Source organism: Desmodus rotundus, chromosome 10 (assembly GCF_022682495.2).
Source record: "Desmodus rotundus isolate HL8 chromosome 10, HLdesRot8A.1, whole genome shotgun sequence".
Classification (NCBI taxonomy): domain Eukaryota; kingdom Metazoa; phylum Chordata; class Mammalia; order Chiroptera; family Phyllostomidae; genus Desmodus; species Desmodus rotundus.
In genome coordinates this window covers 65,263,689-65,552,046 of record NC_071396.1, presented here as the reverse complement: position 1 = coordinate 65,552,046, position 288,358 = coordinate 65,263,689, and the positions used below count along the sequence as shown (strand labels likewise).

Sequence of the window (288,358 nt, the reverse complement as noted above, 5' to 3'; positions counted from 1 at the left end):
TTAGGCTGTAAAGCTCATGCTGACATTATTTTCTTCCCTTGTTTATATAGTTGGTCTCTGAGGGCAGGGAGAATTTATCCCAACTAATTTGTATGCTATAAATCTAGCTCCCGATGCCTGTAACCCTGCCTGTGTGAAGTGGGCATACAACGACCCTCCCTGGCCAGGTACACAGTGTTCTCATCCTGAAGGGAGTCTCCTTGGCACAATGTTTCCCAAATTCCACTATACCAACATGATGGAAATTTCACAGTACCCAGGACTTGTGTTGCCCAGTGTGCACACACTGAGAATTTGACTCTACATTGTACCAAGGCCAAAATCTAATACAGAGCTTTATGGTTAGTAAAATGTTTTCATACCCACAGTCTATTTGGTTCTCAGAACAATCTATGAAGTTGCCAGGGCAATTATCAAATGCAATGTAATTAGAAGTCTTTGGTGGCAAGCAGCAAGAACCAATTTTGGCTAATTTCAGCACAAAGTAAATTTATGGGGAGCATAAAGAAGTATCACATATTTGAAGGAACAGCTAAAGAACCAGGCTGAGATGAATTGGTTCACAGTGTCCATTTTGGGGGTCTTTATGCTTAGGAGTTGAGGGGCTGGGAGAGGGTCTAACAGACCCAGCCTGGGTCAGCACCCCAGCCTGCTTTCCCTAACAGAGTTCTGCCAATATGGTCACTGGAGAGGGCTCAGTGGGGCCAGAGTGGAAGAGGGCTATTCCCCAAAATAGATTTGAGATGCCCTTACCAGAGAGGAGGTTGGTGGGTCAAAAATCATAGTGTGTACCACTATCCCTATTTCACAGATGAGGAAATATGGCACCAAGAATTTCGATGATTTATCCTAAAAACCACAGAAGTGAAGCCAGGGCTATAATTCAAGCTGTCTGGCTGAAGTGCAACGAGCTCCTCCCGCCCCATTTCTGATTTTATCGTGGAAACGATATGAGAACAGCAAAGACCACTTTGAGAATAATCACCTCTCATTCCATTAGGAAAACTGTTGCCTGTTTCTGCTTGGATTTGTTCTCTGTGCGTTTTCTTTGCCACACAGCATCTATCCCTATGCCCCTGTACCCTTCCTGCTCAATCATCTGCGAGGCTCCTTGGACTGGTGCATTCCGCTGACTTTGGTTTTCATGGTGCAGATAGCAAACCACTGACAGGATATGCCAGTTTTGTTTGGGGTCAGTGGGTCCCTTGTAAGTTATAGCAATGGAAATTTACAAGAACAAAGGCAGCCTTTTGCTCAAGATGTAAAACTCCTTTTGATGATGTGCCACAGAAGCCAATGGGACAAACACTTCTGATATTATGACTTGAAGTCAACGCTAGGCTTTTGCTGAGGTGGATGGATGGGTTGCTGTGCAATGGAAGCATTAGGGTACACTCTCGGTTAACAGGCTCTTTGATGGAGTAACAGATGTAAAAACATCATAGCTCAATACTGAGTGCCTTTCAGGTCTCCCTTTAATTTAAAGTTCCAGAGAAGGAGGAGCAAATAGGTATAGTGAGACACAGTCTTGAAGTCATGTAATAAATCAGTCAAGAGCCCAGAGAACCAAATCCACTTTTTCCTGGTTCCAAAGGCACTGGCTTAGATCAGAATCATTGCACTGCAGGTGCTGCGTCCCAAACGATTTTAGTCAGTGTGGGCGCCTCAATGAGCACATCCCTCTCCTGGGTGGTGAACGAGAGAGCAGCAGTGACCCACAACAAGCAGATGGAGCTGTGAGGGGCTGTGAGTGTGTGGGGCTATGGAAGCCTTGAGGGCTGGAATCTGGGGGACCCAGGAACTAGTATGTTTAAACTTCCAGCAGCTTTTCTGTTTTTCTAGATGGAAGACTGAATTTGTCTTTGCAATTGCATCTTTGAGGGGAAAAGACTTCAAAAGTTCTCTTGGTTCTGTCCTAGAGTTCATCAGAAGGTACCCTGCTGCCATATGGAGGCAAAGAACCCTTTCCTGGTGTTCTATTCAGCTCTTGTCTGTGACCAAGCTACGCCATGTCAGATCTGGGCCAGAACCAGGTGCATCACTGTCCTACACCCGGACAACTTTGTCTCCCACACACTGTGGGTAAGGGTCCGTTCCCCTGTGTTAAATGTGGTGACAGGGCTGATAGAATTGTGTGATACTCTGCCAGCTGGCATCTCAGTGGTACGGGCCCTGAGAGAGGTCCTTGCTGACCAACCCCCTTCTTTCTTTCTTGCCCAACGTGGGCCAGGTGGGGAAGACAGTTCTGGTGAGAGTGGTTTTGTTGGCTCTTGGCTTGGGACGTCAGGTGAACAGCTTGGATTTTGCCCAGTAGCTGGTAAGTGGTTATTCTGATTTGTCAATAATCAGATATTATTAGAGCCTTATTAAGGGAAGAAAATGTGCATTTATGACCCAGTTCTCTAAAAAACCTTTTGAACTTACCAGTCTTATAGCATAGACTGACAAAACTGCATTTTGCATGTTACTACACTGACCGTAAAGCTGGTTCAGGACAGGTATATCTTTCCCCTCTTCTTGATCACTGGGGAAGCAGAGACCTGGTGCTCAGGGTGCTCTTTTATCACTATGATAAAAGCACTTCTGAATGGTGTGGTGTCTGGATAAACCATATAGTTCATCTCTGTCTTTGAAACACTCAAAGAAAGAAAAAGACAAGCTGATAATGATCAGTCCAGGACACATCCAGTGATAACTGGACAGTCCGTCCCAGGTAAGCTGACATGTCTGGAAGACCTGGGCCCATGGACTCTGTATGTAGTTGTATGTGGCCTCTACTTTCAAGATTTTTCTTTTCTGTTTTGTAATTCTCCCTTTTTATTGCCAAGTGTTCATTACATTTTTGTAGAAGTTACAGTCTGATCTTAGAGTAGGGGAAACTGAAAGAGGAGCTTACATCTCTGCTGAGGGGAGGGGTACAGGAAGTGTGGTGTAGCTGGAAGAGTTCTGTGAGTCAGGAGTTGGCCTGCAAATACTGCTAGAGACAAGACAGCTGGCCCATGACAGAAGCCTGGGTTGGTGGACTATATAAACCTTCCCTGGACCTCCCAAAGCCATTTGGGAGGAAACTTGGTGAAAGATGGCATTTCCTGCAGTCGGGTGCAATGGTAGCTGGACTATTGTTGTTTGGGCATTAAGGGATGTGTGGGTAGCACAGAACCAAAGGGACCAGCTTAATTCTCATGAACCCTGTGCCCTGTGCTGTTCTCCTTGCTCTGCCTCACCCCCAGGTCCTGGCACAGTTCCTTAACCCACCTTGTTTGTGTCCCTGGGGAGTCCAGGCCTCATTTCCCATCTATGATGACAGGTTACAATGAACACAAGTGGTATGTGTGAAGGAAAATGTGACCACCTCTCTCCTATCACTCTGACTAAAATTCCTGCTTATGTAGCTCACCTCCTGGACAATCTTCATCAACAGCATTTCAGAAATTTGCATGAAGAAGACAATAGCTCCACAGAGAAGAGTTTTATGCCTTGGGATTGGTTGCTATGTTTTCAGATGGCCTGAGATCCAACTTTTGTTGGAGAAGATGCTGTTATGTTGGAAATAAATGCCTAAGTTCCAAAAACATTGAAATACTTCTTCATTTAGAAATAGATGGTTTCTTCTTTAGTAAATAAAATAACTTAGACACTCCATCAAGTAATATTTTGGATCTTTATTTTTATTTATAAACTTTCTCATTCTACAAGTTATTTTGAGTTCATTCATAAAGATCTTATGATGTAAAAGAAAAAGCAGTTGAGGGAGTTAGAGTGAACATAAAATAAAAGATAAAATTCAGGATACGGAAAGCAGGTAAGGGTCACTTCTCTTTCCAAATGGAAAAGCAATGAAGCAGCAGGCCCTTGGTGGTATGGGGGAGGAAGAGATTTTGTTCTTGGTTCTGTTGAAGACACTTATTGAATATCTCTCTACTTTCACCTATAGAGTTTCTTCAGAAAGAGCAATACTCCCACTTCTATAATTACTGCTTTGAGTTGTCTCCATTTCTCCTGTCTGCTCCTCTGTCCTTGGCCTTTTCTCTTCTATCACACACTCCTGGATTGAGTCCAAACTGTGGCTTCACCCATGGAGTCTTAATGCTTGTCTTGCCATTTTTCCTGAGCTTTAGACTCCAATTTTAAACTTCTTGCTAGATGTTTCCACCTCCAGGCCCTGCAGACATTTCATACTTAATTTGTCCAAAATGAAACTGACTTGTGTGTCTACATCTATATTTCATAATCCTGCAGAGAATTTCTACAGACAATTCTGCTGGAGAGAGCTTTTTGGAAGGACTGCTAGAATTTTCCTTCCTTCCTTCCTTCCTTCCTTCCTTCCTTCCTTCCTTCCTTCCTTCCTTCCTTCCTCCTTCCTTCCTTCCTTCCTTCCTTCCTTCCTTCCTTCCTTCCTTCCTTCCTTCCTTCCTTCCTTCCTTCCTTCCTTCCGTCCTTCCTTCCTTCCTTCCTTTCTTTCTTTCTTTCTTTCTTTTTCTTTCTTTCTTCCTTTCTTTGTGGGGCTATGCAGAGAGTGTTGGGTGATATTGAAATACGGAGCACTTGCTGTTAGTTACCTGTCTAAATTAGTGAACGACAATTTTGTCACAATGTCTCATGCCTTTTTTCTGTCTGGGGAGTTACTATTGGTCTTTGAAGTCCTTCTCAGAGGTCACCCTCTCTTTGCAGTTCTCCCTAAGTTGTCAGGATAGAGTAGTTGCTGTCTGTTTTGTGTCCCTGTTGTGGGGCACTTGGCCCCTTCTTTGGTCATTGCACCCATGTACTACCATAATCATTTCTTTGTGTGTCTTATTCTAGCACTTGCTTTGATTAAACACATAAAAGGTCTGTCTGGAAGAAGTCTAGCCATTGCTAATATAACGAGAACAGTTTGTACCACATTGTGGTAATGTGGCAGCCAAGGAGAGAGGACTGGAATGCACGTGCGTGAACAATGACCGCTTCACTGTACAAGTCAGTGGGGGTGGTAGATGCCATTGAATAAGCATCCTGTGTACTGTGTGGCTATCACATTCAAAATGACTGAGCAAGTAGAGCAATGAATCTGCATCAAATTTTGCGTTAAGCTTGAACATTCCTCTGCAGAGACTATTTGACTGATTCAGAAGGCAGCAGCTATGTACAACTGGTGATTGGAAGCTTCATCATGACAACATGCCCACTCATGCATCACATCTTGTGCAGTGTTTTGGTGAAACACCAAATCACCCAAGTGATTCATCCCTCCTACAGCCCAGATTGGGCACCCTGTGACTTCTGGCTTTTCCCAAAACTAAAGTCACCTTTGAAAGGGAAGAGATTCCAGACCATCAGTGAGATTCAGAAAAATACAATGGGGCAGCTAATGAAGATTGAGAGAACTGTGTGAGGTCCCATGGTGCCTACTTTGAAGGGGACTGAGGCATCATTGTCCTATTTATAATGTTTCTTGTATCTTCTTCAATAAATGTCTCTATTTTTCATATTACATGGCTGGATACCTTCTGGACAGATCTCATATGCCAGGGTTTGACACAGTGTTTAACATATAGAAAGTACTCCATAAATGTTTGTTGTTGAATGCTGGGGTAGTTAAGAGAAATTCTCTTCCTTTCTTCCGGTCCTCTCTCTCTCCCTCCCTTCCTTCTTTCCTTACTTCCTTCTAAGGTAATATTGGTTACTAATATTATGTGAGTCTCAGGTGTACAACAATTATAATTCAATATCTGTATACATTATAGTGTACTCACCACCAAACATCCAGTTTCCATCCATCACCATATAATTGATCTGCTTTACCCATTTTACCCTCCCCACATCTTCTTCCCATCCTTTTTTCCTTTAAAAAATGATATATACTGTATGGTTTCTGTTTTTTAAAAAGTAGATTTATTGGGATAACCTTGGTTAGAAACCTTATATAAATTTCAGGTGTACAACATTATAATACAACATCTGTATACTCTATTGTGGGTTCATTCCCAGAATGGTTGTTACCAGAAAGGAAGAAAGATAAGGAGAGGGCAAAGAGAGTATAGGGGGTCAAATACTTTACAATTGGCATTTTATCGTGTCTATGAGTTTGCTTATTTGTTTGTTTCTTGCTTTTTGTTTTATATCCTGTATGTGAGTGAACTTGGATGGTTCTTGTCCTTTTGCATCTGACTTATTTCACTTAGCATGACACTTTCATGATCCATCCATATTTCCACAAATGGCATTACTTCATTTTTTAAAAAAATTATATTGTTATGAGGCAAGTTTCAAAAAAATTCAAAGGATTGGAATTATATGAAGTATGTTTCTTGCTCTCATTGTAGATGATCTAGAAATCAGTTGTAAAAAGTAACTACAAAGTTCTTACGTTTAAAAGTTATGAAATATACTTCCAAATAACCCTCATAATGAATCACAATAGGAGTTTAAAATAATTGGAACTGAATAATAATAAAAATAATAAATTAAAAAATTGTATTTCAATTATAGTTAACACATATTAGTTTCAGGTGTATGACATAGTGATTAGACATTTATATAACTTACAGTAACCACCTCAATAAGTCTAGTACCTATCTGACACCATATTTCATCTTTTTATGGCTCAATAGTATTCCATTGTATATATGTACCACATCTTCTTTAGCCAACCATTGTTGAATGACACTTAGGTTCATTTACTTGCATATTATGAATAATTCTGCAGTGAACATAGGGGTATGTACATTTTATGAATAATTGTTTTCAAATTTTTGGATAAATACTCAGAGAGGGATTCCTGGGCCATATTATAGTTGTATTCTTAATTTTTTTGAGAAACCTCCATAGTGTTTCCTATACTGGCTGCACCAATTCTCATTCCCACCAGCAGTGTGTGAGGGTTCACTTTTCTCCACATCTTCTCCAACACATATTATTTCCTGTCTTATTGATACTAGCCATTCTAACAGGTATGAGGTGGTATCTTATTGTGGTTTTTCCATTTCCCTTATAACTGGTGATCTTTTCATGTACTTGTTGGCAATGTGTCTATTTAAGTCCTTTGCCCATTTTTATTGGATTGTTTATTTTATTGTTGAGTTGTATAAGTTCTTGATATCTTTTGGATATTAGCACCTAATATCCATTCAGTTGGTTGCTTTTTTTGCTTTGTTGATGATTTCTCTTGCTGTGCAGAAGCTTTTTAGTTTGATGTAGTGCTATTCATTTAATTTTTCTTTTACTTCCTTTTTCTCTGTGGTCAAGTTCACAAAAACCTCTCTGAGATGAAGGTCCATAGGTTTAGTGACCATGTTTACTTTTATGTTTTTTATTGGAAAACACTTCCTTAATTGGCAGGAAAATGGTCACTGTTATTAAAGTGTGAAGATGCATGTGCTCAGCCTAGGGAAGCAGAGTACCACTATGATTTCTCACTGTGGTGGGACAGGAATATCTGCAGGAGAAAAGCAAAGAACTCTTACAAATGTGACAGTAATAAAAGGCAAAGCATGGTACTTTCTTGGGTTTCTAATCTCAGGGAAGAGCTAAAACTGATCAATCAAAATCATTTGCTTGGACTAAGATAAATAATTTGCCTGCAGCTGATGTAATGCACAGCTGTTCTCACCTCAGAAGCATTCCAGAAGCTTTTGAAACTGTTGTGTTCTGGGAGATTACTCAAAGCAAGATCTTTTTAAGCCTGGAAACACTAGGGCTTAATCAAGTTAAGCACCAATAGATAAGTACATAAAAAAACAACAACTAGGAACTGTCCGTGAATGATTAGGTATTTCTGTTTCTTAAAATCTTGCTCCATATTATACAAATGCACTAAAGTTAAATGTTTGCTATACTAACATGGAGAAAGAATGTGGTCAATGGTGAAAAAATCCCTTAAGTGAAAAAAAATCAAAAGGCTGATTCATCTTAAAAATATTAAAAATGACTTAACATATTTAAGATGTCAAATATTTAGGATATATTTTGGAGTTTTTGATGGGCAAAGATCCAGATATGAGCAAATAATAAATACCATTAAGACTTTTTAAAAATATACATTTTATTGGTTATACTATTACAGGTGTCTCATTTTTTTTCTCCCTTTATTCCCCTCTACCCTGCACCCCATCTCCCACCAGAAATCCCCTCCCCACACTTAGTTCATGTCCATGGGTCGTGCATATAAGTTCTTTGACTTCTCCATTTCCCATACTATTCTTGACCTCTCCCTTCTATTTTGTACCTACCATTTATAATTGTTATTCCCTGTGCCTTTTTCCCCATAAGCATAGTTGTTTGCTTAGTTTGTTTGTGTTTTTGTTTTAGGTTCAGTTTTTGATAGTCTTGTTGTCATTTTACTGTTCATATTTTTGATCATCTTCTTTTTCTTAGATAATTCCCTTTAACATTCATATAATAAGGGCTTCATGATGATGAACTCTTTTAAATAGACCTTGTCTGGGAAGCACTTTATCTGCCCGTCCATTCTAAATGATAGCTTTGCTGAATAGAGTAATCTTGGATGTAGGTACTTACCTTTCATGACTTTGAATACCTCTTTCCAGTCCCCTATTGCCTACAAGATTTCTTTTCAGAAACCAGCTGATAGTTTTATGGGAACTCCTTTGTAGGTAACCGTCTCCTTTTCTCTTGCTGCTTTTAAGATTCTCTCCTTATCTTTAATCTTGGGTAATGTAATTATGATATGCCTTGGTGTGTGCTTCCTTGGGTCCAACTTCTTTGGGACTCTCTAAGCTTTGTGACTTCCTGGAAGTCTATTTCCTTTGCCAGATTAGGGAAGTTCTTTTTCATTATTTTTTCAAAAAAGTTTTCAATTTTTTGTTCTTCCTCTTCTCTCTCTGATACCCCTATGATTTGGATGTTGGAATGTTTGAAGTTGTCCTCGAGGTTCCTAAGCCTCTCCTCAGTTTTTTGAAATCTTTTTTCTTCATTCTGTTCTGGTTGAATGTTTCTTTCTTCCTTCTGCTCCAAATCATTGATTCGAGTCCCAGTTGCCTTCCCTTCACTGTTGGTTCCCTGTATATTTCCTTTATTTCAATTTGCATAGCCTTCACTTCTTCTTCTATTTTGTGACCATACTCAACCATTTCCTAGCATCCTGATTACCAGTGGTTTGAACTCTGCATCTTATACTTTGGCTATCTCTTCATCACTTACTTCTATTTATTGGAGCTTTGATCTGTTTTTGCATTTGGGTCATATATATATTTTTTGTCTCAGCTCATCTGTTACATAAAGGGTGGAGCCTTATGTATTCACCAAGGCGGGGCAACCCACTTTGATGTGTTGTGGTGCTGTATGTGAGGGAGGGGTCTGAGAGAGAACAATGCCTCTTGCTTAGCTCTTGGCTGGTTTTCAGTCACTTCACCTGTTACCCACAAGCAGTTGGGCCCTTCTGGTGCTGATTCCCAGGTGGGTGGGTTTGTGTATGTTCTAGGACCTGTGGGTCTCTCCAACAAACTCTCCTGTGAGGCTTGGAGTTTCTCTAGCTGCCTCAACCACCTCAGGTTTTTTCAGAGTGTTTGAAGCTTCATCCCCTTGAGCTGGAAATCTGGGTTGTGTGGTCTCTCTTGCTCCCCATTTGTTTATCCTGGCTTATCTGCATGCAAATATGGAACTGCCTGCTCCGCCAGCTTCCACCTTCCTGTGAGTCCACTCCGCCTGGCTGCCCATCTCCACCCTGCTTACCAGTCTGGAGAAATTCTTCTTTAACTCCTTTGTTGTTGGACTTTCATACAGCTCAATTTTCTGGCAGTCTGGTTATTTTTTGTATTTAAATTTATTGTCCTTCTTTTGGTTGTGTGAGGAGGCAAAGTGTATCTACCAACCTTCCATCTTGGCCCACCATTAGGACTTTTTCAGTGTGGCATGATAAAAATGGAAAAGGGTGATATTATCAAATTGATAAAATCCTGAAAAGATTAAATTGGACTAATGATTTTAGTCCAGAAAGTGTTTTCAAGGCTCAGAAAAATGTTTAAATATACTTAATAAAATAATATTTTATAGCATGTAGTACTATGAATACATACAAGAAAGCTAAATTAAGGAAAACATTGCTGAATTTTGTGACTGGTAACAGCATACTGTGCTGCGTGAACCACTAGTTCTATAGCTGTGTGTCTTTCTCAAGAGCAAATTCAGTTTACTCAGGTTCTCTTATTACCCCAGAGAGCATATATTTTAAACGTATTATTAGAAGATTAAAGAAACACTTTATTATTGGTAATCTTTATTAGCAGAGACCTTCATTTTATTTTTAACTTATTTGTTTAGTTTCACTTTTAAAAAATTTAATTTATTGGAGTGTCACTGTTTAATAAAATTATATAGGTTTAAAGTGTACAATTCTATAATACATTATCAGTATATTGTATTGTGTGTTCACCCCCCAAAGTCAAATCTCATTGTCACCATATATGAGATCTGTTGAGAAGGTATCCAACCATGTAATGTGAAAAATAGAGACATTTATTGAAGAAGATACAAGATACAAGAAACATTGTAAATTGGACAAGGACACATCAGTCCCTTTAAAGTATGTACCTTGGGACCTCACACAGTTCTCCCATTCACCATCAGTTGCCCCATCGTATTTTTCTGAATCTCATTGATGGTCTGGAATCTCTTCCTTTTCAAAGGTGACTTTAGTTTTGGGAAAAGCCAGAAGTCACAGGGTGCCCAATCTGGGCTGTAGGAGGGATGAATCACTTGGGTGATTTGGTGTTTCACCAAAACACTGCACAAGATGTGATGCATGAGTGGGCATGTTGTCATGATGAAGCTTCCAATCACCAGTTGTACATAGCTGCTGCCTTCTGAATCAGTCAAATAGTCTCTGCAGAGGAATGTTCAAGCTTAACGCAAAATTTGATGCAGATTCATTGCTCTACTTGCTCAGTCATTTTGAATGCAAGGGCCACACAGTACACATGCTCACTCAACAGCAACTTCAGTCCCCACTGACTAGTATGGTGAAGTGGTCACTGTTCACACATGCACATTCAAATCCACTCTCCTTGGCTGCCACATTACCACAATGTGGTGCAAACTGTTCTCATTATATAAATAATGGCTGGAATTTTTTAGGACAATCCTTGTATTTGACTCCTTTTACCCCTTACTACCTCGTCCAACCCTCTTTCATTTTGGTAAACATCATACTGCTGTTTATTTGAGTTCTTGTTTGTTTGTTTTTCTTGTTTGTTCATTTGTTGCTTTCAGTTTCTTATTTTTTATTTTTTTTATTGTTGTTCACGTAGATTTCTGCCTTTTCCCCCCACCCCTCCCCACCACCTGAGCCCTCCCTGACTCCTTCTTCTGTTCCCCTGCCCTTGTTATTGTCCGTATGTCCTTTATAATTGTTCCTATAAACTCTTCACCCTTGCTTTCAGTTTTATATCCTACATATTAGTGATATTATATAGTTCTTGACTTTTTTCATCTGACTCATTTTGCTTAGCATGATATTCTCAAGATTCAAGTGTGATGTGGAAAATGGCAGTATTTCATCTTCTTTTATGGCTTAGTAGTAATCCCATAGTATGTATGTACCATGTCTTATTTATTTAACCATCTATTGAAGGACACTTAGGTTGTTTCCATGTCTTGGCCACTGTAAATAATGCTGCAATGAACATAAGGGTGCATATATCTTTATGAGTAAATGTTTTTAACTTTTTTGGGTAGAGCCCCAGGAGACAGTTACTGGGTCATATGGTAGCTCTATTCTTAATTTTCTGAAGAACATCCATACTGTTTTTAATGGGGCTGTATCAGTTTACATTCCAACCAGCACTGAATGAGGGTTCCTTTTCTCCACAACCTCTCTAATACTTACCATTACCTGTCTTGTTGATAAGAGCCATTGCAACAGGTGTGACGTGGTATCTCATTGTAGTTTTGATTTGCATTTCTCTAATAGCCTTCACTAGCTAATGAAATTGAACATCTTTTTATATATCTGATGGCCGTTTGTATGTCTTCTTGGGAGAAGCGTCTGTTCAGGTCCTCTGCCCATTTTTTAATTGGATTGTTTGCATTTTGTTGTGGAATTGTATGAGTTCTTTATATATTTTGAATATTAACTCCTTATCACAGGCATTGTTCTCCCATTAGATTGGTTGCCTTTTTGTTTTGCTGATGGTTTCTTTTGCTGTGCCAAAGCTTTCTAGTTTGATATAGTCCCATTTATTCATTTTTGCTTTTACTTCCCTTGCCTTTGAGGGCAAATTCATAAAATTTTCTCTAAGACCAAGGTCCATAAGTTTAGTGCCTATGTTTTCTTTTACATAATTTATTATTTTAGGTCTTATATTTAGGTCTTTCATCCATTTTGAGGTATTCTTTTATATATTGTGACAAATAGTAGTCTAGGGTTATTCTTTTCCAAGTAGCTTTCCAATTTTCCCAGCACCATTTATTGAAGAGGATCTAAAAGAAATTCCATTGTATGTTTTTGGATCCTTTGTTGAAAATTATTTGCCCATATACATATGAGTTTATTTCTATGTTCTCAGCTCTGTTTCATTGGTCTGTGTGTATGTTTTTCTGCCAATACCATGTTGTTTTGATTACTGTTGCTCTGTAGTATAATTTGATATCAGGGAGTGTTATACCCCCAGCTTTGTTCTTTTTTCTCAGGATTGCTTTGGCTATTTGGGGTCTTTTGTGATTCCATAAAAATCTGATGATTTTTTTTGGTTCTACTTCTTTACAAAATGCCTTTAGGATTTGGATGGGGATTGTATTAAATATTGCTTTGGGTAATATGACCATTTTAACTATCGTGACTCTTCCAGTCCATGGACATGGAATATCTCTCCATTTCTTTGTGTCTTCTTCAATGTCTTCTATAATGTCTTGAAGTTCTCTGTGCATAGGCCCTTTACCTCCTTTGTTGCATAGATATTTTATTCTTTTTGTTGCAACCACAAAATAAATTTTTCTTTCATTCCTTTTTCTGAAATTTCATTGTTAGTATATAGGAATACAATGGATTTTTATACACTGATTTTGTATTCTGCAACTTTAATGTGTTTATTGTTTCTAAGAGCTTTTTGGTTTTAGGGTTTTCTACATAAAGAATAATGTCACCTGCAAAAAATGACAATTTTACTTTTCATGTTGATTTGGATGCCTTTTATTTGTTTGCTTGTTTGTTTGTTTATTTATTTATTTATTTATTGTTTTGGCCAGGACTTCCAGTACTATGTTGAATAACAGTGGTAAGAGTGGGCATCCTTGTCTTGTTCCTGATCTTAGAGGACAAGCTTTCAGTTTTCACCATTGAGATAGGTATATTAGCTGAGAATTTTTCATATATGGACTTCGTTATGTTGAGGTACTTTCCTTCTATACCCATTTTATTGAGTGTTTTAATCACAAATGGATATTGAGGCTTGTGAAATGTTTTTATTCATCTATTGATATGACTATTTTATTTTTATCATTAATTTTGTTCATGTGGTGTATCACATTGACCAATTTATATATGTTGAACCATCCTTGTGTGCCTGGAATGACCTGTACTTGATTGTGATGTATTATCTTTTTAATATATTGTATGCAATTTGCTAGTATTTTGTTTAGAATTTTTTCACTGTACTCATCAGAGATATAGATCTGTAGTTTTCTTTTTTGTGTGTTATCCTTGCCACATTTTGGTATCCAGATAATGTGGGCCTCATAAAATGTGTTAGGAAGTATTGCCTCTTCTTCATTTTGTGGGGGTTTTTTTTTTGGAAGAGTTTGAGAAGGATAGGTATTAAATCTTCTTTAAATATTTGACAGAATTCACCAGTGAAGCCATCTTGTCCTGGACTTCTACTTTTTCAGAGGTTTTTGATGATTGTTTTCAATTTTCTCACTGTTGATCAGTGTATTTAGATATACCAGTTTTCATGATTCAGTCTAGGAAGGTTATATGTCTAAGAACTTGTCCATTTTTTCTAGGTTATTGAATTTTGTGGCATAGCCTTCCATAAGAAGACTATGATCATTTGTATTTCTGTGGTGTCTGTTGTAACTTCTCCTTTTTCATTTCTTATTTATTTGAGTCTTTTCTCTTTTTTCTTTAGTGAGTCTAGCCAGAGGTTTGTCAATTTTATTCATCTTTTCAAAGAACTAGCTGTGTTGCATTAATTTTTTGAACTCTTCTTGTTCTCTGTTTCATTTAATTCTGCTCTAATTTTTATTATTTCCTTCTTTCTGCTGACCTTGGGCTGCTATTGTTCTTCTTTTTCTAGTTCTTTAGATCTAATGTTAGGTTGTTTAGTTGGGATTTTTCTTGTTCCTTGAGAGAGCCACTGCAAACATTTTAATATGTCATATTGTCATTCTCATTTCTTTCTATTTATATTTTGATCTTGGCTTTTATTTCCTTTTTCACTCATTTTTTAGTAGTATGTTCTTTAATCTTCACATATTTGTGGTTTTCCCCACTTTCCTTTTGCAGTTGATTTCCATTTTCAAAGACTTGTGCTTTGAAAAAAGCTCAAGAGAAGAAAGAGCACATATTTAGAAAATATGTTTGGTATGATTTCAATCTTCTTAAATTTGTTCAGGTTAATTTTGTGTCCCGATATATAATATATCTTTGAGAATGTTCCATGTGCACTAGAGAAAAATGTATATTCTTGTGCTTTGGGATGAAAAGCTCTGTAAATATCAATTATGTCCATTTAGTCTAATGTGTCATTTACAGCTGATTTTTAAAAATTGGTTATCTGTTTGGATGATCTATCTATAGCTGTCAGCGGGTGTACATAAGTCCCCTACTCTAATTGTGTTTTTGTCAGTTTCTGTCTTTAGTTCCATTGTTATTAGTTGCTTTATATATTTTGAGGCTCCTTGATTTGCTGCACATGTGTTAATGTGTTTTATTTTCTTGATATGTGTACCCTTTATCATTAAAAATCTCCTTTGTCGATTTTTAAATGGAGCTTCCGGCCAAGATGGAGGTGTAGGTAGACACACTGTGCCTTCTCGCACAACCAAAAGAAGGACAACAATTTGAAAACAAAAAACAACCAGAACTGACAGAAAGTTGAACTGCATGGAAGTCCGACAACCAAGGAGATAAAGAAGAAACATTCATCCAGTCTGGTAGAAGGGGCGGAGATGGGCAGCCAGGTGGGGAGGGCTCACGGCAAGGCAGTGGCTGGCAGACCCAGCGAGGTGGCAGATTGTGGAACAGGACAGGCAGTGTGGTAGCTGGCAGCTAGCGGACCCCATGGCCCCACATTTGCGAATAGATAAACTGGGAGGCACAGCAGGGGAGCAAAACAGACCTCGCAAACCGGGGCTCCAGCACAGGGAAATAAAGCCTCAAACGTCTGATTGAAAACACCCATGGGGGTTGAGGCGGCAGCAGAAGAAACTCCCAGCCTCACAGGAGAGTTCATTGGAGAGACCCACAGGGGCCTAGAGTGTGCACAAGCCCACCCACCCACCCGGGAATCAGCACTAGAGGGGCCCAGTTTGATTGTGGGTAGTGGAGAGAGTGACTGAAATCCGGCAGAGAGTGGAGCAAGGGCCATTGCTCCCTCTTGGCCCCTCCCTCCCACAGAGCATCACAGCGCAGCCACCAGCTTTGCCCCACCCTGATGAACACCTAAGGCTCTGCCCCTTTATGCAACAGACACGCCAAGACAAAAAAAAATGGCCCAAATGAAAGAACAGATCAAAACTCCAGAAAAAATACAACTAAGCAACAAAGAGATAGCCAACCTATCAGATGAACAGTTCAAAACACTGGTAATCAGGATGCTCACAGAATTGGTTGAATTTGGTTGCAAATTAGATGAAAAATTGAAGGCTATGCTAAGAGAAACAAAGGAAAATGTACAGGGAACCAATAGTGATGTGAAGGAAACTGGGACTCAAATCAACAGTGTAGACCAGAAGGAAGAAAGAAACATTCAACCAGAACAGAATGAAGAAACAAGAATTTGGAAAAATGAGGAGAGGCTTAGGAACCTCCAGGACATCTTGAAATGTTCCAACATCCGAATTATAGGGGTGCCAGAAGGAGAAGAGGAAGAACAAAAAATTGAAAACTTATTTGAACAAATAATGAAGGAGAACTTCCCTAATCTGCCAAAGGAAATAGACTTCCAGGAAGTCCAGGAAGCTCAGAGAGTCCCAAAGAAGCTGGACCCAAGGAGGAACACACCAAGGCACATCATCATTACATTAGCCAAGATTAAAGATAAGGAGAGAATCTTAGAAGCAGCAAGAGAAAAGGAGACAGTTACCTACAAAGGACTTCCCATAAGACTGTCAGCTGATTTCTCAAAGGAGATCTTACAGGCAAGAAGGCACTGGCAAGAAGTACTCACAGTCATGAAAGGCAAGGACCTACATCCAAGATTACTGTATCCAGCAAAGCTATCATTTAGAATGGAAGGGAAGATAAAATGCTTTTCAGATAAGATCAAGTTAAAGGAGTTCATCATCACCAAGCCCTTATTGTATGAAATGTTAAAGGGATTTATCTAAGAAAAAGAAGATAAAGAATAAGAACAGTAAAAATGACAGCAAACTCACAGTTATTAATGACCACAACTAAAATAAAAACAAAAGCAAACTAAGCAAACAACTAGAACAGGAACAGAACCACAGAAATGGAGATCACAAGGAGGGTTATCAACAGGGGAGTGGGTGGAGGAGAGAGGGGGGAAAGGTACAGAGAATAAGTAGTATAAATGGTAGGTGGAAAATAGACAAGGGGAGGGTAAGAATAGTGTAGGAAATGTAGAAGCCAAAGAACTTGTAAGTATGACCCATGGACATGAACTATAGGGGGGGAATGTGGGAGGGAGGGGGTGGGCAGGATGGAGTGGAGTGGGGGGGGAATGGGACAACTGTAATAGCATAATCAATAAATATATTAAAAAAATCTCCTTTGTCTCTTCTTACCTTTTTTATCTTAAAATATATTTTGTTAGATATAAATATGGGTATACCTGTTTCTCTCTGGATGCCATTTGTTTGGATCATTTTCCAACCTCTCACTTTGAGTCTATATTTGTCCTTGTAGCTGAAAATCTGCGTCCTGAAGGAAGCATATGGTAGGGTTTTTTTTTTTTTTTGATTCAGTTTGCTATTCTGTTTCTTTTTATTGGTGAGTTAAGTTGCTTTATTTTCTTTTTAAAAAGATTTTACTTATTTATTTTTAGAGAGGGGAAGGGAGGGAGAATGAGAGGGAGAGAAGTATCGATGTGTGGTTGCCTCTTGCATGGCTCCCACTGGGGACCTGGCCTACAACCCAGGTGTGTGCCCTGACTGGGAATCGAACCAGTAGCCCTCTGGTTCCCTGGCAGACAGTCAATCTACTGACCACACCAGCCAGTGTTGTCCCTTTAAATTGAAGGTGATTATTGATGCATGAAGATTTCCTGTAGCCATTGTATCTTTGGTTTTTGGTAGCTCTGTGTCTCCATTGTTTCTTTTCCCTTGTGTTTTTATCTTTTGTTTTAGTTTCATGGTATTCTATGATTATTTTCCCTCTGTTTCATCATTTTGTATGTTAAGTGTTTCAGTTCTGAATGTTTTTTTGTGGTTACCATTACATTTATACAAAAGAAATTTTCATATATACAGTAGACCTTTTTCTTCTGAATGCAGTATTCCTCCATTTCCCTTTGCAAATTCAGACCTTTAGTTTTATGCTTTTGTTGTCACAATTATCCCTATTTGTGCTGTGAGTTCATTCCCAAATTGCAGTAGCTAATGTCTACTTCCTTTTTAAAAATGTTTTTACTTTCTTTAACCTTTATGCTATATTTCAGTGTGTAAGGCCCTTTTCTGAAAAGGATTGAAGTTTCCTGCTTCTGTTGGTCTTTTTATACTTTCATATTTTTATTTCAAGTAGAATAATCCCCTTCAGTATTTCCCAGAGGGCTTGTGATGGTAAATTCCCTTAGCTTTTTTGTATGTCTGGAAAATACTTTATTTCTCTTTTATGTCTAAAGGATAATTTTGCTGGATATATTATTCTTGGCTGGTAATTTCTCTCTTTTAATAGTTTCAATATTTGATTCCACTCTCTCCGAACTTGTAGAATTTCTGCTGAAAAGTCTGGTGATAATTTAATGGGATTTCTTGTATATGTTATTGTCTTGTTTCCCAAGTTGCTTTGAAATTCTTTCTTTGTCTTTAACTTTTGAATATAAGGTGCCTTGGAGAAGGCCTTTTTGGATTTGGATAATTAGATGTTTTGTTTGCTTCTTAGATTTGCGGATCCAGCTCTTTCAATAAGTTTGGAAAGTTCTCATCAACTACTTGTTTGACTAGGCTCTCTGTTCTTTTCTCGTCTTCTCCTTCTATTATACCCATTATTCTTATATTGCTTTTTCTGATAGAGTCAAATAGTTCTTGTAGAGTTCTTTTGCTTTTTTTTTTTACTCCCAAATCTCTCTCTTCTTCCATCTGCATCATTTCTAGATTTCTATTTTCAATATCATTAATTCTTTCCTTTATCTGGTCATTTCTATTTCCTAGTTTATTATTCTTCTCCTTTATTGAGTTCTCCAGCTCCAGAATTTCTATTCAGTTCTTTTTTAAGTTTCAAATTCTTTCGTAAAATACTCCTTTTGTTCATTAATTTTATTTCTTAGTTCATTGAACTGCCTATCTTTGTCTTCTTGTAACTTGCTGATTTTTTTCAGAACTGCAATCTTGAATTCTGACATTCAAATAACATATTTCCATGTCTTTACATTTATTTTCTGGAGATTTAAAAATGTTGTTTCTGAACCACACTGTTACCTTGGTTATTTTTGATACTTGATGGATTTTTTTTTTTTTAAGAAAGATTTCTGTTTAGTAAGTTGAGAAGTTTTTCTTTTATTTTCCAGTAGGTGGCACTACAGTGTAAAGGTTTTTTTGTTTGTTTGTTTGGTAGTTGTTTTTGAAGTTTTTCTTGCACTGCACTGGTTTCTTGGATCTCTGCCCAGCAGTGGAAAATGACCTGTATTCCCTGGGGAGACAGGAATCTCTTCTGGAACAGGTTGCCTTGGTCTGGCACCACCATTCTTGGGGGAATGTGGTGGGCGACAGGCTTCCAAACCCAGGGAATCCCAGTGCTGTCTTCTGCCACCAGATGCTGTTGGCAGTGAAGCCACGGATGGGTGGGGGGGTGGGGGGGTGAGGGAGAGGGAGACTGGTGCATTTGTGGCTTTGTTCTCTCAGTAATGGTGACTGCCAGGCCTCAGCTGCCTCTCCTCTGTATCTCTGACCATGTTACTGGGATTAGCTGCAGCAGGCACCGGCCACTAAGGGAAAGATGCTTCTGCCTCTCCAGTTCTCAGGGCTGCAGATAATGTGCTCTGCAGCTTGATACTCACTATTATAGCTTGTTCTGGGGTCTGGTGCTTGTTATGGGAGGGTGAGGGAAGGTGAACTTGAGAAGGGTGAGGGGAGGTGGTCAGGCTCATGGCTTTGGTTTTCTGCTTGGTGATGGCGGCTGCCGACAACTGGGGCCACACCTCTGTGATTTGTCTGTGCCCTGGTCACTAGGTCCAGCTGCAGCATGTGTGGACCCCTCAGGCAGGAAACCTACAATTCCTCCCCTCCAAAGATTCTCAGTGAGCTCTGGGCTGTGTCCAGTGAAACCTTCATTTTAAGTCTGAAGTTCTCCTAGCATGGAATTAAGTAGGGACTCATGTTTTCATATTTGCAGTTTTAAATTTATCCCTATTAGGTGCTGCATCCTTATAAGCATCGTTATCAGTTGAGCTAAGGTTTTTGGGAATGTTGTGGGGAGAGGCTAGTGCTAGAAGGAAGAAAAGAACAGAAGTGAGACAGGTCAGTGGGGGGAGCCCAGCCACTATTAAAGTGAGATGGTGGAAGATTTGAAGATGAGCTAACAACAGCAGATTGCCACTGCTCACTACGGGTTGCTCCAGGCCAGGCTTCTGCTCAGTGGGTAGACTGTTGGTTGTCAGGGGCTGATTTCGCTTTAGACTCAGCTTATTTTTTCTTCTTTTGATTGGTGGATTCAAGTTCATAATTTATCACTAAAAAGGTAACAATTCCTCAAAAAAAAAAAGAGGGCATGATGAGGGACTCCAGGTAGACTCTGTGCCAGGGAAGGGGGAGGGAAATACCACATTTGCTAGCACCTTCTGTGAGCTGGCTCTGGCTGACCAGCTATTTATGCAGGGCATGCCCCATGAAGTGAAGAGCCAAGTGTGCTCATATACAATGATCCCTCAAATTCTGAAAGAATCTCGTCAGTTATTTTGTTGTATAGATGAAACAAACACAGACCAGAAGAAGTTGTACAGTTTGCTCAAGGCCACAAAACTAAGAAAAGGCTGAGCTGGCTTTCATGCTTGCATGTTTTTGCTGCTGCAGGACAAGAAAAGTCATTTTAATCCTTTGGGCCTTGAAGAATAATATCAAATATCTAATTCATAGTGAAGTTTCTTGATGAAATTTAAGAGAATGAAGATTGGACATAAGCTCTGAAAAGTCCATTGGCTCAGTTGCCTTTGGGAGAGTCAAGTCCATGGAAACAAATTAAGGAATATATTATAAACAGCAAACCTGTCCAGCAGAGGCTGCGATGTGACGTATACTCAGTCTGAGTTCATCAGCTCATCTTGGGTTTGATTTTGTGACTGAGTGAACCCTTGTGTTTAGGCAGTTGGGCAGTGAGGTAATCTGTGGGACTTCCTGTACAGAGCAGAATCTTTATAGACCAGTGGGGCACTGGCTTTACCATATGCTAAATATTTATTTCTATTGGATATTAAATATTTACTTCTGGTAGGACAGGGCTTGTCATATTTTATCTTGGTTGTTCTAATAATATTGAGAATGATCAATAAAATTAATTAATTAATTAATTCAACAAATATTTATTGAGTGCCTACTAAGTGCCAAGTACTGGCCTAGATTCAAAGATGGGCAGTGCATGCTCTAGATCAGTGCTGTCCAAATAGAACTTTCTATGATGATGGAAATGTTCTGTATTTGTGCGATTCAGTATGGCAGTTACTAGTTCATATGGCTAGTGTGACCAAGGAACTATATTTTTAATGAATTTTAATTAATTTAAATAGTCACGTGTGTACAGGGGCTACAGAACAGCACAAATCATGATTAGGCTTGGGTTGCATTTTGAAAAATTGCAAATCAGAAAACATTTCATATATTGGAAATATATGTTTGTTAAATTTGTAGTAAAATAATATATACTAATATAATTACAACAAACGTTGTAAGTAAAATTCCTATGCATTGATTTATTCAAAGACATTTAGGTGGTGTCTTCTATGTTTCAGATATAATGCTAGATCTTGTGGAAGGAAAAAAGTGATGTGTAAGACCTAGTGCTTGTTCTTAAGAAGCTCACAGCTTTATAGAGAAGTGCCCATGCCCACATATATAAGTACTAGGTAATCAATTGCTTAATGCCCTCAGGCAAGTATACCTCACAATCACCAGATGGCTGATAGTTCCAGGTCATCAGATCCAAGGGAAAAGAGGCATTTCTTTTTAAGAATTAGGAAGCCTTTCTTAGATTTCCTCCCAGCTCACTTCCTCTCAAATCTCCTTGGCCCAAATTTCAGCACATTTCCTTGCTTAAACCAATCCCGGCAAGAGAAATGGAATTACCATGACAGGTTTAGACTAGTCAGCATTTATTCCTGTGGAGTCCTTCCCTTCCTATGGATACATGAACAAAATCAGAGTTCTGTCAGCAAGCAACTGGGGTGGTGGAATGGATGTTAAGTAGGTAATCACTGTCCCTCTGAAAAATCACCTATCCAAATCAGAATGGGTCTCTCTAGTCACCTATTCCATTCATTCATCTATTGTAACACACACAGCATAGAGTGTGATAACGTGTTTGTTCAAGGGTTGGATTTCCTGTTAAGGATTTTGTACCAACAACACATACTTCTCTCTTAAATTTTGTTCTCACTGTGGGAGTAGGACATGCTTTATTCACTTGAAAGCTTGACACCCAGCACAGTTTCTTTCCTACATAGAACTCAATAAACCTTTGCTGGACTGAATATATATTTATTCAAGCACAAGTCAATTCACATCTTCTTTCCTCATTAATTCTTTTAGAGACTACACCTGTGGGTCTGGATTTCAGCTGGAATTGAAAAGCAAATTTATTTCCACTAACTGAAGAAATGTCAGAGTGAGCAGGCAGGTGGCAGCTGAAGCATGGCAAGAGCTCAAGAGAATAATCTTGAATAGACAATAACTGTTAGACACCTTGGAAGATAAACCAACTAAACAGAGACACAGAAGTTAAATGTGCTGTTAATGCAAAAACTTCCAAACGGATACAAGAATCAAAGTCTTTAAGAAGATGATGTAATCAGCACTTGGAAAATGTCTATAGTAATTCACATGGACTATAAAAACATAATCTTATCTAGAATCTTCAATTTACAGCCGTTGTTATTTTCTCCCTTTATTTTCATCTGTTTTTCTGCCTTGCTCTTTAACTCCTCAGTATCTGACTCTAGTATATCTGAAGTTTTTCAGCTGGGATGTTTATGGGGTGTCAGATACCTACATACTGAGAACTCTTCCTGTCTCTGGGAATTAGATGTTAAGAGACAGAAAACAGGGCACAAGACCACGTATACCTTAGCTCTGAGTTAGATCATCTGAAAGCTATGTACCTGGACCTCATTATCTTAGCTCCCCACAGGACAGCATCCAACAAATCAAGATTTAATGTCATGTCCTCAGCTTTTATAGAGGGCAGCTGACACAGAAATGTTATTTTGAAGAACAAACCTGGGTATTTTACAGTACAGTGGAAAACTTTATCATGTTACCCAAAGTCCTTTTTCTAAGAATGTGTAAGGCAGGGAAAGGTTTGTTTTCTCCAAATGAACGTCATACTGACCTAACAGTGACAAGTATATCCCATATTGTTACAGGGGACTCAGGACTAAATGTTGCTCCTAATGGCACATCCTGGTGACTGGTGGCATCCACTTATTTTCTCCTTTCAACTGATTTTGATTCTGATTTTATTCTTTATTTTCCCTTTGTGTATGTTTACCAACATATGTACATGTGTTTTTTTCCTACTTACTTGCTCATTTATCCACCTAGCTATGTATATGGTTCTTATCTCTACCAGCCTGAACTTTTAAAAAGAGTACCTGTTTTTGTTCTTTTCCTTCTTTGACCAGGTCTTACAGGAATTTTCTATAAAAATACAAAGAGGCCAGAGACAGATGTGTAATGGAACTTGACAATGAGGCAGAAGGCCTAGGTCTGATTCCAGCTTTGCCTCCTGCTAAATGTCTAATCTTGGGCAAGTCGTTTGGCCCCTAGGTGTTTCAGTTTGGTCATCTTTAAAATGGTAATAGTTATATCCACTCCACCTACCTCACAGAGTCAGAGGTCATATGTGTTTTGGTGTGGTAATATAATTTATATGAGGTTGTAGGTAAAGTGTTTATTAGGATAAAGTCTTTGGCCAGTGGCCTGGGCAAATCAATTGGCATCTTCAGCCTTTAATTAGGACTTGAAGGTCTTAAGTGTTTTCTTCCAATAATCCTCATATTTACACGTTTAGATCCTGTTTTCAGGATCCTGAAGGAAACTTGTATATTTCATTGATTATTGACCCAATAAAGTCAGATTTCTATTTCAATGTACCTCTTTCACAGTTTTCTTAAAACTTTTGAAGAAGATGAATTACCTTTTATTAAGTTTAAACTACAACTAGTTTAGATTGAATTTGTAAGTTAGAGTGCCTCTTTGAAATAGAACATCATGTGTAAAATTTTTCAGATGAGTCTATCTTTGACTGTACTGTGTAGGCCACAGTTCATTCATACACAGCAGCACAGGTTCAGTCTCCTTTCAATGCTTCAGGATGTGTGGCCATGTAGTAGAGAACTAAGATCTGGAGTAAATGGTGTAGGGTAAATAAGTTGTAGTGGGGAATGGGTAGGAAGACAGTGGGGGAGAGAGGTTTTTGCAGCACTTAGTATTTAGTATCAGGCCCCAGGTGAGCTTTCTCCATAGAGAATGTGGGAAGCTTCCAGCACAAGCACAGGCTGAACCTGACCTTGCGAAACTTGGCCCTCAAAATTTGCAAAACATTACTCTTTTTACATGGCATGGAGGAGACTCAAGAGTGACTTATGGTTTCCATGTATCCCTGATGTTTGCCAGTGAAAATTCCCAAGCAGAAAACCAGTAACTGGCTTTCTCAAAATTCTACTAACCTCCTACCTCCAGTCTGGGGACTTTGGCTCTGTGAAGTAAATGGGGTACATATTACCATTACCACATCGTTGATAAGGACAGCAAGGAGCCAGAAAGGTTTTGTGACTTGTTGAAAGTCACATCATCAGTTAATAGCAGAGCCAGACCTGGGAGCTAATGTTGGGAGAGAAAGTCTTCGGACCTCACGTGTTCCTATGGGGTTGCAAAGACTGATTGCTCTTTCTGTCCCCCGGCTGCCCCCAACCCCAGCCAACTTCACAGTCATTGTCATGATTAATGGGTGCGGGGGAGAAGGGATGGGAAATTACTGTTTAATGGGCAGAGAGTTTCAGTTTTGCAAAGTGAAAAGAGTTCTGGAACTGGGTGGTTGTGATGATTGCACAAAACATAAATGTACTTATGTACTTAATACCACTGAACTGCACCCTTAAAAATGGTTAATATGGTAAATTTTACCACAATTAAAAAAATTAGAAGTGCTGTTATAAAAAGATCAAACTAGTTAAGGAAGAAACTCAACAAACTTATCTGGGTCATTCATTTCAGGTATCCACTGGCCCAAGGTCACAAAACACTCCTCCTAATATTCCACATCCCAACTAACAGGGCTGATTGAATATATGATGGAAATCTGTAAGTCCTGTCTCTTTCTTGCTCCCTTCTTTTTCACAATGAGGTCCTCTTGTGTGAGGAACTGGAAGGTGACAATAAACAGGACCTGCCTCCTCCCCATTTGGTATTCTTTTCATGTTGTGAAGCATTTGCAGTTTTCTACTGTATATATGTGTGAGGAAGGTTTTTCTAACATCAAAAATATTTTTTTATTTCACCATAAAAGAAATCCTTTATTCATCCATAATCATCTCTGAATGATGTAATTTTTCTAAATGCTTTACTTGTAACAATTGATGATTCTTAAGTGAGATCATTGCTATATTGACCAAAATGTCCATTTGGTACCACCCTCTGAGACCGACCAGGGGAACATGAAAACTGGACGTTGCCTACTCCCACCCAAGTAAATGTCACCTGCACCACAACCCATGATGGCAGATGATTGTGTGATGGGATGTTTCTGGATGTCAGTGGCACTCTTTGTCTCTGCATTGGGTTGCTTGGTTTCTGTAGATTTTTGACTTTTATCCTGAGTTATCCCATTTTTCTCTTGGCTGTTTGGAGGCCCCACAGTGACATGGGACTTTTCTTCCTCTTGCTGAAAGAGCATATCAGTGCAATCCAAAGAGGAAGCTTCTAGAATGATTGTCATCATCCCCATGTTACAGGTAAGAAAGTTGCCCTATGTCACAGGGAGTTGGCTCCCTCTTCTTCCAGCCTCACTCTACAGTGGCCTTGCACAGTTGGCCCCAGGACAGGTAGGTTTAGACATCCTATGCTATCCCCAGAGACTCATGGGCACAGTGAGTTGTGTCTCCTGCCAGGCCATTAGAGGAGTGCAGAGAGCCGTGGCCTCAGAGAGGATGTATTCTAAGACAAGGTTCTGGGAGGGTTTTCTAGTCTGACCTACCTGGGATACTGACAGTTCCTGCTGGTACACCCCTCTTGTTGACATACACAGTCTCTCCCTAGGATGCGAGCTGGTTCTGAAATGTTGAGCTGGGTGGTCTCAGGCTTCTCACACCATTAGGATCTTACACACTAACACCCCGTGTTTCCTTGTGGGTTGAAAAGTTTTCTCTTTTGAATCCTAAATATGGATAGGTAAGAGATTTCTGTGCCCACATTAGGAGCAAGGGAAGCTTGTTATCAAGGTATCTTGAACCCTCCCAGAAGTCATTTCCCTCACAAGAGCAGAACATCTCCTGTCACCCCACTCAGCACTTAGCAGGTGTCCTGCACTTAAGCCTGGATGAAAACAGTAAAGGCTGGAGCGTGGGGCTGGCAATGAGGCTTGAATACTTGATCAAAGCAAATCCTTGCTAAAATGTCTCTGCTTCATTCTAGACCTCCAAAATTACTTTCTTAAACTTTCCTTTTCTCATCATCTTCTATTTGTAAGCTCACTAACCACATATTCCTTGGAGTCCATTTTTCTGACCACTTTCAGAGGGCATTGGTTGCTGTGATGTTTAAGTTTTTCAGATCTGTTCTTTTTAAATATGCACTCTACTCCACTGTTGTCTCTAATGTTGTCTACTCCACTCTTTTCTCTGAAATATATAATTATTATAAAAAAGTGTTAAATGACAATCTACATAGAGCATGGTGTGATGTACTATAATATGCCTTAGGTACTGTTTCAGGTTTTAAGTTCATGACATCTAGAATTTTTTTCTCCCTTTTTTTTCTTGTTCCCTGGGAGTTTTTAGTTATCGATTCATCTGTGGTTATTGAAATCTGAACAGATGCATATCCTTTACAAATCGCCCATTTGTTCCCAACTTGATTTCATCAGTCTTGGCATTTGACTCAGGTCTTACTTTCCTCACTAGAGAGTCTTGGACTTATCTCTGTCCAAGTCAGCATGGGAGTCATCTGGAGACCTTGGGAAACACTGATGCAAGGGTCCCCAGACCGAGAGTTGCTGATGTCTTTGGTCTGGGGTAAGGCGTGGGCCAGGATTGAGGTCCCTTGCTCTGTACTACACTGTCTCCCAATGTATAAAGGTGAAATGAGGTAGTGAGTGTCAAATGGCTTTGGAAAGAAATGTAGGCATTATCTCTCTTATCTAGAGAAAAATACCAACTCTAAAATGCCATTGCCTTAGAACCCAAATCAGATAGTCAAATGTGTGCCTGAGCTCTTATACAAGATTAAAACAAACTCAAGACCAAAGAAAATGAATAACAGATGTCTGGGAGATGCTGTGGCCTTAAAAGTATTTTTCATCGCTGGCTTTGAGAAAAATATTAGCTGGGATCAGATAAGAGGCAACTCCCAAGGCCAGCTGGTGCCCTTGTCCTGAGGTGCCCGGCACAAGCAGAAGGAGATGTGGGGCTGGCAGACCTCCCATGTGTAGGACTCCTCCAGCAGGAAGTTCTGAGTTCCCTTCCAGTCACAAACTGCTAGTTCTGAGTCACCCTGTGTGATAGTGTTGCTGGGAGGCAGACTGTGGAGAAGGTGTTTAACAAGTTCTACTCCTGCAAAAGTAGGGATGCCTGACATTTGGGATAATGTTGCCAGATTTAGGGGAAAAAACCCTGAAAAACAAAACAAATGAACAAACCAAACCTTGTGAAACCAAATGCACAGTTACATTTGAATTTCAGATAAATGATGAAAAAGTTTCTACTATAAATGTGTTCCATGAAACATTTGAGATGTGCCTATTATACTAATACTAAAAAATTATTTGTTGTTTATCTAAATTCCAACTTAAGTGGGCACCTTGTATTTTATCTGGTAATCCTATTTGGGGAAAACACATTGCTCACGTCACCCCTCTGAATAGGTAGCAAACGTGTTATCATTTCTGTTCTTTTCATGAAAAAATGTTCTAGGAAGCTAAGTTACCTGGCCTAGGCTGTTAGCAAGTTGAGAGGCCAGGATGAGAACTTGGTTCCCTTGCTTTGCAGTTTTGTGTTTTCTTCTCTTCATTATGTGGAACTTCATCAGCAAAAACCCACAGCAGCTGAGCACATGCATGCAGGTGTGTGACCTAGCCAACATCCACTGGGATTATGGATCTCCTAAAGGGAATGCAAATAGTTGGAATCAGATTTACTGTGCTGCTGAGGGGACAGATTGGGGGAAAGCAGGACAACACCTGAACTTGGAAGCCCCACCACTGCCCTAGGCGTCTGCCATTGGCCACTTGGGGGCAGCAGAAGGTAGCAAATTCCCCCCTAAACCCCCTCACCAAGCCTCAGGGAAAAGGGAAGGCAGGGAGTGGGGGCCTGCAGGAGGGCCTGGCCTGAGCACTGTGAGGCTTGGCCTCCAGTAGCTCAGTGAGTCACTGTCATAAACCAAGAGTTAGGCGAAGGTAGGCAGAACCTTTAGGTCATGGGGGGCGGGGTGGTCTTTGTTCTAGCTACATTGGCTCAGAGCAAAGGAGCTATGGGCAGTGCTCTCCTGCTGTATCAGGAGCGCTGGTTGTTGAGTTAATGCTCAGGGGAGAGGTGGAGCAGCCTGGTGGGCCTCTCTGGGGAAATCTGAATGACCCTTGGCCCTGGTCTGTGTGAAGGGTGTGGGTGGTGGGCAGGGCCACTGTTTGTGAGGTGGGGAGAGGCTCTGGGCTCTGGTTATATTTGGTAGGGGTTAGGAAGGCAGAGTTATTTTTACAGCTCTACAAAAGAGAAAGGCACATAGTTTCCTTCCTTTTTGTTGCGCTCCAATTCTACACTTGACTATTATTTTATACATGAGTCGCTCAATATGTACCAAGGCTATATTTTGTTCCAAGGGCCTGAGATAGAGTATTACTTTAATGAGGGTGAGAAAAGTGCTCTTTGCAATATTCATTCCCACTGCAGTAAATCTGTGAGTGGGACATCAGACTCCTGGAGCTGGCTGCCTAGATGGCCTTTAGTATTTGGGCCTGATACATTTAATGCTGGGAAAACCCGGGCTTGGGGGTGGGGCATGACAGACAGTAAAATAGCCTTACGGATAAGTTGCTGAATGAAGAGCATATTGTGGGTGTTCTGGAATGTGTGTATGCGTGTGTGTGTTTCTAGATAGCAAGAAATTCCAGTAGAATTTTGACTCTCATACTATCCAACAAATATTTTTATAAAACTAAAATCATTCTGCACATACCATTTTGTACTCCATTTTTTTCTTTAGTGATATATGATGAACATTTTTGTCTGTCATGGAATGTTGTTATAAATGTAATTTTCAGTGGTCGTATGCTATTCTACTGTAACCATGCAGATTTACCTAACACCCTTATTGTCAGATATTTCATATCTTGATTATCTAGAACAGAAAATAATTAGCCCAGTATAGGAAGGTGCCAGTTCTTTTATTCTGAGGAGATGATGGACCCAGAGTTCCATGGGATGGCATAATGGGCACTTTCCACATGATGGGATCTGTGGAAAAGAAGCTTTGATGCTGAGAGGATTGTGCAGCCAAACCTGCTTCCTCAGGAGCCCTGGGTGTCAGTTTCCTCTCAGTGTCTGTCGTGTTTAGCTCAGTGGAACATGTTCACCTGAGTGTGACCTACAAGCTTAAGGTATTAATTCATGTTCCCCCCATTCAGATTAATATCTGCTGTGAAATTAGTAGGGGGAAAAACATGTGCTACTAACCACCCAACCAGGCCCTGCACAGCCCAAGCCAGCACAGCAGTGGGAGGATGTTGAAGTCAGAGGAAGAGATAAAGTTACATCCCTGAGGCATGAGCCGCTTGGCGTTTGGAGCACATGCCTTTGATAATCAGCATCAGTATCTCTTTCATGTCACTGAACACAAAATGAAGCTGCATCAAAGAGACTATTTCAGAAAGAAATTGTTGAACAGGCTTGACTGGGTTGAGCGATGCTGGAGGGGGCAGGGTTGGAGGGTGGGTCAGCACCCGGGGCACAGCAGGCCTCCATGCCGCCTCTGCAGCCTTGGGGACTCTCCTGGTCCTGGTGTACATGTGTCTCCCCTTCTGCTGTGACTGTTAATGTTTTTCCCTAAAAGAAGTCACTTGGTGGCCCTAAGTTTTTTAGGCTGAGCTTTGGAACAACTGCAGAACTACAGTTACACAGCCTGTCTGATATTTTTCCTCTCCCTAATCCTGACTTTTTCTTAATGTTAATCTACTAGTAGATACTCGTCCTTTTTCAAAGACACTTGGGCGTCCAACAAAAACATGAGAAAGAACAGCTCTTTGTTCCCTTGCCTTCAGGAATCTGGCCCAGTGAGTGCCCCAGAAACTGAAGGCCTTTACAATGATTCACAGTTGTCTTGGCTGGAGGTTCAGTTAGTGCATGCGCGACATGATTTTACCTTTAGATTTCACAGGCAGACCTTGAGTCTCACCCCCTGACCATTTTCTTCCTGATTCCTCGGCATTGCTAGCACTACTTGTTCTTCAATGAACTGTCTTTTTTCTTTTAGTGTTTTAATTTTGACATGATATAAAGTGAAGAAAATTCTACTATGAATTCCTGTATGAGAATGAACACATGTGATGTGTTTTATTAAAGACTTGAAACCCAGGAGGAAGAAACCAGACACTACTTTCAATGATTTCCATTGGAGGGGGTTAAATGGGATAGATTGTTCTAAAAACTCCTGGCCATTGCTTAGAAATGAAAAAAAATGTGACATGAAGCATCTGTGGTCACTCAAGGAATGCTTCAAAGCCATTTGCTGAAGTTTTATGAAGGTTGCTTGTTGTACCTTCTCTCCCTCCAATGCTTTTTGTTGTCCTTGGTTCTCTTCTCTCGTCTCTCATTGGTCTCTTTCATTCTTTCAGATTCAACTGAATTCCAACACCCACGCAGAAAACTGTCATAGAAAGGATCAAAGCTGCATTTTAAATGTGGGGTATGAGTAGCTACTAGAGGCAGGACGGCATGCTGCGAGCCTTTAGGGAATGAACTGGCCTTAATGAACCATGTTGCCCATCTTGGTCTGGGTAATGAGACAAATTACCCGTGTAAGTAACATGTGCTGGTCAAGTTAGATATATACTTTTTATTTAGATGGTAAAGCTGGTCTGGCGTCTGGATATGTGGTGTTGGAGACAAATACAGGGACAATGTGGGAAGTATGTTTGGGGGTTGGGATCCTGAGAATTTTGACGGTTTTGATCCATAACACAGAGTCATGGTAACAAGTTGGATCCTGTTGAACACAGCCTGGACTTCAGCTAATGTAGGGTAACCTAGTCAAAATTTTTACAAGCAATCTCCAGGTAAGATAGGATAAGTCGCCAGATACTGGGCTAATTTTGCTATTTTCTGCAAGAAATCAGCCCTTGGCTAGTTTAAATGAAGAGCTGGTCCTGGGCAGCTAGTTCCTACCTGGCTTGCAGCTCTTTCTCACAATGACTGTTGGGCTGCTTGTGGGCACTGGCTCTTGGAGTCACAGCCCTGCTTCACTTCCCTGTGTTCTTTAAAACATTTTTTTAATTGTTGTTCATTTGGAGTTGTCCCCATTTTTCCCCCATTGCTCTTCCCTGCCCTACCTACTCCCACCACCCGCATTCAATCCTCCTCCTACCCCCATTGTCTTTGTTCATGGGTCCTTTATACATGTTCCTTGACTTGACCCTTCCTCTTATTTCCCAAGTTATCCCCCCTCCCTCCTCACCTATGGTCACTGTCAGTTTGTTCTTTATTTCAATGTCTCTGATTCTGTTTTGCTCACTTGTTTGTTTTGTTGATTAGGTTCCACTCATAGGTAAGATCATATGGTGTTTGTCTTTCACCACCGAGCTTATTTCACTTAGCATGATACTCTCCAGTTCCATCCATGCTGTCATGAAGTGTAGGAGCTCCTTCTTTCTTTCTGCTTCATAATATTCCACTGTGTAACTGTACCACAGTTTTTTGATACACTCATTTCCTGATGGGCACTTAGGCTGTTTCCAGCACTTGGCTATTCTAAATAATGCTGCTATGAACATTGGGGTGCATAAGCTATTTTTAATTGGTGTTACAGGATTCTTAGGGTATAAACCCAGCAGTAGAATTTCTGGGTCAAAAGGCAGTTCCATTTTTAGTGTTTTGAGGAAATTCCATACTGTTTTCCACAGCGGCTGCACCAGTCTATATTCCCACCAACAGAGTACTAGGGTTCCCTTTTCTCCACAGCCTCGTGCATTTGTCGTTTATTGATTTGTTTATAATGGCCATTCTGACTGGTGTGAGCTGGTATATCATTGTGGTTTTAATTTGCATTTCTCTGATGGCTACTGAGGATACTGAAAGGATACTGAGCATCCTTTCATACGTGTCTGGGCCCTCTGTATGTCCTTCTTAGAGAAGTGTCTGTTCAGATCCTTTGCCCATTTTTAAATTGGATTGTTTTTCTTCCTGGTGTGGAGTTGTGTGAGGGTTTTTTAAATATATTTTGGAGATGAAACCCTTGTCTGAGGTATCATGTGCAAATATGTTTTCCATATGGTTGGTTCCCTTTTCATTTTGCTGACGTTTTCTTTAGCAAACAAAGAAAAAGCATGTAGAAGCTTTTTAATTTGATGTAGTCCCACTTGTTTATTTTTTATATCCCTTGCTGTAGGGGACATATTGGTGAAAATATTGCTGCATGGAACATCTGAAATTTTCCTGCCTATGTTCTCCTCTAGGACTTTTATGGTATCATGACTTATATTTAAGTATTTTATCCATCTTGAATTTATTTTTGTGTATGGTGTAAGTTGGTGGTTGATTTTTACTTTTTTGCATGTAATTGTCTAGATCTCCCAATACCATTTGTTGGAGAAGCTATTTTTACTCCATTTTATGCTCCGGCCCCCTTTGTTGAATATTAATCGACCATAGAAACTTGGGTTTATTTCTGGGCCTTCTATTAGGTTCCACTGATTTATGTGTCTGTTTTTTTGCCAGCACCAGACCGTTTTGATTACAGTGGCCTTGTGATATACTTTGATACCAGGTATTGTGATCTCTTCTACTTTGTTCTTCTTTCTCAAAATTGCTGCAGCTATTCAGGATCATTTATTGTTCCATACACATTTTAAAAATGTTTGTTCTATATTTGTGAAATATGTCATGGGTACTCTAATAGGGATTGCATTGAATCTTAAATTGCTTTGGGTAGTATGGCCATTTTGATGATGTTAATTCTTCCAATCCATGAACATGGTATATGCATCCATTTGTTTGTGTCTTCCTTAACTTTTTTCTTCAGTGTTGTGTAGTTTTCTGAGTACAGGTCTTTTACCTCCTTGGTTAGGTTTATTCCTAGGTACTTTATTTTTGTTGTTGCTATATCAAATGGGATTTTTTCCCTAATTTCTGTTTCTAACATTTTGTTGTTGATGTACAAAAACGCCTTTGATTTCTGAATATTGACTTAGTATCCTGCTGTTTTGCCAAAGTCACTTATTAGGTCGAATAGTTTTTTCATGGAGACTATAGGGTTTTCTATGTGTACTATCATGTCATCTGCAAACAATGATAGTTTTACTTCCTCCCTCCCAATTTGGATGCCTTTTATTTCTTTTTTTTTTCTGATTGCTGTGGCAAGAACTTCCAATACTGTGTTGAATAGAAGTAGAATAGATGAAAGTGGACACCCTTGTCTTATTCTTGATCTTAGGGGTAAAGCTTTTAGTTTTTGCCCATTGAGTATGAGGTTGGCTGTAGGTTTCTTGTATATGGCCTTTATTATATCGAGGAATGCTTCCTCTACTCCCAGCTTGCTGAGTGTTTTTATCAGAAATGGGTGCTGTATCTTTTCAAATGCTTTTCCAGCATCTATTGATATACTCATGTGATTTTTGTCTTTCCTTTTGTTTATGTGATGTATTACATTTATTGATTTGTGAATATTGTACCATTCTTGCATCCCTGTGATGAATCTCACTTGATCATGGTGCATGATGTTTTTAATGTATTGCTGGATGTGGTTTGCCAATATTTTGTTGAGGATTTTAGTGTGTATGCTCATCAGCAATACTGGCTTGTAGTTTTCTTTCTTTGTTGTATTTTTATCTAGTTTTGGGATTAGGATGATTCAAGTCTTATAAAAAGAGTTTGAGAGTCTCCTCTCTTCTTGGATTTTTTTGAATAGTTTGAGAAGGATAGGGGTTAGCTCTTCCTTAAATATTTTGTAAAATTCTGGTGTGAAGCTGTTTGGTTCAAGGCTTTTGTGTGCTGGGAGTTTTTTGATTAGTGCTTCAATTTCACTAGTTGTTTTCAGTCAATTCAGGCTTTCTGCTTCTTTGTGGTTCAATTTTGGGAGATTATATGTTTCTAGAAATTTGTCCATTTCACCCAGTTTTCAAATTTCTTGGCATATATTGTTGTTCATAGTAATGTCTTACAATCCTTTGTATTTCTGTGGTATTGGTTGTCATTTCTCCTCTTTCATTTCTGATTTTATTTATTTGGGTCCTCTCTTTTTTTCTTGATGAGTCTGCTTAAAGGCTTGTTGATTTTGATTATCTTTTCAAAGAATCAGCTGTTAGACTTATTGATCCTTTGAATTGTTCTTTTAGTCTCTATGTCCTTTAATATTTCTGTGATCTGGATTATTTCTTTCTTCTACTTGCTCTGGACTTTGTTTTTGTTCCTTTTGTTCTGGTACATGTAGGGTTAAGTTGTTTATTTGCAATGTTTCTATCTTTTTTAGGTAGGCATGTATTGCTATGAACTTCCCTCTCAGGACTGCCTTAGCTGTGTCCCATAGGTTTTAGACCATTGTGAGTTCATTTTCATTTGTTCCCAGAAGCTTTTTGATTTCTTCCTTGATCTCATTATTAACCCATTCATTGTTTAATAGCATGCTATTCAGTCTCCATGAATTTTGATTATTATTGAGTTTTTCCCTTGAAGTTGGTTTCTAGTTTCAAGCCCTTGTGTTCCAAGAACAAGCTTGATATGATTTGAATTTTCTTGATTTTCTGAGGCTTGTTTTGTGTCCTATCATGTTATCTATCTTTGAAAATGTTCCATGTGCATTTGAAAAGATTATATATTTTGCTTCTTTGAGATGGAAGGTTCCATATATATCAGTTAAGTCCATTTGATCTAGTGCATCATTCAATGCCACAATATCCTTGTTGACATTTTGTTTGGAAGATCTAGCCATTGTTGTCAGTGGGGTGTTAATATCCCCTAGTATAGGTGTGTTGCCGTTTATTTCTTTTTTGAAGTCCTCCAAGGTTTTCCTTATATTTTTGGGTGCTCCTATTTTGGTGCACACATGTTTTACAATGTTTATGTCTTCTTGATGGACTCTTCCCTTGAGTATTATGAAGTGTCCTTCTGTGTCTCTTTTTATGGCCTTTATTTTGAAGTCTATTTTGTCTGATATAAGTATGGCTACCCTGGTTTTTTTTTCCTGTCCATTTGCTTAGAATATTTTTTTCCAACCCTTCACTTTTATTAGTCTGTGTAGTCTAATAAATAATTAGTCTATTGTTCTGAGGTGATTCTCTTCTGGCAGCATATGTACGTGCGGGTCACGTTTTCTTATCCACTCAGCTATGCTATGTCTTTTGATTGGAATATTTAATCTATTTACACTTAAGGTTATTATTGATAAGTTCTTATTCATTGCTATTTTTCCCCTTTCTACCTGTGTTCCTTGCTCTTTTTCTTCATGTTCTTAAAGCAATCCCTTTAGCATCTCTTGCAACATTGGTTTGGGGGACATATAGTCTTTTAGCTTTATTTTGTCTGGGAAACTCCTTATTTCAACTTCCATTTTAAATGAGAGCCTTGCTGGGTAGAGTCATCTTGGTTGTAGGTCTTTGCTTTTCATTACTTGCAATATTTCTTACCATTCCCTTCTGTCCTGTAGTGTTTCTGTTGAAAATCAGCTGCTAGCCTTATCAGAGCTCCCTTGTATGTTACTTCTTGTTTTTCCCTTTAAGATTCTCTCTTTGCCTTTGAATTTTGCCATTTTAATCATGATGTGTCTTAGAGGGTGTCTCTTTGGGTTCATCTTGATTGGTACCCTCTCTGCTTCCTAGACTTGTGTGAATTTTTCTTTCATCAAATTAGGGAAGTTTTTGTTATTAATTTTTAAAAAAGGTTTTCTATCCCTTGCTCCTTTTCTTCTCCTTCTGGTATACCTATTATACAGATATTATTACATTTCATGTTGCGCTGCATTTCCCTTAACCCCTCTTTATCCTTTTTGAATCTTTTTTCCTTTTTTTGCTCTTTCTGGGATATTTTTTTTTCTGTCTTACCCTCCAGCTTGCTGGTTCGATCCTTTGCTTCATCTAGCCTGCTTTTGATTCTCTCTACTGCATTCTTCAATTCAGAAATTATATTCTTCATTTCTTTCTGGCTCTTGTTGATAGTTTTTATATCCTTTTTCATGCTGTTGTAGTTCACAGTAAGTTCCTTGTAGCTTCCCTTTAGCTTCCCTGTAGTTTTTTGTCATTGTCACTGAGCTCATTGAGCTTCCTTATAACCATTGTTTTGAAGTCACTGTCTGATGGTTTACTTGCCTCTATTTCATTTAGCACTCTTTCTGGGAATTCCTCCTTTCCTTTCAATTGAGGGTTGTTTCTTTGTCATCCTATTTTTTTGTGTGACTCTTCTTGTTTGCTTCTGCTTCTTAAATTGATCTGTTTTGACTCCCTGTCTTTGTGGTGTGAACTTCTATGGTAGAAGACTCGTGTGATTCAGTGGTGTCATCTCCTTAATCTCCTGAACTTGATGCTTTTGAGATATCCTTTTTGCCATTTATGTTGGCTCTCTGTATGTAATTGGGTTTTGCTTGTTGTTGGGTCACTCTTTGGTGGGTCCTTCCCTCCAGCTGTTGACTGAGCATCACTCCACCCACCTAGTATTGTATGATATTGCAGGTGTTGCCAGAAAAAAACCACAAAGCCCAGGCAACAAACTCATACCCGCAAAAATAACTCCCCCCATGATCCCACTATCAATAGCAAATGAACCAGTATTAATAAGGGTGTAAAGAGAGTAAGACTATTTTAAGGAAGGAGAACAAATATGAGATGACCTACTGAAAGAAAAATGATTTTGAGAAGGTGGAGGGAAGAGCACCAATAAGAGTAGGGAATCAGAGCAGTGCAAAGAGAGAAAGTAAAATTTACATTATAAATTAAAAAACGCTGTAGAAGGCAGAATGGAGTAACAGAAGGGAAGCATATAGTACTAGGCTTAAACAGAAAATAAAATAAAGTGAGAGAGAGAAAGAAAAAGAGTAAATAATTAATAAAAAGAATAGGAACTAAATTGGATAGAAAGATCCACCACAGTACTATCAACAACAAATGTGCTATAATTAATACAGGTGGGATGAGAATAAGAGGGGAAAAAGAAAGAAAAGCTTAAATGATGTTTAGAGAAAAGGGAAGCGATTTTGGGATGATAGAGGGAAAGGGAATACTGAGTAATGAATAAAAACCAAGCTGAGACAGGGAAAAATTAAAATTTAAGATGAAAATTAAAAGAAAAAGGAAAAAGGGACAGAATGAAAGAGATAAAAAGAAAAAATAGGTTAAGACAGGGCAAAATTAAAATTTGAGATGAGAAAAGGAGTAGGAGAGGGGAACAGTAAAATTTGAGATTTGAAATACAAAATTAGCGAAGATTTAGAGATAAAATTGAAAAAATGCAACAACAACTACCCTACCCACAACCAATGAGCAAAGATTGCTAAAGGTAGAGAGAGATCATGGGGATTTTATGAGTGGGAAAAAGAATGTGAGATGACCATTGACAAAAAAATTGGTTTTGAGAGGCTGGATGGGGGAGAGATGGTAAAAGTGCAGAATGGAAACAAGTTGTGGCAAGGGAGAAAACAAAACTTCAAATGAAAATAATAAGAGGAAAAAAGAAGGTAAAGTGGGGTAAGAGAAGGGAGGGGCAAAATATGTGACTTGAAATAAACTATAGTATGAAATCTAGTGACTTAATGTGTTCAAACTTGAAGGACAAGAAATGAATATTAAAAAGCTATGCAGGAAAGAAATATTGCAAATCATGGAGAAGACCACGGTGGATTGCATCACAATAGCATCTAGTATTTACCACTGTAATTTTTTTCTGGATCTGCCTCTGGTAATGTCATATGGTGATCCAATCTGACCTTAGGCAGCCTGTTGGAGACTACCAGGGATCTAATGTCTGTGGCTGACTCCTTCAGTTGTTAATCTAGTCACTCTGAACTCAGCAGTCAGGGTTAAGCACCACAGGGCAGGGCAAAATCCCTCCTGGGTTGGGGCAATTGTTTCCTCTCTGGCTGCTTCCACTTGGAGGGGAGTGGTCTGCCTGAGCAGGATGGCTGCTGCCAAATGGGAGTTGGCTCAGCACCAGAATCCCAGTGTCTACTCTTTCAGTTCTCTCCCCAATGCCTCCATCTCCAGTCTCTTCTCAAGTGTCTTTAGCCCACTCTGCCCCCCACATTTGCTGGAGCCCAGGGTAAGTGGCTGCAATTGAGAATTTATGTGTTGGCCTTTTAAATGGTTCTTTGCCTCTCCTGCTATCCACCTCTGGCAGAGAGCAACTCTGACACTTTTCCAGCTGGATGTTATCTGTGTACTTTTTGGACTCTGGTGCTCTAAGTCGGGTATTCCAGCTTAGGGTTTAGATCTCACCTTTCTCCTGAGGATCCAACTGGCCACTTAAATATCTCTGTGGTGCTTCGCCTGTCACGTGTGGGCACTCAGCCAACCCTCTCATGTTTCCACTGCAGTCCCTACCAGTCATGTTGTGCTGAAGTTAATTCTTCTGTCTGTCCATGGCTATAAGACTTATCTCTCATTATTGTCCAGTTTTTTATTCGGGATGATTTCTTCACAATTTAGTTGTAATTCCAGATTGGTTCTGGGAGGAGGTTAGTGTAACTTCCACTCATTTTCTGCCATATTGTTTCTCGGATTTCCCTGTGTTCTTGAATCTCGCATGAGGATTGTGGGATGAGAGAACAAAGCCAGACCCCAGCAGGCTGTTTATGGTGGGTGTTCTCCTCTTCCTTCCATCTCTCCCACTATTCCTTCTTAGATTCTTCTTCCTCCTACCACCCTTTGAACATAGGTCTTTCTCAAGTACCTATTCTTGCTCTTATTATCTTTTAAAACATATTTTTTCCATGTCAATACTATGATTTTAAGAATTTCTTTTGTTCATGTTTGTCCTGTAGGCACTTTGTTGAGGAACCTAGTTTTATTTCACCTTAGTACCCCTATGGCATTTAGCATAGTACCTGGTACCTAGTTGGTGCTCAATAAACATTTGTCAAATATATAAGTAAATGATGAGTGAGGATGACATAAAAATGAAGTTTGCTGATAATGTGAGCTTTATCTTGTCTGATGGTTTTGCCTAAAAGTGCTGTGAGCAGGGAAACATATACCTAGTGGAGAATGGGGAGACCCCCTGGCCCTGCTCCAGGTGGACAGCTGTTCCCTGGATCACCACACTCAAGTTTGGGTACGTATGCAGTGCAAGTGATCTGTTGAATTCACATACTTTATTATGATTACAACTCTTTGCTTGGGAGAAGAAAATAAAATTGGGAGGTGCCAGGAATACTCTTGATATTTGAGGCACTGTCATGTGACTTCTTCTTACCAGTGACATCAGAAAGTGTCAGTCAGTTCTTATTACTCAACATATGTCTACTAAACATCCATGGATTTCACTCTAGATGGTTCAGGACAATAGTATGATCAATGGTAAAAGGAAGAAGAAAGTTTTGAATAAACGCAAACCATGTGAATAGAAATCCTATGATTAAGTCAAGGATAAAGACTTTTTTTCAAAGTGTTTGGTTGTTAAAGTCCCTGAAAAAACACATTTTCTGTCCTGGCCATAGGCATTCAGGGTTTAGTTCAACAAATGTTTATTTAGCGAAGGGTGCTTATATGTAAGTAGGATCTAAACACAGATCATTGAACCCAGGGTATGTGTAAGGTTCTTGCTAGGAGCTAGTGCTTGAACAGAAACGTAACTCAGACAAATCCTCTACCCCAAAGCTCACAGTCCAGTTCGGGAGGCAGATATGGCAACATGCAATTTACAAAACCTGTCTTGTTCCCGATCTTAAAGCGGAATGTTTGTAGTTTTTGCCCATTGAGTGTGATATAGTCAGTGGGTTTGTCATAATGGCCTTTATTATATTTATATATGTTCCCTCTAGCCCAACTTTGCTGAGATTTTTTATTGTAAATGGCTGCTGGATTTTATCAAAAGCTTTATCTTCATCTATTGTTGTGATCATGTGGTTTTCATCTTCATTTTGTTTATGTGGTGAATCACATTTATTGATTTGCAAATGTTGTACCAGCCTTGCATTCCCAGAATAAATCCCACTTGATCATGGCATATGATCTTTGAGATGCATTTCTGTATTCAGTTTCCTAATATTTCATTGAGAATTTTAGCATCTGTTTTCATCAGGGATACTGATCTACAATTTTCTTTCTTTGTAATATCTTTATCTGGTTTTGGAATTAGGATAATTCTGGCCTTGTAAAGTGAGTTTGGGAGCCTTCTCTCCTCTTGAATTTTATGAAATAGTTTGAGAAGGAGAGGTGTTAGTTCTTTCCAGAATGTTTGGTAAAATTCACCTGTGAAGCCATCCAGTCCAGGGCTTTTGTTTGTTGGGAGTTTTGTGATTACTGCTTCAATTTCACTAGATGTAGGCTGTCTATTCACATTCTCTGATTCTTCCTCATTCAGTTTTGGAAGATTGTATGTTTCTAGGAATTTATCCATTTTTGTCCAGGTTGTCCAGCCTTTTGACATATCATCGTTCAGATTTTTTTTACAACTCTTTGTATTTCTTTTGTGTCAGTTGCTATTTCTCCTCTTTCATTTCTGATTTTATTTATTTGGGTCAGCTCTCTTTTTTTCTTGATGAATCTGGTAAAAGGTTTGTCAACCTTGTTTATCTCTTTAAAGAACCACTTCTTGGATTCATTGATCTTTTTAGTGCTTTTTTAAAGTCTCTATTTCATTTATTTCTGCTCTGATCTTTATTATTTTCTTTCTTCTACTCACTTTGGGTTTTGTTTGTTGTTCCTTTTCAAGTTCCTTTAAGAGTAAAGTTAGATTGTTTATTTGAGCTTTTTCTTTTCTTTCTTTCTTTCTTTTTTTTTTTTTGTGATAGGCATGTAATGCTATGGATTTCCCTTTAGGATTGCTTTCCTTGTGTTCCACAGATTTTGGTTTGTTATGTCCTCATTTTAATTTGTTTTCAGTATCTTTTGATTTCTTCCTTGAATTAAATGTTGACCCATTTATTGTTTAATAACATGTTATTTAGTTTCCATGTCTTTGCATGTTTTTCAGTGTTCTTGTGATTGATTTCTACTTTCAAGGCATTGTGGTCTGAGAAGGTGCTTGGTATGATTTCAATCTTCTTAAATTTATTGAGACTAGTTTTGTGTTCTAGCATGTGGTCTATCCTAGAACAGGCTCCATGTGCACTTGAAAAGTATGTCTATTCTGCTGCGTTGGGGTGAAATGCTCTGTAGATATCAACTGAATCCATATGATCTATAGTGTCATTTAAGGCTGCTGTCTCCTTGTTGATTTTCTTCCTGGAAGATGTATCCATTGAAGTCAATGGGGGTGTTAAAATACCCAACTGTGACTGTATTTCTGACGATCTCTCCTTTTATGTCCATCACGATTTGCTTTACATATTTAGGTGCTCCTATGATGGGTGTGTAAATGTTTACTAGGGTTATATTCTCTTGTTGGATTCTTCCCTTTATCATTATGTAGTGTCCATTTTTGTATCTTAATATAGTCTTGGTTCTAAAGTCTATTTTGTTGGACATAAGTAATATGACTGTAGCTTTTTTTCCTTTTTCTTTGCATGAAATATCTTTTCCCATCCCTTTACTTTTAGTCTGTGTGTATCTTTGTATCTGAGATCTGTTTTTTGGAGGAGACAAATACATGGGTGTTGTTTTCTTATCCATTCAGCTACCCTATGTCTTTTGGTTAGGGCATTTAAGCCATTTAAATTTAAGGTGATTAATGATAAATACATATTTAGTGCCATTTTATTGTTAGACTATTTTCCTCTTTCCTTGTCTTCCTCCTCCTTCTCCTCCTTCTTCAAGCAAGCTCTTTAACATTTGTTGCAGTACTGGTTTGGTGGTAACAAACTCCTTTGGCTTTTTCATGTCTGGGGAGCTCCTTCTTTTTCCTTCGATGTAAAAAGATAGCCTTGCTGGTTAAAATAGCCTTCGGTAACCTCGCCTGAAATGTTGCTGTTGAGAAATCATATGCCAGTCTAATTGGTTCTTCCTTGTATGTAACTACCTGCTTTTCTCTTGTGGCTTTTAGAATTCTCTCCTTTTCTTTAAGCCTTGTCCTTTTAAATGTGATGTGTCTTGGTGTAGGCCTCCAGGGTCCAATTAGTTGGGACCCTCTGAGCTTCCTGGATGTGTGTGTCATTTCTCTGTACCAGATTACGGAAGTTTTTGGTCATTATTTCTTCAAATAGGTTCTTTATCCATTGCTTGCTCTCTTCTTCTGGTATTACTATGATGCATGTGTTGTTATGTTGTATGTTGTCCAAAATACTTCTTAATCTCTCTGCATTTTTTAAAAATTCTTTTTTCTTTATGCTGCTCTGCCTAGGTATTTTTTGCACCTTTTCCTCCAAATTACTGATTCAGTCCTCTGCTTCATCTAATCCACTATTTATTCCTGCCAATGAATTATTTATTTTAGATATTTCATTCTTTATTTCTGAATGGTCATTTTTTATGGCATCTATGTCTTTTTTTTCACACTGTTGAGTATCCTTATAATCATTACTCTAAGCTCTCTGTCTGATAAATTGCTTGACTCCACATCATCTAGCTCCTCTTCTGGAGAATTTCCGTGTTCTTTTACTTGGGGTCTGTTTTTTGTCATCCCATTTTGGCTACTTCTTTGTATTTGTATGCATTAAGTAGATCTGCAAAGACTCTGGTGTAGGCCTTTGTCAGATGCTGATAGTGACTGGCCCTGGTCAACCTTTTTGGAGCTTTCAGAGATCCACAATGTGTGGCTTCCTCTGTTGGGTCTGTTTGTGTGCAGAAAGAACTAGGCTGTGCACCAAGATTGGCTTTTAACAACATGACCTATTGAGGGTCAGCTAAAGTCTCAGAGCTCACAGAGATCCACCTTAGTTGTTAAACTAATCTGTGATATAGCTTCAAGCTGTAATAAGCAGCCTGGCTTAAGCTCCACATGGTGGGGCAGAGTAATTCCTGTGGGTGGGGCTATTGCTTCTCCCCAGGGTGATGCCACTAGGAGGAGAGCGCTTTTTCTGAGAAAGATGGCTTTCTCAGTATGGGGAATGACTCAGTATAGGAGGCCTGGAGGCTGTTCCTTCAGTTCTCTCCCCAGAGCCACCAACTCTAGACTCTCCTCAAGTGTCTTCAGTCCACTCTATCCTCCCTCTGTTGGAGCCCAGATTAAGTGACTGCAAATGAAATTTTGTGCATTGGCTTCTTAAGAGGATCTCTGAGTCTCCAGCCATCTCTCCCCGGCAGACAAAAACCCTGCTGCATTTCACAGCTGGATGTTATCTGGGTTCCTTTCCTGGCTCTGTTGCTATAGGCTGGGGAGTCTAGCTTGAGGATTATATCACACACTTCTCAGGGGAACTACCTGGCCACTGAAATATCCCTTTGGCACTTCAGCTGCCATCTGTGGGAGCCCAGCCAGCCCTCTTGTGCCTTTTCTGTGCTCCCCATCAGTCTCATTTTGGTGAAGTGGTTTCTTTTTCCTGTCTGTGGTTATAAGGCTTCTTTCCAGCTAGTGTTCAGTTGGTTATTGAGGATGATTGTTCTACATTTAGTGTAATTCCAGATTTGTCATGGGACGAGGTTAGTGTAGCGTCCACTTACTCCTACACCATCTTGGATCTCCCCTAGACAAAGACTTTAAATTAACTATTTTTAAACATGCACAGAGTTAAATAAAAACATAAGAGTAATGTCATAGCAAATGGACATTATCAACAAAGAGATAGAAATTATTTAAAAATACCCAAATGGAAATTATGGAGTTGAAAAGTTCAATAACTGAAATGAAACATTCATTAGAAGATTTTGACAAGAGATTTGAGTAAACAGAAGGAAGAATGAGTGAATTACAAGATAGGTCAATTGATATTTTCCAGTTTAAGGAGAAGAAAGTAAAAAAGAATGAAGAAAAATAAACAGAGGTGAAGAGACCTGTTGGACACCATCAGGTAGGCCAACATAAATACAATAAAAGTCCCAGATAAAGAAAAGAGAGAGGAAGGGGCAGGAGAATATTTGAGGAAATAATAACCCAAAACTTGACAATTTTGATGGAAAATATTAATGTAATAAATAAGGAGTTCAACAAACTCTTCTAGTTAAGATAAACTCAGAGAGCCACTTCTAGATCCAGATATAAAAGAGAATTTTGAAAGCAGCAAAAGAGAAGAAACTAGTTAACACAAGAGATAATTAATAAGAAAAAGAGTTTTATTTTTCTTCAGAAACCATGTAGGCTAGAAGAGAGTTGGATAAGTGATTGATTGATAAATTTTTTTTTATGTCTTAGAACTTATTTTTATTGAGATATAATTGATCATGTAAGTTTAAGGTATATAATGTGTTGATTTTATAGACTTATATATTACAATATGTTTATTGCCATTACATTTGGTAACTGCTCTGTCATGTCACATAATTATCTTTTATTTTTGTGGGAACAGTTAAGTGGATGACATATTTGAAGTGGTGAAAGAAAAACATTGTCAACCAAGTATTCCGTATTCAGAAAAGCTATCCTTTTAAAATAAAAGACAAATTAAGACATTCCCAGATAAACACAAATGAAGAGAATTCATCACTTGCATATGTGCAGTACACAACACAAAAGGAAGTCCTGAAGGCTGAAACAAAAGGACCATAGATACTAACTCAAATCCACAGAAAAGACATAAAAAGAACTGGTAAAGACAACTACATAGGTAAATATAAAAGGTGATATAAATATACTTTTTTTCTTTTCTTTTTTTACATATATTTCTTGATTATGCTATTACAGTTGTCCCATTTCCCTCCCTCACTCCACTCCATCCTGCCCACCCCCTCCCTCCCACATTCCCCCCCTATAGTTCATGTCCATGGGTCATACTCATAAGTTCTTTGGCTTCTACATTTCCTACGCTATTCTTACCCTCCCCCTGTCTATTTTCCACCTATCATCTATGCTACTTATTCTCTGTACCTTTCCCCCCCTCTCCCCCTCCTACTCCCCTATTGACAACCCTCCATGTGATCTCCATCTCTATGGTTCTGTTCCTGTTCTAGTTGTTTGCCTAGTTTGCTCTTGTTTTTGTTTTAGGTGTGGTCGTTAATAACTGTGAGTTTGCTGTCATTTTTACTGTTCCTATTTTTTATCTTTTTTTTCTTAGGTAACTCCCTTTAACATTTCATATAATAAGGGCTTGGTGATGATGAACTCCTTTAATTTGACCTTATCTGAGAAGCACTTTATCTTCCCTTTCATTCTAAATGATAGCTTTGCTGGATACAGTAATCTCGGATGTAGGCCCTTGCCTTTCATGACTTGGAATACTTCTTGCCAGTCCCTTCTTGCCTGTAAGGTCTCTTTGGAGATATCAGCTGACAGTCTTATGGGAAGTCCTTTGTAGGTAACTGTCTCCTTTTCTCTTGCTGCTTCTAAGATTCTCTCCTGTTTAATCTTAGGTAATGTAGTTATGATGTGCCTTGGTGTGTTCCTCCTTGGGTCCAGCTTCTTTGGGGCTCTCTGAGCTTCTTGGACTTCCTGGAAGTCTATTTCCTTTGGAAGATTAGGGAAGTTCTCCTTCATTGTTTGTTCAAATAGGTTTTCAATTTTTTGTTCTTCCTCTTCTCCTGGCACCCCTATAATTCGGATGTTGGAACATTTAAAGATGCCCTGGAGGTTCCTAAGCCTCTCCTCATTTTTTTGAATTCTTGTTTCTTCATTCTCTCTCTCTCTTTTTTTTTTTTTTTTTTTTACAAGATAGCTTTATTCATGCATTCATTGGTTGACTCTTGTATGTGCCCTGACCAGGATCGAACCTGTCTTCATTCTCTTCTGGGTGGATGTTTTTTTCTTCCTTCTGGTCTACACTGTTGATTTGAGTCCCAATTTCCTTCGCATCACTATTGCTTCCCTGTACATTTTCCTTTGTTTCTCTTAGCATAGGCTTCATTTTTTCATCTGGTTTTCGAACAAATTCAACCAATTCTGTGAGCGTCTTGATAACCAGTGTTTTGAACTGCACATCTGATAGGTTGGCTATCTCTTCCTCGTTTAGTTGTATTTTTTTCTGGAGCTTTGAAGTGTTCTGTCATTTGGGCCATTTTTTTTTTTTTTTTTTTTTTTTTGGTCTTGGCGCATCTGTTACTTAAAGGGACGGAGCCTTAGGTGTTCACAGGGTGGGTGGGATAAGGCTGGTCCCTGTGCTGTGACACTGTACATGGGGGAGGGGCCGAGAGGGAGCAATGGTGCCCACTCCACTCTCCACCAGATTTCAGTTTTTCACTCTACTACCCACAATCAAACTGTGCCCCTCTGGTGCTGGTTCCTGAGTGGGTGGGCTTGTGCACACTCTAGGCCCCTGTGGGTCTCTCCAACGACCTCTCCTGTGAGGCTGGGAGTCTCTCCTGCTGCCGCCCCAACCCCCACTGGCGCTTTCAATCAGAGGTTTGAGGCTTTATTTCCCCGCGCTGGAGCCCTGGGTTGTGCGTTCTGCTTTGCTCCCTGCCGTTTGTCTGGTTTATCTGTGCGCGAATGTGGGGCTGTGGGGTACTACCTACCGCTCTGCCTGCCCCGTTCTCTGCCACTCTGAGTCCAGCCCTCTCAGCCTATCTGTGCGAATATGGGGCCGCAGGGTCTGCTAGTGGTCAGACTGCCTGCCCCGTTCATCCCACACTCTGCCAGTCTTGGTCCTGCCACAGCAATGCGAGTCCTCTCCGCCCTGGCTGCCCATCTCTGCCCCTCCTACCGGTCTGGATGAATGTTTATTTTTTATTTCATTGGTGTCGGACTTCCTTGCCGTTGGATTTTCTGTCAGTTCTGGTTGTGCGAGGTGGCGCAGTGTGTCTACCTACCTACGCTGCCATCTTGGTTCCGACTCGATATAAATATACTTTTGTTTGTAACTCCTTTTTTTCTCTTCTCTGATTTAAAAGGCAACTGCATAGGAAATAGTTATAAGTCTGTATAGATGGGCATACAATGTACAAGTTCTGTCCTAGAAAAGTCCAACCATTGGTAATATAATGAGAACAGTTGCATGATATTGATGTTACCTGATAGTCAAGAAGAGTGGACTGGAATGCACATGTGTGAACAACCACAACTTCACTATACTTATCAGTGGGGGTGGTGGATGCTGTTAAGTGTACACTGTGTGGTTCTTGCATTCAAAATGACTGTGTGAATAAAGCAACAAATCTGCATTAAATTTTGCATTAAGCTTGAATATTCCTCTGCGGAACCTATTTGGATGACTCAGAAGGCTGCAGCTAGGGGGAACTGGTGATTGACAGCTTCATCTTGACAATGAGCCTGCTCACGCATCATGTCTCATGAAGAGTTTTTTTTTGAAACAGCAAATCACCCAGCTGACTCAGCCCCTCTGCAGTCTGGATTTAGTGCCCTGAAATTTCTGACTTTTCCCAAAACTTAAATTACCTTTGAAAGGGTAGAGATTTCAGACAGTTGATGAGATTCAGGAAAATATGATGGGGCAGTTGATGGTGATTGGAAGAAATGTGTGAAGTCCCAAGGTGCCTACTTTGAAGGGGACTGAGAAGTCATTGTCCTATGTACAATGTTTTTGTATCTTCTTCAATAAATGTCTCTATTTTTCATATTACATTGCTGGATATTCTCTGGATAAACCTTGTATAAAGTTCCAATTTGTATGACAGTAACAGCACAGAGGAGGGAGGAGGAAACAGAGCTATAAATGTAGAGTTTTGGTATAATATTAAAATTAAACGGTTTGCATTAACCTGAGCTAAGTTGTTATAAATTCAAATGTTAGTTGTAATCTCTGGTGCAACCAGAGAAAATAACTAAAACATATATAGTGAAAGAGAGAACAAGGGAATTAAAATCACACCATCATCTTTTTCTGCCTATTCCCCAGCACAAATCAGGTCCATTAGAATTTTCCCTAACCACTTTTCTTTCATGTCTTCCTTATCCTATGGAACAAGAATCTGCTGCAGAATAGACTGTGAACTGTGCATGGTTGATTTTCTTTCAAATCATATTCATAAATATCTAAGGAAGTAAACACATCCATACAATCACTCATATCAATATGCTTTAAAATAAAATATGTACCTATTTAAAATACATATATATGTATATTTTAATATTTATTTGAAAAAAGGTTAAAAATCCTCTTTACATTCATCTTATTTTCTAATCTTTCTCTTTAAAGGAAAATGATTCTCAACAATTTCTTGTGGATCCTTCCAGGGAACTTAAATTCACATATCATCATCCAATGTACACTGTGTTAAAAGTATTTGCACAAATCAGATAATATGATATGCTAATTTGCACTTTGCTTCTTTAATAAATAAAATTTCTTGATTATTTTCATTCCTTTTAACTCTTGTATAGGTATTCTATTGTATGACTAAATCATAACTTTTGACGTGTCCTATTGTACATTTAGATTGCTGTTTTCCATTTTTTAAAAATTACAGATAATACTGCAGTGACTATCATTATACAGACACATGGGCACACATTCGTGAGTGGATCTGTAGGACAAATTCCTAGCTAAGAAATTCCTGAGTCAAAAGCTTGTATTTTTCAAATTTTGATAAGTTCTCCCATATTGAACACCCAAAAGGATATTCTAAATCACATTTCTATCAATAATATGATAGAAATCATATGATTTACTGTCTAGTAAATATTTAGTATTATTAAGCCTTTAGATTTATGTTAATAGATAGCCATTTACTTAATTTGCATATAATTAATTTTGAATGAGATTGAGTATCTTTTTTGGCCGTTTCTATTTCTATTTCTGTGCCTTGCCTAATCAACTTTTTAAAAGTATTTCAGAGGACTGCAACCAAGACTACTTTACCCAGCAAGGCTCTCAAACAAGATAGAAGGCCAAATAAGGAGTTTCCCAGACAAAAGAAGTCTAAAAGAATATACCTCCACCAAACCAGCTCTACAAGAGATGCTAAAGGGACTGCTGTAAGGAGAGGAAGGAAAAGAGAGAAAGAGGGAAGAACACAGGTACAAAGAATCAGTAATGAATAAATACCTATCAATAATAACCTTAAACATAAATGGATTAAATGCTCCAATCAAAAGACATAGAATAGCTGAATGGATACGAAAGCATGACCCACACATATGCTGCCTACAAGAGACCCATCTCAGGACAGAAGACCTACACAGACTGAAAGTGAAGGGCTGGAAACAAATATTCCAAGCAAATGGACAGGAAAAAAAAAGCAGGGGTAGCAATACTCATATCAGAAAAAATAGACTTCAAAAAAAGGGCCATAAAGAGAGACCCAGAAGGTCACTTCATAATACTCAAAGGAAGAATCCACCAAGAAGACATAAATATTGTAAATATATATGCTCCCAACATAGGAGCACCTAAATAGATAAAGAAAATCTTGGAGGACTTCAAGAAAGATATTGACAGCAACACAATTATAGTAGGGGATTTTAATACCCCACTGTCAAAGATGGACAGATTTCTAAACAAAATATCAACAAAGATATTGTGGCATTGAACAAGGCCTTGGATGAAATGGACTTAACTGATATATATATAGAGCCTTTCATCCCAAAGAAGAAGAATCCACATTCTTTTCAAATGCACATGGAACATTTTCAAAATTAGACCACATGATAGGACACAAAACAAGCCTCAACAAATTCAAGAAAATTGAAATCATATCAAGCATTTTCCCTGACCATAAGGGACTGAAACTAGAAACAAATCTCAAGGAAAAAAACCCAAAACACTCAAAAACATGGAGATTGAATAGCATGCTATTAAACAACGAATGGGTGAAAAATGAGATCAGAGAAGAAATCAAAAAGTTTCTGGAAACAAACGAAAATGAACTCACAACAATCCAAAACCTATGGGACACAGCAAAGGCAGTCCTGAGAGGGAAATTTATAGCAATACAGGCCTACCTAAAAAGAATAGAAACAGCTCAAATAAACAACCTAACCATACACCTACAAGAACTCAAGGAACAACAACAAAGACAACCCACAGGAAGTAGAAGGAAGGAAATAACCAAGATCAGAGCAGAATTAAATGACATAGAGAATAAAAGCACACTTGTAAGGATCAAAAAATCCAGGGGCTGGACCTTAAAAAGATAAACAAAATCAACAAGCCCTTAAGCAGGCTCATCAAGAAAAAAAGAGAGAGGACCCAAATAAACACAATCAGAAATGAAAGAGGAGACACTACAATGGATACCACTGAGGTACAAAGGATTGTAAGAAATTACTATGAAGAACTGTATGCCAGAAAATTTGAAAACCTAGATGAAATGGACAAATTTCTAGAAAAATATAACCTTCCAAAGCTCAATCAGGAAGAAGCAGAGCCTGAACAGACCGGTAACACCTGATGAAATTGAAACAGTAATCAAAAAGCTTCTGACACACAAAAGCCCTGGACCAGACGGTTTCATAGGAGAATTCTACAGAGCATTTAAGGGGGAGCTAACCCCCATCCTCCACAAATTATTTCAAATAATTCAAGAAGATGGAAGACTCCCAAACTCGTTTTATGAAGCCAACATCATCCTAATCCCAAACCAGATAAAGACATAACAAAGAAAGAAAACTTCAGGCCAATATCACCGATGAACATAGATGCTAAAATCCTCAACAAAATATTGGCAGATCACATCCAGCAAGCAATACACTAAAAAGATCATACACCATGACCAAGTGGGATTCATCCCAGGGATGCAAGGATGGTACAATATTCATAAATCAATAAACATAAGACATCACATCAATAACAGCAAAGACAAAAATCACATGATCATATGAATAGATGCGGAAAAAGCATTTGATAAGGCACAGCACCCATTTATGATAAAAACCCTCAACAAAGTGGGAATAGAGGGAGCATTCCTCCACATAATAAAGGCCATATATGAGAGACCTACAGCCAACATCATACTCAATGGACAAAAACTTAGAGCTTTCCCACTAAGATCAGGAACAAGACAAGGATGCCCTTTCTCACCACTCCTTTTCAACATAGTACTGGAAGTCCTAGCCACAGCAATCAGACAAGAAAAAGCAATAAAAGGCATCCAAATTGGAAAGGAGGAAATGAAAGTGTCACTGTTTGCAGATGACATGATAGTGTACATGGAAAATCCTATAGACTCCACCAAAAAACTACTCGACCTAATAAATGAATTTGGTAAAACAGCTGGATACAAAGTCAATACTCAGAAATCAAAGGCATTCCTGTACACCAACAACGAAACTGCAGAAACAGAAATCAGGAAAAAAAACCCATTTGATAAAGCAACAAGAAAAATAAAGTACCTAGGAATAAACCTAACCAAGGAGGTAAAAGACCTGTACTCAGAAAACTACACAACACTGAAGAAAGAAATTAAGGAAGACACAAACAAATGGAAGCATGTACCATGCTCATGGATTGGAAGAATTAACATCATCAAAATGGCCATACTACCCAAAGCAATTTAAGATTCAATGCAATCCCTATTAGAGTACCCATGACATATTTCACAGATATAGAACAAACATTTCAGAAATTTATATGGAACCATAAACAACCCCGAATAGCTGCAGCAATTTTGAGGAAAAAGAACAAAGCAGGAGGGATCACAATACCTGATATAAAACTGTACTACAAGGTCACTGTAAGCAAAACAGCCTGGTACTGGCATAAAAACAGGCACATAGACTAATGGAACAGAACAGAGAGCCCAGAAATAAACCCAAGTGTTTATAGTCAATTAATATTTGACAAAGGATGCAGGAGCATAAAATGGAGCAAAAATAGCCTCTTCAAGAAATGGTGTTGGGAGATCTGGACAGCCTCGTGCAAAAAAATGAAACTTGATCACCAACTTACACTATACACAAAAATAAACTCCAGATGGATAAAAGACTTAAATATAAGTCATAACACCATAAAAGTCCTTGACGAAAACATTGGCAGGAAACTTTCAGACATTCCACGCAGCAACATCCTCACAGACATGTCCCCTAAAGCAAGGGACATAAAGGAAAGAATAAACAAATGGGACCTCATCAAAATAAAAAGCTTCTGCATGGCTAAAGAAAACAGCATTAAAATGAAAAGAGAACCAACAGTATGGGAAACCATATTTGCCAATGATACCTCAGACAAGGGTTTGATCTCCAAAATATATAAAGAACTCACAGGACTCCACTCCAGGAAGACAAACAACCCAATTAAAAAATGGGCAAAGGACTTGAACAGACACTTCTCCAAGGAAGACATACAGAGGGCCCAGAGACATATGAAAAGATGCTCATCATCACTAGCCATCAGAGAGATGCAAATTAAAACCACAATGAGGTACCACCTCACACCAGTCAGAGTGGCCAACATAAACAAATCCACAAACAAATGTTGGAGAGGATGCGGAGAAAAGGGAACCCTAGTGCACTGTTGGTGGGAATGCAGACTGGTGCAGCCACTGTGGAAAACAGTATGGAATTTCCTCAGAAAACTAAAAATGGAACTGCCCTTTGACCCAGCAATTCAGCTGCTGGGATTATACCCTAAGAACCCTGAAACACCCATCCAAAAGAACCTGTGCACCCCAATGTTCATAGCAGCACAATTTACAATAGCCAAGTCCTGGAAGCAACCTAAGTGCCCATCAGCAAATGAGTGGATCCAAAACCTATGGTATATTTACACAATGGAATTCTATGCAGCAGAGAGAAAGAAGGAGCTTATTACCTTTGCAATGGCATGCATGGAACTGGAGAGCATTATTCTAAGTGAAATAAGCCAGGCAGTGAGGGAAAAATACCATATGATCTCACCTTTAACTGGAACATAATCACCAAAAGAAAAAAGGAAACAAAATATAACCAGAGACATTGAAATTAAGAACATTGTAACAATAGCCACAGGGGAGTGGGGAGGTGATAGCGGGGAGAGGCGTCTATAGGAGCTATTATAAAGGACACAAGGACAAAATCAAGGGGGATTGTAGATGTGGGGGAGGGAGGTGGGACTGGCTTGGGTGGAGTGGAGGGAAGGGGAGAAAATGCAGACAATTGTAACTGAATAAAAATAAATAAATTAATTAAAAAAATAAAAGTATTTCAGTGAGTTGGTCATCTTTATTTATTTAATTATAATAAGAGAACTAGGTTTTTGCATATGAGTTATACTTACTTGATTTTGGAGAAATTAAAAAAATTTATTGAATTTATTGTGGTGACGTTGGTTACTAAAATTACATCGGTTTCAAGTGTATAATTCTATCTCATCATCTGTAAGTTGTATTGTGTGTTCACCACCCAAAGTCAAGTCTCCTTCTGTCACCATTTATCCCCTCTTCATCTTCTACCTAACCCCTCCCCTCTTTCCCTCCGGTAATCACCTTACTGTTGTCTGTGTCAATGAGTTTTTTTTTCTTAATCACTTTGCCTTTTTCACCCAGTCCCTTAACACCCCTCCTCTCTAACAGCTGTTAGTCTGTTTTCTGTGTCTATGAGTCTGTTTCTATTTTGGAAATATCTTAATTTCTATTGAATTCTCTTCATTCATCTATGAAAGGGAATGGATTGTCATTCTTCATGGAGGTGTGTGGGCAAAAGGGTAACTTGCACATTTTTGGTGCTCAATAATCATGTCTCCCTCCATAGTCAAAGCAGCAAAGCTGCATGTTGAATTCTCCTTCAGCTTTGAATCTCTCTACCTTCTTCTTTTGACATCAGCCAGAGAAAGTGCAATACTTTTAAGGGCCACTGGATAATCACCCTAAAGATCAACTATGCCATGTAATGTAACCTTATCATGGGAGTGAGTGGTAGCTTATCATACGCACAGGTTCCAGGGATTAGGCACAGAATCCTGGGATGGAGGCTCGCTTTGTAGAATTCTGGCTACTATAGCAGTGGGACTTTTCTCTTTTTTAAAATAAAGGCTGCAGGTGGAGCTCTCCTAAATAGAACAAGTCAAAGTTGAGCTGCTATGGGAGGAGCAGAGGAGGGAAGGTTGTGGCTTTACCATTGAGGCCTCTCCTTAAAGCATGCCCCCAAACCTGGGGTCATTATTTTGAAAGTCACAGGTTTAAGATGTTAAGGCTACTTCTAGAACTCATATGTTTTACTAGAAAGGGCAAAACATCAATCCACTGGTACTTTCTGTAAACATTTTATTAAGATAACTTTTTACTGAAATAAGGTGACGAGTGAATGAACCACAGGACTAATACGTTTTGATAAAACAGGATAAAAACAAGCAGATCCAGATTAGCTGATTGGTTAGCTGACCCACACCAGACCATGCTGTGCTGGGATTCAGATCTAAGTCTGCTTGACTTCAAAACCCCAAGGCTTTTCTTTATAACATTCTAATACTGCTGCCACACATCAAGCTAGTCCATGAGGGAAATCACCCTGAAGAAGCCTAGCTTTCCAATTTTGCCTTTCCATGTATCAAGCAAGGGTAACTTTGACATTGGGAACTCAAATTGCAGTGGTTTCTCAGGTTCATACTGCAAAGTGATGAGTACAGCTATTTGAGTGAGTAAACTCTTATATCTATACCTACAAACCCAAGAGCTAACAGATTTCATTTCACAGTTGTACCTTTTCAAATGCTGGGCTGTAAATGCCAAAAAGCCTTTTGATTTATGACTTTTGTACAAAGGAGTATTTCCCAAGTTTTGTTTGAATGAATGTTTTTATAAATAAAAAAATCAGAAACATTCTTTAGGGTTCTTCTGGGGGCCATCTTGGGAAAATCCCATCTACCTTTTTTGCAGACCCTTTATATTTAATAACGCACTCACACACACAGAGGCAAACTGATTGCAAAAGTTGTGCTTAAGGTTGTCTTTCTGTTGGGTTGTATGAGTGTTTACAACAGGGTTTATGCTGTAATTGGTAATTGCTTATTGGAAAAAGTGCCAGGGACATTCTCAAACAAAAGCCTTACCCTCAATGGACTCCTACTCAATCTCCTGTTAAAGAACCAAAGGTGGCCTCCCCTTCAGGCTGAGATGAAGCCTATCTTCAACTCCTCACCAAGTAAACCAATCCTGTCCTTGTCCACTCAGCACATGAGGACAAGAGACACTTATAAATGTGTGCCAAATTTAAACACATAAACTAGATGCAGATAGTCAAATGAAAAGCACTAAGGCTATGGGATCTAGGTTCACATAAATAACTCGTGGTTTTCAAACTCTAGGGTATGTGCATTCACTAGGAAGCTTGTTAAAGTTGAGATTCCTCATTCCTACTCCAAGAGGCATCCTGCTTCAGTTGGCCTGAGCTCTGAAAATCTTTAATTTTCAATAAGTAGCTCAGGAACAAACAAGAATGCTTCCTGTGTGGCTAACTGAGCTTGTCAGAAGAGACACAGCCAGGGACACATGGAAGAAGGACTTCCTGGACCAGGTACCTTATAACTCTGTTTAGAAAAAAATGAAAAAATAACTTGAAAGCCCCAGATGAAGAAATGATTTGGTAAATTATGGTATATGAATAAAATGAAATATTGTGGGGCCAATAAAAATGACACAAATACATATGTATTGGAATCAGAAGAGAATTGTGGATTCAGCATGACTACAATGATGTGGACAAATAATGGGAAGGTAATAGCAGAAATAGATGTGGTTGTCTTTAATATTGTTTAATTTCATCTATTCATTATTTTGTAAAAATGTTCACCACAAGCTCAGTAATAAAATCTTCATATATTTTCCATTCTGTGCTGATAATGGGCTCTGTAACAGATCCATAGTAGATGCAGTCCTACCTGCAACCAGCTGTTGGCCAAGGGTTGAGAGAAACACCAAGAGAGATCTAGAAAAAAAATTGTAAGATTTTGGCCAAAAGGTTTGTGTTACAATCTTAGCACCAAAGCCAGAGATGTTAGCAAATATCTTAACCTCTGTTAGCACCATTTTTCACATCTTAAACATGAGATAGAAGCAGCAACAATAACAGCTTCTACCTCAAGAGTTGTGATGATGGTTATACGAGGCTAATGAAAGTGAAAATACTTTATAGACTATAAATGCAAATAGAGACTATTTCCTAAGAAGTTATGCAAAGTAAAATATTAAAACATCAACACTGAGAAATCTTCTTCCTGGGAGGTTTTTAAAATCACCAATGTATTTGGAAACTCCTCTTGGGTCTATTTAATAGTGAATTCTTGTAATCAAGTAACTATGAGGCTTGTGTGTGTATAAGACAACATTTCCTAACAGATAGGAGTGAATAGCCTCAGGACAGTCAAGCACAATGTACACCTCAGTCTTGACACACAGGGTCAACTGAAGCTGTGTCCACAAGTCTTGACCTTCAACAGGCTCCCTCTCCTTTTTGTCTGTAGAAGGTGATGTAAAAAGCCCACCGCTATGTAAAAAGCCCATGGACATATCATGTGGAGTTTCCATTCATTTTCTTTTTCCTCTCACACACCTGTGAAGATTGTGTGTGCAGTTCTGGTTGTGGATCTAAGGAATCTGTGGGCTGGCAATAGACAGCAGGAGGCCGTTCCTTTGTGTACTTCCATCGAAGGCTCAGCTAGGACACTGTCTTAACACATGTGTTGCCTGTTTTGCTGGGAAAACTCTGACAAAGCTGGAGGAGGGGTCAGTCTCTCTCCCTTCCAGGGGAAGGCAGCCAGGTAATGTTCCCCTGGAAAAAGAGTGGGAGAATTATCTGGATTCTTCCAGTAAGGCCAAAAAGTCATTGTTAATGTCAGGGTCATTTCCACAGTATTTATCAAAGATTTTCTGCTTCACTGTAAAGCTTCCAAATATGGCATTTTCATGAGCCTGGCTGGGATGAGGCCGAGTGCCTGAGGCATATAAATATTTACTAAATAAGCAAAAGCACTTGGATACATGTTTCTGCCTCAGCATTAGTGCAGTGGTCACTGGCATTAATTCTCAGAGTGAGACCATTTTATGAGTTACCCCAGCAGAGACTAAGGAAACATACCCATATCCAGGTCTTTAAGGTCCACACAGACCATACAGGAGGGTCTACATTTTCTGATGGAAGGTGACATTTTATGTACAGAAAGGCAGTAGTGACCCCATTCTTTGCTAACCATTCTTGCAAAGTGTGGTGGGGTAGAGAAGGCTGCAGAGGCATTAGCCTCAGTCAGACTTGGATTCGAGTCTCAGCTTTGGCACACTCTTTGACGTCCTATAAATAACTCACCCTCTCTGAACAGTAAGCGAGGGACAGCACTCCCCATTCCACAGGATTTTGTGAGGAGTAGGGGAAATGATGTATATAAAGCATCTGGCCCGTACCACGTACTTATTAAACACTAGTTTTCCTTTATTTTGAATTTTTGTATTTTTTTTTAAACCTAGGAGTTTTCCAAATCTCACATTCCCTCTCCAGGATGTTTCTCTGAAGTCCTAGTATACATATGTGATGGAATTGAATCCACATGTTCTTCATTTGTGTAAGCTAAAAACATCACAAAGTTATTCAGGAAGATTTGTTTGATGTTCAGAAATTCTAAAGTGGGAATTCTAAACTGGGAGAGTGTCTGGCATGATGTCCTAGGATGTCCCATTCAGTTACATTTGAAAGAGGCATTGGTAATTGCTTTTTATGTCCTGTCCACTTAGACCAGTCTTGAAAATAACCACTGGTCTATAAAAGAGCAAAGATTGAAATGTGATAGAATTTTTTTTGCTATAAAATGTCTCAAATATTTTCTAATTTAATCATCAAAACAATGCTGTGTGACTGTGTAATTATTACATCATTATCTAGCTTTACAGATGGGTAAACTGAGTCTCAGAGGGCTTAAGCAACTGATTAATTGGCAAAAGTGACTTTCATCACATTTTCTGTCTCCAGATCTAGAGCATGCCACAATCACGTGGGGCCTAGAAATTAGAGGTTGTTAAATGTGATCCCTCTCTCCATTTGACTTAGTCTTGCTTGGTTTTCTCTGGGAATTCCCATAGAGGTCTAAGCATTTAGGCAGATCTTGTGGACTCATTTTGCAGTGAACAAAATTGCTAGGGGTTGGGCTCAGTACAAATTTTGCAGGCTGAATGATTTGAAAAAATCTGGCAAGGATCACAGAATTGAGAGCCAAAGGAGCCCTTTAGAGTTTGTTTCATTCCTTCAGGCATTCATTATTTCATTCAGCAAATTTTTATTGAGGTCCTGCCATGGCCAAGGCACTGTGCAAGTGCTGGCGATCCAATGCCAACCGAATGGATGTAGTCCTTGCCTTCAGCGATGTAGGGTCAGCCTTTCATCTAATTGTCTAAATTCACAGGTGAAGAAACAGGCTTAGAGAAGGGAAATTACTTTGCTCCAGGAGTTACTGGCAGGTTCCCAGTCTTCCAACCCCCAACTTTACCCCACTCTCACAACAGCCAATGGCTGAGAGGAGAGAAGTCACCCAACACAACTCTTTGTGTAGGAGTAGAAGAACAAATGCGCTTTTCCTGGCTAGCAGTTCCAAAGCTCTGGATTTTTTTCCTATTCCTGTGATGTGGCTGATGGTATCCACTTATGGGAGGGAAACCAGAACAGTTTCCTGGAGGGGGACCAGCAGAAAGCTAGTTCTGGATGGTGTGTGCTGGTGTGGGAGATCTACTGATGCTGCACGTCCCCCAAAACTGGGTGCTAGGAGAGCATCTCAGGGTGCATTCCTCTGACCTCTTCTCTGTGCTTGGGAAGACCCAGCCCCCTGATCCTATCTCTGAGTGGGGCCTCTGCTTTCCCCAGGAGGAAGGCCAGCTCCAAAAGAGTTCTGATTCTTTTAAGTGGTGCTTCACAAACCCTGGAAATGGGGGAAAATAAACCCCCAAAACCCACAGGTGGGTGTTCAATCCTACAATATCAGCTCCTGTTTTGCCTAAATCAAGACATCGGTCACTTTGTTTTGGCAGGACAAAGAGTCCTTTCTTCCTAAGCCAGGATTTTGTGTCTTTAATCTTTTCCAGAAGAAAAGAGTTCTCATTATGTCTGCATCTTATCACATAACTATATATGATAAAGATACCATTATCACCTCTTCCTTCTGATTAACTGGCCCTGAGTGATTCTAGCCAATGTTATGAGCTGTGCTTTAAAAACAATGACACTAGTATCATTCAGCCATCAACACAGGCCAGAGTCACAGGCACTGCTGAATAATCCATATGAATCTTTACAGGCTCTTCATAATAAACAATGAAGAGAACAGTTCTTTGTCCAAACCTTAGGGAAGAGAGCCTTTCTGTGCAGATATGCTTTGGTACCTGCAACTGGAGCCCGAGAGCCTCCAGCAGACTCCATTCCAATGTGTGGCCTCATTTATTGGCTTTGTTCCTGAGTCAAAACAACAAATGTGAATGGAGATACAGCACCTAATATTTTAGGTGGCCAAAGAGCAAACTGGTGTTATCCCTTTATGTTATCCCTTGGGAGGTAGCCTGACAGTGAAGATGAACATTGCCTTCAAATATGAAATTTGAAAATCAAAAGAGAAGTGTGGATGTTAGTATAGCATGTCAATGATTATTGGCATAGGAATGATGGTGGTAATGTGATAGCGATGCTAAGAACTCTCATTTCACAAGTGCTATGATAATGTGCCCAGAGATGTTTTGTAGGTACAAGTCTCAATTCTGCAAGTCAAAGTTGGTGCTGGCAGCTTGGCAACTGGTGGCAGAGATAGTAAACTGACTACACTGCCTGGTCTGTGTCCCACGGGGCTGCCCATGCATGTCTGCTCCACAGAGACTTGCTAACAGAACTGGGACCAAACCAAACCAAACCACCTTCACTTCCCTTTGACCTGTGGACATCGCAGAGACTAGAAATACTGGTTTGGCATTGAAAAATTTGTTAATGTAATTTTGCTTTCTTTTATCTTGTTTCCTGTCTTATTTGAAGGCATGTGCTATATTTTTAATCAGGTTAAAAATGAAACTACATTTTGAAAAGACTTTTGGAAGCTATCATCCAAAGTGACATGTGAGAGATTTTGGTTATATAGAAAGGATACCTAGATGACTGAGCCTAAACATAAATTAAAACATCGATGCTAAGCCTGGAGATACCAGGTATTGGGAGCAGCCAAGTTTGTAGACAGCCTGGAGAACTCAGCCTGAATTTGGTTGGGATTGAAAATAAAATGTAAAATAGAAAAAGTGAGTTTCTTGAGGAACTGATCCAAAGGTCTGTGAAAGGACTGGTTAGAGTGGATGAAGCCAGTGCTCAAACAAGAGGCCTCCATGAGGTGTGTGAGACCAGACCCTCTGAAGACCCATGTCTATTAGATTTGCATCACTCCAGTGTCCAGCAGCCTTGTCTCAATGGAACCTGGTGAAGACAAGGAAACATTCCAAAAAGTATTTGGGCAACTCAAGTAGATGGCACAGCTCCTTTTCCCCAAAGTGTTTGAATTCTGAACCTCTTCTCTTCAGTTTTACTTGAGGAGCTTCCTGGGTAAGCACTTCCTGGGACACACCATCATTGTCTGACAGTGCCTGATACTAAGGCCCATGGACGTGCTGATGTTTCTTCACAGCCAACCAGTGGCTGTCAGCAAACCACCCATGTTCAGGCCCCCCAGGGCTGCTCCTGACATCACCACAGCCAATCACACTGGCCCTACTGCTTCCAGTGTTTGTGGCCCATGGACATCTTAGAACAGTTCTTCAATTGTTCTTCCTCAGACCTTCCAAAGATGTGTGTCAACAGGGCTTTCGCGGAGAACAGTGTGTGGATCAGGCTCTTGGCAGTGTATTGTCACCCGGCCATGTCTGTATGACTGTTTCTTATTAGCCATAGGTGTTTACCTCAGCTCATTCATCTCTTAGGATGAGTTTTCCCTTAGTTCCCCCTGTACTTTAGGTCTTGATGGGTCCCCTCCATGGGAACTCTGGGAACACACTTCACTATGGGAACAAAGACGCTCAGATCTCAAGAATAACACAATCCAGGCATGCAGGTAGAATGCCTGACACCATAAAGGGTCATAAACAGCATTCTACTAACCAAATACAGAGAGTCTATGAAAACTGAAGGATCTATGTCCTAGAAGTGTTGTGAAGATAAAATGAGCTAATATTAAGGGCCTAACCCAATGCAACGTCTGGTGCTTGCTTAATACATGGCAGGAGTATGCTCACACAACAACCATTATGGAATATGGCATCGGTAGAGATTTTCGCTGGAGGCTCCTCTTCTGAGTGGCATCCAAACACCATACCTTCTGCTATTTTTCAGGCTCACCCTAGTACAACTGCAACCTGACAAAGAGGATTGAGAGTCATGGTTCACTGAGGCAGGTTAGATGTGGCTTTGACTAGGCTAGTAAGAAGTTTGGGTGGTGCTTAGTGTTTGTAAACTACACTGCACATAAATACAACATTTGGAAAAGTCACTTCCTGTGACTATGTGAAAAAGAAAACATTAAATTGAGAATTGTTGTCTGTTTAATCTTCACATTTGCTGTGAAAAACAGTATGGAATCACTTTACAGGGAAAATGTGTGGTTTTTTTAGAACAAATATCCAAAGACAGAGAAATGTGACAATTCAAAGTGATAACTTTCAGCTGTTGCTTGGTCATCAGCCAATATTGCTTTTTGTTTTCTCCTTTTATTGGAGACTGCTACTCTCTCCCTTTAGTAGAATGTAGAAGCCCAGAGTTTGAATGGGAAAAACATTAGTAGCTGGTGCAGTGAGGCCTGAACCCAGCCTGAGAGGCACCCGGCAGGGCATAGCTCACAGCACGTGGCTCCAGGACCCCTGCAGCATGTGGGGTCTGACTGCGCCTTGTGAAAGGAAAGTGGGTGACAGGGACAGTTTTTTTCCCCTGAGTAGCTTCTGCCTCCTCTACTCTGTCACCAATGCTCTGTTTGGTGGTAAACTAAGTTAACTGGCCAGTAAGATGAAAGTGGGAGGAGGGAGTTCAGAGCAGGGTTTACCCTTCTTCCTGGAAAATAGCCTTGAGCTGTGGTTTGAAATAAGAGATGCTCTTTAAGGATTAGTTATATTTTCAAAAACCACATCAAATGGAAAACCCCAAACCACAGAAACTCGGGGCTTTGCCTTAAGTTGGAAGATGTTGCAATGATATGAACCAGCAATGACCTAGCAGGAGGTGCCCGGAAGGGATCTGATCTCACCTGAGCTTCCACGTTTAGCTCAGAGAGTAGACACCCTATAGGCAAAGGGCAGGAGCAGCCTGGCTTCTGAGTCCACAAATTCCCCAAATTTAGAAGGTTCTCATATGTATCTCTTTGGAAAGCAGAATAGTACAAACATGGGACCCTTCACTGGTACTAATGGGATTTTAATAGATAGCTTTCTGTTATTTGATTTTATTTCATAGTTTATCCAAAGGATATATGGTTTTGGAAGGACAGGCCATTTCTATAGTCTGATGGTACAATCTAGTTTGCAAAGAGCTTGTTGCACTACAAGGGGGCTGCGGAAGAAAGTGGGCTCTCTTAAGTCAAAGGTCAAATTGAGAGACGTGGAGACCGGTGACGTCAAGGGAGCTCTGTCCAGTGTAGTGCTCAGTAACAGAGGCGTATGGGGTGGCTTTCAAGGTTCATGTTGTCTTAATATAAATGAAGTGGCCCTAGAGACTATTTCTTGACCATATGAGGGGCTGGTGATCAGTACACTTTTCATAGTTCAGCCTGTGTGATCTCTGAAAACATCTTGCTTGCTGCCTCCCAAACTCTGATCACCTTGAGGAAAATGAAACAATGCAACCAATAACGCTTTACACAAGGGAGGATGTATGAGTATTTACAGCTCCTTGATCCCTGTGTGGGAGGAGAAGTCTGTCTTTGCTGCTTTGTTCTGCTTTGCTGGGTTGAGGGAAATTGAAATGGCCCAGACTCAATGGCGTGGCTCTGTCTGTGGTAGAGGGGGGCCCAGTGTATGTGAGATTCAGATCAGCCAGAGAGGAAGAAGGAGGCACAACCAGAACAGGCTGGCGAGAGAGAGTTTTCTTTCCATCTGACAGGAGGGAATGGTTGAGTGAGGCTGCCACCCTGTATGTGGGGGAGGCACACTGAGAAAGACATAGACCAGAGAATCATAAAAAGTTCTGCTGTGAGTTGTGAATGAGACCTCCCTTTGCCATTTTCCCAGATTGCCTTAGAGATTTAAGTTGCTGTTCAAACACTGGTCAGACTGGTGTTTGCTCTGAATAGGATAGTGAGCTGTGCCTGGCTTCAGAAGAGCCAATTGATGTGCACAATTTACCTTTCAGTATTGGTCTGTCCAGCATGCAACATTTCCATAAGGAATTGTACCTTATCACTGCCTTCTGTAGGCTGCTGCTTACTTGGGGTGCCCACTGTAGACACTTGAGCATTAATGAACGGGGTTGTCAGTTGAACACACTTGAGCCAGATAATATATAAAACAACATTTTAATAAAGACTATTTAACCCAAATCTGTTTCTTTTTCACCCCCTCTCTTAATTGTGACAAAATACATAGAACATAAAATTTACCATCTTAACTATTTTAAGTGTTCAATTCTGTGGAATTAATTACATTCCCATTATTTTGCAATCATCTTTACCATCCATCTCCAGAACTCTTTATCTTGCAAAAATGAAACTCTGTATGCCTTAAACACTAAATCCCCATTCTCCCCAGTATCTGGCAACCACAGTTTTTCTTTCTGTCTCCATAAATTTGGCCATTCTAGGTATCTCATGTAAGTGGAATCATACAATATTTGACCTTCTATGAATGGCTTATTTCACTTAGCATAATGTTCTAAAGGTTCGTCCATGTTGTAGCATGTGTCAGAATTTCCTTTCTTTTAAAGACTGAATAATCCAGTATGTGTGTGTACCACTTTTTGTTTATTCATCCATCTGTCAGTGGACACTTGGCTTTCTTATACCCTTTGGCTAAGTGTGAATAATGCTGCTGTGAACATGGGTGTACAAGTATCTTTTCCAGTCCCTGCTTTCGATTCTTTTAGGTATATACCCCAAAATAAAATTGCTGAATCACATGGTAATTTTATTTTTCATGTTTTGTGTGACCCCTATACTGTTTTCCATAGTGGCTGCACCACTTTACATTCCCACCAATCGTGCCTACAGATTCCAATTTCTTTAAATCCTTGCCTACAGTTATGTTCTTTTTTGTTGTTGTTTTTGGTAGTAAACATCCTAATGGGTGTGAGATGGTACCTCACTATGTCCTACTCTTTCTTTTTAAAAAATCTTCACCTGAGGACATTAAAAAAATTGCTTTTAGGGATAGAAAGCGAAGGAGACAGGGAGGAAGAAAGAAAAACATTGATGTGAAAGAGAAGCATTGATTGTTTGCCTCCTGCATGCCTCCAGACCAGGTATCATATGTGCCTGGACCGGGGATTGAACCTGCAACCTAGGAATGTGCCCTGATGAGGAATTGAACCCGCAACACTTTGGTTACAGGATAACGCTCCAACTAACTGAGCCACACCAGCCAGGGCCTATATCTTACTCTGTTTTAAAAGAAAGTCAGATTATGCTTCTGTGTTGAAAACACTCTAAACAGTAGAAGCCACAATCCTTCTCATGACATCCTGGGCCCTGTAGGATTTTCCCCCAAGTGCACTCTGGCCTCATCTTCTGTTGACATTTCCCTTACCCCCTATACTGTTCTTCAGACCCGATGTCCTCTCTGTGGGATATTCTCCAGTATCTTGTTGGAAGTTCTTTTTCTAGGATTTCACCCAAGCTTACTTCTGCACAGAGGACTTCTCTGTTTTTCCTTCAAAAAGAGCAGCCCTTCCCCTGTTCCTGGTGCCTCACTTGGCCTTATTTTCCACCACAGACATCTGACCATGTGGATATTACATATCTATTGATTCTTTTGTTTTCCATCCTTCCCCCCAATCAAGTGAGCTGCATGAGAGAAGAGGGACTGTACTCTGTCCTCTGCTGAGTCTTGAGCACCTACGCCCCTACTAGCACACAGTAAGTAGGTCCATAGCAATTGCCAAATAAATGAAATAAAAGTCCTTATGCTAAACCATAAACCAAGACCATCTTGAATTAGTGACTTTTTAGATACTGATTTATGACCAGGTTTTTACTACATCCTAATTTTATTAGTTTTTAGTTGACTCTCTTGGGTTTTCTGGCATATAATCATATCATTTACAAATAATGACCATTAAAAAATCTCCTCCATTTATTCCCTTTTTACATTTTCCAGCATAATTCTAGACAACAGGGTGCTGTTAACGTCCTTGTCTTGTTCCTGCCGTTTGAAGGAGTCCCAAGTAGTCCACCACTGGAGGTGAGCTATTGTTGGCTTTTGCTTTGAGGTAGATATTTTGTCATATCATAGAAGTATAGTCTGCTTTGATCTCACTTAGGACTTTTTGGTAAAAGTCAGGAATGAAGGGTAAAGCTCTTAAAGCTTCTTGGACATCTAGTGGTGATTATTAGGTTTTTTCTTAGTCTCCTTGGTGTTGCAAATTATGTTAATGAGTTTCTTAAAATTGGTCCATATTCTTATCTCTACAGTGGGACACCCCCAACTCCTGCACTCTTTCCCCAGTACTCCTGGAATGATGTTGGTGGCAGGCCCCAGCCGGACGTGCCTGGGAACCCGGCCACCACAGCCATGGCAGGCTTCCCGGGGAGCGCTCAGGATGGCTTATTGTTTCTGAATTAAACAAATGAAGAATGTGATTCAATTAGAGGCAGCATAATATAAACCAAGATGGATTTATATTTAGCCAGGCAGAGACATGTGGGAAAGAATGGAACTTCCTTCATCACAGGGTTGGAAAGCTGACTTTGAAGTGATGGAACTCCTCCCCTCCACACTGTCTTCACCTCCCCCAGCCTGTCCCCAGAGGTTTCCCTCTGGATATTTCAACTTCTTGGGAAAGCATCAACAGGGTGGTGATTATTGGGGGAAGGGGATTTAAAGGGACTAAATGGTAATGGAAAAAATATAATAAAGATTATATATTGAAAAAATATTTTCATCTAGGAGCCTCACGGTCTCTTTGCCAAAGCTGCTTGCCAGGGCAGAAGCCACGTTGTCCCAGTCTCCTTGTTTCCAAGTGGGTTGATGGCATCTCAAAGTCACTCAATATGACCTTTTAAAAAATATATTTATTGATTATGCTATTACAGTTATCCCATTCCACCCCCACTCCACTCCATCCTGCCCACCCCCTCCCTCCCACATTCCCCCCCTATAGTTCATGTCCATGGGTCATACTCATAAGTTCTTTGGCTTCTACATTTCCTACACTATTCTTACCCTCCCCCTGTCTATTTTCCACCTATCATCTATGCTACTTATTCTCTGTATCTTTCCCCCCCTCTCCCCCTCCCACTTCCCTATTGACAACCCTCCATGTGATCTCCATCTCTATGGTTCTGTTCCTGTTCTAGTTGTTTGCCTAGTTTGCTCTTGTTTTTGTTTTAGGTGTGGTCGTTAATAACTGTGAGTTTGCTGTCATTTTTACTGTTGCTATTTTTTATCTTTTTTTTCTTAGGTAACTCCCTTTAACATTTCATATAATGAGGGCTTGGTGATGATGAACTCCATTAACTTGACCTTATCTGGGAAGCACTTTATCTTCCCTTCCATTCTAAATGATAGCTTTGCTGGATACAGTAATCTTGGATGTAGGTCCCTGCATTTAATCTTGGGTAATGTAATTATGATGTGCCTTGGTGTGCTCCTCCTTGGGTCCAGCTTCTTTGGGACTCTCTGAGCTTCCTGGACTTCCTGGAAGTCTATTTCCTTGGCCAGACTGGGGAAGTTCTCCTTCATTATTTGTTCAAATGAGTTTTCAATTTTTTGTTCTTCCTCTTCTCCTTCTGGCACCCCTATAATTTGGATGTTGGAACGTTTCAAGATGTCCTGGAGGTTCCTAAGCCTCTCCTCATTTTTTTAAATTCTTGTTTCTTCATTCTTTTCTGGTTGGATGTCTCTTTCTTCCTTCTGGTCCACACCATTGATTTGAGTCCCAGTTTCCTTCGCATCACTATTGGTTCCCTGTACATTTTCCTTTGTTTCTCTTAGCATAGGCTTCATTTTTTCATCTGGTTTTCGAACAAATTCAACCAATTCTGTGAGCGTCTTGATAACCAGTGTTTTGAACTGCGCATCTGATAGGTTGGCTATCTCTTCCTTGCTTAGTTGTATTTTTTCTGGAGCTTTGAAGTGTTCTGTCATTTGGGCCATTTTTTTTTTTTTTTTTTTTTTTTTTTGGTCTTGGCACTTCTGCTACTTTAAGGAGCGGAGCCTTAGGTGTTCACCGGGTTGGGGTAAAGCTGGTCGCTGTGCTGTGACACTGTACGTGGGGGAGGGGCCGAGAGGGAGCAATGGCGCCCGCCTCACTCTCCTCTGGATTTCAGTCTTTCACTCCGATACCCACAATCAAACTGGGCCCCTCTGGTGCTGGTTCCCGAGTGGGTGGGCTTGTGCACGCCCTAGTTCCATGTGGGTCTCTCCAATGGCCTCTCCTGTGAGGCTGGGAGTCTCTCCTGCTGCCGCCCCAACCCCCACGGGCACTTTCAATCAGAGATTTGAGGCTTTATTTCCCGGAGCTGGAGCCCTGGGTTGCGCAGTCTGCTTCAATCCCCGCCGTTTGCCCGGTTTGTCTGTGTGTGAATGTGGGGCCCCGGGGTGCTACCCACTGCTCTGCCTGCCCCGCTGTCCGCCACTCTGAGTCCGGCCCTCTCGGTTTATCTGCGCAAATGTAGGGTTGCAGGGTCTGCTAGTGCTCCGACTGCCTGCCCCGTTAGTCCCACACTCCTCCAGTCTCAGTCCCGCCACAGCCACGTGAGTCCTCTCCACCCCGGTGCCTGTCTCCGCCCCTCCTACCGGTCTGGATGAATGTTTATTTTGTATTTCCTTGGTGTTGGACCCCCTTGCCGTTGGATTTTCTGTCAGTTCTGGTTGTGTGAGGAGGCGCAGTGTGTCTACCTACGCCGCCATCTTGGTTCTCCCAGCTTTATATTCTTTATTCCAATCCCTGCATCAGACTCTGCCCAAGGGGTGGTATTGCCATTGTGTTTGAGGTTCCATTGTTACTATGCTCACCTCTGAGGTGGCCTGAGCCCATATTTCTGCTCTTAACATAGGAGAGGGAGACAGACAGATTTGCTTTTTTCTCTTTCACACCTATTTCTTTGGGGTGTACATAATCTCCTCTCTTTACAGACACATACACAGTATAAAAACTTGATAAATGACATAGATTTCATTGCATGTGAGTGAGAAAAGGATGGACTGTTCAATAAAAGCAGCTGGTACAAATGATTATCCATTCGAAAACAAAAAAAATTATGGCCTACCTCATACCATAACAAAAACTAATTACAATTGTATTAAAAATTTAAATATGAAATTTACAAATATTAAGATACTAGAAAATTTTGTAACAACATATCATTATATCCTTTTGGGGTGAGAATATTTTCATCCAGTCACAAAAAAGTACAAGCAATAAAGAAAAAATAATGATAAATTTGGCTCCTATTAAAATTAGAAATTTTGTTCATCAAAAACTACTAAAAACAAAGTGAAAATCAAGCCACATACTGGAAGAAAATGATTATGATATAGTGAAGTCACAAATGATTACTATCCAGAATATGTAAAAACTATTGAATCTGACATTTTAAAAAAGAGAACAGACTGTTCCACAGACTCCTTACAGGAGCCGTTCTCAGGGAAAAGAATTTGGAGGGGATTATGGGCACAGATCTGTGAGGTGACTTTATTTTGTAAGAGGCACTTCAGAGTTTAAAGTAGCAAGAAAGCAAATGAAAGTTTAGGGCCTTGATTGCTTGGGTAAAAAAATAATGAATCCTTCCAGATTAATGGGAAGTGTTGACACAGTAATGCACATGTCTCCTTTTGAACAGTAGTGGGAAGGGGCCTAGGAGGGCGGGTGCCAGGCCCGGGAAGATGTCCCTAAACAACAACAAAGGGAAGCCAAATATGGGGACCACCTTCAGGTAAAAAGAGTTTTGGATAAGTAGAAACAGTAAATCTTCCTGAAAAATACTTTGGACTTGGGACTCTAATTCTTTGATCCCTTTTTCTACAAGGGTGTTATGTTGCCTCTGAAAAGAAAGAAGAAACTTGTTAAAATATGTATTGTTTTTTCCTATTTATTATGCTTTTCTAAAAACTAAAGCATCCCAACTTTGCTTTGTGTTCCCCTCTGCCCTCCCCCTTCCCTTCTTTCTTTCCTTTTCCTTTTCTCCCTCCCCTTCCCCCAGAAAGGTCACAGAGGCTAGGGCTGAGATGGAGGAGGAGGAGTCTTCTGCAGAAACTGCATTTTATGAAGATTAGGAAAAATGAAAAACTTCCCTTAAAAAAATTGGTTCCAAGGATTCTGTTCTTCTCTAGTCTTCTGGAAAAAATTTAATGGTACTGCATGAAGGAAAAAAGAGTTAATAAAAATTTTCCTAGCTTTTCCTTATTTTTGTATCCTGGAGTGAGTGGAAATATCAGACCTTTTCAAGATCACCCACCCTGTGGCAGTCTGGGTGTGCTCCTGTCTGTGTATAGAAAGCATGTCAAGACTGATTAAATTATCTAATTAAAATAGTGACCACAAAGAACCTGTTTTTTTTGGCCTGAGGAAGGTCAGCTCAGCTAGCCCCTTTTCTGTCCTGTTGAGGGTCCTTTTCCTGCTCCAGGCACACTCAAAGCTCACAACATATCCAACTAACTGGCTCCTGGGAATGTGAGGTGGGATTATGCTCCCCAGGAGATAGGACTCACTCTGGTGGGACTGAAGATCATTCTTTAGAACACGTCAGACACTTCTCTTACCACTATTTATTTACTATAGAGATTTCAAATGTGAAAACTTCAGGAAATTATTATATTTAGTTGTACAAAATTGCAAGTGTTTCATTGAATGAGCTCACTGTTGTCTTGACTGGGCACCCTTTGCATTGCAAAGGTAAACCTAAGATCCACAGAGTATGTTCACTAGTAACAAGTAAAAACTTAATGCCAGAAGAATTTCTGTTGTTGTTTTGACACTCCTGAATAACTGTTGGACTAATTTGTCATGAAATTGCTTGGCTGTCTTGACTCTGTGTGGCACAGCCCAAAAAATACACTACTTGGAGGGTTATGGTTATTCTGGATACCACTGAGGACACAGGGCATTAATGATGGCTCATTGTATTCAAGCCAGATCAGGTTTGGCCTAGAGTAAAATTTGTGGCATAGCATATGAATATACTATGCATGATTTAATTTAAATGCTGCCATCAGGAAGTGCACTGAGCCTGTCCTCAGTTGTAAGCCTAGTACAGGGTGTGACACTGATACAGGGAGATCTGGCCAGATTGCTGGCCAGTTGAGGGAGGAGTCACAGGAAATGCTGGAGCCACGGTGCTAGCGCAGCACCTAACAGGTGCCTGCTACTGAGGAGTCTGCGCAGGCTGGCGAGGGTGATTGATGGAGGGAAAAGCCCTTCTACTCACTTCCGGTACATGAAACCAGGGAGAGGTGCTGACCTGCCAGTCAAGCCTGGAAAAAGGATGGGATTGGCTGGGGAAACTGGACCCTTCCACAGCACAAAATTTTGGACTAGGAGATTTAAACAGAGGGTAGGGAGGAACACGCTACTTCTACCTCCCCTCACTTGCCCTTTTCTTCTGGGATCTGCGCACAGACCTGCAGGCTGGAGCTCTTGCTGGCTCAGGGGCTGGGGCAGCCTCGGTAATTGGGCCCTGCTGCCAGAGACCCTGCACGACTGGCTGCAGCGGTGTTGAGTGGCTCCGTGTCCTGCCATGGAAAGCTATGGCATGGTGATGGCCATGCTGGCCCAACGGTGTGGAATTCAGGGAGGGATCCTGAAGCCAGAGATCAGTCTGCGTAGCAGCCTTGTGCTCCAGAAGGACAGGTAAGGGTGGGACAGGGATTCTGGACACTATTTCTGGTTCCGGAGGCAGCTGGGTTTTGCCTGTGTGAGATTGGCCTGGAGCCAAGAGGTCCTTCATTCCCCTAAATTGTGCAGCATTTTAATAAAGACTTTTTTCCTTCCTCGCCAACCTTTGTCTTATGCCTGTGTTCAGCAGCGGGCAGCTGAACCCTACTGTTGTTTGGTAACAAAACCATTTCTATGGGCATTAGAAACATTCTGTTGGTCTTGCACTTATTCATCAAAGGTCTCCCTTTAGGGTGTTGGTCCAATGCCCTATAAGACTGGTGGCAAACACAAGACCCACCGAATCCGGCCCTCCACCTTGTTTTATCTGCCTGGCACCTTGTTTCTACTTGGAGGCTGTGCCAAGCTCTCGCCTAAGTGTTAAGTTACATTTTTACAGTCCTAAAATTACATTTGGCCCTTTGAAGGCAACCATGAGGCTTATGTGGCCCCCAGTGAAAATGAGTTTGACACCCCTGCTATAAGACCTTGGAAAGGAGACCACAACCTTTGAAAGCTAGGTTGTAAAGGCTCGTCTTATCTACTGTACCCAGGAGATGAGGGGCTGGTGAATGAGCAGTCTTCAGAAGGGAGGCCAGGCTTTCTGCTGACTCTTGAAGGGCATGGTAGTTATTGCAAGTGAAGGTGAAATGTTATGGCAACAGTCAGCTCACATGGTAAATGAATATTGGCTCTAATATTGTACTGTGCTGTTGCTCCTCCCTCCCGTCCTCTCAGCACATTTAATCATATTTTCAATGAACTATCAGTGATGGTTCACTGAACCTTTTTTGGATATTCAATAGTATTAGTAGATTATTATTTTCATAAAATCTCTTAAGTTCTGTGTGAAACTTCTTACTTTGGATATGAGAAAAGGAGAGCAAAACATCAGCTTCTGCTGGGAAATTTTTACAAAATGTTATCATGATTATCTTTCAGGTTTGTGTGCTCATCCTTCGTTTGTGTATATCTAGATTTCCATCTGGCATCACTTTTCTTCTGCCTGAAGGATTTCCTTTACCATTTCTCGTGGTGCAGATCTGCTGGGGATAAGTCCATGTACCTTTTATATATGCCTGAAAAGGCCTGCTTTTGTCTTCATTTTAAAAAGTTTTTTCCCTAGATATAGAATTCCAGGTTGACAGTTTTTTTTTCATTCAGTACTTTAAAGATGTTGAACCACTGTACTCTGACTTGCCTTGTTTCTGAAGAGAAAACTGCTATTTTCCTCTGTATGTACTGTGTGTCAATTTTCTCTGACTGCTTTTAAGACTTTTCCCTTGGCATCTCTCTCTATGGAGCATGCTGTGCCTTTCCCCACCCCTTTCTTTCCCCAGGGTGTGCTCTCTCTCTAGGAGCACACCCATGCCTCTCTTCCCTGTTTCCTCCCTCAAGGTGTGTATCTCATTCCCTTTTTCTCCTAAGCTCCAATGGCCTTTCTACTACTTGTGTAACTTCTAAGTAAACTTTCTCTTATTAAAAAAAGAAAGATTTTTTTCTCTTTACCATTGGTTTTAAGCAATTTGATTATGATGTGCCTTGGTGTGGTTTTCTTTATATTTCTTGTGTTTGGGGTTTGTTGAAGTTTTCGACTCTGTGGATTTAGAGTTTTCATCATATCTGGAAAAAAATGTTGCTATTATTTCTTCAATGTTTTTTTCTGCCCCCTGCCATTGGAGATTCCAGTTACATACATATTAAGCCTCTAAGTTTCACAACTCAGTGAAATTTTCTAGTCTTTTTCTCATTCAATGTTTCATATTAGATTATATTACTAGGGTTCAATTTTTCTGCAGTTCTGCTGTTAATTTCACCCAATGTATTTTTTAAATTTCATATATTCTATTTTTCATGTCTAGGAGTTTGATTTGAGTCATTATTGTATCTTCTATGTCTCTACTTAACACATTTAGGCCTTCCTCTACCTTCTTAAACATATGGAATATAGTTACAACTATTGTTTTAATGTTCTTGTCTACGAATCTATCTTTTGGGTCATTTCTAAGTCTGTGTATATTGATTGATGTTTCTTTTTTCTCATGGGTTGTATTTTCTTGTTTATTCACATGGCTAGTAATTTTCGATTAGATGCTAGACATTTAGTCTATAGTGTGTTTTACTTTGTAGGGCATTGGGTTTTGGTATTCATTTAGGTCACTTTAGGCTTTGTTCTGGTGTGTGATTAAGTTACTTGGAAGCTATTTGATCCTTATGAGTATTGCTTTTAAACTTTGTTTGGTGGGACTAGAGTAACCCCTGGTCTAGAACTTATTTTCCTTACTCCCGAGATACTATATCTGATGGCCTGTATATGGGGATGTTGTCCACTGTGGCTGGTGGGCTGCTCCTGCGTTCTGTGAACTCCAGCCACCTTGGTTTCCCTGAGTTTTCAACTGTCTCCTCAACTCGGTAAGACTGTGTAGGGCTCAATTCGAGTTTCCCCTTCTGCCTTGTAGCCTGGAACTCTCTCTAGGTGGTAAACTGAACCAATCTTAGGGCTCATTTTGTTTGTTTTCCTACTCTCAGGGATTGTTATCTTGTATTGCTTGTAGTCCAATATCTAGGAACCTTGTTTTCTATATGTTGTCTAGCATTTTAATTTTTGAAGATGAGAAGGTAAATCTGGTTCTTGTTACTCTTTTGTGGCAGGATAAGTATTCTTTTAGGCACTGGAATACAAGAATCATTAAGCTTGCATTAGTCTCTGCCCATATCAAGCTTATAACATAGAAGTGCAAAGGAATCTTCATATTTATTTATTTAACAAACTTGATTGGTTTTCTACTGTATGTGGCAGTGCCCACAGGTATAGAAATACAGCCCCTGCTCTCAATGTCCTTGTCCTCTAGCTGGTGTTTCATGCTCTATCCACAAACAGCTGAGCAGGAGAGGAGTCTGATTAGAGGGCAGGGTAACAATGTTTTGCTCTTTGTTCTGAAATCAGTCTACCACTGGACTTCTCTCTGGCATACATCTACTACTACAGTTGGTCTCACAGGCTCTACCCTACCCCCTTTGCTTAGTAGCAGGCACCATACTAAGACTAACCAGGGTTTACTTGAGAATTGGTTAGCACCTTAATGTTAGGACTTTAAGAATGACTTCATGCTTTGGAAAACAGCCATAAAATGTGAAAAACCTAAAAATGAGGAATGACAGCTTCAGATTTGACTTTGCTGAAGTCTACACAGATTTACAGCTGGGGTGGATACTTGCCTCAACTGATGGCCTTATATTCTGAGTTCGGAGACCTTAGCAAGAGCTGCTACAAGAAATGTCATCCAGTTTCCTCAAGTAACCATTCTCTCACTTATTTACTCCTTTAGTCAACACAAAACATACTGTAGACATTTCTGTATAGCAGACAGTGGAAGAGTGTGGTGGGTGAGAGGAAGGCAGGGTGAAGCTGGAGAAATACTAAATGTTCTAGAAGAGGGAAAAAATGAATGCAGGTTCATTCCCACAAAGAACTGATGAAGTGCTTTATGAACCATACTATCTAAAGATATACCAACTAAATATTGCTATAGCCAATTTTAAATCTATGCCTCATTGGTCCATTTAGGAAAGGAGGAGAGATTATTCCTTTGTATGCAGAGCATCTATCTTTTGGTTTATCTGCAGATGCTACAAAACAGGGTGTAACTGGGTGTTCAGTTGATAAGAGAGAGACCTAGTTGTTAAGCTTTGGGATTAGTGATTGGGTTGAAGAGATAGAAGAGAAAGGATGACAATGCCACAGAGCTTTCAGTACATTTTTATAGCTCGGGTTGTATTCCAGAACCAGTCTCTCCCTTGGCGTGGGACCAATTGATTTGCATAATCAGAGGCTCTGCTTTTAGCCAGCCTTGTAGCTAGAGGAGATCTAACTCAATTTACCCCAAGGTTCTTGTCATTGACAGGGTGAGGGATGAAAGTTGACCAGTTATTATTTGGCAAGTCAAATTCTCTGTTTGACTCTGTATTCTCTAAACTTATTTTTATAGAACTTTTTTACATAAAATATATTAACAGTCCATGAAAACCTGTCTCAGAGCTAGGCTGCTTAGGCAAGATTCCTTTTGCCCCAAAGGCACCAGGAAATACTTTGCAGTTGGAAGCATCACTGGATAACCTTGGGGAAACCCTAGCTTACCCACAGAAGTTCACTCAGTATGGTAGTAGCTCATTTTTAATTTCTGTACTTCTCAGTAGTTTGTATATAATAAAGATATGATCACAGATTTCAATCAAGTAGTCTCAAAGATGAGTATACTAGGTCTGTCCAAAAAAAGTCCAGCCATTGTTAATATAACAAGAATAGTTCGTACTGCACAGGGAGCAGTCTAGCAACAGAGGCAGACATGGAAAGAGAGGGTGGAAAGAAGAGAAGAGAGAGGGAGCCAGGGGACATGGCAAGGAAATGGAATGGATATAGAGGGGCTGAGCAGGACTGAGCAAAGCCTATGCTTGCACTGGGCTTTTCTGTTGATGGTTGAAAACACCAGGTGCCTTTGTGGGCTGAGAGTCCTAAAGATCTGAGTTCTAGTCTTAGCTCTGTCCCTAAGCCTCAGTCATCTCAGGCTCATCACTTTCCTCCAGGCTCCTTCTCTGTAAAATGATGGGACAGGCCAGATACCCTGCAAGGTTTCTTCTGGTTCAGCGATTCTGTGCATTCTATCCTTACCCAGGCCACACAGGATAGGACTCCTTCCTCAGTGTCCTCAAAATGTGATCTGCAGGGGCAGGCCCGGACTCATGCTAATAGCTGCAGTTATAACCATATAGGAAAACCTCAATTTTCCTATATGGAAAGTTGGAGGCCATGCACCCCCAGTGGCCCCACACTAGTTTCCTGGAGGGCAGTGGAGTGTGCTTGGAAATAGTTTCATTCATAAACACAGGCTCCCTTCCCACTCCCTGCTAATCTTTAAATTCTGACTCATCTGGGCTGAGCACCTTTGTTCTTTTGATGGGGAATTTCCATTCATTGAATATGCTTAAATCTTTCTTTAAGGGGTTGCCTTTCTAAATATTTTGGTTATTAACTTTGAGAGATTTTCTGCTTTTAATAAGGTGGTTTCCTTTTTATTTGCTTAATGCTTTTGCTGGGAAAGATCAGAGTAACCACCTGTACTGGTAGAATTTCAAGCCCACCACTGGTAATGAAAGCCACAATAGTAGCTGGGGGAAAAAATCATCATAGAAAGTCCCATCTTCCCCCTTTCTCTGCCCTATTTTTATATAGAGAGGGTAAATATTAAAGTGGAAACCATAATATTGCTCTGAGTAATAAAAACAGTTTTGTCATTGAACAGCATTTATTACTACTGTCTTGGGATTTAACATACCTATTTTTTTAATTAAATTTTTATTTTATTTTATTTTTAGGGAGAGGGGAAGGGAGGTAGAAAGAGAGGGAGAGAAACAGCAATGTGTGGTTGATTCTTGCGCATCCCCCACCAGTGACCTGGCCTGCAACCCAGGCATGTGCCCCAACTGGGAATCTAACTGGTGACCGTTTGGTTTGCAGTCTGGCACTCAATCCACTGAGCCACACCAGCTGGGGCCATATATACATATATTTTTTTGCCAGGCAAATGTGTTACAATTGTGAGCGACAACAGGTGAGGATGCAGAGTCTTTACTACCCTTCCCCCTTCTCTGACCTGTTGTACCTCAGCCAGCACACTTAAGCCAGCCAGGACTTGGCTACTATCCAAGTAACTAAGTAACCTTTGTGAGTTTTGAATATCTTGATGTGTTTTCTCACTAAATTGTCAGCGTCTGTGTATTTTTGGCCTCTCTCATTATGCACAGTGTATAAATGGTCACCAGGTTTCTTCCTAGATACCTCTTGTTGTGCCTTCTGACACTTGTGGGGCCTCTGCCATAACACTGCATTCTGACAGGCCCTTGTACATGGACTCTGACATTGTCCCAGGGAGGGGCTGGGATTGTGAGCAGGACTGCCAGGTCACCTCACAGAGTCTCTGTTTCTCATTTATAAAATGGGAAGAATATCTGTCTACTGGAGTTAAAGTGAAGGTCAAGTGGAGAGACATTAGGAGCTTTCTCAGTCATTGAGGGTGCTGTTTGCCGGAAGGCAGAGCTGGGCTGGCTGGACTCTGGGGTGTGCCTCTACTTTGCTTATCTCATGTCTCAGAATTTGGGCCAGGTAAAAAGTCCAACAGCCCTGAGCACAGCTGCCATCCCTCTGCACCCTTGACGAGGATGGGAGGGCACTGGAAAGTATGCCGACAGCCTCGCAGGGCCCAGTGTGCAACAGCCATAGGGACTTGGTCATAGGAATGAGGTCTCTGGGGTGAGTGGACTCTTGTTTTCTCCAACATTTTGTTTGAACCACCTACATCCTTTGTTCCCACCCAGGGACTCCTGCACCTCTCACGCTGTGCCTCTGTGGACTGGGAATCAGCATCTCATCATGCACTGGGTGTCCCTTAATACAAGCTGTGAAGACCTCTGCTTCAGCTGCCTTCCTTGCACAGAACAAATGAAGTCAGCAGTTTTCAGCACCAAACCTGCCATATTTCTATTTTACATGTGGCATGTAGCTAATCCCACAAGGCTTTTTGCATTTAGTCATGGATATTGGAAATGGGAAAAGCTTTAAGCTTTAGTCAATTTTACATACAAGGGAAATGCAGCCCAGAGAGGTTGACCAACTTGCCTGGGGTCACACAGTTTGTTAATTGTAGACCTGATACCAGAAACCAGCTCTTTTGGCAGTCAGCCAGCACTCCCCACTTCTCTGTGCTTGTGTATGAAGTGAGGTGCAGGTTTAATAAAACTTGGCATATAATATATCCATGTGCACAATTTATAATTTATAAACTTCCATTTGTAAGTATTGCTGTACAAAGCAGAGCAGGGTGTTGGAGATAGGGCACATGCTCAGAGGTTCTGAGTTCGAGTCCTGCCTGTGCCAACTAGCTATACTTCTGGGCAAGTCACTCTGTCTCTCTGGGCCCATTTTTCTTGTTTTAAAATAAAAAGTTTGGATTTCAAGCCACTTCCAGCTTTACAAATCTGAATCTGGTATTAAATTGAACCGCATTTAAACATAGTTTGCCATTTGAAGATGTTTCACAATGAATGCTGGATCTTTTTGAAAAGTGAATAGTTATCCTGTAAGTTCTTTCTTGATAATTTCAGATTTTCATATGTCAGCCCATTAGGAGATGAACCAATACTCTGAGGGTATACAGCTTTGAACTACAGAAGCAAAAGGCTCTGGTAGAATATGAGCAGTGGTCCCACACATGCCTCTAAGCAGGATATGCTTGTTGGCCTTACCAAAGAGCCTTGTACATGTCCTGCTAGACAACTGTCCTCCTGCCTGCACCTTCATCCTGGGTACCTGGACAGAAAGACTTCGCGCCGGGACAAGAACAACAGTGCCAGCCATCACAGGTCCTCTCCCACTTGTAGAGGTCAGCCATCCTTAGCCCAACCTCCATCCACCTGTGGAGTAGTACGTATGGTCACTTCACCGCAAAACACAGTTCCCTTGGGACTTTTCAGTGTACACAGGCCACACAAATGCAGACCCATGGAAAGGCTCACATGTAGTCAATTTAGTTATTCATTTTAATCAAGGGAGCTGCCTTATAAATAATTCAAAGTTGCTACAAGTCTACAAATCTTTTTCATATTGTCTCTTGCAGTAAGCTCTCCATAAATATTTATTGAATGACTGAATTCATTAACATACAAATGAATATATTGCAATAGGTTTTGGTATTCATATTTGCACATCTGTCTGTTGAATGTTCTGAGGATTTGCAGCAGCCCTCCCAAAATGATGAAGGCTCACTACCACAACAGGCCCCAAAGACCAAGGAAACCAGGGTGCGCCATGGTTTTCCCACTCTCCACTGGGTGGCAGGGAGTGGGGGGGTGTCACTCCAGCTGATACAAGCCTCCAATCTGAAGAGCACCCTCCAGCATGAAGCCTTGTGGCTCCCAACACACTGTGCTTGATTTGGGTGGCTTTGTTTAGAACTATAATGTGGTAGGCAACATGGACCCCAAAGTTATTCATGCCTTAATTTGGACCTGTGACCATGTTTATTTGCAGATGTATTAAGGTTAGGGATCTTACAATGGGAAGAGTTTCCTGAAATGTCTAGGTAAGCCCAATTGAATGATATGAGCACCCAAAAGCAGAGAACTTTCTCCAGCTGGAGTCAGAGAGACAGGACAGAAGGAAGAGTGGAGAGATTCAAACCGAGGAAAGGGTACATGCAGCCCTCAAGGAAATGAAGACTTGGGCCCTACAATCACAAGGATCTTTTGCCAACAAACTTAGTAAGCTTGGAAGTGGAATCTTCCCAGAACCTCTGGAAGGGTCCAGCAAGCTTGTTGTCACCTTGATTTTGGCCTGTGGGACCCTAAGCAGAGAACCAGCTGAACCTCACCTTGCCCTGACTTCTGACCCAGAGAAACAATAATAAATGGGTATCAAATTAGGGCACCAGGCTTGTGATAATTTGTTATAGCAGTATTTGAATACAGAAGCAAACAAGTGTTTTTGTGACCTTGGGCACTGCCTTCCGCTCTTGCAACTCTGTTCCCTCCACTGTAGAAGAAAAGGGTTGAACTAGATGATCTCTGACACATCTCCTAGATCTCAGGTTCTAGGACTCACTATTGAAAATTCAGTTGATAAAAATACCAATATTTTTTGAATTAAGCCTTTGGACTCGATTGGATTTAGAGAGGTGCCTTACAACTTGAAACCATTCCACCTTTCTGTGTTTTGTTCCAAAACAGCCCTGGCCTTATAAGGCTTTAGGGATTAAATGGGATAATGTGGACAAAAGCTGACTCAGTGTGTGCTTGACAAACACCACTTCCCTTTCCTTTGTCATTTTAATGGTCCTGCAGTTGTAACTCACCCCAAGGAGGCTTCTCAGCCACTTTCAAGGTTTCTATCCTTTTTTTGTGGCTGAGACTTGGTCCAGAACTCCAGGGACAAGAAATTGACCATTACTTCTTATGGTTATTAGGAGCCTGACTAAGCCCCCTGAGCTGCCAGAAGTTTGCTTTGCTCTGTGGGGTCCAACAGTTGGCCAGGAGCCCCTGCCAGCCTGCCCAGCAGTGCAGAGAACCAACAACACAAGGCCCTAGTGTCCAGGTGGGGCCAGGGGCCCATCTCTTTCTTAGGCTACTAAGAGTTTAGTTGGTTCACTTCCAAGGCTGAAGTTGGTTTCAATTGGGAGGTTGGGGGTCATTTTTGACATTTGGTGTAGTTCTCTACCTTCCTTGGCTCTCCCGTGGGTGGGTGTGTTTCCTGGGATTTGCCAACTTGAATTCAGAGAGCTGACTGCTTCAGGGAGAAACATTTTTCAGTGGGCTCTTCAATTTTCTCAGACTCTAGTTCAGCTTCTTTTATCTGCCTTGGTGATGCTCTCTCACCACCCTGGGAGCTGACACTGAGGAGCCACTAGGTCAGTCATATCTACAGGAGTGATGGGGAGTGAGCAAAGCCTCCTGTTTCCACCACTCTCTGCTGAGCTCACTGACATTGTGATGTCCTCAACAGGCACTAGGTTCTCTGGCTCCTTCTGGAAACAGCCAGAACCTTCATTAAAAACCTCACTAATAAAGAGACTCACATTATTTCAACATCCTCTGGGATAGATATGACTAATGACCAATAAACACTACCAACTGTCCATCTAAGTAGATCCATCTTTGGCAATGCTAGCAAGAAGTACTTTATTTAAATGCAGATTGGGGAAATATCTAGCTCCAATTCAATAAAGTCTTGATCCTTAAAATAACATCTATATATCTATTAGGGTGATGAGGTTAAAATTTAGTTAGGGAAATCTGAGAGACTTCTTAACTGTGTTAGTTTTCCTCACTGGGCCCACTGAGATTTAAATGCAAGAACAGTCGAATTGAAGTGAAATTTAGGATTAGCAGTCATTTGCAGACTTGGAGCTAATCAATACAGGTTAAAATTCTAGCTCTGCACCTGACTAGCTGCATGACCAATGTAAGACCCCTTTCTGTGCCTCAGTTTCCTCATTTGTAAGGGTTGTTATGATGAAAGGAATTTAAATATGTAAATATTCAAAGCATGCAGAACTTTGCTTGGTACAAGGAAAGTGTTTTACAAGAATTAGCTGTGATTAGCTGTGAAGACCTTAATAGGGTCTTTGGACGACCAGACACTGTTGATCCCCTAAGCCCATCCTCTCCATTGGAACAAACTAGCAGCACCATGATTGGGTAAACCCTAGGATTAACATTCTCACCTGAGGTTCTCTCTCTGGCACCTACCCTGTGGCCAGCTCTTCTGCAGAGTGTCTCTCTCTCTCTCTCTCTCCACAGGACTTTTGGAACTGGCTACTAAATTCTCTAAACCAGGTGAGGTCACTGCTTTCTTTCTCATGCACCAGGATTGCTATTCCAGATGGATAAACCTTTTTATATAGATTTTTTTAGTACTCAGTTTTTAAAAATTATGTCAATAGCTTTATTGGCTCAAGATCAGCAAAAGAAAAAAGCTCTGTCTTTCAAAAGCACAATCAAAAATGCTGAATATGCATCCCCCCACTGAATACTTATTTATGGCTTTCTTTATGGAATTCTTTCCTTTGGTTGTTAAGACATGCACAATGGCTTTGAAGTGGGCTAGACATGTTTTCTGCATATGTGAGCAGCTGTTTGCCTCTGGGCAGATAAATCATTTTTCCTTATGATTTCCAGTCATGGATAGAGGGGTCTTGCACAGGACTTTGCACATAATTTGGTAATGGTAGACAAATAAGGGGATTTTGGAGATAGATCCTTAGCCCCACTGAGAGCAGCCGTCTTCTAGAGCTACTTGCATGCAGTATTTTTGTCAAGCAATTGTCCCAGTTGCAATGGGACAATTGGCTCAGGATCTGCTCTCCTCATGTTTGTTCCTACATTGCTTCTGTGTCAGAAGCTACTTTGTATCAATTATATATACACAAGAAAGCTAAGCCCACAATGCAAAAGATCATTTAAACATAACTGTGGAGATTTTCTTGTCAACTTTAAGTTCTAGCATATTCCTCTGTGATGTTTTCATCGCAATTATGGGTTAGTTGCAATTGCAGTTTAACAGTGATAATTGCAGTCTTTGCTTTTCTTCTCAAAGCCAAATCTATTATTCTGTAACAACAAAATTCTGAAAAAGAAATAAATTGATCTCATTTACAATAGTATCCAAAACAATGATGTACTTAAGAATAAATTTAACTAAGAGGGTGAAAGATCTCTGAAAACTATAAGACATTGATGAAAAAAATCAAATAACACAAAATAAAGGAAAGGTATTCTATGTTTAAGTGTTGGAACAATTAATATTGTTAAAATGTTAATAATACTGAAAGTCATCTATAGATGCAATGCAATCTTTATCAATATTCCAATAGCATTTTTTCAGAAGTAGAAAAAAATCCCTCCTAAAATGTATGTGAAACCACAAAAGACTCCAAATGCCAAAGAAATCCTGAACAAAAGAACAGAGCAGTGAACATCACACTTCCTGATTTCAAGCTGTAATATAAAACAATAGACATCAAAACAGTATGCTACAGGCATAAAAACAGACAAATAGACCAATGAAACAGAATTGAGACCTCAGAAATAAACCCAAGCATATATGATTGACTAATATTTGACAAGGGAGCCAAGAACACTCAATGGAGAAAAGGCAGTCTTTTCAATAAATGATGTTGTGAAAATTGGATATTCACATGTAAAAGAGTGAAACTGGACTTCTACCTTACACCACGCACAAAAATTAACTCAATGTGGATTAAAGACTTAAATATAAGACCCGAAACTATGAAACTCCTAGAAGAAAACATAGAAGTAAAGTTCCTTAACGTAGGTCTTGGTAATGATTTTTTGGATACGACACAAAAAACACAAGCAACAAGATCAAAAATAAAAGCAGGACTACACCAAACTAAAATGCTTCTGCACAGCAAAAGAAATAATCAAAAAAGTGAAAAGACAACCTGCAGGGTGGAAAAAAATATTTGCTAACTGTATATCTGATAAGGGATTAATATTTAAAATGTATGAAGAACTCATACAACTTAATACCGAAAAACCCCTACAAATAACCCAAATTAAAAAAAAAAATGGGCAAAGACCCTGAATAGACAGTTCTCCAAAGAAGACATACAAAGGGCTAACAGGTACATTAAAAGGTGCTCAATGACACTAGTCACTAGGAAAATGAAAATTAAAACCACACTGAGATATTACTTCACTCCTGTTATAATGGCCATCATCAAAAAGAGAAGAGATAGCAAATGTTGGCATGAATGTGGAGAAAAAGGTGACCCTGTGCATTGCTGATGGGAATGTAAATTGGTACATCTACTATGGAAAACAGTATGGAGGATCCTTAAAAAAGTAAAAATAAAACTACCATATGATCCAGCAGTTTCACTTCTGGGAATATGTCCCTTAAAGATAACACAAACACTAACTCAAAAAGGTATCTGCAGCCCCATATCATAGCAGCATTATTTACGATAGCCAAGATATGGAAAATGTAAATGAATTGATGGATAAATGGATTAAGAAGTTGTGAATAAAGGTATACGCACACACACACACACAATGGTATATTATTCAGCCATAAAAACATAGGATATCCTACCATTTGTGACTACATAGTTAGACCTTGAAGGCATTATGCTAAGTGAAATAAGTCAGAGAAAGACAATATTGTATAATCTCGTTTATATGTGGAATCTAAAAAAAAAGTACCCCCCACCCCCGCAAAACCACAACCAAGCAAACCCCAAACTCATAAAAAAAGAAAACAGAGTTGTGGTTACCAGAGGTGGGAATTAGTGGGTGAGGGAATTAGAAGAAGGTGGTCAAAAGGAGCACATCTCCAGCTATAAGATAAATAAGTACTAGGGACATAATGTATATAACATGATCACTATAGCCAACACTGCTGTATGATATGTGAGGAGGTTAATACGAGTAAATCTTGAGTTCTCATCAACAAGGAGAAAAAAATTTCACCTTCCTTCTTTTCTTCTTATTTTGTTTATATGAGAAGAGAGGTAGATGTAAGTTGAACCTATCGTAGTAATCATTTCACAATATATGTAAATCAAACCATTGTGCTGTAATGCCTTAAACTAATACAGTGATGTATGTCAATTATTTCTCAATAAAAGTGGAAAAAATAAAAGGAATGTGATATGCAAAAGAGCATCTTTAGTTTAAATTGTTTACAGTCACTAAATAATCCATGATTTTGTAATTACATGTTGATTAAATGAAATAATACACGAAGTAAATACAACTAACAAAAAGCAAGCACTCAAGAAACTTTATTGCTATGACTTTCATTATCACATGTTGCTTTAATCAGGGATTCCAGAGAAATAAATCCTCCATGATTACATCAACTATTCTACATGGCAATCTTTCTCTCAGTACTGTTTCTTTCCCTGAGCATGTCAATATTTCTAACACTCTTTTATCTTACAAACAAACAAAAAAATCCATACTCCCATGTTTCTGCATCTACTGTGGCTACCACACTCTCCCTCCTTACAAAGTCAATATCCAAGAAGTTAAATTTGCCTACTTTTCCTCACTTTTTTTTTCAGTTTTTTGACCCTCTTCTGTTAGGCTATGTGCCACCAATAACCACTGAAACCATTGCTTCCTCCCACTGCTGTGTCCAGTGGCCTCGGGCCCTTCTTCTTCACTGGCTGGTCTGTGTCATTTGACTCTGTAGCTGTGTGCTGTCACTGTGCAGTCACTATGCTGTTCAGAAGGGTGGCCAGCTGGGCAGAGGGTTATTGAACACTTTAAATGTGGTAGTGCACCAAGCAACTGAATTGTTCATTTAATATTGATTACTTTAAATTTAAAAGTAGATACTTAATTGAAAACTTATGATTACAGCAACTTGCATCTATGAATCTAGTTTTTTAACTGCAAATTTTATGTATGAAATGTAAAAAGAGAGGACACATTTCTAAAGAATTGAGATGAGCTTTAAGTGTATAAGACAGACCAGGATTCTGAGACCTGATATGAAAAACAGAAAGTAAAATCTCTCAATATTTTTGTATTGATTACCTTTTGAAATCATAATATTTTGGCTATATGACATTAAACACAATACATGATTAAAGTTGGTTTCATCTGTTTTGATTTTCATTAAATTTTTTTTCTTTTAGAATGGAAATACTTTTTGTTTTTTAAATATTTTAATGATTATGCTATTACAGTTGTCCCATTTCCCCCCTTCACTCCACTCCATCCTGCACACCCCCTCCCTCCCACATTCCCCCCCTATAGTTCATGTCCATGGGTCATACTTATAAGTTCTTTGGCTTCTACATTTCCTACACTATTCTTACCCTCCCTCTGTCTATTTTCTACCTACCATTTATGCTACTTAGTATCTGTACCTTTCTCCCTTTCTCCCCCTCCCATTCCCCTGTTGATAACCCTTCATGTGATCTCCATTTCGGTGGTTCTGTTCCTGTTCTAGTTGTTTGCTTAGTTTGCTTTTGTTTTTGTTTTCAGTGTGGTTGTTAATAACTGTGAGTTTGCTGCCATTTTTACTGTTCATATTTTTTATCTTCTTTTTCTTAGATAAATCCCATCAACATTTCATATAATGAGGGCTTGTTGATGATGAACTCCTTTAACTTGACCTTATCTGAGAAGCACTTTATCTGCCCTTCCATTCTAAATGATAACTTTGCTGGATACAGTAATCTTGGATGTAAGTCCTTGCCTTTCATGACTTGGAGTACTTCTTGCCACCCCCTTCTTGCCTGTAAGATCTCTTTGGAGAAATCAGCTGACAGTCTAATGGGAACTCCTTTGTAGGTAACTGTGTCCTTTTCTCTTGCTGCTTCTAAGATTCTCTCCTTCTGTTTCATCTTGGGTAATGTAATTATGAAGTGCCTTGGTGTGTCCCTCCTTGGGTCCAGCTTCTTTGGGACTCTCTGAGCTTCCTGGACTTCTTGGAAGTCTATTTCCTTTGCCAGATTAGGGAAGTTCTCCTTCATTATTTGTTCAAATAAGTTTTCAATTTTTTGTTCTTCCTCTTCTCCTTCTGGCACCCCTATAATTCGGATGTTGGAATGTTTCAAGATGTCCTGGAGGTTCCTAAGCCTCTCCTCATTTTTTTGAATTCTTGTTTCTTCATTCTTTTCTGGTTGGATGTTTCTTTCTTCCTTCTGGTCCACACCATTGATTTGAGTCCCAGTTTCCTTCCCATCACTATTGGCTTCCTGTACATTTTCCTTTGTTTCTCTTAGCATAGCCTTCAATTTTTCATCTAATTTGCATCCAAATTCAACCAATTCTGTGAGCTTCCTGATTACCAGTGTTTTGAACTGTGCATCTGATAGGTTGGCTGTCTCTTCATTGCTCAGTTGTATTTTTTTCTGGAGCTTTGTTCTGTTCTTTCATTTGGGCCATATTTTTTGTCTTGGTTCACCAGTTGTGTAAAGGGGCGGAGCCTTAGGTGTTCACCAGGACGTGGTCACTGCGCTGTGATGCTGTGTGTTGGGGAGGGGCTGAGAGGGAGCAATGGCGCTTGCTCCACTCTCTGCCGGATTTCAATCACTCCCTCCACTACCCACAATCAAACTGGGCCCCTCTAGTGCTGATTCCTGAGTAGGTGGGTGGGCTTGTGCACACTTTAGGCCCCTGTGGGTCCCTCCAATGAACTCTCCTGTGAGGCTGGGTGTTTCTCCTGCTGCCGCCTCAACCCCCACCGGTGTTTTCAACCAGAGGTTTGAGGCTTTATTTCCCTGTGCTGGAGCCCTGGTTTGCGAGGTCTGTTTTGCTCCCCTGCCGTGCCTCCCAGTTTATCTATGTGCGAATGTGGGGCCACGGGGTCCGCTAGCTGCCAGCTGCCACACTGCCTGTCCTGTTCCACAATCCGCCACCTCGCTGGGTCTACCAGCCATTGCCTTGCTGCGAGTCCTCTCTGCCTTGGCTGCCTGTCTCCTCCCCTCCTACCGGTCTGGATGAATGTTTCTTCTTTATCTCCTTGGTTGTCAGATTTCCATACAGTTCGATTTTTTGTCAGTTCTGGGTGTTTTTTGTTTTTAAAATGTTGTCCTTCTTTTGGTTGTGCGAGGAGGTGCAGTGTGTCTACCTATGCCTCCATCTTGGCTGGAAGCGGTTACTAGATGTTCATAGTTTTGATCTTCTTCCTTTTCTTAAATAAGTCCCTTTAACATTTCATGTAATAATGGCTTAGTAATGATGGGCTCCTTTAACTTTACTGTGTCTGGGAATCACTTTATCTGCCCTTCCATTCTAAATGATAGCTTTGCTGGATAGAGTAATCCAGGTTGTAGGTCCTTGCTTTTCATTACTTTGAATACTTCTTGCCAGTCCCTCTTGCCTGCAAAGTTTCTTTTGAGAAATTGGCTAATAATCATATGGGAACTCCTTGTTATGGTTATTTTTTATTATACATTCTTCAGTATATGAATTGTATTTGTAAGAATTGTCTTAATGTGTCTGTTTGGTGAGTCCATCTCCTCTAGCATGTTTGACCATGATTTATCTTTTACCTACTTTATTTTTTATTGTTTATTCTATTACAGTTGTCCCAATTTTCTTCCCTTTTGACCCCCTCCACCCAGCCCACCCTTCTCTCCCACAGTCAATCCCCTCTCTGTCGTCCATGTCCATGAGTCATTCATACATGTTTTTTGACTAATCTCTTCCCCTTTTCTCCACCATTCTTCCCCTCTCTCCTCCCCTCCTACACCTATCAGTCTGTTTCTGGTTTCCATGTCTCTGGTTCTACTTTCCTTGCTAGTTTATTTTGTTCATTAGTTATAAGTGAGGTTATATGGTAAGGTGGTGACTGGAACACCCATGGCTTGTATTTTATTTTGATTGGATGGCCCTGCCATGGACCATTTGCTCCTACAAATTTTCTCCTTCCATGGAGCCTCTCTCCTTGTTCCCTCTGACATTTTCTCACCTTTCTTATGTGCTGGTTGCCTCCACAACCACTCAACGGTGGTGCTTCTCAGAGTTCTGTCCTTTGTCCTGCTCTCGTAACATAGTACATTCTTGCTGACTGGTTCCTCCATCCCATTTGCTCAAATGCACACAAGCTCTCAAAGCTGCCTGAGCCTCTCTGTGGGACAATTCCAGCAGAACGTTCTTTGACATGTCAAACTCATCCTACCCTTAGTTCATTCCATCCTCTCGCTTCTAAATCTTGCTTGGTTCCCTTACTGGCTTTTCTCTCCCTGTTAATTGTGCCATTATCCCTTGCATCCAAATCAGGGTCAACTGGAATCCTCCCTCTCCTTCATTCCCAGGTTTATCAGATGCTGAATCCCACAACTTCTCTTTACTAAATGAACTTCCAACTGCTCTTATCACCTGCCCCAGACCTGATGGAGCCTTGGCATCCCTGTTTCCATGCCCTCTACTTGTTGTCTAGCCTCCAGGTCTACCCAGAGTGAGGTGTCTAAACCACAGCAGGACAGCCCTCCCCACTTACAATGTCCACTGGTGCTGATTTATTAGAAAAATTATTGAATTCTTTCTTTTTGGACCATGCCAATTAATTTTATTGAGGTATAATTGATATATAACATTTTTTTCAGATGTACAACATAATGATTTGATATGTGTATATATTACAAAATGACCACCACAATAAGTATGGTTAAAATCCATCACAACACATAGATACAAATTCTTTTTTTTCATTGTGATGAGAACTTACTCCCATTGTAGCCCCTCCTCTACTCGTTTGTCATAGCAACTTCTCTTACTATCTTGTAATTTCTGGTTTATTTTACTACATTATTGATTAAACCATACTTTTTTAAAGGTATAGCCTGAATTTTATATTTATATTTTCCAGGGCCTAGCACAGAGTGTATAATAAAGGAGGTGTTAAAAATTTGTTGAATTAATAAATTAGTGGAATTCATCAATTTACCAGAATATTCTCTGGCGGGAAGTCCTTTATCCAAAAAACAAACAAACAAACAACAACAACAAAAAATAAGTGCTAAGAAGACAAATTCATAGTAGGGATTATTTAAACTCATCTTATGATACATATTCTAAGGTTGTTAGAGATCCAGCCAATAATTTATAACTAGCTTCTGCTTTTGTGGTGTTAAAAAGGAATTATTGCATACAGAATGTGAATTTGTAACCCTTCAAGATTTTTGTAAAAGAACTTTTATTGGATTTATTGGGGTGACATTGGTTAATAAAATTATATAGGTTTCAAGTGTACACTTCTATAATACATCATCTGTATATTGTTTTGTGTGTTTACCACCCAAAGTTGTCTCCTTATGTCACCATTTTACCCCCTTTTACCTTCTTCTACAGCCCCCAGCCTCCTTTACTTCTGGTATTCATCATATAAGGTGTTTCTTTTCTTTCTTTCTTTTTTTTTTTGCTTAATCCCTTTACCTTTTTAACCTATTCCCCAACCCCTTGCCCTTTTGACAGCTGTCAGTCTGTTCTCTGTATCTGAGTCTGTTTCTATTTTGTTTATTTTGTTCATTAGATTCCACACATAAGTGAAATCATATGGTATTTATCTTTTTCTGACAGGCTTATTCCACTTAAGTACAATACTCTCCATGTCCATCCATGCTGTTGCAAAAGGTAAGATTTCCTTCTTTTAAAAAAGCCTGTCAAGCTGTTGAATCAACAATAAAAAATTAATTAGTTAATTCATTACCATTTTTTACTTAGTATGTGCTAAGCCTATGCTATAGAGTAAAGCAGAAAAATAGACCAATATGATTTATTGAAATTTTCTACAATGCCAGTAATATTGTTTTGGTGAATACTGGACTTAAGAGAACTGTTAACCAGACATGGAATTTTGCAAGGATTTCCTGGGATAAGATGATATTATGTATTCCCCCACTCTCACAGAAAAGCTTCAGCTCCATTAATTATGACTGTTTGGACACCTCAACCGACTAATGGGAATAATAACCACCACACTCTCAGGGGATCTCCTGATTTTTGGTTCCCTTTGTTACTCAAAACAGAGATCAGACAGTTCTCACCCATCTGAACAGATTTTGTTCATCAGTGTATTTGTGTGCCACATTTATGTACGGAGGAAAGACTGGCCAGGTTCAGTTCACCGGTCTTTAAGGAACATGTGAAATGGCTTGTTTTCTTTTTAGGAGAAGCCCTGCCTTTGATCTGGGCATGGACAGCCTTGCGTTGTTACTGCAGAGTGGGACAAACTCACTGACACTGTGGAAGGGGTAGACTGTTACTTTTGCTTCATAATTTAAAGCCACACTTTAGAATAGTACAAAGCCATTTGCTTTGAAAGCCTGTCTACAGTTAGCTAGATCAGTGACAAGAAGTAAATTTCAGTTTATCAATATTATAAGTGTGCTTTGGGGCAAGATTTGCTCATTGAGCAAGAAACAAGTATATTTTATTTCTGTTCATATGTCTCTAAAAAGTTGCATAAAATTTGGTATGAAATAGGACATGGTAAAATATGTTAAAGAAGTTTTTCAAAATAGGCTTTGGCATTCAGACTTGGACCTTAATCGAAGTCTGTTGTCAATTTTACTACAATCACGTCTTCCTTTTAGGCTCTATCTATGTGAAGTGAATTGTGGAGATCCTACCAAAGGTCCAAAGGCAAGTCTAATCACTTACAGGAATAGATGAGGTAAAAATTATATATGTGTGTGTATATATATGATATCTGTCCAGAACGTATCCAGCCATGTAATATGAAAAAGAGACATTTCCTAAACAAGATACAAGATACAAGAAACATTGTACATAGGACAATGATGCCTCAGTCCCCTTTAAAGTAGGCACCTTGGGACCTCACACAGTTCTCCCAGTTGCCATCAGCTGCCCAGCTGCATTTTCCTGAATCTCATCGATGGTATGAAATCTCTTCCCTTTCAAAGGTGATTTTAGTTTTGGGAAGAGGCAGAAGTCACAAGGTGCCAAATCTGGGTTGTAAGGGGACTGAGTCACCTGGGTGATTTGATGTTTCTCCAAAAAATTCTGTGCAAGATTTGATGCATGATCGGGTGTGTTGTCATGATGAAGCTGCCAATCATCAGTTGCCCAGAGTTGCGGCCTTCTGAATCATCCAAATAGTTTCTGCTTCCACGGAGGAATGTTCAAGCTTAATGCAAAATTTGATGCAGATGGTTGCTCTACTCACTCAGTCATTTTGCATGTGACAGCCACACAGTACACACGCTCACTCAATGAGCATCTACTGCCCCCAGTGACTAGTCCAGTGAAATTGTCATTGGTTATGAATGCACATTCCAGTCCACTCTCCTTGGCTGCCAGGTTACATCCATGTAGTGCACAAATCATTCTCATGATATTAACGATGGTTGGACTTTTTCTGGACAGACCTCATACACACACCCACATGTATATATTTATCAGAGAAGAAATATGTGGGCAATTTAGAAGGACAAGTAGAAGCTGTTTTATACCCAACAGGGTAGAGTAGGGCAGGCCTGTGGCAGATCAAGGCCAAAGCCCCTGACCTGCCTGCTGACCTTGTTGGCTGGGGTGTCAGTCAGACCTGTAGTGGGCTGGCTTCCCAGGAATCTCCTCCTTGATCTTCAGTTTAGCCTGCTGGTCACTCCACATCATCACAGCCAGAGGAGGCAGTGAGAGGCAGATGTCATCCCCATCTGTCTCTAGTCTCTCTCAGTTCATATCCCTCTCCCCTTCCTGGGGGTTGGCTCTGCTGGCTTCCAGCTGAGCACCAGGCCCAGAGGTAGCACAGAGGCATCATCTAGCTGTCATGATAGTGGGAGGGCCATTCCTGTAATAAATCCACATTCCACATCACTCAATGTAGTCTGCTGCTCCATTTCACCCTGGCTGCAACATTTATTAGTTAGCTGTTTCTGAGAAGAGAAGGACCAGGAGGAAGAAGGAAACCCATGATTCTCTGTCCCAAAGATGACTGAACAGAAGGCAAGCGTGCAGCTCTGGGCTGGAGGTGAAGTAAGAAATGGCTGAGATGTGCGTTAGACCTCCAACTGCTGTGTTTGGAAACTTTGGGGTGTCTGCTATGGATAATTTGGAAACAGGTTCTCCTCTTTCTGCAAGCATGGCATTGCTGTAAGACAGAAGAATGCAATAACTTCTCAGCAGGTCCTGATGGGAGATAGCTACAGTCAAAGAACAGTGAGGAATGAGGCAGGAGACCCCACTTTAAGCCCAAACCCTACTTCCTTTGCTAGCAGTTTGACCTTGACAACTTGCTCAGTCTCTGTACCTGCTGTGAGTGATCAAAATTTTGGGGAAGTTGGCCCTGGCTGGTATAGCTCAGTGGATTGAGTGCAGGTCTTGAACCAAAGGGTTGCTGGTTCAATTTCCAGTCAGGGCACATGCCTGGGTTGCAGGCCAGGTCCCCAGTAGGGGATGCGCGAGGCAACCATGCGTTGATGTTTCTCTCCCCCTCTTAATCCTTCCCTTTTCCTCTCTCTAAAAGTAAGTAAAATAAAATAAAAATTTTGGGGATGTAGTGAATCCTATGTTGCTGGCTTTTGGATGATAAAGCACCATGATTTTTGCCATATAATCCACAAAGTGTTATTAGAATGTTATTTTTATTGATGTAGCCATTAAAATTTGTTATTGTATTAAAACATTTGATTTGCATTTATTAATCTCTAACCATGGTTTGGAAGGAAATAGATTGGTGTTTTGAAAGCCAAACCATTCACTAAACATTTAATGAAAGTAATGACGACTTTGTAACCACGTGACAGCCCAGGGCACTGTGGCAGGTATTGTAGGTATGCCTCTGTCCTCCTCCCAGCCAGGCCAGGTCCTGGTATCCATTAGACAGTACAACAGGAATCTGCAGAAGTCAGTAGGCAGGGGTGAACATAAATAGATCCTCATGTAGGCAGGAACAATCTTCTCTACCTTAAAGTCAAAGAAACCATTTTCTCACAGCCTGTCCCCACTCCCATGGCAGAAAGAATGGGACTTGTTATTTTTAAACCTCTTAAAAGATTTAAAAAACCAAACTCAACTGGGATCTTGCATGGAAATTTCTACCAGGATATATTTCTCAAAGACTCATTCTCGTTGCATTACCAGTTCAAAATAGCTGAATTCATAAACATCTACTGTGCAATATTGAATTCATCTCATTTTAGAGGTGTTCTGGGAAAAGTTTGACATTTTGCAGGGAGAGCTGTGAGTTGAAGTCTCCAGGCCAGCACCTTGGAGCATGGAGTTTTTTTGGTGACTGTATTTGCACACAAGATCTAGTGAAAATCACTCATATTCTTAAAGGCCCACTACCTGGGTGGGAGGAGCAATTTTTGCCTGTGAAGGTAGGCATAATGATGTCCCAGGTGGTGTGACAATCACAAGATATGTTGGTTTGCAAAATGCTGAGAGAGGGGAAAGGAGGAGAGGGGGAGAGAGCACAGGGTGAGAGCAATGGCTCCAAAGGTTCTCGAAGAAAGGGCGAGGGACCAGGGCTCTGGTGGAATGCTCCCTGGAGGTGGGCATCATGAGGTGAGAGTGGCTGCTAGCTCAGACCTATCCCACCCTCTCAGAACCAGAGTCTGTGGGCTCACACTGGAGCCCAGATATGGCTTTGGCCACCCTGGCCATGGTGGGGGAGGAGTTCTGGCTGTTTTGAAACTGGGGTGGTGGGGGGTCAGCCAGGTGGACCATTGCCCTCAGTGGGTGGATGTTGGCTGTGGCCCCAGAGAAAGCATCATTTTCCCTTTCTGTCTAGAGCTACCCTGCTGAGGAGTTCTTTAGGGACATCTAAATTCAGACAAAAATTCTGAAGACCCCCTATACTTTGCTTATAATAAGGTCTTAGTAAATATTTACCAATCTGATTTATTTACTCCGATATGAGGACAGTTATATTTCACCTTGTGTTGCTTTAGTGGATTTTAGTTTACTTCTTATAAGATAGTCACCAGGTTTCCTGATTTTTTTCAGTTACTCAAGATACATTTCAGTTTACAATTTTAAAAATAGGTTCACAAGTTCAGTTAAAGGGGTTTTTCTCCCAAAGATGTACAACATAATGAAATAAAATTGCTCAACTTAATGCAAATATATCTAAACACAGGTCTGAGGTGGAGAAAAGGGAGCTGGAATGCTTGTCTTTCCCTACCCTGACCTCCACTACTGACCATCATCTCTGCACTCCACCAGAGTCATCCTCTGGGCTGGGGGTAGAGTGGGATGAAGGAGGAGGGGTGGGAGAAGGGGAAAAGGGAAGAGGGAAAGAAAGACACAACAAAGTAGAAGAGGGGAAGAAGAAATAGATGAGAACAGAGAGGTGGTAGAGAAAGGGGGTAAATATAGATGAATATGGTAGAGGCCACAGAGAGTATTCCTGAATGTTTTCAGCTCTGAAAACAAAAATTAGCACACCATGAAAATTTTCTTTTTCTCCAAAAACAACCAAAGTCAACAAACAAGCAGGTGATAGCATGATATTCCTTAGCCACACTTCCTATGCTCTCTCCCAAATACAGAATGGACAGAGTTGCTGCAGCTAGTGAGGCAGGACCTGGTGGCTGAGGAGGCTGTTGACCCCTTTCCCAGGTACATAAGGCTCCCCCGAACCCACCGGGTGGTGGGCGAGGGGAGGAAAGTTGTGATCCAGCCTCTTTTCACCAGAGCTGGACATTCTGCCAAGAATACGCTTTCTTCTCAAGCTTCTTCATAAAAAGAGAATTGGGTTCTGTAACTAGCTGCCTTGAGGGATGGGAACAGAGGAAACAGATAATAGATTCACTCACAGTCATTGGGCTTACCAAGTGCCTGGAGGGGTTGTAAGCGCTTCTCATATTTTATGTCATTGGCTTCTTGCTGTAACCCCACAGACAGGTAGTCATTGTTCCCTTTCACTGAATTTGCCTGCTGCTGCAAGTTGAGTCCAAACAGAGCTGAGCCTGGCATTTGCCTGATTTGAACCCTCCTGGTCACTGAACAGACACTACAACTACACAGGTACTGGTAAGGAAGGCAGCGCTTTACAACTGCCTGAAGCATGTAGCACTTGAGATATATGAGGTGTAACAATAAGAGTGTCACAAACTACTGCAGGGCCACACACACCATCCAGCTGTATGTTTGGTGGACACCCTGAGAAAAATCCCACTGTGGTCTGTGATGGAGCAATACAGAGCTGGGGGCTTACTTTGAACTGTGTTTCCATTAGATTCGTACCATTAGAAGCTCAGTCTGCATATCTGCTCTGCTCCGGTCAAATAGATTCCCAGCCCTTCAACCTCCTTACTCCCTTTTTTCCGGGTTCATGGAAAAGGTGGGTGCTTTCTCTAGTCCCACTATCTGATGTGATCTGCTGTGACAGCCAGCAGTATCTACTGTAAAAGAAAGAGCTGGGAATGGTGTTTTTTCTTTTTAAAAAATTTTTTTTTATTGTTATTCAATTACAGTTGTGTGCCTTTTCTCCCCATCCTTCCACCCCACCCCAGCTGAACCCCCCCTCCATCCCCCACCTCCACCCTCTCCCTTCATTTGATCCATGTGTCCTTTATAGTAGTTCCTGTAATCCCCTCTCCTCACTGTCCCCTCCCGAGTCCCCCCGACCATTGTTAGATTGTTCTTAACTTCAATGTCTCTGGTTATATTGTTTCCTTTTTTCTTCTATTTATTATGTTCCAGTTACAGGTGAGATCATATGGTATTTGTCTCTCACCGTCTGGCTTATTTCACTTAACATAATGCTCTCCAGTTCCATCCATGTTGTTGCAAAGGGTATAAGCTCCTTCTTTCTCTCTGCTGCATAGAATTCCATTGTGTAAATATACCATAGGTTTTGGATCCACTCGTTTGCTGATGGGCACTTAGGTTGCTTCCAGTACTTCACTATTGTAAATTGTGCTGCTATGAACATTGGGGTGCATAGGTTCTTTTGGATGGGTGTTTCAGGGTTCTTAGGGTATAATCCCAGCAGCAGAATGGCTGGGTCAAAGGGCAGTTCCATTTTTAGTTTTCTGAGGAAATTCCATACTGTTTTCCACAGTGGCCTCACCAGTCTGCATTCCCACCAACAGTGCACTAGGGTTCCCTTTTCTCTGCATCCTCTCCAACATTTGTTTGTGGATTTGTTTATGTTGGCCACTCTGACTGGTGTGAGATGGTACCTCATTGTGGTTTTAATTTGCATCTCTCTGATGGCTAGTGATGCTGAGCATCTTTTCATATGTCTCTGGGCCCTCTGTATGTCTTCTTTGGAGAAGTGTCTGTTCAAGTCCTTTGCCCATTTTTTAATTGGGTTGTTTGTCTTCCTGGAGTGGAGTCCTGTGAGTTCTTTATATATTTTGGAGATCAGGTCCTTGTCTGAGGTATCATTAGCAAATATGTTTTCCCATACTGTTGGTTCTCTTTGTAATTTGGTGCTGTTTTCTTTAGCCATGCAGAAGCTTTTTATTTTGATGAGGTCCCATTTGTTTATTCTTTCCTTTATGTCCCTTGCTTTAGGGGACATGTCTGTGAGGATGTTGCTGCGTGGAATGTCTGAGATTTTCCTGCCTATGTTTTCCTCAAGGACTTTTATGGTGTTACGACTTATATTTAAGTCTTTTATCCATCTTGAGTTTATTTTTGTGTATGGTGTAAGTTGGTGATCGAGTTTCATTTTTTTGTATGTAGCTGTCCAGATCTCCCAACACCATCTGTTGAAGAGGCTGTTTTTGCTCCATTTTTTGCTCCGGCCTCCTTTGTCAAATATTAATTGACTGTAAAGACTTGAGTTTATTTCTGGGCTCTCTGTTCTGTTCCATTAGTCTATGTGCCTGTTTTTATGCCAGTACCAGGCTGTTTTGATGACAGTGGCCCTGTAATACAGTTTTATGTCAGGTATTGTGATCCCTCCTGCTTTGTTCTTCTTTCTCAAAATTGCTGCAGCTATTCGGGGTCGGTTATGGTTCCATATAAATTTCTGAAATGTTTGTTCTGTATCTGTGAAATATGTCGTGGGTACTTTAATAGGGATTGCATTGAATCTATAAATTGCTTTGGGTAGTATGGCCATTTTGATGATGTTAATTCTTCCAATCCATGAGCATGGTACATGCTTCCATTTGTTTGTGTCTTCCTTAATTTCTTTCTTCGGTGTTGTATAGTTTTCTGAGTACAGGTCTTTTACCTCCTTGGTTAAGTTTATTCCTAGATACTTTATTTTTCTTGTTGCTTTATCAAATGGGATTTTTTTTCCTGATTTCTGTTTCTACAGTTTCATTGTTGGTGTACAGGAATGCCTTTGATTTCTGAGTATTGACTTTGTATCCAGCTGTTTTGCCAAATTCATTTATTAGGTCGAGTAGTTTTTTGGTGGAGTCTATAGGATTTTCCATGTATACTATCATGTCATCTGCAAACAGTGACAGTTTCATTTCCTCCTTTCCAATTTGGATGCCTTTTATTGCTTTTTCTTGTCTGATTGCTGTGGCTAGGACTTCCAGTACTATGTTGAAAGGAGTGGTGAGAGAGGGCATCCTTGTCTTGTTCCTGATCTTAGTGGGAAAGCTCTAAGTTTTTGTCCATTGAGTATGATGTTGGCTGTAGGTCTCTCATATATGGCCTTTATTATGTGGAGGAATGCTCCCTCTATTCCCACTTTGTTGAGGGTTTTTATCATAAATGGGTGCTGTACCTTATCAAATGCTTTTTCCGCATCTATTCATATGATCATGTGATTTTTGTCTTTGCTGTTGTTGATGTGATGTCTTATGTTTATTGATTTATGAATATTGTACCATCCTTGCATCCCTGGGATGAATCCCACTTTGTCATGGTGTATGATCTTTTTAATGTATTGCTTGCTGGATGTGATCTGCCAATATTTTGTTGAGGATTTTAGCATCTATGTTCATCAGTGATATTGGCCTGAAGTTTTCTTTCGTTGTTATGTCTTTATCTGGTTTGGGATTAGGATGATGCTGGCTTCATAAAAAGAGTTTGGGAGTCTTCCATCAGTTTGGGTTTTTTTGAATAGTCTGTGAAGGATAGGGGTTAGCTCTTCCTTAAAGGCTTTGTAGAATTCTCCTGTGAAACCATCTAGTCCAGGGCTTTTGTGTGTTGGGAGTTTTTTGATGGCTCCTTCAATTTTGTGTGCTGTTATTGGTCTCTTCAGGTTTTCTGCTTCTTCTTCATTCAGTTTTGGAAGATTATATTTTTCTAGAAATGTGTCCATTTCACCTAGGTTTTTAAATTTCTTGGCATACAGTTCTTCATAGTAATTTCTTACAATCCTTTGTATTTCTGTGGTATCAGTTGTAATCTCTCCTCTTTCCTTTCTAATTGTGTTTATTTGGATCCTCTCTCTTTTTTTCTTGATGAGCCTACTTAAAGGCTTGTCGATTTTGTTTATCTTTTGGAATGGTGTTTTTTTGACAGTATGACACAGGCCAGAAGTCAGTGCCCACCAACCATTTGTCACCACCTCTGAAACACTGCATGTGGACCTAATTAGCCACACCAAGTGTCTCCAAATGCTGGCTTTTGATAGTGACCTCCAGGTGGTTACATGAAATTCCTGTTCTAGGTTGCTGGATATGTGTCAACTATGGAGTCTACAGAGGTCTCTGATCAAGTCAAGATGCTCTGCTGCCTACTGATGCTGATTTTGTGCGTAGGGCACCTAAGTGTTTGCTGCTTTAGGAGGTCAGTGCTTATCCCTCTGGGTGACAAGAAACCAACAAGACCATCTTGGTAGGAATGTCCCAGAGCCACCAGCATTGTTTTCCCCTCTACCTAAACCACTGGGTGTTTATCACTTGGGACTTTGGACCACAGATGGACTTCTAAGTGTTTCCTGATTGGAGGACATGACCTCCTGTCCCTGGGGGAATAAGGAGATGCGTAGAGCATTTAGAGACAGTAAGAAAGGAGAAAGAACTGTATTCTCTGTTTGGGATCTTACTGAGCAGCTGCTGGAGGAGATGTAGAGAAATTCCCAGCCAAATGAAAGAAAGCAAATTCACCTCTGAGGGGCCAGTCTCACCTTCATTTCCCCTCCTCCATGCCTTTCCTTCTCTCTTCCTTGGTCTTCTGTGTTTCCTTTTTCCTCCTCTTGTCTGCTCTTTCTGTGTGCTCTTTCCCCTTCCTCCTGGCACAATTGTAATATGCTGCCCTCTGGGATGGGCCAGGCCTGTCCCACATGGCTCTCATCCTCAAGGGGCCACTAGACCATGCCTACTGTCAAATGCCCTCTTGTAGCCAGTGGACAGATCATTCATTAGTCAAGGGGCCCTCCAAAGACCTCTGGGTTCTTTGTAACTTATGACGAAAGAGGTTCACTCAAGTTTAGTGAGGCACCCAGGTTTTATGCAATCACAGTCAGTCACTTGTTTTCATAACAGTGTTGGGAGAATCCATGTCTATTTCTCCAGATTGTTTGTTGATTCTAAATAGCTGCAGTGACCATGCAGTGCTGGTTAAACTCCATTCATGACTCATCAGTATTCCTATGTCTGTCTTGCAGGTGTCATTGCTGTCTGCAGAGCTGGCCATCTTCTTGACACTCAGCAGCTTTCAGTCCTGGCTGCACATGGGAATCACCAGGATCTTAAAGAATTAGTTGTGGCTGGTCCCACCCTAGGCTTCTTTTTAAAAAAATATATTTTATTGACTATACTATTACAGTTGTCCCATTCCCCCCCCCCTTTATTCCCCTGTGCCCTGCACCCCCCCTCCCACCCACATTCTTCCCCCTTAGTTCATGTCCATGGGTTGTACATATAAGTTCTTTGGCTCCTACATTTTCTATACTATTCTTAACCTCCCCCTGTCTATTTTTATCTACCATCTATGCTTCTTATTACCTGAACCTTTTCCCCCATTCTCCCCACTCCCTGCTGATAACCCTCCATGTGATCTCCATTTCTGCGATTCTATTCCTGTTCTAGTTGTTTGCTTAGTTTGTTTTTGTTTTTGTTTTTATAGGTTTGGTAGTTGTGAGTTTGTTGTCATTTTACTGTGCATAGTTTTGATCTTCTTCTTTTTCTTAGATAAGTCCCTTTAACATTTCATATATAAGGGCTTGGTGATGACGAACTCCTTTAACTTGACCTTATCTGGGAAGCACTTTATCTGCCCTTTCATTCTAAATGATAGCTTTGCTGAATAGAGTAATCTTGGATGTAGGTCCTTCCTTGCCTTTCATGACTTTGAATACTTCTTGCCAGTCCCTTCTTGCCTGTAAGGTCTCTTTGGAGAAATCAGCTGACAGTCTTATGGGAACTCCTTTGTAGGTAACTGTCTCCTTTTCTCTTGATGCTTTTAAGATTGTTTCTTTATTTTTCATCTTGGGTAATGTAATTATGATGTGCCTTAGTGGGTGCTTCCTTGAGTCCAACTTCTTTGGGACTCCCAGAACTTCCTGGACTTCCTGGGAGTCTATTTCTTTCTTTCTTTCTTTCTTTTTTTTTTCAGGTACAGTTGGCTGCCTTTTCCCTCCACTACTCCTCCTCACCCCCACCCATCCCCATCTCCCTGCATACATTGGGTGTAGGATTATAGAATGCTTTTTAGAAGTTATAATCCTTATTTGGCAGTGAGAGAAGTTGAGGGATTTGGACCAAGTTGTGTCCTCTTGATTTATTCAAGGTCTAGGTGTGGCAAGGCATTGGCTCCCTTCAAGTTCTGTCCTCACATGTATCCAAATAGATTCTCCCCTCCATGGCTAAGGAGATATCCTACCATTGCATTATGAGATACTGGATATTCCCTAGAGAATTAAAATGTTTCTGCCTACTGTGCCATGGATCTGAGGAGGGGGCAGTAGGTCATCACTGCTTGTTTGTGCCCTGACACTGGCATGTCAACCCCTCCTGGGGAGCTTGTTAGAAATGTAAATGCTTAGGCCCCACCTCAGACCTATTGAATCTCTGGGTGCAGACCCAGGAATCTGTCTTTGACATGCTCTGGAGGCAATTCTTATGCATACTCATATCTGAGAAGTCCTACTTGAGGTCACTGACTCAGTTCCTGATGGGTAATGTGGTAGTTTGCATTGTTATTCCAAATTTTTCACCCCCTGTGTATCCATATCATTTGCCATGTGACTCTGCAGTTCTTCCCAGTATAGTAGAAGTACATTGTCCTGTCCTGATGATATTGGTTTGGCCAATGGCAATCTCTGGCAAAAAAAATGTGGGAGAGAGTGACAGCGAGCCTTGGCCTTAATAAGAAACATTACATGTTTCTGCTTGCCCCTCTGCGAGCTTCCAACTTCTCTATGGAAAAAAATGTCTCCAGGTAACTGCTTTGTCTTCATCATGGGTCCCAAATGACCACATGGAACAGAGCTTCCCTGGATGACCTGCAGATCTTCGTGTCTGGGAATAATTATGTCGTATCATTTGCCATTGAATTTTGGGATGGTTTGTGATGCAGCAATGGCTCACTGATATAGCTGATTGAGACAGGTTTTGCATATTCAGACAGATAATGTTCAGCATCCCAGAGGTCAGGTTATTGGAACCAGGAGGTCAGGATGGCAGTCTGGAGTCAAGACTCCCAGGATCAGGATCCCTGTGCACTGTGGCTCTCTGGCTCATGAGTTCTCAGCAGCTGACCCTGAAGCTCTCTGCCTTATTCTCCTGGTGTTACCTATTTAGATTCCTAAGAGAATTGGATTGACCATGCCGTAGACCACTGGTTTATTGTCACTCACCTGAATTACCGCAGTAATTTCTTAATGTCTCCTTGCTTCTGCACATTCTCCCACTGTCTCTTCTCAAGAGAGCAGCCAGATTTATCCTTTTAAAATCTAAGTCAGAGCATGCCACTCTTCTGCTTCAAACATTTAGATGACTTTCCATTCTACTCAGAGTAAAGCCAGAATCCCCCCACGGCTTATAAGAGCCTGTGTGTTCTGGGATCTTCCTCCTGATCTTAGTCCTATTCTTATCTCCTTCCTTCAACCACTGGGCCCCTCTGAATTCCTGCAGTTTCTTGACCAAATAAGCTTACTCCTCCTCAAGATCTTTGCAACCATTGTTTCTCTCACTGGACCACACTTACCCTTTGTTTCAGGAAATATGCACACAGCCATCTCCCTAGTTTCTTCAGTTACCTGCTAAATGCCATCTCACCAGAGAAACTTTCCCTTGAGATGCAGAAAATAACAATCCTCCTATGCCATTTCACACTCCTTATCCCCCTTACCCTACTTTATTTTTTCTGCTGAGTATTTATCTCCACCTAATATGTTGCTATTATCTATTTTCTTATTTATCAGCTGCCTTTCATCCTCTAGAATATAAGATTCACGAGAATAGGGAGTTTGATTTTTCACTGCTACATCCTCAATGACTGAAATAGGCACATAGTAGATGCTCAATACATATTTGTTGAATGAATGAGTTAGTAAATGAGCGAATCATCAGTTACACTGTGGTTTGGGAACCCCACCATTCAGAACATGGTTCTCTATGTCAGCCCCTTAGCCTCGCCTATAGCAGGCACATTTCTCCTGCAAGGGGTGCAAGTGTGCCACAGCCATACTTATTGTATTTAATTAAACATTGTCACAGAAAAGTTTTAACTCAAAATTCTTCTGACTTGATATCCCTTTCCTGTTAACAAAACTACATTGGATGCCAAATCATATGCAGAAGGTTTTCTGGTGAGCCATGAATAAGAACAAGAGGCACTAGGTGAACTGGTAACTTAATAACCTTACTAGTTTCTACCTCATGGAATACTTTGCCAGTGGGAGCCAGAAAAAGTCCCAAGGCTAAGGCTCCTTCCAGGAGAGGGCTTCAAAGGGCAGGGGTTGCCTTAGTTTTGGGAATATTCTCTGTGCTTTTATGAATGTCTTGTTGAAACCTCAGGACAGAGTAGGCTCTGCTGCGCTAACAAACCCTGACATCTCAGTGGCTTAACACAAAAAGTTTATTTCTTGCTCATACCATGATCCAAAGTGATCGGGGTCTCTCTTAGTGGACCTTCTCCAAATGGGACTCAGAGACCCACAATGATTTCAAAGTCAACTTTGCCACCTGGGACTTCTCTCTTTCCAGCTGCACAGTGGGAGCAGCCTGGAGAACATACCTACTCCTGCCTGCCTTGGTCCCAGCAGGGCTTTTCTTCTGCTCATGCACTTGTGAAGAGAACTCAGGTGTGTGGTTGCAGCCCCACTTTAAAGAAGGCTGAGAAAGTGTCTCCCTCTGTCCCTGGCAAAGGAGGTGGTGTGGGGAGCACACAGTGCTGCTTCTATTACTCGTGTGTGTAAGGCGACATGTTTCTGTGGTGGGTCCATTAAATGTATCTGTCATAGTTTAACTCTTAGGGGCAACCTTATTTCAAACAAGGTGTGTAGTGACCAGGAATGTACTCCAGAGGTAAATTAAAGCTGAGACAGGTTAAGGAGGAAGGAGTGCAACAGGGACAGTTCCTTGCCATGGTGAACCCTGTGGGGAGGGCACAGGGTGAAACATTTGTGGATAAGCACAAACTCGCTATTTGTGTAAATCTTTTGGATTTGTACACAAATCATGGAGACTGTTTTTACTAAAAATGTCACCAGTTTGACTTCAATGGCTAGAACAGAGGCCAGGTGTTGCTAATCTCTGTCAGGAGCCTGCGTTGCTTCAGCATTTCACATCATTTGATCTTGAATGGTATTGGGAGGTCACTAAATCTTAGTCTTTTCCTATTAAATATGGGCAACGGAGGCCCAGGAGAGTGGAACAACATTCTCGACATGCAGCTGGCCAGCAGAGTGACCAGGTCACTTGACTTGTCTGGCCCCTCCAGACTCCCTCTGATACTTCTGTTCTATTGATAGGAGCAGGGTTCCTGCCAGCTCCATCCATGAGGCCTCAGGGCGGCATTGAGCTGGGGGCCTGTGCTTGCTTCTGCTCTATAGCCATTGCCTGAAAGCAAACCTAAAAGAGTGAAGGTTGGTGTTCTCATGCACTGTCTCCACAAAAGGGAGAAAACTCTCTTCTTACCCTGCCAGCCTTCATTCCATGTGGCACCAGAGGAAGCGTCAGGAAAGCTTTCAATAGCCTTGTGGAAAAATGCTTGAGCAAGTTTTCTTTGTGTCTTTTTTGAAGTGTTTCATTAGCTTCCTTTGCTTTATATATAGTTTTCCAGGAATAGGCAGATGTTCTTCTCACCATGAAGATATTAATACCTCAAGCAAAGCACTTGAAGGAAAACAACCACCGTCAAGTGGGAAGGGAGCAGGGTGGAGAAAGAGAATTTCACTGCCAGGAAGCAAAGCCAGGGCCACTGGGCTGGGCAATTCAAACGATCTGTTTTATCAGCGTAGTGTGCTCACAGGAATTTTCTATGGTTCACTAGTTGATATAAAACATAGCTTATTACTATTATATTCTATATTAATATATTATATATACTATATATTATACAATACACTATTATCCTATATATTATTTATATAGGATAATATATAAATAAATATATAAATATATATATATAAATATATATAATATAAATATATATAAATATATATATATAATATAAATATATATAAATATATATATAAATATATATAATATAAATTTATATTATATATAAATGTATTAATTACAGTGTGCTAATATAATATATACTTATTACATGTGTGATTATATAAATATAATATTTAATTATTTTCCAATTTAAACATTTCAAAATTAGCTGATAATTCTAGGAGAAGTGGTGGAAATAATTAGCAGTCCTTTGCCAATCATGGGGCAAGTTGGCTCTGCCTCCTGCTGCGACCTCACCCTAGGGACATGGAGAGATCCGCTTCAATAACAAGGTGGTCCAGGCTCTGATCAGTCCTCTGGAGATCATGGTACTATTTTAGGGAGACAATTTGGGTCAACTCTACAATGAGAAATACCTGGTTCTGTGAGCAGTCAGTTGAAATAAATGTAGATTTACTTCCTTTAGAAAGGTTACTTAAAATGTGAAAAGTGTAGCCTTCCACAACTGGAGAATATAACTATTTTGGAGCAAAAGAAACTTATTTTTAAAGTAAGACTACCAATGTTTCTATTTGGGGAAGCTTGTCTTTGATTTTATCCTAAATGAAAACTTTTAAACAATAGGTGAGTTTACCCCAAATGAAAGCCGTTGGACCCATGGCAGTAGACACACAGCATATTTTTGTGTGCATTCTTGTTTAAGTCCGTAAAGCTGGGCTAGGGGCTGATGTGTGAACCCTGGGAAAGGCTTTGCCGAAGGAAACGCAGTACATGTGTGCATGTTGGGAAAGAAGAAGGGAGCTCTACGGCTGGGCTCTGGGGATTGAAAAGAATGCTGATGGGGCCTGTCCACCCTCCAGGGTTCACCCAAACTGACAAGAACTATTCTGATGGGGGAGCATTAGGGGAAGAGGGCTGTGATTTCTGAGGTTACTATGTACCTAGGGTGTGTGTGGGGGGGTGACCTGACAAAGGCTGAGAGATGTCAGACAACTGAGAATGCTGTGCAGAAATACACTGCCTGGAGTGCTTTAGGGACACTATAGAATAGATACCCAAAGTAAAAATGGTGCCAGAATAGAGTTTATCCAAGCTGAGCAGTACTTACTGTGTGTAGGACCTTACTCTGGCCATTTGGATGCAGTGTCCTGCCTTTTTTAAGGCAAAAAGTTTGGGTAGTGACAGTAGACCTTGCAAAATCCCTGTGGGCTTGACAGGTGATTGTCAGCAATGATTAGGAGATGGAGCTGTGGAGGACAGAGACCTGTATTCTCCCTGGATCTAGGCTGGGTGAAATGTCAGGTGGATTTCACAACCAGTGAAAATCACCTGGGGAACTTGAAAAGCACTGATACTGTTACTGTAGATAGTCAGTTGGAGTGCTGGGAAGTCTCCCGCATCGGCCAAGATGGTGGCAAAGTAAGATGGTTACACTGAGTGCATTAAAAGCTAGAAAGATGTAGGGCCCAAGGGTACTTAGCAAGATTATTGGATCAAAAACAAACAAACAAACAAACAAACAAAAGACAAACCTTCCCCTCCCTATCTTTATAAGACCTATGGGCTTGACCAGGAAGAGGGGGTAGTCTTTGAGACAGGAGTCCACCATTCTCTGAGATCCTGCGGCACCTATATAAAACCTCTTTCCTTTTGCATCAGCACCTGCCTCATGAGTTTGGCTTTTGTTGTGGCAGGTTGTCAAGCCTCCATTTGTTTGGTTATAATGCCTGGACTCCGTCCCAGCAAGACTGAAGCAGAATCTCAGGAGGGGGCAGTGGGGCCCCAGCAGTGCAGGACTAAGGGTAGCTACCAAGTGCTTACAAGATTGTCAGGGTTGAGAAATACTGTTAGAAGGATCAGGAGATTTAAGAATGTCTCCTCAAAGTTCAAGTTCACCCAGAAATGGAGGATGTGACCTTATATGGAATCAGGGTCTTTGCAGATGTAATTAGTTGAGTTCATAATGGAGTAGGGTGGCACTTATGTCCAAGGGCTGGTGTCCTTATAAGAAGAGGAGAGGGTATGTGAGATGCACATGGAGAGAAGTCCATGTGCAGACGGAGGCAGACATTGGATTGATGTGCCACATGCCAAGGAACGCCTGGGACCACTGTGGACTGGAAGAGACAAGGAAGGATTCTCCACTAGAGCCTACAGAGGGAGCACAAACCTGCTGACACTAAGTTCTAAGCTCTAGTCTCCAGGACTGTTAGAGAATAAGTTTCTGTTGTTTTAAGCCTTTTACTTTGTGGTAATTTGTTCTAGCAGTCCCAAGAAATGAATGCAGAGGGCATTTATAATACCTGGCTTATATGGCCTTTTTTTCCCCTAAAGTACAAAAAGATTTACGTTTAAAGAATCTCATCAGAGGCTCACATTCTCATGAGAGGGAGCAGAGTCTAGGCAGGTTTTACTCTCTGGATAGCTGCAGAGACTTGGATTTCCCAAATCAGGGCACTTCAGGGGTTATAAGGCTGCACGATGCTTGGCTGCCCTTGGCAGATAGGAGTACACCTTTGGAGAAGAGTCTGGCAGTGTGAGGAGTGTGACTGCTATTTGGTATTCAGAGCAAATGCAGGTACAGCTGACTCTTAAAGCCTGGCCATAAGCATGTACTGCAAATCTTTCTCTTGCTCTTCTCTCAGCTGGGCTTTGGTGAAGGGGAAAAAAGACTTTTAAGACTTTAATGGTTGTGAAATGATACTACTTCCTAGGGACCTGAAATGCTACTACAGTCCATCAATCAGAGGAGAGGATTGTTGAAGTCAGTTAATTAATGGGGTTTTGACCTATGTTCATTTCACAGTGAGCCAAATGTGTCTCTGAATCCATCCTATGCTGTCCCCAGTTCTGCAATACACAATTGCAATAGACTGGAATATATCAGCAACTGGCAGAATCCCCACATTGCTTCTTTCATGCATGGAATGACCCAAGGCTATTATGATGGAAAAGACCAAGTGAAAGATTCTAACATTATGGCTTTCCTGCAGAGACTTCAGAGATTAGTGCCACTATCAAGGACTTGAAAGTCAGAGTTAGTGAATACTGCCACATTTCTGTTTAAGTCTCCTGTTTGTACTGTGTAAAAGACATATGCATTTTAGGAATCAACAGTGGATTATTGTAAACTTCATCCGGTGACAACTCCAAATGTATTTGCAATTCTAGATGTGTACAGACACACCTCATTTATTATGCTTCACAAGTATTGTGTTTCCATCCATGTCAAGGCAAGACCCTGCACTGACAAAAAGATTACTACTCTCTGAAGGTTCAGGTAATGGTTAGCAATAACGTACTTTTAAATTAAGGAATGTACATTCCTTTAGAGCTAAATAGACTACAGTATAGTGTAAACAACTTTTATACATACTGGAAAAAGATTCTTGTGACTTCCTTTACTGAGATAATTGCTTTATTGTGGTGGTCTGGAACCGAACCTGCAATATTGCCACAGTAGGTCTGTATTCTTTTCACATCTTCTAGTATCTGGTATGCAGCCACCAATCTTGTAGATGCTTTTTACCCTCTGTACCTGTTAGTAAATATCACCAAAAGCAACTTGCCTTCAGCTGGCAAGGCTAGCGATATAACTTCACTAAACTAACTCAGGGTTATATCAACTCTAGTCTGTTGTAATCTAATTCACAGGGGTCTTGTTGGTCTCTTCATTCCACAGGACATCATAGTCTACTACATTGATAGTAACTGATGATGCCATGCTGAGAGAGCCGGAAGTGAGCTGGAGAGAAGCTGACCTAAACACTTTGATAGGATGTATATGTTATAGAGGGATAAAATACATCTATAAAAATTCAGGAGACTTTTATCATAGTAAAAATTCCTGGGGGGTCCAGTGCTCCAGAACATATTAAAAGCTAAGTTTCTCCCTGGCTGGTGTGGGTCAGTGGATTGAGTGCTGGCCTGTGAACCAAAGGGTCACTGGTTCAATTCCCAGTCAGGGCACATGCCTGGGTTGTGGGCCATGTCCCCAGTAGGGGGTGCTCGAGAGGCAACCACACATTGATGTTTCCCTCTCTATCTCCCTTTCTTCTCCTCCCTAAAAATAAATAAAATCTAAGAAAAAAACCAACACAAAACTAAGTTTCTGCATTTAATATTTCCTCCATTAAGAACAAAAATAAACCCAACAAAGTCTAATTGGCATTTTTGGATCTTGGAGGCCATATATACTTCGTTTGGTCATGTCATGCTGACCTATTTTTTGAGTGACTCAAAAGGCTGCTGGTTTTGAGTGGCTCTCATAACAAAAGCAGGCTGGGCAGTAGGTGGCTGTGTCAGCTGTGCTGTCACATTGGCCTTGTGAGCGAATATATTTCATGATGCTTCATGTGTCTCTGACACATGGGAGCTATCCTGGGGCTTTGGCAGCCCCTACAAATGAATCAGAGAGATGTCTTTAGGGTTTTGGAGCATAGCCGTGCCATTCTGTAGGTAATGATTCTTTTCAGAAATAGTTTCTGGCTTTTCTGAGTCTGTGTCTACACAGAGTAGAGACTGAATACTTGACCACGGGCCACCATGCTGCCCATTATGAACTGGCTGTTTTCTGACCAACCAAGCCATAAAGTTGTCCATGAATAGCATCCCACCATTAGGTGGAAGTAAAATATATAGAACTGGGCCTGAGCAGATTCTGAAGGCACATATAAACACGTATCTCAGACAGTCATGGCTCCTACTTCTGCTCTATTGCTTCCCCTCTCTCTCAGCCTCCACTTACAGGATCACTGGGGATTCCCTTTGACCAGTTTACTAGAAGGGAAAGCTAGTCTTACTTACAAGTGGTTTCGTGTGACATTGCCACCCAAAGATGGATAAAGTAACACAGACTTTGTATACTACTGTGGGGAGAGACTTAGCATATCTTTAGTTTCATCATGTTATGTGTAAATATGATGTTTCTAAAGTCTTTATTTGGGAATTTAATATGGTTTACAAAGGTATATGTGGATGTCCAACTAAAATGGGGTGGGCTGTGGTGGTTTTATACTGTGTCAACTTGGCTAAGTTGGAACTATGTAAGCTGTGTGATGTTTGAAAGGGGGAAAGGAAGCAGTGGCTGTTACCTTCTGAAGATGGTTGTGGTTAGATGTGGTGACAGAAGGATGTAGAAATATGTGTGGTTTCTAGGCTGTTTTCTGTTCCCCAGTGAGGGTTAGTCAGGGAGTTGGTGGTGGAGTCCAACTTGCCTTTGCTCTGCTCACTCCACACCAAGCTCATCTTCCTGACTGGCAGTGGTGGCCCAGGCCTGCCTTCCTTAGAGTTCTGCACCGACTATTCCCTGCTGTCCCACCTTGGAAGATGGACATGCTACCTGGTTTCCTACCAACTCTGGTAAATGCTAACTTGCCCTCTAGTGTGCCTTGGGAGGCCTAGTTAGTGATGCCCTCTTTTGGATCTGTATATCCCTAGCTGCCCCTACAGTTGTGTGGAGTTTTATTTATATAATAAATAAGAATCACTGACACTCTGGGCTTGGGAGCAAAGGAGAAAGTCACCAAGTTCTTGAAAAAAGGACAGCAAATCTGGCTGTTTTAATGGATCACAGCAGGAACAAGGTGACTGACTTGTGTGCTTTTTCCACCTCTGCCCTCTGTAGGCACACACTGACACATATCTCAGTAGAAGTCTTAATTGTAAAGTTTTTATCTCAGTGACTCAAACCTTCAATGTGCAATTTTAGGCAGATAGGCAATTGTGAATCCAAATAGATTCGTGGTCACACTTCACCAAACAGTAGGAACCCTATTCCTGATCTTGGCTATCTAAATTTGAGGGAACTTATTTAATAATGTCAACAATAAAATCTTGTGTGTGGGATGGAAAGAGGAAACCTCCAGAGTAAGATAGTGGGCAGATTGTGGAGATCTAAATTTCAAGTGGCCCATGCTAACTGAAAATTTAGCAATAAGCAATATGTGAATTGGGAGCCTCAGGGAAAACTGTTGAAACATATCGGGTGCCTCAAAATGCCACAAGGTAACCATTTTTTTCTTCCACTTTTTATCCCCTAAATATATGTTCATAGAGCGGGGATAGTAAAAGTAGACTTCTAAGATGAATTTGGAAATATTTCTTATCTGGATGCAAAACAAACAAACAAACCCAGGACCCTATAAACATGCACTATGGGATTCTAGAAGAATAGAACCAGAAATTCTTAAACCTTAATCATTAAGTTCCAGAGATCCTTAAACCAGGAACTTTTAGAAAATTAATTGAGCACCATTAAATTTGGCTCTCTTTGCAGATCAAGGAAATTTTTAATGTTTAAATCATGGAGAGAGCTTAGTTACTGAACCAGAAGCGTGATGCTTTTATAAGAACTCTGACAAAATCAGAAAATCTAAGTTCTCATCTGGATGTTCCTAGAAGAGACACTTACTCTCCAGGTCAAAGTTTCTTCATCTGCAAAACAAATATGTTGGGCTAGATTGTAAGCTAGATAAATCTCCTGATATAGCTTATCAACTGGAGAGTTTCAGGGCTGGGGGAAGGGTGCTGAGAATGACATTGGCCATGGCTTTGCAGGAGCTTGTTATTCAAGGAGAACCAACTCTTTAGACCAGTTCTGTGACTGAACTTCAATTTTCTCAATTCTAAAATGTAAATACTGTAGTACCTATGTGATGTAGTTCTTATAAAGGCTTAATCAGATGTACATCGAATTCTTAGAATGGTGCCTAGTAGTTCAATGAAACTTCAATGTAAGTTAGTATCAGTGTTAGTACTGGCATTAGTATTATATATTCCCTACTTCCTCTTCCCAAATGCCACTTGGTGTTCTGATGGCAGAACCAACTGGTTGCATTTTAGAAATTCTGGTTCCTGGGTTATGAAAGTGAAGATTTTGGTTTAACAAGTGCTGTTTGGATCTGTATTTCTAGAAAGTTTTTAGGTAATAATGACGGGCAGCCTTTTGAAATCCCTGCTCCAGCCAACACACACACTCATATACTCAGGTAAACACCCTCACACACTCACAACTACGTGATGAAGTCTACTTAAAAATAGAGTTGTAATTTGAAAAAGAAAGTATTCCTTAGACTCACAATAAAATGAGTTTGCTCCTTTATTTACATCCTTACCTCTTCTAAAGAATTTGAAGTGGCAGTAAAGTGCTCTCCACCACACTGAGTAAGTCTCAATTGGCAGTCCTTCCTCTGACTTTCTAAAGCCTGCAGGAAAGCCTCACTTGGAGGAATGCAGTGGAGATGTCCGGCATCTGGACATTCCTTCCATGTGATGGCACACATCTGGCTCTTTGGGACGAACAGAACATTTCCCTCCTAGTTTCCCCCAGATGTTTGAGGATGTGAAAGATACAGCGCAAGGGGTGAGCAATTTATCAAGCTTCACTGATTAATTAAAAGCCAGCACTCAGCAAACCCTTGCTGGACTCATTGTGTTCATCATGCCCAGGCTTTTCCCTTGACAGACACACAGGCTGCCGATGTTTTGGTTCCCTAAAGGGCCTGGAACTAAGTGATCAATTGTTGTGCACATGCAGATGGACATCCTGGAACAGACAGATGGGTGGACAGCTATCTGGCTTCTACAGAATCCAAATTAAGCTAATACCATTCAAATTCCTGCCCAGCTATGTGTGCCTTCTCAAGGTTGCTGAAATTGAATTCAAAAGCCAAAAAACATATGCTGGCCGTGTTCAAAGAGCAACTGCGGATTACAAACACATGGCTTAGAAATGCGTAAGACGCTCTGGGGCTACATTTGGGGTTGTTGATTAAGTGGAATAATCACAAGAAACATTACTCAAATCCCTTGTCCTTGCACATAAGCACAAGTTTAGAGGAATTTTATTTTTTAAAAGCACAAAGAAACAAAAATCTCTGATGAAAATGCTCAATGGTCCCAAAAATGGATACTAAATTTTGGATTCGATATCACTGGAAAATGCTGCATAAAGCAATATACTGTATAGTTAGGATTTCTTGCAGCCTTGGGTGCAATTTCTGAAACAAAGGAGATTAAGATCCATGGCAATTAAATGTCCAGTACAGGTATCTTTAGGTCACAAACCAAAAATCTATCAATCAATCAACCATGCAGGAGACATGTGTGTGCCATGAAACAATGCTGGTGGTCACCAACCTAGGGCCAACCAAATGCTTGCATGCAGAAAGTAGTCACCCAGCTTAGAAGGGGAAAGGAGGTAGTCAAAGCCCATACACCTCCTCCAAAATTCGAGGTTGGAAACACTTTGTTCCTGGCCAGTGTCCAAGATCCTTAGCTTTGCCAAGTGACTCTTTGAAGGCAGGACTAGTCTTAGCAACATGGATTAGGATCGTGTGGGTGAAATTTGAGCAAAGAAGGTGGTCTTGCCGCATGGAGGAAATGAAATGTGCTGCACAGAAATCCTTAAAAAAGCTACTGACGATTGGGCAACTTCAGTGTTGTGGAGAATTTTCTTTTAATGTATGCTGTTAAAATGAACTCTGTCTATATGATGGCAGAGAATGCCCTGGCTCAGATCTTGAGGCTGAGTTCTTGGCATTGTTGCAGATTTCCTGTGTGATCTTTGTGACTTAGCCTGGTCTTCATTTTGGCTCATCTCCTTTAGCAGATTCCCTTTGCAGGAGGAATTCTTAGCAGAGCTCTGCTTCTCTCCTCTCTTTCTTCATTTTTGTCCATAACCACTGTTTCAGCTAAATAAATCATTTTCATATACTCATTACCATTTTCCCAAATCCCTTTACAATGTCATAATAGTAGGTAGGGTATGTTTTTTGAGGAGGGGTGGATGGGTAGTGCTTATTATGCCTATATAGACTCTGACAGGAACAAAAATGCGTCGATTTTTTCCCCTTCTGTTTTTACCTTCTTTTTAAAAAATATATTTTATTAATTATGCTATTACAGTTATCCCATTTTTTCCCCCTCTTCATTCCTATATGCCCTGTACCCCCTCTCTCACCATCATTCCCCAACTTTAGTTCATGTCCATGGGTCATACATATAAGTTATTTGGCTTCTCCATTTCCCATAGTATTCTTAACTTCCTTCTGTCTATTTTGTACCTACCATTTATGCTTCTTATTCCCTGTAGCTTTCCCCCCACTATCCCCCCACCCCCTTCCCACGGATAACCCTCCATGTGATCTCCATTTTTGTGATTCTGTTCCTGTTCTTATTGTTTGCCTAGTTCATTTTTGTTTTTTTAGATTCCATTGTTGATAGTTGTGAGTTTGTTGTCATTTTACTGTTCGTATTGTTGATATTCTTCTTTTTTCTTAGATAATTCCCTTTAACATTTCATATAATAAGGACTTGGTGATGATGAACTCCTTTAACTTGATCTTATCTGAGAAGCACTTTATCTGCCTTCCCATTCTAAATAATAGCTTTGCTGGACAGAGTATTTTTGGATGTAGGTCCTTGCCTTTCATGACTTTGAATACTTCTTGCCAGCTCCTTCTTGCCTGCAAGGTTTCTTTTGAGAAATCAGCTGATAGTCTTATGGGAACTCCTTTATAGGTAACTGTCTCCTTTTCTCTTGCTGCTTTTAAGATTCTCTCCTTATCGTTCATCTTGGGTAGTGTAATTATGATGTGCCTTGGTGTCTGCTTCCTTGGGTCCAACTTTTCTGGGACTTTCTGAGCTTCCTGGACTTCAAGGGATTTGCCTGATTAGGGGAGTTCTCCTTCGTTATGTTTTCAAATAAGTTTTCAATTTCTTGCTCTTCTTCTCTTTCTGGCACTCCTATGATTTAGATGGTGGAACTTTCAAAGTTTTCCCAGAGGCTCCTAAGCCTCTCCTAATTTTTCTGAATTCTTGTCTCTTCATTCTGGTTGAATGTTTATTTCTTCCTTCTGGTCCAAATAATTGATTTGAGTCCTGGTTTCCTTTCCTTCACTGTTGGTTCTCTGTATATTTTCCTTTATTTCACTTTTCATAGCCTTCACTTTTTCCTCCAATTTGTGAACATACTCAACCATTTCTGTGAGCATCTTGATTACCAGTGTTTTGAACTCTGCATCTGATAGTTTAGCTATCTCTTCATCGCTTAGTTGTATTTTTTTCTGGAGCTTTGATCTGTTCTTTCATTTGGGCCATATTTTTTGTCTCGGTGTGCCTGTTACATATAAGGGGTGGAGCCTTAGGTATTTACCAGGGTGGGCAACCCACGTGGTTGTGTTTTGGTGCTGTATGTGGGGGAGGGATCCCAGAGGGAACAATGCCACTTGCTTGTCTCTCTGCTGGCTTTCAGTTACTTCCTTCACTACCCACAAGTAAATTGGGCCATTCTGGTGCTGATTCCTGGGTGGGTGGGTTTGTGCACATTCCAGGACCTTTTGGGTCTCTCCAATGAATTCTCCTATAAGGCTGGCAGTTTCTCCTGCCACCTCAACACCCACTGGTTTTTTCAGTCAGAGGTTTTGAGGCTTTATTTCCCTGCACTGGAACCCTAGCCTAGTCTGTTTCACTCTCCATTTGTTCCTCCAGGTTTATCTGCACACAAATGTGGGACCAACTGATCCACCAGCTGCCACCTTGACACGAGTTCTCTATACCCCAGCTGCCCATTTCTGCCCCTCCTACCTGTCTGGGTGAATGTTTCTTCTTTAACTCCTTGGTTGTCAGACTTCCATGCAGTTTGATTTTCTGGCAGTTCTTGTTACTTTTTTATTTTAAATTTTTTTGTTGTCCTTCTTTTGGTTGTGCAAGAAGGCAGAGTACATTTACCTACACTTCCATCTTGGCTGGAAGTCTAGAATCTCACAAGATTTTTATGTTTCTACCTTCCATTGTGTAACTTTTTCTGAGGTTCAGTCTGGTGGGAGCAGAGGTAAGGATCAGAACATTTTTGAATTTAGAAAGAAAGAAAATGCAATCAGTGAGGATTCTCAGCCTCCCACCATGTCGTGCTGGGCTGCCCCTGGTGCTGGGTGACTGTTGTCTGAAACTGCATTTCCAAAAGCCTGCCCTTTCAGGAGATGCTCCAAGACAACCGAGCTCTGAACTGTGCCTGGGGTCACTTCTCAGAGAGTTACTGTGCCTGCTGGTTGGCTAGAGACTGGGGAGTCTCCAGCAAAGAGAGCAGCTTATAACTGCATTTGACTTAGTGTTCCCCAAGTGTATTGACTCTCCTCAGTTTTTTCTTCTTTGGAACGCTTATGTAGAAACTTCTGTTTATGTGAAAGACATGTTTGGGAAGCTCTGGCAAGTAATCAGGAATGTTGGAAAAGGTCTGGCAGCAGGTTAGTGAGCAGCTTTGGGGAAGGACAGCTTGGTGGACCCTGTGGCATTCTCAACCATGTTTCAATTCTTACCTGCAGAATCTCAACTTTTTTCCCATTATCTCTCAAAGGAGAAGAATTAGACTAGATTTAAAATCTCTCTAATGAGATAAGTGATATTCTGAGAAATAAGATTTTGTTGAGTAGCATTGAGCTTTGGAGGGCCACAGACCATTACAATATGTGAGGTTTTGGCTCCCCAAATGAATTTTGCCCCCCTTGAGAATGCATGTTTTGGGGCATTCTCCAAAGTAAACTTTTCAACACATTTGCCTGGTTTAGAGGGAATATATATACCTGGCCTCTTCCTTTTCTTTTCCTGGGACAGGTGGGAAAGTGGAGACATTGGAAGGATGAGAGAAGAAGAGGATTTGGCCTTACTTTTCCCATAGCAAGTTAGGAGTGAGTTGCTTACTTTTTGATAAAAAAAAAAAAGAATTATTAATGTATGGGGGTGATACAGGTTCGGTTTCAAGAGCAAGGGTTCATATCTTAGCCCTGCCAATTGTTGGGTGGGTAATCTTAGGCAAGTTACTGAACTTCCCTGGGCTTCACTTTCTTCATCTGTAAATTGGGGATAATATTACTTCATTAGATTTTTGTGAATATGTAATAATAAAACACATGAAAAGTATTTAGGACAGTGCCTTAGGCTTTTTTAGTTTTCACTGGAATCCCCATTTATACATTGCTAACCTGATTACCTAATTTCAGGAATGTCATGATAATAAGTCAATACTTCCTAAGCACCATTTTAATATTTTTACTCATAGAGAGGTGCAGGATGGGGTGGTGCCGAGTTCCTTTTAAGGAGTGATTAAAAAATACTTTATTTATTTTTAGATAAAGGGGAAGGGAGGGAGAAAGACAGGGAGAGAAACATCAATGTGTGGTTGCCTCTCACGCACTCTCTACTGGGAACCTGGCCCACAACCCAGGCATGTACTCTGACTGGGAACTGAACCAGCAGCTCTTTGATTCACAGGCTGGTGCTCAATCCACTGAGCCACACCGGCCAGGGCTTAAGGAATGATTAATGGTAGGAATTCTTGCCTCTTGTGGTTGGTAAATAGGAGCACTATATTTAGGGTAGCATTTTTTCTGCAGCCTTCCAGTTAGGTCATTTCGTTGGCCATAAAGTTATTAGGAACCCAATGTTTAATCTTGGCTTGATTGCTTAGAACCTGTGTGAGCTAGAGCAAATTACTAGACACTGTTGTGTCTCAGTTCCCCCTATAGGAAATGGAAACAATCATGCCTATCTTACCTCATTGTGATTCAGTGAGATAAAGAATGTAATCACATCATTATTTAGTGTCTAGCCCTACTATAGTGGACATCGTTGATTGCCTACTGAGTGTCAATTTCTCCACCCTTCCTCTTGCTAATAAAACTTGTTAGGAAGATTATCTAGTCTTGTTGGAAAATTATTCAGGGCAACCCACTTGCCTTAAATGGTGCTGATTTCACCCCTGACTTTAGTGCAAACTGGTTGGCACATGGCACTCTGCTGGGTGATTGGAGATGGTTCGTGTGTAGGGAGGTGTGCTCTCTACCATTAAAGTGAACAAAAGCACATATGGCTCCAGTGGCTTCTGGCAGCTATCCCATAGCCACAGGGCAACCTGCTTGGGATGAAGCCAGAAAGGTGGAAGAGAAATGGAAAAATGGTTGTATTCTGATGACAGTGTTAAGTCCCTTATCACCCAGCCCTGATATATTCATCCTCCCACTGGGCTTCTGGTTACATGTTATACTAAGAACTAACAAATTTCTTTATTGTATAAAGCAGTTTGAGAGCAGGTTAAAAGCATTCCAATGAATACTTCTATTTCTTAAAAAAATTATTTCAACTTTGGGTTTTATTCTGTTTAACGCATTTATTCTTTGATTCATTCATTTTTTCCTAAGCCCCTATTTGAATAACACTATACCACACACCGTGGGAAATGCGAGGAATTTGGTTTTCAGCCCACATCCTAAGGAAACTTAAACTAGGTAGATTTATATTTCCCTGTGAGCAGGAAGGACAGGGATGAAGGGAGTAGTGGAAGAAAGACCCTTCAGGGAGGGGACCACATGAGACCAGGCTCTGAAACAGGACTGTGCAAGAGTTTCTGGGGGACAATGGGCAGGTGAATTTGGTTGGAGAATTCATGTAAGGCCAGAATCTAGGGGATCTTGAATGCTAGCCCAAAAAGTTTGAATTTTTTTAATAAAAGGATATAAAAATGCATTGAAGACTATCAAGCTATATTTTTTATTGGGGTGACATTGGTTTCCAAAACCATATTGGTTTCAGCTGTACAACTCAATAAAGCATTGTCTGCACACTGCACTGTGTGCCCATCACCCAAGCAAAGTCTCTTTCTGTTCCCATTTCCCTCCCCCCTTTGACCATTTCCATTTACCCCATTCCCCTTTCCCTCTGGCTATCACCACACAACAGTCTGTGTGACTGTGTTACATATACGATTTTTGCTTAATCTCCTCACATACTTTCATCTAGCCCTCCAACCCGCTCCCTTCTGAGAGTTGTCAGTCTGTTCCATGTTTTCATGCCTCTGTTTCTATTTTGTTCATCAGCTTATTTTGTTCATTAGATTCCACATATAAGTGAAATCATATGGTATTTGTCTTTCTCTGACTGGCTTTTTCACTTAGCATAATAATCTTCAAGTCCACCCATGCTGTCACAAAGGGTAAGATTTCCTTCTTTTTTACAACCCTGTAGTATTCTATTGTGTAAATGTACCACAGCTTTTTTATCCACTCATCTGGTATAGGCACTTGGGCTGTTTCCAGATCATAGCTATTGTAAATAATGCTGCTATGAACATAGGGTTGCATATATTCCTTTGAATTAGTGTTTCAGATTTCTTAGAGTAACAGGATAAAAATGGTATTTTATGAAGAGTAAATTGACAGAATTGTGGAACCAAGACACTGAGACTGGAGAGAGAGGAGCCAGTTTGGAGGGCCTATTCCCTAGTCCCCTCCCCTCTTTGAAATGACAAAAACATGCAGGACCCCACAGTGCAATGCTGGTTCTGTCTGCTTTAACCCTGTGTTTCCAGTAGTACTCCTAGGTCATCAGTAAGAGCCACTCTTTAAACTAAAGTAGAATACAAGGATGTGAGGATTTGTATCTTATGTAGGAGGTTTCATTTTGTTTCATTTCTCTTCACCTCAATGAGTGGAGTTGAGTTCATCACACATCTCAAGGCAATTGAAGGGATAGAAGGAGGGTTCTGAGTTCAATATTCTACAGCAAACCAGCCCATATTTCAGATGGTTATCCCAGTTCATCTCTTTATTGTCATTGTCTTTTCTGTTTGTTATTACCCATATTCATAAACATTTAAGATAATCCAAAAGTATTTGACCATTGGCTCTGCCTTTTGCTAGGTGAGAAAAATAAGCTTCTGCCTAAGTTAGAACAAGTTCTAACTTATCTAGGTCATCAAAATTTCAAAGCCAGAGTATTTAATGATCTGATTTATTGTATTCATTACCAATGTGGATAACTGTACAGCTATATCATTAAATAGTGTTCACTCAATTTAAAACACTTCAAGGCTTTTCTGTAATTGATTGGCAATTTTAAGTATGCCCATCTCTCGATCTTAACAAGATCATCATATATTCAGCTGTGATAGATAGTTATAACTGCTTCTTCTCAAGTGTTTATTTCTGAATATACTTATGTAGTATAAACATTGAGTGTCTACCATGTATTGCATCTGTCACCAAATGTGGCAGTCATTCTTAATTCATGTCATTACTTCCCTTCCCTGTTCAAACATGGATATCTGGACCACTGTTCTCCTGAGACTGCTTTAAGACTTCTTGGTCCAACCAGTTGTCAGACCCAAGGGAATCTTTAACTTGCACCGTGACTGTGGTATTGGGTAGTGTTGATCACCCTCTCCTTGAACTGCTTCTCTGGACCACTATGCAATTTTGCTGTTGTTCTAATTCTCTGATGACTTAACTCCTAAATATTGGATTTTTTTCAGACTTCTAGTCTTAGTCCTCTTTTCTTCTGAAGCCCTAGCCCTAGTTGAACAATCTCATTCATATGACATGACTCCCACTCCTTTCTCTCAAGGCTGACCTTTCTTTGGAGACCTGACCTCTGCCTCCACCTAACCCTGTGTGTTGCCTCTCAGTCACTCTATGAAAATGAAGCCATTATCTTCCCCAAACCTCCTCCCTTCCCATATTTTCTGTCCTGGCTAATGGTGTTTGTCAGCTTATCCATCATAGGGTTCATCTGTGAAACAGATGATACACAAAGCTTTTTCACCCCAGTAACTTGTGTCACTGTTGATTGGGAGATGGGTAACAGGTGTTTAAAATAAATTACTGAAGGTCAGTCTTATACGTTAGAATCATTTTTCCTGAAAAACATAAATCTCCTTAGTTGAGTTCTTTATGGAATGGCAGGACATAGGACATTTTGCTTCTTTGAGTGACCACTGTCCTGGGTGTCAAGGAAGAGGAAAATTTGGGAACCAGTCACATTTCAATGTATTCCTTGCAGTTTGTCAGGCTCTGATTAAATGCATTCAGGTGGTAGATATGGTGGGGTTTAGAAGAGTTCCTGCCCCTGGGGCTTCATCCCTGGGTCCTCCAATGCAGCTATTCCAAATAACTTTCTGCAGCACAGGCTTACACAGGCTGCCCTATTTCTTGGTGCCTTTGCACAAAATTTGTGTCTCTGCTGGGAAATCCCAGGCCTCGGTAGATACTTGAAAAAATTGAAAGCAGGGACTTGAACAGGTACTTATATACCCATATTCATAGCAGCATTATTCACAATAGTTAAAAGATGGAAGCCACTCAAATGCCCCTTGATGGATGAATGAATAAACAAAATGTGGGATATACATGTAATGGAATATAATTCAACCTTAAAAATAAATAAAATATGATACATGGTATATAACATGTATCCATGGTACAACATGGATAAACCTTGAAAACATGCTAAGTGAAATAAGCCAGATACAAAAGAACAAATATTATATGATTCCACTTATTTGAAATATCTAGAATAGGCAAATTCATAGAGACAGAAAGTATATTAGATGTTATGAGGGGATGGGGGTAGGGGAGAGTGAAGAGTTATTGCTTAATGGATACAGAGTTTCTGTGTGGGTTGATGAGATGTTTTGGAAACACATAGTGGTGATGGTTGTACAATATTGTGAATATAATTAATGCCACTGGAGGGCACACTGAAAATTGGTTAAATAAATGGAAAATTTTATGTTATATATATTTCACCACAATAAAAAATATATAAGTGGAGAGTTGACATTTATCAGGTTGTTCTTAGCGTATTTGTAGACCTATGTGAGTGAAGTTTCTAGCTCAGGAGTCATGCCTGAGTTAATAGTGGATACTCAAAGTCCAGCACCTAAGGAGGAAGGAAACATAAGGAGGGTTTGGAGCTGGGTCTTGAAAAGCTGAGAGATGAGAGACAGTGGCATCTTCTTACATAAGAGAGATTTTTAAAATTATTATTATTCTGGAACTCAAGTACAGAGTTGGTTAGTATTTTTTTGCTGTAGAAATGTGGTATTATATCACCTGCTATGGAAGGGCAGAGAGAAAGGCTGGCCATAGCCTTGGTAAAGGGTTTTCTGGCAACAGGTTTTGCACAAGTTTGGATGCAGGGTATGGTTTGTTGAGGGACGTGTAGGAGCTGGGTTTGGAAGGACAAGTGAAGGCATATGGGGGAGGCCTTGATTCTCAGCTCAGAGAATGTGTTTTGAGCTGGAGAGACTGAAGGTCCCTGAGCAGAGCAGTGCTGTAGGAGAGAGTAGGTTGAGGGGGGTAGCCTCCCAGGGACCAGCTGTGCCTTTTCTGTGCAGGCTGGACTCTTCCAGAGAGTTTCCAGGAGGCACACTTGGCCTCATAGCTTCAGGGTGTGGCCAGGCACTGCCTATTCATGGGTTGTAATTATGTTGATCAGAACTGTCTTTTTCCTGAGGGGTAGATGGCTTTTCTTTGTCTTCTTTATTTTTTCCTAAAAGAAATTAAAAAATACAAAAGAAAAAAGTACTCCTCATTTCCATCAAAGCACTGTGGCATCTTCAGATCTTGGTACTTGAAAGCTAAAGCCGATAATAATTTCCGATGGACATAATGTGCATTTGAAATTCTTTTCCACATCAAATTAAATCTGTCTTGGACTGATTTCCTGGAAGTGTTTTTCATTAGAATAATAGTCCTCAGCTGAGAGATCATAGAATTCGATACCACAGAAGGGGAAACAGGAACAGAAACAGGGCCTCATCAAGTGCATCCTCCGGGGAGCTACTCACTGATTGATTTTGGGGACTTTGCTGGGGAGAAACCATCCTTTCTCTAGGCTTGTGCCTACCCAGGGAAATGGTGCTGGGCTTGGTGGACCACCATTTACTTCAGTGATAAAACCTTTTTTTTCTGAAAGTATAAAGAAGAAATTGAGTTCATCTAACCAACCAACCAATTAACCAAACTCATTGTGCACTGCCTGGCTGCCCATCCTTCATGGTGCCAGGAGTATAATGGTGAAAAAGACAAAGTCCTTCAAAGAGAACAGCTCATAGCAGGGGACTCCAGGGACCAACACAAAGCCCCAGCCGTGTTTGATGATTTTTTCCTGGTCTTAAATATGTCCTTCCGTGTAATGTACACATGTGCACTTTGTCCTACCTACAGAGGGTTCGGGAATGATGGAGGAAATCCTTCTGAAATTCTTTTCTCTGCCTCCCCTCTGAATCATGACTTGTTTACTTCAGGCTGCTAACAGCCTTGAGAGTGTCTTTAATCCTTAGCCAGGGTCTTTAAATATAATACATCAATAACAGGTAATTATTCACTTTGAACTCTTTGCTCCTTTCCCCCTATACCCTGCAGGGTGAGGCTTGGAACTTTTAAGCACTGTAACAGATTCTTCCTATCAAAGTGTCAAAACTCATACGGCATATGTCAAGGAATTCGTTTGCTTACTTTACTCTGTCTCCCCTTCTCCTTCCTTTTACTTCTAACTCTAGCCACAAGCTCTGGGGATTACTGTGTTGAGGGCTAGTTTTCATCCTTGCCGGTTTTCTTGGCCCCCATGCATTCAACCTTGTTGCCCTTAGGAGTTGTATGCAGTTGAGTTTGTTGCTCCTGGCTTGTCACATTATTCCTGTTTTGAATATATCCAGGAAAATCCTGTCAAATTCAAAACTTCCTTTTGCCCAAACCAATCTTTGATCTGAGAGTCCTGGACACAACTGGCTCTGAGCAGCCCATTCTGTGCACACGGGTGCCCTGGAGCTCCTTTCCCAAGTATTTTAAGGCAACATGGTTTATTCTATCAGCAGGGCTGATGCTGGATGGCCTGGTCTTTGGCTCTCGTGAGCTCCTGGGCTAGTCGTGTTCTGAAGACAGCTTTGTCACCTGGGAGCTCTCCCCCCATTCTTGAGCACTGTCTGTAGGCCAAGGATTTACCTTCTCTGCAGAAGTCACATGCACAGCTTCTCTACATTTTCCTTTCTAACAAATGAGAATAGCCATATGATTGCTCTAACCCTATTGCTAAATCATGGCGTTAAGTGGTACAAGTTTGGTTCTCTGTTCAGATGAAATCCTCAGTGCCTACTCAAGGCTTCCTTGTATGGATGAAGGAATGTTCCTGACATCAGCTGAACTGGTGATTCACACAAATGCTGTGTGCTCAGAAAAAGAAAGCTAAATTGTGTAGAGCAGAAGGTCAAGGAGTTCTGTCAATGTTTCCTACCCCAGGCTCTCTTAAGGGAATGAAATCAGTAGTGAACCAGGAACTCATTTTAGGTTTAAGGAATTAGCCAGATTTAACTAAAAGGAAACATTGAAGGTGTTACTTGACATTGAAAAAGTTACCCACATTTCTATATCCAAACAATCAAACTAGATAATTGAATTCTGTGATGTTACTACTCAGATGGCTTCCTTTCTAATGATAGAACTTCACTTTGAATGTAGACATAACAAGATCTAACAGGATGTGCTGGAGTCTCACTGGGGAATAATGACTAATGAAGTGGAAACTTTCACTCTTAAATCTGATTTCATCCTTGACCTTGTCAGTGACCTTTGGCCTATTGCCTACTCTTTCAATATCTGTTTCCCCATGATTATGATGGTTATACAGTATCAAAGGGGCCTTTACATGTCATGAAGAACTTATATGATAGGCAATATGTTTATATTGAAGAATTCAGACTCTGTCTATACAGGATGTCAATGTGGTTTTAAAAAAATCAATGTTCAGGTATCATAAAGATCAATAAAGTAGTGGGCTGACTGTATTTTTCCTTTATCCAACAGTTATTTTGGCAATATATGCTAGAGCTTGAGTGCTCTATGTGCATAATTAACAATAGTATGAAAAGCAAGAAAAACACATTGTGCTAGTAACCTTCAGGGAGGGTCTGTCTGTTTGCCCATGAATGAGCTCAGCAGGGAGGGTGCGCTGAGCTCTGTAAGGAAAGAAGTCAGATTTAAAGCTCTGTGTTTTTGAAACCTCAGTGAGCAGAGGGACATCTGGTAGAGAAGATATCCACAGTTTCCTGTTCTCTGCTTTGTTATTCTTTCCCCGATTCTGATTACAGGGTAGGCTTCCAAGGGCTGTCTTGACCAGCCAGGGGCTGGAAGATAGAGTATTATAGGAGGGGGTAGCCGATCACTTTAATTATAGGTCCAGGGGTGTTTGGAATATTTCTTTCCATGGAATTATCTTCTGTAGCTTTGTTCACATTTTAGGAAGCCATGGATTCTTGTTATCACCATGCTGTGTTCCCACAACTAGCTAGCTTTCTTTCTAAAGAACTGTCAGAAATGTGGAATCCACCAGCATGAATTCCTAAACAACTATGAAGAGTAGCCATAAATATTAATTGATTGTTAGTTTAGTGTCAAAATAAATTCTTTATCACATGCTTGACTAATCTGACTACAAAGTATTGAATCAAAGATAAAAATTGATAGATTTTTAATTATTGCAGTTAATTTGTTAATATGAAATAATATTGAGATAAACAGAAGACAGCAGGATTTTTCAATAAAAATGGAGTGAAAAGGATTGTTGACAGCTTTAAAAATAGATTAATGAATCTAACTAGAAACTAGTAAGTATACTTATGAAAAAGAATCTCCTGCTTTCCATAGTAAATATACATACAAAGTGAAAAGAACTGGCACCAGCTTCATTTATATAAAGGACTTCTAGCAAATCACAGGCATACCCCAAATTGTAATCAGGAGACTTACTAACATCCTACATGCTTCTAGGGCTCAGGTCACAGGAACAATGTCTGGGTGGGTCAGGATGTTGTTTCCCATTCTAGGTGCCACGTTTTTAGAGAGATATTATGAACTCAAGAGCCATAAAAGGGACAAGATGGTGGTGGTGGGGTGTCCTGGAAACCATCTCCAATGAAGATAAGTAAATGTATTTTCTTATAGAGAAGACTGAGGGTATGTGAAATATTTGCCTTCTGTTAAAAAACCATTTTGTAGAGAAGAGAGCAGACTTTTTTCATGGGAGAATGCTTCACATTTCAAAGAATGATAATTCCTTTCAGTATAGGAAATATCTGTTTAAAAATATAGTTTTATAACCCTGGAGCAGACTGCCTCCTAAGTGGTGAGTTTCTGTGCACTGGATACTTATGTAAGTAGAAATGTTGGAGAAGAATTACTTATATATAGTAAGAGGGAGTTTGGCTAAAATGATAGTAAAGTCATTTTCTTTGAATCTATATATGGGTGTGTTGTCCACTGTCTTTCTCCATTTGCTCAAAGGCCCCCATCAAACCTGCTCCTAATCTTCACAGTATTATTCTGAAGGTTAGATGAGTGTTAAGGATTAAATTTTAAAGGAAATTAAAGTCACAACCCACCTGGCTGGTGTGGCTCAGTGGATTGAGCACCAGCCTACAAAATGGAAGGTCGTAGGTTCAATTCCTGGTCAGGGCACATGCCTGGGTTGCAGATCAGGTCCTCAGGTGGGGGTGTGTGAGAGGCAACTGATTGATGATTCTGTCACACATGTTAATAAAACAAACAAAAAATCACAACTCATATAATTTCAAAATGAACATGTGTCAAAGATTTCACACAACAAGGAGGGATTCACACTACTTGGTACAACCGGCTCAAGAAACACACATATAGAATCAGATAAAGAGTGATGAAATGAATTTACAAATGGATGTAAAGCTGGTAAAATGCTCCGATATTCACAGAAGGATTAAACAACTGCACACCACTGGGTACCATTTGCATTACTCTCAGTTTTCTACAAACTAACCTTTATTTCTGCAAAGTGGTGAATTAGTCTAGTCCAGGAATTTTCAACCTATGTGCTACAGCACATGGGTGTGCCACAAGAGGCACACTGGTGTGCTGCAAGACTTTTAAAATCATGCAATGCTTGACTATTTAGCCAGGGGCACAGACTTCTTTTCTCTTAGATTGTCAAATAAAAATTGACAAGAGTCAACGCAACCATAGCTATCCAATGTGAATGGACCAAAATTATACCTATCTTTTTGTTTGATTGGCAAAAAATATATATATATTTTTGGTGTGCTGCAGAATTTTAATAATTAATTTATGTGTGCCATGAGATGGAAAAGGTTGAATATTGCTGGTCTAATCAAAGAGAAACATCCCCAGAGGCATGTCCAGCATTCCATTGAAAAAATGTCCAGTAATCTCTTCTGACCACTTAAACAACTTCCACAATTTTCTCCTACATGAATTATCATAAGGAAAGTTCTCCCTAGAGTTCTGGGCAAATGGTAAGCACTCAACAAACATTATTTATTATTATTATTGCTGTTACTTTTTCCCAAGTTCTGAGCAGATGAACCACCTCGTGGCTGACATGAGAAACTTTTTGACCAAGGTCATGACCACCCTTTTTTCCCCTTCCCTTTGGAAATATACACACACCAGGCTACTATATTTCATCTCTCACAGATCAATGCTTCTAAATGTTCAGAAATCTATTTTCTAATGTGCATACAAAAATCTTCCTTTTCCTTGATTCCTTTCAATTCTTTCTCAGTTGTCCATTGGAGGAAAATTTCTCTCTGACTCAAATTTGTAGTTAAGTGAAAGAAAAGTTTTAGTGATGTTCTTCTGTTAAGGAAAGAACAGACTAAATTTTAACTGAAGTTACAAATGATAAAAATTAGATTTAGTCATCACAGAAAACAAAAACCAGATACTTGTTGTTCTGAGTTGCTGACTACTCAAACATTGACACAGGAGTAATGTAAGAAAATGTATGTATTATATTATATAGGTGTGTGAATATATATAAACATACGTACTATATATGTATTTGACTTGCCTTTTCGTATCTATATCTATTCCTATCTATTTTTTAAATCACTGTTTAACCATGTAAAGGCAAGTTAAATACTCCCATGGCTATGGTTTGCTACCCCCTACCCTGAATCCTGTTGTCCATGGCTCTGAACCACTTTTGTATTTTGAAGCACTACTGTTTTTTGTAACTGTGGTTCACAGGTGACTTGGGTCTAGCCTTACTCAGAAATTTGAACCAGGTCAGGGGAGGAAGTAGCAGAAAGGAAAGAGGGAGCTGGAGGGAAGTGAGAGCATGACAGAGCCATGGGTGCTATGCAGAGACCATTACTATGGAAAAATTGCTACCAAGAAATGTGGGCAATGATGCCCATATTAATTTATCCAGAAAGAAACTGCTGCTGACTATGATGGAAATATCTCACACTGAAAGAGGTAAAATATTTGTCTATGGAGTGAAACAGGTCCCTACAAGCGTTGGCCTGTGTGGGTGTCTGGGTGGTGGGCTGACCCAGCTAGATGTCCCAGGGCAGTACTGACTATTGACTTCCTGTTTGCCCTGCTGGTGAAAGACTCAGCTTTTCATTGTCACAGAACAATAGAATTGGGACTTACATTTTAGAATTTCTCTAGGTACCTTATGTGCTTTTATTAGTTCTATCACATTCCTGACAATTATGCCTGCTTTTTCCCTGAAACTTGGAGGAAATCACAGCTCTACTCCCTTCAGGCCTCTGCTGTCATGAGGTTTATGGCCCATCTCATTGTGTATGTAGACAGAGCCAGATCTCTTCCCTGGTGACCTCATGAGTACATTGGGAAGATCCTAGAACTATCTGTACGGATAATATATAATTATATCTTATAATGTTTAAAATGCAAGATAATTAAACTCTTAATAACCAACTTTTGGTTTAGGACTTATGTATAATTTGAGTATATTTTAACAGTGCTTTATATGTTGAAAAATTTCACATCACATTATCAATCAGAAACTTGCACACAGAATTTCCTGGGTCCAAGACTAAACATAAACACCATTGTGACATATGTGTCAAGCAAAGATCTGTTTATGGAAGAGTCTATGTTAGTATACTTCCAGTAAGTATGTGTGTGTTTGGCTAGGGGTTTATTTTATTTCACCCCCTCATTCCACTCAATTGCATGACAAATCACAGGATTAATTTCTCGGTGTGGATGAGGGCCAACTCGAAGGCCACTCCACCTATAAATCAGGGAATTGGAGGGCTTTATTAGATTCACCCCAACCTCTCCCAGAGGGATGATGTGCTCACGCAGATGGGGCAGACACTGAATGCCAAAAATACTTCCAGAAGTGCTTTGGGACTTTGCCATCTCCAGAAGAATTCTAGACATATATGTATCCTTTAGTGAACTGTGTTTATTTATTGCTCCATGGCAGTGAAATCTCTCTTTCAATATCTTTAATAGCCTACGTGCCCTCTGTCCCTTGGGCTTTTCGTGTCACCCCAGCTGAGATCTGCAAAATTGAGACCATAGTATCTGGGTCACATAACTGCTTCTGGTGCCAACACACGTTTTCTTTCACGTTGCGATTAACTCTGCAGTAAAGAAGGGAGATTGGCCGGTGAAAGTGCCCTGGGTCTTCAAGTTTTACTCAGGTTTCACAGTCCCTGTAATCTGAGCTCCTCAAACTGAGTGGTTTAGCAGTTGCGGTCAGAGGACTGATTTATCCCAACCTGTCAGCTGGACAATCACGTTTGGGGTGTGTGTGTGTTTACATGGTGCTATAATTGACATGAGGTAGCTCAGAAAAGCCCTGGAGGAGGCCTCCACAAGGATACTCAATGCAACCAGAATCTCTGCCTGCCACACTCGACGCCCAGGCCCGCTGGTCACCCCAGGCCTCCCAGCCTGAGACCTAAGGTTCAATTTACCTGCATCAGGAAACTGTCAGCTATGCTGATGTGAGCTGCTATCTCTATCTTGTCTGAAACAGCCACAGCTACCATAGGGATGTTGGAAGAAGAGTGTCCATGATAAATGAGTTAGTGAGGTTTCCTAGGAAGCCCTTGTGGTTCTGGAAGAGGCAGAGTTATTTTGAAGTTTAAGGTGGTGGCTATCTTTTCCCTCATGAACCGTAGGCTGGGGAGAAATCAGAGTGGTACTTGTAAGGCCCCACATTATTTTTATTGAAGTAGTGTGTGTATGCACATTTTTGGACTAGCTATTTATGAGCATGCTTATGTCTCAGGCACCGTGGTTATTAAAGACAAATATTTTACCTCTTAGCAAAGATGAAAATAGTTTTCACAGATTTCCTGGCAGGCAACCACCCCTTTCATCTGCAGATTTCAATGTAATAAAGTATTGATCTAGGGAACAGAACTTGTTTCAATGTCACATTCCCAAAAAGCATAAAACCAGGTTGACCAGGGTTTAGGGCGGTTTTCCTCCATCTTAAGACATTTTGAGTGTTATTGATACTTTGCTGAGTGAAGTTGAAATAGAAACAATGGCAGAATAAAAGAGAGGGAACTCTCCAAGGAGTGAGTAAGCTTTAGTGAGTAGGAAAACATCCTTCTTGCTGGATGCCTGATTACTCTGAATCAGGCATTACGCTGTATGAAAGACTCTTCTGACTTCAATGCTCTGTACCCATTTTAGTTCCATACCCAAACCTCTTAGTCAGAACTCTCCTGGTGTCTTAGAGGCCTTAGGCCGAGGGTGGAAATGTGGCTTGATTTGAAGGCAGCATGCAGTGATTAAAGCAGGGGTCTCCTTGGGGAAGTAAGGACAGAACAGGGATCAGAGAGGCAGCCCTGCCGGTGGATGCATTAAGACAGTTCTGTAGCCAGTTGGGGCTTAATAAAAAGGGAGAAACAAAAGGAGGATATTTGAAGGAGCAAGATAATAACCACTCCATTTTCCAGGTGTTAGCTGCTGTGATAGCACATTTTCTGTTTTCTCCTTGAATCCTAGCCTTGACCTGTGCATAGCCATAAAGATAGCACAGGGGTTCTGCTTTTATTAGGGTCCAAAGTGGGGTGCTTCAGGTTTCTTGGGTTCACTTTTTATTAGCAAATTTAAAATATAAGGGTAAGAATTAGGTAGTGGGAAGGGAGAATTGGGATCACTCAAGCAGTCGGTTATCTAAGTTATCCAGGGTTTTCTGAATGGAGAATTCATGGGTAGGAGTGGCCTGCATTTTCTCTAGTTGGTTTGCTAGTAGTTGTTTCTTGTAGTTGGAAATATGTTTATTTGAGATGGATGTCTTTGAAATGGATGCCTGGGCAATCAAAAGGTCCACCAAAGGCACTTACACTGTAACCAAAAAGCTTAATGTCAAGTACTTATCCAATTACATCATTTACTCATCTTCCTCCTTTTGTGCTATTGCTATGCATGTTTAATTTATATATGTTTAAAACCCTTTGGGGCATATTTGTTATACTATATAATTAGTATTTGTTTACCCACATACTCAGGGTTCTCTGTGTCTTCCTGCATCTCTGGGTTCCTTCCTGGGACTGTTTCTTCCTGAAGGATGTACTTTTACTTCTGATGGGTTGCTGATCACCATGATCCAGTCAGGGACTGAGGTATTCAGGGGCCCAGCTGGGCTTCAGTCCTGATGAGGGCTGTTCCTCTTGCTCCTTGTGTGTAGCCTTTTAGGATTTGAACGGAAAACCTGGGTTGCTTCCCAGAGCCCCTCTCTTCACTGAGGCTGAACTTTATGTTTCATTCCTGAGCATCATAAGGTTGCAAAAAGCTCTGCTCAGCTTCCCAGCCACTATGTTTGCTTTAGGAATTGGTATCTAACCCAGAGCAAAAGTGTCCCCCAAATTCAGGGCTCTTCTCTGGTGGCTTCCTTCTTTTTCTGAATATGTGAATTGTCATTGCTCTGGTAGCTCACAGTATTCTTCAAGGGGATTTTTATGTATATGTGATTTGCTCAGGATCACATAGCTGGTTTGGGGCTGAGCCTAGCTAGGCTCTAACTTTGGGACCTCTGACTCTTTGTCCCAAGTCCTTCCCTGTGGGCATGAGTTTTCATCATTTCTGAGGCTGTCCTTGTGGGGTTGGGTGAAGAGGAAGCTAGGAATGGAGGCAATAAAGAATAAACTGGAGGAGAGGAGGCCTCTTGGTAGCTCTGTGCTGTGTGAGCTGATCTCTTCCTGGAGTCACAGCCCAGGATGAGAAATGCTGCTCTGAGGAGTGGCTGTCTGGCCAGCAGGTGCCGGAGGCCTTGGCAGTTGGCTCAGGCTGTCAGCGTTAGTCAAACTAAAGCTAATCATAGAGCGATGTGACATTCTCACATCAGCTTTCCATTAATGAGTGTATTGGACCATGAGGATATCTATGGCACAGGCCCTTCTACTATACATATACCTCCCAGAGGGGAAATAACATGTAACAAACGTCAAGCCAGTATTTTTACTTGGAATCCCAAATTTCCCAGGCCAGCTGGATCCCATTCTGTGGGTATTCATTTTTCTCAGGCTGAGGGTCTGGGCCTCCTTGGGAGACAGATACTCAGGCTCCTGTTGTGTGCATCACCTGTTGTCATCTGGGCCCACACACACATACCCTGAGCCTTGTCCCTGGACTAGGGTTATTTGCCAGATGGACTTCTCTTGGAATTAAAAAGTGAAATGACTCTTCACCTCTGAGTGATGCCATCTTTCATCTCACTTTCTCTCCGGCCTATGGGTTTGCTTTGATTTTCAGTCACTTCTGATCCCAGAAGCGTCTTTCCTTGCACAGTGCATCTTGCAATAATCTCTTTTTGGAGCATTTTGAATTCTTACCCATGTCTTTCACCCATTAATAACCAAGAGAGACAGGGTGGGCAAGTGCTGACTTGCACATTCTGGCGTTAGAGAGACTTAGTACTACTACTCCAGTTTTGCCATTTAGTGGCTGTGTGAACACAAGCAACTTACTTACCTCTATAGGCCTCAGTTTCCCTACCTGTTAAATGGGTATATGGTAGGATTTAGAGTTATTGAAAGATCTAATGAGTAACAGTTACTACTACAGTGTCTGGCACAGAGTAAATAGTCAATAAATGGTAGCTGCTGTGGTGGGTATGGAGTTAGCTTTATCATGACCTTGTTAATGTAGATTCAAACTCAGATACTATTGTAGCCATGGAAATGAATCTTTCCTCCTTAAGTTTTGCAAGAACATGTAAAGGTGTTTTAAGACAGACTCCTCTCACTTCTAACCTACTCATAACTTACGAAAACATTAACCTGGGTTGTCCATCACCAAAGAGCCAGTTCAAGCTTCCTCTTCTTGGAAACTTGGTACTTCCAGCAGCCAGGATCACCAGCCCTGCTCTCTCCTGAATGCTACGTCACTTACTTTCTATCCCATCACAGGGTGCTGACAGTTTATATCTACAACTTACTGCACAAAGATATCATAACTCAGAGCAGGCAGGTGGGGACCACAGACATATGGTGTTATATTTCCCAGTGGGTTTCCCTATAGTGTACTGGCAGTATGGGACTGGTTCAGAGCAGGGGTTATGTAGTAAAACAGTCCTGCAGTCAAATTTTATCTCTGTTAATTATCGTCTCTTAGGAAAGTGAGGATAGTTGTTCCTACTTCATAGGGAAGCTGTGAGGATTAAACAATAGTTTACAGTGCTGGGCACATAGTAAGTGCCTAATAAATAGTAACTATAGTTAGTAGTTAGTGATTGGTTAATTAATTACATTAACAAATTAATAGGGACACTTGAGATTTTGGACATCTCCCTTCAGGGTTTATAACCTAAATGCCAGCTTCCCTTTTACCAGATCACATTCATCAAATGTCTAAGTGAACATGTATTGAGCTGAGTGAACTTTAAGAACTCCATAACCCTGGTCTTCTCTGCAGGCACCACAGTCATTAAACAGGTACAAATGAATTAGCAAGGCATGCTTATGAAAAACAGACCAGCAAGAGAAGCCTGTCATGTTTAATACATTGCAGACCCTGTGAATTGTAAAAATAAATGAAGACCCACAAATACTATTGTGTTTTGAAGCCTTTAAAAAATCCTTTCTCTTTTAGTCATAGGACAAAGAAATATGTTTGAAAACTGTGCAATGCTTTAAACATAATGGCATCTTCTTACAGTTTTTCTGATGCCTTGCAACCTATCTTGAGGCTATCACAGGTATTTTCTTTTGTTTTTCCAACATAATGACCACCTCAAAGAGAAATTATGACAGTAATAAATAGCTTTAATTGTCAAATGCGCCTTAGATCACATTTATGCTCTGAAATGGAACATTCTAGTGGTTGGCATTGAAACCTCCTGAGGGGATGGATGGTAGATGAGGAGCTGACCTTTCCCAAGAGAGGATCCTCTGGCATCCTCAGACACAGTAGTCAGGCATTTCTTTGCAAGAGACAAGTTGCCCAAGATGGGTTGGCAGTGCTGAAACATTCCCAGACTTGGAACATGAAGGTGAGGACAGGTGTCTGCTTCCATGCAATAATAACGGTGACTACACCATGCTTCTTCTGAATTGGCCATTTTAACTTTGACTAATCTTATTCCTTCCTGCACTGCCTGCCTATATTTCTCCTACCCCCACCCAAATATATTAGTGCCACAAAATTGACTAAACCAATCTGAGTTTTAGCTTCTTGTAGACATAACCTGTGAGGAACACTTGCTATCAAATAAATGAATAAATTTGCTCTGCTCCCACACTCAGGTCTCAGGGGCCTCCTCTCTCCTACGTCAGGCTTCCTCACCAGGTTCACTCTTCTCCAAGTTACAGAACCAACAAGGGGAACACTACAGCTTATGAACTAGAGGAGAATGGTTAGAATCCTCCAGGTTAAGCTCATTATTTGGACATAGGCAAAGGGAATAATATGAGAGGAAATTTCTAAATTTCCTCTGGTCAGCAGGGGCCTTTGAGTCCCTGCTTCTCTTTTGAATTCTTCTTTCAGACCCACTTCATATCCTCTGTGTGCATCTTGAGTGAACTCTATTTCTCCTCTTTTCCACTCAGTTCAATCCTGTCTAGTCCAGTTAAACCATAACCACATGTTGATCAGCACTGGGAGCCAGCCACTGAGGCCCCTTGATCTCTGCCTTCAATAGCTCAGTTGACTGCTGTAGCAGTTTATTATTATAAATGTAAAACATGCTAATTAAAAAACCTAAAGCTAGAGCAAAACACAAAATATGAAAATAAAAATACCTTTAATCACACTCAACTATTATAACTTGATAATTTTACTATACACATATATGTTATGTGTATAATACATACACCTACAAATTTGGATTCTGATGTTTTAATTACATGTTAATTTCATATTACCATGCATCATTTTCTTGTGTTGTTCATGAGGGTTCTGTCTGGACTAGGAGGCAGAATGAATTCTTTATCTGTTGGACTCTCTACTCCCCCATTTGCAGCTGTAATGGATGGAAGCATCCACTATTTCCCTCATGAATTTGTTGAAAGGCTGATACAAAAGTAAATTGTTACCGGTCATTAATTAATATTACTTTATCTCAATGTGTCTCTTGAGTCTAAGTTCAGAATAAGCTCCTAATAAGAAGTTCTGGGTTGATTATATTTCGGACAGGCGTGTTGCCTGTTCACATAGTCCCACAGGGGTGATGCACCATCTCTCACATCCTGCTTTGTTGGGAAAATCATCCTGGGCCCTGAAGACAAAGGGTTAACCAGAGCAAAGTGTCAAAGGGCTTTCAAAAAATGCAACTCCTTTGCAGAGGAGCCTGAAAGCCTCTTCTTGAACCAGCAGGCAGTTAATAGGGAGCGTTATCTGTGAGAGCAATCATCAGGAAAAGTTGTATGTCTTCTGCAGTACAAAGGCACTGCTTTCTTCTCTTCAGCTCTGACTGAAGCTCTTGAGATAGAAGAAAACTGTTGGCCACAGTTCTAAAACCTACAGATAAAGGCTTTGATTTGTTAATTAAATTTTTACTATCTGCATTTGATATCTCAGCCAAATTGTATCCGCTGCAGGAACAACAAGCAAGTCCTTCACTTCAAAGGGACGCCCACTCCGTGACCTGTAATTATGGAATTTACTGCAGGGTGAAGTGTTGTCTGGGGTGCACCTGCCTCCCTCGCACCCTCCACACTGCTCCCCAGTGAGAGCTGCTTGTCCAGGCCACTTTCAAACTGGCCTATCTCCACGCAAGTGCACAGGGGCCCAGACAGCACACTCACCTAGCTGGGAGGTGCAGGTCGCTGCTGTGGGGCAGGTGTGAGCGCCCGCCCCGCCCATCCACCACTGACCCCGCCCACCTGAGAGAGCTGGCTTCCTGGATGTCTCCGTGAAAAATGGCTCCTTTAATGAAAAAGTTGAAAGGCCGGAGCCATGCTGGGTGAGGTCACCTGCTGCTGACTGCAGGCTGCTGGCTGCAGGCAGGGTCTCACCCTTTCCTGTGAGCTTGACCAGACTCTCCCGCTGCTGGGCAGGGGCCACGTCGCCCTCTGGCCCTTTTGTTCCCTCTGGGACGCAGACACTATTAAAGGATATTTATAGGTTCCTATGTAAGGCTGCTTCCTAAGAGGAAGGCATTCACCGGTCAGCGCTGGCCATTTTTTACAGCAATATAATCGAAATCTGCAAGCTGGCTATAGGACTTCAGCTGTCCTTCGTAAGCTTTTCCTTGGCTATGAGCAGAGCAGAGTCAAGTTTTGAGATACCTAAACAATTCTGCAAGACATTCTGTTGGACTAATTCCAATGCAGGTTTTCCTTTTAGTAGATTTAAAAAAAATGTCCTTTATCTTTATTTTTAAAATCAAATTTCGGTACTATAACTTTAAATATAAGAGTCTCCACGTAGGAAAGATGCAACAGTATAAACAAAGTGTTCAAAAGTACAAAATTCAACTTAAAATAGTAATTTTGGATCTATAAAATTTTCAATAGAATAGATTGAAGTGGATTTTTTTCAGACAAAAGGCCTGGACATTTTGTACTCAATCATGACTGTTGAGCTATCTGTGTAAGGAGGGAATTCACTCTTAGAAGAGGAAGTTGGGGGGTGGAGGAAGAAGCACTTTCTAGCAACCATATACTGCACTAAAGGACACAATCTAATAAAACAAAAATCGTTGTTGAGCTGTTGAGCTGTTGTTAGAAATGCAGAGTTATTATCAGACAAGATCAGTCCTCTTGTCTCTCAGTCACCTACTGATGCTACTCACTGTCAACCCATGTGACAGTGCCTGGGCTGTCTTTGAAGAAGATACATACATCTGCTTTCATTTGCTTTTGCTAGTCTATTTGTGAAAATTGGACTGGCAATTTTCACTGTGAGATATTTCACCAACAAGCATCTTAATGGTATATGTTGGTTCTAATATACACATTGTCACTCGGAAGAACCTAAAAACCACAAACTCTTCAGTATAATCCTGCCTGGAAGCCTAGGAGACAAGACACAGCTCCACGCCAGGGAACCATAGAATTCGCCATGAGAAAGAGAAATCAGTGGCACGTGGTGGCTGTATTACTGGGAAGGGTGTGTGTGTGTGTGTGACTGTGACATCATGACACTCAGTGTCTTAGAGATCAAAGCTAAATAATCTATTTCAGAACATTAAAATGGGTACTACTACTTCTAACATTTATTAATACATACACGTTCCAGGCTTCATACTGAGTAAATTCTTTCTATTATCTCATTTAATTCTGACAATAACTTTGTGAGACGGGTAATATTGCTGATAAGCAAACTAAGGCTTAGAAAGGTTAACTTTTAACAAGGTTATTTGGTGCCAAGATTTGACCCCAGGTCTGTGTCTGTATTTTCTTCTTCTATATTACAGTGTCCCTAAGATGAAGAGAATAGACTTCATAGGAAATAAAGATATCTCTTGGATGCAATAGTATCAGGGGGTTGAATTTCTCTTTGCTTAATACTTTTTGGAATTATATAGAATAGAGGAGTAGCCAAGTTCATATTTGTTTAAATATTAAAGGACACATACCATTATTTTCCAATGAATTAACCTCATAATCCCAGGAATTTCTTCCTTTTTCCCCAGATGATGATACTACTGTTTAGAATTTGACAGTAAACTATGAGTAATTTATTTTGCCAAGTTCAAGAGGTAGCAGGTAACTTCAAATTTTAAATAACAAAAATCAGAGGAGAAGGATGACTTGTAGAAATAAAGAGAATAAAATAATCCAAAAGTTAAAAGCTCAATAGGAAGGTAAACATGTCTTTTTCAAAATGTGCATGAAATAGAGAGACCATAATCTAGAGAAATGAAAATTATACTACAACATCTAAAGTCTACTGATTGTTCCAAAACATCTTCCTACAACTGTTGGAATGAAGTAGAGAGTGCCTTCAAAACAAAATATGGTAAAAGATGCATCTGATGTGCTTTGCACAATGAACTTTTTGTGTGGCTCTGAATCCAGAGGTGGGTTAAGTAACCATTCCTATTGTGGGTTTAACATAAATATCATATAGATTTGTCCAGAGCCTACCAATAATCTCTTACACACCATTCTCCATGATTCAGGAGGAAGGCATGGTACATAGGAAAGTTTAAGGATGTGGGGACTCTCAAGGTGAGGCTATGTTTCTATACCCCTATGCTTTTACACTGCTTCCACCAGAGGATTTTTATAATATGCCTTGAGAATAGGGGCTCCAGGATGTCTCAGCATCACCTCATCATAGTCTGCCATGTCAGAGAAAAGCACATGGCAAAATAGGTCTTCAGTGCAGTCGTGCATATTTCCCAAAACATCATGAAAACTTTAGGGCTTTTTGACATGACTTTGGTTTCTTAGTCATCCAGTCACTTAGAGGTAACAGTAAGAAAGTGGGATTAAACTTTGTATTTTCCATAAATCTTAGAAAACAGTGTTAAAATTCATGTGAAGTTTGTTTAGTCATAAGCTACGGGAAGGGCCAGGATGACAAATTAAGATGGATACAGATGTCCCAGGATCAATGTCGATGGGTCTGATAACTATTGTTTGCTTTCTGTGTCTCTCCAGGGTCTTTCATGAGGTGATCTGGATGTTCTAATAAAACATGGCAGTGGACTGCTTCAGACACTGCTCTTCCCAGCTAAAGGAAAGCTGGAGGTTTTAACTGCAGAGTATGCACCAGTGAAGAACTTTGCCCTGACTCACTCCTCCATTCTAGGGAGCAAATTAATGAAAATTGTACCTGTACTTTTGACAGATCCTTTCAAATCACATCAGTTTGGCATAGATGGACTATAGGTGGTGGAAAACTTCTTGGACATGAGGCTGGGGCAACTCCCCATCTTTAGCTTTCACTCCATGTTCAGTCTTTGACAGGAAATCCCTGGAAAGGTCATTTTAATGGGTTGCTATAAATGGGAGAAAACACAAACTTGGCTTCTTCCATAACTAGGAGAACAGATTGCTGATGAAGGTGTACATGGAGAGAAGCCAAAGCAGGACTGGCTGGAGAAGAGATAAGGCAGCTCTGACCTTCGAAGGGAAAGGATGAAAACATTAGGACACAAGAAGTGAGCTAAGCAAGCACTGCCTTCAAGGATCAGAAGTGACTCAGTGGGTGGGTTGCAATGAACCAACCCAATATCCTATAAAGGCCAGGTTTCACCTGCACCCTTTGTGGCCAGATGTCTGGGTTGGAGTTCCTGCCCTACTGCTCAGGTGTCAGATGACCTAGGGCAGGGCTATATGATGCTTAGAGTGAGCTATCTCCTATACCGATAAAATGGGGCTAGTGATAGTATCCACTTAACAGTGGTTGTCATGAGGGTTAAATGAATGTCCTCAGAAGACTCTCTGCTGCATAGTTATCACTCACATGTTAGTTATTACTACTATGTGGAGGCAGAATCCTTTTGTCATGAACTTTAAAGAGCTCCTCGGCATGCCCTTTGGTCAACATGAAAATCAATAGGGTAATAGCAGTTTTCCACTGCAGTCAGCCAAACTCACCACCATTGTCCCTCTGGATTTGGAGGGAATGACACATGAAGTGAACAACTACTCACCCTCCCCTGCTTCCAGGAGACAGGAACACTGCACACCAAGCCAATATGAAATATGGAGTGCCTCCTCCAGTAGGTCTATGTGGGGACCCTGAGACGCCATCACAACACAGCCCTTGGCTCTCCTTGGAGCCAATAAAAAGAAGAGCATGAGTCCACATCTCAGCTCTGCCACTTACTAGCTGTTTAACCTGGGGCAAGTCACTCAACCAATTAGTGCTCCAGTTTTCCCATCAGGAAAATAGGAAGATAAACTCTGTGTCACTTCCAGAACTGCTAGGATGATTAGTACATGTAAAACATTTAGAATTGTACCTGGCATATTTTAAGTACCATATGAATGTTAGTTGTCTCTACAATTATTTTTCTTAATAGCTAATAGGAACCCAATTCTTGGGGACCCAATTTCTGAATGCCAAGTAAAAGAGTTAGTATTCATTTATTAATTAGCCAATAAACACTTAAAAATACCAACTCTGCCATACACTCTGCTAGACTCTGAGAGACAAAGGTGAATAGCACTCAGGCCTCTGAATACAATAGCAGTTGGGGGAAGACCTGGTGTTTACACAATGAGCATGTGTTCACCAGGGTAGGGCTGAAGAAAAAGTAGTGAACTTCCCACTGTATTGGATTTTGGGGAACAACAATTGTTTATTATGGTCAAAGAATGAATTAGGTGTCAAAGGTGATGATGGAGAAAGAAAAGACCCAGCTTTTGAGGGATCATTATGCCACGTGGAGGTGGACTCTGTATTGAGGTGATGGGAAGTCACTGGGGTCATCAAAGGGAGACACACTATGTTCAAGGCTCTGATTTAAAATCAGTATAGAGAATGGAGAAGAAGGTGAGGCTGAAAGCAGGGAGAGCAATAACTGTAGGAGAGAAGGCAGCTTGACCTGACCAAGGGAGCTACATTAGGAGGAAGGGGCAGATTCAAGAGATACTTATGAGATAGGGGTGATATGTTTTAATGAATAAGCTAAACTAAGGGAGACAGGAAAATCAAGAATATAGTCCAGGTTGTAAAGTTGTAGGTACTAGTGAGTTTTAAAATTTTTATTTTATTTTATTTTTTGGTGGTATTGGGAATAATTCAGAGGATGAGGGCCTTTAGAATGTTGAGGATAGTTAAAGTAGGCCTTGGCATTGGACCTTCTTAGACTGGAGAGTTACTTTTCATCCCCTGAGTTCTTAGTTCTTAGGGAGCCAATTTTTTTACCCCCTCAAAATATGCATGGCCATGTGACTTCTTCAGGTTAACAAGAAATCGTTGTATTGCTAGTGCTCCTCTTTATACTATTCTCCTGCCATGGGAATAATGGAAGCCACGAAGACATGGAGTTGTCCTAAGACTGGGTCACTGAGCCAATACAAGGAGGACAACAGCCATGGAATCACCCAGACCTGCAGAGGACTTTGCACTAGTGAGAAATAAGCTTTTGTTTTATGAGCCATTGAGGGGGAAGAGGAGAAAAGATCCACATGGGGACTCAGAGCTTGCCCTGAATCATTTAGTTATTTTTCTCTCTATGTAGAATCAATGAGTTTAAGAATCAATGAAATTTCATGAGTTTATCTTGCAAAATTACAGTGTATTAAAAACTTGCAGAAACTGAAGTCTTATCTTTAGGAATAACCAGGTAGTTTTAAAAAATCTGGAAAATAGCAGATTCTCAGTAAATGTGTTTTTCTTTTCTCTTTCCTTTTTCCAAGCATCATAACTGATGCTACTTGTTCTGACATACTTGAACCACCTTTCTTCCCTTCTGCTCAGCCATATACAGGTGATGCTTTATATCAGCAATATTCATTTGTTTGTACCCATATACAATGGTACCTCAGTTCTCATCATTAATTCATTCTAAAACTTGTGACAAGTGCCAGACCTGGTGGGTACCAAATGATGAAGCATTTTCTCTTGTGGGGCAGCGTTGTGATTCAAACAAGTTCTAGCAAGTGTGGGAATATTTCCTTCTGCCAGAAGAAAGCGTCTTAGTATTTCATTCAGTGTGGGTCTGCCTCCCACTTGTATATGTTGGCTTTTGTTCGTATAAAAGTGTGTTTATTTAACTTTTACTCTTGAAGAATATTTTCACCATGTACAGTGGGTTGCTAGGTTGTCAAACAATTGGCTTTTGTCTTTTGTAGATTGTTTTCTGTTTTCCTTTGTTATTATGCTGAAAATCAGCTGTCAGTTGATTATTGTTCATTTGTAGTTATTTTGTCTTTTTTCTCTGGTTGTTTTTAAGATTTCCTTTTAGACTTTTTGGTTTTCCTCAGTTTTACTGTGATATAGCCAGATGTGCATTCCTTTATATTTTTATTGCTTGTGATTTGTAGAACTTTATGATTCTGTGGATAAATAATTAAATAATCCATTATTCTTTTCACTTAGCAAATATATACTAAGCACATGCCACAGAGCTTGGAGTCTAGTGGTGGGAAAAGACAGAGAAGTGGGCAATCTCAATACAGACAATTACTTTGACTTGGGGAATTGCACAGGTCTTTGGGACCATATTCTGCTGGGATTGTTGTGTAAGATGAGTCCTGAAGGACAAATAGGGGATCAGCAGGTAAAGTGTGATCAGAAGCTGGGGAGAGTATTTCTGAATACATGGTCTACATATGCAAGGCTCCAAGGGAAAAGGGCATGAAGGGCTTGTGAAACTGCAAGTAGGTCAACGTGTCTGCATTGCTGAGCAAGAATATGAGAGCTGTGGAGGACGGTAGTCAGTTAGGCTTGTTTATCAAATGCCCAGCTCCAGCTGCAGTGTCTCTTTTTAGCTCTAGAGAGATAGTTACTTTTTATATGATATCACTCCCAGGATAATTCAAACCACTTCAAAATCTTGCCTAAAGATTTGGCTTATATTTCCCCAAATCAGCCTCCTTCAGAATCCCAGTCCTATAGATTCAGTTACACACACTAGAAAACTGGGTATCATTCTCTGTATGGCCTGATGCCCCAGTGTGGTTTGGCCCTCTCCACCTCTGCAGTCTCATCTTACACCATGCTTTGTCTTGCCCTCTCCACTCTAGCTACACTGACGGGTTGTTTTTTTTTTTTTTTTCAGTTTCTCAAACACAAGCTTCTTCTTATCAGGGAGATTTTATAAATTGTCTTCTCTCTTACTGAAAAGATTCCTCTACCACCTCATCCCTTTCTTGGGGAAGACTTTCAATGCCCACCCTACCCCCTCATCACACATTCTCATCTCATATCATATTTTCTCACACAAGTCAATCCCCGCTTGTAATTAGATATTGTCTGGTGTGGTTATGTGCCTGCTGCTGGCTTCCCCACTAGTCTAGTTTCATGAAAGCAGAGACCATGTGTTCTGTGCTTACATTTATTCACAGGACACAGGAACATGCTCAATAAGTACTTTCTGAATAAGTGGTCCTTACCTATAGTAAGGAGTTAGGGTGTTATTTTGAGGGCAATCAGTGTTGTAAAAGAGGGGATAAAGGTGTAGTCACTTTTGACTACAGTATGGATAAAGGATTAAAGGGGCCATGACTGAAGCAGAGAAACCATTAGGGGACTGTTACATAATTAAAAGATGATGCTGGCCCCAACAAAGACAGTAGCAGTGGAGATGGAGAAAAAGTTTGAGAAATGTTAGGGAGCCCGGCTTGGCGAGATTTGCTGACTGAATGGAGGAAGTGGCAGGATGATTGCCAGATCTCTGGCTTGAATTATTGGGACAATATTCAGTTCCACTTATGAAATAGGGAGCAAAGGGAAGGAGCAATGCAAAGTTTAACATAGAACTTGAAGTGATTTGAGACTGGGGGATCATTTGCCTTTGACTGATTCTGTCAGTTGAATACAGAATTTTCACTGAAGCTGGAGAAGGCTGACAGCAGAGGTCAGAGAAATGTGATAGGCCAACTTGGAGAACACCATGCCCGCTTGGTGGGGCACTCATCACCTGCCAAGGGAGACGTCCACTTAGGCCCCTTCACTTTGTAAATAGTTACTGTTTAGTTTTCAGCTCTCAAGAAGAAAGCACATAAAAAGATCAGTCATAGGCAGAGTCAGCAGGGTAAACATTAACTAGATATTGACCTGGACGCCTTTCACATCGATGAGAAATTTACTGAATGCTCAAGCTGAGTCTTATCTAGCCTGGAAAGTTTACCTTGACTTTGGAAGATTATAAAAGAGAAATGGAGCAGTTTCCTAAATAGGAGCTGTTTTCACACGTGTGGACGGGTTGATTAGTCTGAGTCCTATAGACTAAAGTAGAGTGGCCAAACAACAGAAAACATTGCAAGACTCACCCTGGTCTGTTTTCATCAAGCAAATTTAAGAGTACAGAAAGTTTTGTTTCTGAAATGCCCCAACTCTTTCTGACTTGAGTAATCTGTCTAGTGCTGCTACTCACATCCAGAGCACTCACTCTGTGGGAGTACTCAGGATGATTGGCTGATGTTTAAGTCAATGGGGAGACCTCAACTCTTGTTAGGGCAACCAAAGCTCTGACAACAGAAGGAATTCTTCCTGGGGGACATGGCATCACTGTAGCTACTGTTAGCATGGCTGCCAGCCATGCGCCCAGAAAACCAGTAGTCATTTCGATTTCACAAACAGTTGGGTTTATCAAAGAAAGTCATGCAGAGGAATTTCTCTGCACATCCTGAGACTTGGCTGTCCTTCGGGTTTTGTTCTACTCTGTCCCCGGGGACACCAATGACATTCACTCTGACCCTCCCACCTCCTGACATGGAAAGGGTATCAAGGTTTAAGTCTATCTATTGAGCATGTGAAAAATTACAGTTTTCTCATTAACTGTCTAAGAGACACAGACTAATTTTATGACAACATTGTTTCTCTTCTTTATTGTTTACTTTCTTTAATTTCTGATCCTTCACTTCTATCACTATGGCCTAATAAATAAATTCAACCTAATAGCAGCCATCATATTTAGGAAGACCAGAGAATTCTCACTTTCAAACTGTTCATAGGTATTGCCTACTTGTGGTGAAATAAAACCCTTACAGCTCAAAGTGACTGTCATGCTGATATTTTTCAGATCATGGAATGAATGCAAATAACCAAGTCTCCCTGTTCCTCTGAGCTTCTCCCTGACAGATAATGAAGTCATACAGACCATTACTATTTCAATGCCCAATATTGGAATCCTGTGTTCAAAATCAAACTCACTTTACTCTAGTTTGCATTATTGAGAAATTTGAAAATAACTTGTGATTTAACATTTTTGGTATCATTTACATTTATATTTATTTATTTATGAAAGAGCTCTGGGGCATTAGACTTAAATGGAAACAACTAAATTTGAGTTCTAAGTTTTCCTTGTGACATTAAACTAGTCCTTTAACTACTTGACTTCAGTTTCTGTAAAATGTAAAATTAAATTGAGCTATGTGAATTTTAAAGTGCTTTCCAGCTGTCTTTTCCCCTAGTTCTGTCATTTTCAAACATCCCTGACTCTGAGCACTTGATCCCCATTCTCTGGCCCAAACTCTCACATTGGCCTAGCCCTTAGGGTTGTGCTTTGCTTGGCTGCCCCTCCTTGGTCTCTGTCCAGGCATGTAGCTTGGCGCCCTGTTCACATTACAACACTGGTGCCCTCTCCTGAGTCCAAGGTCCTGGCTGAGGTCCAGTCATCCCACAATATGTTCTCATTATTCCCCCTTCTGCAACCTGCTGCTCTGCTTTCGCACTATGCCAGCACAACAGAAAACACTTAAATCAAGCCAAGTTTGTCTTCCACAGCCCTCTGTCTCCCCTTATATGTTCCTGTCCCCTTTCCTGCTACCTCTTCCAAGCCCTGAGCCAGTGCCATCATTTTGTATAGATCCTCTTATGAAAGAAGAAAGTCATTATATGAGGAAATTCATATTGAAATACTAATGACAATGCTATTTCCTTCTTGGAAGGCTCTCATATCTATTGTGTATTTAATGTGTATGGGGCTCACGTTTATTCCTCTCCCAACAACGTGATGAGGTCAGTATTTCTGTCATTCCCATCTGCAGCTGGCATGATGGAAGCCCTGAGCGGCCCCCACAGGACTGCTGTGGGAATGAACTAATGAGTGACTGACAACTTTTAGGAAGAGAAACTATGGACAAATGTTTACAGGAGCTGAGGACTGGAGCCAGCGATCCTTTGGCCCTCCGAGTTGAGTTGCACGGTCCTGGTCCTGATGTATCACAATGGAAAAGTGGCCTCCTTGGTCCTCTTTTGGTCCATACTGTTTATCTCAATCCTGAGAAGCAAGGTTCCCTTCAGTGTATTGGGGACTGGGTGGCTGCACAGTACCCCCCATGTACCTCTGTAACTCAGGTCCCACTCCTCAGTCAGTCAGTTTCCTTCTGCTCTTGTATCTATCTCTCCATGGCAAGACCTGCACATTATTTTTAGTGGGGCAGGAAGGGAGTGCCATTAGCTTTGCTAAGGTTCATTATGTTCATATCATGATTTGTCCTAGAAAACATAGAGGAAAATCATTTAGATGCCAAACATTTATTAGTTTCCAAGAATGAGACCTAAAAATTCATTGCAAAATCTAAAAATGTTCAGATCCAAAATGGCAACCTATCAAACCAAGGACAGTTGCTAGACTGTTGATTGCTGATGTTGAGTCAAGAGTACGGATTCTGAGGCATCTGTTTCAAGCTCTCCTATTCTAGATCTGACTATATAGGCTGGCCTGAGTTCCCCTTTGGACAGGCTGCATTTTTTTTTTTTTGAGAAAAACATTGTGCCCTTAACTCAGGAGGGATGTTGTCCTGCATGCTGACGTCCTTGTGAGGGCTAGAGAGATTTCTGTCACTGCTATCTTTTGCCAGTGGGTTGTTTTTTGTCTGCTTTCAGACAGAGAAGACAAAGAACTTGTGTCTGTTCATTTTAAAATTCATCCTGCATGAAAAATAATTATTTGCTTTATTTTGTGCCAATTTTTAATGATGAGCTGGTTTTTGGATTAGAAGTTCAGGCTTGAGCAATGAGTTTGAGGGAAGCAAAAAGCAATTTGGGGAATGTTGGAATCTTCTATTAGTAACTTTCATGCTACAGAACTGCCTGCTTTAATTAGTGAGGCACAGATAGTCTTTCCCTGAATCCCAGTTTTTGAAATAAAAGATGAGATTAAATATGTTTGTTCAAGGCATTTTGAAATAAAGTATTACCGAAATAAGGGAGGTGAATAGGAAGGGAAGGAAGAAAGACAGAATGTCTGATTTTCTTTATTTCGGTAACAATTGAGATATATTCAAAATCAGTTAGGTCATGATTTTAGGTACCTTCATGCTTCTTAACAACATAAGAAACCACTGCCATAGACGACACAACTACACATAAGTAAGTGTGATCAGGTACACCCCAGACCCCAGATGGTCTGAAAGTTTCTGTCCCATTCTGCTAGCTAACCTATGGAGGCAATTTGAAAGCTGCATTGGATTAAGAAAAAACAAACAAAAAAGCCCCAAACACTTCTCTGGTATTTAGGTGGAAATTTGAAGTCCTTTTAGTTCACTTATATTTTCATGATTAACTTCTGACACCCTGAGGATCAGATTATCCCAGCCATGTCCCATCTATGCTCAAATGTATTGAGCACCTATTTTCAAGGCACTGTTTAGAAATCAAGCAACCAGCAGAGATGAAGTAGCAGGAGGCCAGTGTTCCCAGGAGGTATAAGTCCTGACCTGTAGTGATGCTCAGTGGCATGGCTCAGGGCACTCAGGACATATGCAGATGCTAAACTAGAAGTCAACTTTTTCAGCCTTGATCAGGAAGGGAGGATGCCTCAAGTATGCACAGCCAGTGGTCATGCAGAAGCCCCTCCTAAGTCCACCTGTAATGGCCACTATTATAGCCATTGGTTGGTCATCTGCTCACACTCAGGCCTGGCCTCTCAAGGGCAGCAATGGGCAGAGAACACTTAAGTAAAGAGACTCTCCAGCAGATACATTTGGAGTCTGATACACAGACTCTCCCCAGCTCTGAGGCCTGAGCTCCAGCAACATACTGACAACACATGCTAACACTTGAAAGCAACAGGCAGCTTGAATTAATTAAGCATGAATGAAATCACATCAGGTCTCACAGTTGATACCTGAGCTCTCCATTGGCAACTGAAGTTATAAAATGTACATTGAAGGCGGGCCAAAAGAGAGTGTTAAAAAATCTAAAAGGAATAAGGAAATGTTTTGAAGAAGAAGAGTGTTTTAAAAAGAGCTTTAACAAGAATTGCTGGTAATGGATCATCCAGTTGGTCATATGTATTGTTCAAATGCAGATTGCAAGCAAATCTGCCTATAGTTACTATTATCCCTGGGGAGATCAAATTGGGAGTGATGGTGATAGGCTGGTGATTCTCAAACTTTTTGACTTATTTACCCTAAGAAATGCCTTTATATTCTATCCTAATTGGATCTCTCTGTCTGTCTTACACAATCTCAAAAACGGTATCATGAAAAATACTTGCCCTTTATACACATGATGCACTGATATATTCTGTCCTTTTATATTCTATTCTTTTCATTAATTCATTAAACTACTGCTATTTAGCATTTTATCAAATTAATTGCAAATATGTTTCCTTGTTCATTAATGTTTTGGAGCCATCATGTGAAAATTACAGGTCTTGAGTAGCATATGTGTGTACTGGGTTGCAAAGTAAAATGTATTTCTTACTGTGGGTTGCAGTCAAAAAAAGAGTTGAAAATTACTTCTTCTGTCTCCATCCTTCAGAGGTAGGAGCCCTGAGCCTCTTCCAGATGGTGAAGTTACCTGGAGGGGTCCTGAGGCAGAGGGGGAGGAAGCACTTAAAAGTAGGACAGCTAGTGCTCATGCAGTAGGTCTACATCTTCTCCAGCCAAATGATCACTTAAAGAGATGAAGGGGCCAGCACTATGGTCTGTGGGTGAAATTGAGCCTGCTGCCTATTTGGTGCATAGCGTTTATTGGAACACAGCTAAGCCATGGTTTTACCTATTGTCTGTGCCTGTTTTGATGTTATAACTGCAGAGTTCAATAGTTGCAACAGAGTCCATGCAAAACTGAAAATATTTACCAGCTGGCCTGTTACAGAAAATATTTGCTGACCTCCATCAATGCCTCAGGATGTCTGACTAGAAATCACGCTGCTTAGCCCTTCCACAAACATCTCTCAGGCCCTTTTGCAGTGACTCTCCAATTCAGTCCTTGCAGATCAGTTACCCTTGAATAACAATTTTATGGTCCATGGTGGGGGCATTGCAGACGAAATTCCCCCTTCACTTCCCATACTCCTGATAGGTGGTTATTGGGGGACAACTTGCCACACAGAATTCAGTGGCTTGGGCTGTGGTTGAGTTGTCTGGAAGCAGGTGCTGGGATGGAGTTTGGGATGCAAGAGTGTTCCTGTAGAAAGAAAGGTGAGGAAGTGGGACTGAGCAGAAGCAAGGGTTGGACCATAATGGAGGCCTGACAGATCCTCACCCCACCTGTCAGGGAATGCTGGAGCCAGAGTTACCATCAGGGGCTCAATTCCACTCTTGCTTTCTCAAGTCAGAGGTGAGCTGCTCCAGGTAGGTGTGACTTCAGAGAGGCTGCACTCTACAACCCAGGCTGACCTGTCAGCTGTCTGCTGATTATGCTCCTGACAAACGGGCAGAAAGTTCTTCCTGAAAGGCAGTGTTGGCTGTGTGTTTATCAGCCCTCTGTCTATCTCTGTGCCACTTGATGGACTTCCCATATTCTTGAGGAGCTCTGGCACACCTCTCTTCCTAGGGGAAACCTAGAGCAGGGACGTATTACAGTGCCCACTGCTGTGGCCACCACCTCTGAAGTCTTGGTGTCTCACTTGGTGTGTCACTCAGACTCTCATTCCTGAGAGGTCCAAGCTCCTGGTCACCTTGCTTCTCTCAAGCCAGGTTTGCTATACCTGTCCACGTACAGTCATGTGTAGGCGAGAGCACACGAATGAGCCAACATGGATGACCTGGAGTCCACATATACTCCTCACTGCCACTGCTGTGTAACAACAACCCCTTTGCCTGATAATCAGGCCAGAATGGTCAGACTTCCTACGTGTCTGCCAAGTTTATAATTCAATGAGACTCTGATGATGGTCTCCTCAAGAAAGTGCATCCCTTTGGGATCAAAACTTCTTGCCCTTCAGAGCCCAGTTTTGTGGAGATGGGAAACAAAATTCTCCCAGTAGATCATTAGGGGTGATGGTAAGTGGAGCCACGAGGCCACTCTTGCTTCTACCCTTTGATTCTTGACCCACTTGTTCTTTCTTTTGGGGATGTAGTACCATATAAAGGTCTCTGATTCAGTGTGTATCCTGTTTTCCTGGAGTATGCACCCTTGCAGAGTGTTGCTTCCGAGCTGGCCCCTCAGCTGTGCCTTTGGCAGGATGTCCCAGTGCTCCATCAGCCTGACCTCTGGGAGGTCAGTATGTGATGGGCACAGTAGGTCTTGTGGTTATGGGCCCAGGCCCACACTTTCTTTGCTGCAACATGGATTTCTTGGCCTGAAGCTCTACCATGTGGGATTCCATGCTGGGCCAAATGCCACATAAGCCCTGGCACAGTGGTGGGTGCTTGCTAATGTTCTATAGTCAGGAAGGACAAAGCTAAGCCCAGAAGGCAGGTCTACTCCTGTGGGAACCAACCACTGGCACTTCCAGGATGAAAGATGACCAATGTAGTTAACTTGATACTAAGGAGAAGACACAAGCAATGATGTCATATTTGGGGTTCAGCTTCCATCTCTGTTGCTGGCAGACTGGATACTCAACAGTGGATGTAGCCAGATGATGAGTGGGGAAGCCCCTGCTCTCAGGCTATGAGTAGCCTCCATTGTGCCAGCACCAGAATGGCTGATGACAGAGTCTTTTTGTCTACACTTTTGTTCAGTGCCTGTTCCATGGCTCATGCTCTTGAGGTCATGTGGCACACATGATAAAAGACCTTTGCATTCACTGCCCACTCCCACATGCTTTCAGCACTCCATGCCACTTTCATCTATAAGCTTCATCTATACATCTGCCTCTTTGTACTTGTATGGCCATGCCACCATGCATCTCACAAGAAACAAATAAAATCATAGAAGTAAGTACATCTAGGTGAAGCATGTGTGTCCCTTGTTTCTCTAAAGGGTGATAGAAGTTCCCAAAGAGATTCTTGCAGCTATGTGAGTATCAGTTCACATAGTAGCAGTCTTTTGCTCTAGAAAACTCTCCTGTATGGAATTATTCAGTTGTTTCCACCAGATTATAAATGACAAGATTATGTTCTTTTTTTTTACATGTTAACATATTTTTATTACAAGTAACTATTTTTCAAAACAAAAAAATTAGATGAGTGGCATTCTTTTACATTTTTACAAATCCCTTTTATATCTGTCTTAACAGAAGACAGCTGCATTCTTATATTTGCTTCTTCACTCGAGATGCTGCTTTGACTGAATATATAAAGAAAACTTCCCCTCAAACACACAGGCAGTTGGAAAAGGAACTTCATGAAGCACGTGAAAGGATTGCAGGTGACCCCAGGAGTCCTCAGCCCACTTTGAGAACCACTGCAATATCCAGACTGCTTCTCAGTTAAAGACTCTGCATGACATTGAGTATTACAGCTGGCACATCCACCATGGCCAACACAGTTTAAACAAATTTCAAAGAGTGGTGGGGTTAAGGAAACTTGAATTCTTTTGTTAACTGAATTTTAAGTGACATCAATTTTAAACTTGAGTTAATAAATTATTCTTTTGCCAGCCAAAATTACTAGATTTTTTTCATGTTTACTTTTCTAAACTAAAAGAAAGCAACATGTCATATACCAAGGTTAACATTTGTATCGTGCTTTTACAGTTTACAAAGCCTCTTTCTGGGCCCTCATGATGCCACTGAGTCCTTAGAAGCCACAAGGAGCAGAGGTGACTTTCCCAAGACTGCCATCAGTAACCAGGCTGTGGACAGAAGCCTTGTGAACGAATGACGTGCTTGCAGGAAACCTCTGCTCTAGCGAAGAAACGTCTCACTTGCACAAGCTAGCTTTCCAAGCTAGGAAGTGGAGGCCCTTTATGTTCACTTTTTCTCACATATACAAGAGAGAGCATCTGTTATAGAATCCAACTGGATTTTATTTGACACAGAACACAGTAGGACTGCAGATTAGCAAACTTAAAAGACAAAGCAGAAAAGACACATTCTATCTAACTTATAATTAAGTAACAGGAGGGCAAGTCATTAAATGAATAACAAAACAGTTGAGCCTGATGGAAAAATATTCTTTTTCTAGTGCCCATACTTTTGGAATTCCCACTCTCTGTTGTCCAGCAGACACACCTGTCATGTTTTGAGCCAGTGAGAGATGCAGTGGAACTGAAAAGCATGATTACAGACTCCCCAGACAATGGTGCACTCCTCAGAAGTGGCAGACCAGACATTCTATGCAAAGATCCATAATGTAGTTCCTGCAGATGGCACAGTTATCAACCACAATATCCCAGGCCCAGAGGGTGACTGCATTCCACTTTTTCACTTCAAAGTGCTTCGTGCCCGTGCTGCTGTTGGTGCCACTCGGGGTATCCACATCCATCGCTGCCACCATTTTGGAAACACCAAGATTATGTTCCTTTATGATATGGTTCAACTGATGAGAAACTGTTGGAGTAGCTTTAACTTTAAGGAAGAGTAACTCTCTTAGGATGATTTGTGGGAATCAGAACTGGTGCACTTTGAGGTGCAGAAGGGTCTTTCCCCCTCAGTACTACTGGTATTTGGAGCTGGATAATTCTTCATGTGCTCTTATGGAATGAGTGTTCCCCTCCCAATTCATATATTGAAGTCATCACATTAAGGTCCCCAGTGTGATGTTGCTTGGAAATGGGGCATTTGGAAGGTGGCTAGGGCTCGTTGAGGTCATGAAGGTGGATTCTTCATTATGGAATTTGTACCCTTATAAGAAGAGACACTAAAGATGTTCCTTCTCTCTCTGTACCATGTATGGATACAGCAAGAATGTGGCCATCTGCAAGCTTGGAAGGGAGCTCTCACCAAAAATCAAACCCTGCTGGACCTAGATTTTGGACTTGTAATTCTCCAGAATTGTGAGAAAATACATTTTTTATGTTGTTTAAGCCACTCAGTTTGTGGTATTCTGCTATGGCAACCTAAGATACATCCATTTAGGATGTTTAGCAGCATCCCTGGTTTCTACTCACTAGAGGCCAGTAACATCATCCCCAATAGTGATAATTAAAAATATTTCTGGACATTGCTAAAATGTGCCCTGGGAGGGGGGTACAAAATCACCCCCAGTTGAGAATCATTGGGGTGAAGACCAAAAGTGTATCTCTTACTTTGTATTGTTTAGCCTATAAAAGTTCTGCCGACTGGACATGAAAGAAAGGGAGAGTCATTCTAGAAATTGGCCTTCACTTGACCATTTTGGGAATCTTATTACGTAACACTATAATCGCTGGTGAAGAAATGCCTGTAATGAGAATGGGAACTACAACAAAATAAGATACATAGGCACTGGCCTACGGGGACACTTTTAGCACTCTGTGTCACTTTAAAGGGACAGAGCCTTGTAGGCCATGTTGGTCCTTTAACTCTTATTTCCTGTAAGTGCATTGCCAGGCTGGCTGGTAGAGAAAGAAAGCTTAATATCATTAATCACCTGATTGCTTCCCAAAGTTTCAAAAATGTTGTCTTGATTTGGCCATTGATACATGGAAACTTCTGACAAATATATTTTGAAGAAGCTCTTATTTTAGACAAGAGTGAATGAGTCAAACTTTGAAATTTGGACTAAAATGAGAGGGAAGACTCTGGGTAATTGCTCTTAAATTACCTGGAACTTTTGAGATGCTGAAGACAGAAAATATTCCATAGACATATCCTGAGAAATCATTTTCATCTGAAGTGGTTTGAATCAACTGGCTTACATAAGAAAGAGATGGGAGTTCTGGCCAAGATGGAGCCGTAGATAGACACACTGTGCCTCCTTGCACAACCAAAAGAAGGACAACAACATTTTAAAAACAAAAAACAACCAGAACTGACAAAAAATCGAACTGTATGGAAGTCTGACAACCAAGGAGATAAAGAAGAAACATTCATTCAGACCAGTAGGAGGGGAGGAGACAGGCAGCTGGGGCAGAGAGGACTCACAGCAAGGCGGTGACTGGCGGACCCAGCGAGGTGGCAGATTGTGGAATGGGACAGGCAATGTGGCAGCTGGCAGCAAGTGGACCCCGTGGCCCCACATTTGCACATAGATAAACTGGGAGGCATGGCAGGGGAGCGAAACAGACTTTGCAACCCAGGGCTCTAGCTCGGGGAAATAAAGCCTCAAACCTCTGGTTGAAAACACCGGTGGGGGTTGAGGCGGCAGCAGGAGAAACTCCCAGCCTCACAGGAGAGTTTGTTGGAGAGACCCACAGGGGCCTAGAATGTACACAAGCCCACCCACTCGGGAATCAGCACTAGAGGAGCCTAGTTTGATTGTGGGTAATGAAGGGAGTGACTGAAATCCAGCAGAGTGGAGCAAGCGCCATTGCTCCCTCTCGGCCCCTCACCCCCACACAGCGTCACAGTACAGCCACCAGCATTACCATGTCCTGGTGAACACCTAAGGCTCTGCCCCTTTACACAACTAGTGGGCCAAGACAAAAAAATGGCCCAATTGAAAGAACAGATCAAAGCTCCAGAAAACATACAACTAAGCAATGAAGAGATAGCCATCTTATCAGATGCACAGTTCAAAACACTGGTAATCAGGAAGCTCACATAATTGGTTGAATTTGGTTGCAAATTAGATGAAAAAATGAAGGCTATGCCAAGGGAAACAAAGGAAAATGTACAGGGAAGCAATAGTGATGGGAAGGAAACTGGGACTCAAATCAACAGTGTAGACCAGAAGGAAGAAAGAAACATCCAACCAGAAAAGAATGAAGAAACAAGAATTCAAAAAAATGAGGAGAGGCTTAGGAACCTCCAGGACATCTTTAAATGTTCCAACATCCAAATTATAGGGGAGCCAGAAGGAGAAGAGGAAGAACACAAAATTGAAAACTTATTTGAACAAACAATGAAGGAGAACTTCCCTAATCTGCCAAAGAGAATAGACTTCCAGGAAGTCCAGGAAACTCAGAGAGTCCCAAAGAAGCTGGACCCAAGGAGGAACACACCAAGGCACATCATCATTACATTACCCAAGACTAAAGAGAAGGAGAGAATCTTAGAAGCAGCAAGAGAAAAGGACACAGTTACCTACAAAGGAGTTCCCATAAGACCGTCAGCTGATTTCTCAAAAGAGACCTTACAGCCAAGAAGGGGGTGGCAAGAAGTCTTCCAAGTCATGAAAGGCAAGGGCCTATATCCAAGATTACTGTATCCAGCAAAGCTTTCATTTAGAATGGAAGGGCAGATAAAATGCTTCTCAGATAAGGTCAAGTTAAAGGAGTTCATCATCAACAAGCCCTCATTATATGAAATGTTGAAGGGATTTATCTAAGAAAAAGAAGATAAAAAATAAGAACAGTAAAAATGACAGCAAACTCACAGTTATTAACAACCACACCTAAAATAAAAACAAAAGCAAACTAAGCAAACAACTAGAACAGGAACAGAACCACAGAAATGGAGATCACATGAAGGGTTATCAACAGGGGAGTGGGAGGGAGAGAGAGGGGGGAAAGGTACAGAGAATAAGTAGCATAAATGGTAGGTAGAAAATAGACAGGGGGAGGGTAAGAATAGTGTAGGAAATGTAGAAACCAAAGAACTTGTAAGTATGACTCATGGACATGAACTATAGATGGGGAATGTGGGAGGGAGGGGGTGTGCAGGATGGAGTGGAGTGAAGGGTGGGAAATGGGACAACTGTAATAGCATAATCAATAAATATATATTTTAAAAAGAATAGCATGATGTGTCCATTTCAATTGACCTTTTCCCACAAAATGCAATATTTCATAACTTTCCTCAGATTATTAGTTTTAAGCATGGTTTCTGCTCCTTTCCAAGGATTTCTAGAACCTTGAGAAGTACAAAATCACATTCAGGGTTTATGGAAGAAAATACATCACACAACATGTGTGGATTATTACATGGAGACCCCACAAGTTGGTGGTTACTTGAATCTGTAGACCCCACTCCCTCACAGCCACCAGGAACAGATACGTGGGACTCAGGGATGTGCAGACTTCTGTGTGCTGCCTCTCAATCTCTTGATAGTCTTGGTTATAAACATTGAATTTGGGTAGTGGCTGGGAATTTCTTTCCATTGTCTCTACTCTGTCTGACTTTGTGGAACCATCAGCTCTTTGCTTCCCTCTGTTCTGGAAGCCACCAGACAGCAGTAGCTGTGGCTTGTCTGACTCACTCTCTACCACACACACACACATACCACAGGAACCTGTATTGATAGGATTGCACTCTGTCTCTTGTATTTGTTATTGTTATCCTTTACTGAATTTTATTGCATCTTCCTTGAGTTTCCTCCAAAGACTTCTTGCCCCTCATTTTTCCAAAGCCATCTCCACCCTGTCATGTCCAGTCTTGATACTTGCAGATCCTTTGGGGGAGGCCCAACATGCCATGAGCGTGAGGTATTGTGCCCCTGGAGCCCTCCTGCTTCCTATATTTAAAATATTTTCCTGCTTGTGGGGTCTTTTTCCACTCCAAGGTCTCAGTTTTCTCATGTCCTCTGGTCAAGTTTGCTTTCCAGGAGCTCCTGCTTTGATTTGCCTTCTGTTCTGTGTTCATCCAACTCTACTTCCTCCTTGGTGATGTCACCAAGTCTGGCCAATTTGGGCAAAAGTGGGATCTGGCTATCCTTGGCTCTCAAAGACTTCCCAAATGTGATCTTCTATGCTCTCACCTGCCCATTTTTGTTGGCAAGACGCTGAGAATCCAGTGGAAGACTCTGAAAGTTGAAGATGGAAAAGAGAGGTGGAAGTAGGGAGGTCCAAGTTTCCTGGATGACTCTGAGTCAAACCACCACAATCCACCCCATCCTCTGCTGACCTACCTGGGCAAACTATAAACTTTTGTCGGGCCACAGCCCCATTGCCCTGTCACTCCTCAAAGTTACCTGGAGCTACTGATGGACTTTTCTCACCTGCAGGTCCTGGGCTAGCTTCCCTGAGGTTTTCAGATGCTAAGGGAGTTCTGTCCTCTATGAGCTTATCTCCAAGGCAGCTTAGGCTTCACACTGGTGTTGACCCATTTCATCAGTGCCCTTAACTGAAATCTTTCTCTCCTCCACCACTTTCTTTCTTTTCCTCCCTCCCTCCCTCCCCCTCCCTCCCCTCTCCTTCCCTCCCTCCCTCCCTCCCTTCCTTCCTTCCTTCCTTCCTTCCTTCCTTCCTTCCTTCCTTCCTTCCTTCCTTCCTTCCTTTCCCTCCCTCCCTCCTTCCCTGCCTCCCTCCCTTGCTTTCTTTCTTTCTCCTCCCCCTTGTTTTTTTAACATTTTGTTGGCAATGTACACTTAGATTCCAGTATTACCCTCCTAATCTAGAGCCTGCCTTCATTGTTTCAAATGTCTGCTCTGGCCCCAGGCTCCCCATATGCTCCTCTGGCTGTAGAGTGCCCAGGGTTCCTGGGTGCTCTGCCACCTGCCCGCCTCCTTGAAAGCCTGACAACAGGTTGCCACGGGCATGAGCTGAGCTTCCCAGCTTCCAGCTCCTTCTCTGCCTAGGCAGCTCCAACACTGCCATGGTTTTATCTGCTTCTTATAATACCCACCTGTGGTAAAGGGAAGGGCATGTGCATTACCTCTCAAAGATCAATATTATCCCTCCTAGGGGACAACTGAATCCTAATAGGCAGGAAGGAGACTGGCCTGGAAGGGCTGAATCTCACTGCTTGGAAGGTTTGGCATCCATGTGTAGGTGTGTTCCAGGCATATTTGTGTCCAAGTGGGGCCTCTCTGAGTGTGCTGTGTCCATTTGGAAGTGTATTTTGAGTGTGTGCACAGGGGGTTGCTGGGGGCCTTCTTTCCCTCCTGGGCTACATTGTCCCCCCATCTGCTCTGAACTGTCATTTTTATTACACCCCAGATTCATAGCTCGAAGTCTTTAAAAATGTTTCCTTTTGGTCCTTAATTCAATTATTATTATTTTTTTTTACTAAAACTTGCTGTATTGTAGATGTGCTTGGCATGGAAGAAACCTGATAAATAAGATGTAGGGCCTGTCTCTGAGGACCTCATCACCTAGGAGGAGGAGGGAGACATGTGCACTAAGGACCCTGATGTAATGTGGATTGTAGAAAATTCAACACTAAAAATATAAATCAAACACTATACAAAAAACACCATTAGGTATTTAGCATTCCTGAGATATTTTGGCATTCCTGAGATGGTGCACTTTCTGATTTTTAGCTAAATTCTTTTTGAGGACTCTCTTATTGCTGTCTCCTGCACCATGGTTGATGACCTGGGTTCTTTGTTCTTCATCGTGGTCTGGCCTTGCTCTTCAATGCACTCTTTATGTTTCTTTTAATACCCAGGCTGAGTGTTCTGAGGCTTCACTGGGGAAAATGCTTTCAAGAAACTGTGATTTCTCAACAAGTGCTCAGGCCTGAGCATGCTCATCTTCCCAGGGTTGTAAACCGACTCACCTGCCTTTGATCTGGTCACCTGTTCTCCAACACACTCAGCTCTGCCTAGATCTGCATGGCTGCTGCCTTCAGTCTTCGTGCCTGCTCAGACCCACATGTAGACATCTGTTTCTCAGGCAAAACACAGCCCTGGCTGCGGTGGCTAGATGTGGGATTGGACTGGCACACAGAAAAATATAGAAATTATGCCAATAGTAACCATAATAGTAATTAATAGTCAGAATAATAAGCATGTAGCTGCAGTGGCAATGCACTTGAAAGAATATTCTTTCGGTGTATTTTTTTAATATCCTAGATGGAACCGGAAGGTTGGGCTTTTGAAGATATAAAAGAAAACTGAGAAGGACTAGTCTGTGATCAATGCCAATCTCACTCATGCCAATGACTACCTGGTTTTGAAACTTGGAACCATTGGACTTTATGGACACTTTTTATTTTTCTAAAGTTGTTGAAAAGAAAAATGTAAATGTGGGTAATGGAATGATAAGTACACACTAAAGGAGGCAGAATACAGCCCTGATGTTGTGTGCTCCAACTTGCAGGCTTTTCCTGGGTAAAGACTGAGCCTTTTCATCTCTTTCCTCTAATTTGTAGGTCATACATTTGTAGGGCATTTTATGCCCTATGAATCATTTAGTAACAGAAACAACAGCAGCCACAATCCATGCATTTCAAAAACACACGGTATTTTGATGAAAGATTTACATATATTTTAAAACATTTTAATTAATCAGAACATGCTTAACATAAATTTCTTCCACATCTAAAAAAAGTGAATAAAAAGAACCTGGATTTCACCCTGCTCTTGTAGGCCAAAGATAAACAGGTTAAAACTTTTGTTCTCTTTCATGAAGGATTTCAAGTCACCCTTGATTTTCTGCATCAAGTGCGATATTTTAATGATTTATTTTGTTCTTTTATTTTTGTACTGTGAACTTAATTTGCAAATGTTATGAAATATTTGCATATTTTCATAAATACAACTGAACTGTAATACTTTTGCACTGTGTTCCCCTGTAAAACCACTGGGGTCTTAAGTCTCTTGGATGTGAAACATTTGATTTCTACATCAGTTTCTGTAATGGTTGCTTTTATCTGGGTTTTTTATTTCTTCTTAAATAAAATTTGCATTCACATTTAAGTTTAATTTAAATTTATATGTAACTGCATATTTTTCTAGAAAATTCTCCATTTCTTTCAAGTTTTCATATTTGTTGCAAGAAAGTTACTCATAATATCTTACCATGATTTAGAAAAATCTTTAAAGTATCCACTTTCACATTGCCAGTATTAGTTATTGTGTAGTTTTTTCTCTTTGTCTAGATGAGTCTGGCTATATGTCTCCTACTTAGTTTATTTCAAAGGATTGATTTTTGTTTTTGTTGATCTCTATTATTTGTTGCCCATTTCATCAATACCTACATGAGTCCACTCCAGGAAGACAAACAACACAGTTAAAAAATGGGCAAAAGACTTGAATAGACACTTCTCCAAGGAGGACATACAGAGGGCCCACAGAAATATGAAAAGATGCTCAGCATCACTAGCCATCAGAGAGATGCAAATTAAAACCACAATGAGGTACCACTTCACACTGGTCAAATAGCCATCATAAACAAATCAACAAACGACAAGTGTTAGAGAGGATGTGGAGAAAAGGGAACCCTAGCACGCTGTTGGTGGGACTGCAGATTGGTGCAGCCACTATGGAAAGCAGTATGGAATTTCCTCAGAAAACTAAAAATGGAACTGCCCTTTGACCCAGCCATTCCGCTGCTGGGATTATACCCTAAGAACCCTGAGACACCCATCCAAAAGAACCTATGCACCTCAATGTTCATAGCAGCACAATTTACCATAGCCAAGTACTGGAAGCAACCTAAGTGCCCAGCAGCAAATGAGTGGATCCAAAAACTATGGTACATTTACACAATGGAATTCTACGCAGCAGAGAGAAAGAAGGAACTTATACCCTTTGCAACAGCATGGATGGAACTGGAGAGCATTATGCTAAGTGAAATAAGCCAGACGGTGAGGGACAAATACCATATGATCTCACCTTTAACTGGAACATAATCAACAAGAGAAAAAAGCAAACAAACAAAATATAACCAGAGACATTGAAATTAAGAACAATCTAACAATAACAAGAAGGGAGTGGGAAGGGGACAGTGGGGAGAGGGGATTACAGGAACTACTATAAAGGACACATGGACAAAATCAAGGGGGAGGGTGGAGGCGGGGGAGGCAGGTGGGTTCAGCTGGGGTGGGGTGGAGGGATGGGGAGAAAGTGCAGACAACTGAAATTGAATAACAGTAAAAAAAACACGTTACCCCCCCCATGAGATACCACTTCAAAATGGTCAGAATAGCCATCATAAACAAATCAACAAACAACAAGTGTTGGAGAGGATGTGGAGAAAAGGGAACCCTAGTGCACTGTTGGTGAGATTGCAGACTGGTGCAACCAGTATGGAAAACAGTATGGAATTTCCTCAGAAAACTAAAAATGGAACTACCTTTTGACCCGGCAATTCCACTGCTGGGATTATATCCTAAGAACCCTGAAACACCAATCCAAAAGAACCTATGCACCTCAATGTTTATAGCAGTACAATTTACAATAGCCAAGTGCTAGAAGCAACCTAAGTGCCCATCAGTGAATGAATGGATCAAAAACCCATGGTACATTGACATGATGGAATACTACACAGCAGAAAGAAAGAAGGAGCTCCTTACCCTTTGCGACAGCATGGGTGGAACTGGAGAGCATTATGCTAAGTGAAATAAGCCAGGTGGTGATAGACAAATACCATGTGACCTCACCTATAAGTGGAACCTAATCAACAAAACAAACAAGTAAGCAAAATATAACCAGAGACTTTGAAATAAAGAACAAACTGACAGCAACCAGAGGAGAGGTGGGAGGAGATAATGGGGGGAAGAAGGGGAAGGATTTTCAGGAACAACTATAAAGGACACATGGACAAAACCAAGAGGCTGTGGAGTCAGGGGAGGGAGGTGGGGATGGCTGGGGTGTGGGGACAGTGGTGAGGGGAAAAGGCAGACAACCGTACTTGAAAAACAATTAAAAAAATACCTACTCTTATCTTTATTATTTACATCCTATACCTTCTTTGGGTTTACTTTATTGTTTCTTTTCAAGCTTTTAAATTGAGCAATTAGTCCAATGACATGAATTTATTCTTTTTGTTTTTTTAATGTGTACTTGAAGGCAGTAAATTTTCATTCATATACCACTTTTAGTAGTTATCAAAGTACTTTCACTTCCATTGTAAATACTTTGTAATTTTTAATTACAGGTTTCTCTTAACCTGGAGTTACACAGGGGTGCAATTTTAGTGTTTTCACATATATTTTCTTAAACAATCTTTAAACATGCATTTTTAACATAACTGCAAGTTTGTTAGAGAAAGTTCTCTGATATTAATTAGCACTTCTTTTGTACTTAATGTGTGGTCATTTTTTTTCCTCAAATTTTTGATGTGTACTTTAGAGAATGTAGTTTTCTTCCTTGGGTAAGTAATTATTTATATTTATTTATAATATTAAATCATGCTCTTAAGTTTCATTGCTTAGAAATGTTTTTAGCTACTTTTGTTGATTTATCTATTAATTTCTCAGACAGGCATGTCTCATATGATTATAAATTTGTCATTTTCTCTTCATGATTCTGAATACTTTTGCTGTTGGAGAGGGAAATGGCTTGTTCATGATTACTCTATCTTTTTGATGGATCATACTTTATGCCTTATAGTTTTGGTGTCCTTGTCACAAATGATTTATCATTCAAGTATTACATTGTAATTTCAGCAGTACTTCAGTGCCTGAATGAATCAACTCTTTTTTCATAGTATCCAGCAGATACCATATGGTGGCAAATGCCAGGGTAAGAGGGACATTTGCTTCAGGCCATGCTGGATGCAATAAACACTTGCTTACCCAGAGCATCGCAAGCAACAGTGTCTGTAGCAGGCACTGTGAATCACTTCATTTTCTCTCGAAATGTGTAAGTATCTTACTGTAAATGCAGAAGCTTCAGCAGGCTTCTGAAACATTTCAAACCTTGAGCTGCCAGTTACCCCAAGCCCTTCCAGGATTAGAGTAGCCATAGGGCTTGGTGGCTGCTCAGCACCACTGTGGTGGAGCAGAAATCACCAGGGCTGGTTTTCATTGCGGATCCTTTCAACCTGGGCCACTCTTTGTATGCTTTGCTTCTTGAAGCATGGGTCAGCTTCCTAGGAGCTGATGAGAGTCATTTTGTAAGCCTGTCCCCTTCAGTAGAGGGAAATAGAAAAGCAAGGCCACTGGAGAGTATCTGATTTGGCTGCTGTTTGGCTAGAGCAGAGACTGGTGAGAAGGTCCCTCAGAAGTTCCGTAATAGACATCTATGAGACCAATGGGGAACGGGCCAGTGCCCAATACTTACATTACACACACATGGAACCTCTCTTGACTCCCACTTCTCAGCAAGCATCTTGGAGAAGTGGTTCTTGTGGAAACAAAGACTTGACTAATCATAGTGCAGATGGAGCATTTTCAAATGAAATAATGACTTCATTTTTCTTAAAAATAAACAAGTATTAATTTTATTTTTTATAAGGTACATTGACCTCAGGCAAAAAAAAAAAAAGTTAAAGCAGATACTTCATGAGAGTTCTTGATTTTGGTTTCAGGCTGTTTTGGTTTGGGTTCTAAGAGCAGACTCTGAGAGGAGGGTTTAAGTCCAAATAGTTTATTTGGCCTAGGTAGGGAATGCCAGGAGGGAGTGGAGATGTGATGTCAAGGAAGGGAGGCAGCCAACAGAGAATGCACTGCTGAGCCAGTTACCACAGTAGAGAGCTGGACTGGAATCCCAGGAAAAATGAAAAAATCTGTGGAAATGGTCTGAAATTCACACCTCCTGCCCATCTGAGTAGGTAGACTCTATACTAACAGTGGCTTGTGAAGGGAGGCTCCTAGGGATGTTAATTGTCTGGCACCTGGAGCCTTACATATACATGCTCTCCAGTCTTGGGCACAGAGAAGCAGGTACCTGCCCTTAGAAGTCAGCTGAGCTCAGTGGAAGGGTGCCCGAGAGCTCTGCACATGTGGTGATGTGAGGCCCAGGTTTGGGAGACCTGCAGGAACACCCTGTGATGGTCGCAGTAGGTCCCTGAAGAGATCGTTTCCATATGGAGCAGCCTGGTCCCCTTTTCAGAGGTCTATTTTCTTCTCTGAAGAAACATCTCTCAAGGGCTGGGTTTCTGTACCTTGGGTGGTACAGGCCACATGAACTTAGTTCTGTCCAGCATACATTATATGGACCTCTTTGCAGCAGCTCTGTGTTTCCTACGTGATGCCTGCAGTAGAATGTGCACAGGGTCACAGTCAGAGGATGGGGGTCTTTTGAGGAAACGGAATAGCATCAGTTTCAGAGGTAGATATTTTCTGCTGAGGATGTGCAGCACTGACAGGGGCATGGGCACACATAGGAAGACCACCGAGCTGAGTAGGGAAGCCACAGCAACAAAGACAGACGTATTCTAGTTGCAGAATGGTGTGCCAGGAGTCCAAATTTTTGGTGTCTCTGGGCCACACTGGAAGAAGAAGTGTTGTCTTGGGCCACACATTAAATATACAAACACTGATGAAAACTAATGAGCCAAAAAAAAAAAAGGTTTTAGGTAAATTTACAATTTTGTGTTGGGCCACATTCATAGCCATCCTGGGCCGCATATGACCCTGGAGCACACAGAGGGTGTCAGGTGTGGTACAGAGCTGTGTGGATCCATGTTCAGGAACCTGGCCAGGCCTTGTGGGCCACAGAACTGTTAAGGGGTCATGGTCAGATTTACGTTAAGAAGGACCAATTAGGGCTGCCACATGTAGGTAGAGTTAGAAGGGCCAGGCAGTGTGATACCATCAGGGTCACCACTCCTGATGATTGGGTGATTGGCTGCACCAATCTCTCCATCCCTGGCTGAAATCTGGACTTTGCAGAACATGTTCCTTGGAGCGATGCTGTGCTTAGGCCCAACAACTGGTGCTCCAGCCAGAGCCCCACAGCTTAGAAGGTCCTCTTCTCTTCTTCTGGCTGAGCCCTTCTCACAGGATGAGGGGTACCAATGCCAGGGAGGTGTGCCCACCCAGAGCCCAGACCCCCTTCTCTAGGCCATGGTCCTAGTCCCCAGATCTGAAATCCCCTGATCACAGACTCTAATCTTGCTTCTTTGCCACTAAGCCACCCATAGGCCTGAAAGGTGACCATCCCCCCACTTCATCCCTTACCCCTGGCAGGCACTGTTCAAAGGGGATGGTGGCAAGGAGCTTGGAACTGAGGGCTAGTGTGTCCATAGGCTTGGGGACATTGTCTTGAGACAGGATGAAGAGAGGCAGGAAGAAGAGGTGAGGACAGTCCTCCATTGTACTCTTGCCCTAGGCCCTGCTCACAGGAAGGGTGGACCTGCCTCAGGGCTTGGGGCAAGGGACCTCTGTGTACTCCTGGTCCAACCTACTTGCCTTCTTCCAACCCTGGCAGTGCCCCTTGCACCTGTCTTAGCCACAGGTTTTAGGGTAAGACTGTTTGAATAATTACTCTGAGGCAGAAGAAAATGCATTTGCAAAATCCACTGGCCTAACTTTCCCTGGCTTTTCCAAGCAGAAAACTCAATTTGAAAAGGTTTAGCAAGAGCAGAATAGGAATGTCATCAAAGCACCCCACCCCTGCATTTCTCTAGCCACTGCTGGATCTTTATCAACTAAATGAGGTGGGCCTCCCTCACACTTTGAAAATATTTTGAGGAGCTTTTGATCTCATTGTCACCACCTCTCACTCTGATTTTTTGTCCCCTGAATTCCTGATGGCTTCCATAATTTGTTTTCTGTGGTGACTCTTTTTTTTTCCCCCTCAGTGTCAGCTTCATGTTAAGGCAAAGCCCTTTATCCTTAAAGTCCCAGGCAACTGCAACCCAGGCTGCTGTGTGGCAGCATCATGTGGAAGGTCAGAAGGTTGAGTGATGTCGTGCCGTGAGCAGCTGAGCATCAGGGATGGTGGACCCCCAGTTTCTTTCCTCATGACTTGCTCACCCCAGAGGGGATTATGCACTCCCTGGCCTCCTCTCCAGGGTCTTGTCTGATACCATGTTGTTCAGAACTGCTTCCCCTTCCCCCACCCCCACCCTGCCACAAACCTGCCTTACATCTACTGCCTTCTTCCTATTTACTAGAAAACGACTTTCTTTTTTTCTTTTTTATTCTCAGAACAAAGCAGCTGTATTTTACCTTAATCACAAAAGCAGTTCTTGTCTGAGAAAGGTATTGCCTCATCCCTGGAACATGGCACTTACCCTTCTCCATGGAACATTCCTTTCTTCCTGCTTCTGGGACCTGAGACTGAGTGCTGACCACTGGGTTGTTTCATCCCCCAGTGTCCATCAGACTGCTGATGCCAGCTCTGTGGGTTCTCCCATTTTGCCCAGCCTGGAGATGCCCATTCCCTCAAGTTGATTTACTTCGGAAACCTGGGTTTGTATGATGAGCCCTGTCTCTTCTATCTAGAAAAAAAAGTAATTACTAATTTAATCGGATACATATATTTATATACTTGTATATGTATATATGTGAGTATGTGTATATAATGGATTATTATTCAGTCATAAAAAGGAAGGACATCCTGCCATTTGCAACAACATGAATGGAACTTGAGGGCACTATGTTAAATGACAGATGTCAGAGAAAGACAAATATTGTATGATCTTACTCATATGTGGAATCTAAAACAACAAACAAACAAAAAACCAAACTCATAGCCCTGGCTGGTGTGGCTCAGTGGATTGAGCACTGGCTGGCAAACTGAAAGGTCACCAGTTCGATTCCTTGTCAGGGCACATGCCTGGGTTGCAGGCCAAGTCCCTGGTTGGGGGTGTGTGAGAAGCAATTGATCAATGTTTCTCCCACATACAGATGTTTCTTTCCTTCTCTTTCTCCCTCCCTTATCCTGTCTCTGAAAATAAATAAATAAAATCTTTAAAATAAATAAATAAAGTGTCTTTCTAAAAAGAAAAAAGAGCAAACTCACAGAAAAAGAGATCAGGGGATGAGGGGACAGAGAATTGGTAAAGTGGTCAAAAGGTATAAACTTTCAGTTATAAGTTAGAGCTCGGGATATAATGTACAATATGACTACTGTAGTATATATTTGAAAGTTGCTAAGAGAGTAGATCCTAAAAGTTTTCATCACAAGGAAAAATAAGAAACTATATAAGGAGATGAATGTTACTTCTTAAAATAACTAAACTTATTATGGTTTAGTTTTTTGCAATAAATGTATACCAAGTTATTATGCAGTACTCCTAAACCTATACAGAGCATAGTTCAGAGCAAAGGTATGTCAATTATATTTTGATAAAACTGAAAAAATAAGTTAAACCTAGGTGGGAGCCCATTTTTGGAACTCAAGACAATACATCCAGGAAAGGGCCAGTAGAACCAATGGACAGGCTTCAAAGCCTGTCAGGAGTCACACCCTGGTCCTGAACTGCAGTCCTTATCAGAATCTCAGCCACAAAAGTTACCTAAAAGGAAGAACAAATCCTGTACAAAATGTTAGAACAGCTGAAATTCCTCCATACCGACACACATTTGCTGTTGGTACACGGCTCCCACAACCATCCTGCGCATCACTGCCAGGCCTCTGTTCCCCATTTTGCAACTCACATCTGGGACCCCCAGAGCCAACTTGCAAGTCAGTACAGTGCTGGTGGGCGGGGCAGTCTTGACTCCACAGCACAGCCTCCAGGGTCTTGGCAAAGTGCACCCCCCATCGACCCCTGATTGTTTCTTCCATCCTGGGAAGTTTAATACTTCAACAACACACAGGAAGCCATAGGAACATGGGGGAGCAGGGGACACTGTGTTGCCGAGTGAGCCCAAAGGCCAGTGGGGATTCTGATGACACCATCATCACTTTTGTGTCCAAGCCCTTCCTCTTGCAATCTGGGCTTGCCCTCATGCCCTGCCTCAGATAATGAGAATTCATCCTTTTCCCCAAGCTCTGCTTTGCATACCACTCCCAGAATTGACAGCTGGAACTTTGTTGCTTCCTGTGCATAAGCATTAGCTCTGTGAACGTGTGTGACCCTGGAGTCCCCTAACTAACATGTCACTCTGTTCTCTCCGGTACTGCTTGGCCTTTTTCCAAGACAGTTTTGATGTCGTCCTAACTGGTCATTCTGCCTCCTAATCTATCAATGGTCAACATACGACTGACTAATGAACCTTTCTAAAACCTTGAATCATAACCGCATATCAAGAAGGTATTTTAGAACAGAACAACCCCAGACACTAGGAGTCCACCTTTCTGGAGCTCAGAAATCCTCAATGCCTTCCCCTAGGCAACCACATAAAGCCCAAATCCCTCTAAATCAAACAGGCCTTCAACAATCTGATTTTAATGTAACTTTCTCTCTTTATAAAACTTGTTGTAATTAATTTGGTGGCAAAACATTTTGCTGCAGAAAACTGAATGTATAAAGCTTCTAGAAGAGTGCCCAGCACAGAGCAAAAGCCATACAATTGTTTGTTAGCATAGCTCTACAATCCCTTATTTAGAACCTCTGTGTTTCTGAATTCAGAATTTTTCAGATTCTATAAAGAGAATATGGGGCATATGACATATATAATCTAAAACTGACAACAAGGTTTGGGGTTATTCTCCAAAATCAAGCATGTTAATATCTCTATAGAGAAACATATTGGTGTCTTTGTTAAATAGGATACTTAAAGACTATAAATAGCCTCATGGTAATTCAGGGCCTATTTTGTTGCCAAATGAAATATGAAAAACTGGTGTTTTAATGCTTTGTGAATTTCAGACTACTGGCAGGAGCACCATGGGAGTGTCCTGTTATTATCACTGTGATCTGGGGTGGCTGAGGCAGGGAGGCTTCCGGAAAGTGAAGGGACATCCTAGGTCTTGAAGGATGGCAGGCACCAGATAATAAGGGTAGGGATCAGAAAACATTCTGAGCAGGGTACCTGGAAGAGCAGAAGGGTAGAGGCAGGGCAGCTGTTCATTGGGCAAGGGCCCATATGCTGGGGACTAGGAAAGCATACCAGAAGGCACATTGTCTTATGTAACCAGGGTTACTCTGGGGAGTACAAGCATTTGGCCCAGCCAGACCCTGCTGGGGGACACTTGCTGTGTCAGAGACAGGCTGCTCTTGAGAGCTAGCATCTCAGAGCACCACTTGGCCACTCAAAATTTGATTCGTTTTACATTTCATAGAGTGTTTGGAATCTTCCCATTTATAATAAATGAACTCTGGGAAGAGGGTGAAGACAAGGCCAGGACCCAAATGGTGCTGCCCGTGGCAGCCCTGGGAAAGCCTCATCCTGCCAATGTGCAACCCCACCCTCCCTTGGAGTCTGAGGCCATCTGCATCTGTGGAGTTTTATGAATGCCCAGAAATGGCTTGTCTTCAATCTCAAGGCCCACAGCCTGAGTATCAGTTTTAGTTATTAGAGGATATATTGTTTTGAAATATGAAAATATAAATTAAAGTCAGTCTTTTTATGTGGATTTAAGTTATGCCTTAGTCCCAAAATTGTCTTTACATATGCTTCCATATTGCATTCTAACAGAAAGTTCTAAAGACAGCTTACCCTCCCCCCTCCTTCTCAAAGAGAGGAAAGAAGTCTTTTGTTTCCACACAAGTCTGGCCAAGTCCCTGAGTCTCCCTTGCAGGGTTGTGATGGGGAGTAGGACCCAGAGCTTCTGCTGCACAGATGCACACACCTGGAAGGTGTACAGGGAGGGGTTGTCTAGTCAAATCCAATAGTACAGATTGGTCTCCAGCACATTCATCTTACTTAGGTACTTACTTGGCATTTCAAAAAATGCATATGCTGCTTCTCATTAGCAACAGAACTAGTAATGCAAATACATAGGTTGCTGAAAAAAAGCCATTAGCATTCGCTCGTCTCATACTAATAATAGCCACAATACATGAGCACGCCTAAACTCTTGACAACAATTACAGTAAATGTGCAAGAAGAGAAGTCAGACAGCCAGAGCACATTCATCTACAGATTGCCACGTTCTAAAAGATACAGTACCCTGGCCCATCAGGGACCTCCTGGGGGGCTGGGGGGACAGTTCTAATGTGGGGCACTGGCTACATATTGGAATCATGTGGAAGACAAACAACAGCAACAACAATAACACCTCAAACAAAACACTGATGCCTGGGTACCACCCTCCAGAGATCGTCAGTAATAAATAATTATGAGTTAATAACTAGATTATGATTTAATAAGTAATTGGTTTGGGGTTGGTCCCCCAAATGGAAAAATATAAATACTTTCCAGATAGTTCTAATAGGCCACCAAGGCAGAAACCCATTCTTAATTCTATTTTCTTGTTGAAGAACATGCTTGATGTGTTAAAGAATTTGGGGCCAATGACAGATCAAGTTAAGGTCAGATTTGCCATCACTATTTTAGGGTCACCAACCAGCCCTGTTTGTCTGGGGATGAGGGGATTTTGCAGATGTGAGAACTTCAGTTTTGAAACCAGGACTAATACCTGCTCTTGAATGATAATAATAACCTTGCATTCAACCAGGTGGTGATGGGGCTGCTAAGAACAACTTCCCTTTATGTGTGCGGCATCTTGTGGTTCTTGACATGATTTTACCTACATCAATTTCATGGGTCCTTTTTACCACCCAGCCAGATACTCAGTGCAGGTAACACTCCCTGCCTCATTTTATGGTTGAGGACATTGCCATTAAGTGACTCTCCCAAGGTGGATAGATGGCAAATACTCAATACCAAGTCTCTTGATTTATACCACATTTTCTTTCTGCTAAACCACAGCATGGGCTGTGAGACTCTACACCACTTGCAGTCTGGTCTTTAAGTCATTAAAGCATTAAATGTCAGATCCATGCCATCCTAAAAATAAAAAACCTACAAGCTTCCTTTTCACCTGTAACTATTACCCCTTAGGCCACTAATAAAAACTATTGTATTTATAGATGAGAAACATATTGAAATGTGGAGGTGCTTTGGAGAGAGAAGCTGTCTCTGATGTTCTAAGGCTGAGTTAGGGATCCCTCCTGTGATGAATGAAGCAGCTCCGGCTTGTCCCTGTTGCAGAAATTATCCGAGGGTTACTTGCTCTCTTCTTCTAGAATGTAAACTTCATAAAGGTGCAGTCTGGCTTGTTTATGGTTATATTCTCAGCACACAGAGTGTGGGGTGATACCCAGTCTTGGTGATCAGAATCTCCCAATAGCTCTCTCTGCTAAGACCATGTTTAACAGTCTCTACAGGGCCCCAGTTAAAGGCATTAGAAATAGTCTTTCCTCTCCATAGTCCTTCTGACGTACAAGTCTCAGGTCCTTCTAGAATTTTCTTTCTGCCCCAGATATTCCAATGAGAGTCATGTGGTCACAGGGACATCTTTACATAACATCTTTACATAAAGATGTTCTTGGTATTCTTGGGAGAATGCATTTCAGTCATTGGTGCTGTCTCAAATGTCTCATTTCTACAAACACTCATGGTACCTTACAATGGGGTCCTTAACCAAGAGTGGTGAGAGGTTCTCTCTCTGTCTTTTAGTAGAATCTGCTGTCCAAATGGCACAGGAACTAATGATGCTATGTGCAGAGCAGGCCTTTGGAATTACCCTCTGTTTTCTTCCTCGCACTCCTTATAGTTATCACTGTGCTCTCAAAAAGTATTTTCCAAGGCACTCACATGAGAGAGACTTTATAGTCAGAAGTTCCTGCTAACATTCATATGGGTAAATGAAATGATGTGCTTCTTTTTGTACAATAGATGTGTTTCTGGAAATGTGTTTCTAAATAATTGTAGGAAATGTGTTTGTACGTAATTATAAGAAGTGTGTTTGTACAATAGATGTATTTCTGGAAATGTGTTTAAATGTCTTTAAAAATGTATGTTATCTCCCTAGTAGCTGATCATTTATGAACGCCCCTTGAGCTCCCAAGTGTTTGTCAAAGAGACATGAGAAAAGTCACCATCGAAGGAGCCTTGAGAGGTAAGGATGCCAAGGCTGTCCTCTCATCTGGTGGGTGCCCATCAGGCAAGGGAGTACTGAGGTGCCATGCTGTGTCCTAGACACTGGCACTTGTCTTGGGGGAAGGTGGGAGTCTTTGGTCTGATGGGCCATAGGCGTGTTCAGGGGCTGTGGTCTGCACAGGGGCCCAGGGTTTCCCAGTGCCTCTGAGGAAGAGAACACCTGCTTTACTTCCTGCATAGTTGTCCATTGGTCAGTGTGAGTGCTTGGGCAAATGCCCCAACTTCAAACCTTTGAGGTAACTCTGAGGATGGCTGCACCCCACAACCATCCTTGTTCTAAGGGATTTCATGAAATGAAAAAAGCTAGGACTCCTGGTGAGAAATTCACTAGGCAGGAAGGGGGACACTTTCCAAATTCATTAAATCTGTAAGCATTCTGACAGTTCTCCAAACAAGTGAGAGAAAACAATTTCTTAAGAGAAAGATGAATATAACTCACTTTTTCTAATACATTGCTTTTATTTTTTCTTTATGTTGACCCCTTTAATTCTTTTACACTCGTATTATATGCCTTCGTGCACCAATTCCCTTGGGAAGAGTGGCAGAGTGTAAGTAAGTAAAGACTTTCATATAGGAGGAGATATTATGTGATCAACTAAAGAGAATCACAACACAATTTAGCTGCCTAGGAGAGAAACCATGTGCTATGATGGGAAGACCACAGGGCTTGGGGTCTGAAGTTTTTGTGAAGCCCAGCTGTTTAATTATAGAGGCTGGTTATCAGGGGTTGGCAAACTTCCTTTGTAAAGGACCATAAAATAAATATTTCCTTCTTTTCGGGCATGCAATCTCTGTCCCAACTACTCAATTCTGCCTTTGTAGCACAAAGCAACCAGAGACAATACAGGGTGGGGCAAAAGTAGGTTTACAGTTATTTGTATGGAAAACAATACAATAATTAATAAATAACAATACAAGAATGAACTCTCTGTTTTGTGTACTCACAACTATAAACCTACTTTGGCTCTCCCCCTATCCAGTGTAGAAACAAATGGGTGGGGCTGTGTGCCAATAAGACTTTTACAAAACCAGGCAGTGGGCCAGATTTGGTTGTAATTTGCCAACACCTGATACAGAACCTTAGTTTTCTCATAAGATGGATGGAGCATACTTGGAAAATTTTATCTTACACCATTTTTGTTAGGATCAATTCAGCTGAAGTATATGGAAACCGTGTAAATTCCCAAACACAATGACATTGTTAGTTTTTATTTATTTATGCCCTCTAAGCCCTATATTTTGGCTTTTATACTACAATTCTGTGTCATGGACAGGAGCCTCCCATGGTGGTTCATGGTACCTGGGGTTGCCAATGAGGTTTTTAGTCAGTGAGTGGTGGCTTACCCACTGGGTAGTGAGTTCTTAGGGGCAGGCAAAGGCCTTGTTACTCATGTCTCAAAGCCAGGAGCTTGAAAGGCCAAGAGAGACACTTTAGCTAGGGTAGTTTTGAAAAAGTGTCTGTCTAGGTGAAGAATCTCTGAAGACAGGAGCATTGTGTGTTAGCTAGGCTAGTGACAACTGGCTTGTACCAGAGCAGAGCCACATGGCTCTGAAGGCCTGCACTGAGCTGGAAAGGCCACAGCATCCTGCGTCTGTGGGTTGGTATAGCAGTGGCCCTCTGGGTATCTGCATAGTCTGCTGCTGTGGGCAAGAGCCTACAGCCTGCTGTCCTCTTTGGAGAGGTCACTTTTGCCCATCCACTTCCTCGGAAGGGTTAGGGTAGGGGTCTGTGAGTCTGTGTTTGAGGTGCAGGGATCCCGAGATGACTTTGGTGTTGCAATGGCCAAAGTGGATGAGGGGAGCATGCCCCACTGGGTGCCCAGAGCTCTGGGTTCTGAGTCCAGCTTTGGTGTAAAAAATCCTTATGGTGTCAGACAATTATGCCTCTCTGGGCTGAGTTCCTCACCTGTGTAATAACGATGTTTGAATTGGACCAGCAGTCAAAAACAGGTGGTCCAGTCTGACCTGAAGTCAGGCTTATTTGGTCTTCACGTGATTTATTATTTTTAATTTTTTATTGTGGTAAGATATAGATAACAAAATTTACCATTGAAATCATTTTTAAGTGTACAATTGAGCAGAATGTTAGTACATTCACATCCTGTTGTTTTGAAAACATCACCACTATCCATTTCTAGAGCTTTTTTCATCTCAAACAGAAACTCTGTATTCATTAAACACTAACCCTCATTCATTCAGGTCTCCAGTTCACCGCCCACCCCAGCCAGCCTGTGTGAAGGATTCCTATTACATGTGTGGCTCCAGTTGGATCAGACCATCCTCTCCTAGCTCAGCCTCTCAGACTTCCTATGTCAGTTCTCTGTTCGTGTGAGCCCTGTCAATGTGGGCTTTCTGACTGATTGCATTGCACTATATGTAAGAGAGCGCCCCTAAGTTTAGAAAATGCTTATTGAAATATTCAGAGGTAAAGATGCATTATATGCGGGACAGTTTAGGAAAATAATAATAGACAGAAGTAGAGAAAGAAAGATAAAGCAAGTGTGGTCAAATGTTAACATGTGGCTTTTGGGAAATCAGGGCGAAGGGTGTACAGTTTTCTCTTGAACTATTTTTGCAACTGCTGGGAAGGACTGAATGCTTTCAAAATAAAAAGTTAAAAATTAAATACATGAATTCTGTCCATATAAAACCTACTATAAATAATTCTTTTAAGTAAAAGAATATATACAGGGTGAGGCAAAGTAAGTTTACAGTAGTTCATATGGAAAATAATATAATCATTCATAAATAGTAACACAAGTATAAACTCTGTGTTTCACATATTCACAACTGTAAACCTACTTTTGCCCCACCCTGTATGCTGGTATATAGATAATTTCTTTTCTAGAAGGCAGCATGAGAAAGTGTTAGCAGTGTCAATCCTGGGGAAGAGATGTTTCACTTTTTATTTAATGTCTTTCTCTATTGCTTGAATATTCTGATGATGTGCATATATTTATTGCCTTTATTTTGAAAATATATATATCAACACAGATCATCTAGGTAGAGAAAATATGTCCCATTAAAAACAATTCCAAACAAATGACGAGGATCTGGACTGAGACCATATACATTGAAGTTGAAGAGGGAAGGCATAAAGGGTGAGAGGAAATGGAGAAGTATGAGTGAAATGTGAGATCCAGGCTGTGATAGGGAGTGTTCTTTGGGTGGTGAGCAACAGAGACTGATCATCTAGCATAGGACAAAGGAGAATGCAGAGGGGGTTTCAGAACACCCTGGACACCTCAGAGATTCCTATTTAAACAAGGCAGGAGATATGGGCAGAACAACTCTCAGGCTCAGTGCCTCTTTGCTCCACATTCAAACTCCTTGGAGGCAAAATCCAAGAGGGCTGGTCTGCTGGACTCTAGCTCATTGGTTAGGGGACTTAAAAAAATGCTATCTGCTCAGGTCATTGACTGGGCCTCAATGGGTAGACCTGGCCAGTCCAAGCCCTGTGGTGTCTAAAAGAGCCAATTCCAGGGAGAGCAGGAGAGACAGAAACCTCCAAAGAGGTAAGTGACCCAAGAAGGGAGGGAACTGGTATTGGTGTCCTACCCTGGCCCCTGGGCCTGACACCACATTGAACATAGGTGAGGTGATCAGGGATGTTTCAGACAAAAGTGGCCCAGCTGCAGCATTCTTTGGAGAAAGATTGTGAATATTGATGCCATTAGAAGCAAGAGAGAGGGGAAGAGAGAGAAGGGGGGAAAGAGGAGAAGATTGAGGAGAAGGAGAAGGAGAAGTAAAAGAAAGGGAAGCCATGGTGTGAGATCCTGCACCTGTATGTCCATGTCAGCTTCAGGAACTTGACCTCGTGCTCTGTAGTTCATAGTCCATGCAGAAATTCCCTCATCATCACAAAGAGAGCAATCCTATACATAGATGTTACTCCCCCAAATTTAATAATCAGCCTAATGGGATGGGGAAGCTAAAGAAAAACTGTATTTGTCTTTTAATGCTCTCATTGTACACAATAGGTTTTATGTTGCATGGATATCTTCAAAATTGGAATAGAGCAGTTGTTTCCCCAGTTTGCCTTTGCTAAATATACCATTAAGAGCACTTCCATGAAATTGTTATTTAATTAAAAAAAATTGTTTCTTGCTGTATTGCCAGAAAAGAGAAAGATTTTAGGATAATTCAGCACAATAATGATTTGAATATTCTAGGGTGGTGTAATGTTCTAGTTTTATATTTCTATGAACCCCAAAGAGGAGAAAGGATGATAAACTGATTGGGAAGTTCTGTGTGGAAAAATAAACAGATTCTTCATAATAGGAGATGAACAGATCAGATAGGTCATTTTGTCCAATGTGAGATGGGTTGCTCCTGGGTGCTTGTGGCCTTTTTTTCTGGTTCCATCCTAGATGATTCAACTAATAAGCTTCCCATAACCTGCCTTTGGAAAAGAGTCCACAAATCTGCATGGTTTCCTATTAGGAAAAACTTTTCCTATTCTGATGAATTTTCTTATGGTTCTGTGTCATTAGCTAACAATGCCTTTTCATTCTGCCATGCTGGTTAATACTCCTAATATGATATTCTAAAATATTTAAATTTGTGTCTCTCTGATGTTGATGTATCAGAACTTTAAAACTTTTTTCATATATGCCTCAAAATCCTTTTTACTATATTTTGCAGTGTATAATGTGCACTTTTTGCCCAAATTTTTGAGGGAAAAATAAGGATGCTCATTATACATGGGTAGTACTAATTCCGTGTCTATATAAATGTTTTTAATTATTTTATTTATGCTTATGTGTTTAAAGTATAACTCTAGAAAGCAATAACAATATCCATATGCAAAATAATACCCTGGAATACAGTAATCGGTTTTGTTTCTAAATATAAATACATAAATAATTGAATTAAAAATGAAAATGGAAGATTTTTTTCCTGAAAGATTGAACCAAAAATATGGGTGCTCATTATACGTGGCAAAATGTGGTATTTACTAATTGCTTCTTCACTTTCAGAAGGCTTAGAGCTACATTCAGGATTTCAGGTTTTCTTAGCTGATGTTTATGGACTGGTACTATGTCCAAGTCAGAGTAAGAATTATATAACTATTTGTATATTCTGGAAATAAAAGATCTAGTGACTGAAGGTCTAGTCTGCCTTTCAGGGGTTGCATGACCTTGAGCAAGTTATGTGACCTTCCCAAGCCTCATTTTCTTCATCTATAAAACAGATAATCATAAGTAAAGGGTTACTGCATAAGCTGTTACCAGAATAACTATATAAAGTAGTTGGTACTGAGTCAGACTATAGTGAATGTATACTAAATTTAGCTGCTACCTTTGTTAGAAATATAATTCAAGATCTCTAGAAGTCATTTAATATTTAAAACAGATTTTCTCGTAGTTCTGGACACTGGCCATCTTGCCTGCCTTCCTCTCCTTCCAGTTGTTTCCCTTTCTCTCATGTAGAGTGGTCTGCTTCTTCTGAGGTAGTGACCATTCCAGGCTGGCCCAGAGTCTTTCAGTTAAGACTGGCTTCTCCTTATAGCAGAATCTATTACCACCTGCTAAGTGAATGAAACTACCTCCACATTATTTCATCACCTCCTCTCCTCTGTGGCTTCCGGATTAGTCACATGCCTTGGGCCACACCTGAAGCTGCTTCCTCGAGGGTGCATCTGCACAGTCAGCTTGAGATACCCCAAGTTGTCTCTGAGGACTAGAACCTGTCTCTCCATCTCTGCAGGGAAACGTGTCAGCTGATCCTCCCTTCTGCTTTAGTGGTGTTTGTTTCTCAGAAGTTGGGAGAGTTATCCTTCTCTGTTGTCCTCACTGCTACCTTCTGCTTTAGGCCACCAACCATGCTGCCTCCAGACCTTGGTGCTATGTAGATCCTGGTGCCAAAGCTTCATGCCAATCAGCTCTCTCACACGTCTCTGCTTTAGGTGGCCAGCACCACTCCAAAGGGGTTGGGCAGGATCCTGGGGCATTTGGTGAGCTCTTGCCTCAGCTCCAACTGTTGTCCTCACATCAGGAACAATCCCTTCCTACCCTCTGCAAGGTCAGGAAGGACAAGGACTCACCTTCACCCCAGTAGCTAAGTGTTCTTAATCTCAGACATTGGTCTTTAGTGTGGGGCTACTGGGTACCTCTTGCAGTCCCCAGCCACACTTAGTCGGGTCTGTATTTGCAGAAGTCACTTCTTGTGAATCCACCAGCTTTACTGTTTAAACCTTACAAGTAAAAACCTGCTTTTTTTGGTGACATTTGGGTGCTTGTAACAAGGGAGTTGCCCTCCATCTTTAACAGCAGATTTTTAGATTTTCCTGATTATGATTCAAGTTAGACAGGCAAGAAATACCTGAATCCAGGTGCAGCCATCATCACTCTGGGTCAAAATCACTGCCAGTGCAGAGTCTTTCTGGGCCAGGCTGCTAGTTGCAAATCATTGGCTGTATTCCTGGTATTATATTAGGGCTGTTCTGATTCAGTCATCACTGAGTAAATCCAGTCTTACACCCTCACTGCCACCATTTCCTGTGTGATATGCCAGCTTGGTTTTGGTTCCGTTATGGTCTGTTGGTTTTCTAATGTATTTACTAACATGTATTTTTGCAAAAACAGTCATGGTAACACTTAGTCGTCTAACCTGAACAGTGTCCTATTCCTCATGGAAATATATTAGGACTATCTTTTTGTATTTAAAAAAGCAAACTAATGTCAGCTTTCTTATATTAACCTGTAAAAGGACAAATATTCATCTTTGAAAGAACAAGGCATTCAAAGTAGGCTCTAAAATATAATGCACTTCTAAGGCATTTTTACCTTAGAGGCTCTCTTGTTCATCTGTTACATGGAGGGTGGTTCTCTTAATATAAATGCCCTAATGTGACAAATGTGACAGGTGGGAGCAGGTTTTCCCTTGAATGGTGAAAGCAGTAGAGCTGGTAGACTCAGAAGTGAATCTCTTTCTGCACATACAGACGTGTAAGAGGTGTTTAAGTGTGTGTGTGTGTAGTTTTTACAAAGTTTAAATACCACATTCAATTCAAAATGACCCAGGCATGTTTACCATGTGTGAGCAGTGGGTGTCAAGGAAATGAATCTATGCATATAATTCCTTCATTTGGAGACTTAACAAATAATATTTCTCTGTATTACAAATTTATTGATACTGTTGCAATTGATTAATACAAATTTATTTGGAAATTACTGATTCATGACGGCTTTTTGTCATAATTGTCATCATGTATTTTCCCAATCAGTGTATCCTAGAGATACAACTACCACCATGTAAAGTCCACAAACACACTTGTTGTTCAAGTGGCATCTTCAAGTTTGGAAAGATTGGCAACTCCTGCCTTATCTTATTTAACTGTTATACCATTTAAATAGTGGTGTAATTGTTGTCCCATTGAACAGTCCAGTAATTTTGTTGCATTATTTTTGTGGGATAAATCAGTGGTGGCTATTCACTGGCTATCCTTGCACAGGAAGGGCCTCTCCTGGCAATCTACTACATTTGGTGACTATATTTGGTGAGCAAACATTCCCGGGACCCTATCCCTAATCTCTTGACCAACCTTCCTTTACATCTGATGGAGGCACTTGCGAACAAATGCTTAAAAAGACAGCCATGGGCTATCTTCTCCTCCCCATCCAAGTCACAATCCTGGGCCTCCTGGGAGAAGTAGAAGGGTGTTTCCAGAGGCTGCACCCTTGTGCAGAATTTGATCTGTTTCCTTTTCCTCCCTGGCCTTGGAGTCAGCTGGAATGTGGGTGGGAGGTGTGGACAGAGTTAATTGCACACTCTATCAATGCTACTTCATGGATTTCAGAACCTCACGCAAGCAGGCAGTTGGCTAATTTCAGATGTGAACCCATTTGTCTGGGCTGCTCTTGAGCATTTTTATAGAGAGCAAATGGGTCCTTACACATGATCTTTACAGTATCACACATTCAGGCTCTGCAGCCATTTTTTCATTCTAAGTTTACTAAGTTTCTATCATATGATGAAGGGAACTTTCTAAACATAGCTTTCCAACTTGTTCTTGGATCTCTCATGTACAATATTCCTTGCTGGGTGCTTGATAAGACATGGACTTCTCTGTTGAATCCCCAAATCTTTCTAGCAATACATTGGTAAGAAAAGAAACTATAAAGCACCACATCAGTAATCTTGTTTTTTCTCAGAAGGGGGTGGAGGGGCAAGATATATAGAGTAAGAAAAAAGGATCTTACCCTGGTTGGGTGGCTCACTTGGTTGGAATGTATACCAAATAAACTTGGTTTGCTATGTTATCCCATATACCAAATAAAGATTGTGGGTTCAATTCCCAGTCAGGACACATACCCAGGTTATAGGTTCAATCCCCAGTCAGGGCCCATATAGGAGGCAATTGATCAACGTTTTTCTCTCATATTGATGTTTCTTTCTCTCTCTCTCTCTCTCTCTCTTACTTCCTCTCTCTAAAATCAGTAAACTTATGGGTGAGGATTAAAAAAAAAAAGAAATAAAGAAATAAATGATCTTAAGCACTAACAATATAAAGGAAGCAGTGGCTGAGATATTTGACTTCACCAAATCAGTGGAAACACTATCTTCCCCAAATTCTGTCAGGGCCAACCATTTTTTTTCTTTTTCCATAAAGTGGTTGATAAAATACTAAACTCCAACCATAATTCCAAGCACATTTTTATTTCTAATAATATCTAATGCAACCACCTACGCTACATTGATTCATATCATGTTCCCAGGAAAAATTTTCTATTTTGGTTTTTGAAAAGCAAAAACGCTCCATGTACATTCCAGTGCATTTCTTGTTTAACAAGTAGCATGTGCATATGATCTCCAAATATCTCCAGAAATATACTTTATTTGTTAATAAATATTAATAGCATTGAAATAATTTGGAACTTATTAGGCAGTTTATTTTAAAAAGTGATGGAACTCAGGCCCAGAGCAAAGAATCTGGGTGACCATGCTATAAATATTTAGAGTCTTTATGAAGCCCCAAAGAAAATTACTTGGAACCACAAAAAACAAAAGAAGGTGGAGTGATCTTTGAAAACAGCCAGAGGAATTAGGTGGTCACTGCTTCTGAACGTTGGAAGAGCTGCAACATAGAACCAACTTCCCTGTTTGTTGGTGGAAGTGTCTGGGATGAGCATGCTGTTTTAGTCAGTTGTTTTTAATAATTGGGAAAAGCTTATTTATTATATTCAAGTATTTTATTTATGCAGAGAACTTTAGATTCCCGTGAAAAAAACATTTTTTCAAGGAAACACCAATGAGAATTGTACCTATGCCTTGGTAAAGAGTTCAAATGAAGATGTCTTATACAGGTTCAGTTTTATTTTCTCGACCCATAAACAAGGCAAGTAAGTGAAAGCTCGCAAGTGTTGAGGATTTGTTGTTCACTCAAAATGCCAACCCGGTCATTGTGTTTCAAATAAACCACAGGGACCAGCAATACTATATAAAGGGGCCACTGGTGATGGATGCTGCTATCTTAAATCTTCTTTAGGGTAAAAAAAAAAAGGCATCAAATATGAATGACTTAGCTCAGTCAGCAAAACAATCAAGAAACTATTTTACTTTATTTGAGCAAGGTGCGTTGGACAAAGAACTGCTCCAACTTTAGGCATCCTGGAAATGCCTCACTAGCCTAGACACTGAGCAAGGGAGCTGGCAGGACTGGGATGTTCCAAGGGGAGGCAGGGCCATGTCCTCACACTTCTGGGGAAAATCCCCTCATTGTATGAGGTTGGAGACTTGTGGTGTTTCTTGACCCTCAGCACTGGGTTTCAGTGATTTGAAAAAAACAATGTCTGGAGGATCTTGGGCTACAGGGTGTCCCTGGATGACCATACCTAGGGGAGCAATGTTGGAAAGTTTGTAGCACCTGTGGTTGTCACATTTAGTCTGCACGTCTGCAATGCTGTTCCCATGACTTTGGGAGTTGATATCATTATCTCTTCCCTTCCTATCAAATGATTCTCCCCCCCGCAAATGATTCTTAAAATAGCCCACAGCTATAATGTACACCTTGATGAAGATATAAATAGTGGGCTCCCAGCACCAGAAATTTAGATCTTTGGGGCATGGGGGTGGTGTTTGTGTAGGAAGCAAATGTGGAGAGGGTCAGTGTTTCAGTGCCTTGGAAGTTTTAGAGATCAAGAACACACTGACTAGCCTGGGCAGGATTTGGGATGAATGCAGACTCTCCTGGGGAGCCCCAGTCCTCCTCCTCCAGTCCTTGCCTGAATAAGACCCTTAGAACTCACACTTCCACTGAATGGGGTCCAGCTTTGATTCAGGCTGGCTGCAGACCTCTAAACTAATCCTGTTGGATTCATATCTTCAAGGTGGCTGAGAACAGCAAGGCATAAGCCCACCCAAAGAGGGTGTCCAACCCCACAGTAGTTAAAGCAGAGAGGCCCCAGGGTGGGGGGAGGGTGGGGTATGGGGGCGAGTGGGAGCCCTTTTCCTTCTCTAGTTTTTTCTTCCACATTCTAACACCCTCAGCTCAGTTGACCTTTTCCAGGGAAACTTAGAAGAATAAATGGAGCTGCTACCTACTCACTTCAAAAGGAAAAGTTTCTTTTATCTTCAGTGGTAAGATTAGGAGGCCAGGCACATTTACTTGTGTCTGAATACTTTAAACACACTCTTGGGAAAACATAAACAGGATTTATATGAAATTCTTTAATCCCCCCAAAGAGCAATGAACTCTTATGAAAGGGCACCAGCCATTCTAAGGTTGGGTGAGATAATATTTGCTTATGTCTGTTTCTCACCTGTGACTGTGGCTTAAATGCAATCACAAACACTCCTGAATACCTCTTGGATCCAGGTGTTGCATTTGGGAAAATTGAGAGGAACAAGAAGTACTTTGGAACTAAGAGCTCAGGATCAAATATTTATAAAAAGACCCCAGTTTTTAATTGATCTGACTTGCTTCTGGTGAATCTAAATGATTTTTAGTAAGTTCCTCATAGGATTATTACAACCTGAATGTTCCTAAAAATATCAGTGTGAATGGAATTTTGGCAGGTTAAATCATTGGTCAGTATGAGTGTTGGAATGTGGACCCTGCCTCCAGAAATACAAATGGCTAAAGGTCTTCCTGCGTAAAGTGTTCTGATTGCAAATCCTTTGGAAAAGAAATGAGCCCTGCGCATATCTGTTTGGTAAATTGGGACTTTTTCCAGCTCTCGCAGAACTTGTGGGAGAGTGGATTTCAAGATAGTCTTTTTCTATGGACTTGTTTTATGGATGAGAAAACTGGCACCAAATAGGTTAAAAGCTTATTCAGTGTCACAGAGCAGCTGTAGTCATGCACAGGCCATGTTTAACGCAGGATATGTTTGCTTGTGGACTCAACATCGTACACTGTGATCACACACAGAACTTTCTGCATCACTTCAAAGGCCAAAGTAAGGTTAACAAATTACGAACTCATGGTGGGAGAAAAGATACATGTATATGTGTGTGTGCTCACACACTTGCTCACATGTGCACTTACATGTTTATTTTTACATAGGAAAGGGAAATTGGGAAAAGAACTGTTAACTCCAACTTTCATATCCTAACTTGGCTTAAGTATCTGAAACATTAATTTTTTTTTTAAATTGTTCAAGTTCTTAAAGTAAGTGGAGATCAATTTAAAAGTCAGGTGGGACAGAAGAGGAAATGACCTAAATATCTATTTCTCCTCCCTATGAGTTAATGTCTCTGTTGTTCGTGTCTTATTATGTCTTTGGAAATAATAACTCTGGAGGTTTATTTTCATTTTATTTATTTATCAGTTTATTTTTTGGCAGCTCTGCCTGGCCGCCTGCCGCCTGTGTTCATGGGGTCTGGGACTGGGCCTGTCCGGAAGGGCTGCTGGGAGAGTGTTGTTTGCTTTCAGCATCTGAATGAACGTCTGCCAGAAACCCCCAGCCCAAGTCATCTATTTGTTTTCAGAGTGTGATCATTATTTTTTTGACAATGCGACACCCCACCCCCTTCAGCCTGAAAGACTTTTTTCCTCCATATCAGTGAAAATGATCCAGAGCAGCCCCAATAGCATTTAGCATTTCTTCTATTGCTCCTGTGACCTCTGAGCTATTCCTGATAGAGTGATGGCTGCTAGCAGTCATTTAGTGCCACCCTGGTTCCCAGTGATGGAAAGAAATTTAGAGGACCCTACTTCACAGAGACTCAGTTCTTTGGACTGTGTCCCCAGAGCTAAAATATAAACCACAACATGAACAAATAACATAGCAAATGCTGCAACCAGACAAGCCTTGGAAAGTTGACTGGGGTGCTAGTGCAGCTGAGCCCCTCCAAGTGAGAAGGGCTTATCTGCCTTAGTCCTGGCCTCTGTGTCACTTCAAATGGGATTTAAAAGCAATGCTCTAAGTGGATTAGGCCTAGAGATTAACTTGAGTATCCTGTGTTGAAAGGCCTGGATTTCACTCTCTCCTGGGACCCTGAGGATTTGCAAAGGACCAGTATTCCAAGTTGTACAGCAGCTGAGATATGGGGAGAGGGGTGGAAGACATTAACTATCCTTTCCACTCACTTTGTCTGCTCACTCTGGTCTCTTCCAGACCTGAACTACCCCCATGCCCCAGGTGATCAGGCTGCTGTTAACCACTCCATCTTGATGAGCAGGATAAAGAAGAGGGGAAGGAAGCAACCAGGGTGCTCTGAGAGTAAGATTTCCTGACTTCTTCAGGGTCTCTCTTTCCTGGAAAAATCCAAAAGAGGAAGTAAGGGGACTCTTCTCTGCTCAGGGGTTGAGCATGTTATTGCTGTCAGATGCCAAGGGGCAGATGTTATCACTGAGATGGAAGCTGATTCCTGGATGTCCTGATTTAGAAGTGGCCTTTGTTAATTGTATATTGTTTTCATAACTCCTGCTGGAAGGACAAGGAATGGAATGGTACTAAAATTCATCAAGTGTTCCGTGACTTATGTCTTGTAGGAATTTTCCATGTAGCTCAGTCATGTGTTTCAGAGCAACACTTGAGGTAGAGAAAGTTGACTGCTTTGTGCAGGCCCCAGTTGAGGGAACTCAGCAAACTTGTCTACAGGTGACAGACCAAGGATCCGAACACAGAGTTTTTAGGGTTTACCCAGGACTGACTCACTGCTGTGATGCCCACACTATACACTTATAAGACTGAGGATGTGGATTTTCCACTTCAGTTGTGGAATCCACATTTGGCTCAGGGAGGACCAGCTCCCTCCCCCATGCTTTCCTTTGCACATGGCAGCCAGCTGTGGCTCCCGCCTGGGGTAGAGGTGGAACAGAGCCAAGACCGCACATCAAAGACTAGCAGGGAAGTGTGCACTGCTTCTTCCTGGCTCTGGTCTCAATTGCATGCTTTCTGGGCTGTATGAAATTAACCATGGCAAAAGGATTGGGGGATCCTGTTGTGGAGGACAAAAGCTGTTTTCCCAGCTTCGTCCAATCCAATTACAACTGGTGATAGGTAGACAGGTAGTGGATGATAAAAGAAAGCTTTAGAGGTTTCTTTTTACTAAATTCTTATGACTTTTATTGTGGAGTGAAAAAAAAATCCTGACCAGTTAAACTACTTTAAAAAAAAGATCAAAATAGTATAAATTCTTAGGCATTTAACAGTATCATGGAATGGGATAATCTGACCAATTTTTCAAAGGATTGTACAAAATATCATTAACAAAATTTTATGGCATATAATAATTTAAAATAAAAAACCTACTGAGCACCCACCTTGTGCTTTGCATAAAAGTTACACAAGATCTGAGACAGTTTCTAGTTCAGTGGGGAGACAGACAAAAGCAGCCTCAAGCTGCTTGGACAATAGAAGCCTCAAGCAATTAGGACTATGGTTGAAGTGGTCATAAAATCCTGTAGAAACAGTGGGATGGGTGATTCTGTTTGTGAGAGGGGAAAAGATCACAAAGTCTTTCCCAAGATTACAATATTTTAGCTCAATACTGAAGGATGAGTGGCAGAGCAGTGGAGAAAAGGGCATTTCAGGCTGAGAGGAACTTATGTAAACATGTGAAACCAAGAAGGGGTCTCATGTGTTGGGGACTAGCTTCCAGACCATCATTCTAGACATATATGATCACTGCTCCATACTGTAAATGTAGAGTATATAGAGCTCTAAGTTATTAGAAATAAAACAGAATTTACTATATGGTATCAAAATGCACAGGCTGTGGATCTAAAAAGACTGTGTTAGACTCTGGGCTCCGTCATGCCATTCATTTGTTTGTGCACTCATTCGTTCATCTGTCCATCCATCCATCCAACGGCATCGTCAGGCAATATGCTTGTCCTGGACATACAAAACATAGTGGATGCTCTTAAAGATGTGACAAGTGTCAAAGTGGAGCAATATGTGGAAGGGTACAGAGCAGGCCGGTGGTGTAGTAAATGATAAGGAGGTCTTCTTAGAGGAAATGATCCCAAACTGAGTTTTAAACCTGAATGAAACCTGGGAGGTTAGAGGAAGGAGGACAAAAGGTGAAAAGAGAATATTCCAGGCAAAGGAAAAAGGAATGGAGATAAGGACTAGCCCATTCAAGTGCTAGAAGCAAGTGCTCCTGGAGTGAGTAGGAAAGAGCAACAAGGGCCAGGGGTGGTGACATTTTCAGAGCCAGATGATGGAGGGAGCTGTATAGCATGAAGTCTGTGTTCCACTCTGACTGCACGTTAAAATCATTTGAGAGAGCTTTAAAGTATTAATGTTCAGGCCCCACTAAAAAGGTCCTGATTATGTTGTTGTTTGTTTTTTAAGTTGGGGGACTGTTGTGTACTCAGGGTTGAGAATTGCTGCTTGTAGGGTAAGTGGAGGCAGCCTGGCCTCTTCACCCAGGTGTCTGGGTAACTAAGGGGAGCAGTGTTCCCCTAGCCTTGAGAAGGTCCTGATAACTAGTGTTCTCATAGCCTTGAGACTAGGTCTGATAAACTGTTCCCATAACATGAGGTGGACTTGCATGTGCGGAATTATGTTACATTATATAATTTCTGGCATCTTGCCAGCTTTGTTCCCCTCTAGTACTTAAACAGGTAGGGACTCCCTGCTGGGGGAGATGATGATGAGAGACACACAAGGGGACAGGTGCCATGATGGGCGCCTCGCTGGGGAGCAGGGGCCATGACATGAGACATGCAGATTGACACACAGCTTGCAGCATGCATGGCTCACCCAGCCATGAACAAAGGCATGCCAGACATCCCAATGGCTCCCTGAATATTTTTCCATCTGCACGAATACTGTGAACCTGCCTGGCTTTGAAGGGTGGCAACACACTGCTGTAGGGGTTGGGGAATAACTGAAGAGTTTACAATAAAGGCATGGTATAGTCAGCTGTGTAACAGGGAAAACACTTCAGAAACAATTGTCCACACTAGAGATGCTGAGGACCTGAATTGGGGCAGCAGTTGTAGAAATGAAGACAGACAAGAAGAGGTGTTTTTGAGAAGTATTCAGAAGGTAACATCAGCCGGAGCTGATTGATGATCTAGCAATGGGATGAAGGAGAATTTGAATACAATTCCCATACTTACTGGTGGGCTGTCTGGTGGGATTTCCTGATCAAATAGAAGACACCCACTTAAGTTTGCATTTCAGGTAAACAGTAATTTTGTGTGTGTGTGTGTGTGTATAAGTATACTCCTATACAATATTTGAAACAAATGTATTTTAAAATTATTATTGTTTTCTAAATATGACAATCTTAGTCCTCTGGCTTAAGGTGGAAATATCAACTAAACGGAGAATACAGGAGTAGGATAATTTTGAAGTTGTGTTGATGATAAATTCGGATCTGGACTTGCGATCTTTACACTATGCAGGTGGAGCTTTCCAGTTGGCCCCTCCTCCTTGTAAGTCTGAAGTATTTAGATGTAGCCAGGTTAAAGTCATCAGTATATTTTTGTAGAAGTTGAAACCATGAAATGTGGATGAATTTTTTCAGAGAGAGTGAAACAAGTGATAGCACAGCATGTAACCCAGCTTTCTAGGTGACTTTGAGCAAGTTATTTAACTTCTTGAGTCTTTAGTCCCCCATCCATTAAATGGAGAATAATGAAATCTGTGTCAGCATGAATGGACCTAGAGACTGATATGCTAAGTAAAATAGGCCAGTCAGTGAAAGACAAATGCCATATGATCTTACTTATAAGGGAAATCTAATGAACAAAATAAACTAATGAGCAAAATATAATGAGAGGAGTGGAATCACGGAACAGACTGACAGCTGTAAGAGGGAAGGAGGGAGGTGGGAAGTGTTTGAAAGAAGGTGAAAATACTAGTCAAAGAACATATATGAAGGGCCCATGGACATGGACAATGGGTGTGGGGATTGACTATGGAAGTGGGGGCAGGCTGGGCAGAGAGGGGCCAAGGGAGAAAATTTGCAACAACTGTAATAGCATAAACAATAAAACATATTTAAAGGAAAAAAATCATAAGGATAAATTGTCTATTTCAGTAATCTCAATTTTTATCAATTATATTTCCAAAAGGATGAAGTGAAGAAAGGTAATTTGTATCCACCAGTACCACCCCACCAATAGTGTCTTTAGCAGAGTTTATTTTCTTTTTCTTTAGGCTTCCTGGGAATGTTTGAAAACATAAATAAAATGCATTTTCTATATCAGGAGAAAGAAAAATTGTCTGAATTGGCCCACAACTATACACAGATTGTGTGAATGTCCACATACTCGCACACGCATATGCGTGCACACACACACTTGATCTCTCTTCGTGTTTAGTCTGGACACGTTAGCCACACAGTGAGTCACTGTTTGTTCTGTACATACAGAAAGAAGAAGGACCACCAGGGCTCTTTAATCTTTTACCAAAGGTGGGAAACTAAAGCCTTGATGAAAAGAAAAGGGAACGTAAAAATGTTTGGAAAAAACTCAAAAAACTAATTCCTCAAAGGACTCCATTTAGCTCATCTTGCATACTATAAACAGGTTTAGAGAATTATATATTCATATATCTCAAACACTTATTTTAAGCTTCTATTTGATATACATTTTCTGTTTGTAATCCAATGGGTAACAGAGTAGCATTTTTACCTATTCCATGTGTCAATCAAATTGCCAAAATTTATTAAATAACTTTCAGTGCCTTGCTTTATTGTAATAAGTTGCAATTAGGAAATGAAGAAAAACAAGACTCAGACTTAGTCTCTGAGCTTCAAATTGGGAGTGAGGATGGAGATAGAAGAAAGAAACTGGCTTAAATATATTAGAACAGTTTCAAGTTACTAATGTATGGAAAGAAACAAAGGGGAAACAGATAACAGTGGGGTCATTTATTTGTTCATTCATTTTATACCAATAGATATTAAAGAACAACCAGGAGTCTGATCTTGTGAGGTGGTAATGAGGGTAGACAGGCAGATAACTAGCTTCCTATTCTACAATGTTATAGGGCGCTACTTAATGAAAAGAACAAAGTGCTGAGAGAAGACCTTTGGATTAATTCTGCCTGGGTGGGTACCAGAAAGAAGGCTTATCCTGAGTTTTCCAGTTGGTTGCTCATACAGTCTTGAATTTAAAGGATTAAAAAAAAAAAAAAAACATTGCCTTTTTTGTTATGGTTCAATACTCTTCTGGCAGAGTTAGCCTCTGCCTCCCCTGGCAATCTCCACATTTATTTCCCACCTCCTTGATGGGTGGATTCCTTTGTGTCTTCTACAAAGTTACTACTAAAAGCACAGACATATGCTTCATTCATCTTCACCTCCCAGCACCTGGATACAAGGCACACTGTAGGTATTTTTTACACGTTTGTTGTTTACAGGAATGAATGAATGCCAGTGTCGAGTGACCCTAGACACCTTTCACTTTTTGTCCCCAGCCATATTTTCTTTTTGGGTATTGAGGGCAATGAAGATATCTAGAAGTCTCAGGGGTCAGAATATTTGATGCTGTGAGTTATAAGTTTTGTGTCTTTGCTGTGGAGATATGGCAGGGGTGGGGGAATATGATGGATTCCAACAGTGGCAAATGAAACAGCAGGTACTATTTGACTCAACAAGTACATTAGAATATCAAGGGACCTTCCTATTGTTCCAAACTGTTGTAAACAATTGATAGTCTATTAAGAAGATTTCAACTCAAGTGACCAATTCTCAGTCCATGAGCATGCTTCATTAAGACATAATCACCATGTTACATTGTATTAAGTGAAATAACCCAGACAGAGAAAGACAAATACTCTGTGACTCACTTATATGCGGAAACTAAAAAAACAAAAACCAGAACAAACAAAACAAAACGAAGCAGAAACAGACAGATACAGAGAACAAAATGATGGTTGTCAGGCAGAAAGGGGATGGATGAAAAAGGTGAAGATAAAGAAGAGGTACAAACTTCCAATTATAAAAATAAAGAAGTCACTGGGATGTAATGTACGGCACTGGAAATATAGTCAATAATATTGTAATAACTTTGTACGGTTATGGAAGGTTACTAGACTTGTTATGATCACATCAAAGGGTATAGAAATGTTGAAACACTGTGTTGTACACCTGGAATTAATATTATATTGTATGTTAACTATACTTTAATTAAAAATAGCAGTAATCACTGTGTTGTGAGCCCAAGAGTCCGTACTGTCACTTCTCTGTTCTTATTCTTTTGTTTCTTCCTACCCAAGGCTCCAAGTATTCTTTGGAAACAAACAAACAAAAAACAATAATAAAGTAAGCAGCATTAAGCAAAGGCACATAAAATTAAAAAAAAACAAGCAAACAAACCAGTTTTTTCTTCATATGTATTGGTTTAGAAAGACTCAGTCTGAGAAATCCTCTGGGAACTATAGTCATATCAGCAATCATTTTACTTGGTTCAGCAGAGAAGCAAAAAAAAGTCTTTTAGTTTGATTAATTAAGCCACATGGAAGAAGATACTGCAGAGGGAGGAAGGTGATGGTAGAGATTCTGAGCACATAACACTTCAGTTCTCCCTGCATACTATGTGTGTTTTCTCTAGTTATTCATCTGATGTAGCCATAAAAACTCTATGTATGGAACCAATAAAAGTTTCCAAATATCCCCAGATCACAGTTTATTATGAAGTCAAGATATCATCATTGTGTATGCTCTGTGCTTTTTTCTTAATAGAGTTAAACTGGAGTATGGCACTTTGCAGACTTCTAGACACAATTAAATAATGGATGTGAAGAGAGAAAGAGTCAGAATTTTCCCAGACTCACAGATTAAGATATAATTTTCCTCTTGGGCCAGGTCCTCCAATTCAACCTTTTTTCCCATCCCACTGAGAGAGAGAGAGAGAGAGAGAGAGAGAGAGAGAGAGAGTGAGAGAGAGAGAAACCTAAAATACTGAACTCAACAACTGGGGAAGAGGCAGCATGAAGAGGGCTCTTCCTATTCTGTTTGTATTTACTGTCCTTCTGCCTGTAAGGGGGCTCCTGTTTATAGCCTCTTGTCCTCCTTCCCTTGGGCCTCCACAAACTGCTGCCAGCACAGGAACATGTGCTTTCTCAGTCATGACTGCATGGCCTCCTACGTCGGGGTACCACACTCCAACAACATTGGCACCCAGGCCTCTGTATATGCCAAAACTTACCCAAAGTGTCATTCTCTCATACTGAATCCCCTTGCACACCCTGTTCTGTTATGTTGAAATGGTTTCTTTCCTCCTCTCTTGGGGTAATTTTTTTCCAGACCTGATTTCAGGGTTTCTTGAAATCTGTCCTTTCACCTCTGTTCCCAACATGTAGCAGCCCAGAGACCATAACAACCACTGTCAGGTAAAGAAGTGAGGGTGTGTGTACTCAGAATCCCAGGATGTCAGTCTTCAAGGTCAGGTAGGTCTTCTTTATCCAGGTGTCTGTGTCAACACCATCTACAAGGGCTTTGTTAAACTAAGACTTAATTTAGAAAATGTAGATGTTTGTTATACATGAATGGATGAAATTAATTAATTAATTAATCAATGATTAGAGTTAACCAAGAACAAAATACATTATCAGCAACAGATTCATGTCAAGTGTTCTACAATTTTCTAAGTATATACATTTACTGTATTTTTTTCTGACTATAAGACGCACCCCCCAAATTTGGGAGGAAAATGGGGGTGCATCTTATAGTTCCAATGTAGCTTACCTGGCTGGCTGGGGGGTGCGGGGGCGGTGGTGGAGCGGGGTCACAAGAGGCAGGAGCAGGGTCGCAGCTGCAGGAAGCTGGTGGGGGCAGAAGTGGGGCGATGCTGCGGGCCCTGGGCTGGGAGGAAGGGGTGTCCCTTGTTCAAGTACAGTTGTCTCCATTTCATCCTCCACTACTCCCACCCATCCTGGCCATCCCCACCTCCCACCCTCGATCCTATCCCCTTTCGGCTTTGTCCATGTGTAAAAGGCAGGTTTTGAGAGATCGAAAATTTCAGCAGATTAGGTGGAAGCTACTAACCTCCTACCAGGACCAAACCAGAATTACAACTAAATTATAGAAAAATCATCCTGAATAATCCACTGAAGAATAGCCAGAGAGAAGCCTTACAACCAAGGACTTACAGAAGAAGCCACATTGAGACTGGTAGGAAGTGTAGAGGCACGAAAGGGCTGGTTGGGCTCCCAAAGGTGGCAGCGGAAGTCCTGGAGGGATATCTTAGCTGCAAGGGGGTACCCCCTGAGAAATGTGGGGTCAACACCCCAAGCTGGGCTCCCCAGCTTAGAGCAACAAAACAAGCAAAGGCACCTACATAACATTTGTCTGTGAAAAGCAGCAGGGTTTCTGTCTGCCAGAGAGAGATGGCGAGATACACAGCCACCCTATTAACCTTGCAGTGGTTGTGTTTCTGAATGGAGTGTGAGGGGTCACATGGATAACATTGGTCATCCACTTTAAAAGTAGGAATTTAAATGAACAGATTTTTAAAAACATTTTTTATTAGTAATCATCTAAGTAACTTCTGTGACAAAGTTGGACTTTGGACTAAAACTGATGATTATTTTGCATTTATGACTATTGTCATCCACATGACCTCTTGAGAGTTAAAGGGCCAACACACAAAATTTTGTTTGTAGCCACCTACCATGGGCTCTGGCAGAGGGAGGGCAGGGTGAACTGGAGCTGCATGAGGAGAGTCTGGGGTTGTTGGCTCTGAAGAGGGAGCTAAAGGGTTGGCTGACAGGATACCTGTACTGAGGCATTCCCCCTACTACAGAAACCATCTTTGTTGAGTAGAACACTCTTCTTCATGCGGCATCCACCTGAGGGGAAGCAATAGCCCCACCTGCAGAGATCTATCATGCCACAACTGGTGGAACTTAAGCCTTGCTGAGGAGTACAGCCAAAGTTAAACAGGCAGCTTGCAGGCAGAGGGGGTATCTGGGTGCTTAAGGACTTTAGCTGACCTTCCTCAGGGACCAGTGTGGGTAAAATCCAGCCTCAGTGTGCATACAAACAGGCCCAATAGAGGGAGCCACAAGCTATGGATCACTGATAACTCCAAACAGGTTGGCTGGGGCCAGTTACAGTCAATGTCTGACAGAGGTTTATACCAGAGTACTTGCAGATCTAGCTAATACATAGTCACGGACATAAAGAGGCAGCCAAAATGGGGAGACAAAGAAACAGGCCCCAAATGAAAGAACAAAAGAATTTTCTAGAAGAGTGAAATGAAATAGAGGAAAGCAATTTATCAGATATAAACTTCAAAGTAATGATTATAAGGATGCCCAACAGCATAAAAATACATAAGACCCATAAAAAAGGACCAATCAGAAAAGAAGAATGCAATATCTGAAGTAAAGAATACACTGGAAAGAATAAACACTAGGTGAGATGAAGCAGAGGATCAAATCAGTGACTTGGAAGATAAGATAGAAAAAAAAACCACCCATCAGAGCAGCAGAGAGAAAAAAAGAATTTAAAAAAAATGAGAATAGTTTAAGGGATCTTTTGGATAACATGAAGCAAAACAACATATTTTTTCTTTTCTCTCTTTCTTTATTTTTAGACAGAGGGGAAGGGAGAGAGAGAGGGAGAGAAACATCAATGTGGGGTTGCCTCTTGCATGCCCCCCACTGGGGACCTGGCCTGTAACCCAGGCATGTGCCCTGACTGGGAATCAAACCAGTGACCCTTTGGTTTGCAGGTTGGTGCTCAATCCACTGAACCACACCAGCCAGGGCCATTTTTAATTTTTGAGGTATTTCCATACCGCTTCCACAGTGGCCGCACCAGTCTGCATTCCCACCAAGAAGGAAAAAGGGTTCCCTTTTCTCTGCATCATCACCAGCACTTATTGTTTGTCGATTTATTGATGATAGCCATTCTGACACATGTGTGATATCTCATTGTGTTTGTAATTTGCATTTCTCTGATGATTAGCTATGTTGAGCATGTTTTCATATGTCTATTGTCCATCTGTATGTCCTCTTTAGGGAAGTGTCTATTCAGGTCCATTGCCCATTTTGTATTGGATTTTTTTTTTCTTTTGGTGTTGAGTGTTGTAAATTCCATATAAATTTTGAATATTAACCACTTATCAGATGTATTGGCAAATATGTTCTCCCATTTTGTGAGTTCTCTTTTTATTTTGTTGATGTTTCCCTTTGCTGTGTAAACATTTTTAATTTGATGTAGTCCCCCACTTGTTTATTTTTTCTTTTGTTTCCCTTGCCTGGGAAGATATCCTATAAAATGTTGCTACAAACAATGTCTGAGATTTTGCTGCCTATGTTTTCTGTTATGATTTTTATGGTTTCAAATCTAGCATTTAGGTATTTAATCCATTTTGAATTTATTCCTATGTATGGTGTAAGAAGGTGGTCTAGTTTCATTTTTCACACGTATCTGTACAATTTTCCCAATACCATTATTGGTAGTCTAATTTTATTTTTCACATTTCAATTTTTCCAATATTGTTTATTGAATAAATTAACCTTAGCCCACTGTATGTGTTTGCTTCCTCTGTCAAATATCAATTTACTATAGAGGTGAGGATTTATTTCTGGGTTCTCTATTCTGTTTCATTGATGTATATGTCTGTTTTTATGCCAGTACCATGGTGTTCCATTATTATGGCCTTATAGTATAGTTAGATTAGATAGAATGATTCTTCCAACTTTGTTCTTCTCTTTCAGGATTGCTGTTTCTATGTGGGGCCTTTTGTGGTTCCATAAAAATTTTTCAAATATTTGTTCTAGTTCTGTGAAATATGTCATTGGTCTTGATAGGAATTGCATTGAATCTGTAGACTGCTTTGGGTACTATGGACATTTTAATGATATTAATTCTTCCCATCCATTAACACAGTATATTCCTTCATTTAGTTATATCTTCTTAAATTTCTTTCTTCAGTGTCTTATAATTTGCTGAGTACAAGTTTTGTACATTCTTGGTTAGGTTTATTCCTACATATTTTGTTATTCTGAAACAATTGTGAGTAGGATTGTTTTCTTAATTTCCTTTTCTGATAGTTTGTTACTGGCATATAAAAATGCAAATGATTACTGGATAGGAATTTTGTATCCTGCTACATTGCAGAATTCATTTATTAGTTATAAGTAATTTCTTGGTGGGGTCTTCAGGATTTTCTATGTATAGTATCATGTCATCTGCAAAGAAAGACTGTTTTACTTCTTCCTTTCCAATTTGGATGCCTTTTATTTATTCTTTTTAACTGATTGTTGTAGCTAGGACTTCTAGTACCATGTGAGTAAGAGAGGTTAAAGTGGACATCTTTGTCTTGTTACTGATCTTAAGGGGAATGCTTGTAGTTTTTCTGCATTGAGTATGATGCTGACAGTGGGTTTGTCATAGATGACCTTTAATATGTGTAGGTGTGTTCCCTCTATTCTCACTTTGCTGAGAGTTTTTATTATAAATGGGTGCTAGATTTATCAAATTATTTTTCTGTACCTATTGATCATGATCATGTGGTTTTTATCCTTCATTTTTTTGTGGTGAATCACATTTATTGATTTACAAATGTTTTACCAACCTTGAATTCCTGGAATAAATCCCACTTGATCATGGTGTATAATCTTTGATGCATTGCTGTATTTGGTTTGCTGATATTTTGTTGTGTCTATATTCAACAGGTGTATTGGCCTACAATTTTCCCTTTTTGTAGTTCTTTATCTGGTTTTAAAATTAGGATATTGTTGAAATTATAAAATGAGCTTCAGAGTCTTCTCTTCTCTTCAATTTTATAAAATAGTTTGGTGTTAGAAGGAAAGGTGGGAAATAGAAGGAAAGGTGTTAGCTCTTTCCTGAATATTTGGTAAAATTCCTCTGTGAAGCCCTCTAGTACAGGGCTTTTGTTTGTTGGGAGTTTTTTAAATTTTTTTTATTACTATTCAATTTCACTAGGTATAATCTGCCTATTCAGATTCTCTGATTCTTCCTGATTTAGTTTTGGAAAATTGTATGTTTCTAGAAATGTATTCATTTCATCCAAGTTGTCCAGTTTGTTTGCATATAGTTTTCATAATATTTTCTTACAATCCTTTGTATTTCTTTAATGTCAGTTGTCATCTCTCCTTTTTCATTTCTGATTTTATATATTCTGGTCATCTGTCTTTTTAAAAAGTGAGTCTTATTAAAGGTTTGTCAATTTTGTTTATCTTTTCAAAGAAAGAGCTCTAGGATTCATTAGTCTTTTGTATCATTTTTTGACTCTATTTGTTTATTTCTGCTCTGCATTTTATTATTTTCTTCCTTCTACTTACTTGGGCTTTGTTTGTTGTTCTTTTTCAAGTTCCTTTAAATGTAGAGTTAGATTGTTTATTTGAACTTTTTCGTGTTTTTTGAGATAGGTTTGTAATGCTATGAATTTCCCTGTCAGGAGTGCTTTCCTTGTGTCCGACAGATTTTGGATTGTTGTGTCCTCATTTTAATTTGTTTGAAGGTATCTTTTGATTTTGTTACTTGATCTCATTGTTGACCTACTCTTTTTTAAATAACATGTTATTTAGCTTCCATGTCTTGCATGTTTTTCAGTGTTCTTCTTGTGATAGATTTCTAGTTTCATAGCATTATGGTCAGAGAAGATGCTTGATATGATTTCAATCTTCTTAAATTTATTGAGACTTGTTTTGTGTCCTAACATGTGGTCTATCTTAGAAAACATTCTATTTGCACTATCCTGCTGCTTTGGGGTGAAATGCTCTGAAGATATCAATGAAACCCATTTGACCTAGTGTGTCATTTAAGGCTGCTGTCTCCTTGTTGATTTTGTCTGGAAGATCTATCCATTGAGGTCAGTGGAATGTTAAGATCCCTGAGTATGACTGTATTTCTGTCAATCTCTTCCTTTATATCCATTAAAAATGCTTTACATATTTAGGTGCTCCTATGTTGGGTGTGTAAATGTTGCTCCTATGTTGGGTGTTTACTGGGGTTATATCCTCTTGTTGGACTGTTCCCTTTATCATTATGTAGTGTCCATTTTTGTCTCTTAATATAGTCTTGGTTTGAAATATATAGCCTATATTTTGTTGGATATAAGTACTGTTACCCAAGTGTTTTTTCTAGCCATTTGCATGATGTATCTTTTTCTAGTCCTTTACTTTTAGTCTGTTCGTAATTTCAAACTGCTGTGGGTCTCATGGAAGAAGCATATATATGGGTCCTGTTTTCTGTCCATTGAGCTACCCTCTGTCTTTTAGTTGGAACATTTAAGCCATCTACATTTAAGGTGAATACATATTTAATGCCATTTTATTGTTAGACTGTTTTCCTCTTTTTTTTTTCTTTCTCTCTCCTCCTCCTTCTTCTTTTTCTTGCAAGCCATTTAACATTTGTTGCAGTACTGCTTTGGTGTTAACAAACTCCTTTAGCTTTTTCTTGTCTGGGAATCTCCTTATTTCTCCTTAGACTCTAAATGATAGCCTTGCAGGGTAAAGTAGCCTTGGTCAGAGGTCCTTGCTTTTTATCACCTTTAATATTTCTAGGCATTCTCTTCTGGCCTGAAATGTTTCTATTGAGAAATCAGATGGCAGTCTAATTGGTGCTCCCTTTTATATAATTTACTGCTTTTCACTTGTGGCTTTTAGGATTCTCTCCTTGTCTTTAAGCCTTGCCATTTTAATTATGATGTGTCTCAGTGTAGGCCTCTTTGTGTCCAACTTGTTTGGGACTCATGGAGTTTCCCGGACATCTATGCCTTTTCCTTCACTGTATTAGAGAAGTTTTCAGTTATTACTTCTTGAAGTAAGTTCTCAATGCCTTGCTCACTCTATTCTCTTTCTGGTATTCTCATAATGTGGATGTTGTTATACTTCATTTTGTACAAAATAAATGTTAAGCTCTCCTCATTAAAATTTTTTTTTTACTCTGCTGTTCTGTATTTTTTTTCTACCTGTCTTCCAAATCACTAATCTGATACTCTGTTTCATCTAACCTGCTGTTTATTCCTGCCAATGAATTATTTATTTCAGATATTGGATTCTTTATTACTGAATGGCCTTTTAAAATCATTTCTATGTCTTTTTCATGCTGTTGAGTACCCTTGTAATCATTATTCTGAACTCTCTATCTGATAAATTGTTTGCCTCCATTTCATCTAGCTCTTCTTCTGAAGAATTCCCTTGTTCTTTCTTTTGAGGACTGGTTCTTTATCTTTCCATTTTGGCTGCTTCTTTGTATCTGTTTCTATGTATTAGGTAGGTATTCAAAGATTATGGTATAGGCTTTTATCAGATGCTCCTAGTGACTGGCCCTAGTCAACCTTTTTGGAGGTTTCAGAGATCCAAGTTTGTGACTGACTCCCTCTACTGGGCCTGTTTGTATGCAGAAAGATCCATGCTGCACACCAAGGCTGGCTTTTATCAGCACCTGGCCCAGGTGAGTGTCAGCTAAAGCTTCAGAGCTCCCAGAGATTCATCTTAGTTTTTAAACTTATTTAGTGATATAGTCTTAAGCTATATTCAACAGCCTGGCTTAAGTTCCTACAGGGTGGGGCAGAGTAATTCCTTGGGGTGGGGCTATTGCTTCCCCTCAGTCTGTTGCCTCTTGGGGGAGAATGCCCTGCCTCAGAAAAATGGCCTCTGCAGTATGGGTGATGACTCAGTACAGGTTCCTGGAAGATGTTCTTTCAGTTCTCTTCCCAGAACCTCCAGCCCCAGACTCTCCTCATGTGTCTCTAGTCCACTCTGCCCTCTATATGCCAAAGGCCAGGGTAAGTGGCTGCAAATGAAATTTTGTGCATTGACCCTTTAAGAAGCTCTTTGAGTCTCTAGCTGTTTGTCCCTGGCTGAGAGAAACCCTGCTGCCTTTCACAGCTGGATGTTATCTGAGTTCCTTTCCTGGTTCTGGTGCTGTAGGGTAGGAAGCCCAGTTTGGGGTTTAGACACACACTTCTCATGGGAACCCCCAGCCAGCGGTTGAAATATCCCGTCAGAACTTCAGCTCCCTCCTGTGGGACCCCAGCCAGCCCTCCCACGCCTCATGTGTGCTCCCTACCAGTCATTGTTGTGAAGAATTTTTTTCCATTTATCCTTGGTTATAAGGCTTCTTCCAACTAGTGTTCAGTTGGTTATTCAGGATGATTTCTCTATAATTTAGTTGTAATTCCAGACTGGTTCTGGGAGAAGGTTAGTGTGGTTTCCACTTGGAGGACCCTTACCTTGGGTCTCTCCAAGGAGAGAATCTCAAAAGCTGCAAGGGAAAAGCAGATGGTTACCTATAAGGAAGCTCCCATAAGACTGTCAGCTGATTTCTGAATAGAAACATTTCAGGCCAAAAAGGTTAGGCATGAAATATTCAAAGTGATAAAAAGCAAGGATCTACAGCCAAGGCTACTTTACCCAGCAAGGCTATCTTTTAAAATTGAAGTTGAAATAAAGAACTTCCCAGACAAGAAAAAGCTAAAGGTGTTTGTTATCACTAAACCAGTATTGTAACAAATGTTATTTGTCTTCCTTGAAGGAGAAGGAGAAGGAGAAGAAGGAGAAGGAGAAGAAAAGAACTAGAAGAACAATAAAAAGAGGATGAGGAAGAAAGAAATAACAGTGGAACATAGTTAAAAAATGAAATGGCAATAAATATGTATCTATCAATAATCACTTTAAATGTAAATGGCTTAAATGCTTAAATCAAATGACATAGGGTAGCTAATGGGTAAGAATACAAAGCCCATGTATATGATGTATTTGTGTGTATGTGTTTGCTCTAAAGTAAAACTACTCTTCAAATTTTCATATACATCATTCAACCACATATCACCCATGAGAAAACACACATAAGCTCCAAGCCCGCATACAAAACACAAAACAAACATGAAATAATCCAGATGTTTGGATAGGTGAATCTATTTGGTTCCTCCACCTTTCTACTTGGGGCTTTTATAACTTACATTTTACTTCCTATTTCTAACTCCTTTAATTGAGTATGTTGCAGGTGATTTCTTACAGAGTAATCATTATGATACAACATCATAAGCTCTGCAAGAAACTTGGAGAAAAACCAAGCAGTGTGGTTATCTTGTGGTGTTCATTCAACTGGAGTTTGCCTTTAGCACACGGAAAATCTCAGGAAAGTGCCAAGGTCTCAGGGATGAAGATAAAAACTGCCCCACAAAATGTCATCTCTTTTTCTCAAAAAAAGTAGCTGCAGAAACTTAAAACAATAATTAAAACAATCTCAGAAACTGTGAACTAAGGTTGGATCTAGAAATTTGCATATGCCCTTACATGCACACAGAGCCTATAGACATCCTTCTTATCAACTTTTCAAGATAAATAGATCAGTCTTTATCAGCACTCACTAATTAAATTAGGACTTATATATTCAATAGAATCAATTGTCTTCCACTTAAACAGAATTTTTCAAGGTTTGAGATACAATAAAACAATTTTAATGGCTGTAGATAAATATATAAATAGCTTTTTAATTAATTTAGTGTAGTTCTGCTTTGTGATTTTCCTGTACAAATGTCACTAAGCATTATTAAAGCTATAAAATATTTTCCTGTATTTTTGCATTTATAATAGCTAAGAGGTTTCATTTTTTGATATAGAATGCCTTTTATAACGATGTTTGTCAGACAAATGTTACAGTGAAATTCTACATCAATGAAAAATACTCATGTAGAAGGTATATTATCAGCTGCCATGAGAAGTTTTGGGACTATTCAAAGTTTAATGTGTAACTTAGATAGTCAAAAGACAGTCAATTGAAATCATGTGATGTCTCAGAAATAGGCCAGCAAAAAAATTTTTTTAAGGAGGGAGATGGAGGTTTTGTTGACTTTTAAAGTTTATTTTCAAAACACCAGAAGAAACCAGAAAAGAGGTCACTTTAGAAAAGCAAGAAAAAGAAACACAATGTCACAGCCTAGGGGAGATGACTCTCAGAAAGCCTTCAGTTAGGAATGAAATGGGATTCTTCCGATTTTATTGTCACTTCTGGCTCTTACTGGCATATGACCCTGATAAGTAATTTAACCTTCCTGTAAGTCAGAGCTAGATTCCTTGTTGCTGCAAAATTATTACCCCATGATTCTGCAGCCCAATTTATGCAAAAGAGTGAGGACACACAATTCTATAGACCAGAATTGCCCCGGGTTGATGTGACCCTGTAAAGAAGACTACATCAGCACTTGTGTGATGCTAGAGAAATTAATACTTGTTAGGCTTTGGAATAGCTGAGTACCAGCCCCTTCATCTACAGGGATGTGACCTAAAAGGAGTTCTGTGGTCTCTGTGTGTCAACAGTGTGGTCATATTATGGGCACAATAGTGCTATGACCTTCAGGTATGATGACTGAATAACACATCTCAGGGAGAACCTGTATTAATTTCTGAGTTTAAATGAGCCTCTCAGCTTTGCCATGTAGGCTAATTACTCTGACCTGGGATTCCTGGCTTCAGGTACCCTGTCAATTCATCTCCATTTTTTGGACGTGGCACAGGCCCCCATCCTCTGTGTTAAGATGGCCATGCCTGGTTACCACTTGGTTATATAGATGCAGAAAAGGGTGATGTTGACTTGGGTTTCTGAGGTTTCCAGATGGGGGAGAGATGTTATGGTATTTGTGTTTTAGGGAGTTTATTGAGACTGGGGTGATGGAATCTGTGAGGAGGCTGATGCAGAAACATAGAAAAGAAGGGTGGAGGAGTCTCCTTCAGACACAGAGAGGAGGTGCCAGACTGAAGAGAGCTGTTTGTTTGAATGCAGATTAGAAACCAGGAAGGAAGGAGAGAGAAAAGTCTGGGCTCCTCTCCTTCCTCCTAATCCCTCTCCTCTCTACCTTGCCATTAGAAATGTTTATCACCTCTCTGTTTTCAAAGCCTTCTGCAGCTCCTGTTGCCCACAGATAAAGATCAAACACCTTAACATGGCAGGATCCAGGCTCAACAGACCATTCTCATTCTCATCATCACCGTTCCTCAGCCTGTGTGGACATCATCTCCATCAGTCTGGGTTGTTTCTACTTCCTCAACATAGACATTCCCTGAGCTTTGCCCACGTCACTTCCTCTCCCATGGGGTTTTTAATGACTTTTTTTCTTCTTTTTACCTGGTGAAATATTACTCACTATAGAAAATATAGCTCACCCTCCACCTCCCAAAGTCTCCTGGCTCCCACCACCTCGCTGGGCACTGTGAATGAATTTGATCTTTCATACTTTGTTTGTAGAAGTTGAGCTGTATTACAGGTGGCGAGATAGGTGGCTTTCTCTTTATCTGACCATGAAGCTGTTAAGGACAGGGCCATGATCATATCCTTCTGTGCATCTTCCACACAGAGCCAGAGCTCAAGAAAGCTGGTAGAAGGGAAAGAATGGAGGGCAGTCCTCAGCTTAAGCATGGTGAACAATGGGATATCTTTTTCCCTTAATGGACCAGGTCTGTGTGGTGGTGCAAGAGGGATCAGGTTGGGGTGTAGTGCTGGGAAAAGAGCAGGAATACAATAGGTATGATGAAATCCAGGCTTCCCAAGTCTCATTAGAACATGATGTAAAGATAAACATAGAGGTGGGGTTACTTGTGGATAGAAAAGGAGAGAAAGAAGGACTTCTAAAGGCTGTTACTATAGAATATGTCTTGGGCCCTCTGAGGGGACTAAAGGTGAAAAAGACACCATGAAGGAGTTTTTTTGTTTGTTTGTTTGTTTTTTTAAATAATAGACTGCCATAGATTGTGTGGTTTATAACCACCAGAAATTTATTTCTCACAGCTCTGAAGGCTGAAAGTCCAAGATCAGGATGTCAGCATAGTCAGGTTCTGGTGAGGGACCTCTTTCAGGTTGTATATGATGACTGCTTGTTTTGTTCTCACATGACTGAGAGGGAAGACAAGAAGCACACTCTCTTTTGACTCTTATAAAGATACTGATTCCATCATGAGAGCTCTATCCTAATGCTCTGATCTAGACCTAATCCCTTCCCAAAGGCCCCACCCCCTAATACCCTCACTGTTAGGAGGCAGAGTTTTAGCATAGGTATTTGAGCAGGGGGACACATTTAGTCCACAGCGGAATCTAAGAATGATGGCCTTAAAGTTTCCTTTTCAAAATGGAACTTCACTCTAGCCAGCCACTGCACATCTCCCCTCCTAGTTTTACTGTAGTCATAGACTTCTTCATAAGTCTCACCAAATTGGTTTCTCCAAAGAGACTCATTTCAATTTTAAATGTCCATTGGTACCCCTGAAGCCTCCCTTGTTCTATTATAGTTTACTAAAGTGAGTTGCAGGTAATATATATGTCAACAGTCTGCTTGAAACAATGTGACACTAATTTTTACTCTTGAACTTCCTTGCATACCAAATGGACATGGCTTTGAGCTGATAGTCCCTGGGGGCTTGGACTGCTCATTCCAGTTGAAAACCATTAAAGTTAGTATTATACTCTTTTGGATTGGTGGAGGGAAAAAAGATTAACGTTCTAGAATATTTGTCACATTTTCCCCTGTTTTTCAGACCATATAGTGGAATATTGTGAGCTATTATTATATTTAAAGATACGCTGGCTACCCCATCATTTTGATGAGACAGCTGCCTGAGAAGAAGGCCCAAGAAGAGCCCAGAGAGGGGGTTTGCCTTGAGTATGATATATTATCCCAGACTCACAGCCCATCTTGGTCCTGGATGGATGACAGAAAATAATTTTTATGTTATTTTGAAATATCAGCTGGCACTTGGGCACCTCACATATCATTTTCTGTTTGTTACAGAAAAACATTGTCCTCTAGGGACTTGTCACATGTTAGGACCCTTTCCCCAACTTACCTGGCTGAAAAACTTGGGGAAACAGGTAATGAGAGAGGACAGAAGGGAGAGACAGAGAAGGGAATGGATCCAGAGTTTTGCCTACATACACCTCCCTTTAGTTGTGTTTATTTGTTTCTATAATAAAGCCAGGCTACTCCCTGTCATTTGCGATCCCAGTATTACAAGAAAGAAGAAGAGGTATCATTGGAGCAACCACATCCAGTCCCTGATTCAAATGGAAACTTGTTGTGACACTGTGGCCTTACTAGGTCACAGGGTCTTTGCAGTTGAGTTGCTGCCATGGCCTCTTGCAGCCGAGCATTTGGTGGATCTTGCAAATCCACCAAATGGTGGACATTCCTGCCTCCGCTCAGGCTCTCATCACACCAGATGGCATCCCTCTGGCCCCGTGCCTGGTACCCTCCCCCTGGAAAGCTCTGGCTGATCCTCCTTCATTGAGATATGAACACCTGTGCTATGGATGTCTCTCCCAACATGCCGTAAAAACTCATCTCTTCCTCTTCTTTGTTTCTAGACCATTTCTTGTATCCCACTTCTTATCACAGGGGGTTCCATGGGAACTTGTTTGTTCTCACATCATAAGCCCCTTGTAGGTGGAGACCGTTGCATATCTTCATTTTAGTCTTTAGATCTGAGCACGCTGCCTGTTGCATATGGTGTGAGCAGGATGAGTTGTCATTAAAGTTCAGTCATTTCTCCTTATTCTAGAATGCTCTATTTTCCTCACTAGTTAATTGTGAGAAGAATTAATGTTGCACGCTGAATATTGATATAAATAACAAAGGGCTTATAATTACCCCTTAAATATACTAGTTGAATATGATGTTTTGCCCACTTTCTGCATATCCTAGGCTGAGAATTTCAGGACAGGCCATGGAGCTGAACAACCATGCAAGGGTTATTGTGGGCAGGGTCTCTCCCGTGTCCTATAACAAGATGCTTTGCCTTGGCTGGCCATGGTGGAACAGAAATCCCACCCTTTTCCATTCACTAATTACAATGAAAAACTCTGGGCAACACACAAAAAACAACTATTTGAGGGCTGGTCAGTTATGCAATGCCTAAAACTTTAATGGAGACCCCATCTTTCTTGCCTTAATAACTAGGAAAATAGCCCCTGTAGCTGAAAGAGGGTGCAGATAATCCTAGGAAGGACAACAAAGACACAGGATCCCCTAATCCTATGTATAAATCTTCCCAAGTTTCAACCTAACCCCTGGACCACACATGCAAAGGATGGACTCAAACCAGTATAATGCACGTGTTAGTTTCCTGGGGCAGCTGTAAAAATTGCTACAAACTTGGGGGCTTAAACTAACAGAAATGTATTTTCTCCCAATTCTGGAAGCCAGAAGTCTGAGTTCAGTTTTACTTTTTATTAATTGAACTTTATCAAAATTATTTTTTTAACTTCCACAGGGACCATTAAGAACATGGAAAGAGGCTGGGAGAAAATATCTGAAAAAGGATTTGTATACAGAATATATTAAGAACTCTTACAAATCAATTACTAACAACTCAACAAAAAAATGGGCAAAAGATTTGGACACTTTACAAAAGAAGATGTACAAATGTCTAGCAAGCACATGAAGTGGTGTTCAACATCAGGGAGACAAATAACATGTACAAGGAAATGCCACTGCACACTCATTAGATTGGTTGCGATTTTAAAAACTGAACATTCCAGTTTGGGCAAGGATGTGAAGCAACGGGAACTTTTGTACACTGCTGGTGAGAATGTAAACTGGTATATCCCTTTGAAAAACATTTTTGCAGTTCCTTTGAAAGTTAAACATACACCTACTATATGACCCAGCCTGTCTTTTCCACTTCTAAGTCTTTATTCAAAAGAAACAAAAACATATGTCCAGTATGCGAATGTTCACAGAAGCTTTGTTTGCAAGAGCCAAAAACAAGAAACAACCCTAACATTCATTGTAAGGGTAAATGAAAATTATTTTACCCATTTATGAAGGACAAAGAGACCATTTCCCTTTCTTCTCATCTTAGAGTGTTTTCTTGAGACATAGCAGTTGACCAAAGTTAATTTTGGACTGCAGTAAAAAATCAAAAGCATTTATTTGGGCAAAAAAGAGTTGGAACTCAGGAGACACAGATTCAGGTAGCAACTTGAAGTGTGCTTTGAGGAAAACAAAGTTGGAGCTTATAAAGGCAAAAACCAGAAGCTGGAACAAAGGAAATTTTTCCTATTGGGTATTTAACATGACATGATAGCTAATTCATAAAAGATTGGTTAAGTACAGGTGATGCAAGTCTGAGGTTAGTGTAAGCAGGAAAGCAAGTGGGGGTGCAAGTTCCAAGGGTACTTCTAAGGCAAGCTTGAGTCTGCCTCTCTTAATGACTCTCTGACTCCACTTTAGGGTCTCCTGACACTAGTTTTAGATACTCACGGGGTTATCACAGTGAATCTGAGTCCTTGCTCTGTTTGTCATAGGGATACACCTCTAGGGAGGGGTCTGGTTTCCAGTGTTACAATGTGAAGGTATTTTTTTTTTTTTCAGCCAAGTAGACCTTGGAATTAGCTCCAGTCTCTCTCACAGGAAATGTGGTGAGGAGAAGTTGTTTAGTCTTTGGAAGATAAGAGAAATGGTTGTTCTTTCTTCTCCTTTTCTGCATAGAATATGTCATATTTTTCCTTAACATTGTAGTCATTTGGGGGCTGCCTTACATGTGTGTAATACTCAATAATCAAGGGTGTTTTCTATTTTTCTATGGGTATGGAGGGGTCTTTTTCTTGGCCTGATTTCTTTACTTCTTTAACACCACCCACAGGTGAATGAATAAACAATAGAATACCATCAGCAATAGAAAAGAATGAATTTTTGATTCATGCAGTAGCATGAATGGGTTTCAAAATAATTACACTGGAGCCCAAAAGTCAGCTAGGCCTCACTGCCCCCTCCTCTGGGCTCTCATTTCAGCCTTGATTGTCTTCATATTTCCCAGCACAGTGCTTTTGGACCAGAAACAGTCACACATGTCCCTCAGTTCTCTATCTTACGACTATTTTCACAGCCAAAGTAGAATCTATAATTGGAGAGGGGAGAGGGATGGACCTCAATGTCATCATTTCAAAGCATCTATAAAAACACTCAGGGCTCTAATGCAATCAAGTGACAGAGATGTTGAGAGCAGGTCTGAATTTGCAAACAGGGTTGGTTGCTGAGCTGCCTTATCATCACCTGGGGACTTAAAAATAGCTTCCTGGTCACCTCTGGGAAATGTGATTTAATCTATCTGTGGTTGTGCTGGGAATCCATATTTTTATGAAGTGTCTCAGGTTATTCAGCAAAATGTGGGCACCATGGCTGTGAGGATAAGGTCATTAACTGGAAAAACCCCACCTTCTTCTGCTCCCCTCCTTTTACTTGCATCAGCTGGATGATGCCTGAAAGCCCTTCAAAGGAGCTGAGGGCAGCCTAAAGCACAAGTGGCCTGAAAGGCCACCAGCAAGCTATGCCCATTACCCTTGAGCTCATTTTTTATTTCTTTTAAGTCTTTGAAGTTTATCAAAATGCAAAATCACTTAGTTAGATACAGTGAATTAGAGATGGCCATAAAATCTTTGCCATTCCTCCCTCTGAGAAGTGATGTCTATGTCTTGAATTTTGGATGACTCTGCCCCTCTGCCTTGAATTTTGGATGACTAGAATTTGGCAGAAGTAATGTGGGCCAGTTTCTAGGACCAGGACTTAAGAAATTGGCAGCTTCCACTTCCATCTCGTAGAAGACTTGCCTTTGGAACTCAGCTGCCATGCTGTGAGGAAGCCCTAGAAGGCCTGTGGAGAGGCCTGCATACACAGATGCTGGGTGACTAGCCCATAGCAAGCATGGGAGGCAGCCATTTTCCAAGTGGATCTTCCAGCTCTGGTCAGTCACCCCAGTTAATGCTTTATAGGGCAGAGAAAGCTGTCCTTCTTCATGGTGTAACTGTGGACAAGTGGCTGCCCTTTAAAACCTCAAATTTCTGCATAGCAAATTTAGGGGAAACTGGACTAAATAATAAAGATGCTTAAGACTTGATGATTTTGTGAAACTTTATGATCGTTATTTTCATCTGAAAAAAGGGCTGGTGAGTCGGTTTGGGTAGGAGGTGCAGAGTGGGAGAGTGCGACAACTCTTTCGTTCTTTGAGGAAATCTTCCCTGACAACCTACCTCACTGCCTTTGGAACAGGTGTGGATCCTGACTCTTACCCAGCACACACATTTGCCATAAAATTTGCTACAGTCTATTAAAATGGTTTCTGTTTCCTCTAGAGCAAAGATCATGACCTATTCTACTTTATCTCTCTAACACCTCGGACCCAGCTTAGCAGGCGATAGGTACTTGATAAATAGTTACTGAATGAATAGACGGATATTGTATAGATGGATAGATGTTGAAAACAGATGATGTGAAAACCACTAATGAGAAAAAGGTTACAAATACTAGCACAGAGGTTCTTAAGGAAGTATAGTATATATAGTGTTCAACAACTCAAATGGGCTTTTAGCCATAAAGTTTGTTTTGATATTTAATAAACCTTAAAGGAGTGTATAAGATATTGAGTCATCTATAGGAAGCATGTGCTAAAAAGAAGTTGGGGCAGGTGTTCTAGCTACTTAAGAGCTGTCAGCAGTTGACCCCATAATTGCTATCCCCTGCCTTTCAGTCAGAGACAACAGTGTTACCCCAGATGAGAATTTCAGGATGTCTGAGAGAAAACCTGGGCCAGTCCACCTCATTTACCAAGTTGCCTTAAACTCTCCCAGACACATGCTGTGGGACTTGGGCTGAAACAAGTTTAATTCTTTTATTTAGTGCCATTGAGGGTGTTGGAGGTGGTGTCCACCTGGCCTCTAACCACAGGGAATCACACAATAAGGCTTTTTGGTTCAGGTGCTACTGTTGCCCTAGAAATGAAGTCATCTCTGACTGTCCTGGAAAGGGCAGCCAGAAAGGCTCTCATTCAGTCCGTCAAGGTTGAATGCAGTTAATAGTTGGGGGATTTCCTGTCTTGAGAATGAAAAGGTGTAACCATGCCAAGTATAATTAAACACTTACCCTCAGACGTTTTTTAGAATGTATCCACAACACCAATATGTGGTTTGTGTCCTGCTGGGATTTTAAGGTTATTGCATTGAGAGGGAGGAGTGCTATCTCCCCAGCCCCTGAAAGTTCTCACTTGCCTCTCTCTGAACTGTGTACAGTTTCCATCAGGAAGAACTGCATTTCAAAATGACTTCTAAGGTGCCACTCTGCTCTCCTGTTTCTTTTCTTACACACTGAGGGATTTAATATTTCAAGGTTACAGGGAGTTTGGTAGTTTCTTTCCAGTTAGTCCAAGAAGTCCGCCCATTCTTCTCTCCCATGGAGTTATAGTTCAGACTTATTAAGGTTTTAGAAACACTCCTTCCTTTTTGATTCCTCAGATGAACAAACACTACACATTCCTTCTTTGTCTTTCATTCTAGACCTAAAGTATTGTGACCATTGGGCTTAAAGTATTTCCCTTACATCTGTATTGAATATTCCCTTCTTCAAAGTATGCTGTCATCTTACTGAAAATAAAAACCAATTATTTATGTTAGCTATAAATACAAATTCAGCCCTGGCTTGTGTGGCTCAGTGGATTGAGTGCTGACCTGCAAACCAAAGGGCCACTGGTTTGATTCCCCATCAGAGCAGGTGCCTGGATTGTGGGCCAGGTCCCCAGCTGGGGGTTTGAGAGAGGCACCCACACATTCATGTTTCTTTCCCTCTATTTCTCCCTCCCTTTCTCTAAAAATAAATACCTACCTACCTACATACATTCATACATTCATACATACACACAAATTTATGTCTATGATAAAGGGACAACAAAAAGACCCAGGTGAGTTAGAGGGGCAGAGGAAGAAAAGGGTAGTAAATGGAAATGTGTGAGTAAAAGAGTTGAAAACAGGGTTCAGATACAGAACTCTTGGATGGAATGAGACAAGACAAGGAATATGTATCAGTCAGAATGGGTTAGGTTAAGCTGTAATAAAAAAAAACCAAAACAGCCCACTGATTTCAAGGTCTTCAAACCTAAAGGTTTATTTTCCATGCATGGCAATTACTCTACAGTCTGGTTGACTTTCTAGAACAGTTATCCCCATGTCACATTTTATCAGACAATGCAAGACCAAGGTCTAATTTCAAGTATGTGGGGACTTATAAGCTTCCTGTGTGCTGGGAGCAGAGGGTAACTGGATATTGGAACAAAAGTAATGGCTGCCATAGTAGACAGGAGGGAAACTTGTGAAGTGAAGATAGGTAGCAAACTGGTATGGAGACCCATTCAGGAGCACTTTGGGGTAATAGCTCTACTATTTTCTTTGAAGGGGTCTAATGAATGTCAACTTTGTTCCCATCCAATTTCTGATCCAATTGAAAGAGATGTGAGAGTCTGTTGATAGAGAACTAAAAGATCCCTTTGTTTCCAATAAAGCTGATTCTAAGGGCTGAGTAGCGTGTCCTTGTATGAGCCCTGGAAAAAGATGGATATACCCATCTGACTCAGGCAGCACTGCATGGAGAAGTGACAGAGCACACTTCTGAAGGGGACAGAAAAAGAAGGTCTGGCTCCACATGTTCTTCCCTGTTAGGCCATTCTTTTCCCAATTGGGAGGAGCAGTGTGGAAGTTGAGAGAGGCAAGAATGTTATAATAATTCAGATTCTTCCAAATGAAAAAAAAGCCATCAGGAGGAAACAAGAAGCACCTCTTTTCTGCAACTGAAATTTGGAGAAGAAGCAATCAGCTCCTATGGAGGTGGTTCTGCCTAAATGTAGGGGTGGGTGGGTATGGCCCTTATTTTCCCAAGGATGGGGAAGATGAGAGAGAGAAAGTGACAGAGACAGAAGCAGATAAAGACAGAGATAAGACTGAGGCAGAACAGAAATAGAGGAAGAAATACTCAGGGAAAAAATAAAAGACCCAGAGGGACTATTGAGAGACACTGAGAGGGAGAGAAATAGGGACAGAAGAAGAAAAAGGAGGAGGAGGAGGAAGAGAAAGAGGAGGAGGAGAAGAAGAGATCACACTTTGTGGGGGGAATCAAGACAATTACAAACAACCCTGTCCTGGCTGGGTTAGGAGGAATTAGGGTAGCTGGAAGGCAAACTGAATGAGCACGTAGTTCATATGCATACCCAGTTTGTCCTCCAGAATCCCTCACCCTGTAGCATTCTCTCTTACCAAGCCCTAAGTATGATGGTGTAGACAATTCATTGTTGAGAAGATAATGAAGGGCCTATCCCAATACAGGCTTTGTAGGTTAAGAGTAAGCCTTTCCTTGATCCTTGGAGTCTGGTCTGGACGTGGCGAATGGCCTAGGGTGGGCGGCAGGGGGAGTGGTGAGCAGCGGGCTTCATGGAGTTCTGCCAGCACTTTATCACTGGCAACCTGGCTGTGAAGAGCACCTCTTTGGGGTTCTCATTCATCCATTTTAACAACAGTCTTTAGAAAGATTGTAAAATTCGGCCTGATTAAAACGGAATCCATCTAGAGCCTCACAATTTTAAGCATTTTTGTTTGCTTGTTGATTTGCCAGGCAAAATCACACAGCAAAACCTTTGCATTGATTCTCTCACTTGATATTTTTCAACTCAGAATGTTAAATAAAGTGTGTGTGAGGGGGTTGAGTAGGAAGGCATTTCTCGCAAAAGATGGTGAGTAGTTAAATTATAATTTTCCTGTTCAATAATCGTCAGCATCTTGTCTGTGTATATTCTTTTTGTCTTTTTGCAAAAATCCCTTTCCCGGCCTGAGATAATGCAGGAAGGCACATCATCTTGGTGAGGTTCCCAAGCTGAGATGTTTATAGGATCGTATACACACCCCTGTAGAGCACTTGCCTCACAATACTTGCTCATTTGGCACGTAGAGAATATCTGAAGTAGTTTACATCCTTTTTGGCCTTGACAAAACCCATAATGCATTTTCCCAAGCACTTTGCCCCTTCATTTTTAAAATGATCTGTTTTCTCAGTGAAATGCAATCCGTATGTTTCTGACTCATTTACACTTAACTCATCAGACTGTTGTCTGGTAAAAACTATTGGTATTCAAGGCCCTGAGGAAGCTGTCGCAGAGTTTTTCCTGAGGATGGGACACACAGGGGCTGCTGTCTCATCTTAGTCAAACCATGACTCCTCCCCTCAGTGTTTAAACTCAGAACCTAATTGTCTTGGGCCAAAGTAAATGCATCTCTGCTTTACTAAAATTTGTGACTGATACCTCTAAATCCTCATAAGGACTTAATAAGAAAAACATGGGCCAATTTCCCACCTCCCACTTCTCCATTTCCTCTTTCCTTAGGAAGTACTCAGTATTACACATAAATTTGGAGAGACCAATGACTTTAAGGGGGTCTGACTTCAGTTTGATTACAAAGGCCCAGCCTGGTCTTGGATTCAGCTGAAATTGGGCTTCTGCCATTGAAGTGACTTTCCCTTCACTTGCGGAAGACAAATGTGCATCATAAATGAAGAATAAACAAAACTTGGATTAACTAGAAGCCAACCTTCCACTGGGAACACAGCCAACCCCTACACATAGTTTTCAATCTTCTTTGATAAGTAAAAGGCAAACCCTAGTAAAGTGCTCGATATCAGAGATATATTGAAAACAAACAACTGGCTGACTTGTCGGGTTAGTGCCCATCCTGGGGTCTGCATGACTTTCCACATCTGCGTCGAAGTGCTGAACAGTGAGGAGGCTTTGCTCTCAGAATCATTGCCCAGGGCACTGCAAGATCCTTAATCATCACAGAAAAATTCAATTGTGTTCAGTTCTGTGGCAGGAAGTTAAGTGCATATATACATTTCGGAAACATCTTCCACATGAAGGATGAAAACAACTAGAATTTTCTGGTTAAAACAAATTTAACCTCCCAAATTCAAGTAACCATAACAAATTGCTGCCTCCAAATTAAAAAAAATAACGATAAAAGTCACCACGTATTGATTGTTTACCATGAGCCAGGAACTGTATGAACTTTAAGGATATCTCCTTAAGCCTCACAGTTCAACCACTTTCTAGGCTGACATCACCTCCATTGTACACACGAGAGAACTGAAGCTCACAGGGCACCATTGGCAAGTGGTGAGCAAGGGCTGAACTCTTTCCCCCACACTATTCTCCCAAGATGATTTTTAAAAAATATATTTATTGATTATGCTATTACAGTTGTCCCATTCCCCCCCCCACTCCACTCCATCCTGCCCACCCCCCCCTCCCACATTCCCCCCTATAGTTCATGTCCATGGGTCATACTTATAAGTTCTTTGGCTTCTACATTTCCTACACTATTTTTACCCTCCCCCTGTCTATTTTCCACCTATCATCTATGCTACTTATTCTCTGTACCTTTCCTGCCCTCTCCCCCTCCCACTCCCCTGTTGACAACCCTCCATGTGATCTCCTTCTCTATGGTTCTGTTCCTGTTCTAGTTGTTTGTCTAGTTTGCTCTTGTTTTTGTTTTAGGTGTGGTCATTAATAACTGTGAGTTTGCTGTCATTTTTACTGTTGCTATTTTTTATCTTCTTTTTCTTTAGGTAAGTCCCTTTAACATTTCATATAATAAGGGCTTGGTGATGATGAACTTCTTTAACTTGACCTTATCTGAGAAGCACTTTATCTTCCCTTCCATTCTAAATGATAGCTTTGCTGGATACAGTAATCTTGGATGTAGGTCCTTGCGTTTAATCTTGGGTAATGTAATTATGATGTGCCTTGGTGTGTTCCTCCTTGGGTCTAGCTTCTTTGGGACTCTCTGAGCTTCCTGGACTTCCTGGAAGTTTGTTTCCTTTGCCAGATTAGGGAAGTTCTCCTTCATTATTTGTTCAAATAAGTTTTCAATTTTTTGTTCTTCCTCTTCTCCTTCTGGCACCCCTATAATTTGGATGTTGGAACGTTTCAAGATGTCCTGGAGGTTCCTAGGCCTCTCCTCATTTTTCTGAGTTCTTGTTTCTTCATTCTTTTCTGGTTGGATGTTTCTTTCTTCCTTCTGGGCCACACCATTGATTTGAGTCCCAGTTTCCTTCGCATCACTATTGTTCCCTGTACATTTTCCTTTGTTTCTCTTAGCATAGGCTTCATTTTTTCATCTACTTTTTGAACAGATTCAACCAATTCTGTGAGCATATTGATAACCAGTGCTTTGAACTGTGCATCCGATAGGTTAGCTATCTCTTCCTCGCTTAGTTGTATTTTTTCTGGAGCTTTGAAGTGTTCTGTCATTTGGGCCATTTTTTTTTTCTTTTTTTTGTCTTGGCGCATCTGTTACTTTAAGGGGCGGAGCCTTAGGTGTTCACCGGGGTGAGGTAACGCTGGTTGCTGTGCTGTGACGCTGTACGGGGGGGGGGGGGGGTGCCCAGAGGGAGCATTGGCGCCCACTACACTCTCCTCCGGATTTCAATCTTTCACTCCGATACCCACAATCAAACTGGGCCCCTCTGGTGCTGGTTCCCGAGTGGGTGGGCTTGTGCACACTCTAGGCCCCTGTGGTTCTCTCCAAGGACCTCTCCTGAGAGGCTGGGAGTCTCTCCTGCTGCCACCCCAACCCCCACGGGCGTTTTCAATCAGAGGTTTGAGGGTTTATTTCCCTGAGCTGGAGCCCTGGATTGTGCAGTCTGCTTCGATCCCCGCCGTTTGTCCGGTTTATCTGTGCACGAATGTGGGGCTGTGGGGTGCTACCTATTGCTCAGCCTGCCCCGCTCTCCGCCACTCTGAGTCCGGCTCTCTGGGTTTATCTGTGCACCAATGTGGGGCCGCAGGATCTGCTAGTGCTCGGGGACTGCCTGCCCCGGTGGTCCCACACTCCGCCAGTCTCAGTCCCGCCACAGCCACGCCAGTCCTCTCCACGCAGGTGCCCATCTCCGCCCCTCCTACTGGTCTGGATGAATGTTTATTTTGTATTTCCTTGGTGTTGGACCCCCTTGCCGTTCGATTTTCTGTCAGTTCTGGTTGTGCGAGGAGTCGCAGTGTGTCTACCTACGCCGCCATCTTGGTTCTCTCCCAAGATGATTTTATAGAGGTTTAAGTTTCTTCATTCAAATTCTACTTCTGTTGGAAAAGGAATTCCAAGTTTTCTTTCAGGGTGTTGTATTTTAGCCTTCCTCCCCAGGTTAACTCAGGATTAAGTCAGGCATCATCCACAGAATCAAGACTGAACTGTTTCTTTGGTGGATGTAAGAAGAAATCATGGAGAAATTTTAGTCACCACATTTGGAATTTCCCTTATACTTCCCTGAAAAATGACTTTGGAGAGGCAAAAGGTGGGGTCAGAAAGCAGGTCTCCTAATTGTGGGGGCTGGGTATGTAAAGTATGACATGTATACCTAACCGCTACAGGAGGTGACTGGTCTTAGTCACCTTCTGCCTAACGTTCTTTCATCCATCTGTGGATGGGAAATAACCGTACCCATTTCCCTGGGCTGCCCTAGGGGTAATGAGATAGCATGTGAAGTGGCTTATCATACTGTCTGCTCGTGGTCACAGGTCCTATATTGTCTCAATCTGTAAACAGTTTAACTTTGAGCTAGGAAATGGTTTTCTCATCACGGAAAGGCCATTTTGGTTTTTAAATACGGCAATCAAAGCTCTCATCAAGGCTGGTCTGTGCACAGGCTTCTGGATAAGATAATATCCCCCCTCCCTTTTCCTTTGTTTTCTGGGCTTGACTGACACTAGTGATGGAATTACACTAGATTTAAACACATCCTACTGCACATGGTCTGAAACTGGTCTGTAAAATCAAGCTTTAAGACACATTTTGAGAATGGTTCTTAGCCTTCCTGCTTCTGGCCAGTCCACAAGCCACAGAGAGTAGCTCTGTTCATCCTGCTTCTAGGCCTGTGAGAGATACAGACATTCAGATACATGTACTCCAAAATGCAGACCAAGAGAAAACCTTTTTGAAAATTTTTCAGTCCCCTAAAATGTGTGTGGGTTTTGAAAAAAAGATAAAGAACTGGTTTTAATGTTGGCTAAACTGAGGGAAATAGTCATATTTACTTATCAGCCCAATTATTTATCACTAGTAAAACAACTCAAAGGAAAACCCATGGCCAGTGTAAGATGCCTGGAGATTGCTAGGTATGTGCAGACAGACATTGTATTCACATTTTGAAGCCTCTCTTTCCCAACACAATGTGATGCCAAGGAATTCTGCACACTCTGTCTGCCATGTATGAGTAGCAACTTCTGTGGGCTACTTCCAGTGGAAGAAGTCAACAAGGAGGAAAAGTTGAAACATCATTTGGGTTTTTCACTGGAAAAGGCTGAGCCAACTGTTGTGTGTGTGTGTGTGTGTGTGTGTATGTGAGTGACAGAGAGAGAGAGAGAGAGAGAGAGATGGAATTTGTCATCCCCAAAGATCCTTCCACATATGGCCTCTAGTACATGTGACTATCTCAGAGCCAAGTGATGGTTTCCATTGCCCTACAGTCTTTCCAATGAGGCTCAGATGACAACAGCAGGCATGGTTTGAACCCTCGTGGAAAGCAATGTGACTGACTCATTAGAATGAAGAAATGAAATGGGAATTAAAATGCTCAGAACCCATCACTGTACTTGATCAGTGGGAAAGTCCCAATTCAGCCCTGACTTTCAAATATAAATTTGTCACTGCTCATTTAACAGGGCTCTGCGCAGTGCTTTGATATTCTTGCATGAGAAGAGTAACTTTAAATTATAAAAGATTACTTCTGATGACAGGGATAAAATTGATCTGCTTCCACCATGCTGGAATTTGCATGCTCCCGCTCACCTTCCTGAGCACTGAGTTTCTTAACCAGGTATTTTAGAGCTGGCACGATGGGGTAGGGGGCAAGGCCTGGGCAACAGGAGGCCAACAGCAGATCCTCCGAGTTATTTTAAATTTAATTTTGAGTAAGCATAAGGGAAATGCATGGTCTTGTGCCTTCCAGCCATATGTGCTGATGTAGAGCACATACAATAAAGTGCCACCATGTGTTTGGGTGAGAGACTTTGCTGCCGAGATGAAGAAAAGTATGAAGGGACGTGGGGGGAGGGATAGGAGATTAAAACACAACTTCTAAGACTTCTTTAAATTGTACCATCTTGAGCAAAGAAAAGCCTGAATTATGTAAAAGCTGGCTAGCTGCCCACATCTGGCAATGGTCAGATTGTTTTGTAAGCAGGCCATTTCCACACAGCACGCAGAGCCGGTTCTGCTTTGGAAAGAATGATGACTCTGTGAAGAAGTTCGTGGGACCTGGCCGCCAGACGGACACCCGAGATACAAGGGGAGCACTTCCGGTCATTTGATCTCCCAATGCGGCCAGGTGAGATGAGTTACGTCGTCACTGCTAGGACTTCATCAGGAATGTTTCAACCCCCTGCTCATTACTGTGTGAACTGAAAACCATGCCTCTGCTCTGGTGTCAGGCTTTGAAATAAAGTTTTCTCCAGATCTTCCCAAGGTTCTCAGAGGAAATAAGACACTTTCCTGTGTCTGCAACTTTGGCCTTTCTGAGTAGACCCCTTCCTGCATTCCCTTTGCTCCTCCTTCCCCGGACTGTATTTAATTCCTGAAAGCCACAGTACTGCCCTGGCCCATGTGTTGTGGCCCATCTTCTGTTTGCTACTTTTGGACCTGGACCCTGCCAGGGCCCACAAAGGCCCTGAACCAGGGATCTGAGAACACAGTCAGGCTGCACCCGTGTGGGTTTTATATGATGGGGAGCCCATCTTACAAGCAAGTACTCACCTGGCCCAGTTGCCAGTTTGAACCCACCAAACCAGCTGAGGTAAATGTAGAAGTTAAGATGTGCATTCTTTTTCTAGAGGAACAAAAGAAGAAAATGTGTGTCAGGTGAACACTTGGGGAACAATTTAATACCAGCCTCTAGCCTAGTTGGGTTCCCTGGAGAGACAAAGACAGCCACAGACAACAATATGCCCATTGCAGGCTGGGCTTGAGCATGCAGAGGCATACAGCTCTGTAAGAGAGAAAGGTCTTGGGGCCTCTTTCCAAAACCAGCCCTGAAGTATCTGGTATGATTTAGATTTGTTCATAAAAACAACTCAGTTGGTTCCTGTTAAGCCAATAGTGTTTGAATTGCTTCTCAGATATTTTAGCTCTTGCAGGATCTTTTATGACATTGCTGCATGCATGCTGCATTTCACAAAATCTGGCTAGCTCTACTATTTTCTTCTTTTCACAGAGAAGAGGAAAGATAGGGAAAAGATAGAGAGAATAGAGTTGTTAGTATAGCTATCCAGCTCTGATTTTTACTGCTAATCTCATTCTTCCATGCTGAATGACTTCACTACTTTAAAAGATATTATCTGTATTTCATCTTCCTAAAGTTTTTATTTCCTATAAAAAGTAGTTTTGGAATTTGACTTAAGCTTTAACTCCAAAGGCTTCCCACACAAAGGGACCACTTTCAATGGCTCAGATAGAGCCCCTAAGAGCAACCCTGACAAAACCAAGTAGTCCAAAACATATGAAGTTGCCTGCCACATGCAGTGATCGAGCACATATCTATTTCTCAATGACATGTGGAAAGGGGTAAAGGGAGATGGGTAATTTCCTCAAGAGCTTCACAACTTTGCCCTGGTAGCTTAAACAGTCCATGTAAAGGTCATTCCTCCCCTGGAGGAATTGAAAACAAGAGTTTGAAAACTCTGCCACCAGCTACAATGTAAAAATCATTATAGATAGTATGGTGAGGATTTCGGTGACAAAACCATAGTGAGCAGCATTATCTCAGCTTTCTCAGAGGTGGGTCAACTGACTGTAAAACCTAATTAGGCCACTGCTAGATTCTCATGAATCCACAATAGAGCTTTATTCTTCAGCTTCTGGAGTCACAGATATCTATTTCAATAAATAGTAAGTTTAAAGAATAATTGAGAAATACTAGTAGCATATATTTTCTGAACAAAGAAAGCAAATTGCCTTACATCCAGGCAAAGGAGTTCAGCTAATTTGAACTTGTCATCGTTTGTACTTCTGTGATGAGAGAGTACAGCAGAGGCTGCCACTTAGCTCCCAATGTTCATTCTCCTCTTTGTTTTCTTAGTAATAGAGCTTTGGGAGTTTTGTCTTGGGCATGTGGCTGCCTAGATAGTGACTATTTCCTAGCATCTCAGGGAGCTAGGCCATGTTGCTTAGTTCTGCCTAATTAGATGAGAATAGAAGTGATATGTACAACATGTCATATAAAAGGAACCTATTGATCCCAGCTTCCTTCCCTCCCTTATGGAGGGCTGGAGCATGGACGGTGGTGGTCAGCTGGCCTTGTCTGTGCAGATAGAGATGACACACAAGTCAGGGGCTTCTAACTGGGGTCCACATCCTTTTGGGGGACTTATGTACTTGGATGACATAAATATATCTTGATTTTCACTAATCTGTATCTGAAATTTCACATCTCTTTCCTCCTTGGATATAGGCAACAGAACCTGTGATTTTTACCATCAATAGAATTAAGATAAGTTCATATATTGCAATTCAGTCTCTGCAAATATCCTGAAATGTCTACACTCACCATATCTTCAAAATTACAGTTGTTGTGAGGCCTGCTATAAGACCTTGTTATTTAACATGCCAGTAAAGAAGCACATAAAATTAAATACATAAATTAAAAATTACATATAATTGGTTTCCTCTGTAATCTTACAAGTTTAATTTTATGCATGTAAAAACATTATTCTGAGATGGGATCCATAGCCTGCACCAGGCCCCTAGATCTGAGCCATGGGATTGCAAGCACACACACACACGCACACCTTGCCTAAGGGACAGTGAAGAAGGAGATAAGAGGGATGTGGGACTGGGAGGACTTCATGACCTACTTACACTGAGGACAAATAAAAGACAGAGTTAAAAAATTACTATTTGTAGGAGTTTCTTAGCCTGTGCTTTGATAATACAGAAATGCATCTTTGCTTCAGGAAGTCTGAGAAATGTTTTCTGCTCTCAAATTTCTCCAACTAGAACAAGGTTTGTATGAATATCGAGAAGATGAAGAGTGGATACTAGAGATTGGCTTGCTCCCCACCATTCATCTTCCTCCTACCTGGAGAGGAGAGTTACAAACCACATTTCCCACTATGTTTTGCAGGTGGGGTGTTGGGTATGAATTACACTCTACCAAATTATTGTGGTGGGAGATTTGGAAGACTGAAATGAAGCAGAGCCATTTGACGTCCTAATTTAGATGTGTAACAGTAAGTAATGTGTTGAGATTACATTTTATTTGTTTGCTAGTAGCACCCGCTCTATTTCCATTCTAGTGTCCAGAGCCCATGTGGAGTGGGGTGGGATGGGTGAGCAGCAGAGCTCCAGTGAGAACCTCAGAGATAGAGGCTTATCTGCTGTGTCATTCTGGCAGTTTTCTGAATTCCTACCTGAATGTCCAGACAGGAACATAACCCTTCCAACAGTTTTGTAAACACCCAAGTTCCCATGTTAAGTCCGACTTGCTAAAATACCTAGAGAGGTTTCTGTGTGTTAGGGGAGAGCGGAAAGGGTGTGTGTGTGCATGTCTCACTGAGCCTGACCCATAAAGGGAGTCTAGTAGTTTTTCATGTAAGGACAGCATATCTTTCATTATTTTTTTTCAATCAGGGGCCCAGTTATATATAATTCTATTGCCCGACATTTATTTTATGCTTCATAGTTTTGAAACATGTGTATATGTCATGTGCTATCTCCTTCCATCTTCACAGTAGTCTTGTGAGAGGCAGGACATACTTATCTCACAGGGGAGGAAGTTGGCACCCACATGTGAGTCGCCCCCAATTGACAGAGAGGTGGGTGACTTTTGACTGGACCTAGATTTTTGGCTCCTTAGAATGTGCCTTCTCCAGCCGGTTCTGACAACAGGCCTATGGGCGGCTTTCCATTCAGAAACAACTCCCAGCTTGTACAGGATTCTGCTACATCACTACAGCCTCTCAATTCCTGTGAGCAGTTAATAGCCTAGGTTTTTAAAGGGCCACTTTAAAAAGGCTAAACTCTATGCAATCTATCTCCTAAAACCTTTCACTATGGCTATTCTGCGATCATCTCTCCCTCTGGGTGAATGCATCTGAAGATTCAGAAGAAGAGAATGTCCTGGAAAGAAAAGCTGAGTGACTCTGGTTTACTGGTAAGTGCCCTGGAGTCCCCTGTTTAATTTCTGCTGGCTTGATTACCACTCAAGGAACTTGCCAAATGCTCTTTTCCCTAAAATATTTTTTCCGTGAATTATGCTCACACCCTCTCCAATCAACGATGTTGAGTCTGTGTCGTGCGTCTAAATTCCAGAAACTTTCATTTGGCCTGAGGAAATGCTGTGCAAAGATGGTTCTGAGGCCTTAGGCTTGCAAGGCTGGTGCCCTCAAGCTTTGCTTCCCCTACCGCCACCCCCCCGGGCTCACTCTCCTGGCTCCTTCCATAGAACATCTGGGAAGCATTGCAGTACACTTGGAAGGGTTTGGAGAGAAGTTTATCCAAGTGGGCAGGTCTGGCCCGGTGGGGGCAGTGGGTGAGTCTTCTATTGGTTATAGCACCTGTTGTCAAGACACATTTATTGAGCACAAGCTGTGTGCAGAGGATATGAGTGACTTTACACTTTACCAGGAGAGACCCACAGGCACCATTATGATGCTATGAACATTACAGACAGAATATAAAGCAACACAGCAAAGAACTGCAATGAGAAGTGTGACCCAGGGAAAGAAAGGCCTGGGAGAGTCAGGGTGCCAGGGCCACTTGTCCCAGAGAGTAAGAATGTGGCTCCCTGTCTAAGATATGAAAAGCTTGGCCTGTGTGGTTCCAAGGTGCCTTCTAGCTCTAGTGGTTTATAATTGTAATGTTCCCATAGTAAAGGCAGTGATAACATGGGACCCTCAGGCCCAGGCACCAAAGTTAAAACTTTTCACTTTTTTCTAAAACACAAGTTGTCATTTTAAATTTAGTGGTAGCTTGGACTGGGGAATGGAGAACACTGCAGAAAGCACGTCCTCAGAAAGAGCCCCTTCAGGCACATACCATACTCATAAGGGGATTGGCTTTGTAGAGGACATCTCAGAGCTCCCTGAACACAGCCTGGTGGCTGATGCCCCATCACTTGGCTCCTCCCCCTCCTGAACCAAATCCTGCTTCTAGCTCAAGTCTTTCCCTGGTGAAATTGTAGCCTCACCCAAGAGGCCTGCCATTCATCTACAGGTTGGTGAAAGAGCTCATCTAACAGGCATGTTGTGAAAGATTTCCAGGGTGGGAGAAAGCCCTGGTGAGGATAAAGCTGGAAATGGCCCTAGGAGACTGAGGGGAGGTCTGCAGTGGGAATTCCCAGAGCTTCCTGCTTGGAGTTCAGGGAAGGGAGGCTCCCTGAACCCCAAGGCACACAAAGAACAGGCCCAGAGCTCTGTTTACGCAGTGACACATATGGTTCCATTCACATCGCTTGTGGATAATAATGCAGTTTTCTTTTGTTGTTTGGTTTGTTTGTTTGTTTTTTAAGAATTCACATTTCCTGTGCCCACGGTTTTCCAAACACCCCCATGCACTGCCCTTTCCAGATGGAAAGTCCTTTGAAGGAGTCCCGATATCCCTTGCCTGCCCTCACTTCCCCATTTCCCATCTCAAACTGATGCACTCTGCAGACTTAACAATGGGTTTTATTTTAGAATATTTTCTGTTTTTCAGAGCTGAGAGCACTTGGGAATATTACTCTTGGTGTGAGTGAGTCACTTGAAGGACCTTTTGTTTTGAAAGGGAAAAAAAAATCAACCAAGGAAAAAAGAGCAAGTTCTTTAGAGTGAAATGTAGGGGCTCAGAAATACCAAACGAGAAACTAAAACCCATGTGGAAAGGGTGATGTGGAGAACTGCAAACTTTTGGCTTGGTGAAATGACATTTGGGGAGTATTGCCTGCACAAGAGCCTGTTTTCAGCCCCTAACACAGATGGGAAAGGAATTCTCTCCATGAAATGTTATCTACACCTACCCTTATTAGCTAGATTAATTAGCTGCTGCATAAGAAGTCCAAAGATAGAAGGCATGCTATCAGAGTAAACATTATCTTACATTTTTCTATCCATATTATCCTGACCCTTATCAGCACCCCCACTCTTGGCAGTTTCCAAGGGAAAGCAGGCAGTGGGTTCTGTATCCTTCACTGTGGGCACTCCTCCTGGTCCTCCACCCTCGGGTCTCAGCTCAGGGCAGACTTCAAATAAGCACTTTACAGACTCCAGCCCTGCTCATTTCAAAGCTGTAGATTCTATAGCCTCCATCTTCCCTGCATAGCCTCCTCTTATTGCTGCATGTCCTGCCAGGAGTAGCTTGGATGTCTACACAGGGGCTGGGAGAGAAATGTGGAGGGACCAGGGGGAAACTAAGACAGGTGGAAAGGATGGGGAGGAAGATGGGAAGGACGTGCATGAAGGGATAATGTCTTAATGACAGTTTCTGCGGTTTACTCCCTTTTGAGCACCCATTCCTGATGGTTCTAGCATCTATTCAAAGAGAATTAAAGGCTCTCTTTGCTAAGAAGGGTCACTGGGTAGTTACCCTCTGGCCAAAGAGAACAACAATCAATAAACAGATTGCTACCAGCAGGAGCTTCTTCTCCCTGTGTTCCTGTTTACTCATAAGATGAAAGGTCTTTGCTTTCAGTGGTCACTCCATGCATAGCCTAGCTCTGTGTCTCTTTCTCTCTGTCTCTCTCTCACCTTGAACCTACCTTCTGGCTGCAAGCCTTCTCCTATCACCTCTGCTTCTAGGTGGTGAACAAACTTGGCAGGACCTGACCCACTGCCCTCTCTCTTGGGTTCCTGGGTTCTCTATCATCCACAGGTGCATGGCAGACCACAGTTGTCCATGTGGCTGGTGGGTAGTGACCACTCTGCAGATGTAACTCTCTGCTTAACTACATTTCAAAGACATAGCTGAAGAAAAAGGAGCTGGAAACTTAGCTTTGACCTCTGAACAAGCTTTACTTACAATCAGCTGATATTTGGATCTCTGATACCTGTACCTATTTCCCATTTGCGTCACAATCTGAAGAAAGATGGAAATTAATAATGGCTAAGATTTACTGAGTATTTATTGTACTATGAACCAGGAAAGCAAAGGTTTAAGGAATTTAGGGAAAATGAATCAGCTACTGGCTGGCCAGCAGTGGAACCCCACCTCATGCTTTGAAGCAAACTGTTGAGTGAGAGTGACTTGATGGCCTCTTGAAGAGGCAGAATCTTTATCATTTACTTGTAAGCACAACCCTGTGACTTCACATATCTCTCATGACTCAAATGCTCCTTAGCTTTTCTTACAACTTTGCTTCTGCCAGTAGCTTTATGCATCACTTTTCTTCTCATTGTTTTCACATCATTACAGCCAATTCTAAAATCCTGTCAGAATGGGAAAGAAGGAAGAGGGCCCAGAGAATATAGGATTTCTTCTTCTTTCCATTCATTCTTCTACAATCTATTTCTACTGGTACTAACTACCACCAAGCAGCTCTCTGGCTCTTGGAGAACTTCTGAAGATTCCCCGCCCTGTGTACATCCCCCACCTTGCATCTTGGAGGTCCAAGTCCCAGATTAAGAAATCCTAGATGAGTGGTATTCTACCTGGTCTATGAAATAAAGTAAGTAGGCTACACATGAAATATTTACCCACAGAAAAGCTCTATCATGGTCTCTTTAGAAACATTCTTTGAGAGCTATGTCATTTACTAGGAAGCCCATTCTGAACAATGCCATAAAAAGGCTTACCTTCGCTCATATGCCAAATCCTTAATTAAGTAACAATGTATAGCTGGAGCCTGCCAAAACTCGCTGGATAATAGCCACCACAATTTCTCCTTACAGAGTTATAAGCAGATGGAATCCAATGTATTCCACACAGTATGAATGAATAAAAGAGGGAAATATGTTTCTCAGTGAATCTGCTATAAGGACCTTAGATAATAAAAGGACTATTTCTTCATAGTAATATTTTATTGTCAAAGGTCATTGCCAATTGGCTGGACTTGGTGCTCGAATGAACAAATGTTGCTATTCTGACCTCAAATGCTGCTGTTTTTGAGAAAGCCCATGCACATATTCTAAACTGATCACAGACCAATCATAAATGGCATTAAGCAGGCAATGTTTACAGGTCAGAAAAAAAACCAAAACAGGCAACATGTCCATGATTGTGCTAGAAGGAAGAAAAAAAGAAAAGTGATAGTTTTAATGAAAATATTATCTCAAACTCAAGATATTGATAAAACCTAACTAAACTAAATTTCAAATTATATTTATCAGATTTACTAAATGGAAAAGGCAAATACTGCATGAGACCATCTGTTATTTAATTTTTTCCAGTTGTTCCATATCTATGAGAAGATAAGTCTGTATGGTTTAGCTTTTTCCGGGGCCGTATACATTTTTCAACATGGTTCCTTGGAATATTGGTTAGAGAGCACAATTGGTCATTTGGAGGGCCACATGGTCTAAACTCTTAACTCCTGTAGCAGTCTCCAAAGGCACACAAAGATTCTGAGGTTTCTAGGGCTCTGATGAATAGGTTCAGAGGCTTCTGAAAACCAACATTCATCTATTCACCCATCTATTCATCAAGAGACAGTATTGAGGAATGTCTTTGAATTGGTCTTAGATGTATGTGTTCCACAGGAAGTTAGAAGAGACTCTTTCACTGACAGGAAATACAGCATGGCACATTAATGAAAGAGATGGACTTCAAAAGATTAGGACAAAGATTCCCAAACCAGCATGACTATCAGCATATGATTCACATGCTGAACATTAAGTCAGAACCTGGCTTGAAGCTGGAAAATGCTCATGATGTGTAAGTTGCTTGAGCGCCCAGAAAGACATCGAAGAGAGTGACCAACCATGGGTTTCCCATGGGACCGCCATGTGATCATGAAGAAGGCATGTGGTGAAAGAATCAAAAGGAAATTATTCTCTCATCTTCAGCCATTGCTTGAGAAGTAGAGGGCACTTGAAACAATCAAGAATTTGGTGGCTAGTGAAAGGGGAATTTTCAGCTTAATATACAAACTTCTTTGTCAGTGTTGACATACATTGTTTCATGTTAAATGATATCCTGTACCAAAAGAATACATGAGAAGTAGTCCAAATGAAATACTAATTCAATTTAGTGTTTAATACAAGTTAATATGATACTAACCAGGTATATTATTCATAAAATAATGAATCATAGCCTTTCATAGCTATAAAAGTTGGCAAGAAGGTCATGCATTCATTTGCCAAATATTTGTTTATAGCATGTGAATTTTTTTTCTACTGCATGGGGTACCTCATATTATTTCACAAAGGCTGATGTCATGAGTAAAATGGATATTGGTTACAGTGTCCACTCTAGAGCATTAAAAAGAAACATCAATTTATGCCAGACCACAGAAGCTACCCCCAAATTCACTGTCCTTAATGGTTCTCTAGATAAGTGATGATGATGCTAGCTGCTGTAACCTACAAAGTTGAAATACCAGTGATTCACAGAATGGTTTACTTACCTGTCATGTAAAAGTCTCAAACAGATTTTCCTGGTCAGTGACAAGCTCTTCTCCAACCAGTAATTCAAACCCTAGCTCTTTTACTCTTATGGCACTGTAATTTTCAACTATTGGCTTTCAAGTTCTCCATGATCATTTACATCCAGCCAGAAGGGGAAAGGGCATGATGGAAAAATTGCAGGAAGTCTCACTGGGCCATGCCTACCATCACACATCACTTTCACCCATTTCCCACTGCTCAGACCTTAGTCAATGAAACTGCTAAACCACAAAAATTGCTCTGGGACTTCTAGCTGTGTGTCTATGAGGAAGAAGAATAGAGTAGGTTCTGCCACAAAATACATTTCTTTTTTAAAAAAAAAATTTTATTGTTCAATTACAGTTGTATGCCTTTTCTCCCCATCACTCCACCCCACCCCAGCCGAACCCATCTCCCTCCCCCACCTTTACCATCCCCCTTGATTTTGTCCATGTGTCCTTTATGGTAGTTCCCGTAATCCCCTCTCCTCACTGTCTCCTGCCCCTCCCCTCTGGCTACTATTACATTGTTCTTAACTACCATGTCTCTGGTTATATTTTGTTTGCTTTTTTCTTCTGCTGATTATGTTCCAGTTAAAGGTGAGAACTTATGGTATTTGTCCCTCACCACCTGGCTTATTTCACTTAGCATAATGCTCTCCAGTTCCATCCATGCCGTTGCAAAGGGTATAAGCTCCTTCTTTCTCTCTGCTGCATAGAATTCCATTGTGTAAATATACCATAGGTTTTGGATCCACTCGTTTGCTGATGGGCACTTAGGTTGCTTCCAGTACTTGGCTATTGTAAATTGTGCTGCTATGAACATTGGGGTGCATAGGTTCTTTTGGATGGGTGTTTCAGGGTTCTTAGAGTATAATCCCGGTAGTGGAATTGCTGGGTCAAAGGGCAGTTCCATTTTTAGTTTTCTGAGGAAATTCCATACTGTTTTCCACAGTGGCCTCACCAGTTTGCAATCCCACCAACAGTGCACTATGGTTCCCTTTTCTCTGCATCCTCTCCAACATTTGTTTGTTGATTGGTTTATGTTGGCCACTCTGACTGGTGTGAGATGGTACCTCATTGTGCTTTTAATTTGCATCTCTCTGATGGCTAGTGATGCTGAGCATCTTTTCATATATCTCTGGGCCCTCTGTATGTCTTCCTTGGAGAAGTGTCTGTTCAAGTCCTTTGCCCATTTTTTAACTGGGTTGTTTGTCTCCCTGGAGTGCAGTCATGTGCCTGTTTTTATGCCAGTACCAGGCTGTTTTGATTACAGTGGCCATGTAATACAGTTTGATATCAGGTACTGTAATCCCTCCTGCTTTGGTCTTCTTTCTCAAAATTGCTTCAGCTATTCAGGGTCGTTTATCGTTCCATATGAATTTCTGAAATGTTTGTTCTGTATCTGTGAAATATGTCATGGGTACTTTAATAGGGATTGCATTGAATCTATAAATCGCTTTGGGTAGTATGGCCATTTTGATGATGTGGATTCTTCCAATCCATGAGCATGGTACATGCTTCCATTTGTTTGTGTCTTCCTTAATTTCTTTCTTCAGTGTTGTGTAGTTTTCTGAGTACAGGTCTTTTACCTCCTTGGTTAGGTTTATTCCTAGGTACTGTATTTTTCTTGTTGCTTTATCAAATGGGATTTTTTTCCTGATTTCTCTTTCTGTAGTTTTGTTGTTGGTACACAGGAATGCCTTTGATTTCTGAGTATTGACTTTGTATCCAGCTGTCTTCCCAAATTCATTTATTAGGTTGAATAGTTTTTTGGTGGAGTCTATAGGATTTTCCACATACACTATCATGTCATCTGCAAACAGTGACAGTTTCATTTCCTCCTTTCCAATTTGGATGCCTTTTATTGCTTTTTCTTGTCTGATTGCTGTGGCTAGGACTTCCAATACTGTATTGAATAGGAGTGGTGAGAGAGGGCATCCTTGTTTTGTTCCTGAGCTTAGTGGGAAAGCTCTAAGTTTTTGTCCATTGAGTATGATGTTGGCTGTAGGTCTCTCATATATGGCCTTTATTATGTGGAGGAATGCTCCCTACATCCCCCTTTGTTGAGGGTTTTTATCATAAGTGGGTGCTATACCTTATCAAATGCTTTTTCCACATCTATTGATATGATCAAGTGGCTTTTGTCTTTGCTGTTGTTGATGTGATGTCTTATGTTTACTGATTTGCAAATATTGTACCATCCTTGCATCCCTGGGATGAATCCCATTTGATCATGGTGTATGATCTTTTTAATGTATTGCTGGATGCGTTTTGCCAATATTTTATTGAGAATTTTAGCGTCTATGTTCATCAGCGATATTAGCCTGAAGTTTTCTTTCTTTGTTGTGTCTTTCTCTGGTTTTGGGATTAGAATGATGATCGCTCCATAAAAAGAGTTTGGGAGTCTTCCATCTTCTTGAATTTTTTGAAATAATCTGTGGAGGATGGGGTTTAGCTCCCCCTTAAATGCTCTGTAGAATTCTCCTGTGAAACCATCTGGTCCAGGGCTTTTGCCTATTGGAAGCTTTTTGATTACTGTTTCAATTTCATCAGGCGTTACTGGTCTGTTCAGGCTCTGCTTCTTCTTTATTGAGTTTTGGGAGGTTATATTTTTCTAGAAATTTGTCCATGTCATGTAGGTTTTCAAACTTCTTGGCATACAATTCTTCATAGTAATTTCTTACAATCCTTTGTATTTCTGTGGTATCAGTTGTAGTATCTCCTCTTTCATTTCTGATTGTGTATATTTGGCTCCTCTCTCTTTTTTTCTTGATGAGCCTGCTTAAAGGCTTGTCAATTTTGTTTATCTTTTCAAGGTACCAGCTCCTGGATTTATTGATCCCTACAATTGTGCTTTTAGTCTCTATGTCATTTAATTCTGGTCTGAACTTGGTTATTTCCTTCCTTCTATTTGCTCTGGGTTGTCTTTGTTGTTGTTCCTCTAGTTCTTATAGGTGTACGGTTAGGTTATTTATTTGAGCTGTTTCTATTCTTTTTAGGTATGCCTGTATCACTATAAAATTCCCTCTCAGGACTGCCTTTGCTGTGTCCCATAGGTTTTGGGTTGTTGTGAGTTCATTTTCATTTGTTTCCAGAAACTTTTTGACTTCTTCCGTAATCTTGTCCTTGATCCATTATTGTTAAATAGCATGCTATTCAATCTCCATGTTTTTGAGTGTTTTGGGTTTTTTTCCTTGAGATTTGTTTCTAGTTTCACTCCCTTGTTGTCAGAGAAAATGCTTGATATGATTTCAATTTTCGTGAATTGAGGTTTGTTTTGTGTCCTATCATGTGGTCTATTTTTGAAAATGTTCCATGTGCATTTGAAAAGAATGTGTATTTTGCTTCTTTGGGATGAAAGGCTCTATATATATCAGTTAAGTCCATTTCATCTAGGGCATTGGTGAATGCCACATTATCTTTGTTGATATTTTGTTTAGAAGATCTGTTTATCTTTGACAGTGGGGTGTTAAAATCCCCTACTGTAATTGTGCTGCTGTCAATATCTTTCTTGAAGTCCTCCAAGATTTTCTTTATGTATTTGGGTGCTCCTATATTGGGTGCATATATATTTACAATGTTTATGTCTTCTTGGTGGATTCTTCCTTTGAGTATTATGAAGTGACCTTCTGGGTCTCTCTTTATGGCCCTTTTTTTGAAGTCTATTTTTTCTGATATGAGTATTGCTACCCCTGTTTTTTTTCCTGTCCATTTGCTTGGAAAATTTGTTTCCAGCCCTTCACTTTCAGTCTGTGTAAGTCTTTTGTCCTGAGGTGGGTCTCTTGTAGGCAGCATATGTGTGGGTTATGTTTTCTTATCCATTCAGCTGTTCTATGTCTTTTGATTGGAGCATTTAATCCATTTACGTTTAAGGTTATTATGGATAGGTAGTTATTCATTGCCTTTATTCCTACCTGTGTTCCTCTGTCTTTCTCTTTTCCTTCCTTTCCTTAAAGCAGTCCCTTTAGCATGTCTTGCAGAGCTGGTTTGGTGGAAGTGTATTCTTTTAGACTTCTTTTGTCTGGGAAACTCTTTATTTGGCCTTCTATCTTGATTGAGAGCCTTGCTGGTTAAACTAGTCTTGGTTGCAGGCCTGTGGGTCTCATTACTTAGAATATTTTTTGCCATTCTTTTCTGGCTTGGAGCGTTTCCATTGAGAAGTCAGTTGCTAACCTTCTTGGGGATCCCTTGTATGTTACCTCCTGTTTCTCCCTTGCTGCCTTTAAGATCCTCTCTTTGTCTTGGAATTTTGCCATTTTAATTATGATGTGTCTTGCAGTGGGCCTCTTTGGCTTCATCTTGCTTAGGACTCTCTGTGTTTCCTGGATTTGTGTGACTTTTTCTTTCATCAGATTTGGGAAACTTTCCATCATTACTTTTTCAAACAGGTTTTCTATCCCTTGCTCTTCTTCTTCTCCTTCTGGTATTCCTATTATACGGATATTATTACGTTTCATGTTGTCCTGCATTTCCCTTAATCCCTCTTCATTCTTTCTGAGCCTCTTTTCCTTTTCTTGCTCTTTCTCGGTGTTTTTTTTTCTACTTTGTCCTCCAGCTCACTGATCCGATCCTCTGCTTCATCAAGTCTGCTTTTGATTCCATCTACTGTGTTCTTCAGTTCAGAAATTGTGTTCTTCATTTTCTCTTGTCCCTTCTTGATAGTTTCTGTTTCCTTTTTCATGTTGATATAGTTTGCAGTGAGTTCATTGTAGTTTCCCTGTAGTTTTTGGTAATTCTGTGTGAGCTCATGAAGCTTCTTTATAACCAATTCCTTGAACTCATTATCTGATAGTTGACTTGCCCCTTTTTCATTTAGCATTGTTTCTGAGACTTCCCCCTTTCCTTTCATTTGGGGATTGTTTCTTTGTCTTCCCATTGTTTGTGAGACTCTTCCTGTTAGCCTCAGCTTCTTAAGTTGCTCTATTCTGACCCCCTGGGTTTTTGGTGTAAACTTCTGTGATAGAATACCTGTGATTTTTAGTGTAGAGTCTCCTTGATCTCCCAATCCTACTTATCTTGGGCTGTGGTTTATATTGAGTCTGTGTATGTCTTTGGTTTTTGGTTTTTGTTGGGTCTATCTTTGGTGGGTCTTTCTCACCAGCTGGTTATCTGAGGGTCAGTCTGTCCCTACCTCTTGTTTTCTGTTGTGCAGGTGTGGGCAGGTTGTGTTGGAGCTGGTTCTTCTGTGTGTGAAAGGTTTTGAGGCTTTTCTGTTGCTCTTGTTCAGTTGTTTGTTCTTAGTAATTTCTCACTATTTATTTGTATTTTCAGATAGGTCCTGGGTTGACTTAGTGTGGCTTCTACTCCCTCCTTCACCTTCTTCTCTTCTTATCTGTTGGTGTTTCCTTTGTTGGTGGGTTTCCTCTTCCAGGAGATATCTTGGTGTTCCCAGCTTCTACCCACTCTCTTTTTATGGTAGGCTTCCTCCAGGCTATGGGAAGGTGCACACAGAACCTTCCTTGATTTGCACTCTCCCTGGTGCCTGTGGTCTCAGTTCCCTCTGAGATGAGGTGCAGAGATTCCCCAGTGGGTGGGCACACTCCCGGTCGCTGGGCACCCTCCCCCGGGTGGTGCCTGTAGTCTCAGCTCCCTCCGAGATGAGGTGTGGACACTCCCCAGTGGATGCGCACAGTCCCCGGATGGATGGGTGGCGGAGTGGAGAGGAGAGTGGAGCTGTTGCTGCTGGGGAATTCCCCAAAATGCCCTGAGGGTCTTTTTCTTTTTGGGAAAATCCTCCTGCTCAATCCTGTGGCTCCCTCCGTATAAGGAAGGGCATATCCTCTCACACACCCCACCTCTCCAGCTAGGCCGGAGACTGTCTGGGTCAGGGTCGCACATGGCCCAACTTTCAACTCTCCTCAGCCAGCGCCCGTGGTCTCCGTGGGTTTACCACTTCCTCCTTATTCCCCTCCCTGCAACTTCAGGCAACCAGGTCTCTCACAGTGTTGCTCAGCCCTTGTTTGGCAGGGGAGGGGGCCGTTAACCCGTCTCTCTCCCATGAGTCCTGTGGCAGACCCGACACGGGAGGGCCTGGGGCTGCAGCGGCCATGGTCCCATGCTGGTCTCAAGGACCTTTTTGTCCTGAAGCAATCCCCTTACCTTCTGTTTTCTCAGTGTCCTCTGTACTTTTTGGTCTCCTATCTTCATAAACACTGGGCTGCTTTTCGCTTTGTTTCAGTAAAATGGGTAGGTGTTTCACCTAGGTGCAGAGGGAAGTTAACTCCACTCCCACCTATCTCGCCACCATCTTAAGAACTCCTACACCAGTGGTTTTCAACCTTTTCCTTCTCATGGCACACATAAACTAATTGCTAAAATTCTGCAGCACACCAAAAAATATATTTTTTGCTGATCTGACAAAAAATTAAGTATAATTTTGATTCATTCACATGGTTGGCTATTGTTATATTGGCTGTTGCCATTTTTTTATTTGACAACCTAAGAGAAAAGATACCACCACTGCCCCTGACTAAATAGTCAGGTATTGCATGTTTTAAAAATTCTTGAAGCACTCCAGTTGAAAATTGCTGCTCAACACAACAGAGTAATACACAGCTATGAAAAAACAATGAGGATACAATCTGAAAAGAGATGTGGAAAGATCTAAAAGACTTAAGTGAAAAGGAAAGGTGCAGGGGGTGGGTAGGGATGAAATTGGTAAAGGCAGTCAGAAGGTACAAACTTCCAGTTGTAAAAGAAATAAGTCCTGGGCATGTAATGTATAGCCTGGTGATTATAGTTAATAATACCCTATTGCATTATTGAAAGTTGTTAAGAGACTTGATCTTAAAAGATCTTATCACCAGAAAAAATGGAACCATGTGTGGTAATGTACATTAACTAGACTTATTATGGTAATCATTTCACAATCTGTACCTATATCAAATAATTTATGCTGTATACCTTGTTAATATAGTATTATATGTCAACTATATCTCAATAAAAAATAAAACATAAGTTTAAAAAAGGAAAGGTACAGATGATATAATAAGAATTGGGGAAAGGCAAGAATATACTTATGTTAAGAAACACTGAAATAATATACAAGAAGCAAATAGAAGTGGCCACTTATAGAAAGGAAGTAATGAGATGACAGGGAACAGGGTGGAAGGGAAAAAGAATGGGAGTCAGACTTCTCAATCTAAATGCTTTTATATTTGACTTTTGAATCTTGTGACTGTCCCTTACAAAAAAAACCATGTTTTTAAAAGGGACTGAGTTAAATACACACACACACACACACATAGTGATTAAATATTGATAACTAAGCTGGATGGGTCTTACTTGATGATTAGAGTTAAGATTCTTGCCCTCCAGAAAGTGCAAAACCAAGTGATCAGTGGCCCTTCAGAACTTTAACAAAGATTGTTTTTCTTTTTAGGCTTGGTGTTCTCTAAGTCAAGAATAAAAAGAAAGAATGGGGGGAAAGGGGGAAGGGTTTTCAGGAACAAGTATAAAGGACACATGGACAAAACCAAGTGGGGGTGGGATCAGGGGTGGGAGGTGGGGATGGCTGGGGTGGGAGGGATTGGTGGGGGGAAATGGAGACAACTGTACTTGAACATCAATAAAAAATAAATAAAAGAATGGAGTAGAATTAATAGGATTCACAAGAAGCTTAAGAGTTGAAGAATTCTAGAAATAAATTATCTTACTCATTTTTCATTCAGATTGGACACTCAGATTCAGAAAGCTTCAGTCACATACCCACAGTCACAGAGGCAGCTGTAGAATCAGGCCCCCAGCCCATGTCACTACTCTGTGCTCAGTCCTGGGTCCCCTGGCAAAATGGAAGGCAGAGTCTAACACTGTTCTCAAATGTTCTTAGCTATCAACTAGAGACCCAATGAGGAGAGATGAGGAAAGCAACTGAAATAAATTCAGCCTAGAGAATAAAAAAAGGAGAAATTTAATGAAAGTGAATCTTATATCATGTCTAATAAGTTGGAAAGGAAGCAGCTTTTCTCAATCTTTAGTAAAAAGTGAACTAGAATTTATGCCACAACATGAGGTATAAGAGATAATTCCTAATGTGGTTATAGATGAAGGTATCATTAAAGACAACTGGAGGACTTTAAAGAGAGATTTTTCTTTTTCTTCAATAGTTCCTCCTAAATTATGTATCATTTAACATATTTTTACAGTGTGAGAAGAATCTCACCAAAGGCACCAGTACTCCTTAGTTCACCATTCACCAGATACTGACTGTGGCTGTCCACACATTCAGCCCTTTGGTGGAAAAAGGTAGTGTGCTGTTCCCAGAGAAGATCACTGTCAAGTTTCTGCTGTGGGGCATGGCTGAAGTGCAGAGTAGCATAGACCACATGGTGGTGAAGAGTGTGCACTGGGAAATCACACTGCCTGCTTACAGTGTCAGTTGTGCCCCTTGTTATTAGCTATGAAGATGAGTAACTTAAGCACTCTGTAAAGTATGGGTACCAATCAAACCTGTTACTCTTAGCACAGTGGCAAGCACATTTTAAGCTTTCAAGAAATGTTGTATTCAGACGGAAGATGGTGGCGAGATAGGTGGGAGCAGACTCCACTTCCCCTCAGTGCCAGTGAAATGCCTAGCTGATCTGAGGAACAGAGCAAACAGCCAACAGTATTCAGCATATATAAAGATCGGAGACCAAAAATAGAGGACATTGAAAGATCAGACCGTAGGAAGAGTACTTAAGGACAATAAGGTCCCTGGGACCAGTGGGGGGACCAGGGCGGCTAAAGCCCCCAGCCAGGGCACAGGGTCTGCTGCAGGATTCTTGGGAGAGAGCCAGGCTGGGCTGTGTGAGAGGCCAGGTGCTTGATTGGACCAGGGGGGCTTGAATAGGAGGAATTTCTCAAAAAGAAAAAGAGAAAATAGAGGCACTCAGAGGCTATTTAGAGAACTCTCCGCAGCAGCTGTGGCCTCTTGCAGCCCTACCCCCTCAGACCCTGGACTGTGAACAGCAGATAAACAGCCCCAGCACACACCTAAAGCCAGGTTGGCGCACACCCAGATCAGCGGACTGGGTGCCCACAACTGAAACTCCGGGTGTGCATGCACCCTGATCAGTGGCTTGGCTGCCCGAGTGCACAGGCCCAAAGCCTGGGATCAGTGTGCACCCAGATCAGCGGCCAGGCTGTCTGGGTACATAGGCCCAAAGCACCTGGGTGGGTGCGCACCTTGATCAGCAGCCTGGGCACCCACACTTGAAACCTTGGGTGGGTGTGCATCCAGATCAGCGGCTGGGCTGCCCGGCGCAGAGACCCAAAGCCAGGGATTGGATCGGTGAGCAACCTGATCAACGGCCTGGCTGCTGGCAGGTGACCACACCTGAAGCACCAGTTCTGAACAACTCCCACCTAGCCCCTGCTCACAGAGCCCTGCAGGGCCTACTCCCTCTCTAGGAGGAAGTCAGAATGCCCAGCAGAGGGGAGCTGCAGGACTAGGGGAGACTGCAGTCCCCAGAATGACTTAACCCTATAGGGGGCTGAACTACCCTGAAGGAGCACCTACAGCCCCTAGCATCTAAGACAGCAAAGAGCAAGAAGGTGGAATGTGAGTTGCCCCTAATTGGTGCACCTCAAGGATATCACAACTGGTGAACTAAAGGCGTGGGGGGCAGCAGAAGGACCCTGAGGAACTGGACTGGAGGCTGGACAACAGCCAAGAGTGTGGCTCAGGAAGGGAGAAAAGTGCAACCAATCCCTCCAACCACCCCCTCTCCTTTCACAGACAGGAAGACCAGCAGAACTAACCTGACCAGTTTAAAGCCACCAGAAGAATTTTTTATTCTCCTTTCCCCTTAAATTCCTCTTCCTTTCTGTCCTACTTTCTTTTTTTATTTCTTCTTCCTTCATCCTTTACTATTTTATCCCTTCTTCCTGCCTTCTTATATTTATTTTTTATTTTTGTTAAAATTCCTTCTGCTTATCTTTCCTCTGATCTTTTTTTATTCCTTCTTCCTTCCTTCCTTCCTTCCTTCCTTCCTTCCTTCCTTCCTTCCTTCCTTCCTTCCTCCTTTCCATTCCTTTTCTATTCCTTTTTCCTTCCTTCCTTTCTCATTTTTTTTTTTCTTTCTCTTTTTCCCACAGGTGAGACAATAAAACCTGGAGCTCTGAAAAGACCAGAGTTACACCCTGTTAGACCCATAAACATCAGCTCAAGACCAGTGACCACAGGAGATTAAGGAGACGGCACCACTGAATCCCACTGGCATTCTACCATAGAAGTTCATACGATAAACCCAGGGAGTCAGAACATATCAATTTTAGAAGCAGAGGCAAACAAGAAGAGTCTCACAAACAATGGGAAGACAAAGAAACAATCCCCAAATGAAAGGAAAGGGGGAAGTCTCAGAAACAATGCTAAATGAAAAAGGGGCAAGTCAACTATCAGATAATGAGTTCAAGGAATTGGTTATAAAGAAGCTTCATGAGCTCACACAGAATTACCAAAAACTACAGGGAAACTACAATGAACTCACTGCAAACTATATCAACATGAAAAAGGAAACAGAAACTATCAAGAAGGGACAAGAGAAAATGAAGAACACAATTTCTGAACTGAAGAACACAGTAGATGGAATCAAAAGCAGACTTGATGAAGCAGAGGATCAGATCAGCGAGCTGGAGGACAAAGTAGAAAAAAACACCGAGAAAGAGCAAGAAAAGGAAAAGAGGCTCAGAAAGAATGAAGAGGGATTAAGGGAAATGCAGGACAACATGAAACGTAATAATATCCGTATAATAGGAATACCAGAAGGAGAAGAAGAAGAGCAAGGGATAGAAAACCTGCTTGAAAAAGTATGATGGAAAGTTTCCCTAATCCGATGAAAGAAAAAGTCACACAAATCCAGGAAACACAGAGAGTCCCAGGCAAGAGGAACCCAAAGAGGCCCACTGCAAGACACATCATAATTAAAATGGCAAAATTCCAAGACAAAGAGAGGATCTTAAAGACAGCAAGGGAGAAACAGGAGGTAACATACAAGGGAGCCCCAATAAGGTTAGCAACTGACTTCTCAATGGAAACGCTCCAAGCCAGAAGAGAATGGCAAAAAATACTCCAACTAATGAGAACCAGAGGCCTGCAACCAACACTACTTTACCCAATGAGGCTCTCAATCAAGATACAAGGACAAATAAGGAGCTTCCCAGACAAAAGAAGTATAAAAGAATATACCTCCAACAAACCATCTCGGCAAGAGATGCTAAAGGGGATGCTGTAAGGAAAGGAAAGAAAAGAGAGATGGCGGGGGGGAACACAGGTACAAAACACCAGCAATGAATAACTACCTATCCATAATAACCTTAAACATAAATGGATTAAATGCTCCAATCAAAAGACATAGAATAGCTGAATGGATAAGAAAGCATGACCCACACATATGCTGCCTACAAGAGACCCACCTCAGGACAAAAAACCTACACAGACTGAAAGTGAAGGGCTGGAAACAAATTTTCCAAGCAAATGGTCAGGAAAAAGAGCAGGGGTAGCAATACTCAAATCAGACAAACTAGACTTCAAAAAAAAGGGCCATAAAGAGAGACCCAGAAGGTCACTTCATAATACTCAAAGGAAGAATCCACCAAGAAGACATAAACATTGCAAATTATACACACCCAACATAGGAGCATCCAAATACATTAAGAAAATCTTGGAGTACCTCAAGAAAGATATTGACAGCAACACAATTATAGTAGGGGACTTTAACACCCCACTGTCAAAAGTGGACAGATTTTCCAAACAAAATATCAACAAGGAGATTGTGTCACTTAACAATGCCCTAGATGAAATGGACTTAACTCATATATATAGAGCTTTTCATCCCAAAGAAGCAAAATACACATTCTTTTCAAGTGTACATGGAACTTTTTCAAAGATAGACCACATGATAGTACATAAAGCAAGCCTCAACAAATTCAAGAAAACTGAAATCATATCAAGCATTTTCTCTGACCACAAGGGACTGAAACTAGAAACCAACCCCAAAGGAAAAAACCCAAAACACTCAAAATCATGGAGACTGAATACCATGCTATTAAACAATGAATGGGTGAAGAATAAGATTAGGGGAGAAATCAAAAACTTTCTGGAAACAAATGAAAATGAACTCACAACAATCCAAAACCTATGGGACACAGCAAAGGCAGTCCTGAGAGGGAAGTTCATAGCAATACAGGCCTACCTTAAGAAGATAGAAACATTTCAAACAAACAACCTAACCCTATGCCTACAAGAACTGGAGGAAGAACAACGAACACAAGCCAGAGCAAGTAGAAGGAAGGAAATAACCAAGATCAGAGCAGAGTTAAATGACATAGAGACTAAAAGCACAATTCTAAGGATCGATGAATCCAGGAGTGGGGTCTTTGAAAAGATAAACAAAATTGACAAGCCTTTAAGTAGGCTCATCAAGAAAAAAAGTGAGAGGATCCAAATAAACACAATTAGAAATGAAAGAGGAGAGATTACAACTGATACCACAGAAATACAAAGGATTGTAGAAATTACTATGAAGAACTGTATGCCAAGAAGTTTGAAAACCTAGGTGAAATGGACACATTTCTGGAAAAATATAATTTTTCAAAACTGAATTAGGAAGAAGCAGAAAACCTGAACAGACCAATAACAGCAGAGGAAATTGAAGCAGTCATCAAAAAACTCCCAACACACAAAAGCCCTGGACCAGATGGTTTCACAGGAGAATTCTACAGAGCATTTAAGGGGGAGCTAAACCCCATCCTCCACAGATTATTTCAAAAAATTCAAGAAGATGGAAGACTCCCAAACTGTTTTTATGGAGCGATCATCATTCTAATCCCAAAACCAGAGAAAGACACAACAAAGAAAGAAAACTTCAGGCTAATATCGCTGATGAACATAGACGCTAAAATTCTCAATAAAATATTGGCAAAACGCATCCAGCAATACATTAAAAAGATCATACACCATGATCAAATGGGATTCATCCCAGGGATGCAAGGATGGTACAATATTTGCAAATCAGTAAACATAAGACATCACATCAACAACAGCAAAGACAAAAGCCACTTGATCATATCAATAGATGTGGAAAAAGCATTTGATAAGGTATAGCACCCACTTATGATAAAAACCCTCAACAAAGGGGGATGTAGGGAGCATTCCTCCACATAATAAAGGCCATATATGAGAGACCTACAGCCAACATCATACTCAATGGACAAAAACTTAGAGCTTTCCCACTAAGCTCAGGAACAAAACAAGGATGCCCTCTCTCACCACTCCTATTCAATACAGTATTGGAAGTCCTAGCCACAGCAATCAGACAAGAAAAAGCAATAAAAGGCATCCAAATTGGAAAGGAGGAAATGAAACTGTCACTGTTTGCAGATGACATGATAGTGTATGTGGAAAATCCTATAGACTCCACCAAAAAACTATTCAACCTAATAAATGAATTTGGGAAGACAGCTGGATACAAAGTCAATACTCAGAAATCAAAGGCATTCCTGTGTACCAACAACAAAACTACAGAAAGAGAAATCAGGAAAAAAATCCCATTTGATAAAGCAACAAGAAAAATACAGTACCTAGGAATAAACCTAACCAAGGAGGTAAAAGACCTGTACTCAGAAAACTACACAACACTGAAGAAAGAAATTAAGGAAGACACAAACAAATGGAAGCATGTACCATGCTCATGGATTGGAAGAATCCACATCATCAAAATGGCCATACTACCCAAAGCGATTTATAGATTCAATGCAATCCCTATTAAAGTACCCATGACATATTTCACAGATACAGAACAAACATTTCAGAAATTCATATGGAACGATAAACGACCCTGAATAGCTGAAGCAATTTTGAGAAAGAAGACCAAAGCAGGAGGGATCACAGTACCTGATATCAAACTGTATGGCCACTGTAATCAAAACAGCCTGGTACTGGCATAAAAACAGGCACATGACTGCACTCCAGGGAGACAAACAACCCAGTTAAAAAATGGGCAAAGGACTTGAACAGACACTTCTCCAAGGAAGACATACAGAGGGCCCAGAGATATATGAAAAGATGCTCAGCATCACTAGCCATCAGAGAGATGCAAATTAAAAGCACAATGAGGTACCATCTCACACCAGTCAGAGTGGCCAACATAAACCAATCAACAAACAAATGTTGGAGAGGATGCAGAGAAAAGGGAACCATAGTGCACTGTTGGTGGGATTGCAAACTGGTGAGGCCACTGTGGAAAACAGTATGGAATTTCCTCAGAAAACTAAAAATGGAACTGCCCTTTGACCCAGCAATTCCACTACCGGGATTATACTCTAAGAACCCTGAAACACCCATCCAAAAGAACCTATGCACCCCAATGTTCATAGCAGCACAATTTACAATAGCCAAGTACTGGAAGCAACCTAAGTGCCCATCAGCAAACGAGTGGATCCAAAACCTATGGTATATTTACACAATGGAATTCTATGCAGCAGAGAGAAAGAAGGAGCTTATACCCTTTGCAACGGCATGGATGGAACTGGAGAGCATTATGCTAAGTGAAATAAGCCAGGTGGTGAGGGACAAATACCATAAGTTCTCACCTTTAACTGGAACATAATCAGCAGAAGAAAAAAGCAAACAAAATATAACCAGAGACATGGTAGTTAAGAACAATGTAATAGTAGCCAGAGGGGAGGGGCAGGGGACAGTGAGGAGACGGGTTTACAGGAACTACCATAAAGGACACATGGACGAAATCAAGGGGGAGGGTAAATGTGGGAGAGGAAGGTGGGATTCACTGGGGTGGGGTGGAGGGATGGTGAGAAAATGCAGACTATCGTAACTGAATAACAATAAAAAATAAAAATCTAAAATAAAAAATAAAAATAAAAAAATAAAATCATTTAAAAAAGAAGAAAACCACTGGTGTATTTCAACTCATCTCTTGTTCTTGTGGGAGAGTGGAAGAAAGGGGGAACAGGGTTGTGTTGTCTCTTTCACGGGGAGAGAGGGCTGTCCTTCAGGTTAGAGGTACCTACCTCCTGCAGGCTTGGTGCTTTTCAGGGGCTTGCTTTTATTCCCTAGGTCAGCACAGAATTGCCTGGAATCAGTTTGGAGGCAGGAGTGTGGTGACTTGGACAGCAACATTCTCTTCCCGCTCCAGAGAAGGTACTTCATTACTTCATTGACCTGATTCAGCCACTCGTATAAAGAATATTCTTTGACACAGGGATCCATGATCATCTGCTCACTGGATAATATCCTGTGAAGGTATCTGGGTCACGTAAACCAGGAAGAGTGACATTATCAAGTGAACTTGGGGATAGTAGGTGAAAACCATATTTGCAAATAACATCATTTTCTATTCTTTTTCTAATACATTAATGACACCAAAGTTCTGTTACTGACCATTTCTATGTCTTGGAAAAGTGGCCTTAAGAGCTTAGCAATGAGCAAAACTCGCAGTTTTGTTGTCTTCAAAATCACAGACTTCACTCCTGTGAGAATAGTGACAACTTTATCCCCATGAAGAGAATGATTCCCTCTTCTCTCCCTGTCATGCAGAAAAAATTGTCCTCTTTCATGGATGGCTCTAAGGGAAGTCAAGTAAATGTATGGAGAGACTTAGAAAGCCAGGGAACAGGGCCTTTTGAGAGACTTAGCCAGGGAGCAGGAACATTTGCTGCACTATAACTGCCAGAAGCAGCGGTGGAGGTCTTGGTATCTGCCTTCCCCAAAGTGGAGCCCTGATCCAGGAGTTCTCGGTAAAGCTGGTGTCCTTTTCACCCCAAACACCCACAAATGAAGACCACAGATTTCACTGGGCTGTACTGTGAATTCAGAAGGTTCTGTAAGAATTGGAAATATGTGAAGTTGTACCTAGGATTCATGCCAAAAAGGGGGGAATATTTGAAATCAGCATTTTTAAAACAATGGGGCATGATTTACCTTCTACCATGAAAGTCCCCCAAAAAGATATCAAAGAAATCTGCATGGCATAGAGATAGACTTTCATTTATTGTGAAGTTTCTGGGGAGAACAAAACAGCAGACAAGTCAGTTGTTCAACATCATAAATTCAAAATAGTTGTATCAGCTGAATTTAAAATATTTTACCTGGTTGTTTGGGCACCCACAATGCCAGGGCTAAACATTGGTCTGGTTTTCTTTTGGTGGCGTCTAGAAAATTGAGGTTTTTCCTCTGCATGGCCTCTTTTTGACCTCTCTTTTTGCCCAGTGCTACTTATCCAAGGGCGAACTTTTCATTCTGAGTAATTACTTCATATTACCAGACACAACTCTTCCCCACAGTGTGTCTCCCCTTCTCTGTGATTATGAGACAAAATGATGAGTGGCATTTCTCAGAAAAGAGCATGTATAATTAGAATCTAAAGAAGTGTGTCGCATGGTGACCCACAGGTCTCAGAAGGTGCCAAACCCAGTTCCTGCCCCCTGGGTTTTTTTCCTTGCCGAGTCCCCAGAGAGAAACCCCAGCAATGCAATTTTCTGCTTCTCATTCCAAACTCATGAAGGTTCTCATTACATTTTCAATGTAAAACCTCAGAATTCAAAACTAATAATTGTTTCAGAATGAAAATGAAAAGATATGAAAGCTTCAGTCAACTGGAATAATTAGAAGACAAAGTCCCAGACTGCGCCGTCCCTGTCCCCTCCCCTGGACTGGGCCTGTGAGGCCGGTTTATACTTGGAAACTTCTCCTGGCTCTCCAGGAGCCCCAACCCAAACCACCTTCTGTGCCATCCTGAGAGCCCCCTCCTTTTTCAGCAGCCTTGATGGGAAAGGCAGGATTTAGAAAGCTCTGCAGGAAACTGGCTGGTGCCTGTGCTTTACAAGTTCACCTAGTCTTCAGATTTCTGCAAGGAGGGAGCCCAGGGAACATTGTATTTGAACATGGCTTGAGTGCTCAGCCGTGTCATGCTCAAGGGCTCAGTACATCTGCCTGGCAAAGAAGTTTGTCCAGCATTTCAATTAAGTGGAATTTCACAGATCCAGCACACCGATAGGTTTATAAATAAAATGTCTTTCTAGAGAGAGTTGAGCATTCATGTGGGGAGATGCTCCCTAAGCTTTTCCAGGGAGGAGCTGTCCCTGCATCCAGCCCAGCAGAATCTAGCCTATCCTTGTGTAGAGGTTAAGACCAGCTTTCAGCAGAGTGCAGTGAACTTGACAATTAAATAGTGGCCAAATAGATGTTATTTGGTCCAGATTGATCATGATCTTTGTTATTTGCATCAGAAATGTGTACCTTACCTCATTTACTTTTAGTCATTAGAAACCTTCTTCCTGGGGGATCCATTAGTAAGAAAGAGAGGCCAATTTCAGATGTGGGAACTGCAGGAGGTAACTGGTCACCTGGTCTACCTGGTCCAGGTGGAAGCTCTGAGGACTAAACCTGCACAGGAAGGGCAGGCTCCAAGGATATTGAAAGCTGGATCACACCATGGACCTAAGAGACACCCCAGTGAGGCCAGCACCAGAAGGAGCCTCACTGCATGGAGACATACTTATAATCAACAGAGGATGAGGACATGAGGGTCATTTTGATTTGGGATCAGGATTTGGATTTACTTTACATCACCACTGTGAAAGGAGCAGAAGTTTTAATTTATGGAGTAAAATTCATCAACACACAGAGAGTAAAAATAAAAATAGCAAAGCCTGAATAGTTTCTTGGAGAGGTCATGTGATGTAATTAATTTTTTTTTGAAGCATGGGCATTGAGCCCAGGAATTACTGTGGTTTAAATATTTCTAACCGTGCCACTTACTGAGGGTGAGAACTGGAGCTTGTCTGTAAGGTGGGAAAATTATACAAAACCCATTAAGCAGTTGTGGCTATTCAATACAGAACTATCACTTAGTAGTCTCTCAGTAAATGCCTCTTTCCTTACTCTTCTTCTTTCAATGAATGGATAACTTTTAAATCCAGATTTCTGCTTAATTAGGTCAAATTTCCTTTCGTTTAGCCCTTGCTAAATTATCTTTCTGAAAAGTAGCCCTGGTTGGGTAGCTTAGCCAGGTTGGAATGTTGTCTCAATGCACCAAGGTTGCAGGTTTGATCCCTGGTCAGAGCACATACAAGAACCATTATATACATCAGCATCTGCTGAGTCACACACTGAGCTCTCTGCTCCCGACCTTAGTTATGGAGGTCAAGGTGACAGGAGGGTTTCTTGGTGTATTTCATCATTCAACCAGAAACACATGTGGTTATGAAAATACCCTCTTCTAGGGTTCCTATAAGATGAAGGAACCTAGCTGGAAGCCTCAGTTGGAAGTTGCAGTGGGGAAAAATGTTCATACCATTATCTATCAGATCAGACTGGCTTCTCAGATCTGGGCAAGCCTGGAGGCTCTGGGTAGCCCACAAAAAATAGGATATCTGTGAGGAGTGAGCTGAATGTGTATGTTCTTCTCATAATTAGGATTTCTAAACTACAGGTCATGAACCATTTGTGGGTAATAAAAACATTGAGAGTGTGGTGACCAGCATTTATAGAAATGAACAACTAGAATAGAAAATATCTGAGTGGCTCTGATGTAGTGAGGCTAGGTATTATTTCATGAAATTTGTATTTCAAGTGTGTATGAGTATATTTGTGTGACCTGAGTTGTGACCTAAAATGCAATTCTTACTGTGGGTCAAGGTCAAATAAGATTGAAATGTCACTGTACTGGCAATGGGCTTCCCAGTGGCAGTGGTTGAGGTGGTGTTTATCATATACAAATATGGTCTTCAATCAGATTTATAAAATGTAAAATATGCTCATCTTGCACAACATTCCTCCATACCCTCCCTAAACAAAAACAGGGAAAATGAAAAACAGGGAGAATGAAAATAGAAGAGCTTAACAATTCAGAGCAGAAGACATGTGCTAATAGGGTCCCAGAGTTCTTTTTATGGTGGAAAGCCTTTCTTTGTGGGGGAGAAGAGCAGGAATAATCCTGTTTTCTTAAGGCAAGTACTATTACCCATTATCTTGATCAATCATACACTTTCTGACATCTCCTTGGGTGCATTGTTCCAAATGCCAGAATGCCTGAAGTTTTTATTTAATGTTGGCATTTTAAACAAAATCCTGAAGTCATTTCAGCCTCACTTCCAGACATCAATATATTCAGTCCTTTATTGCAGACTCAAACAAGCTAATTGGCATAGCATGAAAATAGATTAGGGAGGCCTGGATGGGAGGCAGGGGATGGGCCAGGATCCCCTGCCTTGACACCCTTTCCTGTGTGTCCTCTGCTGGTCCTTTTTCCTTCTTGGACCTCCTGTTCTAAGCCACAAACTGAGGGCATCAGTCTATTCTGGACCATCTAAAGCTTCCTGTCTCTAGTCAAGTTAATTCTTCTCTTAATGTTTAGGACAGCAGGTTCATCTGTGTACTTTCTCTCTTGCATTTTCTACTTGAATGTGGTTTGAAACAGCCTATTCCTATCTTTGGGGCAAGATATGCTACTGATAGTTGGTAGTAATACACATGTAATTGGCACACATGAAGGCCATAGTACTGTTCTGGGGGTTGAATAAATGTCAGGATTGCTTTAACTGGGTTATTTGGAATGTGGGAGGTTGTCTGTATCTACAAATTATTTAACATTAATAAGCCATTTTTTCAACCAAACCTTCCATTGCTTCTAAATTTACTTAATAAACTTCAGTTAATACAAATCTCAAGTCTCTTGACTCCAAGATATAAAAAAATAAGAATCCAGTAAATATCATAGACTGTCAGACTAGTGAGTCCCCATATCAGCATTTGTCCCTGACAATGGGAGCTGAAAGATATGTGATGGGCCCTGGCTGGTGTGGCTCAGTGGATTGAGTGCCAGCCTTCAAACCAAAGGGTTGCTGGTTCGATTCCCAGTCAGGGCACATGCCTGGGTTGCAGGCTAGGTCCCTGGTAGAGGGTGCATGAGAGGCAATCAGACAATGATGTTTCTCTCCCTCTCTTTCTCACTCTTTTCCCCTTTCTAAAAATAAATAAAATCTAAAAAACAAAAGATGTATGATGGGTGACTATTATAGTTTTCCTATATGACATTGATCAGAAAGGACTGGCAGAATATTTCCAATTTTTCTTTAAGACTCTGTTAGTAAGGTCTATTGTGCATGAATTTATCTGAATCCCCTTTGAATATATTTATAATTTCCCCTCACATCCTTAATGTCATCTGCTCCATATGTTTACAACCAAGTGTAGTAAATAATATTTCCTTCTATTTATCACCAAGACAATCTTCCCCGTACACTAATGGGCCTCAGTCTTTCAGCTCAGTCTGAGATTTGTGACTGAGCCAGGCTCTCCCCTGGCAACTATACCCTGTTGTCTCACAGTCTCTGCTTTCTGGCCCGGGGTGTCCATTTCTGCAGTGGGGTCATGTGCTTACATGCCCCTCTCTGGACATCTTGTTAAATGCTCATTTTGATGCTTGCAGGCAGCATTCTCCAGAGCATTCTGGAGACTAACCATGGTTTTATTGCAATTCACTCTTTAGGAAGAATAACTTCCTGTGTTTTTTGAACTGGGTTTCTTTAACATAATGACCCACAGTAATGTCTGGGTCATCAATAAAAACCCACGCAAATTATAGAGTCCAAAATAGAGTTCACACTTCACCAGGGAAGGCCTCTTATCAATCCAAACTAAAAAACAACTCATTAAGGACTTATTGTAAACCTAGTCTAAGAGAGTTCCCTACTTAGGACACTGTTATACTGTAGTTAGAGAAACCACACACACCACCCCTGAGAAAACAGTAGTGAGTAAAAACAATAATAGATGTCTACATAGTGACCCCATAGTGAGAGAATTAAATTGTAAAACCAGATTGTAATTTTGTGAAATTCAAAATAACTTGAAAAACATCAGAGAAGGAAATGGCATACGCTTCATGAGGCAGAGTTTAACTTAGTCTTAAAAGATACTGCAGAATATAAATTAACAATAAAAGAAGGTGAAATAAAGAAAATTTGTTTGGTGTTTAATCTAATCCTCATTGCAAAAGTTGGAAGTGGAGATATTGTTTCCATTGGTGAAGATGGGGACCAGATTTGGAGAGACTGAGAGTATGCCTGAGGCCTGGCCCTGTCTGTGCATTTTGTATTTTTAGAGTGCTAATAAAAGAAAATGTGTTTATTGTATATGCAATATACATATACAGGTGGGGAGTTTTTTTGGTATAAGATTTTTTTAAAAATTTTTATTGTTATTCAATTACAGTTGTCTGCATTTTCTCCCCATCCCTCCACCCCACCCCAGCCAATCCCACCTCCCTCCCCCACCTCCACCCTCCCCCTTGATTTTGTCCATGTGTCCTTTATGGTATTATGGTAGTTCCTGTAAACCCCTCTCCCCACTGTCCCCTCCCCACTCCCCTCTGGCTATTGTTAGATTGTTCTTAACTTCCATGTCTTTGGTTATATTTTGTTTGCTTTTTTCTTTTGTTGATTATGTTCCAGTTAAAGGTGAGATCATATGGTATTTGTCCCTCACCGCCTGGCTTATTTCACTTAGCATAATGCTCTCCAGTTCCATCCATGCCGTTGCAAAGGGTATAAGCTCCTTCTTTCTCTCTGCTGCATAGAATTCCATTGTGTAAATGTACCATAGTTTTTTGATCCACTCATTTGCTGATGGACACTTAGGTTGCTTCCAGTACTTGGCTATTGTAAATTGTGCTGCTATGAACATTGGGGTGCATAGGTTCTTTTGGATTGGTGTTTTGTCCATGCATTTTGGCCATCGAGGCAGGAGCTCTCTGAGACCCTTGAATTGGTGGTAAAATTTAGCGTGAACTCTTTGCCCTAACTTGCCTTGCATTATGCTTCCTGAATTTTCCCTCGTCTTCCCGGCTTCTGACATCCTAAGTTTCTTTAGCAGTTTTAGTCTTGCTGCCCTGTGACTGGAGGCCTGGTTCTGTACCCCTGGTCTCTGTGTTCCTTCCTTGTCACAGTGTGGACTCCACATGTGGCTGCTGACTCAGGCTGCCCATGCCTCACTTAGCCCTGCTCATGGGACCCCCAGTTTAGTTCCAGAAATGGAATTCAGACCTGTTGGATAGTGAAGTCTGCTTTCCTCCTCAACTCACATCACCATTTCACAAGTGAGACCACATAACAGACGCTGCCCAAAAGCACTTGAAGTGGAAAAGATGCTTGATTTCTTTATTTTTCTAAATTAAATAAAATTTGACTTAATTTTCTACTCACCAAGGTTAGAGAAAAATCTGTCAGTCACTTTTCAGGGCTTTCTTGCCTTCTCTCATTCTCTCCCCTGTTCCCACCCCACCTTTGTATTGTACAAGAAACTGAAAAGGACTCATCCTATGGCCCTGGCTCTGCTGTGGACCTCTGCCCCAGCTTATTGATCCATGTGGGGTTGGGCATTCTTGGGTCCCTCCTAGTTGCCAGGCAGGGGAGATACTTTGTGGGGAAGACCAGAGACCCACCAATTCCACTTTCTCCTCCAGGCACACATACATACCAGCATGCACAGCAGGAAGGTTGGGATTAAGGGACAGGTTCCACCAATGGGATGTGGCAAAAATGATGTAGTCTGCTTCTCAGAGGTATCCTGTATACCAGCTCTGTCCAACAGAACTTTCTGCTGTGATAAAGACTTTTTATGCCTGCACCATCCACTATGATAGTCAAGGACCTGAATTTCAAATTTAATTTACTGTTAATTAACTTAAATTTAAATAGCCCCATGTGGTTATGTGGATACCATACCAGGCAGTACAGATATGTCCTCTTATTCCTCTTCTGCAGTGACCTTGGAAACCATGTGTTCTAGAAGGCACAGATACAATATAGTTGTAACCTGTGTCCTTGGGTCACTGCATGGAGGTTAACTGCCCACCAAAACTGCGAACTTATAGCAGCTTGACTCATTTTATGTGCTGTGTGACACCTTAGAGTTTTAGGATATGTTTATGAATTCAGCAAAACCTGGCCTTTCCTGACCATGACAGCTCTCTCCTGTCACAGGTCCCCACACTTGTATCTCATCCAAGTTAGTTGCAGTCCAGATGTCTAGCAGCGCTGACCCCTGCCTTCAGGAGCCCACATCTGTACTGCTGCCCACTTCCGTCCTCCTCCTGCAGTAGTCAATCCTTCCTCTTTTCAGCCTGTGAACTACTCAGCTTTCATCCACATCTGCTCTAGGATAACCTGTGCTAACTATCCTCAGTGGGCCTAAAAAAAGCCTTGGGAGATAAAAGAGCCTATTTTGGTATTTTCTTTCTAGACTCTGCCTAGCAAGTTCTCTCTCTCTCCTTTTTTTCTAGCTCTATTCTTCCCTAATGAATCTGCCACAGTGGAAAACAAAGTGCAAAATTTCTCAATAATTACTATGCTGCATTAAATTATTAATAAATCATCTAGCTTTAACTACAATTGCAGAGCTCTGGGAGTGGAGATAAGAGAAGAAATTATTTTTCCTTTATTCATGCCAAGTTGGCACTTTTGCCAAAGGCCTGAGATCCTGACATGGGAAGTTCCATAGAAACAATTCGTTTAAAAGTAGAACCCAGCTGGGGCAGGCCACAGAAAACTTGGGTCTTACCCCATATCCACCTGAGTATGAAACAAGCATCCCATAAAACAAATCCCAGCCCCACAGTGCCTTAGGAAGAAATGCATATTTTAGAGAAACCTTCAGTAAAGTTTCCTGGAGAAATGGAGAAAATTACAGCTCATACCTCAGAGTAAATTAAACTCCCCATTAAACATTTCTTTTATTTCCCCCCAAAGTCTTTAGACCTTGTCAGCTGTTCCTTTGCTGCCTCACCCCCCACTCCAGCCTCTAAAAATTTCTCCTAATATTCTGAACAACTTTGCTTCCCCTTTGACTTTTGTTCCTCACTCAAGGAAACAAAATCCCCTGGAGTTACTCAAACAGTGAGGATGTTTCCTCACGAAAGTCCCTGGTGAGGGGGGCTCACCCACCACCCACCCAAAGCAGTTTAACAAAAACAAATAATATGATCACCCTCTTGTTAGGGATTTAACTGTTTTAAGCCAAAGCCTAACCATCTGCCTTTTTCTTCCTTTCAGATGGTCCTATGCTGTCAATCACACGTGGGCACACATTTTCTTGTGAGCAGACACAACTGAAGTCATCTGAGCACCAAAATCTTGTCCTTTGACATTGAAGTTAAGAACAATCTAACAATGGGCAGGGGGGAGTGGGGAGGGGACAGTGAGGAGAGGGGATTACAGAAACTACTTTAAAGGACACATGGACCAAATCAAGGGGGAGGGTGGAGGTGGGGGAGGGAGGGGGGTTCGGCTGGGGTAGGGTGGAGGGATGGGGAGAAAAGGCACACAACTGTAATTGAATAACAATAAAAAATTGAAAAAAAAGAAAAAAAAAAGAAAGGGGCCTGACTTCCCTGACCTACACTGTTTGTCCTTCTGCAGCCATAACACAATGCCTGCCAGTTCCCTGCCCGTGAACTGTCTGCTCTGACTGCCCCTGGGTGGAAGGAAGTTGCTCTCTCAATGTCACTGTTTCCACTCCAGGGCTCATTGTTTCTAGAGTTAGTTACTACGTTAGTGGTTCAAAGCAATACTCTTCTTTTGCTCTCATTTTGGAGTCCTGTGCGTTTTCCTCTTCCGCCTCCATTATCCTCAGTGCCTTATTTTTTCTCTTGATCCAAACCAAACACTGTTTATCAGTGGTAGGAAGGGCTTTGCAGGGTTCCTGCCCACAGCGCAGTGATACACAGAGCTTCCTGTGCAAGCACGGCCCCGATCCAACACAGTGGAACAGGCTGCAGGGTGGATCAGAGTCATACACTGGACTGACTCGTCTGTGCCAGGGTCATGGAGACACATCTGTCCTTTCTCTGCCTGTGTCCTGTGTCGTTGATGGCCAGAGAAGGCCTCAGATATCACTTCAAAGCCTGGGATCACTGGACCTTTCTCAGGGGGTACACTGTGTGCATTGAGAGTGGCTCAATAATGAGCAAGAGGAGTGATACTGTGGAGCAGTGTAAGTCTTCCTAACATTTATAATTCTGAGGGTGCTTTGAGCATGATAAGACATGCCAGGGTGTTCCAATTCTTATTGTTCACTGGAACCTAAGGGGCTTGGTGTAGTTTGTCTCTACAACTGTTCTTTGAGGGAAGAGTTGTCAATGGACTTCTACCTGACTGGTAAGGAGGGAGCAGACCTCCTTCCCACCCCACACTTACCAGCCATGTTTCCTCTTCAACTTCCTTCACCTGCCAGGGTCTCAGTTTCCCTTGTATGTAAATTGAGGAAGCTGGACTCAGGGTCTACCACTCTGTGAACTATCCCTACTATGGGGATTCTGTAGAGTACTTAGGAGGTGGTAACAGAGAATATTTGGAAGGCTAGGCTCACAGATCAAGTGATAGCCATTTATTGAGTCACTTCCATGTTGTAGCGATGGTGCTGGACACTGGAAATACAGGACAGCTGAGATAGTCTTTACCCTAGAGAGGCTCATGGTCTAGTAAAGGAGACACATGAGTAAACAAATAGATATGATTCCCTGTGTAATTGGCATACTATATGGAGATAAGTACAAGTTCTTAGGAGGAAAGAAGGTGCTACCACATCCTCAAAAAGCTGGGGTGGCTTCCTAGAAAAGTTAGATCTTCCTCGTGAAGAACACATTACCAGTTAGAGAAGGGGCTGAAGGAGGAGTTGGAAAGTGTGTTCCAGGAAGAGAGAACCACCTGAGCATGGAGAATTGTGCTTGAAAATTGACCATCATCTCCTCACCTGCCTACAGTTTCCACTTCTCACATCTGCATCATGGTAGCCCAGCCCTGGTCATAGCTGAGTGGATCAGGGGTAGATATCTGATTTCAAAACAGAGGTTAGTAGCTCATTCAGGGCTCCATGAATTGTGGCTTGAATTGAGAAGATGACCTACCAACGTCAGTCATTGCTCAGGATTTTCCACTTGGGAAACAGAGACTGTTGTGATTATCAGGGCATACTGAGGATGAGTGTGCATGAACGGGAGTTGCTACAGCAGTGTTGGGGTTGACCTTGGATATGCAAAATCATGAGGGTGAACGAACTATAGGAGGGTGGAAGAAGAGAGAGAGGAAGGAGAGGCCACACAGAGGGAAGCAGGGATCCCATGTATCTTCTTCTACCCCCTCACCCTGTGGGACCCTAAGAGAGGACCTGCCTCTGGTCCCACTACCTTTCCCATTTCTGTTCTCAGGAGGCCTTGTCATCTTATGGGATTCTTTTCTTTCTTTGGGTTTTAATTGTATAAAGTTTTAAAAATCATAATTATATAGATAAAATTTTAACAAGCACCTATGTAACTTCACCTAGGATTAGCAAATGTTAGAAATGTATCATGTTTGCTCTAGATGTATACATTATAAAAATATATATAAATTACAACTAAAATTCAAAGGTGAATATTCCTTTTTTCCTTTCCTGGCCCTCATTTTTTTCACAGGAGCAACCAAGTGGAAATTTGGCTTATATCCATGAATATCACATGAACAGTCAATGCCTTATCAAGAAAGGAAAAGAATTTCCATAATCCTAGCTCACATATATGTCTTTAGTGAGAATATTGTCATGTGATTGCTCCAAGATCTGAGGGAAGCTAAGAAATAGAACTGCATTTTTGTTGCTATTGTTTGTTTAATTGGACATAGTGCTTGGAACAACAAATGATTTTGTTAAAACGGAAAGAGAGAGTGGCAACCAGCTGGTTTAACCAGTGAATTAAAAAAAAAATCAATTTGTAGTTGTGGCTCTTGCACATTTTATGATTTTCTCTTTGTATTTAGGGTTCTGCAATCTTATAACCACAAGCCTGGGAGTATGTTTATTTGTATGGATTTTGCTAAGGGTCCAGAGTGTTCCTTCACTTTTGAGAACTTCTGTTGCCAATTTTGGAAAATCCACTGCCTTCTCATTACCACCATATGCTTATTCTGAAACATCTTATTCTAGCCTCTTAGACTCTTTAATTTTTCTTTTATGTTTTCCATCTTTTTGTCCCTTGTCCTACATACTGGGTGGGTTCTTCAGAGGTATTTTCTAGTTTAATTATCTATTGAGTTGTGTATAATTTTCTGTTCAACTATCTATCAAGTTGGGGTTTTTAAAATTTTAATAATCATTGTCTTATATTCCTATACTTTCAATGTGGTTGTTTTGCTAATTTTGATTTCTCCTTTTTCATTGGGTTCTATTCTTGTCTTCTGGCATCTTTTACTTTTTTTACCTCTTTGAACTTAAAAAAACTTTTATTTTATGAATCAAGATTGATTATGAATTTATAATTGTTGAAACTGGGTGATGAGTAGATGAAGTTTCCTTATTTTCTCCAATGTTTATGTTTGAAAATTTTCATTTAAAAACTTTAATGATGAATATATGATTATGAGCAAAGAATAATATTATTTTTCAGTTTATTAACAATGCTATTTGCCTGGTATGGGGCTGTTTTCTGGTTTACAAAAAGCAGATTTATGTAAGGCCCCTTTCATTCCTCAAGCAAATATTAATTCAATGCCTACCACTTGCTGCAAAATAGCTGTGAACTACCCTTGGAGCACTTGCATTTTTGTATGGCTTTTGCAGATTATGAACAAAAAGAAAAAATTGAGGTGATCGATACTATTACATATACAACAGAAGTTTTAATGGTAATACTCATTTATTTTGGATTCTTCAGTTTTTCCCCTTCATCCTTGTTATTATTCTCTGAGAATGCTTTCCTGGCAGGTGCTGCTTTTTGTGGACACACATGTGATCTGTCTTCAGAAGTAACCACACAGGAAGGCTCTGCATTTGCTTCTGTTTGGCCCAGTGGGCTTCACTTTCTAGCTTCTGTTTTGGGGATCCCTGAATCATATGGAAAGTCATGTGTACATGCATGGCATAATCCTGGGCTCTATCTTTTACCAGATAATCTCTTTACCAACCATGACCTTGGTGCAAGCTTCTCTGGTGTTTATCCAGATCAATGGGCAGAATTTTGGTCATTGTTTTCTCAGCCCTTTAAGACTTTAAGCAGAGAGCTTCATGCCGGTAGAGAGGGTCTAGCTTCTCTGGTGCTGGCCTGCTCTTCTGGATCCTATATCCATCCTGCAAGCAGCAGGGTTGTAGAAGCTCATCTGGTCTAAAGTCCTCCTAGGTTTCATCTCCTACCAACTTCTCTGAATCTGAGTTCCTTATTTCAGGCACCTAATGATTTCGCTTTTAGTTTTAAACATGTACAGAGACCCCCCAAAATGTTATTATATTAAATTTTACTACATTCCATATTTCGGGGCCAGAAGGAGGTTGAGTGGACTTGGAAGTCTGCATAGGTCTGGACTTGGTCCAATGCCATTGTCTTTCCAAGGGCTCTTGGCATCCTTACACTAAATTTCCCTTCTCTTAAGCTAGTTGGAGTATCTGTACCTTGCAATCAAAAGAGGTCTAATTAGAATAGGCATGATGTGGTCATGGAAAGATGAGATGATAGAAGACAGATAATAAGCAATTTTATCCCTAGAAGTTTAGCAATAGTTTTAAGCAGGGAGTGATGTGACTGATTTGTATGTGAAAAAGGCATAGCATGTAACCCTCTGGAAAAAAAAAATTACTTGGGGTTGGGGGTATGCAAGAGGAGAGAGGCCAAAAGACTCTTTGTATGGCTTTTGCAATAATATACAGGTGAGAGGTGATGAAGTCCTGAAGTAAGAGAGTAGGAATGTGGATTTTAGGGGGGAAAAAAGAGATAAGAATATGTGAGTATTCAGTTGCCTACAGTAGACATTTTTTCATGCATTTTTCATTAACTGTTTGTGATATTCTTACAAGTTCCATATATAATTTTTATCCCAATTTTACAGATAAGAAATTAGAAGGTCAGAGAGATTAAGTATTCAATAATTCTATCCAAGTCATATAACTAGTAAGTGGTTGAGTAAAGATTTGGGCTTAGGTCCCTAACCCAAAGCTCATCCATATTCTTTTATTTACATAAAGGACCTTTAAATAGGAATTGTTAATAACCTGTATGTGAAAGATGAAAAAGAGGGAAGAGTAGAGAGGGACTCCTGAAATTACCAGTTTAGGTAGTTATCAATTTGGGGTGCTACTAATTGACAGAAGGGACACATGGGGTAAAGCATGCCTGAGGAGGAAAGAAATCAACCCATTTTGTGCAGTAACTAAAAGTCATGTGGATAATTGAAAGTAAGGGACTGGAGCTCAGGCAAGAGTTCAGCAGGAGGCACCACCCTTGAAGTCATTGGCTTATTGCTGGTTATGGAAACCAAGGGAGAGAATGAAGATCTTCAATGAGTTGGTGAAGTGAGAAGCAAGCCAAGGTTGTAAATTGGAGATATTAATATCTAAGGATAGAACATAGATGGATCAGAGTTGAAAAGAATGGGGGGAAAGGTAGGCAGAAAATACATGAGGAGTAAAATCCTAAAAACTAAGAGTTTTTTTAATAAAGAAGAAATTTTTAATATTAATAAGTATAAAAAGGGTCAAATAGAATATAGGCTGAAAAGAAGACATTGGGTGTGCCAATTAGGCAGTCATTGATGACCTGTGCAAGGACAGAAAAGAGGAGTGATTAATTCTGCCTAGGGCAGGCTGGAGAAAGACTTCATAGAAGAGTTGACATTTGAGTTGGGCCATGAAGCACTGTGGGACTGTGCCAGGCAGACAAGAGGGTGAAAGGCATTTTGGGCAAAGGAAACACCATTTGAGAAAAACAAAAATCCAAACTAAGAGATCATTTGGAATTTAGTTAGAGCCCTTTGGATTTTCATAGGCAACATCAAATTGGCAGTGCAAGTGTGTTAGGTCATGCTTGTTTTTTACATTCTGGAGAATCTTTGGTTTATTTTTTCACTATAGATATAATTGAGATTTGGAAACATGATTGGTGTCTTCCAAAGGGTTACAGGGTTCAATCCTTTATGCAAGTTCTAATCAGAGTAAGTGGGGAGATTCTACAGATATACCTCATGGAACATGTATATCATGACTTAGAAGGGTAATACACGATAGCTGTTGTAACAAGTAACTCCAGCAGCACATGCCACACAATAACTCACAGATCTGTGTTCCTCCCACATGTGTTCTGCATTCTCACACTCCTTCACTCCCAACCATATAGATGGGAAGGAAGCCACAGGGAAATAATACTAGATGACCACTCCAGGCTGAGGGTGATACCTCTCTGCTGTTTCCATTTTATAGCCATATTGTCAAATGGCAACCAAACTCCCCAGGAGAATAGAAAATGTATGTAAGCACACTGGTATTGGTGAGCACTAACTGTATAGTCCATTAATTATTTGATATTAAAACATTGATTATTAAAATATTCTTTGGTTCTTTTGGAAAATGTAAATGGCTTAAAGCATTTTCCACTTTCTGTATTTTGAGGAAAATGTGGCCCTCTAATTCAGGGGCAATCATCTCAGTCCATATTTAAAAACAAAGTTTCATCTTTTTCATGGGAATGTGAATTGGTGCAGTAACTGTGGAAAACAGTATGGAGGTTTATCAAAAAGTTAAAAAATAGAACTACTGTATGACCTAGCAATTCCATATCTCATATTTATCCAAAGGAAACAAAATAAGTATCTTGAAAAGATATGCACACCCATGTTCACTGTACCATTATTTATAGTGGCCACGGCATGGGAACAACCTAAATTTCCACTGATGGATAAATGGATAAAAAAAGATGTGAGCTGCATATATATATGCCTGAATAATATTCATATATTGAATACATATACATCTCACATCTTTTATATATATGAACATTTTATATACATAAAATATTATTCAGCCATGAGGAGAAGGAAATCCTGACATTTGTGACAATACTAATGGAACTTGGGGGCATTATGCTAAGTGAAATGAGTCAGGCAGACAAAGACAAACACTGTATGATCTCACTGATATGTGGATTTTAAAAAACAAAATCCAAACTCATGGACACAAAGAACTGGTTGGTGATTGCCAGAGGTGGGGGTGAGTGGTAGATGTAATGGGTGAAGGTGGTCAAAAGGTTACAAACTTCCATTTATAAGATGAATAAGCCTTGAAATTTAATGTACAACATGGTGACAATAGTTGCTAAGAGGGTAAATCTTAAATGTTCTCATTACAGGAAAAAAATTTCTTTAACAATATCTGGTAATGGATGTTAACTAAACTTATCATGATCATTTTGCAATGTATATATATATCAAATCATTATGTTATACACCTAAAACACATGCAATGTTATATATCAATTGCATTTTAAAACAAAGCAAAACAAAAGCAAAAATTTCATGTTACTAGAACCTTTCCCTTAGAATGTGAGCAACTTGCATACAGGTTAAAGACCATAGAAGTGTGTCTGTACACGTGTGCCAAAGTGAACTGAATTCTCAAGGAAAATTCAATTCAATGGATTGAAGGTGAATCATTGTTGTGGCTGGCAGTGTGGAGTGCACCACAGCAAAGGGAACCCTTTCCAAAGAAGATCTATGTCAACTCTGTAGGCCGAGTGTGAAAGAGGATTTATTTCATGGCATGATGACACATATCAATACCCTATTTTTCATATTTAACTAAGGATATCTAATTTTTTGTGTGAATAACATTATAAACATTTATCAGCAATTAAAAAAATACCCACACATCATTCCTTTTTCAATTTTTCTATGTTTCCTTTCCATTTAAAAAATATGTATGTGAAATCATCATAGAGTGGAGCTCACAACATGTTGTTTTTATCCTTATGTTTTCACATATCACATCATCTGCCTTTCTGACTCAACTCTGCACCATATTCACTTTGTTCACTGTATCCTGGTCACACCGACCAAGCCAATTCTTGATCTGAAAGGCTCTTTTCTGCCTCAAGATGTATGTAGTTGATGTTTTCTGGGATGGTCTTTCCCAAGCTCTACACATGACTGGTTCATTCTCATTTACAGGCCAGCTTGAATGTCACTCCCTCAGAGAGGATTTCCTTGAGCACTCCATGAAAAGCATTCCCTGTTCTTCTCTATCACATCACATTGCATCACATTACCATTGTTATTCACATCATGGCATTTTTCACAATCTCTGTACCTTTTTATTTAGATGTTTGTTCATTTATCCCACTAGAATGTAACATTCCATAATGAATATGTAAACTTTTCTCAATTAAAAATTATTCCTGTACAATCTATTGAATAATTTCTCAGGAGAGAATTATTAAGTCAAACATTGTGAACATTGTTATGATTTTTGAAATGTGGTTGCCATGTGGCTCTCTAAAAGTTGTACCAATGTGTACTGCTGCCAGAGAGGTAGTTTTGTACCCATGTGACCTCACTATTGTCAATACAGGAGTGGATATATATATATATATATAATTTATATATATACTATAATATATATACTATAATACATATAATTTATATATATTATCTTAAATATGCTTATACACACATATAAAATTTGGTTAATTGAATAACTATATTCAAAGATTAATTTGTGAATTATTAGAGATCAATGCCCAAACATGAGGTAAAATGCTATATTTTAATTCTTGAAGAAAGCATCCTTCTTTATTAGCCATTTTTAGAAAGTTATTTGACTTCTGGTCAAGACGGTGGCCTAGGCAGACTTGGCTCACAGACATGGCACAACCACATCAAAATTACAACTAAAATGTAGAACAACCATCACTCAGAACCATAAGAAATCGAATTCAATGGAAGTCTGACAACTACAGAATTAAAGAGACCACATTCATCCAGACTGGCAGGAGAGGCACAGATGTGGAATGGGCTGGTCCCTCACCCACATGTGGTGGATAAAAATTCTGGAGGGATATTTCAGGAGCAATGAGTCCCAGTCCCACACCAGGGCCCCCAGCCCATGGTTCCAGTGCCAAGAAGATAAGTTCCCATAACTTCTGGCTTCAAAAACCAGTGGGGATTGACTTGGTGGAAGAAACTGTTGGAACTCCAAGCAGTTCCTCTTAAAGAATCCACACATAGACTCACCTACTCAGACTCACTCCTTCTGAGCTCCAGCACTGGGGTAGCATCTTGAAAGGGACCAGTGGCATAAAGGGAGGAACTGAAGTGTCTGGCATCAAGGCAAGCAGAGGTCATTGTCCCTTTGCTAAACCCTGCCCCCACAGAGCTGGCAAGGTGGTGTCATGTCTAAGACTCCATCAATCTGACTAATACTGTTTGACCTGTCTTGGAGATCCCCAGAGACTCTGCCCCAACCAATTTATGGGCCCACTCTAGCTGCTTTCCCACATGAATGGCTGGTCTTGGATCATGTTTCACAACTTCCTAAAACCTATCAAACAAGCAACAGCTGGCCTCAGTGAGTCTCAGGCCCGGCACTAGCAGCAGCCAGCCTAGATTCACACCTTGGTATCACCTGGGAATCTCCAAGCCCAGCACAAGTAGCAGTCATCTCAGATTGCTTTGTAGCTTAGGCAGATTGTTCTGGGAAAAACACAGGTGGGGGCTGACCTTGGCCTGCACCACCTTGGAAACCCCAGGGCCAGCACACCCAGTGTACAGCTACAGACCACATCAGAGAACCACTCTTTCCCTGCATAGCTGATCCTCCATGGAGGACAAAGCTTGGTGGTAAGTGGTCACAGCCAATCCTTACAGCTGACTGGCCTGAGTAAATCCCTCCCATTGATCTGCCAACAGAAACCAAGGCTCAACTACAAAAGGAGCATGTACTCAACCCACATGAAGGGCACATCTCAAGTACCCAGCTTGGGTGATAGGGGAGTCTGTGCCACTGGACCCTATAGAATACATACTGAATTAGGACACTTACTACATTAGGCCACACTACCAAGACATGGGGTCAAAGCAGCTCTACCTAATGCATAGAAACAAACACAGAAAGGCTGTCAAAATGAGGAGACAAAGAGACATGGCTTAAATGAAAGAACGAATAAAAACTCCAGAAAAAGGATTAAATGAATGGAGATAAGCAATCCAACAGATGCAGAATTCAAAACACTGTTTATAAGGATGCTCAAGGAACATCATGAGGACCTCAACAGCATAAAAAAGATACAGTCAGAAATGAAGGATACACTAATTGAAATAAGAAACAATGCCGGGAAACAACAGTAGAGTGGATGAAACCAAAATAAAAATTAAAAAAAATACTATTAAAAAAATCAATGATTTGGAACATTAGGAAGCAAAAACCAACCAATCAGAACAAGAAAAAAGAACCTTAAAAAATGAGGATACTATAAGCAGTCTCTGGGACAACTTCAAGAGGCCCAACATTCACATCATAGGGGTGCTAGAAGGAGAAGAGAAAGAACAAGAAACTGGAAATCTATTTGAAAAAGTAATGAAAGGCAACTTCCTTAATTTGGTGAAGGAAATAGACATGCAAGTCCTGGAAGGATAGAGAGTCCCAAACAAGATGGATGCAAAGAGGCCCACTCCAATACACATAATAATTAAAATGCCAAAGATTAAAGACAAAGAGAGAATCTTAAAAGCACCAAGAGAATAGAAGTTAGTTACCTACAGGGGAATTCCCATAAGACTGTCATCTGGTTTCTCAAAAGAAACTTTGCACACTAGAAGGAACTGGCAAGAAATATTCAAAGTCATGAAAAGGAGGACCTATAGATAAGATTGCTCTACCCAGCAAAGATATCATTTAGAATCAAAGGGCAGATGAGGAGCTTCCCAGACAAGAAAAAACTAGAGGAGTTCATAATCACCAAATCATTATTACATGAAACATTAAAGGGACTTATTTAAGAAAAAGAAGATCAAAACTGGGAAGATGGCAGCATCATAGGTGGGAGCGGAGTCCACTTCCCCTCAGCGCCAGGGAAATACCTAGCTGATCTGAGGAGCAGAGTGAACAGCCAACAGTATTCCAGCATATATGAAGATCAGAGACCAAAGATAGAGGACAGTGAAAGATCTGACGGTAAGAAGAGTGCTTAAGGACAATAAGGTCCCCGGGACCCGGGACCCTTGCGGTACAAGGGCGGCAGAAGTGCCAGCCCAGGCGCAGGGGCTGCTGCAGGAGTCTTGGGAGAGGGCCAGGCTGAGCTGTGAGCAGCCAGGTGCTTGTTTGGACCAGGGGGGCTTGAATAGGAGGAATTTCTCAAAAAGAAAAAGAAAATAGAGGCACTCAGGGGCCAGTTAGAGAACTCTCGGCAGCAGCCACGGCCCCTGGCGCCCCTCCCCCCTCCGCCCCTGGACTGCGAGCACGGGGTAAGCAGCCCGGAGCCCCTGCGCTCACCTGTGGCCCGGTTGCCCGCATGCAGATTAGCGAACTGGGGGCCCACACTTGAAACCCCGGAAGGGCGCCCACACCTGAAACCTCGGGTGGGAGAGCATCTGGAGCAGAGGCTAGCTGCTCCACCCACAGGCCCAAAACCTCGACCCAAGTGCCTAGTGATTCAGTCCCAGGGTGGCCCCACCCGCCACAGAGACTCAAGCCCACGGCGGCTGGATCAGGGGCTGCCCGCTTCCCAGGTGCAAAGCCGGCCGGCTGGACGCGTTCCAAGCACAAAGCCGCTTGCACGCCTCCCAAGCCCAAGGGCTGGATTGGCTGATCAATAGCCTGATTGCCTGCCAGGGACCACACCTACAACACCTACCTAACACCTGAGCAGAGCCCTGCAGGGCCTACTAGCTCTCTAGGACAAAGGCAGAACACCCAGCAGAGGGGAGCTGCAGGGCTTGGGGAGACTGCAGGCTGAAAAACAGCAAAGAGTGTGGCCCAGGAAGGGCGAAAAGTGAAACCAATCCTTCCAACCACCCCCTCCCATTGCACAGACAGGACAACCAGCAGAACTAACCTGACCGGTTTAAAGCCAGCAGAAGATTTTTTTTTCCTTTCCTCCTTTCCCCCTGAATTCCTTCTTCCTTCCTTTTTTTTTTTTTGTTCATTCCTTCTTCCTCCCATCCTTTCCTAGTTTTATGTCTTCTTCCTGCCTTCTTTTATCTATTTCTGTTTTAATTTTTGTTAAAATTCCTTCTTATCTTGCCTCCGATCTTTCTTTATTCCTTCTTCCCTCCTTCCTTCCTTTCCTCCTTTTCTATTTCCTTTTTCCCTCCTTCCCTTTTTTTTTCTTTTCTTTCTTCCCCCCTTTCTCTTTTTCCCACAGGTGAGACAACAAAACCTGGAGTGCTGAAAAGACTAGAGTTAGACCGTGTTAAACCCATAAATGTCTGCTCAAGACCAGTGAGCACAGGAGATTAAGGAGACAGCACTACCGAATCCCATTGGCATTCTACCATAGAAGTTCATACCATAAACCCAAGGAGTCAGAATAGAGCAATTTAAGAAGCAGAGGCCAACAAGAAGAGTTTCACAAACAATGGGAAGACAAAGAAACAATTCCCAAATGAAAGGAAAGGAGGAAGTCTCAGAAAGAATGCTAACTGAAAAAGAGGCAAGTCAACTATCAGATAATGAGTTCAAAGCAATGGTTATCAGGAAGCTCACTGAGCTCTCTGAGCTCAAAGAGAACTACCAGAAACTACAGGGAAACTACAATGAACTCACTGCAAACTATATCAACATGAAAAAGGAAATAGAAACTATCAACAAGAGCCAAGAGGAAATGAAGAATACAATTTCTGAATTGAAGAACACAGTAGATGGAATCAAAAGCAGACTTGATGAAGCAGAAGATCAGATCAGCGAGCTGGAGGCCAAAGTAGAAAAAAACACCCAGAAGGAGCAAGAAAAGGAAAAGAGGCTCAGAAAGAATGAAGAGGCAATAAGGGAAATGCAGGACAACATGAAACGTAACAATATCCGTATAATAGGAATACCAGAAGGAGAAGAAGAAGAGCAAGGGATAGAAAACCTGTTTGAAAAAGTAATGATGGAAAATTTCCCTAATCTGAGGAGAGAAAAAGTCACCCAAATCCAGGAAACACAGAGAGTCCCAAGCAAGAGGAACCCAAAGAGACCCAGTGCAAGACACATCATAATTAAAATGGCAAATTTCCAAGACAAAGAGAGGATCTTAAAAGCAGCAAGGGAGAAAAAGGAGTAACGTACAAGGGAGCCCCAATAAGGTTAGCAACTGACTTCTCAATGGAAACGCTCCAAGCCAGAAGAGAATGGCAAAAAATATTCCAAGTAATGAGAAACAGAGGCCTGCAACCAAGGCTACTTTACCCAGCAAGGCTCTCAATCAAGATAGAAGGCCAAATAAAGAGTTTCCCAGACAAAAGAAGTCTAAAAGAATACACTTCCACAAAACCAGCTCTGCAAGACATGCTAAAGGGACTGCTTTAAGGAAAGGAAGGAAAAGAGAAAGACAGAGGAACACAGGTAGGAATAAAGACAATGAATAACTACCTATCGATAATAACCCTAAAAGTAAATGGATTAAAGGCTCCAATCAAAAGACATAGAATAGCTGAATGGATAAGAAAACATGACACACACATATGTTGCCTACAAGAGACCCATCTCAGGACAAAAGACTTACACAGACTGAAAGTGAAGGGCTGGAAACAAATTTTCCAAGCAAACGGACAGGAAAAAAAAGCAGGGGAAGCAATACTCATATCAGACAAAATAGACTTCCAAAGAAGGGCCATAAAGAGAGACCCAGAAGGTCACTTCATAATACTCAAAAGAAGAATCCACCAAGAAGACATAAACATTGCAAATTATACACACCCAACATAGGAGCATCCAAATACATTAAGAAAATCTTGGAGTACCTCAAGAAAGATATTGACAGCAACACAATTATAGTAGGGGACTTTAACACCCCACTATCAAAAATGGACAGGTCTTCCAGACAAAATATCAACAAGGAGATTGTGTCACTTAACAATACCCTAGAGGAAATGGACTTAACTGATATATATAGAGCTTTTCATCCGAAAGAAGCAAAATACACATTCTTTTCAAGTGTACATGGAACTCTCTCAAAGATAGACCACATGATAGGACACAAAGCAAGCCTCAACAAATTCAAGAAAATTGAAATCATATCAAGCATTTTCTCTGACCACAAGGGACTGAAACTAGAAACCAACCCCAAAGGAAAAAACCCAAAACACTCAAAATCATGGAGACTGAATAGCATGCTATTAAACAATGAATGGGTCAAGAACGAGATTAGGGAAGAAATCAAAAACTTTCTGGAAACAAATGAAAATGAACTCACAACAACCCAAAACCTATGGGACACAGCAAAGGCAGTCCTGAGAGGGAAGTTCATAGCAATACAGGCCTACCTTAAGAAGATAGAAACATTTCAAACAGACAACCTAACCCTATGCCTACAAGAACTGGAGGAACAACAACAAAGACAGCCTAGAGCAAGCAGAAGGAAGGAAATAACCAAGATCAGAGCAGAACTAAATGACATAGAGACTAAAAGCACAATTCTAAGGATCAATGAATCCAGGAGCTGGTTCTTTGAAAAGATAAACAAAATTGACAAGCCTTTAAGTAGGCTCATCAAGAAGAAAAGAGAGAGGATCCAAATAAACACAATTATAAATGAAAGAGGAGAGATTACAACTGATACCACAGAAATACAAATGATTGTAGGAAATTACTACAAAGAACTGTATGCCAAGAAATTTGAAAACCTAGGTGAAATGGACACATTTCTAGAAAAATATAATCTTCCAAAACTGAATGAAGAAGCAGAAAACCTAACAGACCAATAACAGCAGAGGAAATTGAAGCAGTCATCAAAACACTCCCAACACACAAAAGCCCTGGACCAGACGGTTTCACAGGAGAATTCTCCAAAGCATTTAAGGAAGAGCTAACCCCTATCCTCCACAGACTATTCGAAAAAATCCAAGCTGATGGAAGACTCCCAAACTCTTTTTATGAAGCCAGCATCATCCTAATCCCAAAACCAGACAAAGACACAACAAAGAAAGAAAACTTCAGGCCAATATCGCTAATGAACATAGACGCTAAAATTCTCAACAAAATTTTGGCAAACCGCATCCAGCAATACATTAAAAAGATCATACAACATGACCAAGTGGGATTCATCCCAGGGATGCAAGGATGGTACAATATTTGCAAATCAGTAAACATAAGACATCACATCAACAACAGCAAAGACAAAAATCACATGATCATATCAATAGATGTGGAAAAAGCATTTGATAAGGTATAGCACCCATTTATGATAAAAACCCTCAACAAAGGGGGATGTAGGGAGCATTCCTCCACATAATAAAGGCCATATATGAGAGACCTACAGCCAACATCATACTCAATGGACAAAAACTTAGAGCTTTCCCACTAAGCTCAGGAACAAAACAAGGATGCCCTCTCTCACCACTCCTATTCAATACAGTATTGGAAGTCCTAGCCACAGCAATCAGACAAGAAAAAGCAATAAAAGGCATCCAAATTGGAAAGGAGGAAATGAAAGTGTCACTGTTTGCAGATGACATGATAGTGTACATGGAAAATCCTATAGACTCCACCAAAAAACTACTCGACCTAATAAATGAATTTGGTAAAACAGCTGGATACAAAGTCAATACTCAGAAATCAAAGGCATTCCTGTACACCAACAACGAAACTGCAGAAACAGAAATCAGGAAAAAAAACCCATTTGATAAAGCAACAAGAAAAATAAAGTACCTAGGAATAAACCTAACCAAGGAGGTAAAAGACCTGTACTCAGAAAACTACACAACACTGAAGAAAGAAATTAAGGAAGACACAAACAAATGGAAGCATGTACCATGCTCATGGATTGGAAGAATTCACATCATCAAAATGGCCATACTACCCAAAGCAATTTATAGATTCAATGCAATCCGTATTAGAGTACCCATGACATATTTCACAGAAATAGAACAAAAGTTTCAGAAATTTATATGGAACCATAAACGACCCCGAATAGCTGCAGCAATTTTGAGGAAGAAGAACAAAGCAGGAGGGATCACAATACCTGATATCAAACTGTATTACAAGGCCACTGTAATCAAAACAGCTTGGTACTGGCATAAAGACAGGCACATAGACCAATGGAACAGAACAGAGAGCCCAGAAATAAACTGAAGCCTTTACGGTCAATTAATATTTGACAAAGGAGGCAGGAGCATAAAATGGAGCAAAAACAGCCTCTTCAACAGATGGCATTGGGAGATCTGGACAGCTACGTGCAAAAACTGAAACTTGATCACCAACTTACGTCACATACAAAAATAAACTCAAGATGGATAAAAGACTTAAATATAAGTTGTAATACCATAAAAGTCCTCGAGGAAAACATTGGCAGGAAAATCTCAGACATTCCACGCAGCAACATCCTCACAGACACGTCCCCTAAAGCAAGGGACATAAAGGAAAGAATAAACAAATGGGACCTCATCAAAATAAAAAGCTTCTGCAAGGCTAAAGAAAATACCACCAAATTACATAGAGAACCAACAGTATGGGAAAACATATTTGCCAATGATACCTCAGGCAAGGGCCTGATCGCCAAAATATATAAAGAACTCACAGGACTCCACTCCAGGAAGACAAACAACCCAATTAAAAAATGGGCAAAGGACTTGAACAGACACTTCTCCAAGGAAGACGTACAGAGGGCCCAGAGACATATGAAAAGATGCTCAGCATCACTAGCCATCAGAGAGATGCAAATTAAAAGCACAATGAGGTACCATCTCACACCAGTCAGAGTGGCCAGCATAAACAAATCCACAAACAAATGTTGGAGAGGATGTGGAGAAAAGGGAACCCTAGTGCACTGTTGGTGGGAATGCAGACTGGTCAGGCCACTGTGGAAAACAGTATGGAATTTCCTCAGAAAACTAAAAATGGAACTGCCCTTTGACCCAGCAATTCCACTACTGGGATTATACCCTAAGAACGCTGAAACACCAATCCAAAAGAACCTGTGCACCCCAATGTTCATAGCAGCACAATTTACAATAGCCAAGTACTGGAAGCAACCTAAGTGCCCATCAGCAAACGAGTGGATCCAAAAACTATGGTATATTTACACAATGGAATTCTACGCAGCAGAGAGAAAGAAGGAGCTTATACCCTTTGCAACAGCATGGATGAAACTGGAGAGCATTATGCTAAGTGAAATAAGCCAGGTGGTGAGGGACAAATACCATATGATCTCACCTTTAACTGGAACATAATCAACAAAAGAAAAAAGCAAACAAAATACCACCGGAGACATTGAGGGGGGGAACTGTCTAGCAGTGGCCAGGGGGGAGTGAGGTGGGGACAGTGGGAAGAGGGGATTGCAAGAACTATTATAAAGGACACATGGACAAAATCGGGGGGGATGGTGGGGGTGGAGGAGGGAGGTGGGTTCAGCCGGTGTGGGGGGGAGGGAAGAGGAGAAAAGGCATACAACTGTAATTGAATAACAATGAAAAATAAATTAAAAAAAATTTAAAAAAAAAGAAGATCAAAACTGTGAACAATAAAATGGCAAATCATATCAATCAACAATTGAATCTAAAAAACAAACTAAATATAAAAAGCACAAGAATAACAGAGACAGAATCGTGGATACAGAAAGTGTTTTGATGGTTGCCAGATAGGAGGGGTGTGGAGGGGGATGGGTGAAGAAGTGAGGGGATTAAGAATTATACAAAGAGGTAGTTACAGAATGGTTATATAAAGTTACAGCCATGGGTATATAAAGTACAGTTTAGGAAATGGAGTAGTCAAAAAACTTATATGCATGATCCATGGACATGAACAATGGTGGCAGCATTGCCTGAGGGAGTGGGGGATGCTGGGTAGAGGGGCACAAAGAGGAAAAATCAGGACAACTGTAATAGCATAATCAATAAAATATAATTAAAATCAATAAACTGTACAAGTAAACTGTAAAAAAAATAAAAGATTTTATGCCTTGTGAAATAAAGAACCTTCTTAAGCAGTATCAGGACAGAAAAATTTCACAGCATTCCTAAGAGCCAAGTTCCCTCTCTCTGCATTTACTTGTCTGTGACCTCGACAGAGTAACCAATCTGAAAATGCTTTTAAATGCTGAGACTTCACAAGTGAGTCTAACTCCATTAAGCCTCTGTATTATCAAAATAAACACATTATATTTATGGAAAATTATTAGGATCTCTTCTGGCTAAGATGGAGGCGTAGGTAGACACACTGTGCCTCCTTGCACAACCAAAAGAAGGGCAACAACAAATTTAAAAACAAAAATAACCAGACTACCAGAAAATCGAACCGTATAGAAGTCCAACAATCAAGGAAGTAAAGAAGAAACATTCATCCAGACTGGTAGAAGGGGCAGATATGGGAAGCTGGGCAGAGACGACTCACAGCTCGGCGGTTGCTGGTAGACCAGGCGAGGCGGCAGCTGGCAGAGCAGGCAGTCCCACATTCCTGTGTGGATAAACCGGGAGGAACAACTGGGGAGTGAGACAGAGCATGAAACTCAGGATTCCAGCACAAGGAAATAAAGCCTCCAAACCTCTGACTGAAAAAACCTGTGGGGGTTGAGGGGTCAGTAGAAACTCTCAGCCTCACAGGAGAGTTCATTGGAGAGACCCACAGGATTCTAGAATGGACACAAACCCACCCACCTGGGAATCAGCACCTGAAGGGCCCAGTTTGCTTGCGGGTAGTGGCGGGAGTGACTGAAAGCCAGCAGAGAGCTGAGCAAGCAGCATTGTTCCCTCTCCAACACCTCCCCCACATGCACTGCCACCACGCAACACCGTGGATTGCCCTGCCCTGGTGAATACCTAAGGCTCCACCCCTTACTACACAACAGGTGTGCTGAGACCCAAAAAATGGCCCAAATGAAAGAACAGGTCAAAGCTCCAGAAAAAAATACAACTAAGTGATGAAAAGATAGCCAACCTACCAGATGCACTGTTCAAAACACTGGTAATCAGGATGCTCACAGAATTGGTAGGATATGGTCACAAAATAGAGGAAAAATGAAGGCTATGAAAAGTGAAATAAAGGAAAATATACAGGGAACCAACAGTGACGGGAAAGAAATCAGGACTCAAATCAATGGTTTAGACCAGAAGGAAGAAATAAACATCCAATCAGAACAAAGTGAAGAAACAAGAATTCAAAAATATGAGGAGAGGCTTAGGAACCTCCAGGACATCTTTAAACTTTCCAACACACGAATCATAGCAGTACCAGAAGAAGAACAACAGCAAGAAATTGAAAACTTATTTGAACAAATAATGAAAGAGAACTTCCCCAATCTGGCAAAGAAAATAGACTTCCAGGAAGTCCAGGAAGGCCAGAGAGTCCCAAAGAAGTTGGACCCAAGGAAGCACACATGAAGGCACATCATAATTACATTACCCAAGATGAAACAGAAGAAGGGAATCTTAAAAGCAGCAAGAGAAAAGGAGACAGTGTCCTACAAAGGAATTCCCATAAGACTATCAGCTGATTTCTTAAAAGAGACCTTACAGTCAAGAAGGGGCTGGGAAGAAGTATTCAAAGTCATGAAAGGCAAGGACCAACATCTAAACTTACTCTATCCAGCAAAGCTATCATTTAAAATGGAAGGGCAGATAAAGCGCTTCCCAGATAAGGTCAATTTAATGTAGTTCATCATCACCGAGCCCTTATTATATGAAATGTTAAAGGGACTTATCTAAGAAAAATAAGATAGAAATATGAATAGCAAAATGACAACAAACTCACAACTATTAAGAACCAAACCTAAAAAACAAACAAACAAAAACCAACTAAGCAAACAACTAGAACAGAAACAGAATCACAGAAATGGAGATCACATGGTGGGTTATCAGTGGGGGAGTGGGAGGGGGAAAGAGGGGGAAAAAGTACAGGGATTAAGTAGCATAAAGGGTAGGTAGAAAATAGGGGAAGGGTAAGAATAGTATAGAAAATGTAGAAGCCAAAGAACTTATATGTACGACCCATGGATTTGAACTAAAGGGGGGAATGCCAGTGCGAGGTGGTGTGCAGGATGGAGGGAATAAAGGGAGGGAAATGGGACAACTGTAATAGCATAATCAATAAAATATATTAAAAAAAGAAAATTATTATGTATCTGAGGGTCTAAGCAGAGCACTAAATACAATTGCTGCAATATTTGGAATGGCCAGAAACTTAATACCTAACAACTGATAAGAAGTAAAGATGCCTGCCCTGGATAGGGTTTCAGTTGCAAAGGAAAAGAAAGAATGGGTAAAGAAACAAAGAGACAAATGTAATCATGGCATGTTGCATGGACCAATTGTGATGTTCTGAGAACTGGAAAAGTGTGTTTAACATAACATAATATGCACCTGAAGCTCAAGACAAGGGACAAAACAAAACAAAAGGAGGAAACCCGGAGGCCAAGGTCACCCCTTTGATTTTTCTCAACTTAACAAACATGCATTATTCACACATCATGTGCTAGGAGGATGAGGTTATAAAGACATGACTAAGGCTCTTCAGAAGCCTTTTTGCTTCCCTGGAGTTCTATACACTCATGTTTCATGAAGGTTTGGTGATGTGATGACCTGGCTTCCAGCTCTTAGGAACTGACAGAAAGAGATTTAATGCCATTTTATTGAAATACCTGAGATTCTGGTTTCTTTAAGGCAATGAGTATACTGAAGGAGGGCAGGGTGAGGGTGGGATGTGGAGGCCGTGCAGTGCAGAGGAAGGGTTGGAGGATTCTGCTTGCCCACAAGGTTCTGCCCCTGACTTGCCCTATGACTGAAGGAAAGCCTCTTAGCTCCTCTGGGGGCCTCAGTTACCTCCTCTGGACAATGTGGAGGTTGGACAATGCAGTGCATTCTCAACCATCCCTGATAAACCTAGGGCCTGGATAAGTTTTCCAAACACTGAAGTTTTACACTGCCTGAAGGAAACTTTAATTCTGTTTTGATTTTTCTATAATTTCACTTAAAAAGGTTTTTGTTTTATTTGTTTTTAACAAAAAATAAAGTAGTAAACCATTGCATTGGAACACCTCTGGTCATTTTCCTATCTAGTATTTTGGGATGTTAGAGAAATACTCCTAGCAACATGAGGCTCCAGCTCCAAGGCATTTACAAATTTCAACAGACCAGAAGTTTAGTCCTCCTTCTTCTTCCCCTTCTTCTCTTCTCTATTATATTTCTCCTCAATCTGAGCTGAACCTGTTTTGAGCCTGTGCATCACAGCTGGCAGGACCAGTTTGAGCGAAGTCACAGTGGCCTAGAAGACAGAGGTAACATTTCAACACTTTAACTCAGCCTGTGACAGTGACTTATGCCCTCAACAAGAGGGTCTAAAATAAATTAGGGGGTGAGTCCACTGTGATTTTCACACTTCCAGACAACTCTGCCTCAGTTTAACAGTGGAGTTCCTTGAACATCCACATCAGCTCATAAGCTCGGCTTGGTCAGAGGCCTAAGTTTTAGGTTTCAACACTAGTCTTTGAACAACAACTGGATGGTTCTGACTCTGATAAACAATGATAGAACTTGTGAAGATTTTTGGAAGTCTTACCAAAATAAAACCCCAAAGAACCAAAAAGACTTTTCCCAACATTTTGAGCTGGATCTTAAGTTCATTGAGTCCATTGTTCCAAACACTATGTGAGAGGAAGAATGTGCAGAAACTAACATTCTACAGAAACCATAGCATCTCAATTTATAAAATGTATTTTTTTCTAGAAAGAGTATGTGCTGAGGTTATTATAAATTCTGGGGCTGCAGGACTTGCTGTGGTCCGATCACCTCTTAAGCCAGCAGGGAGCTGACTCGCCTGTTATGCCTGGTGCTGAAATACCCTGGGAGAACACAGAGGGCTCCGTGCTCTGAGCTCTTCCTATTTCCCACTTCTTTCAGGACAGGCCAATTTGACTGATATGCCCTGTTTTTCCATAGGGATTTTAGAATCTTCATGAGGCCAGTGATAATGAAACTTGAATTTTTTTCCCCTCTGCCACAAAATGCTCATGTAAAAATTCTGAAGCTATATCTGTTTTTAGCTAGAGGAAATTAATCTGGGATCACTTAATGCTTGGTAGTTTTCTTGCAAGACAAAATCTTAAGGGAACTTGTCCAGAGAGTCCACCAGGGGTCCTGTCCATCAAAATTAAGAGCTATCCTGTCTGTCATCACCAAATAAATATTAAATCATTAGATTTTAATACACGATTCTGGCATTCCACATGCTATTGACATATGACAAATTCTTCTCTAGTGGAGAGTTAGTGTCAATTAGCAGTTGGCACTTTGGAGTGCCTTTGATTTTTGAAAGATCAAATATTATACGTGATGGGAATCTGCTTGTATTCTCTGGATCTTACCATCAAAACACCACTATTATTTGAAGCACAGAAATGTTGAAATAAATAGTTTGACCTCTTTTGGAAGGTGACATATGAACCTAGTCAAATGTAAATCTTGTTGATTGCCCCACTGCACTTTTCCACATGACTATTCTTCCTTCTTGAAATGGATTGCTTACCCCAAAGAGAAATTTCTATAAAGTGATTTTTGTCAAGAGAGTCGCATTTCTTTGTTTTCTTATAAGGTTCCCTCTGTTTCAAAAGAGGCCTACAGCTGTAGCATCTAATCTCTGTCACTCACAGATTTATTTTAGGTTACCAGCATTTTAATTAGAATCACTATAATTCTGTACTTTTGGAAGTCTTATTGGAGTGGTGGGTGATATAGGGTTCTCACTTTGTGTGAGCTGGCTGTACCCTCAGAGGGATAAAAGTCCTGCTCTCCAACAGTCATTCTGATCATTAGAATCAGCCTGAAAACTCCAGAAATTCTCCCAAAACACAGCTGAACATGCACTCACGGTCTGCCCTGGGACAGGCCCAGCTTGCAGTGACTGGCAGTGAGGGCTGTATGTACTCAACAGCCTCACCCAGGATGTGATTTCAGGTTTCAATAAATGTATTTGTAGCCCTGGCTGGCGTAACTCAGTGGATTGAGTGCTGGCCTGTGAAACAAAGGGTCACTGGTTCGATTTCCAGTCAAGGCACATGCCTGGGTTGCGGACCGGGTCCTGGGTAGGGGCACATGAGAGGCAACCACACATTGATGTTCCTCTCCCTCTCTTTCTCCCTCCCTTCCCCTCTCTTTAAAAATTTAAAAAAAAAATGTATTTGTGGCTTATATTAGCTAGTTAGTTTTTGTACTCACAGTGAACAAATCTGACTAGACATTCACTAATTTAATGACTTTTGAAGATGCTGCTTCTTTGCAAACTAGGGGGCCAACAATTTCTTTTCATTCATTGGTGTATTGATTTTCTATTTGTTCATGTTTTGAGATAAGCTACTATGGCCCACGGGGCTCAACTTTGTGCCCTGGAGGACACAGGAGGCACTCTGCCTACCGGTCATGTTCTCCTCTGTATAATAGCCAAGGCCTTCTCATCTGAAGTGGGAGAGTCACTCAGACATGGCCAGAGTAGATTTTCATCTTGTCTGTTCTTTGCAGAGCCACTAGGCTATGCAGACAGGCAGGGGATCAGTTTGCCAATTCTTGTGATATGTCATCAGGCAACCACATATTATAGATTTAAATTTGACCATTAATATTTTCTTTTCCTTGAGTTAACAAAGAGGCTGCATAGAAAAATTTTAAATTAATTTAAAACAAATTAAAAACTCTTTTTTATAGTTTTTAGTGATGTCATTGGGTTTCTCAGGAAGACAGAGAAATATATAAAAATATGGAGCTCTTCTATCTAATGAAAAGTGAAATAACTTTCTCAGTCTCAAGGGTTTTACTCTAGCCTCCGATTTGCCACAAATCAGCTGGTTCTTCTTTACCTTTAGTGAATTTACGTACTGTAGAAAGGACAGAAACTTGAACCTGGTCACACTCCTTCCAGGGTGAACCAGGCTCTATGGACAGACCTAGCAATGCAGCTTGAACAATTCGCTTGCACTAAGGAGAAGAACGTGGACCGCTGGATTATGAGCCTCCAGGAGACTTGAAAGCAAATCTGGGTTTTCACATTGCCTTTATGTTTTATGAGTGTTAGGAAAATGTTGGCTGTTTACTAATTATCAAAGCTGTTTTTATGACTTCCCCAAAGGAAAACAAGAAAGGAAAGGATCCAAATGCATATTCCTTTAGGCCTGGGATGAAAGCTTGACCTTTAGTGCTCTTGGGAAACTGCATAGTTTGAAACACTGGAAAATAAAACTCGGAATGCATGTTCAGGAAAGCAAGAAGCTTTGAAGTTGAAAGCCAAACAGGAACAGCTGTTGTGATTGGTGTAGTGTATGGTGGCCTGATGTGACAAACCCATCCACTTGCTGTCCCCATGGCTGAGTGGATGCCTTTTCCTTACTATGGGGGCTTCTGCTGGTGTCCCATGGACACTCAACTTTGATTAACAAAGGACATGATCAAGAATCCCAAAGATGCTAGAGCATCTTACCATCTGCCGAGAGGAAATATCATGGCTGTGTTCTCCACACAACCAGTATTACATGGAAGCCTCAAACACAAAGAAAATAAAGGCAGAGAACATGCCGTTACTGCTGAAAATTTAATTATAGTGATTTAAGACTATCAATTGTGTTTGACTGGAACAAAAATACTTCTGCCTTTTTAAGCTTTTAAGTCCTTGGAACTGGCACCAAGCAGAAAAAATATTTTCTTCATGGAAATTTAAATTTTCTCACTGTGTTCTACATAGTAGGTTAAATGCCCTTAATTATGGTTCAAAAATTAGCATAAAATATTCTTTTCCCCAGAGAGGATGTGAAAAATCTCTGAAGTTGTCAGTTGCCATAACCACTGGGTTCCAGTATTTATTTGCATTCTTACTTTGGTCTCTTTCAATAGACAGGCCCTTTACTGCTTCCTTCCTGTTTCTATCAGCGGAAATTGAACAGTAAAATGCTAAATAACTTAGTTCCATCAGTTCCCAAGATATGAAGTCTTCTTTTATATTCTTTTAAAAATTCTGCTATGTCACTTTCTAAAAATGAAATTTAGTGTTGCATTTTTTTGTTCTCTTAGTTTTGTGTTAACCTGTTTGAATAATTTATGACAATGTGTCATTTCCATTGAATATCTCTGGGTTCACATCCACAAATGCTTGTGAATTTGGGTTTTCAGCATAGATCAGTTAGTATTTAAAACTTACAGTTCATTATAAATGCTCTCCAAATGTAATTCATTAACAACATTCCCCCAAACACAAATTTAACATTGAGATTATTTTAACCTAGGCACCATTTTCTCTTCACCATTGCAGTCATTACCCAGAAGGCAGAAAGAGGGAGATGGTACCAGGGACTGGAAATTAAAAACATGGCAGCCATTGTTAGATGCCTCACAACAACGACCACAGAAACAAACATTGCAACAACTAAGCCAGAATAGCCAGCAGGCTCCACGGCTTGAGTTATGAGAAGAGTTGCTTGGTTCACCTCAGACTGCAAGGAGACAGCTGGAGTAGACAGTTTCTGTGGTTAAAGGGCTCAGAGTTGTTGGCACCCTAAGGCCCCTCAGGCTTCCATCTATCACTAAGATGACTTTACCAGGTAGATGAAGAGCCCACATGCCACAGGCAGGCCAATACCGGTCCAGAGAGCCAAGAGGAAAATGTCCATTTAAAAAGTGAATAGAGCCCTGGCTGGTGTGGCTCAGTAGATTGAGTACCAGCCTGCTAACCAAAGGGTCACAGGTTAGATTCCCAGTCAGGGTACATGCCTGGGTTGTGGGACAGGCTCCCAGTAGGGGGCGTGCAAGAGGCAACCACACATCGATGTTTCTCTCCTTTTCTCCCCACTTTCCCCTCTGACTAAAAATAAATAAATAAAATCTAAAAAAAAAAGATGCTACAATTCAAAAGGCATAAAAAAAGTGAATCAATATTCATGGGCTCTTTGGTTTTTTTATGAAGTGTTTTTACCTGCATTATCTCATTTACTCTTTACAAAAGTCTGAAGGAAGTATTAACAGTATTTTACAAAGGAGGGAGGAGACTGAGACTCAGCATTGAAGTGGCTTTGTCATTAGCCAGTGACAGTGCTACCTTTTGTTTTTCACCATTTAAACAAATGCCTTGGAAAAGGAGTGATGGTGCTTCTCAAACTTTCACATGAACAGAACTTCTGTACATCTTGTAAAAATGCAGATTCTAACTTTGCAGGTCTTGGATGGGGCTGAGATTTCACACTTCTCAAAAACGCCTGTGGGCAAGGAGATAATTTGGCATCTATTCTCACTTTATCATTGTGGTTTTGCCTTGAATTGGCAGAGCAAAGCTCTTTTCCTGCAGTGAACCATGTCCTTCCACTAATGCTCTACTCAGCACCCTTATGCAAAAGTAACTCGCAATAGTTTTTTATTTGTCTAAGTCTTTACTATGGGCCTCAGTCTCAAGTTCTATAACATATTGTCTCTGGATTTCTCCAGCCAGTAAGTATCAATGTGGTCTTGTTATTTGCATTAACACCCAACTCTCCCTCAAACTGGACTCCTACTTGCTCTTAAGAAATTCCAATTCTGCAAATTTCTTTCTTTCCCAAATATTTTAAGAGCCACAGTGGAGATGGCAACCAGATATTCATGGAGTAGTCCTATTGTCACTCACCATCAGTGATGTGGTTACTAGTATGCACTGTTTCTTCTTTGACGGGAGTCCCCACTATAGCCTCTGCCACTCCAGAGAACACCTAGATGGTTTTCTCTGGCCAACAGGCTCCTGGAATGTGAGAATGTGTCTTTTCTCCATATCACACTAAACCAGGGTAAGGTCTGACAGAATGTTAGTTTAAGGTAGAAGCTGTTCCCAAATTATTGGAAAAATTGTTTAGTGGAGGATGTTAGGATGCTGAAAAATACATGAGATTTAGAGACTGATGTTAAAACAAAGTCGAATGGCAGATGGTATGTGTGCTAGGCCTGCTCGTATAACTGATCTGGAGGAGGACCCAGGTGTGCATGCAGAGGTCAGGCCCTTGAGCTGTAGGGCTTTTACACAGCATGACTAGGGTGGCATCAGCTCCTCCTCCTCTGGAGAGGGCAGGGGTTGGAGACCAAGCCTGTATTGGTAGTTGCAGGATGTGGCAAGTTTATAGCAAAGGGTGTCCCATCAATGCTCTATTTCAGGAAATGTGATGGTCTGTGTGCTCCGGTGTGTGTGCTTGCGTGTGTGTGTATCTGGGGGTGCCCTTGGATACTTGTGTATCCAAGTTTTGGAGTTGCACAGGATTGATGGCCTGGGCATTTGATTGTTTGCTTGCAGAAGGTCACCCTGTATTTTGAGAGGCACAGATCTTTACTGGTGAGATTGGAGGCACCTTGTGGGAGCAGGAGGACCTGCAGGGACTGGGAATGGCTGTCCCAGAGACTCTCACGTGGCACCATGGGGATTAGAGGCCTGGATCCCTGGCTCTGACCAGCTGGTATGTTCATCCACGGAATCTGCTATGGCAGGGAGCAGCCACAGAAACATCTCCCTCTGGGCCAGGTCTAGGAGACCCCAATCCTAATGTGAGTGAAAGGCTATGTGACCTCTCTTGTCAGTGCTGGCAAGCTCCAGAAACTGTGATAGAAACTCTTTCGCAGCAATATATTCCCACCAAGCCTTATCTCTTCCAATACAGTTGTTCTTTAAAAAAAAAAAAAAATCAAAGGTTTGCATTTACAGACTATAAAAGTCAATAGCACTATGAAGATTTTAATGGGAAAAAAAAAAAACAGTTCCTTGGTCCACCCCCTCCCACTCCTAAGTCTTGCTCTCCTGTGGCAACTTCTGTCAATTGCATCACCTGTTTCTTTGGGCATTTAACTCTGCTTGTCCAAATGTCCGCAAGCCTCCATGACTACTTCTTACTTTTCTATTTTAGATAGAATCATTTTCTTTTTTACAGCTTTCCTCACCCTCTTTTTCCTCACTTGTATTTCTTCCCTCCTCCTGTTCTCTCAACGTTATGCCACCATTTTTGGTTAAGTCAGTATTTCTTATTTATGTTATTTGGACTATATTATTTTTATTCATAATGGAATCATATATAATATAGTATGATTACTTTTCCTTTTGTACAAATTTCCCTCTTTGAATCAATAATTATCTCATTTTCTTTTTGTTTGCTTAGCTTTCTAGATACCTAACATGCATTCATTCCAAAATTCTCCAACAGAAATTAAAATTTTCTTAGAATACTCCCAAGGCTGTTGTGTGTTTTATCAATTTTATAAAATGTATTGTTATTATTGTTGTCTTTACTGCTATTATGTCAGTATCTCTGATAGATCCTTCCACAGTCCTGCTCCAATCTGGGCCAGGCTGTTCTCGGGCCCTGCTGCTGAGCACTCATCCCAGGGTTCCCTCCCCTACTATCTTGTGAACTCCCATTGTCTTAATCATATCCCAATGCTGTGTTCTCCAATCTTATATCTCCTCTTCCTAGCTTATGACTACATTAGACTGTACACCTTCTAAAAGCTTCATGAGGGAGAATGCTTGGGAAGAATGTTGTGAGGCCTTTCCTGCCTGAAGACACATGTACTCTGCTACACACCTCATTGAGAGGTTAGTTAGGTGTAGAAGTCCAGTGTAGGAGTCGTTTTGACTCATTTTGCCTCATTGTTGAATGTATTGCTTCAAGGGGTAGCAATTGAGAAGCTGGATGGCATTCTGTTATCCAAGCTTTATATGAGGTGTGTTTTGTTTTTCCATATGGGAAGTTTCAAGATATTTTCTGAAATTTTATATGGATATACCAGTTGCCACATTAGGATAATGTTGGTGGAAAAATGCCAATAGCTTCCATTAAAAAATGCAAGAGGGCACAACCTTAGACTTCTTGGAATTTTCCATGGCCCAGTGTGGGATGGGAACCACCCAGTGACACTGAGTGTCCAAGAGAGGCAGAGAAGGAATTAAGTGGACCACCAGTCTGGAAGGAACCACATGAGAGAGTAGGGATATGCAGTGGTGACTCATGTGGACCAATGCTAAAGACTAAGCAGGGAGACGGTTGTCTCAGAAGCTGCTCATGAAGACAGATAGGGCATAATGTCTCTATTGCTAAGAAATTATCCCTAAACCCAGGAAAATTGGTGAACAACAAATTTACTGGGATTACAGATTTTCCGACACTCTGTAAATGTAAGGACTTAAAATACAAATCAAATTGAGTTATAGAAAAAAGTAAGAAATAATGTTACTTGCATACTTAATAATATAAACAATTTATAACTTGCTGTGAAGTTAAATACATTTATGTCTGTTTCCTCCATAAACTCCTTGAGGGCAAGAAATGTGTCTTATTTATTTTTGATATGCTCAGAGCCTAGTTTAGAGTCCAAGTCATGAAAGGAGGCAAGTCAACATTTATTGATTTGGACTGACAAAGAAAGAGACATCCATACCCCTTCCAAAGAGGGTATGAAGGTTTCTTTTTCAGGTACATTTGCTTTAAGAGTTCACGGGGCTTATCTATTTGTATGGCCTTTCCAGTCCCGCTGGAAGGACTGGACATCCAGAGGCAGTCTGGGGGCTCATCACTTTGCTCTCAGCAGGTTCTATCTTCAGGCAGAGCCTCAGGCACTGTGCAGTAGCCCAGGCTGAGTGTGAAGGGGACTGTTGGCACTGGGAACATGGAGACCAGGGATGGCAGTGCTCCATTCATTCAGCCATGTTGCTCACATGGCTCAGAGGCAGTTCAGAGCATCCTTTCCCTGTTGCCTTCATTGGAGCATCTAGAAGGGGAGGCAGAGTGCTTAGCCATCCCACTACCTGACATGGTACCCTGCTCAGTGAAAGTCGTTCATAAAGATTTGTTGGATTAATCATTTAATTAAGCAAAAGAATCTAAATTATTCCTCCCAAGGACACTTATACTGGTCAGTTTGTCTGAGCCCCTTAACATTTCCAAGGTGCATATCTGCTAAGAATGACCACACTGAGCATGAGAGGAAAAAGGAAGGAGAGGGTGCCAGGGGAGGCTGGTGGAAGGAGAGGAGCCGTATCTCTTTCAAACAGAAAACTCCTTCTCCCCCACTCTCTGCCCTGCAGATTCAGTGTACGGAGCACCAGCCCTCCTCTGACATCAGCAGGAAGCACCACTTCCTCATCCTCACCTGCTGGAATGAAATAGCCATGGCCAGAATGGTTCTGGTGCCGGCCCTCCAGGGCACAGCTCTGGACCAGCCCCTTAGCCACAAAGGGACACCTTAGCTGGTGGTTGTTATGCAACAAATCAATCCAGTTGTTTCTCACATATTAACCTCACCAACAAATGACTGTATTTCCAAGAACATGTCACTGATCTCCATTAGAGCAGTATTTAAAGGGATTAATTGGTCATTCCTGAAATGAAGTGAAAAATTACATTGTATCTTCCTGTGGAGCTCCCAGACCTGTAGAAGGGGACAGCTCCAGCATGTTGGAGAAGCTGAACCAGGCTCTTCCTCAGCTGCAAGTGAGGCCTGGCTTTCTTGTGGAAGCCAAGAGCATTGGGCCCAAGTGGCCCGCTGACTGACACACTGTGCTGCATCTAGACTCCTCAGGCAGAACAGCAACCCCAAACTGGCCTCCCTGAGCCAGGAAGCTACACACTCCACTCCAGTAGGAGGTTGGAAAATTGGGGCTAGAATAATCCCCCCTACTCTTCATGTCTATTTGAAGAGTTCCTGGGAAAGCACAAATGGTGTGGCAAGAACCTGTCTGAAGAAGGGACTTTCATCCTCCCATCATCACTCATCTTACAAATCCCATGATCCCAGGTGGGAAACATTTTTTGGGCTATATTTAGAAATGCTAGAAAAGATTTATTTATTTTTCATAAACTCCTAGTTTCCTGTGTAAATCACAGGATTTTTAGACTCTTGTTTACCTTACATTAAAGCCTCTGGAGAAGCTGGGGATTATGCCATTAGTGGTGTGGCAGTGGGCCCTCTACCTCTTGGTGGCACTGGGCCTGACTCTCCCTAAAGTGCTCAAGAGCAGAACCCAATAGGACCAGATGTGGCGGAGTGTGGATCCACCCACAGGCCTTATTCTACTAGGTGGCAGCCAACCTTGAATTCTGCTTGCTATGAGAAAATGGCTGCTTCCTAGCTCATGGGAGAGGGCCAGCATTCAAAGATACAGAGAGGCTTTGCAGAACAGTGCTCCGCTGACTTCATGCATGGATGAGTCAGCACAGACCCAGCTGAACTCCTCTTGGAAGTGCAAATGTCAGTTGAATTGCTCAGCTAAGGAGAGTCTGGTCAATGTGTACCAGGCTCTCCAGTGCTCAGAGAATGGCACTTGGGAAACCTAAGGTCCGTTTTGGAACTACCCTTGCTATGGAGACAGACAAGTCAGCAGAGCCCAGGTAGAGGTCATCTGTCATCAGGACAGCACAGCTTGTTTCATTTACATGTAGCCTGTGTGGGACCCCAAACCAGGTTCAGACTGAATACAAACCTAACCCAGAACCCCCGAACTGTCACCTAGTGTGTTTGTCATTAGGTTGTTGCCCACTGTCTCCATCTTGTAGTCAGGTGTAGGCTCTCTAAGAGCTTATCTAAAACTCCTCTCACCTCTGCTTCACATCCTGTTCCCTCCGCCCACCTCCTGACTGAGAAAAGAGGAGAGGTGAGGAATCAGATAGGCTCTTCTTGGAGACTGCCTTGATGGCAGCACACAGAGGGATCAAAAGAGAGAATGGGAAGACGTTGGAGTCGGGGAGATGAAGGATGATGAGACTCAATTTTAGGCACTGATAGCAGACATAGAAGGGAAGATAAAGATATAAGAGAAAGCAAGAAGGAAGAATTGTTGGGATCTACACTTAAACAGATGTCAGAGGTGGGGAAGAGAAGGTGTTTGGAGGTGAATCTAACACTGTTGACCAGGATGACCCTATGAATGGTTGTTACCCATGAAAGTAACGAGGCTCCTAGAGGAAGAGCATGGCTAAGGAGTGGGGAGAGAGGGATACAAGCTTCACTTGCAGTAAGTTATTTGTAGAACTCAGGGAAGCAGTCCTGGCTGGGGATTATTTCTTGATATTAAAAGCATGTGAGTGGCTAGGATTTCACAGGGCAGTCAGGTAAAATGAGAGAAGTTACCAAGCACAGGCCACCAGAAATGTAAGTCTTGGGAAGAGGGTGAGACTATCAAGGGGCACACAAGACAGACTGAGGAGGAACTGGCAAAAGGCTAGGAGAAAGCCAGTAGAGAGAGTGCCACACAGACCATGGGATGAGAGGGTTTATGGAATCAAGGGGTCATCCCTAGAACCAGCCACAGCATGCCAGGAAGGAAATGATGGAAGAGAGTAGGGTGAGGAAGAGAGAGTTTACAACAAAATGAGTAAGCAGAGAGAGTCTTTCAAGGAACTTGGTTTTGAAGAGAAGGAGGGAGTAGAATGAGAGAGCTTTGAGGAGAGGATGAGGGTGTCAAGAAGGTTGGTAAGCTGAGAGAGATGTGACTGTGTTTGTAGGTGGTGGGAAAGGAACCTATACTTGGATGGAAGGATTGAAACATCACAAAAGAATGAAAAATGAAGAGGTTGGGGGAGAAGTGTCAACAGATAGAACAAATTTCCAAGGAAGCTTGAAGGTAGTTGTCGAAGACGTTAAGAGGAGGGATTACCTTGAACTGGAAGAAGAGGACTTTCTTAGGGACTTGTAATAGACAGTGCCATGGATCCACATATAGACAACCTTACATTTGTGGAGCAGGGATTTCACACCTGAGTGCTTTCATGTTTTCTTGGAAGTAAGAGTTAAGTTGTTTATTGAGAAAAGAAAGTTTGTGGGCTGGAGAACTCAAAAGTTTGCATGGAACTTGAGAGGAGATCCATGGAAGTTGAAAGTAGGGTTGTTGGTAATCTTGGGGATCAGCTCAAGAATTAATTTGTACAATTTGTGGTTTGTGTGATTTTTCTTTAGCAGTATAGAAGAAGAATGGCTTAATGGAGTTAGAAGTGTGTTTGCAGGGCAGTTGGATGGAACAACACAGGCAGAAGGGTGTTGAGGCTGCTGGTGAGAAAGGGCTGAAAAGCTCTGGGTTTCAATCTATGTTAAGAAAGTGAACCTTGAAAGATTGAACAGGAATCTAAACCTGGAGACCTCAATAAGTTGCTGCAATGAGCAAATGGGATACTACCAGAGGCTGTGATATTAAGATTAGAAGTTGAGTAGTTTGGGGCTCTGCCAACATTTGAGGTACACAGGAGTAGATGACCAAAGGGAGTATGAAGAAAGATCATAGGGTCAAGATGGTCAAGAAATTGTGGGACTAAGGTTTTTTGTTAAACAGCTTTGAGATATAATTTACATGTCATACAATTCACACATTTAAAATGTACAATGTTTTTCAGTAAATTCATATAGTTGTGCATCCACCACTTCAGTTTAACTCTAAAGTGTCTTAATCACCTTAAAATCACCTACACCGCTTATCAGTTACTAGGCTTCCTCCTCCACCCAAGCTCCAGGCAACCACTAATCTACTTTCTGTCTTTAGAATTTGTCAGAAGCCAGGCTTTGGGTCCTTTATCTGCATGGACTTTGAACTTGTTTTGATGGTGGGCTTCTAGAAGATGATTCCCAAATGAGAAACTCTGGTATTCTATTCCCCGCTTTATCCTCAGTGCCTAGAAAAGTATCAAAAGATGAGAGGGAATGGCTATGAGCTATGAGAAGATGAAGGGTTTTGCTGATTGTGTACATACGATTTTGCTCTTTGCTTGAGTTTCACCTTTGTGCTTCTAAAGCCAGTCTGGATGAGTCCATCTCCACTTTCCTAAAGGCAGTGCCCTACAACAGCAGAGCAGACATGTCCTGAAGAATCTGTGGCAACATGAATCAGGTGCCAGTGAGCTCAACTTCATGAAAGGTTCTTGTTCTGAGGATAATTGTAGGGCCCTGGTTGATATACTACCCTTGATAATTGGGAAAGAAAGATCTATTATTGATTTAGAATAGTCATAGGAAAAATACCCTATATGGGTTCTATGGCCTACCCTATGAGATTCTTTCTTCCATATTCTTTTACATATCAAGGGGAAGATCTGATTTTAGAGCAATTATTTACACAAAAGCAAAGTTACTCAGGTGCCAGAACATGTTCCTTGCTTGACAACATGGACCACTCTCACTGTCTCATCACCATGATCATAGTTTCCTATGCTGTCAGTGTGTGGACCCTTTTCTCAGGGTGTCTATGCTGTAATGGCACACTGTGTAAACATGCCAGATTCACTGACCACTGTACAAACACAACTTATCTATCTCATCTTCAGGAGAGCAAGGCAATTTGAGGGCAGTAGCCTTGCTTGCTCTCCAAGACTGGTTGTGACAGTCCCATTCCTGATTGAGTACTTTTCTAACCAAGATACCCAGTTTTCTTTCTCATTTGTGAGCCTGTATTTTGTTTGTTTAGTCACTTGTTCATGAAATGTAACAGTTTTATATAATCTCATTAGAGCCATAGTGGTAAGTGCAAAATGCTTGAACCAGCCTAGGAAGGAAGTGCGAAGCTGTCACTCGGTGTAGGGGAGGCAGCTTCAGCAGAAAGCAGCCCATGGACATGACTCTTGTGTGCCATTGTAAGGCCAGATAAGAATATGCAAGTCTTCTCTAAAAGTGGAGAATCACAGGTTTCAAAGCAGCAGAGGAACATAAATTAATCTGCTTTAGGAAGATTCTGGTGGAGATAATAAGCTCAAAGTCTGTGCAGGATGCTGGCGTTTGTGATAAGAATGAACTTCTCATAAAAGAAGCTGTGTTGGATCCTGCTGGTGATTCTCCTGTAACTGCTCTTCACTTCTTCCAGGGTTCTAGACATTTGAGCCAGGGCCACGAGTTCTTAAAATAAAGTCTGAATTTAGCTCTCTCCCTTCAAGGTAGGTGGAGTCATCAGACTAAGTTCCTACCAATAGAATTTAAGGAGAGGAGTTGCTGGACAGCCTCTGGGTGTTAAGAGACGATTGCATTTTCCATGCCCTTGTGGGGAAGGAAAAATAATTTCCTTTTATCCTTCTAAGTTCTTCTGGGTGGGCTTATAAATTGACATGAGACAGATTATCAGAAAAAAAATCACCAAATTACTATGTAAGTACATATGGGGTACCATACGAATATGGGACCTGAAGACACATCGGGTGGTTTAGGCTTATATGCCATTCTAGAGTGAGGCAGGGGTCTGGGACTTCAAAGGGAAAGTAGTCAAATCACAAGTAGATGAGAAAGAGCAGACATGTGGTAAACAAGTTCTTGCTGGGGGACTTGAAACAATAGGACACGGAGGGGAATCCAGCAGACTTTGCAGGGTCCTCCCCGTATAGCATTCTTGGTTCTTATTGTGATGCTAAGATAATAGCACCCCTCTGCAGTCTTTAAGGAGGTTTTTCTGTCTGAATTCCTTTAGGCAGGTAAGGGGAAGGGCTAAAGGTTCTTTTGAGTATTTTTCCCCATTGCATTCATCTTTTTTAATTATATTTTTCCATTACCATTTACTCCCCTTCCTTATACTCCCCTTCCCCAACAATCACCACACTGTTGTCCATGACCATGAGTCTTTTTTCCTTTTTGCTCCATCCCTCCACCCCCTAGATACCCTCCACCCATCCCAAAGAGCTGTCAGCCTGCTCTCTATGAGTGTGTCTCTATTTTGCTTGCTACTTCAGTTTGTTCATTAGATTTCACATGAGTGAAATAATATGGTATTTTTCGTTCTCTGACTGGCTTATTTCACTTAGCACAATGTTCTCCAGGTCCATTCATGCTGTCGCAAAGGGTGAAATTTTTTTCTTTTATACGGCCAAGTAGTATTCCATTATGTAAATGTGCCATAGTTGTTTTAGCCACTCATCTACTGATGGACACTTGTGCTGCTTCCATATCTTGGCAATTGTAATCATTGGCAAATGCTGCAATGAATATAGGAGTACTTATGTTCTTTCAAATTAGTGTTTTGGGTTTCTTTGAATATACTTATATTCCCAGAAGTGGAATTGCTGAGTCTAAAGGCAGATTCATTTTTAACTTTTTTAGGGGACTCCATACTACTTTCCACAGTGGCTGCACCAAACTTCATTCCCACCAACAGTGTAAAAGTGTTCCCCTTTCTTCATATCCTCACCAGCACTTGTTGTTTGTTGAGTTATTGGAGATAACCATTCTGACCCATGTGAGATGATATCTCACTGTGGTTTTATTTTATTTTCAATTTTTGCTTTTATTAATTTTAGAGAGAGAGAAGAAGGGAGATAGAGAAACATGCATTTGTTGTTCCACTTATTTATGTATTCATTGGTTGATTCTTGTGTGTGCCCTGACCAGGGATTAAACCCACAAATTTGGCATATCGGGATGATGCTCTAACCAACTGAATTACCTCACCAGGGCTCATTGTGGTTTCAATTTGCATTCCCCTGATGATTAGTGACATTGAGCATCTTTTCATAGGTCTATTGGCCATCTGCATGTCCTCTTTGGACAAGTTTCTATTCAGGTTCTTTGCCCATTTTTTATTGGATTGTTTGTCTTTTGGCATTGAGTTTTATAAGTTCTTTATAAATTTTGGATATTAGCCCCTTATCAGATGTATCAGCAAATACGTTCTTCCATTCCATGGGTTGTCTTTTTATTTTGTTGACAATTTCCTTTGCTGTGCAAAAACGTTTCAGTTTGGTGTAGTCCCATTTGTTTATTTTTCTTTTGTTGCCCTTGCCCGGGGAGATATATCAGATAAAATATTGCTATGAGCAATGTCCAAGATTTTACTGCCTTTGGTTTCTTCCTCCTGAGGAAGGATCACTTAGGTGTCATGCCATTAACCTGGCTTTGTGCTTGTTTCTTTGCCACAGCTCCTGACTCATGTCCCATTCTTGGAGGTGATCTGTGTGGTCACAGCAGTGGCCTGGCAATTAGAGCACACACTCGTGATCAAAGGAAGGCAGCGATGGAAAGCTATGTCCACAGCGTGTGGGGGAGTCTGTTGTCCAACTCAGCCCAGTGCTTCAGGGATATGAGGTCATTGGAACCACTGGGCAATTCCTTCCACAACAAAGATGTTTCTGAGGCCAGCTGGCCAGTGCCTGGCACCTTGCCACCCTCACCCCATCTCCTGATGTTCTTTTTTTTTTTTTTTTGATGGCTGCAGGCAGTTATTCCATGTTTGTTGGAGTAAGGATGGAAAATGAAAAACTTCTTTCAAGAGGATAGAGGGTAAGGAAGGGGAAATGCCTGACTGAGATGCTTATCCCTCTCGCCTCCTTGTCCCTCTTCAGAAGCTGATCTATGAGGGCCTTGTATATCTGGTCCAAATGAATCACCTTAGGCAGTGGCTAAGTTGAAAGGAAAGCACCCCTTCTGCCTCTTAGTTAACTTTTCACCATCATTTCCAATAAATGATTCTTCACAGCAATACACTTGTCAGAGAGCAACACCCTTCAAGTAGCCCTTCACTCTGGGGCCAGTTCCTACAAGAGAGCCTATGGCACTGAGCTCTGCCCTTGCACAGGAAAGATGCATGGGCCCTCCTCCACCTGCCTCACTGAGCTGTCTGCCTCTGTAGCAACCATTCTCTTGAGATTCAGAATATCACACTGTGAAGAAATGCCCAGAGTTCCAAAGAATGCAAAATGTTATCATATTAAGACTTTTCAAATATATTGGTATTAAACCAATTGGGAGGATATTTATAGCATTGGTGAAAATGATCCATTGACAGTGCACCACTTGTGGTTTACTTTGACCATTGGACAATGTCAACAGAATACTTGTGTGCCAAGTGCCCTGAGTGCTTGATAGGTGTTGACTCACTCAAAAAGGGTAGGGCAAGAATACAAAACAATGCCACAAGCATGGATAGAGCTTTGGTGACAATGGGCAGTGTGGGCCTTGGAGGCAGATGCTGGCATTGGATACTGTACTCCACCTTTTAGGGCTGTATGACTTCAATTCAAGTTACTTCACCTCTCTGTGCCTCCCTTTCATCACCTGCAGAATGGGGGATGATAATCACATCTGCATCCTCGGTTTCTTTGACTGAAGATGAAATGAGTTATCTCTGTCTGTGCCTACACAGCTGGTAAAGCCCCAGGTACAGGCATGTCTGCCTTCACATAGCCAGGTGAGGCTCTTTCACTGCAACTTTGGAAGCTTTGCAGTTGGGCCCTGTGTCTCCAATCTGGATGTAAATCATGTGCAATCTGCTATGCAGTAAACTAAGGCTCACTGATAACACCAGTAGAATTCCTACTGGCTTGATTCTCAATTAGTTTCTCATCTTCTGCTTACGGTGACGTTAGCTGAAGCCCCAGCTCTGGTTCTGATAATGGAATCTGTACTAGAAGATTAATCTACACATGAAGTCTTCCATGGACACTGCAGGACTCTGGTCCTCCATTTGTGCCTTGTTTCTCTTATTTCCTTGCCTCAGAACACCTTTAATGGTCTTGCTCAAGCCACCCATGTCCCCTGTGTAGGCACCAGTGTCTCTCGTGACCATGCCATTCTTTCTGTTCCAGCCAGTGATGGACTGAGAATATCTACAGTAATCAGAACCAATGGTACACACAGCCCCACACACAGATACACTCACACATAGGCACACATATGCACACACAAGAGAGACACACATATAAGGTATATGCATGAAAGACTTACAGAAATATACAGCTTTATATCATACCTCTCCAATAAACTTGGAAGCAACTTGAGATCAAGAACATTTTTCAGGTATTAATGGTAGACATTTTTGACATGACTCAACATATTTCTTATGCATATTTCCTCTTATTCCAAGAAGAAGGCCTTTACTTCCTGTAGAAAACAAAATATTTCAGATAAAGATGAAATAAAAATAGAACTTTTGGAATTTCCTACTTAAAAATAGTAGGATGTTTTCAACAACA

The 288,358-nt window shown here is 41.0% G+C and overlaps 1 pseudogene; it reads right to left on the bottom strand.

The window, feature by feature from the left end:
- Nucleotides 1–151,227: 151,227 nt before the first annotated feature.
- LOC112322959 (E3 ubiquitin-protein ligase RBX1 pseudogene) lies at nt 151,228–151,670 on the bottom strand (annotated as a pseudogene).
- Nucleotides 151,671–288,358: the final 136,688 nt, after the last annotated feature.